The following is a 288,358-nucleotide window of genomic DNA, read 5'->3' as shown; positions in this document are numbered from 1 at the left end:
TCCAGGTGAACTGAACCTTGAACAATGAAAAAACTGGGAACATGGGGAGACTGGGGGAAAATTTCTCTGTGAGTTGAGAATCTTCATGTAAATTCCCACCTCCAGGTGTTTGTCAGCCTTTTCTGCTTGGGATGCCCTCATCCTTCTGCAGGTATCAACCGCCAGATACTTCCTGAGCACCTTCTATGTGCAAAACACAGGGGGCATTGGGGCATTAGAGTGATGGTCCTTGTGCTCAGGGCATCCACTACCATCACTGCAGTCCTCCTGAAGGGAACAGACAAGGATGAAAGTGAAAGTGCAAGTATTAGTCACTCAGTCGTGTCCGACGCTTTTGCCCACCAGGCTCCTCTGTCCATGGGCTTCTCCAGGCAAGAATACTGGAGTGGGTTGCCATTTCCACCTCCAGGGGATCTTCCCAACCCAGGGATTGAACCCTGGTGTCCTGCATTGCAGGAAGATTCTTTACCATCTGAGCCACTGGGGAAGCTCTAGAAAGAATGATCGTGTCACAAAACCAGCGTTAGCAGAGATACAAGATCAGGAAGCAGAAGTGATGGGGGCAGAGGAATTACTCTCATCTGTGTTCTCATGTCTAGCTTTCAGAACCTTCTCAGCTTACCCCATCTGAATTCCTGCTGCGTATTAGAAAACACCCTTAACTCATATTTTCCTTTTCAATAGAAAGAGCCAACGTTTTCTAATGCCAAGCAGTGTTCTGCACTTACTTGCATTATCTCACTAATCTTCTGAATTGCCCTGTGATGTAGGGCTGATTATTTTCCCTTCATCATAAAGTGGTTGAGCCAAGTATGGTGAGGTTACCTGCCCAAGGTCACAGAGCCTCCCAAGCTTAGTAAGGATCAACTGTTCCAGAAGCAGCCTGAGGGAGGCCTAAAATGGCCAAGAAGAAAAAAAAAATCCTTGGGAAAGAACAGAAAATTGCTGCTGGCCCTGAAAAAAAAGAAGACCCAACAAGCCAATGACTCGCTCTTTCCAGTTATGAGAACCATTCAGCTGCCATAGCAACAAGTATGGTGAACGCTAAATCTCCCTCCTGAGACAATAGAATATTTATGACTCTAGTGAAGATACACACTCAGTGTGTCTTGTAAACCATCACGGGCATTTTGCTGTCTTCCTGAGAAAGGGTACCTCCATTTTGCTGGTCACTTAAAGAGCGTTAAGTACCGGTTATTCCTCTCTCCTGGGGAACAGGGAGAAAGAATGAGGAGAATGGTGGGATTGAAGTTGGCAAGGTTCAGGAGACCTCTTTGGTGTAGAGCTTGAAGGTCCTACCTCTGCAGAGCTCAGGATTACGCTGAGCAGGTCTCCCCAGGCTCTTCTCTCCCCGCTCCTTGCTCTTCCTCTCCTGTCTCTCCTCTACTACCCCTGTATCAGCGTATTTCCTTGCCAAGTGGCCACTGTGTAGGCTGTGATGATGTTGTCTTCTGAACCCTGAGAAAGGGCATAATCCTGTTGTATGTGTGTACAGAGGTGGGGAGGCTGTTTGGAGTTGGAGTCCCTGGAATTCCATCTTGTAGCAGCAGCAAAATAGTCTCCTAGGGCAATTGGCTTAAAAAAAAAAAAAAAAGGCCTTATTTGACTTTATTAATCTCATTGGGATTCTGTATCTGATCGCCTGAAACAGGAAGTAGTACATAGAATGGAAAACTGAGATGAAGGCTATTATCCAGGTCTAGGATATGCAGAGAAAGAACTGGGATGGGGTATGGAGTGATGGGAAGAAGGCTGGCACCAATGGGCTTGGAATGAACAAGGCTTGGAGGTAGTTGTGGAGCACAGACGATCAATTCAAATGGAGCCATCAGTTTGGCCAGGCTGTTGGTATGTATGGTGGGTTTTCCAGGGAATTTTGCATGGGGGAATGGACTCTTAGCTGGAGACCAAGACCAAGTCCATGTAAGGTGAGAAGGCTCACCCTCAGCTGCCAAGGCCGTCTCTGCTAAGTGAGCCTCACTCCAGGGCTTCCCAAATGGCGCTACTGGTAAAGAACACGACTGCCAGTGTAGGAGATGTAAGAGATGTGGGCCTGATCCCTGGGTTGGGAAGATCCCTTGGAGGAGGGCACAGCAACCCACTCGAATATCCTTGCCTGGAGAATCCCATGGACAGAGGAGTCTGGTGAGCTACAGTCCATAGAGTCACAGAGAGTTGGACACGACTGAAGTGACTTAGCACACACTCATCAGACCTCCAGGGTAAAGGCCAAAGAAAAATATTGATGGGTCTCTAGGATTAGCTGGAACAAGTCCAGGAAAAACACATTTGCTCTGTGGCTGTCTCCTGCTATTTTTGCCATTCCTGAATCCTTCCCCTCTTTTTCTGGTGATGCGTTTTGAGGTCTGCTAGGGAAGTGTATGCACACATGAGTGCACATGCACACGTACACACAGGCATATGCTCCCAGTTCATTTCTTTGAGATACGCCTGAACTCACCCTCAGCTCAAGGGATGGGCATGGACCCAGGTATAAGGACTTTCCCCTGGCCACGAGGACTGGTTCAGGAGTGAGTGTGAGATGGATATGGATATCTACCATTTGATCTTGAATTCTTTCTCCATCCATCTCTACTCTGCTGCACCTCAAGAGTTTGGCCAGTACGGACTTCACTGGTGAGCTGCTCTATCTTCTGACTTCTAGTTGGATTCTGCTGTTTCCAAACAGAGGCGAGAGAGCAGAGGAAGGAAGGAGAGCAAGAGGAAGCCACACCTTCGCCATGAGCTTGCTGCAGCCCTCCACTAGAGGTTGCAGCTCCCGGCAGCTCTTTCTGCTTCCAGACCTACAGATAATAAACCCCAGAGTGTGGCCCCAGAGTGCCTCTGGCCCCTGTGGTTTCCCTACATTCTGCTTAGTTATTTTAGAATGGTCCCTTAATTAAACTCTCCTCCAAATTATCCAATAAAAGTGAACTATTTCCTATCCAGTCCCTGACTGATACAGAATACATGGTGATGGTGGTTTACTCACTAAGTCCTGTCCAACTCTTGTGACCCCAAGGACTGTAGCCCACCAGACTCCTCTGTTCATGAGATTTCCCAGGCAAGAACACTGGAGTGTGTTGCCATTCCCTTCTCCAGGGGATCTTCCTGACCCAGGGATTGAACCCATGTCTTCTGTTTGGCAGGTGGATTCTCTACTGCTGAGCTACCAGAGAAGCTTCAACGTACATGACACAAGCAGAAATGAGAGCTTCCGCAGGACTTTGGGTGGAACTCTTGGGAAAAAGACAATCTCTTTCTACTGAGAGGCTAATGCAGGCTAGAGTCAGCATGGGAAGACCTGCCGGAGGATGCAGCCAGCCTGGAGGAGAGCCAAGAGGCAGGGGAATGAGGAGAGGGGCTCGTCCCTGCACAGTGCTTGGAGTACTTGGATCCAGTTGTGCATGAAGATTCCCTACTGCCTGGACTTTCAGTGATACCAGGCTGTTTTTGCATAAACCGATTTGAGTGCATTCCTTCACCTGTAAATGAAATAATGTCGTAACTTCTCCATTGTCCTTGTGTCCTTCGTGTGGCTCAGCCTGGCTAGATGGACACATCAGACATCCTTAGGTGGGGGCCGACCAATGGGAGAGACTAGAAGAGAGGTGAAAGCCGTCAGTATGCTACGATTCCTACGATTCCAGATATCAGTGCATTGTAGGGTTCAGTTGTTTTTCATTACTGAAGAGGAAAGTAAGGTCAAGAGAAATGAAGCGACAAAGTGAGGACTGGGACTGGGACCTCTACCACCCAGAGCCATGAGGAGTGGAAACTATTTTTCCCTGAGCCCATCAGACATGAGCAACGCACATAGGAAAGTATTTGTGGTTTGGAACCATCAGGAGAATTAAGCCTGTGTCCTTAAAACTTCTAAAAAGCCCTTTTCTTTTTTTCCCAGAGATGGTTTGGCCCCATATATCCTGAACTGGAGGCACCAGGGGAAGAGAGGTGAATTCCAGTATATCTAATCGGTTATTGGTTTCTGAGGCTGAATGGGTTCTAGTCTGCAGGGGGTTTTCAAGAGGCTTGGAGTATATTAGGAGATGAAACTAAGCACAGTCTAATTTTATCACAATGTCTATAACACTGACCCTGCCCAATGAAGGGGCAAGAAGGGGGAAGGTTTATTTTTCTGCTTTTATTTTTATCAACTGAACATATAAAAATAAACAAGACCTTCTTGTTATGGTGAAATGTTACTTAAAGCCATATGGAGTACAGGAGGAAATTTCACAAAAGTCTCAGTTTTTCTTTCCTTTACAACATCCTGATATGATAATAGGAAGTGTGTATTTGAAGTGAACAAATATTGTGCTTTTAATAAGCATTCTCATTGGGAGCCCGAACCCCCAATTTCCAATATCTGATTAGAAATGTAAAAAGCCTTGAGGACCTCTAACCAAACTCAGTTAGAGTTCTCTGGATTTGATACTGATCTATAACCTGTGCAGAATTATAGATGAATACACAGAAAAAATCATATGAAACTTCCACAAAATCCAACACTTCACATATGTTTAGAAAAGAATCCCAGTAAAATTGGAATAGGTGCTTTTCTTAGATATGATATATCTAATCTCCCAAAGTGAAAGTCACTCAGTCGTGTCTGATTCTTTGCGACTGCATGGACTATTTAGTCCATGGAATTCTCCAGGCCAGAATACTGGAGTGGGTAGCCTTTCCCTTCTTCAGGGGAATCTTCCCAACCCAGGGATCGAAACCAGGTCTCCTGCATTGCAGGGAGATTCTTTACCAGCTGTGCCACAAAGTCCCATATCAAATGTCATACTTGATGATGAAATTTAAAAAACATTAGTTAGGAAATGTGAAAGAATAATCATTTTTATGGCTTCTATTTCACACCATTTTGTTGGACTTAACTAAAATAAGACAGAAGGAAAGAGAAGGACAGTATTGAAAAGAGAAGGACAGAGCTATCGTGTCCTGACCTGACATGGTAAGACACACGTCTTTTCAGAACTGAGAACTGAGGCCACTGATCCGTCTTCCTCATCACCTTCATGGCAGTCAGAGGCCGTAAAGTGATGTTGCAGGTTAACAGTCTTAACAATGGAACAAAATAAATTGAGGGCATATAGAGCTAATTTATAAATGTTGGTCTCTTTAGCACAAATCTCAGAACGATGGCTTTAACATGGCTAATGGAGTAGTGACAGATGCTGACCAATGGGGTATTGTCAGAATTGTCCTATAGAATTAATATAATGACAGTTGGAAATTCTTGAGTGTGGACATGACCACATTCAACGTCTTTTCCTAAGACCTTTGAGGCACACTGCACTTCACACTTCCTTGTATTTCAGTGGTCACTAATCGTTACTATTGTTTAGTTGTTCAGTCGTGTCCAACTCTTTTGTGACCCCATAGACTGTAGCCCACCAGGTTCCTCTGTCCATGGGGTTTTCTAGGCAAGAATACTGACTGGAGTGGGTTGCCATTCCCTTTGCCAGGGGATCTTCCCAACCCAGGGATCGAACCTACGTCTTTTGCAGCTCCTGCTTTGGCAGGTGGATTCTTTACCACTGAGTCACCTGGGAAGCCTTGGTCACTAATTACCTTCTGCAAAATGCTTCAAATCACAGCTCCCTTTGGAAGGACTTTCTAAAGTTACTCTCTCTCAACAGAAGTTGGTTCTAATTCAGGGCTTTAATTTGCATGTCTTGTTTAGAGTTTCCCCCGATCCCCTTTAAAAAAACGTATTACATCACATGAGAAGTCTCACCCCTGGAGTTCCTCTATATGGAGAAGTTGCCAAACTTTGAGTGAAAACCTTAGACTTTAATGAAGTGGGTTTTCTTCTCTCCCCTTTTCTTTCCTCAAAAAACCTTAAAACTTTGGAAGTCAGGGTGTAACTAAAGGGCCTTGGGTAAATATGCACGAAGATGAAATGGCAATGTAGGCAGACTGGCTGTGGAACAGACGATCCTAATGATATTGGCTCTGTGGTTTTCCCTTCTCGGCCTCATGTTCATTTCTTTCTGAGTAATGTTTTGGGCCCAGTGGAAAAGTGCACGATGTTTTCTGCTGGTTGAAATGAGGTTAAAGTAATGAAATTCTGCCAACTAAAGTTTAGGAGAAAAATGCTTAGTAGTTGCTGGGACACAGCCAGTTTTTATGAAAGCAGTTGTGTAACCAGAAAAGGATCTCAGTGGCTTCTACAGCAGTGGATGGTCCTCAAGAACTTTGGTAGACACTGGGAGGTTTGACCAGTTTGAAAACTGGTCAGAAATGAATTCCCACTGGGCTGTAAGCTCCGTGAGGGTACAGCTGGTGTCCTATTTTAGCCAAGGCATCCCTAATTCCTAGGCCACAAATCCTGGAAAAATCAATGGAATGAGACCAAAGAGGAGAAATCTGAGTGATACAATAGATGCTCTGATGTCCAGGATACATCCCCTCTCCTCCCTGTGAATTGGCAGCAGCTGCATGGGCAGTTGTAGGCCACCTTGTGCTGGATGGTATGCAAGGCTGGGATGTGAATCTTTCTGTATTCTGCCTCAGGTCCTTTTTGAGGTCATAGGACTTGAATGGCTATACAGGGAAGACTAGAAGCCGGGTAATGGTAACTCTCCTGGGGAAATCCTCAGCCCGTGAGGGCTGGGAACTGTTGGCTAAACGTCAGTGGCTAAAGTCTTCTGTCTTTTAGGTGGACCCTGTGGGAGGCATCCCCTACGTGTGGAAGTGATTCTCTGTTGCTCACAGCAGCAGTTCTCTTGGTCATGTACTCTGATTTTCTTCTTTCTGCATCCCATCCACCCCCCTCCCTCATTCCTGCTTCCTGAGTTCCTCTGCCAAATAAAACTCTTGCACCCTAGTCCTTGGCACTCACTCGGCTTTGGAGGAAACCCAAACTAAGGCAGGTGTGTAGGAGGAGGGCACAAGCTTTTGTTTTTCCAAGTGGGCCCTCCCATGATTTCAGGCCTATTGCCATTCCACCATGACATGCTGATGGCGTCCTAACTATAGGGATGCAGAGCTCTGCCCTGGGCCTGCCTGCCTGGGTTCACCACTTACAAATGGCAGGACTGCAGGCACAGTCCTTTTCTCTTTGTGCTTCATTTCCTTTTCTGTAAAATGAAGATGATAACAGTGTACCTACCAGGGTGATGATTATAATGTGATGAGAACATGTCTGTAAAGCTCTTGGCTCCAGGCTGGCACACGCTACGTGCCTGCCCATGCTAGCTGTTGTTAGGATGGTCACTTCTCATGCGAAATTTTTTCACTCTTCTATACTCATTTCTAAACCTCATTTTCTATTTATATTAGGAATCTATTATTCCTAACATGAAACTATAAGCTTAAGACTGGAATCTGTGGCTTTTCCATCTTTGTGGGCTCTGCTGCACTCAGCATTGTCACTCTCACAGAGTAGGCATTCAGTCACATTATAGGAAAGAAAGAAAGTCCTTGCTCTTATGGGCAATGATTTGAATAGACACCACCTATTCTCAGAACTTGGAGGTCTGGAATCACTTTACTGTCCTTCAGAAGCGAAGACTGACCTCCCATGGAGTGGACATTGGAGTCCATTTCCAGAAGTCATTGTTATCAGATTGCATTTGTGATTAATTAAGAAGTATTGAGAGTACAAATTTATTTTTTTCCCCTCTCTACCAGTTCTGTTCAATAGAATTTTCTTCAGTGTTGGAAATATTTTTTTCTGCTCTTCAGTACAGTCGCCAGTAGGTGCTCTTGAGCACTTGAAATGTGACACATGATAGAAACTGAATTTTAAATAGCATTTTATTTTAAATAATTCAAATTTAAAAAGACATGACTAAGATCCCACAATACGGGACATTGCAGAGCTCTATAGTTCTAGCACCTGGCCCAGTGCCTAGGGTTGATCCCAGTAGAAGTTCATTGAATGAAAAAGTGGGTGATTTTTTTTTTTCTACTTTTTCGGCCCCTCTGCAGTATATGGGCTACAGGATCTTAGTTCCTTGATGAGGGATTAAACCTGTGTCCTCTGCAGTGGAAGCACAGACTCTCAATCTCTGGACCACCAGGGATGTCCAAGGTGAGTGAATATTAAACACATAACATCTTCCCACATCTACGCTCTTCTTTGGGCTTCACAACTGCCCTTTGAGGAATTGTAGCAGAGCAATGGTTATGTCATAGATGGTCACGAGGATGATACAGCTATTCCTACTTCTCCCATCACCACTGGCAACGATGGTGACAGCTGCCAGGCCTTGAGACTTATTCCAGGCATGAGCTGGGGTACAGTGGACATATTGGCATATTTATTCTTCACGATAACTTCATGAGGTGGTATCTTATTTGGGGGTTCCACCTGTATTCATTTGCTAGGGCTGCCATAACAAAATGCCATAGACTGCGTGGCTTAAACAGCAGATCTCACAGTTCTGGAGGCTTAAGGTCAAGGTCAAGGTGTCAGCAGGTTGGTTTCTCCTGAAGCCTGTCTCCTTGGCTGGCATATGACTGCCTTCGTGCTGTGTTCCAACACATCCTTTCTCTGTGTGTGCACATCCCCGGTGCCTCTTTGTTTAAAGTTCCTCTTCATGTAAAGACACTCAGGGCCCACCCTAAAGCCTTGATGGCTCAGTGGGTTAAGAATCTGCCTTCAGTGCAGGAGACACAGGAGACACAAGTTCTATCCCTGGGTCAGGAAGATCCCCTGGAGGATGACATGGCAACACACTTCAGAATTCTTGCCTGGAGAATGCCATGGACAGAGGAGCCTGGCGGGCTATGGTCCCCAGGGTCGCAAAGAGTCAGACATGGCTTAGCGACTAAGCACAAGTACGTTTAACAGCCTCAGTGGAACTCAGTCACCTCTTTAGTGACCCTACCTGTAAGTACAGTCACATTCTGAGGTACTGGGGGTTTGGGCTTCAACATATGAATTGGGGAAGACACAGTTCATTTCATAACATCCCCAGGGAAAATTCTGAGACAAGGCCTTGAGTTCAGGTAGTTTATTTGGAAAGCTCAATTGAGTTTTTTGCAATGCAGGGGAGGGAGGGCAAGTGAGAGGTAGAAAAGCCAGGAAAGGGTGTGTTAATGAGTATGTTACTGGACCTCAGTCCTGCTGGGGAACACAGGTCAGAATTGCCCAATCAGACCCCAGGGAGGCTGGACCATTTATCCATAGACTCTGCATTGGGCACCACTCTCTAGCACTTTGGGATTGCCTCTGCCTCTGCAGAGCAGACTCTTCTGGTACAAGAAAAAGGCTTCCAGCAGAGACAAAAGAGACACAGGTGTTTAAGGTGGGAGACTCAATTTAGTTAGAATCTCCACTCTGCCAGGGGACGTGGCTGGAGAGGAATGAGAAGAACGTCAGGAGCTATAGAAGAGGATGTTATTGTCCCTGTTTTCCAGATGAGGACACTGAGACAGAAGTGAGTAACTGATAACGAATGATGGAGTTTGAATTTAGTCTGTTTGATTGTAGAACGCACTCTCTCAGCTACTGCGTTTTTTAAATGGACGCATAATTGATTAACAAATATATTAGTTTCAGGTGTGCCACATAGTGATCTGATACTTTCATAAACGATGAAATGATCACCATGCTTAGTCTAGTTACTATCTGTTACTATACAAAGGTATTACAATATTATTGACAGTATTTCCTATGCTACAGCATGTGCACATTTGTGAAGTTAGTGAATCTCACTCACTGATTGAATAAACATTTCTTGGGCATCTTCTATAGGCCAGTCATGCTAGTGGAAGGGGTAGAGTGATGGACAAGACACAACTCTGCTCTCAAGGAGCTCGTGGTCTGTTAGTGACTTATTCACAATTAGTTGGTGGCAGAGCTGGAGTGATAACCTGGGGTCTTCAGACTCCTGGTACATAGTTCTTTGCTCTCTCCAAGCTGAGCTATAGACCCACAGGTGAACATTAAACACTCTCAGGCCATTTATATTCCTCATGTTGACACTCTCTTTTCAGTCTCAGAGATCAGTCTTATTGATGGCACGAAACATCTCATTTTTTAGCTTTGTTCCAAAAAGATGGAGCAAAAAATGCATGTAGAATTTGTCACTGGGATTGGTTTTCTCCTACCTGTTGCCTTTCGCTCTCTCACCTTCCCAGTACTTCCTGCGCTCGTGGCTGTTGCCAGGTGCAGTGGTTTCTGTGCTCTGTGGTTCCTGATATGGCCAGGTGCACATGATTACCCTGCCTGGCGCAGTGTAAAATGCGAGGCTCCACCTGCCATCCATTTGAAAGGCTCCCTCAGCCCTTGGGTAGGAGGGCTGATCGAGTCCAGCAGTCTCTGTGAGCTCCCCGACAGGAAAATGAAGCCTCTCTACTCAGGTTAGAATTTCTTTTCATCAAATTTATTTATTCCTGGGTGGCAAGACTGATGTCTATGTTAGAGCGTGTGTGTTTGTGTAGCTATTGAGTCTGCACGTCTGACAAAGATTGATACAGTGTGCCTGTGTTGATATTTCTGTCTCCTGAGCTGACAAATCCTTGTTTGTTGCCCTTCAAATGTGTGTTCACTTTCATTTGAGCCTTACAAAAGCCTTTATGAAGTCATCAGGGCAGACCTTGTCCTCATTTTACAGTGTGGAGACTGAGGTTGAGAGAATCGAAAGCTTGTTCTCCTTCACAGGGTTTTTTGGAAGAATATATGGACTTACACATGTGAAATTTGTAGAAGGTAAAATTTGTAGAAGGTAAAAGCTTATGCAGATATTGTTGTTCCCAAAGTCACGCATCTCTTACATGAAGGAGCTGGAATCCAGAGGTGTGCTTTCTGACTTCTAGAGCAGCAGGCTGATTCTGCTTCAATAGCAAGATTGTTTTTTACTGGGGCCTCTTAGAATATCAGAGGAATCAGGTTAACACTGAATGTCTTTGTGTTAAGGGAGTCTGTGAAATACCGTTAGTAGGGGTCTTGGTACTACTGCTGCAGAGCAGATGACTCCAGACCTAGGGCAGTGGGACAGCCATTTTATGGAGGTTGTAGATTGCACAGGTCAGAAACCCCCAAAGAGCACAGTGGAGACGGCATGTATCTGCTCTGTGGAGTGTGGGGCCTAACTGGGGAGACTCAGAGGCTGGGGAGGACCCGAGGGTCTTTTCACTCATATGTCTGTGCTTGAACCGACAGCTAGGACTGCTGGTCTTAGACATGGCTTGGGTTTCCTCACAGCATGGCTGTCTTAGGTAATTTTCTTAAATAGCAGCTCAGGACTTCAAGTGCAAGCATTTCACTAGATAAGGTAGAAATTGGATTGCCTTTCCTTGTTGAAAGTAAGGAAAAGAGAGCCATATCCTACTTGTTGAAGGGGCCATACCCTACCTATTGGTGGGGGAATGTCAAGGTCATACTGCAGAAGAGTGTGGAATGGGAGATTTTGTTGAATCCATTTTTGTAAAATGCACTTTGCCGCACCTGGTTTCATCTCACATTCTTATTTGTTTCCCTTTCTTAATTTCTTAAAGTTCTAGAATCATGTGTGTCTATGAAGATGCTTCCATGCTTGTTTGAAAAAATGTGGAAGCACAAGAGATAAATGTAAACATTAGCCTTGTGAGCAAGAGAGAAAACAGAAGCATAGTTTACATTTTGTCTGACTCCACAGGTATAGCTTTTTTTCTGCAAAATGCTGAAGATTAAATTAGCTAGTGGGTAAAGAAATCATGTATCCCACTTGTTACTGGTAGGATTAATGAGGCAATTCTTTTTTTTTTTTTTTTAAGACTGTGTCTTTTATTTATTTATTTTTATTTTGTTTTTTAAAACTAGCATTGAAACATGTATATTATCATATGTGAAACAGATCGCCAGTCCAGGTTCGATACATGAGACAGGGTGCTCAGGGCTGGTGCACTGGGATGACCCGGAGGGAGGTGGGAGGGGAGTTCAGGATGGGGAACACATGTAAACCCATAGCTGATTCATGTCAATGTATGGCAAAACCCACTACAATATTGTAAAGTAATTAGCCTCCAATTAAAATAAATTTTAAAAACTTGTTGTTTTGTGTTGGGGTATAGCCGACTGACAATGTTGTGATAGTTTCGGGTGAACAGAGAAGGGACTCAGCCATACATATACATGTATCCATTCTCCCCCAAACTCCCCTCCCATCCAGGCTGTAATGAGGCAATTCTTGATAGCCTTAAATGGTTTTGTAGTCTGCAGCTGTGACGCAGATACATTTCAACTGCATACATGTTAAATGCACATCTATCAACCCTTTTCCTCTCGAGTTAATTAAAATCAGTAACATGTTAAACAGGTTGGTTGGAAACTTGCTAGCATGGTAGCAGTACATGGTATTGCAAGAGAACAGAGATCTGATGGGCAGTGGGTGTTTGTGGGTGTTTGAGAGCAACAGGATGAAAGCAGTCGGTGTGTGGTGTTACAGATAAAAGCATCACTTGGATCAAGCACTTGTCAAGCTTTGTTACTGACATGGACACAAAAACAGGAGCCAGACAAGAAACGGAATTTCCAGGAATCTTTGGGAGGGGGTTTTATATGAAGAAAATCAAAGTGACATGGGGTGGTTTTAGAAAGCCCATTACGGTTGTTTCAAGAGAAATACTGAAACGCCTTTGCCAGAGTGGCCCTAGCCTTTGTGCTCAGATTTCAAAGGTGGCACTGATATTCAGATGAGTGTGTACACACCCAGGTCATTTTGGGTGCCCTATGGCAGCAGTCCCCAACCTCTTTGGCACGGAGACTGCTTTCATGGAAGACAAATTTCTCCATGGACTGAGGGGTGGGGGATGGTTTCAGGATGATTCAAGGCCATTATGTTTATTGTGCGCTTTATTTTTTATTTAATGCCACCACGGATGTGACAGCAGGTACCGGTCTGTGGCCTGGAGGTTGGGGGCCCCTGCCCTCGGGTCAGATTAGGTTTGTGCCTAATTCTGGTTTGGTTTGCAGTGGTTAGGGATGTAAAGGTTAGCTGATAACAGGAGACCTGCAAGATTCCTTCTCATTAAAGAAACTTTCTCCGCAGCTATTGAATCCCGACTGCGTTTGGGGCTCTGGGAGGGAAATAAAGACATTTGAAGCTTCAATCCTGCACTCTATTTGAGGAGACAGAATGTGAAACGTACGATTTTGTATCTTGAAATGTACGGTATTGTTGACTGGATTTGGTTTTAAGAGGCTGTGTGTGGCAGACACGGTTTGTTTTCATTGGGAGGAGAGTGTTCTCCCTGGGATGAGGTCATTAGGAAGTTTTACCCCAGGAAACAGGGCCCAAAATGAACTTGGTGTGTGACTAGGACTCAAAAGATGAGAGGCTGGGGGCATTCCTGGCTCAGCCTGAGGAAGCAGGGACTGGAGAATGGAGTGTGGTCAAAGGTGTGGGGGCAGAAGTGGGCTGTGTCAGCTCCCCACCACCCTCAGGGAGTAGTAACAAATCAATGTGAAAAGGTCTGTTGGAACTGTGTTATAGGTGGCAGCTGGCTTTTTGACTGGAGGCAGAGGGAATCATGGAGAAGGCAATGGCACCCCACTCCAGTACTCTTGCCTGGAAAATCCCATGGACGGAGGAGCCTGGAAGGCTGCAATCCATGAGGTCGCTGAGGGTTGGATACAATTGAGCAACTTCACTTTCACTTTTCACTTTCATGCATTGGAGAAGGAAATGGCAACCCATTCCAGTGTTCTTGCCTGGAGAATCCCAGGGACTGGGGAGCCTGGTGGGCTGCCATCTATGGGGTCGCACAGAGTCGGACATGACTGAAGTGACTTAGCAGTAGCAGCAGCAGAGGGAATCATGGCACATCTCTGTTTGCAAGTAAGACCTGGAAGCCTAGTTCCCAGCCTCCACAGTGAAAGGCAGGCAGAGCCAACAGCCCCAACCTGGAAATTGCAATGTCTTTGGGGTCTGCCTTTGATTTCATAATTCATGACCAAGTGACAGGGCCAATGAGGACACTTGGGCCACTGTATGAATTACTCAGATCAAATTAAAGCCCTCAGTCTCCAGGCTAAGCCCCACAGAGGCTATGCCTGCTTCTGAGTTTGAGTCAGAGTGACTGGAGCTTCCATCAGGAGTCTGGCTGCTCAGGGAGCTGCTGTGGCGTTCCAGGGGTCCAAGGCCCTGCAAGTCTTGTGTTTCTTATAGCCCACAAGGGAAGGGGACAGAGTTGGTTTCCACCTCCTCTCACTGCTGCCTGGCAGCATGCTGGCGAGGAACGTGCCTAGTGGAGGCTCTGATCCTCTTGTAATCTAGTGGAACTGGGTTGGGAAAAGCTGCAGCAGTTGGAAACAAACATCTGAGAGAATGAGCTTGGGAGAGGGAGAGATCCTATGGGGGTTGACCTCAGGTGACGTGGTGCTTGCCTTTCTTCTGCTGCCCTGCTTACCGTGGATGCTCAGAGATGCTTGTTAGCTTACTGGAAAAGCATGGGGGCATCAGTGAACACTTAACATTGGAAATTCAAGATGCTATCAAACTTTCATTCCTTTGAACAAAGAGCACAGAAGGGATGGGGAATGAAAAGTGTGTTATTTTTAGGCAGCAATTGTATATAACTTTTCTCCAGCAAAGCAGGAGAAGTTATAATTTATTCATTTATTGAGCATCTACTGTGGCAGGTCTTCAACTAGGTGCTTAAGATGCAGTGGAGAACAAGACAGAATCTGGGGTCATGGAGCTTTGAGAGAGGTAGGAAGTGGTACCTAAGGGACAAGTAGCCTGATTAAGGTCTCCTTTTGTTGCCACCAATTTTTATACTCAAGATGGTGATATAGACTTGGAACCATATTTACTATATAGAGTAATCAAGTAAGTGGATACATTTTTAAATGACATCATTATCACCATAATAATTATAATTTTGCTGATGAAATAAGTCATAATAATTATAATAGTTTTGGTAATGAAAATACTGATACTCAGTACTCATACATGATAATGCTGTCATAAATTAGTCCAAACCTTTTGGAAAGAAATTTAGAAATAATTATCAAGAGCCAGAAAGATGTTCATACCCTTTGGGTCAATATATCTCACTTCTAGGAATCAATCTTTAAGAAACTATTCAAAGTATGGAACAAAGATGCTCTGTTCTCACAATGAACACTGAGTGACTTACCTGGTGATGCTTGTCTCTACATTCTGAATCCCACAGCTGCTCTCAGGGATTCCCCAGCTCACTGGTTCTCAAAGTGTGGTCCTTAGGTCAGCAGCAACAGCACCACCTGGGGACTTAATATGGGCTTCCCTGGTGGCTCAGATGGTAGAGAAACCACCTGCAATGCAGGAGACCTGGGTTTGATCCTTGGGTCAGGATGACCCTCTGGAGAAGGAAATGGCAACCCACTCCAGTATTCTTGCCTGGAGAATTCCACGGACAGAGGAGACTGGTGGGCTACAGTCCACGGGGTCGCAAAGAGTCGGACTTAATAGAAATGGAAATTCTATGCTACCAATGCTGCTGATTCAGAACCTCTGGGGTGGAGTCCAGCCATTTCAGGTTTTAGCATGCACTGCGGGGTGTGCTGTTGTCTGCTCATGTCTGAGAACCACCAGCCTGACTCAATAGAGCCTCTGGAGGCTTGACAGGAGCAGCTAAAGAGGGTTTCACCATCTAGACTTTCACTATTCCCCAACTTACGACTGGCATACAGTTCATTACGCACAGTTCTTCTTGATTCCTTTGCCAGTCTTCAGAGGTTTCCAGCTACTGCAGCTCCATATGACATCTATGAAGAATGCTATAATAGAGTGGGTTAAACAGGGGAGAGACAGGGAGCATGTGTTCATTCAACTTATTTTCTCTAAGTTACAGACAAAGAATCTAAGAAGGTAGGGATCATTCCTTGTCCCCCTAAACAATGGCCTGATAAACACAATTATAAAATTTTCCTGTCTAAAGTGCCTTGAAAGGACAATCTCACTCACTCCTCATGCTACCCTGGGTGGAGGGAATAGAGGAATTCTCCTGCCAGATAAACCCATCTTCTGGAGAGCCTGACCTGGGATGACTCACTCTAGGGTCCTGCTCAGTGGTTGGCTGGTTGTGATCCATGGGGTTTTCATCTCCCGTGACAGCCCGGCTATTTATGCACAGTAAATTAGATGTGGCTGTCGTGCTGACATGGACAAATTGGCAATTACAGCAGAAATCATTCTGCTCTGGACTTTTGTCCCCAAGCCCGTGCTTGCTGAAGATTTCCTTTGGCAGTCCTCCTCCTGCAGCAGGTGTTACACCCGACATCTCCTTGAACCTCTCCTCTCTTCCAGGAGAAGAGCAGCACTGACAATTTTCCAACTATGTTGCCCTCATCATCAGCCAGCTCAGCATCTGGAGCTGTTGTGGCCCTGGTGTCTCTTCCACAGGACCAGTGGCAGCAGGATCTGGGGTGGGCACAGTTCCTTTCAGACTGAGTAACCTGGGCTGAATGTACATCCCACAAATTAGTCAATTTATGCAGGGCTCTTTCTGCTTTATTGCGTGCATGCTAAGTCTTTTCATACTGTTCATGGGGTTCTCAAGGCAAGAATACTGAAGTGTTTTGCCATTCCCTTCTCCAGTGGCAGGAAGAGAAGGAGACGACAGGATGAGATGGTTGGATGGCATCACCGACTCGATGGACATGAGTTTGAGCAAGCTCCGGGAGTTGGTGATGGACAGGAAATCTTGGCATGCTGCAGTCCATGGGGTTGGAAAGAGTCAGACATGACTGAGCAACTGAACTGAATGATGCTGAGTCGCTTCAGTCATGTCCAACTCTTTGTGACTCCATGGACTGTAGCCCACAAGGCTCCTTTGTCCATGGGATTCTCCAGGCAAGAATACTGGAGTGGGTTGCAATTTCCTCCTCCAGGGGATCTTCCCCACCCAGGGATTGAACTGCATCTCTTACATATCCTGCATTGGCAAGCGGGTTCTTTATCACCAGTGCCCCCTGGGAAGCCCTTCAGCTCTATTGAGAGCTACCAAATAGGAATGTTGAAATGAGCGTGTGGTGTCTCTGAAGTGCTGAAGAACTGGGGTGACAGGCTAGACCTTCCTGCAGTCACTAGGCATTGAAAAATAATTTCTTTTTGGTTGGCTCAGGCGAACTTGGTTACCTACTGGGGAGAATTACGATTCTTGTTCCTATCTAGTTCTGCAGAGCTGATCTTGATAGCCACAAACAACTGAAGAGATTAAAAATCAGTCAAACTGGGCTTTTCAAATTGGCGTGTGTCATGTACATTATATGGAGATTTTTTAAGATGCAGATTTTCATTCAGTGCTGGGGAGGAAATTCTTTTTTTTTTTTTTTTAGTTTTATAATTTATTTATTTTTTTAAATTTTATTTTATTTACCTTTACAATATTGTATTGGTTTTGCCATATATCAAAATGAATCTGCCACAGGTATACATGTGTTCCCTATCCTGAACCTCCTCCTTCCTCCCTCCCCATACCATCTCTCTGGGTCGTCCCAGTGCACCAGCCCCAAGCATTCAGTATCGTGCATCGAACCTGGACTGGCTACTCGTTTCATATATGATATTATACATATTTCAATGCCATTCTCCCAAGTCATCCCACCCTCTCCCTCTCCCACAGAGTCCAAAAGACTGTTCTATACATCAGTGTCTCTTTTGCTGTCTCGTATACAGGGTTATTGTTGCCATCTTTCTAAATTCCATATATATGTGTTAGTATACTGTATTGGTGTTTTTCTTTCTGGCTTACTTCATTCTGCATAATAGGCTCCAGTTTCATCCACCTCATTAGAACTGATTCAAATGTATTTTTTTAATGGCTGAGTAATACTCCATTGTGTATATGTACCACAGCTTTCTTATCCATTCATCTGCTGATGGACATCTAGGTTGCTTCCATGTCCTGGCTATTATAAACAGTGCTGCGATGAACATTGGGGTACACGTGTCTCTTTCTCTTCTGGTTTCCTCAGTGTGTATGTCCAGCAGTGGGATTGCTGGATCATAAGGCAGTTGTATTTCCAGTTTTTTAAGGAATCTCCACACTGTTCTCCATAGTGGCTGTACTAGTTTGCTTCCCACCAACAGTGTAAGAGGATTCCCTTTTCTCCACACCCTCTCCAGCATGTATTGCTTGTAGACTTTTGGATCACAGCCATTCTGACTGGCGTGAAATGGTACCTCATAGTGGTTTTGATTTGCATTTCTCTGATGATGAGTGATGTTGAGCATCTTTTCATGTGTTTTTTAGCCATCTGTATGTCTTCTTTGGAGAAATGTCTATTTAGTTCTTTGGCCCATTTTTTGATTGGGTCATTTATTTTTCTGGAATTGAGCTGTAGGAGTTGCTTGTATATTTTTGAGATTAGTTGTTTGTCTGTTGCTTCATTTGCTGTTATTTTCTCCCATTCTGAAGGCTGTCTTTTCACCTTGCTTATAGTTTCCTTTGTTGTGCAGAAGCTTTTAAGTTTAATTAGGTCCCATTTGTTTATTTTTGCTCTTACTTCCAATATTCTGGGAGGTGGGTCATAGAGGATCCTGCTGTGATGTATGTCGGAGAGTGTTTTTCCTATGTTCTCCTCTAGGAGTTTTATAGTTTCTGGTCTTACGTTTAGATCTTTAATCCATTTTGAGTTTATTTTTGTGTATGGTGTTAGAAAGTGTTCTAGTTTCATTCTTTTACAAGTGGTTGACCAGTTTTCCCAGCACCACTTGTTAAGGAGATTATCTTTAATCCATTGTATATTCTTGCCTCCTTTGTCAAAGATAAGGTGTCCATATGTGCGTGGATTTATCTCTGGGCTTTCTATTTTGTTCCATTGATCTATATTTCTGTCTTTGTGCCAGTACCATACTGTCTTGATGACTGTGGCTTTGTAGTAGATCCTGAAGTCAGGCAGGTTGATTCCTCCAGTTCCATTCTTCTTTCTCAAGATCGCTTTGGCTATTCAAGGTTTTTTGTATTTCCATACAAATTGTGAAATTATTTGTTCTAGCTCTGTGAAGAATACTGTTGGTAGCTTGATAGGGATTGCATTGAATCTATAAATTGCTTTGGCTAGTATACTCATTTTCACTATATTGATTCTTCCAATCCATGAACATGGTATATTTCTCCATCTATTAGTGTCCTCTTTGATTTCTTTCACCAGTGTTTTATAGTTTTCTATATATAGGTCTTTAGTTTCTTTAGGTAGATATATTCCTAAGTATTTTATTCTTTTCCTTGCAATGGTGCATGGAATTGTTTCCTTAATTTCTCTTTCTATTTTCTATTATTAGTGTACAGGAATGCAAGGGATTTCTGTGTGTTGATTTTATATCCTGCAACTTTACTATAGTCATTGATTAGTTCTAGTAATTTTCTGGTGGAGTCTTTAGGGTTTTCTATGTAGAGGATCATGTCATCTGCAAACAGTGAGAGTTTTACTTCTTCTTTTCCAATTTGGATTCCTTTTATTTCTTTTTCTGCTCTGATTGCTGTGGCCAAAACTTCCAAAACTATGTTGAATAGTAATGGTGAAAGTGGGCACCCTTGTCTTGTTCCTGACTTTAGAGGAAATGCTTCCAGTTTTTCACCATTGACGATAATGTTTGCTGTGGGTTTGTCATATATAGCTTTTATTATGTTGAGGTATGTTCCTTCTATTCCTACTTTCTGGAGAGTTTTTATCATAAATGGATGTTGAATTTTGTCAAAGGCTTTCTCTGCATCTATTGAGATAATCATATGGTTTTTATTTTTCAATTTGTTAATGTGGTGTATTCCATTGATTTTGCGGATATTGAAGAATCCTTGCATCCCTGGGATAAAGCCCACTTGGTCATGGTGTATGATCTTTTTAATGTTTTGCTGGATTCTGATTGCTAGAATTTTGTTAAGGATTTTTGCATCTATGTTCATCAGTGATATTGGCCTGTAGTTTTCTTTTTTTTGTGGGATCTTTGTCAGGTTTTGGTATTAGGGTGATGGTGGCCTCATAGAATGAGTTTGGAAGTTTACCTTCCTCTGCAATTTTCTGGAAGAGTTTGAGCAGGATAGGTATTAGCTCTTCTCTAAATTTTTGGTAGAATTCATCTGTGAAGCCGTCTGGACCTGGGCTTTTGTTTGCTGGAAGATTTTTGATTACAGTTTCAATTTCCGTGCTTGTGATGGGTCTGTTAAGATTTTCTATTTCTTCCTGGTCCAGTTTTGGAAAGTTGTACTTTTCTAAGAATTTGTCCATTTCTTCCACTTTGTCCATTTTATTGGCATATAATTGTTGATAATAGTCTCTTATGATCCTTTGTATTTCTGTGTTGTCTGTTGTGATTTCTCCATTTTCATTTCTGATTTTATTGATTTGATTTTTCTCCCTTTGTTTCCTGATGAGTCTGGCTAATGGTTTGTCAATTTTATTTATCCTTTCAAAGAACCAGCTTTTGGCTTTGTTGATTTTTGCTATGGTCTCTTTTGTTTCTTTTGCATTTACTTCTGCTCTAATTTTTAAGATTTCTTTCCTTCTACTAACCCTGGGGTTCTTCATTTCTTCCTTTTCTAGTTGTTTTAGGTGTAGAGTTAGATTATTTATTTGACTTTTTTCTTGTTTCTTGAGGTATGCCTGTATTGCTATGAACTTTCCCCTTAGGACTGCTTTTACAGTGTCCCACAGGTTTTGGGTTGTTGTGTTTTCATTTTCATTCATTTCTATGCAAATTTTGATTTCTTTTTTGATTTCTTCTGTGATTTGTTGGTTATTCAGCAGCGTGTTGTTCAGCCTCCATATGTTGGAATTTTTAATAGTTTTTCTCCTGTAATTGAAATCTAATCTTATTGCATTGTGGTCAGAAAAGATGCTTGGAATGATTTCATTTTTTCTGAATTTACCAAGGCTAGATTTATTGCTCAGGATGTGATCTATCCTGGAGAAGGTTCCGTGTGAACTTGAGAAAAAGGTGAAATTCATTGTTTTGGGATGAAATGTCCTATAGATATCAATTAGGTCTAACTGGTCTATTGTATCATTTAAAGTTTGTGTTTCCTTGTTAATTTTCTGTTTAGTTGATCTATCCATAGGTGTGAGTGGGGTATTAAAGTCTCCCACTATTATTGTGTTATTGTTAATTTCTCCTTTCATACTTGTTAGTATTTGTCTTACATATTAGTCGGACACGACTGAGTGACTTCACTTTCACTTCTCACTTTCATGCATTGGAGAAGGAAATGGCAACCCACTCCAGTGTTCTTGCCTGGAGAATCCCAGGGATGGGGGAGCCTGGTGGGCTACTGTCTATGGGGTTGCACAGAGTCGGACACGACTGAAGTGACTTAGCAGCAGCAGCAGCCGCAGTCTTACATATTGTGGTGCTCCTATGTTGGGTGCATATATATTTATAATTGTTATATCTTCTTCTTGGATTGATCCTTTGATTATTATGTAGTGACCTTCTTTGTCCCTTTTCATAGCCTTTGTTTTAAAGTCTATTTTATCTGATATGAGTATTGCTATTCCTGCTTTCTTCTGGTCCCTAATTGCATGGAAAATCTTTTCCCAGCCCTTCACTTTCAGTCTGTATGTGTCCCCTGTTTTCAGGTGGGTCTCTTGTAGACAACATATGTAGAGGTCTTGTTTTTGTATCCATTTAGCCAGTCTTTGTCTTTTGGTTGGGGCATTCAACCCTTTTATGTTTAATGTAATTATTGATAAGTATGATCCTGTTGCCATTTACTTTATTGTTTTGGGTTCAAATTTATACACCGTTGTTGTGTTTCCTGTCTAGAGAATATCCTTTAGTATTTGTTGGAGAGCTGGTTTGGTGGTGCTGAATTCTCTCAGCTTTTGCTTGTCTGTAAAGCTTTTGATTTCTCCATATTTGAATGAGATCCTTGCTGGGTACAATAATCTGGGCTGTAGGTTATTTTCTTTCATCACTTTAAGTATGTCTTGCCATTCCCTCTTGGCTTGGAGAGTTTCTATTGAAAGATCAGCTGCTATCCTTATGGGAATTCCCTTGTGTGTTGTTTGTTGTTTTTCCCTTGCTGCTTTTAATATTTATTCTTTGTGTTTGATCTTTGTTAATTTGATTAATATGTGTCTTGGGGTGTTTCGCCTTGGGTTTATCCTGTTTGGGACTCACTGGGTTTCTTGGACTTGAGTGATTATTTCCTTCCCCATTTTAGGGAAGTTTTCAACTATTATCTCCTCAAGTATTTTCTCATGGTCTTTCTTTTTGTCTTCTTCTTCTGGGACCCCTATGATTCGAATGTTGTAGCATTTAATATTGTCCTGGAGGTCTCTGAGATTGTCCTCATTTCTTTTAATTCGTTTTTTTTTTTTTCCCTCTCTGATTCATTTATTTCTACCATTCTATCTTCTAATTCACTAATCCTATCTTCTGCCTCTGTTATTCTACTATTTGTTGCCTCCAGAGTGTTTTTGATCTCATTTATTGCATTATTTATTATATATTGACTCTTTTTTATTTCTTATAGGTCCTTGTTAAACCTTTCTTGGATCTTCTCAATCCTTGTCTCCAGGCTATTTATCTGTGATTCCATTTTGACTTCAAGATTTTGGATCAATTTCACTATCATTATTTGGAATTCTTTATCAGGTAGATTCCCTATCTCTTCCTCTTTTGTTTGGTTTGGTGGGCATTTATCCTGTTCCTTTACCTGCTGGGTATTCCTCTGTCTCTTCATCTTGTTTAAATTGCTGAGTTTGGGGTGTCCTTTCTGTATTCTGGCAGTTTGTGGAATTCTCTTTATTGTGGCGTTTCCTCGCGGTGTGTGGGTTTGTACAGGTTGTCAAGGTTTCTTGGTTAGGGAAGCTTGTGTCAGTGTTCTGGTGGGTGGAGCTGGATTTCTTCTCTCTGGAGTGCAATGAAGTGTCCAGTAATGAGTTATGAGATGTCTATGGTTTTGGGGTGACTTTGGGCAGCCTGTATATTGGAGCTCAGGGCTGTGTTCCTGTGTTGCTGGAGAATTTGCTTGGTATGTCTTGCCCTGGAACTTGTTGGCCCTTGTGTGGTGCTTGGTTTCAGTGTAGGTATGGAGGCCTTTGATGAGCTCCTGTCAATTAATGTTCCCTGGAGTCAGGGTTTGGACTTAAGCCTCCTGCTTCCAGTTATCGGTCTTATTTTTACAGTAGTCTCAAAACTTCTCCTTCTGTACAGCACCATTGATAAAACATCTAGATTAAAGATGAAAAGTTTCTCCACTGTGAGGGTCAGCCAGAGAGGTTCATAGCGTTACATGGAGAAGAGAAGAGGGAGGAGGGAGTTAGAGGTGACCCGAATGAGATGAGGTGGAATCAATAGAGGAGAGAGTGGGCTAACCAGTAATCACTTCCTTATGTGCACTCCACAACTGGACCGCTCAGAGATGTTCACGGAGTTATACAGAGAAGAGAAGAGGGAGGAAGGAGACAGAGGTGGCCAGGAGGATAAAAGGAGGGAATGAAAAGGAGAGAGACAGATCCAGCCAGTAATCAGTTCCTTAAGTGTTCTCCACCATCTGAAACACACAGAAATTCACAGGGTTGGGTAGAGTAGAGAAGGGTTAGGCAGGAGACACAGGCGACCTGGTGGTAAAAAAGGAGAGTCCGAAGGGGGAGAGAGCAGTCAAGCCAGTAATCTCGCTCCCTAGTAAAAAATGGGTACTGAAGATTGGGTTCTTAAAGGTACAAAATTGGTAACAAATACCTAAAAGCAAAAATTAAAAATCTAGAGTAGAGTTTGGAATTTCAAAAATACAATGTTAAAGAAAAGAAGGAAAAGAAAGAGAGAGAGAGAAAAAAAAAGTCACAACAGTTATAAAAAAATATATAGGTAGAAAATTGATAACAAATACCAAAAAGCTAAAATTAAAAATCTAGAGCAGAGTTTGGAATATCAAAAATACAATGTTAAAGAAAAGAAGAAAAAAAAAAACAAGGTCACAAAAGTTATAAGAATATATATATGAAGTTTGCTTTTTTTTAAAAAAGGGTCTTTTTTTTTTTTGCAAAGTAATAGTAGGTTATAAAAGTGAAAATTAAAGGAGTAATAGAGGACTTAAAAATTTTTTAAAAAATTAAAAAAAAAAAGAAAGAAAGAATGATCGTAAAAATATATATAGGGCTTTCTCTGATGTTGTTGTGGGTATTGTGGGTTCAGTTCATTTTTGGCTAGTTCCTTGTTCTGGCTTATATTTCTCAAGATCTATAGTCCCCTTTCTATGTAGTCGGTACTAACCATGGGGTTTGAATCTATTGCCTGTCGCTTCCAAGGTGGTTCCCTCTGTTACAGCTTCTTCTGTTTGCTGGTCTCTTCAGTGTCTGATTTCCACCCTGATACAAAGGGGGCGGTGGTGGACACTTTTTTTTTTTTTTTTTAAGGCTCACTTGTTCAGTCGCGCTGTGGGGAGGGAGGCACGCTACAAATAAATAAGACTGGCGTGTGCTCGCAGTGCCTCAGCCACACTGGGCCTGCCCCCGCTCACGGCGCGTGTAGTCTCCCTGCCCACACTGCTCAGGCTCTAGATTGCTCCGCAGGGAACCATCCGCAGCCAGCTCTGGGCTGCTTGCACCTCCCAGGTCTAAGCCGCTCAGGTTCAGGCACTTGGGTAGTCCTCAGAGGCACGGACTCGGTTGGGCCTGCGTTTTGTGCCCTTCCCAGGTCCGAGCATCTCAGACAAGAAAGACAAGACATATACTTGTCTGGCGAGCATGGTTGCTGCAACTTATCGCCTCCCCGCCGCTCGGTTATCTGGGTGTACAAACGGCGCACCTTCTCAGGTGGATGTTGACTGTCCAGAACCCCAAGAAGTTTTAGTTAGCAAAGAAGCCTGCTTACAGTTTTGTAGATAATGTCTCTCTGGGGCTGCGATTGCCCCCTTCTGGCTCTGGCTGCCTGTCACCGGAGGGGGACTGTCTGCAGCCGGCTATCTCTGTATAGTCCTTTGTTCTGCGCACAGGCCTGGCGGTGTCTTAGCTTAGGGCTGGCTTTTCGCGTGGTAGATATCCCACAGTCTGGTTTGCTAGCCCAAATTATTTCGCTCAGGTAGCACATGGGGTATTCAGGCCAGATCCTTACTCTAAGCCATGCAGCCCACGCCATGCCTCCCTGCCCAGCCCCCACTTGCTAATGGCGGATGCAGGCGTCTGCGCTGCTTCTCCGCTGGGGGAGTTACTGTAGGGCTCCTAATCTGTGGGTTTTAATTGTTTATTTATTTTTCCTCCCTGTTATGTTGCCCTCTGCTTCCAAGGCTCGGCACAGACTCGGCAGTGAGAATGTTTCCTGGTGTTTGGAAACTTCTCTCTTTTTAAGACTCCCTTCCCAGGATGGAGCTCTGTCCCTCCCTCTTTTGTCTCTTTTTTTGTCTTTTATATTTTTTCCTACCTCCTTTCGTAGACAATGGGTTGCTTTTCTGGGTGCCTGATGTCCTCTGCCGGCATTCAGAAGTTGTTTTGTGGAATTTACTCGGTGTTTAAATGTTCTTTTGATGAATTTGTGGGGGAGAAAGTGTTCTCCCCGTCCTATTCCTCTGCCATATTAGCTCCTCCTTCCAGGAAATTCTGATTTCTCCAAATTCTAAGATTCTAATGTGCCCACAAGTTGGAACCCACTGCTCTAGAGGAGCTGATGAAATAAATAGCAACATCCAGTAGACTCATCAACAGCCCATCTAGCATGGGGGCCAGGTTGCTGGAGAGTGTAGCATTTTTTGAGAGGGTGACTTGCAAAGGAAGTCCATCCTGTGATTCCAAAGCTAGCTGGGCATCCATCTTCTGAATCACCTGGAAGCTTGTTACAAATTTGAAATTCAGAGCATCATCCCAGATTTACTGAACCTGAGTCTCTGAGGTGGAGTTCTGGAAATGTGTTTTTCTAACAATAATAAGCACCTCAGGTTCTTGAGGTGTTGGCCCACCTGAACTGAACAGTCTCTCAGGGGCCTTTCACAGGAGTCTTTTATTCCAACTTACAAAGTGTATTTGCTTCTATATATCTTGTAAAAATCCCTGTGTACTGCTGTTCCTCTCCTGGAACACAGTGCTTCAGGGACTTCCCAGGTGACTCAGTGGTAAAGAATGCACCTAAATTGCAGGAGACCAGAGTTCAGTCCCTGGTCCAGGAAGATCTCCTGGAAGAGGAAATGACAACCCACTCCCGTATTTTTGCTGGGATAATCCCATGCACAGTTCATGGAGTCACAGAGTTGGACACGACTGAGTATGTACTCACAATGCATCAGAACTTGACCTACCCAGCTATTGCTTCTCCTGGTGCACTCCCAGCATCACGTTGGTCTGATCTCAGCCCTTTATAGAAAGGTCAATGCAGTCTTGGGAGACAAAACTGTGCTCAGAGTGAGGCTCTGGGCTCCTAAGCCTCAGCTCCCAGTGGACTTGTTATGCTCTGAGAGGCCCTCTTTTTCTGAGTTACCTTTTCTGGCTTTGAGGGCTAAAGCCCCTAAATCACTTTCTGTATTTAGTGAAAGTTTTCTTTCCTCCTTCTGTTCCTTTTACTTTTTGTTCCTGTCAGAGGCAGTCGATGTTTAGAATCAGTATCCCTTGGCTATTGATCAGAATTGTGAAGTTTTAGAGCTGTGTTATGAGGTATACAGGATCTTAGTTCCCCGACTAGGGCTTGAACTCATGCCCCCTGCAATGGAAGCACAGAATCATAACCACTGGACTGCCCGGGATGTCCCCAGATTTGACTGCTTGACACTCTTGGTTGTACCTTCAGCCTTTCTAGTCATGTGATTTTTGCCTTTGTCATTCCTTCTCTTCTCCAAGACTCAGCTTCTATGATTGTCTTCCTGTTCAGACTCTTCCCATCTGTCACTATGACACCAATTCCTCTTCTCTGTGAAACTTGTCAGAGTGATGGGTGGGTAGGATCCGGTATTAGAACTGTAAGATGGATCATGGATGACTGGCTGGGATGTCTGGATTTTTTTTGTTAAGCATGGAACACTAAGGAGTTGGAATGTCATGAGGAATATTGAGGAAAAAAAAAAAAAAAGCTAAGAAATAGAGATTAGTTATGAGGCTATTATAGAAATCCAAATGTGAGATTAAAAAAAAGGGTACTACAAATAGAGAAAAGGAAATAAAAATGAAATAATACCCTATAAAAAGATAAGCAACTGTTTAGATTTATTTAGTTGTTGTCTCTCCCAACTTCCTGGGAGATAATGCATGAGAATGTGCTTTCATAAACTGGGAAGTATTGGGTTGGCCAAAAAGTTCATTTGGGTTTTTTGAACTTTTTGGCCAACCCAATACTCTGTAGAAGTAGGATATTGCTACTAGTAGCTCATTGCTCATTAGTTTACCCTAACCTTGGAAAAACTATTAAATGTAGTCATTATCCAAAAAAGGTAGATTAAAAAGAGAAGCCATGATATCTATGATGTGATGGCATACATTTCATCCAAAGAAGTTATCCAGATAGCGTTTCTATTTAAAAGGCAATCAAATCTTGTTTCAAATTCTGCTTTGAAATGGCAGAAAAGTGGAAATTTCCCACGTGAGTCAACGGGACAGGCTGTCCATTTTGGCTGTTCAAGCTACTCTCCATTCGCAAAAGTTTAAAAATACTTTTGTTTCCCCTGTGTCCCAGTGGAGTCGTCATCTATGACTTAGTGCACCAACTTATGGTTTAGATCCAGGAAACAGCTTGACTCACCTATTTCTCCATTGGGTTTTTAATAAAACATTTCTCAACGTAACTTCTTTAAAATGGGTGTCCGTGTGTTATTTCCAGTGTAGAGGAGTTGAAACCTAATGGGTTTCTTTCAGATGCTGGATATATTATAAATGTTTTAAAGAAAGGGAATCATGTCTTAATCCTCTTCAGTTCAGTTCAGTTGCTCAGTCGTGTCCGACTCTTTGCGACCCCATGAATCGCAGCATGCCAGGCCTCCCTGTCCATCACCAACTCCCGGAGTTCACGCAAACTCATGTCCATTGAGTCGGTGATGCCATCCAGCCATCTCATCCTCTGTCGTCCCCTTCTCCTCCTGCCCCCAATCCCTCCCAGCATCAGAGTCTTTTCCAATGAGTCAACACTTCGCATGAGGTGGCCAAAGTACTGGAGTTTCAGCTTTAACATCATTCCTTCCAAAGAAATCCCAGGGCTGATCTCCTTCAGAATGGACTGGTTGGATCTCCTTGCAGTCCAAGGGACTCTCAAGAGTCTTCTCCAACACCACAGTTCAAAAGCATCAATTCTTTGGCGCTCAGCTTTCTTCACAGTCCAACTCTCACATCCATACATGACCACTGGAAAAACCATAGCCTTGACTAGATGGACCTTTGTTGGCAAAGTAATGTCTCTGCTTTTGAATATGCTATCTAGGTTGGTCATAACTTTCCTTCCAAGGAGTAAGCGTCTTTTAATTTCATGGCTGCAGTCACCATCTGCAGTGATTCAAAAATCCCAGCCCAATATCTGGCTCAGTGTAAATGATCAATATGTATCTTTAAAATTAGATGCAATTGTTGAAGGTTAAAAGTATTTGCCTGTTTGCCTGGTAAAGGTACCAACACATTCTGATTAATACATACCTAAAATTTGAATGAATGCCTATTATGGGTTTAGGGCTTAGTTGCAGCATTTGATTTTAACTGACAGAAACCCAATTCAAAATGACCTAAATATTTTTTTAAATTCCTTGCTCTTTGTAATAAAGAGACCAAGAATATTTTTGGGGGGGGAAAAATTGCTTTTCATCTCTCAGCTCTGCTTGCCTCTCTATGTTGGCTTTATTTTCCTGCAGGATGTCTTCTTGTTACAGAAAGATGGCACCAGCAGCTCCAGGCCTGCGTTCTCTAAGTTTCACTAATTTAGGAGAAAAAGCCCTTTCTTCTGCTTGTTTGGGAGAAAAAGACCTTTATTCTGACTACTGCAGCCCAGTCCCAGACTGACTGGAATTCATAGTCTCTCGAGGACTACTAGGCTTAGCTCATGGGATTATCTGCTATCCAATCATTGCCCCCAGGGAATGTGAAAGTCACTCCTGGATCTAAGCAACAGAGCTAATGTCACCAGAGTCCAAGTTCACAAGTCAATCCGGGTACTGCTACTAAAAACAGACACATGGATGTATAAAACACGCTTATGGATACCAAGGGGATGGTGGGCGGTGGGGTAAATCGGGAGATTAGGACCGACATATATACACTACTCTGTATAAAATAGATAACTAATGAAAACCTACTGTATAGCACAGAGAACTCTACACTGTACTCTGTTGACCTAAATGAGAAAGGGATATATGTATACGTAAAATTGATTCACTTTGCTGGGCAGCACAAATTAACACAACATTGTAAAGCAACTATACTCTAATAAAAATTAATTAAAAAGATAATATTGTTTGGCTTCTCAAAAAAAAAAAAATGGTAAATAGATTCTAGAGAGGCAAAAAATAGTACGTGCCCATTTCAAGAGCACTGATTTCTTTATTTGAAACAACCTCAACTTCCAGTACTCTTGCCTGGAAAATCCCATGGATGGAGGAGCCTGGTAGGCTGCAGTCCATGGGGTCGCTAAGAGTCGGACACGGCTCAGCGACTTCACTTTCACTTTTCACTTTCATGCATTGGAGAAGGAAATGGCAACCCACTCCAGTGTTCTTGCCTGGAGAATCCCAGGGACAGAGCCTGGTGGGCTGCTGTGTATGGGGTTGCACAGAGTTGGACATGACTGAAGCGACTTAGCGGCAGCAGCCTTCTAGGAGCTTACAGCATGGTACAGAGTTTATAACAAAATTACTTGTATTTCATTCAGGTTCCTGGGTAGGATTCAGACATGGGAATCTACTTTCACAATGTTCAAATGCAAGGCCCTTAGTATAAAACTTTGAATTAGGGACTTCTCAATAAATTTTTGATCAAGTTTAAGTACAACTTTGCCAAGAGTTAATACATCTGCCCTAATTTTAACTCCATCCTATCCCCAATTAAACTATTGAAGTTGGTTTTTAATCGAGCTCAGTTGTGGCCTCCCCAAAACCTTATGCAAATGCATATATTCCTAAGGCATATTTTCCAGGCAGCCACTCTTTAGGGCATCTTTCTTGCTGGTTATGTGAGTAAGATTCAGGATCTGTGTGTATCAAGACACACAGAGACTTTGAAATCCAGGGATGCTCCTATTTTTTGATGCTGAAATAGCACCACGGAATGAAAATAAGAGATGCAATTGAGACCTATACCTCGTCCTGGGAAAGGGCTACCACCATTGACAGCCAGGTGTGATTTCCTGTGCTCAGCTTTGTTCTGACTTCAGTGCCTTAGGCTGGTATTCCTAGAAGCAGAGCCGAGACAGAATTCCTAGGGAAGGGATTCCCTGAGTGAGTGTTTTAAAGGAGCAAAGGAAGCTGGAGCAGACTATAGAAAACTTGGACAGGGATGAGGGTATTTGGCTTCAGCATGATGATATAGGGAGCTCTGAGCATAAGTAGCACCCAGAGTTGTCCGAGGAGGAGGTAAGGAAGCCAGCCTTTAGCACCCCATATTATTCAGCCATTGGATATAGACTTTGTTCTCTCTTCCCTGCGGCACTGTGTCTTAAGTATCCTGCGTGTCCTTGCTAATGCTGAAGCTCCAGTACTTTGGCCACCTGATATGCAGAGCCGACTCATTGGAAAAGACCCTGATGCTGGGAAAGATTGTAGGCAAGAGGGGAAGGGGGCAGCAGAGGATAAGATGGGTAGATAGCATCACTGACTCAATGGCCATGAGTTTGAGCAAACTCCAGGAGATAGTGAGGGACAGGGAAGCCTGGAGAGCTGCAGTTCATGGGGTCACAAAGAATCAGACATGACTTGGTGACTAAACAACAAGATCCTTGCCAGGGAAAGTGGTTCCTATTAATAAGCATCACTTTTTACTTTTTTCTTGAAGTGAGATTATTTTACTGAAGGATAATTGCCTTACAGTGTTGTGTTGATTTCTGCCTTACATCAACATGAATCAGCAATAGGTATACACATCAGCCATAGGTATACCCTCTTGAACTTCCCTCCCACCTCCCACCTTATCCCACCCCTCTAGGTTGTCACAGAGCACCAGGTTGAATTCCCTGCATTATATAGAAACTTCCCATTAACTATCTATTTTACATATGGTACTGTATTTATTTCAATGCTACTCTCTCAATTTGTCCCACCCTCTCCTGTGCCCACTGTACCCATTAGTCTGTCTCTATGTCTGAGTCTCTTCCTGCCCTGCAAATAGGTTCATCAGTACCATTTTTCTAGATTCCATGTATATACTTACTGTACAGTATTTGTTTTTCTCTTTCTGACTTACTTCACTCTGTGCAACAGGCTCTAGGTTCATCCATTTTTTTTCTTTTTTTAATGTGTTGCTGTGGGGTTTTTTAAATTGCATTTATAGGGAAGATCCCCTAGAGAAGGAAATGGCAACCCGCTCCAATACCCTTGCCTGGAAAATTCTGTGGATGGAGGAGCCTGGTAGGCTACAGTCCATGGGATTGCAAAGATTTGGACACAACTGAGCAACTTCACTGGTTCACTATACACACACACACACACACACACACACACACACACACACATACATATATATATATATATATATATATTATATATAGTACCTTGGACTGCAAGGAGATCCAACCAGTCCATCCTAAAGGAGATCAGTCCTGGGTGTTCATTGGAAGGACTGATGCTGAAGCTGAAACTCCAATATTTTGGCCACCTGATGCAAAGAGCTGACTCATTGGAAAAGTCCCTGATGCTGGGAGGGATTGGGGGCAGGAGGAGAAGGGGATGACAGAGGATGAAATGCCTGGATGGCATCACCGACTCGATGGACATGAGTCTGAGTGAACTCTGGGAGTTGGTGATGGACAGGGAGGCCTGGTGTGCTGCGATTCATGGGGTCGCAAAGAGTTGGACATGACTGAGCAACTGAACTGAACTGATATAGATGAAAGTCTGGCGTGCTGCAGTCCATGGTGTCACAAAGAGTTGACATGACTTAACCAGTGAACATACACATATATAGACACATTCTTTTTTATTTTCTTTACTATTATGGCTTATCTCAGGATATTGAATATAGTTCCCTGTGCTATACAGTAGAACTTTGTTGTTTATGATGAGGATTACAAGGGAAGGATGGCAGCTGTCAATGTTTCATTTGGGGTCTGGAAGAAGGGCAAGTGTACCAGTCTGTAAAAAACATCTAGGTGAATCTCCAATGGCTTCTGCTGTCACAATGGGCAGTCGTAAATGTGGCGATGCTGAAGTCAGTCTGGTAGACCACTCATTTGGTGACAGAGCCACCTTGACAGTGAACAGATTTTGAACACACATACATATTTGTGGATATACTTCCCCTGAAGGAGACTGTAGGGCTGCCTGCCTCACTATGGCACTAACTGGCAGTAATGCATATAAATTATGATTTCGCCAGAAACAATGGAATCATTGCCATAATGCAACAAAAGTGTCTTTTCTTTAGAATGCTAGTAAGACATCCCAAAGATGTGCATAATAGCTCTGTCTTATAAAGGAGAATTTGGCTAAAGTTTATGGCCTTCTGATTTAAGATCGATATGACTAGAGGAAACAATAGAGGTTATAATCCACGCTTCGGTCTTGCCCTGTAGTTTGTCATCTGCATTTCTGAGTGGACAATGCAGGGAAGAAGGTCGGTTCACAGTCCTCATCTAAGTGCAGTCCTCTGGTTAATTAGCTGGGTTGCATCATTGTACAGAAGGGCTGCTCCTAAGGAGAACTGATGACATATTTCCTTTATAGGGAGAGAGAATAAACTGGGCTCTAAATCGAAATATAGCCAGGAAATAGAAATGGAACTCTTACAAAGAATCCTAAGCTGGCCCATGTGGGATACACAGCCCTTTCTGTCCCAGAGACCTTTTCCAGCAGGTGAAGCAGGGTTTAAAAGCAGTATTCAGCATCAGGTTAGAGTGCTTGCAATAGAGTGCTGTGGGCAGATGATGGAGTGAAAACCAGTCTCTTAGTTTGGGGCTGAGGGCAGCTTGTGGGTTGTCTACCACTAAAGTTGCTCTCATCTGTAATTACTTTGGGGGAGTGGAATCTGTTTCTGTCTTCCTAAATTAAAAAGAAGCTCAAATGGCCTAATATAAGCTATTCCTTTCCATTCACAAATGGTTATGGCAAAGAGCCTTGGTTGACTGTATTAAGCGGTAGGGAACATTTTGGAGCTGTGGAGGCATTTTACCTTGTTTGTGTGCAAAGAATGAAGCTAAGAAAATGAAAAGTCTACTTTTATAAAGGCAAAATACTCCTACCACCCTACACCTATAACATGATAAAATCTTTGTGGCTAAAGAGGTCAGCCAGGAGCAGACCTGCCCGTGTGTGCACACACCTTCTAGATAAATGACTTTGTTTCTCTCCTCCTGTAAATGCTGGGCAGAGCAAACATGGGAAGGGGATTCAGAAGCCAATGTCCCGCTGAAGAGATAGACTTCAGCAGGGACAGATGGAGAGAGGCAGGCTAGAGAGACGGGTTGGCTTGACGCTTGCCCGTGATTGTCTGTGTGGTGTTTTGAGCCCCTACCCTGACCCTAACCTTTGTCTTGAGAAGGCAGCTTGTCTGAGATCTGGCAACTAGATGGTGGGAGTCTGATTTAGGACCTCACTGCTCACCTTCCAATTCCCAGGTCTTCTACCACATTGGAATTAGAAGATCTGATCCATGGCTATTGCTAAAGAATAGCCAGAGTTGGACAGTTGTTAAAGGGGTAAAAACAGATTTTATTCAGGAACTATTAAGAGACCTCAGTATATAGCTGGGCTCAACTCTGTGTGCAGCATGGGCAGTTGGGAATTTATAGCCAAGGAGCAGGGTGGGGGCCAGTGGAAGGAAAATTTCTGAGAGGACATATTAGGGATAAGGGGGAATTCTAGCTAGAAGGGCCTGACCTGATTCTTGCTGAAGGCAGGTCAGGGGCATCAGACATCTCTTAGAAGATGATGGGGGATGGGGAACTTGATCAGGGATCCAGGATGAGGGATTCTAGCTGAACCAACTGACAGGTTTCTATGAATAAAACTAGATTCTACAAGAATGGAGATGGAAGCCCATTTAGGTGCCTCGTCAAGCAGAGGGCTCAAAGGAGCATAACTACAGTTTGGTCGGGAAGAGAATCTCTGTCACTGCAAGCCATCTCTCAAAAGTCCTTTAGTCACTTTCAGATCTTCATCCAGAAGTGGAGCTCTTTCAGCTTCATCACAGGGACCTGGGGACACATAAGAGACACACACATCATTTAAATATTTGGATATAAGGCTCCTTAAGGATTGATCTTCTCAGAGCCTCACTGCCTCCCGGACTTCTGAAAAAATGCACTCTCTCCCAGGTTCCCATCCCAGTGCCTTCCTGACTGTGGCTGATCTTTGAGGAGAAGGTAGCCCTTGATGATGATGGCTTACAATCGAACTCTTTGGAAGTAGTCTTGGCTGAGAAAAAGTGCCTCTCTTCAGGAAGCCAGGTGTTTTTTTAATGATATATCAAAGATTCTTTTTGAAGCACATGAAACTGTTTGCATTATAGAGAGAGTAAGAAACACAATTTTCAGGGTCATCTTTCTGGCAGTGAGTAAGCTATTGCAAGAAGATGTGAGTTGATTACAATGGACCAACATTTTCCTGTGATTTTCCCTGGCAGAGGTGCAAGAAGGAGCAGCACTGCCCTACCCATGTCTGATAAGAAATGGGATCAGTCTCTAAGGTTATGGTTTCTGTTTCCTTCTTGAGCTGTGAGTTAGCCAAAGACCAAAGAACTCCAACCGCTTCAGTCAATACCCCTGCAGACAGTGACTGTAAGCTTTGAGCAGTGTACTAGGTGCCGCCAAAGGCTGTGCCCAACACAGGGAAGAATGCTGGGGAGAAGAAGAAGCTTCTCAACTGAACCTCTGGGTTTCCCTTTTCCCTTTGACTGCTAGAGAGCTCAGAGCCAAATACATGGCTTGGAATTGGCACTATGCAAAGAATTTTCAAAGAGAGCTTTTCTTATTCTTGAGGTGGTTGCCAGGCCCATATGTCCCTACCCTTGCTTGTCTTTCTGTCTTTGCTTTTAATTTATCCCATTTTACATTTTATAAAAGATCCTGCCCAGTTGTCATAAATTCTCTCTGGAACAAGGTGGGTATAGGTCACAGTGGCTATGGGTTTGGGCTGGCCGTTCTTCCTCTGAAGCTGATGATAGCTTGGCAGGGATCCCTTCCTGCCCTAGGATGTAAGGAGGCCCTGAGCTTATTATGATCAGATTGTAACAGCAAGATGGTGTTAATAGAGTAGACAGCCTGAGAATACAGTCACTCTGAAAGGCTGAAAAGTATGACGTGAGCTGAGGACAAAAGAGCAAGACTAAGGTAGAGATAAGACTAAGAATGTTAGTGCTGGAAGGGAATCTGATGACTGAATCTGAGAGTTGTAATTGTTTGTTTTGCAGATGAGGAAACAGGCCCAGAGAGAAGTATGTTGCCTGAACTCCCCAAACTGGTAGCGGTGGTTATAGACCCTAATCTAGGTTTGTGTGTGTGGCAGGACCCTCCCTTTACCCCCATCCCATCTTCAGTCAGGGTGGGCAGGGGAGGTCACTTGGCTTAATAATCAAAGTTATACAATAAGAGGTGAGCTATATAGCAAGAGAAAGAACTATTTCTTTATAGATACTACACTGATAGCTGTGACTATCCCAGACAAACCATGATAGCCAGGGCTGATTCTTGGAGTGTTGACATGAAGCAAAACCCACAATGTGTTAAGAGTTGAGAAGAAAGAAGCTATATGAAAGAGGGGGATAGCCCCCTCTTTGAGCCTTTGACACAGGGGAAAGCTCAATATGACCCTGAGGGGGCGGTGGTTAGTAAGGGAAGGAAGATGAAGAGATTGGAGACGCGTCTACAGGAGACTGATATGGATGCTTTCTCCAGCCTTGACTGCAAGGATCTCCAGAAGGAATGTTCATTTCACCCTCTGTGTTCCGTCTTCGCTCTTCACTGATTATGAATAAGCCTGGAACTTGGAACTGAGTTTATAAGCCGTTCTGACCATTTCTGGGCACAGGGACCAATGTATCAATAGGTCGCTCCCCTTTTCTCAGGGACTCTGCTGTGTGTGTGCCCCTTGCCTGCACTGGCTTGCATTTTGACAGTGAATCCAGTTTGTCAGTGCCAGTTTGAACTCCAGGTCTATCTTCCCTGGTGTAGTAAAACCCCATTAGCTTGGGGGTCATCTGAAGAGGTAACAAGTATGCTTTTTATTCAATGAAAATGAAACTCCTTATCCAAGGAGACTTTATAGACAGTATGAGATTTCTGGGAGCCTGAATGAAGCTGGCATAAACAACAAAAGAGAAAACAATACTGTTAGCATTAACAATTACCACCAGCCACCACGCAGAAGTGGCTTCCTGTAATTAATACATTTGGAGACAAATCCCTCGGTTCCAGTGACTTTTCAGTAGAAATGTCAACTTTTGTCATTCCCCCCCTGATGTGTGGCATCTCTAATTACTAAGTATTTTGAAGCTGAAGACTCCAGATGTTCTTACAGTGTACAACTTCAAAGATGATTTTGATGAGATTCCAATGTAGCTCATCCTACATAATTAGCCTTTTCTTCTATAAGCTCAATGAAATTTCCGAGGTGAAGTGGAATCCGAAGTCAGAGAGAGTAAAGCAGCTTGCGCTAACCCGATATTTTTGTCAAGTGGTGGTAGAATGTAATGTTTCTGGTGCTGGTATTTGTACAGAGGCAAGATTCCTAGAGAATTTAAGACATTGTTCACAAAATTCTTCTTTATTTGTACTTTTTCATATTTTAAATGCATGGGAGTGCTTTGATATAGTTGTCAAAGATGTAATTGGTCAGTTTTAAAGTAGATGATTTTTTAACTCCAAATGCTGACAGCTTGCATGGAATCTACAGAGTAAAGGAAGTAATGAAAAATATCACACAAAAGGTTGAATTTAAATCTCAAAATTTTACTTACATAGGAGCTCTTGTGTTCTGTTTTTGGAGAGGATAATATCAGCACAAATGATACAACCTATAAGTAGCTTTGTCCTAAAAATGAAATTCCCTGTGGTGAGCTGCATCCAGTTAGGAAAATGCTTATCCAGTTGGTTTCTCACTGGTGCTCTTTGTAGCAAGCCGGTGACCTCCAGGTGACATGCTGAAGACGTCCAGGAGCGGCTGCGGGAGTGTGGAGATGAATCAGGCTAATGCGCTTGCCTAGGGACCCCTGAACAGGTGTACTTGGAAAACATCTGAAGGATGCCAACTCCTTACGGGTTACCTTTAATTCTGTCTGAACCACAGAGAGGATTGAGGCCATTGGAAATGGAAATAGTTTCATTTGATGCATTTCTGAAGCTTTGCCTTGTTAGCATTCTGGGTGAACCTTTTAGATAAAAAGCTCTTAGTGGGAAAACAGAAAAGCCGTTATTATGCTACCTTTAAACCTTTCTTCCTTTTCTGTTTCAATTTAGAGATTTAAAATGCCCTCTTGTTTCCACCCCTTGGTTTGTTTCACTTTTATTCTTGCTAAAAGGAATAGCTGTTTAGAAGGTAAGAAATAAATCAATGGATAATTTCTTAAGCATCTGACAGTTTCCACAGTCCAGATAAGAAATGTACTTTCTTTTTTTTTTTTTTTTAAGAGAAGGTTTTGCTTTGGAATTTGGAGAAGGTTTTAGAAATAATTTAATCAAATTGTTATTTTTCTTTTTTATAGATATGAAACTCAGAAAGGCACAGTATCTTTTCCCAAGGTCACATGGTTAGATAGTCATGGTGCTGAATCCACTCCTGCCCAACCCATAAACCCACTGGCTCATGAATATTAGTCATAAATATTCATGGTTGTATAAATATTCATGATTTGTGGTCCTATTTCCCCCTCCTACCCTCTTTGCCATTCCCTCAGCCTCCTTTACCAATTACTGACCACCTCCCTTCTCTTTCCATCTCTCTCTGGTTCTGAGATCTTCCTGCCCCAGTCCAGCCTCTGGCCTCTGATTTGGGGGCACTTTGTCTGGTCTTAGAAATTAGATACTTAGCTTCCCTCAAATTCTCAGTGTCTGTGTTGCCTGCCCTATGGGTGCTCAGTTCCAATCCCAGCCTCCAGAACCTAAGCCTAATCTACATCTTCTCGTTGCCCTATTCCAGTGCTTGATTCCTTCCTTTACCCTCTTTGATTTGGTTGGAGTACGCTTAGTTGGTAGCCACGGAGGCTTTTCAGCCTGCAAAAGACATTTCCCTCCTTCCCTCTCCCGTTCTGGCATCCTTCATGACCTGTTATTTCTCTGGAAATTTGATGAAAAGGTGCCATGAGAGGCCTGTTCTGAGGGGAAAAATCACCTTAAGAGCTGCTAATGTGTTAAAATCCTCCCTGTGAATGTGCAGTTTTAAAGGCCTTCTGAAAATTCCTTTATCCCAAAGAGTGATATTGGTGATGAAAATTTCAGGGAGTGAGGAACATTAGTGATTGAATGTGTCTGATTGGAGCCATCAGAGACACCCACAACACTTAACACAACTCTTCCCTTATCCTTAAGATCAATGCTTGCTTTAAGAGTCGTGAACTTGTAGTGAGAAAACCTGGATTTGGGTCTTGCCTCTGCTCCCTGCAGAGCCTTGGCCTGGTCTCCAAACTCTTCTGAGTGTTTGTCTTCACATTTCTGAAATGGAGGTAACTAATTGCTTTTTGCTCCCCTAAAAGGGTGGTTGAAAAGATAAAATAGTTCTAATTTCTTATCACTTGGCTCCCAAGACCGTAGTTCTTGCGTCTCCTTCCCTGGCCATTCTGTCCTTCCTGTTAAGTGTTAGTTTCTCAGTCGTGTCCAACTCTTTGCAACACCATAGACTGTAGCCCTCCAGGTTCCTCTGTCCATGGAATTCTCCAGGCAAGAAGAGTGGAGTGGGTTGACATTCCTTTCTCCAGGGGATCTTCTTGACCCAGAGATCAAACCTGAATCTCCCACTTTGTGGGCAGATTCTTTACCATCTGAGCCACAAGGGAAGCCCAGCCATGCTTCCTCTTAGTTTTCTATTTCTACTTTTTACATATGGTGTGCTCCAATAATCAAAACTCAAGAATGATCATCTCTCATGGCTTTTGAGGTATTTCCAGCCCCAACTTCTCTCCTAAGCTTCATATTAATATCTTGACCTTTTGAACTTTGATGTATTACAAGCAGATCTAATTCAACATGTTCTTTTCTGTACTTATATTAATATCATCTCTTCTACCACCAATTTATGCTGCCTTTATATATATGTATATGGAGACAACTTATAGTAACTGGCTCATGTGATTACAGAGACCAAAAAATTCTACCATCTCCTGTTTGCAAGCTAGAGAAGCAGGAAAGCCAGTGGTATAATCAGTCTGACTCTGAAGGCCTGAGAACCAGGATTGCTGATCTCTAAGGGCAGGAGATGATGGATGTTTAGCTTAGGCAGAGAGCAAATTTGCCTTTCCTGAATGGCCGTCAATCGATGGGATGCCTACCTGTAGTGGTGTGGTGATATTCTTCACTCAGTCTAAAGATTCAAAGGCTAAATCTCTCCTGGAAACACCCTCATAGACACACACAGAAATAATATTCTACCACTACTTGGGTGTTCCTTAGCCCAGTTAAGATGACACACATAATTAATCTTTGCACAGTTCTTAGTAATGCTGCCTTTATAATAGTATGTCTGATTCTTCTTTATGCTGAATTTTGAGATCCTTGAGAGCAGTGGCTTTTCTTTTCATCTTTTTTCCCCCAGAACCTGACATAGATAAGGGCTGAGAAAATGTTTTCTGGCTCAGATAATTCATCCCATGGTGCTTTGTAAACCACAGAGTCTACTCTAAATGGAGATCAAAAGCATTCAAAGATGTATCTGAAATGCAAGCAAGTGGGATATCTTAGACTTTCTCTATGAGAACAAAATCAGTGTTACAATTAAGGTTATAATTCACTTGATGAACATTTATAGGAACATTTATGTGTCAAGGTCTTTCTTCCTGGAAATACAAAGATAAATGAATAACCTGTTCTCTTTTTCCCACTCACTGAGATCAGATCTCAGTCAACTGGAGAAGCCACATTTGGGGGCTGTAAATAAAGTTTAAGCATAACATAATGGGATATACCAAAATCCAACTTCCTTAAAATGTTCTTGTCCTACTTTTTGAAGCCTAGCTTGGAGAATTTTGAGTATTACTTTGCTAGTGTGTGAGATGAGTGGAATTGTGTGGTAGTTTGAACATTTTTTGACATTGCCTTTCTTTGTGATTGGAATGAAAACTGACCTTTTCCAGTCCTGTGGCCACTGCTGAGTTTTCCAAATTTGCTGGCATAGTGAGTGCAGCACTTTCATAGCATCATCTTCTAGGACTTGAAATAGTTCAGCTGGAATTCCATCACCTCCACTAGCTTTGTACGTAGTGATCCTTCCTAAGGCCCACTTGACTTTGCACTCTAGGTTGTCTGCCTCTAGGTGAGTCATCACACCATCGTGATTATCTTGGTCGTGAAGATCTTTTCTGTATAGTTATTCTGTGTATTCTTGCCACCTCTTCTTAATATCTTCTGCTTCTGTTAGGTCCATACCATTTCTGTCCTTTATTGAGCCCATCTTTGAATGAAATGTTCCCTTGGTATCTCTAATCCTCTTGAAGAAATCTCTGATCTTTCCCATTCTATTGTTTTCCTTTATTTCTTTGCATTGTTCACTTCGGAAGGCTTTCTTATCTTTCCTTGCACTTCTTTGGAATTCTGAATTCAGATGGATTATCTTTTCTTTTCTCCATTGCCTTTTGCTTCTCTTCTTTTCTCAGCTATTTGTAAGGCCTCCTCAGACATCTATTTTGCATTTCTTCTTCATAGGGATGGTTTTGATCACCACCTCCTGTACAATGTTATGAACTTCCATCCATAGTTCTTCAGGCACTCTATCAGATCTAATCCCTTGAATCTATTGTTTACTTCCACAGTATAATCATAAGGAAATTTGATTTAGGTCATACCTGAATGGTCTAGTGATTTTCCCTACTTTCTTCAACTTAAGTCTGAATTTGGCAATAAGGAGTTCATGATCTGAGCCACAGTCAGCCCCTGGTCTTGTTTTTGCTGACTGTATAGAGCTTCTCCATCTTTGGCTGCAAAGAATATAATCAACCTGATTTTGGTATTGACCAGCTGGTGATGTCCATGTATAGAGTTATCTCCTGTGTTGATATAAGAGGATGTTTGCTATGACCAGTGTGTTCTTTTGGCAAAACTTTGTTAGCCTTTGCCTTGTTTCATTTTGTACTCCAGGACCAAACTTGCCTGTTATTCTAGGTATCTCTTGACTTCCTACTTTTGCATTCCAGTCTCCTAAGATGAAAGGGACATTTTTTTTTTTTTTTTTTGGTGTTCTAGAATGTCTTGGAGGTTTTCATAGAACCCTTCAACTTCAGCTTCCTCAGCATTAGTGGTTGGGGCATAGACTTGGATTACTGTAATATTGAATGGTTTGCCTTGGAAATGAACAGAGATCATTCTGTTGTTTTTGAGATTGCATCTAAGTATAGCATTTTGCACTCTTCTGTTGACTATGATGGCTACTCCATTTCTTCTAAGTTCCAAATTGGGAAGGGAGTATGTCAGGCTGTATATTGTCACCCTGTTTATTTAACTATGTGCAGAGGGCCTCATGTGAAATGCCAGGCTGGATGAAAAATGGAAGCTGGAATCAAGGTTTCCTGAAGAAATATCAATAACCTCAGATATACAGATGACATCACCCTTATAGCAGAAAGAGAAGAGGAACTAAAAAATAGTCTTGATGAAAGTAAAAGAAGAGAGTGAAAAAGCTGTCTTAAAACTCAACATTCAAAAAACTCAGATCATGGCATTGAGCCCCATCACCTCATGGTGAATAGATGGGGAAACAGTGCAAACAGGGACAGACTTTATTTTCTTGGGCTTCAAAATTACTGCAGATGGTGACTACAGCCATGAAATTAAAATATGCTTGCTCCTTGGAAGAAAAGTATGACAAATCTAGACAGCATATTGAAAAAAAGAGACATTACTTTGCCAACAAAGGTCTATCTAGTCAAAGCTATGGTTTTTCCAGTAGTCATGTATGGATGTGAAAGTTGGACCATAAAGAAGGCTGAGCACTAAAGAATTTATGCTTTTGAACTGTGGTGTTGGAGAAGACTCTTGAGAGTCCCTTAGACTGCAAGGAGATCCAACCAGTCCATCCTAATGGAAATCAACACTGAATATTCATTGGATGGGCTGATGCTGAACCTGAAACTCCAATACTTTGGCCATCTGATGTGAAGGGATGACTCACTAGAAAATACACTGATGCTGGGAAAGATGGAAGGCAGGAGGAGAAGGGGACGAGATGGTTGGATGGTATCATCGACTCAATGGGCATGAGTTTGAGCAAGCTCTAGGAGATGGTGAAAGACAGGGAAGGCTGGAGTGCTGCAGGCCATGGGGTTGTGAAGGGTCAGACATGACTGAGCGACTGAACAACAGCAACCTACTTTCTGAAAAATCTGAGGATGTCACTGTCAAGTAAAATATATTACAAAATTCATGGGCCCATGTACACTAGGTGATTTATTGATAAGCATTTAGAGTGAGGTAGAAGATGTACTTAGGTATTAGTTCATTGACCAGTTAATGTACAGAGATTCATCATAGTGTCCAAACATCATATCTTCATGTTCAGGTCCATAAACTATTTCTTCATGTTCTGCCGAATGAACCATTTCTGGCAGATTTCACAACTTCTGCTGAGAGAAAAGGGTGGCAAAATTATTACTCAAAATGCCATAGTTCTTTAGAAGCTGTCTGTAGTAAGTCAATATGACCTTCTGACCTCTGCAGCTCCCAAATGATACTTATTTAATGTTAGTTATATCACCATTTGTGATACTGCTTATTCCATACTGTTTCCTATGACAGCTGGCTTCCAGTGATTTTCTCTGATTATTACTGTGCTTTGTTGATGATGACCACAAACGAAAGTCTTACCCAGAGTGTACTGGAAAATGTAGATGGTCATCCATTTTCTAGTCGTGTTAAGTTCACTTTTCAGAATTGTTTCAGCATAGCATAAACAGAACAACACAACTTGGAGTTTGGGCTTATCTTGAATTCTCTGGAATATTATCACTTCATTCTTGGAGTGTGTTCTCTTTCAATGTTAACTGTGTCTTGGGAAGGATATGTGAGGGACCATTAGTGGACTGAAAGAATCGGTCCCATTTGTGCATGAAATTTCCATTCCTTATCTGGCATGACTTCAGAAAAACTCAAGAGAGTGTACAACATCATACTATCAATAAGAGCAGGAGCTCAGTGTGTGACTGGCTGGGTGGTGAGGGAGAGGGGAGAGAAGGGTCCCAGAGGAACAGTGTTTAGCTTGGGCGACCGGGTTTGTGGTGCTGCAGAAGCACAGTAAGATGAACGGCTTCTAGAGGGCTTTCCTGAGGTGGCTGCAGGATTTCCAGTCGGTTTCTAAATCGACCTTCAAATGTAGGCTATGGCATGTGGGGAAGGAATGGTAATCGGAGCTTCAATCCTGTGATTTCCACAGCTCTCTCAAACTCAGCTACTGCTGAGAAATTTGTTTCCTGAAAGGATTTTTTTTTTTTTCCATTAAATTTCTCAGCACAGAGGAAAAAAAAAAAACACCTCACAGTTAGCTCTCATCATGCTCTTATGGCTAATCCAAGGTTAAGAATTTTCTTTCCTTCTACCCACCTGTGCACATTTTTTGAATTTTTATTTTTAAATAGGGAAATGTGACGCTAAAGCCAATTTAGTCCCTTAGAACTCCTCAGTATTTTCGTTACAAAATGGGAAATTCTACTTTTTGCCACAGGCAATTACTTTAAACTCCCGAAGGCATAATCATTTCGCCTGTTACACCGAGGATGGAATTACTGATGAAAAGGCCGAGTTCCTATTCTGCTTCCATCGACATGTTACTTCTTCTCAACAGATCACATAACTCAGGTGGAAGGGAAAAGGATTAGTTTGGGCTGCATCAACATATCAAAAGAGAAATCGTCATTAAGTAAAAAAAAAAAAGATAAGTATGAAACAGAAGGCTTTTACTAAAATCACATACACACAACATGTTTTTGCTTTCAAATAAAAGTAAAAAGGGAACATCTGCTCTCGCAGAAGTAGAGATGGAAAAATGTAAAATCTGTTAGAGTGCAAAAGATAAAGGACAAATTGAAACTCAAGGGAGGCAAATAAGAATGTTACACTTGGATTTCTCTGGTGGTCAAGCAGTTAAGACGGTGCTTTCACAGCATGGGGCAGGAGTTAGATCCCTGGTCAGGGAATTTCCACAGGCCACGAGGTGTGGCCAGAAAGAAAAAAAAAAACAAACAAGGGTTGCCTAGGTAAACATGCATTGACCACACTGTGGATAAGGTAGTGTAGTTACTGAGGAGCAGCGAGGCCGCATCTCGGGACAGGGTTCCCCTCACCATGGGTTCACTTTGTCTCGGTCACAGCTCTTTGCATCCCAAGTTCATATCTTTGCCTATTTTATTTTACATTTGGGTGTTTATCATTTTTATCAACTTGTAAGAGCTCTTTCTGTATTGTTGTGGTTTAGTTGCTCAGTTGTATCTGACTCTTTGCAACCCCATGGACTGTAGCCCATCAGGCTCCTCTGCCCACGGGATTTTCCAGGCAAGAATACTGGAGTGGGTTGCCATTTCCTTCTCCAGGAGAGCTTCCAGACCCAGGAATCAAACCCAGTCTCCTGCACTGGCAGGCAGATTCTTTACATGGAGACACCAGATAAGCCCTCTTTTTTTATATTAGGAATAGTAAATCCTTGATAGTTAATAAATTATGTATTATATATTTATGTATAGTAAATATTATCTGGTCTTTTAAATAAATATGATGTCATTTACTGACAGGAAAATCTGATTTGTTATGTATGGATAGTAAAATATGACATGTCAGTTTTTTTATTTTATGGCTTTTGGTGCTTTGTCAGGAAGGTTCTGCCCATCCAAGTATTATAAAGACTATTTTCCTGCCGTGTCTCCTAAGACTTTAATAGATCTCTCTTTATCCAGTTAGCTTTTTGAAAATAACTCTGTTATTGAGATGTAATATACACAGAGAATATAAAAATACTAAGTATAAGCTTTATGAATTGACTCTGGTTAGCTTTTTTCCAGAAGTTCTAAAAATAATACTTAAAAAATGTAAAAAAAGATACAATGCACTTATTACATAACTTATTAAAGTATGCCATCCAATGGTTTTAACATATTTAATGGTTTTATTGAGGCTTCCCAGGTGGCACAGTGGTAAAAGAATCCACCTGCCAATGTATGCTATGCAGGTTTGATTCCTGGGTAGGGAAGATCCCTTGGAGGAAGAAATGGCAAACCACTCAGAATCCTTGCTGGGATAATCCCATGGACAGAGGAGCCTGGTGGGCTACAGTCCATGGGGTCACAAAAAGTTGGACACGACTGAGCATTAGCTCATTAGCCAATGGTTTAGTATGATTTACTCATTAAAGTGTACCATTCAATGTTTTAAAATATTTATATGTTTGCAAAACCCATCACTACAATCAAACTTAAGAACGTTTTTTCATCCCAAAGATAAAATCCTGACCCCTTAACAGTCATTCCCCATTTCCCACCAACCCCAAGGCCCTGGTAACCACTGATCTATTTTCCATCTCTCTAGAACTGCCTATTCACTCCAGTTAGCTTTTTAATCCATCTGGAATCTATTTTTATGTGTGATGTAGAGTTCTGACTTTTTTCCCCTCAAAAGAAAAAAAAATGGTCAATAATAGTTTGAGTAAATAAATGAATTAATAAACAGCCCAGAGCACTACAGGAATTCAGAAACAAGAGCAACCGCTCTTGAGTACGTGGTCAGAGAAGACTGGATGGAACAGATGGAGTTGAGACATGAGCGGAATTTGAAAATACTGAAGCTGGGAAGGAGGGAAGAAGAGTGGCAGAGGGGAGAAGATGCAGACGAGACCAGCATGAGCTCAGAATAAGGCAAGGAGTCCAGTCTCTCAAAAGCAGTTACTATAGGAAATAATCACCTGGAGGCTGGGAAAGGTGGCCTGGCCGCAGGCCTGGCAAGTCCTTAAACACTAGTTTGAGAATTTTGCATTCAATTAAAGAACAGTGTGACGATGTTTATGATGTGAATGAAGCAGTGGATGAGCTAGAGAATATGAAGTTTTGACCTTCATAGTTCAATAGTTCATATTTGAATTCCGTATTTGAACTCTGTACAGATGAAGAATCTGCAGCAGCGTCTCCTCGTCCCCTGGCCTCTCCTTGTGTGGTTGAGGAGCCTTTATTTACTGAATCTGTATTACTTTGTTCCTCATCTTTGTTTGGGGGACAGGGAGGACTTGCTGCATCTGGCTCTGTGATTCAGGAGTTTCTGTCATAGGAGGTAAATCACATAGTGAATGGCAGAATCACGAACCCAGGGTAACAACTGATGGTTGTCAGGCGCTGGTTCTGTGTCAAGTCCTGTCGTAAGCACTGTCCTTGTCCAGTTACATTGTCCCATCAGTTCTAAGAGGTAGTTGCTGCAGCAGTCAGCCCCTTCTACGAATGAGGGAACCCAGGTCCAGCCATTCAGTGACGTGTCCACGGTCCCACAGCCATAAGGGAGAAGCCAGGATAGGAACCCACCAAGATCTCTCTGTCTTTCTCTCTCCCTCTGGGAGAACCAGCCAGGAAGGAGTTGAGACCTACCAAAAGCCAGACGAGTGAGTCAAGAAGTGGATTCCCCAGTTCCAGTCAAGCCAGTAAGTGACTGGAGACCCCACCAGCAGCCCAGCTGGCCTGCAGCCCGGGAGATGGCCTGAGTCAGAACCACCCAGCTAAATTGTTCCTATACTTCTGACCCTCTAAAACTGCCTGAAATAAGCGATCTGATAGTTTTAACCTTCTGCATTTGGGAGATAGTTTGTTACCCAGCAATAGGTAACTTGTTCAGGCATGTTGATGTTGTTTTGTCAGTAAATTGTGTCTGACTCTCTTGCACCCCCACGGACTATGAGGCTTTCCAGATGGAGCAGTGGTAAAGATTCCATCTACCATTGCAGGGGACAGGGATTTGATCCCTGGTCCGGGAAAAATTCCACATGCCATGGGGCAACTACTCATTTTTTGGTGCTTTGCAGATTTTGTGCTTTTTGCACATTAAAAGTTTATGGGAACCCTGGATCCAGCAAAACTGTGGGCTACATTTTTCCAGCAGAATTTGCTCACTTTGTGTCTTTGTGTGAGATTTTGGTAATTCTCACAAAGTTCTATACTTTTTCGTAACTGTATTTGTATGATGATGTGTGATCAGTGATCTTTGTTACTGTTACAAAAATAATATGAAGGCTTAGATGATGATTAGCTTTTTTTTAGCAATAAAATACTTTTTTAGTTACAGTATGTACATTGCTTTTTTAAGACATAGCACTATTGCATACTTAAGAGACTACGGTATGGTATAAACAAAGCTTTTATACGCACTTGGAAAGCAAAAAATTTGTGTGACTCTCTGAGATATTCATTTTATTGCTGTGGTCTGGAACTGAATCCATAGTATATCCAAGGTATGCCTGTACACTCCAAGGAAATAGCTTAAATAAAGGGAAATTTAATATGATATATTGGGCTTCCCTCATAGCTCAATTGGTAAAGAATCTGCCTGTAATACAGGAGACCCGGGTTCAATTCCTGGGTCGGGAAGATCCCCTGTAGGAGAATATGGCAACCCACTCCAGTATTCTTGCCTGGAGATCCCCATTTACAGAGGAGCCTGGCAGGCTACAGTCCATGGAGTTATAAGAGTTGGACGTGACTTAGCAACTAAACCACCACCACCACCACCACTAAAGTCACCACCACCACCAGTAAGATATATCAGGTTTCCCAGCTGGCACGAGTGGTAAAGAATCTGCCTGCCATTGCAGGAGATGCGAGAGATGTGGGTTTAATCCCTGGGGTCAGGAAGATCCCCTGGAATAGGAAATGGTACCCCACTCCAGTATTCTTGCCTGGAAAATTCCATGGGCAGAGGATTCTGGTGGGCTTCAGTCCATGGGGCTGCAGAGGTGGACACAACTGAGCATAGTATGAGATATCAGGGGAACCTCAGAGCCTAACTTCAGGAGACAGTTTGGCCTCCTCAGAAGTGGAAAGTTGTCACTCCATAGTGTCAGTCAGCCACTCTCTCTGGCTCTTTGGTGTAGTCTGGCTTCTTGTACGGTTTCCCATCTCTCTTTCTGTATATTGACTTCTCTTTGTTCTTGCTCCCCAAGAACATTGGTTTGTGTTCTATGGACTGTAGCTGCTTTGATGCCTTGTATTCATACTTCATGCCCGACACATTCTTTGTAGAAAATCTAATCAGCCCAGCTTGAGTTAGACTGTCTTATCATGACAATCAGCTGAGACCGGGTCCAGGTCACATAGTACTGAAGGTTTCCTTTGCCCAGGCTGAGGAATGAGCAGATTATACAAAAACTAGAAATTGCATGACAGGCAAATTGATGACCATTTTCCCAAACACCTACTGTATTCTTTATTAGCAACAATGAAATGCATCAGCACATTGATTTCAGTCTTTTCTAAAGAGCCGAATCCTCTTAAGAGGTAGATAGTTGCCCTTGATTTATCTGATTGCTCAGTTTATTTTCTCATTTTTGACATTCATGAAGGAGGAACACACCTGTAATTTCATGCACCGATTACTATGTTGGGTAATGTGCTGTCAAAGGGAACTGGTTTTCTGGGGGAGGAGCCCCATTTCTGTGTGGGAGTTTAATTTAGCAAAATATGAAGAAGTTGGTAAAAAGTTTATGTCTTGGAAGGCAAAGTAACCCAGATGACAAAGCAATGATATTACAGTCAGATAGATCTAAATCTTCACCCTGATTTTATAACCAAAAGATGATGGACCTCTTGAGTCTCAGTCTGTCTTTAGTAAAATGGACATAACCAATATCTCATGGGTTCCTGTAAGAGGAAGATGCCTTGTCACATGGAACATGTCTAACAGTTCCTGACATATATTAGGTGCTCAATAAAAGTTAGGTCATTACTATGTTTAGCAAATGTTTTTCAGTCAAAAATAAGATGTATAGATATAGATAGACCTATTTAAGAATTCATTGCATCCAGGGGGGAATGATAAGAGTATTCAGCGCGTGCTATTTTTGCCTTCAAGATTTAGAGCTGGCTTTGAGAAGAATAAATGAGTCACACATTCCACCTCCAGCTTGGTAATTAATTTTTATGACTGTGAAAGAGCTGGTCAGGTTGGAACACTTCCCACTGGCAGGCTGTGCCCTGGGTCAGCACAGTGAGATGGAGTGCGCATGGAGACATGGGGCTGAGGAAGTCCCAGAGAGGACGCGAAGGCCTTTTCTCCTCCTGCTTATGTAAATGCTATTTGTCCTTTGCGGGGACTTTTAAATGGCCACCTCTAGCATAAGGCGTCTCAGATTTGCCCCAGCTTCCAGTGCGCCCTTCCTCCGCTGGTGATTGCATTTCCTCCATGCCCCTATGGCACTTCTGTTCAACACATGTTCAGTCTCAGCTGTGTGTCAGGCACAGCTGGCTGCTGAGGTCATCGTGGTGAGCTGGGGTGGCCAGCTTCTGGCTCTAGTAGACCGCCAGTTGCTGGGATTCTCACCATCACTTCTGGGGACAGCCGGAAGGTGCCTTATGTTATCCCTGCAGGTTCTCCCTCAAATCCTTGCTCCTGGTGCCAAAAAGAAGTGGTGCTCTAGGACTTCTGTCTTCTTTTCTTGCAGACAATCGCATGGCAGCAGTAATAAAGGTTTAAGAGGGAATTCGCTATATTATAGCAAAAAAAATAAGGGTGCAGGAATCAATCTGAATCCTAGCCTGAGCACATCATAGCTATAAAAATGTGGACATTTTAGTGAATCTTCGTAATTCAGTGTTCTCATTTGTCAAAGGAGACGATAATCCCTACCTTAACAGTTAATTGTGAGGCTTAGAAATCAGCACAGAGCAATTATCTGGTAAGCATTCAATAATTACCACTAGCAGGTTTCACTTTACTCTCTTTCTTCAGGTCATTTTATTGAGCCAGGTATTTACTGACAGCTGACTTTGGCTCATTCTAGGTCATGTTCCAGGCATTAAAGGCACAGCAATGTACAAAGAAGGCACAGCCTCTGGTCATGGGGACTTTATATCCGAAGTGCTAGGAGATATGCAATAAATAAATCTGTATCAGGTGGAGATAAACACAAGGAAGAAAGAAAAAAGGCAATATGGGATTAAGCAGAAAAGAAAGAGATGGAGTTGGTACTTGGTAGAGGGCTATCAGGCCTCTTGGATAGGCTAGCGTTTGAACACTGGGACAAAGTGAGAGAATAACCCAGGTAGGTTATATCTGTTTCAAGGTTAAATGCCAAGACTCTGGAATGGAAACATGTTTGGAGTTTGAGGAAGGCAGTGGGGCTAGGATGGAGTGGGAGAGAGCAGATATGGAGGTGGGAACTGGAGGAGAGGGAGATGGAGAGTTGATCAGTGACCATATCAACCATCTCATCTAGAGCCTGTCAAAGAAAAAACAATCCAGACTCAGTAAGGAGAGATTTATTCCAAAGGAATATTACAAAGCAGACAGGGACTATTTCAAGAGGGAAAATGTAACTATAAAGCCAAGAGTATCAAAAATTAGCCAAAAGGAGCTTTTTCTTTTTTATTATTTATATATTGACTGCACTGGGTCTTCCTTGCTGAGTGCGGACTTTCTCTAAGTGTGGCAAGTGGGGGCTGTTCTCTAGTTGGGGTGTGTGGGCTTCTCTTTGCAGTGACTTGTTGCAGAGCAAGGCCCCTAGGGTGCTCAGGCTCAATAGCTGTGGCGCACGGGCTTCGTTGCTCCATGGCAGCAGATTCTTAACCACTGGACCACCAGGGCAGTGGGACTTTTGTTTTATAGAGGAGTAAGCAAGGCTACAAAGAACCAGGTGTGGAGGGGTGGGAGGAAAAGACGGTGTGAGTAGAGGATGTGACCCTGAGGCCAACCTATTCTCTGAGGGGTGGGGGCACTGTGTGCTAATTCGGGTTGAGGGTGGGCCAGATTTCAGGGGCCTGGAGTAGTAAGGGAAGCAGAACTAAAACTGGGTTAATAAGTATTTTTTTGCCCTGATCAATGGAGATAAGCAGTTCAGTTAGTTATTTATGGGGCAAAAAACGGAAACTTGGAGGGTTTGTGCCTGTTTTTGCCACTGGCAGCCACCCATGAGTCTTTTCTAAGTCACGGGGAAGGATGCTTCTCTGCAGTAAGCTGATTTCTGAAAGACAAACCTTCACTGTTCTGTAGGATCACAGGGCTCAGATAAAACCCAACAATGTCAGGCCTTCAGATTTTTTTTGAGTGAGAGATGAAGGTCATATGGCTAATTAAAGCACGGCCTGTGGTTTTGGAGTTCCAGCCTAAAAGACTCCACTCAGGCAAAGCTCACTTGTCACTCCTGGGTCTCCAATCTCTGGCTCCTCTTCCCACCAGTCCATGGCGCTGTCTCCACTAGGGTAACCAGTAAGCTTCACATCACCAGAGGCAGACTGCATGTTGATCAGCCTGTGTCACCAGTAGATTGGCGAGCTTCTTGCAGAAGGCCTCCCTCTGTGCCTGCTGTCCATTCAGTTACCAAAGCACTGTAAAATGAACGTGCTTTCTGATTTACCTCGGTCTCACCCAGCTCTTTCCCCAAATAATCACATAATTTACGCAATTCAAACTCTGGTGCCTTAATACGAGGAAGCATGACCAGTGGGAAAAGCCAGAATAGAAAGCTTTCACTGCTGTGTTTAAAGTCTTAAGGGATCAGCAAGCTGTGGCCAGAGGGACAGCCTAGCCCAATGAGTGTTTCTATAAATTCAGGTTTTTTGGACTGCAGCCACACCCATTTATTTATGTCTTGTCTCCCGGCAGTATTCATACTACGATGGCAGAGTTGAGTAGCTATATGGCCTGCAAAGGCTAAAATATTTACTATCTGGCTTTTTGTAGAAATAAGTCAGCCGACTCCTGTTTTAAGAGTTGGCCAAGGTGCTGTTGCTCGCCGGCATTGTATAGTAGCAGGAAGCACTTTTATTATAGACATGTCAAGGGGCTCCTCCTTTTAACATCACCAGGGACTGTAATAATCTCCTCCCCCTGAGGGAAAGGCTGCTTTACAAATTGTTTACACTGTCCAGGGCCAGCCTGGCTTCTTCTAGCCACTTAGCTTTCACCTACTTGCATGTTTCTTGGTAAACCCTGGTCTTTTCTTAGGACTGCAGATCCCTGTCATTCTCTTTTCTGAGCTCCCTCTTGATGGAAACTTTGTGAGTCTTGTGTGTGTCTCTGACACACCACAGGTAATGCTGGTTTGGCTGGGGGTGGGGGGTGGGTGTTATCATGGAGTTATGTTGCAGAATAAGACTTCTTTGTTGAAGGTCTTTCAAATGCACTTTACTGTGGCCCAACCCAGTCATCATTTATGAACTTCTTTCTCAAGTTATTGCAAGGTCATCTTGGTTTTCATTTTGTTTACAATTATAAATACAAGGTCTAGATTTTGTAGAAAAAATTTAAAATACAGAAAGATGTTTAAAAGAAAAACTGTACTATTAATAATATTTTGGCATATTTTATTGCCATCTTTTTTCTTATATACTAAAAAAATTGGCATCACAGTGAAGATGTAATTGTATAATCCTATGAAATTAAAAGACACTTACTCCTTGGAAGGAAAGTTATGACCAACCTAGACAGCATATTCAAAAGCAGAGACATTACTTTGCCAACAAAGGTTCATCTAATCAAGGCTATGGTTTGTCCTGTGGTCATGTATGGATGTGAGAGTTGGACTGTGAAGAAGGCTGAGCGCTGAAGAATTGATACTTTTGAACTGTGGTGTTGGAGAAGACTCTTGAGAGTCCCTTGGACTGCAAGGAGATCCAACCAGTCCATTCTGAAGGAGATCAGCCCTGGGATTTCTTTGGAAGGACTGATGCTAAAGCTGAAACTCCAGTACTTTGGCCACCTCATGTGAAGAGTTGACTCACTGGAAAAGACTCTGATGCTGGGAGGGATTGGGGGCAGGAGGAGAAGGGGACGACAGAGGATGAGATGGCTGGATGGCATCACTGACTCGATGGACCTGAGTCTGAGTGAATTCTGGGAGTTGGTGATGGATAGGGAGGCCTGGCGTGCTGTGATTCATGGGGTCGCAAAGAGTCGGACACGACTGAGCGACTGATGTGATCTGATCTGATTTTAATATTTTAAGCACTTTCCCACAGTAAATATTTTGGTAAAATAATCTTTAGTAAATACATGCAATTCTATTTTATGGATATGCTAAAATTAATTTCCTTATGATAGCAAATTTCTTTTTTTGTATAATAAATGACCTCCATAATACTTGGGAATAAATCTCTACCTTCATTTGTAGAATAAATCTCTACCTTCATTCATCTTTAGACTAAGATAATAGAAATAGAATTACTTGATGAAATAGTAGGAATCTCACTAGCTCTCTTTATATTTATTGACAAATTGCCTTCCTGGAAGTATTTCAAGTTATATTACTTAAACCCTTATGATTTTTTACACCTACTAATAGATTTTTAAATGTTTTAATTCACTGTATTTAAATTGATAATCTTGAACATCTATTTATGTGCTAGGTACTCATTTCTATTCCACTTGTTACGATATTTCCAGGATAACTTGTTCCCCTGTCCTTAAAGTCAAGGTGACCAGGTTCTAAGCCTGAAACAAATATTTTCCACCTATGTAACCTAGAGAAGTAATTTTGTCTTTTCAAGTCTGTTTTCTCATCACTAAAATGGAAATAGTCACCTGTATGTCACCGTCTTGCCCTGAAGATCCAGAGTGCCACGCACCATGTCTGGCATATGTGGGTGCTTGAAAATTTTGGCATGGGGATTGTGAGACTCGAGAGAAGCTGACTGACCCTGTATGTAGATTCTTCTCATGACTTTGGTCAATTTAAGGCTGTATTTTTGTTTTTTAATCACAAATTAAAAAGTAACACAAAAGACAAATAACAACAACTGAAATAAACTACCACAATTGAATATAGGAGTGAAAAGTCCAACCTCAGATGCCAGGGTACAGATGGCGTGTGAGGTGCTGGAAGACAGAGATGAACAGGCTGTGATACCCCCAGATCTGTGCGCTCTGGCCAGCCGTGGCTATATCTACTCACCCTGCAGCAAGCAAGTTTACTACACTGAGGGGGCTTCCCGGGTGCCCAGTGGTAAGGGATCCGCCTGCCAATTCAGGAGATGCAGGTTCGATCCCTGTGTTGGGAGTATCCCCTGAAGGAGGAAATGGCAATCCACTCTGGCACTGTTGCCTGGAAAATCCCATGGACAGAGGAGCCTGGTGGGCTATAGTCCATGGGGTTGCAAAGAGTCTGACATGACTGAATGACTGAGTGCGAGCCTCCTTATCTGTGTCACCATCTCCCCAAGCCTTCTTGCCACACACATCCTGGCAGAACTTCCACCCCTTCCCCCCCAGTCTGGGAGACTGCCGAGGTGAAGACATGGCAGCCTGGCCTGCTGGCTTGACTGGTTCAAGTATCACCATTGGTCTCTGCTGCAGCACCTTGCTCTCCTGTCTCCCTGCCCTCTGCTGATTGTGGTTCTTCTTTCCTATTCTCCAAGACATCTCTACCACAAGGCTATCATGTTGTAGAATTTAATGTAGAGAAAATGGAAAGAGACATCTCGGTACTTCTAAGCACACAAAAGAAAGTTGAAAAGGTATTATGAAAACTTCCTGGTCCATCCCTGATCCCAGGGAATTTCTCCTCTATCTGTCCCCTATTTGTCTGTTTGATTCCTGACGTTTCAAGTTGTTAATAGACTCCTTTTATTTTTCTGTTGTTGTTCAGTTGCTAAGTTGTGTCTGACTCTTTGCGACCCCAGGGACTGTGGCACGCCAGACTTCCTCATCCTTCACTATCTCCTAGAGTTTGCTTAAACTCATGTCCATTGAGTCGGTGATGCTATCCAACCATCTCATCCTCTGCCACCCCATTCTCCTCCTGCCCTCAATCTTTCTCAGCATCAGGGTCTTTTCCAATGAGTCAGCGTCTTTGCATTGGGTGACCAAAGTATTAGAGCTTCAGCTTCAGCATCAGTCCTTACAATGAATATTTAGGGTCGATTTCCTTTAGGATTGACTGGTTTGATCTCCTTGCAGTCCAAGAGACTCTCAAGAGTCTTCTCTAGCACCACAATTCAAAGCCATCATTTCTTAAACTTGGCTCTATTGAAATCTTGTGAGGGATAGTTCCTTGTAGCAGGAGCTGACCTGTGCACTGGTGGGTGTTTGGCAGTGCCCTGACTTCTCTCCACTAGACACCAGTTGTGTTTCTCCCTCAAGCTGTGGAGGGAGACTAAAAACGTCTCCAGCTATTGCCAAATGTCCCCTGGGAGCCAAAGTGTACCTGGTTGAGAGCTACAGTTCTAGAATTACTTTCCCCTCATCTCCCTTTTTGTCATTCTCAGGTCCCTAGACTCCTTACTTCCTCAAGCACCGAGAGAAGACTCAAAACATTCTTCATACGTCATTTCTTAGAGCAATTTAATTTCTAACCTTGATCTCATATTAGGTTCCTGCCGTGACTTTGTGGATCTAAAGAAACTTCACTGAAGTGTTTACTTTGGCTAAACACAAAAGCCATCTGTTGAGTGTCTATTCTTAGCAATGCAAAAAGTGTGCGGCCTTCAAAATTATAGTTATTTAATTTATCTTAGATCTAGTTAATGATGAAAGGTCCTTATCTATCCTGCCAAGGTCATGGATGTGTATTTGTGTGTGTTTCTATTCCTCCTCCTCTTTCTAGATATCTAGATATAAAGGGAAAGGTTGACTTAGAGGTACATGAGAGTCTTTCCAGTAACTCTGTGCTCTAACTGAAATTCAAACTTTGGTTTGGATATTTGCTACTTTCAGGAACACTTACTAAGTATATGAAAGTTTCCTATACCTAAAATCCCACCCTTTTATAATCTGGCTCTTTCTGTTTCTGAAAGTTCCAGCTCCATTCGATGTACTTCTGCTTCAGGTCTCTGTGGATCTTCCTTCCACAGGCCCTGCAGCAGAGAATGGTGTCAGTAGTTGCCCTGCTTGGGACCATTTAATCATTTCTCCATGCATGTTTCTGTGTTTGATTAATGTATTTCTGCTAGCAGGAACGATGAAACCTTTAAACTCCTGAGCTTTAAAAAGTGTATTTTCAGAGTCAGCTGCATGAAAGACAGGGAAGGCTGGACCTTACCGAATCAAGCTGCAGGATGCCTCTTCACAAGGAGCTGTCTCCTTCCTCTGTCCTGTTCTGAGTTTTGGAAGCTGGAGCAGGGTTTGTGCCTGTGCAGTTCCCTGGGAGAGGCCTTGCAGCGGTTGAGTACATGACAGGATCTGGGTGGCATTTTCTAATTCACTTGGATTTGTTCTTTCCCTTACTTTCACACCATTATTCCTACTTAGGGAGCTTTCTCTTACATCATTATCACTCCATTTTTTAGAAAGTGAATCTATGCATTACCAACTCAATTCTGCCATCTTCCCCCAGATTCACTTAGAAGCAAAAGGCTCTCTGACAGTTGGGGTGATGCTGTTTAGGAGGTACTACATTTTGTGAGCTGTCTGCACCCCTCCCCATTCCACCCAGAGGTTCTCCGGGGGTGCCCAAGGCACTCATTTAGCTTGTGTTTTCCTTTCCTTTTCTATTAAAATGCAAGCCAACGTACCTTCCTTTTCTTCCTTGAATAGTGAGTAGGAGGAAGGTAATGTCTGTAAAGTCAGAATTGTGAATGGTTGAAATAGCAATGCTTTCTTTATGTTACTACTGTAGCTTCTTAAAATTAATTATGCATATTTTGTGTACCTGCTGCTATGCTACAGTCTTAATATGCACTATTTCATTTATCACATTTATTTAGTGCTATCGAATTGGTTTTATTATTCTTATCCTTATTTTACGGATGAGGAAACTGAGGCTTAAGAAAATAAGTCTCATACCGACAGTGAACTACTCTTCAGCAAAATGGGGGTAAACTTCTGACATTTGTTATGCAAATGGTGATGGGTGAGTCTCAAAAACATTACATTAAATAAGAGAGGTCAGACACAAGAGATCTCATATCATGTGATTCCACTTATGTGAGGTGTCCAGAAAGGGCAAATTTATAGAGGCAGAAAGTAAATTTATTTTTAGAGACTCAACATAGTGGTGGTTCTGGAGCTGAGAATGGGGATGGAGATTAACTGTGAGAATGAAGGTGCTTACTGGAGAGATGACAGTGTTCTAGAACTGATTGAGGGTGAAGGCTGCATAACTTGGTAAAGTTACTAGGTCATTGATTTGTGTATTTGAAATGTGCAATTTTATAACATGTATGCTATAATTCAATAAAATTGTTAAAGACAAAAGAAAGGAAGAAAAGGAAAGGAGGAAGGAAAAAAAGAAGTCTCAAAAGAAGGAGCAGAACTCATATCCGAACCCAGGTCTGTCTGTTTTCAGAGGCTCTGGTCTTCTTTTCTGGCTGTGCCTGGTCTTAGTTGGGCGTGCAGGGTCTTCTCTGCGGCCTGTGGGATCTTAGAGTTGTGACATGAAAACTCTTGGTTGTGGCATGTAAGATCTATTAATAGTTCTCTGACTCAGGGTTGAATCCGAGCTTGCTCCATTGGGAGCATGGTATCTTAACCACTTCCCTGGACTACCTCAGGAAGTCTGAGGCTCTGGTCTTAACCACCATACTTCATTTCTCTTGTTCTGTCTTCATTTCTCTTCTTCCAGTCCCCTTTTCCATTTTCTTTCTTTCTCCTAAACCTAAAGGCAGGCTACCTTTTGTCCACCTTGAATCTCTTCCCAGGCTACCCTGTGTGCCATGATACTGGAATCCAGGTGTAATGAGGTCAGAGTATGCAGTTCTACTTTGCATTATTATACTGGACTTCTTGATTCTGTCACTCCCTTTGAATTACATTGTGCTGTGACTCTAGCCTCGTCTCATTCCCTGGACCTGCAAGTGTATTTTGGCTTCCCAGGTTTGTCATTTGGCAATCTGTGAGGTGTGGTGCGGGGGAGCGGGGATGTTCTTGTTTTTTTTTCCCATCTACTCTTGGTTATTTTGTACAATCACGACCAAATGTGGCTTCAGCAGTCGTGACCAGTGCCTCTGTGTAGCCAGTTCAAGACTTCTAGAGAGAGAGGAGAAAAAGTGAAAGTCATTCAGTTGTGTCCAACTCTTTGTGACCCCTTGGTCTATACAGTCCATGAAATTCTCCAGTCTGGAATACTGGAGTGGGTAGCCTTTCCCTTCTCCAGGGGACCTTCCTAACCCAGGGATTGAACCCAGGTCTCCCGCATTGCAGGCAGATCCTTTACCAGCTGAGGCACAAGGGAAGGCCTAGAGAGAGGCTAGGCATTCACTAATTCATCTCTAGAGTTAACTCTTACTTCTCTTTACATTCTCTACTTTGTTTTAGTGGAGCCTACATGAATTTCTTTCTACTGGATTACAGACTAAGCCAGATGAATACTGATTTCAGTATAAGAAGATGGGTCACAAAGTCTTTCTTCTTTACAGATCAAGTTACTGAGGTTGAAGTATATTTGATCTGGTACTCAAAGTAATGAGATCAATTAAAATACTGAATGCTCTTCAGGGGTCCTAAAGATTCCTCCGTCTATTAGTCAGGAATCATCTTGATTTGAGTTGACCAGAAGCTCAACTTGTGAGTGAAGTTGCTCAGTCGTGTCCGACTCTTTATGACCCCGTGGACTATAGCCCCCCATGCTCCTCTGTCCATGGGATTTTCCAGGCAAGAGTACTGGAGTGGGTTGCCATTTCAGAGGATCTTCCCGACCCAGGGATCGAATCCAGGTCTCCTGCATTGTAAGCAAGATGCTTTACGGTCTGAGCCACCAGAAGCTTAAACATAAAAGGAAATGTATTGACTCACATAATTGAAAGGTTCCTGAAGCACTTCTGCTTCAGGAATGGCTGCATCTAGGGGCTTGAATAATATTATTGTGGCTGGTCTCTGTCCTTCTGTGCCCTCTTTTCTTTGATGTTGCCTTTATTCAAAGATAGGCATTTCCTGCATTGTTGAAAAGTCAGAAATTTGTTACTCAACTCAGCATTTAAAGGTGTTTTGAAATATTGTGAGGTAAAATTATATCTTTAGATATATATTTCCCTTTTTATTGTGAGTTCCTAAGCACAGACTCTGAAAATAGACATCTCAGACATTACTGAGTCTAATCCCCTCAGAAGATCTAAATGGAGAAATGGTATCGACTGCTCAGAATAATAGTTCAAATCAGTAGCAGACCCCAGAGCTTTTATTTTGGTGATGTTTGCTTCTGATGGCCAGTGTGGGCAACAGATGTGCTCATGTTACAGCATAAGAAAATGTGTGACTGATTCTGATGGCACCTGATTTTAGATTTTTAACTTGCTGCTGCTCCTGCTAAGTCGCTTCAGTCGTGTCTGACTGTGCGACCCCATAGATGGCAGCTCACCAGGCTCCCCCATCCGTGGGATTCTCCAGGCAAGAACACTGGAGTGGGTTGCCATTTCCTTCTCCAATGCATGAAGTGAAAAGTGAAAGTGAAGTCACTCAGTCACATCCGACTCTTAGCGACCCCATGGACTGCAGCCCACCAGGCTCCTCCGTCCATGGGGTTTTCCAGGCAAGAGTACTGGAGTGGGGTGCCATTGGCTTCTCCATTTTTAACTTGAGCTGAGACTAAATCAGTGTGTGGGAATCAAACATAGTTGTGTATGTGAGCTTTGAAACTGCCACATGGAGCTGAATCTGGGCCATGAGAGTGGGTTCAGTCACCTTCGGAGACATTCATCACGTCAGCCTTCAACACTGGAGCTCAGCCTTGAAAAGACTTCTGGTTTTGCCAACACTGTCACTTTCTCAAGCAACACCCTCAGATTGAAGAGCATTTGCGGAAAGTGGCTGACGGTCCTAGCAGATGTCATGTTCCCTAACGTGACTGAAATTGTCAAACCTAGTCCACATGACAGATGACAAGTCACGTTTCATACAGAGAAAGGAGCAAGCTGAGTCGTGTGGCACTCACGATCAGCACCAGTGATCCAACTGTGTTTGCAGCATTGATTTTTTTGACAGTACTTATTATCATTTTAATTCCTGAACTCTCCATTTCTAAAGGGAAGGGGTGTTCCACCCTTCAGATCTTCATTTGTCAATCTCTTTCCAGGAAATTTGAAAGGATTTTTCTTGTCCAATAGTGGGAGAATCCTGATAGGTTTTTGGAACTGTTGGACATAGGTTTTCAGTGTTATAGACTAATTTTTTGTCTTGGAGACTGTTTATTTTCTATACCATCTGTATTGCATTTGGGCTTATTGTTGATCTCTCTTTCACAGGAGTGAAACCAGGGCAAATTGAAGTGAGATGAGATGGGAGAGTCTGATTTTGTTAGCGATGTGTATGATGACAGTAATCTCCTGGTGGGCAGAGAGCACTGCTGCAGGACACTGCATGTATTATCAAACCAATTCTCCTCCTAGAATGCATGCATCTGGGCTTTGGAAAAAGTCCCTTGGATTCTCCTTCACCCTGGCCCCTTCTGAATTTTGCTGGTTGCTCCAGCAAGACCATTTTCTCTAAGTGGTATATACAAGAATGAAAGTAGAATTGGTACTTGATGGTTTTGTGTGTGTGTATGCAAGTCCCTTTTAGTTACTCCATTTCCCTGGTGGATCAGACGGTAAAGAATCTGCCTGCAATGCAGGAGATGCAGGTTTGATTTCTGGGTTGGGAAGATCCCCTGGAGAAGAGAGTGACTACTCTCTCCAGTATTTTTGCCTCAAAAATTCCATGGACAGAGGAGCCTGGCAGGCTACAGTCCATGGAGTCACAAAAAGTTGGATACGACTGAGTGACTGACTTTCACTTAAGCACTTTGGTGATGTTACTTTTTACTATGGATAAAATCAATGCACATTCTGCCGCTAAGCCCCATTATCCTATATTCTTGTCTCTTAGCCAAGCTGGTCTACTTTCCTATGGAATGGTCTTTTGTCTCTTGGCTTCCATCCTAGAGGCCAATGCATCTGGAAGGTACAGAATACAGCCTGCCAGTGAATTGGGCTATGACTGGCCTATTTTGACTTTGATTTATGGCCTTTGTAATCTACCATGGTGGTTGAATACTGGCGATAATGAAAGATTTCCTTATATCTTGTGGAGACTGAATTTTCAGGTGGTTCACAAGCTCACTGCTCCTCTATCAAGGCTACTGAGCTTGGCCTATTGCCAAGTGGAACCAGAGGCTGGGAACACATCTGATGAAAGTGTCTCTAAAAAAAAAAAAAAAAAGTCGTGGCTTTCTTTCAGTGGTACTTGGAGAATGAGTGCATCTAGCTTTGCTCACTGAGGAGACAGCTGTGGCCCTATGCCTGGTGCTGACATGGAGAGGGCTGGAGGCACAGTCAGCCTACTCCCAGTACAGGAGATTCTTTTTGGAATCTCAGCACCAAAGGCAAATTGCTGATGTATGGCCTGTTGATATGCGAAGCTTTGCAGTGTTTAACACCGTGTGCTAAAAGGGTGTTCTTTCAAGTAATAACCTTTTAAAATTAATAGTGTTATCCCTGAGCGGCAGGCATTTTTTTAGAAATGTCACTCTTCACTTTTATTTAAATGATACTGTATTTTTAATGATAAAAGGCACAAAGCCGTCAAAGCAAAAAATAATAATAATAAAGCAATTTTAATAGCGACCAACTTAAGTCTTTCTCCATTGAGGTGAAAGCTTTTCCAGGAATCTGGGGAAGATATAATTTGGAAGAAGGGTAGAGTTCCAGGTGAGGCACTCCCTAGATACAACCCTCATCTGAGCAGAAGGCCCAAGGCTTCTGAGAGATAAGAAGTAGGATCTGTGTCTTGAGGATGGTGTGAACTCGTGTTGTTAGGTAGAAAGTGTCTGTTTGTTACCAGGGGACTCGGAGATCACCCTGAAGGGCTGCAGAAGCGATTTCACTTGTCTCTAAATCCCTCCTGGGCTTCTGTCTTAGGGGTATGCATGGCTAAGGATTAGGGAGACTTTCTTTTTGCCAAGTCCTAGGTTAGTGAATGGCTTCCCTGGTGGCTTAGATGGTACAGAATCTGCCTGGAGTGTGGCAGACCTGGGTTCGATCCCTGGGTTGGGAAGATCCCCTGGAGGATTGCATGGCATCCCACTCAAATATTCTTGCCTGGAGAATCCCCATGGACAGAGGAGCCTTGGCGTCCATGGGGTTGCAAAGAGTCAAGACACAACTGAGTGACTCAGCGCAGCACAGGTTAATGAATGTGTTCTCTTAAAAAGACAGTGAGTGAAAGGTTCACAATTGAGAGACAAAGGAGGATGTTTTTTATTGAAATGTGTTCGTTTTAATGAAATATAGTTGATTTAAAGTGTTGTGTTAATTCCTGCTGTATAGCAAAGTGATTCAGTTACATGTAAGTATACATACTTTTTCATATTCTTTTCCATTATGGTTGATCACAGGATATTGAATATACTTCCGTGTGCTATACAGTAGGGCTTTATTGTTCATCCGTTCTATATACAGTGGTTTGTATCTGATAATCCCAAACTTCCAATCCATCCCTTCCCTACCCCCTCCCTCCTTGGCAACCACGTGTTTGTGCGCTATGTCCATAAGTCTGTTTCACAGATAAGTTCTTTTGAGTTATATTTTAGATTCCACATATAAGTGATACCATATGGTATTTGTCTTTCTCTTGAAGTCAGGAGGGTTTTTAAACCAATTTTGTGTGTTTGTTTTTTTACTCAAAATATCATTAAATGTCAATTTAGCTATTCCTTGTTCTGTTTCTTCAACCCTTGGCCAAAAAGTGAATAACTACTAGTCATTAGTTATTTCTGGAATCTGAGTAGAACCAGTGACCCATGCTATCTTAGGAAGATTGACAAAAATAGATTCATCCAAAATTGAGCTCTGTGGCCATGAACCTGGCTCCTGTTCCTTCCCCTTGAGGTGGCAGTCTACTCTTTTGAATAGGGGATGAGCACCCAGGATGACATTTGAGGCATCAAGAGGTGGCTTTTCTTGATAGTCTAATATAAATATTTCTGAGGGCAATCATGAGTACTCTCTCGATCTAGATAGACATAAAGAGCAAAGAACACCTCATGCTTTTGTTCCTTGCCCTCGTTGTCACATCCATAAACCACTTCTTGGGAGTGGAATGGCCTCAGCCTTTAGAACCCACACTCTCCTGGAGGTCTTTACAAAATATGTGTTTCCTTCAACTTGAGGGCAGGACATTTAAATGGCAGTTGACTAAGATGGTCAGCCTGTCTCCTGGATCAGTATCTCTGAAGAACAACATCTGGAAGCTGGGCGTTTAAAACCTTTTAAAAATACAAATGTCAGTGCTTGATACTTGCATTAATGAATTTGCTTGTGTTTTTTTTAGCCCAATCCCTATGACTTCTCATCTGCTTCCAAACTATGCACCTTTACCCCTCAGTAATTCTTGTACAGGCTTCCCTAGTGGTTCAGTGGTAAAGAATCCGCCTGCCAATGCAGGAGACACAGGAGATGCAGGTTTGATGTAAGAGATCCCTGGGTCAGGGGGATCCTCTGGAGAAGGAAATGACAACTCACTCCAGTATTCTTGCCTGGAAAATTCCATGGACAGAGGAGCCTGGCGGGCTACAGTCCAAGGGGTTGCAAAGAGTCAGACATGACTGATCTACTGAACAACAGTTCTTATATAAGTTCACTCCTTTCTCACTTGTGATCACATCCTTCTTTGAATGTCATCCTTTACTAATGCTGCCTGAATTGTGTCTTGTTTTACAGGAGGTTTACCCCCATTTTCTTTAACTCTTCGTAGAGCAGGGAGGGATTTCATACTAAGCTTATGAGAGAAATTAACTGATTTAGAAATATCCAAGAAAACCAACCTAAAAAAAGGAAAAAATGAATTTGATTTGCTTGTTGCTACCCCCCTGTAACTCTGATGTATAATCTCAGATCTCCTGTGATGGGGCTGTCTCGTATATCATCTACCCTTGGGGTCTAGCCCAGTGCCTAGATAATAGACATTCATGTTTGGTGTATGAAAAATGAACATTTTAAGTGGAGTGAAGGTGGCTGGAAGATAGTGAACAGTTCCTAATCTCTAGCTGCCCCACCAAGATCAAGTCAAGTCAGGTGAGCGAGGAATATGGTCCTGGGTGGGAAGTGAATCACTTATGTATTAATATTAACCGCAAATGAGACCACTCCACACTTAGTGTTATAGCACAACAGCTATTTACTTGATTCAGAGGGTTGAAAGGTCAAGTTGGCCTCAGCTGAGCAGGTCATGTGATCTTGACTGGCCTGTCCTCTAATACACTCAGTTTCCTTGACCGCAGGCTAGGTAGGCGGTTCTGCCTCTGGGGGTGACTGGGTGTTCAAAAGGAGAGGAGTGGCTGGGCCATGTGGCTTCCATCCTCTGTCTTGCTTTCCTGTTCATAGGGTCGCAGCAGGGTTCTGAGGGAGAGCGGGTGCTAGAGTCTGAATGTTTGTGTCCCCCCAGAATTCATATGTTGAAACCCTAATCCCTGAAATGATGGTATTAGAAGGTGGGAGCCTTTGGTCGGTAATTAGGTCTGGAGGGCAGAGCCTTCCTGAATGGAATCAGTGTCCTCACAGAAGAGACTCCTAAGAGCACCTTGCCCCTTTTGTCATGTGAGGACCCAGTGAGAAGTCAGTCCTCCGTGAACAGGAAGTGAGCTCTCACCACACACTGAACCTGTGGGCACCTTGGTCTCAGAATTCTCTGCCTCCAAAACTGTGAGAAATAACTGTTTGCTGAACCACCCTGTTGATGGTTTTGTTATTGCAACCCAAATTGCAAGTCAGTAGGGAATGAACAAGTATTTTAAGACCTAGGCTTCAGAACCCAAATTGCAAGTCAGGAGGGAATGAACAAGTACTTTAAGACCTAGGCTTCAGAACAGGCAACAACATCACTTCTAGCACATTCTGTTAGCCATCCCGGGTTCAAAGGATGGAGAAGGACTCTTCCTCTTGATGGAAGTAGCTGCAAAATTACATTGCAAGGGATATGGATATACAAAGGAAAATAATTTTGATTATTGTCTTTAAAAACAGCTTTGTTGTTGTTTAATCGCTAAGTCATATCTGACTCTTTTGTGACCCCATGGACTGTAGCCCGACAGGCTCCTCTGTCCATGGGATTTCCCAGTAAGAATACTGGAGTAGATTACTATTTCCTCCTCCAGGGGATCTTCCTGATCCAGGGATCGAACCCACATCTTCTGCATTGGCAGGCAGATTCTTTACCTCAGAGCCACCAGGGAAGACCCAAAACAGCTTTATTGAGGTATAATTAACATACCAACAAACAGTCCGTATTTAAAGTGTATGCTGCTGCTGCTGCTAAGTCGCTTCAGTCGTGTCCAACTCTGTGCAGCCCCATGGGTGGCAGCCCACCAGGCTCCCCCGTCCCTGGGATCCTCCAGGCAAGAACACTGGAGTGGGTTGCCATTTCCTTGGTACATATTGGCATACCCATATGCTTGTGAGGCCATCCTCATAATCAAGATTATGAATGAGCCTGTGACCTGAAAAGTTTCCTGTGCCCCTTGGTGACCCTTTCCTCCTGTCCCTTCCCTCAGTCAGGTGACCACTAACCTGCTTTTGATTAGTTTGTGTTCTCTAGAATTTTATATAAACAGAACCATATTCTTTTTGCCAGCCGTTTGCTGTTAACACAATTACTTTGAGATTTATCCATGTTGAACCGTTTGCCCATGGTGTGTCTCTTTTTATTTGTGAGTATTCATTTGTGTATGACAGTTTATCTAGTTATCACCAGTTGATGGACTGGGGTTGGTTCTGGATTTTTCGCCAGTACACATAAAGCTGCTGTGAATATTCACATGTAAGTCTCTGCAGGGAGATACATTTTCATTTCTCTTGGGTAAACAGCTAGAAGTGGAACGACTGAATCATAAAGTAGTTTTATGTTCATTTTTTTGTGAACCTGCCACACTTTTCTAAAGTGACTGCTGCACCATTTTACATTTCCACCAGCAGTGTGTGAGGGTTCTAGTTCTCTAAGTCATAACTGTCCCCTGGGATTGGTAACCTTTCAAATTTTGCTACTCTAATAGGTATGCCCGGGTACCATATTGAGGTTTTAATTTGAATTTCCCTAATGATTAATACGTGAGCATGTTTTCATATGCTTATTTGCCACAGATGTGTCTTCTTTAGTGACGTATCTGTTCAGATCTTATGCTTGTTTTAAAAGCTAGTCTGTTTTCTTTTTTTTTTTTTTTTTAGTCTGTTTTCTTATTGTGGACTTTTAAGAGTTATTTTTTCTGGATATAAGTTCCTTTTCAGAAGTATAATTTATGAATATTTTCTCCCTTTTTGTGGCTTTTCATTCTTTTAACTGTGTCTTTAAAGAGCAAAAGTTTAAAATCTTGAAGTTTAATTTATCAGTTTTTTTTTTTTTTATGGATTGTGCTTTTGATGTTTTATCTAAAAACTCTTAATCTAAAGTCACTAAGGCTTTCTCATATGTGTTCTTCTAGAAGCTATATAGTTTATTTTATAAAGTTTGTTGTTTTAGGCCCCACAAGTATATTGAATTTTTGTATGTGATGTGGAAGTATAGATTTCCAATTGTTTCCTTAATAGTTGTTGCAAGTATTATACTTTATCAGTTGAAATACCTTTGCATCTGTGTCAGAATATCAGTTGGGTCTGCTTCAGAACTCTGTTTTGTCCCACTGAAGTACTTGTTGGTCTTAATGCTAGGATAACATGATCTTGCTTACAATTTTATAGTAGGACTTGCAATCCAGTCCCTTCACTTCCAAGGGAAACTGAAATGGAAACAAGAATGGGAAAGGATGCTGAGCAGGCAAAAACAAATGATATCTTCCATAATTTGCCTCTAGTTCTAGAGCAGCAGCTGTGCACTTACTAAATGAAACTGTAAATTCAGCCACCCTCGAGATATTGTCTCAAAGCTCTTTCTCCATCATAGTAACTTTTTCCATGTCACTGGGCACTGAGACTTCTTCAGAGAGGGCAGATTGATTGTGTACATTGGTACCATGCCTCCCTGCAGTGGAGCTGGGCTCCATTGATTTTCAAACAGCCAAAGAGAGAATCCACACTATGAATGCAGGTAGTCTGCATTCACACTATGAATGCAGACTACCTGCATTCATAGTGTGAACTCAATGTGACTAATAAAATGCCTCATGAATCACAATGCCATACTGGCAGTTACATTTATGTGGTGTGCATGTGTTCACTGAAACATGGGAAGTTAGAACTGGCAGCCACCTGAGGTATCCTCTAACCCAATGTTTCTTATGCTTTGAATTCAAGGACTACTTTTAATGCTGTTTTTTCTATCTCTATATGCTCGCATTTTATTCAGATAATACCTGATTCTTGAGTGTATTCAGGAACCTTTGATTTTCTGACAGTTTGGAAAACCCTAGTTTAGCAATCCGGAGAAGGCAATGGCATCCTACTCCAGTACTCTTGCCTTGGAAAATCCCATGGATGGAGGAGCCTGGTAGGCTGCAGTCCATGGGGTTGCGAAGAGTGGGACACGACTGAGCAACTTCACTTTCACTTTTCACTATCATGCATTGGAGAAGGAAATGGCAACCCACTCCAGTATTCTTGCCTGGAGAATCCCAGGGACGGGGGAGCCTGGTGGGCTGCCGTCTATGGGGTTGCACAGAGTGGGACACGACTGAAGCGACTTAGCAGCAGCAGCAGTTTAGCCATCATCATTTTAACAATTGAGGAAATTAAAGAAATGTATAATAAAGAGAAGTGACTTACACAACACTCCACAACTGAGCTAGAACAACAACCTGGGTCATCTGGGCCCTTTTCCTAATATTGACATTTTCCCCACTGCATCAGGCTGAACTTATCGCATATTCCATTGGAAGAGAAAAACTTGGAGTTCTTTAAAATAATACTGACATTTCAAGAGGAATTACTAGACAAGATTTGGTAGGCAAGTTGAATTTTTGGATTCTGTTCCTTTGATTTCACTTTTCAGAAGGAACTCATCCTTTTCCTCTGTGTCTAATACAAAGGGAAAGGGACCTGCCACTTATTCAGCACTTACTCTGAAGTTCTTTAATCCTCATGACAACCCCGCAGAGTAGCTATTATGATTCCCATTTTACAGATGATGAAAGGGGCTCAGAGAGAGGAAGAAAATTGCCCATGTTCTGCACAGCTAGTGATGGCTGTTGTTGTTCAGTTGCTAAGTTGTGTCTGATTCTTTGTGACCCCATGGACCATAGCATTCCCAATTTCCCTGTCCTTCACCATCTCCCGGAGTTTGCTCAGACTCATGTCCATTGAGTCAATGTTGCCACCCAACCTTCTTGTCCTTTGTTGTCCCCTTCTCCTCCTGCCCTCAATCTTTCCCAGCATCAAGGCCTTTTCCAATGAGTCGGCTCTTTGCATCAGGTGGCCAAAGTATTGGAGCTTCAGCTTAAGCATCAGTCCTTCCAATGAACATTCAGGGTTGATTTCCTTTAGGATTGACTAGTTTGGGCTCCTTGCTGTCCAAAGAACTCTTAAGAGTCTTCTTCAGCACCACAATTCAGAAGCATCAATTCTTTGGAACTCAGCTTTCTTCATGGTCCAACTCCCACATCCGTACATGACTACTGGAAAAGCTATAGACCTTTGTCGGAACACTGATATCTTTGCTTTTTAATATGCTGTCTAGGTTTGTCATAGTTTTTCTTCCAAGGAGCAAGCATTTTTAAATTTCATGGCTGCAGTCACCATCCTGTGATTTTGGAGCCCAAGAAAACAAAATCTGGAAAAGTTTCCCCTTTTCCCATATATTTGCCATGAAGTGATGAGACAAGATGCCATGAACTTAGTTTCTTGAATGCTGAGTTTTAAGCCAGCTTTTTCACTCTCCTCTTTCACTTTCACCTTCAAGAGACTCTCTATTTCCTCTTTGCTTTCTGCCATGAGAGTGGTATCATCTGCATATCTGTTGTTCAGTTGCTCAGTCATGTATGACTCTGTATGAACCCATGGACTGCAGCATGCCAGACTTCCCTGTCCTTCACTATCTCTGGAAGTTTGCTCAAACTCATGTCCATTGAGTTGGTGATACCATCCAATCATATCATCCTCTATCTCCCCCGTCTCCTCCTGCCCTCAGTCTTTCCTAGCATCAGGGTGTTTTCCAGGATATTTCTCCTGGCAATCTTGATTCTAGCTTATAGTTTATCCAATCCAGCATTTTGTATGATGTACTCTGCATATAAGTTAAATAAGCAGGGTGACAATATATAACCTTAACATACTCCTTTCCCAATTTTGAACCAGTCCTTTGTTCCTTGTCCAACCCTAACTTGCTTCTTGACCTGCATACAGGTTTCTCAGAAGGCAGGTAAGGTGGTCTGGTATTCCCATCTCTTTAAGAATTTTCCACAGTTTGTTGTAATCCACACGGTCAAAAGATTGAGCATAGTCAATGAAGCAGAAGTAGATGTTTTTCTGGAATTCCCTTGCTTTTTATATGATCTAATAGATGTTGGCAGCTTGATCTCTAGCTCCTCTGCTTTTTTAAAAAATCTATCTTGTACATCTGGAAATTCTGAATTCACGTACTGTTGAAGCCTAGCTTGAAGAATTTTGAGCATTACCTTGCTAGCATGTGAAATGAGCACAATGGTATGGTAGTTTGAACATTCCAGTAGTGGTCGTACTTGCCAATCATTATTGCTGTGCCCTCTCTATTATTTTTTAAATAAAGATTTTCTACAGATAAGAATGACTTCCCTGGTGGCTCAGTTTGTATAGAATCTTCCTGCAATGCAGGAGACTTGGGTTCAGTCCCTGAATCAGGAAGATCCCCTGGAGAAGGAAATAGCAGCTTACTCTAGTATGCTTGCTTGGGAAATCCCATGGACAGAGGGGACAGGCAGGCTACAGTCCATGGGGTTGCAAGAGTCAGACATGACTTAGTGACTCAACTACCACCACGGATAAGAAAGGACACTTCAAAGATGCTGAGAATGTCAGTGGCTATTTTCTTAACACATTGTCCAGGCAAAGTGTAAACAATGACAAAAACAATGACAAAGAAAGGAGAGGGTGAGTGCCTAACCTTCAGAGCTTCAAAAAGAACATGTGCTGACATCTAGGACTTGCTCTGGCTTTTTCAGGATCTCTTCCCCTTACAGCTAAAGCAGGGATTGGCTCTAGTACCTGTGGGCCAGATTCCGGCTACCACCTATTTTTATAAATAACGATTTATTGAAACACACTCAAGTCCATTCATTACCTGTTGTCCTTGTTGACTGTTTTTGTTACGATGGTAAATTTGAGTTTTTGTGATGGACACTGTATGGGTCACAGAGCCTACATATTTACTCTCTGGCCCTTTGTAGAGGTTTGCTGACCCATGATCTAAAGGAAGAGTTTGCAAACCATATTCTCCAGAGACCTATTAAGTTCACTGAAGTGGAACTCAAAAGCCTCTTTCACCTGGGTGTGAGTGTCAGTTGACAAGATTCTCGTGGCCTAATTTACTTCAAACAGAGCAGTTCTGCTTTCATCTCGACTATATATTGGGTTTTCACAGTTTAAATATGTGTTAGGTCAGGGTGATGGATGGACTGGGGACATTAGGTCAGATTCCTAGAGAGCGCTATAAATGTTTGACTGCTGACCATGGCAGCAAAATCCAGGTACCTATGAAAAGTAATTTGGAGCTTTTGGCACTTTGTCTTCATAACTATGGGAAACAGGAATTCTCCTCCCTACCGCAAAATTATACTTGAAGAGTTAGAAGCTTTCGAGTAAAACTGTGCTGGATATTTCACTTAGGACATATGTTCTATGATGGCCTGAAAGTTTGGGTGGAAAATAAGAGAAGTCTATAAAATAAGCTATCAGAACTGATATTTCGGTTGTGGAACCTTTGACAGGTTTAAGAAGTGCCTGAGGCATATTACCACCTACAAGGCAGCACCTTCTTACCAGGTAAAACAAACTGTATTTTTGTGACACTATTTCCCTGTTACTGAAACAACTGTACCGTCTTGAATAGCTGGTCTGACACGACTTTAATGTCCTAGGTGAGAAAGAGAAAATTAATTATTTGATCTTTTGGAGCATATTTTTAATTCATAAAAATGTCACTTTTGATCCAGTTCAATAACAGCAGAGTGTCTTGTATCAACTAATGTTTCTTCTGACAATAATCATAAACTCTGAACAAAATACTGAAGAAAAGACATCTGAAGACTCTGGAGAGTGACCCACAGCAGGCAGAAACTGGAAGCTGTTAATACTTGAAAGAAGGAAACAGCACTGGATGGAATACACATTTATATGGTTTTCTCAGTGGGGTTACCTAGTCTAGTCTATGTTATAAGATGGCTAGATCTGAGCCAGAAAGATGCACTATCACTAACTTGGCATGATACAAGGTGGAATTCAAAGCTGCCAAAGAAACTGGAAAGTGAGGGAGATTTTTCAGAATGGAGAGGGAAGACTCTAAACAGGTGTATAAACTCTCCTTGAATCCTTGGCTGACGCTAAACTGCATACGCATTGAGGAGATTTCAAGAAGCTCAGCAGAAAACAATAGCTAAAAGGCTGAAAGATTTAAGCTGTGCTTTCAACTTCTACCTAGTAAAGAGGAGACAGAATTAAGAGTTTTAGTTCTTCCACGTTAGTAGGTCTTGGTAAATGCTTTGGGCTTTCCATTGAAATCTCATCATATCTCTTGTCTAAGGGATTTGCCTTAGAATAAAGGGCCAAATACAAAAACAGATGCACCAAAATAAAGGGTAAAAATCAGGCTTTCATAAGATAAAAATGTCAATCAATAATTTAATGGTGTTTTGAAACAACACCTGTCAGAGGAATATGACAGAGTCCATAGCTGACCACATATCATGTAGTATATCCAATATACTAAAAATACTGGACATGCAGAAAATGTAAAATAAGAAACAGGAGAATGTGATCCATAATCAAGAGGAAAATTAATCAATAGAAAAGGCATAAAATGAACCCAATTCTAAAACTAACAGACAAGCACTTTAAAGCAGTCATTGTAAACATTTAAAAGAAAATGCAGCATATTGTTGAATAGATAGGAAGTTGAAATAAAAATAGGGACTTCCCTGGTGGTACAGTGGATAAGAATCTGCCTGCTAATGCAGGGGCATGGGCTCGATCTCTGGTCCAGGAAGATTCCATATGTTGCCGAGCAACTAAGCCCGAGTGCCACAACTACTGAGTCCGCACGTTATAACTACTGAAGCCATGTGCCTACGGCCTGTGATGAGCAACGAGAGAAGCCCTCGTGGGGAGAAGCCCTGCGGGGAGAAGCCACGGCAGTGAGAAGCCCTCGCACGGCAACTAGTAGCTCCTGCTCTCTGCAACTAGAGAAAATCTGAGCACAACAACGGAGACCCAGTGCAACCCCTCAAAATGATGATAATAATTACCTTTGAAAATGAAACCATAAAAAAGATAACCAAATGAAATTTTAGAACTGATAGTTAAATCTAAATGAAGCACTCAATGGGTATTTGGCTTTCCCTCCTGATATGGTCCATATTTCCCTCATGGAACCAACCATAGATCCATTTGGTTAAAAAAAACCAAACAACTAGATATGTTTTACTCTTTACAGAAATAATATAAATGTTCTCTAACTTGCTTTAAGAGTGCACATCTGCCTGTATATTGGAAAAGTATAAAGAAGTGCAAGGGAGTGATGGGCAGCAAATTCAAAATGCTGGTTGCTGCTGGGAAGAGTGAGGGTAGCGTGAGGGAAGGAATACACTGGGGGCTTCAATCGGCAATATTTTACATCTTAAACTGGGTGCTGGTATTCTAGGGCTTCACTGTATTATTCTTTATTCCTTTCTATAGATCTTAGCTATTATGTGCTTATTTAAATGAAAAAATAATCATGAAAATGCAAATGGAGCTATCCTTTATCTCTATTTTATTTATATCAATTATCTTTTTTCATAGTAACAATAATAAAGATGGACCAGGAATAACTGAGAATTTTGGCAGGAATTAAAGGTGTCATAGTGGAAAGTATAAAGTTGGAACTTAAGGGAAGATGTTTCTTGATTATTAGATGTCATAGGTTCTCTGGAGGTCTGGTATGGAATGGACAAAGTTCACAAAAAATTAGGAGGAAATTCTGATAATAACTGTGCCTGCTTGGCTACTTTTGTGTTTCTGTGTTTTGATACAAGAAGCTGCTTCCAGACACAGAAGGTCTACCTGTTGCCTTGTAGGGGCAATGCTGCATATGGCTAGGGAGTTTCAACAGAATGCTCGGGACAGCAGTGGAACCTCTGCACCCATGGGTTGGAAAAAAGCTGTCCATGTCCATTCCTAGGGAGTTTCCCTTGTAAGCTCAAGTTCCAAACCGAAGACTGAGGCTAGGACAGAACCAACAAAGGTGATACAGTCAGTAAGTTGTTCAAAGTGGGGAGCTAAGTAAGTCCAGGCAAAGAAACATGGGGATAGGAACTGAGACACAGGAAGTCTGAGATCAAGTCTATAATAAAAATGTGAATAGTGACTAACATTCATGTAGCACTTCACTACATAAAGAGTTCTAGATCATCACATTAAGTCCTCAAAACAAACCTAAGTTTAAGGACTAATATTATGTCCACTTAATACATGAGAAATCTGAGGCCCTAAGGCACACGGTAATAAGAGGAGAAGCTGGGAATGTAATTGAGGCTGTCTGACCCTAGAGTATGTACATAACCACATGCTGCTTCCTCATTAAAATGTTGAGGAATAGGATGACCATAGCCAGGAGCTGATTCTAGTCCAGGATCAGAGTATCTAGAACTCAAGAATCTAAAGAAACAGATAAAGATCTTTAATCAAATGCAGTATCTGCTTCTGTACAGACTGAGCCTGTAACCATCTATTCTGAAATATTTGCAGTAGGAGCAGATGGAGATTTTCTGGGCTTCAGGTATATGCAAATTAAGAAACCTCTTCAAGAAAAGTAATACAAAAATGTTTCTTTTGAAAATTCTACTGCAAAATATGACCATATAAACATATAGCTAGGGTTTCTCTGAGGGCCTTAGAAAAGCCCATGAAGGTGGGGAACCCTGAGAATTAAGCTTATTCAGTGGCAGTTGACAGCTGGCTTTGTATCTGGGGATCACATAATTTTTCTTTTTGTGAGTCTTTATTAACATCCACCTCTTTACCTAGAAAGAATATGGGGTTCCTATTTGTTACTTTATTTGATTGTCAAATAGTAGGCATTCCTGAGTATTCTAAGATTCTAGGCTGAACTTTGTTTTTTTGTTTGTTTTTTGTCTTCTGTTAGAATTATCTTTCAGAGATTGGGAATGTAGCATTTGGTCTAGCAGGGAAACAAAAGACATTCTAAGTCTATAATAACAGAGGAAAGTCAGTATAGGGAATTGGTTAGCCAGATGATAGAAGAGCTGAGAAGCCAGAGGATGTGGAAGCACCTTGGAGATTAGAAATTGCAGAAATCTGCTTCTACCCTTAGGGATGGGAGGATAAAGGAAGGAAATGGAATTACCAGTGCCAGAAGCCTAGGACTATCTGATAGCTATGATAAGGACTGCCCAACAGCATAGGAATCTTGATAGAGGAGCTTTCTACCAGATTCTGGGATAATGGAGGAAAGTCATCCACTGTCAGAGAGGCTGCTTGAGGCAGAGGGAGAACTCTGCTGGCTCCTTTCTTCCCTTGCTATTCAAGATTCCCACAATGCCTTCTGTTTATACTTAGCCAGAGCCATTTGGCAAGGGAGACTGGGAAATGTAGTTTTATTCACTACAGAGCAAAGATTGGAAATCAGTTCAGTTCAGTTGCTCAGTTGTGTCTGACTCTTTGAGACCCCATGGACTGTGGCATGACAGGCTTCCCTGTCCATCACCAACTCCTGGAGCTTGCTCAAACTCATGTCCATCGAGTTGGTGATGCCATCCAACCATCTCATCCAATACTTTGGCCACCTGATGCGAAGAACTGACTCATTGGAAAAGACCCTGATGCTGGGAAAGATTGAATGCAGGAAGAGAAGGAGATGACAGAGGATGAGATGGTTGGATGGCATCTCATCTCAGATTGGAAAGAGATGAGAGCAACAAGTCCCAGCATAAGACACAAGATGGTAAGGGATGTTTTAGACTGAATTATATCATGCCCTAAACTCATCCACTGTAGACCTAATCCCAGTTCCTCACATGTGACTGTATTTGGAGATGGTTTTTTTTAAACAGTGAATTAAGTTAAAATGAGATCAATCAGATGGCCTTAGCACAATACAACAGGTGTCCTTATAAGAAGAGAACATTTAGACACAGATAAGCACAGAGAGAAGACCTTGAGGAGGACATGGATGGATGGCATAGGCCATCTACAAAATAGAGAGAGAGGCCTTAGAAGAAACCAACCCTGCTGAATCCTTGAGCTTGGACTTCTAGCTTATAGAATCATGAGAACATACATTTTTGTTGTTTAAGCCTCCTAGTCTGTGGTAGTTGGTCACGGAAGCTCTAGCCAACTAATACAGGAAAGGTGTATCATCCTGAGACGTGATGTTCCGTTGTCTTTCCTGGAGATTGTCTCTAACACTCAATGGTTAAACCTGACTGTCCCCATGCTTCTTCAGCTTCCTATTTGCAGAAATCAGTTGGATCATTGCTGCCAATGGAAATCTCTTCCATCACCATTTACTTCTCTTCCTCTTTCTTGAGGTTCTAGGAGATTCTTGCTGGCTTGCTTGTGCATGGGATGTATCAATTAGTTGTCTAATTTCAGAAAGCAAGAACTCTGCTTTTAGGAAACAAAGAGGTGGTAAAATATGCTTCTGAAACTATCCAACTCCTCAAGGCAAAACAGAAACTTTGGAGCTCTCTCAAATCCTACATGGGAATAGTTAAAATAATAATTTCCTTAAGGCCAGATGGTAATTTGATGCTTTATAGGCAAACTGCTACCTTTTCATTTTTCCCTTTGCTGCACCACAATTCATGTGGATCAGGACAACGGGAGCAGGAGGAAGAACGATCTGCATTTTCTCCCCATCTGTTCCTGTGAGGCCAGGATGATAACAATATGGCATTCACCGTGGGATGCCAACATGGGGCTCTAGACTTGGACCGGCAGAATCCTATTTTATTATAGGAATTTGTACTAATCAACCCTAGAGGCAAATGTGGCAAATTTCAGAACCTGAAAATACGATCACTTTTTTTCCAATTAGGAGTAAAAAGAACATTGTATTTGGCAACAACATACCAGGACTCTGGGTCTGGCTATGGGACTTCCCATCTGTGTGACCTTGGGCAAGGGTCCTCTTCTTTTAGGACATGCTCATCTCATCCGTCAAGTGTGATCAATATCTGACATACTGAGCCATGTGAACTGATCAAATTAGATAATGTGTGAAGGTGGGTCTTTAGCCCTGATTTAGGGCTCTGCACACAGAAGTAGTGTTTATTATTTTCTTACAATCCCAGGGTATGAAATCAAATTTTTAGAGACTGACGACTCTGTTTTCTGTCCTCCTTTGTTGAATACGTATAAGAGCAACCACCACACTGAAGCTCCACAACCTCAACCCAAACTGAGTTGTTTATGATTAAAAGCCCTGATTTCTTCTCTTGGTAGAGACACAGGCTACAGTGGCAATTCCCCTAAATAAAAATCCATACCCAAGTTATTTTTCCCGTAATAATTTCTTTGAATATGGTATTATGCATGTACCAGGGTAACTTTTTGTCAGTTTTATTAAAATGTAATTTGCATGAAGTTCAGCTCAGTCACCCAGTCATGTCCAACTCTTTGCAACCCCATGGACTGCAGCACACCAGGCCTTCCTGTCCATCACCAACTCCTGGAGTTTACTCAAACTCATCTCCATTGAGTTGGTGATACCATCCAGCTATCTCATCCTGTGTTGTCCCCTTCTCCTCCTGCCCCCAATCCCTCCCAGCATCAGAGTCTTTTCAAATGAGTCAGCTCTTTGCATCAGGTGGCCAAAGTATTGGAGTTTCAACTTCAACATCTGTCCCTCCAATGAACACTCAGGACCCATCTCTTTAGGATGGACTGGTTGGATCTCCCTGCTGTCCAAAGGACTCTCAAAAGCCTTCTCCAACACCACAGTTAAAAAGCATCAATTTTTTGGTGTTCAGCTTTCTTTATAGTCCAACTCTCAACATCTATACATGACTACTGGAAAAACCATAGCTTTGACTAGATGGACCTTTTTTGGCAAAGTAATGTCTCTGCTTTTTAATATGCTGTCTAGGTTGGTCATTAGAGAAGGCAATGGCACCCCACTCCAGTACTCTTGCCTGGAAAATCCCATGGATGGCGGAACCTGGAGGGCTGCAGTCCATGGGGTCACTGAGTGTTGGACACGACTGAGTGACTTCACTTTCACTTTTCATTTTCATGCATTGGAGAAGGAAATGGCAACCCACTCCAGTGTTCTTGCATGGAGAATCCCAGGGACAGGGGAGGCTGGTGGGCTGCCATCTATGGGGTCTCACAGAGTCGGACACAACTGAAGCGACTTAGCAGCAGCAGCAGGTTGGTCATGACTTTCCTTCCAAGGAGTAAGCATTTTTAATTTCATGACTGCAGTCATCATCTGCAGTGATTTTGGAGTCCCCCAAAATAAAGTCAGTCACTGTTTCTATTGTTTCCCCATCTATTTCCCATGAAGTGATGGGACCAGATGCCATGATCTTAGTTTTCTGAATGTTGAGCTTTAAGCCAACTTTTTCACTCTCCTCTTTCACTTTCATCAAGAGGCTTTTTAGTTCTTCACTTTCTGCCATAAGGATGGTGTCATCTGCATATCTGAGGTTATTGATATTTCTCCCAGCAATCTTGATTCCAGCTTGTGCTTCCTCCAGCCCAGCATTTCTCATGATGTACTCTGCATAGAAGTTAAATAAGCAGGGTGACAATATACAGCCTTGACAAACTCCTTTTCCTATTTGGAACCAGTCTGTTGTTCCATGTCCAGTTCTAACTGTTGCTTCCTGACCTGCATACAGATTTTTCAAGAGGCAGGTCAGATGGTCTGGTATTCCCATCTCTTTCAGAATTTTCCACAGTTTGGGGTGATCCACACAGTCAAAGGCTTTGGCATAGTCAATAAAGCAGAAATAGATGTTTTTATGGAACTCTCTTGATTTTTTGATGATCCTTTCACGAATTTAAAGTGTACCATTCGATGAGCTTTGACAAATTTATACAGTCTTAAATCACTACCACAACTGGCAGGGTAATCTTTGCAGACAATGGTTTACAGTTTTCTCTTTCCACTTCCACAACAGGAAGCAGGCTCTCATTCCCTGATTTAGAGGAGGTTTGTGACACTGCAGAGGGCAAATAGTCTGCAAGACTCATGGCTTCCTGACTTTGCTTTTTAAAACCTTCAGTCCATGGAGGAGCTTATGCTAGACATCCTGGTGGGGAAGAGACAGAGTGCCTTGGAGAGAAACAGGAAGGAATATGGTGATGATGATAAAGGCAAAGATGAAATGCCAGGTTCCAATTTGGGGGCCTTTAGATATATTGGCTCACTTAATACTCATAACATCCTTTGAGGAAGGTTCTGTTTCTGTTCCCATTTTATGGGTGAAGAAGCTGAAGCACAGAGAGGTTGAGGCTTTTATCCAAGGAAACTTGGCTTATATGTGATAGAACTAGAGTTTGAGGCCATAATCTGCTCTACAGCATGAAAGTGAAAGTGTTAGTTGCTACATCATGTTCGGCTCCTTGTGACGCCATGGACTGTAGCCCGCCAGGCTCCTCTGTCCATGGGATTCTCCAGGCAATAAGGATGGAATGGGTTGCCATTCTCTTCTCCAGGGGATCTTTCTGACCCAGGGATTGAACCTGAGTCTCCTGCACTGCAGGCAGAGTCTTTACCATCTGAGCCACCAGGGAAGTTTTACAGCAAAGTCCGTAAAGAAAAATGAAAGGACCTTAACAAAACTAGAAAAAAATGTCTAGAATCCAGAAAAATGAGAGGAATTTTGTTTTTTGCAGGCTGTGGGAAATGATACTGTGCTACTTTGGGGAGGAATGGTCTCACTGTAGAAGTCCAGGCTCTGAAAGGACCTTACAAACTAGGATGACAGATTTGTCAAGACTGAAAGATATGAGGGGTACCTCAGTACCATGGTGTCAAGTGGGGACTCTGCGTCCTTTGCTTTATGTCTGTGGGATGGTTTCTAAGACTGATGGAGCTTATATATGCGGCTAGTCCGTCGGAGGAGGTGTTGGAGATAATATTAAATAGATTTAATATATCATCTTTTATTACCTTTTGTTCCCTTGAGTTCATGGACTGAGATTCATGCCCATTGGCCATAATTTTCATATGTTGTCAAATTTAGGCATTCCTAATTAAAAATGCAAACTCTCACATTATAGCACTTGGAAAAGGAAAAATGGTATCCACTATTCAAATTCCAGATCTGAATAATATTCCCTGAAGGGGACTCTCTCCCATCCTTGAAAACCATCATTTTCATTAAGCTTTCCCCTCTGGAATGCTAAAGGGGCATGAAAGACAAAAGGTAAGATTAACTTACCAGTTACATGTTAAAAATCAAAATGAGATAGGAATACCAATATTAGCTTCCCAACTTTTTAATCTCCTCACCTATTATTTTCTAGAATGACCTGAGGGTTGAAACAGCATAAGAATGATGATGTCACTCATGATTTAAAATTTAATGCTATTAATTTATGCTTGCATTATAATACTAAGTGAAAAAAAGCAGTTTAAAAATGCAATACTGATTATATAATTTGTCTGATTAAAATTATTCTACTCCTGTACTAAACTTGGTAGCCCAGGCTAGGGAAATCTCTTCCACTCTCCCAGGCAGCACCAGCAGGAACCAGTGGAGCCCCCAAAGTACCAGATAAACCAGGCAACCCAAAATAAAACCACAAAGGCTCTGAAAATTAAACTTACTGTAGCCATAGTCCATGAAAGTTAAGACACATGAGCTAAACCTAAATCTAAACAGTGTGTCTTAAATTTGTAACCAAACTCATCCCTTTTATTCTATTACTGAGAAGCAAGTCACTGGGTCCAGCCTGTACTCAAGGGGAGGGCATTATATAAGGGTGTGAACGTTGTCAAGACGTGGGGATCATGGTGGCTCAGATTAAAGGCTGCCTACAACAGTCTACCCTCTGGCCCTTAATAATTCACCTATGTTTCACATGTAAAATGTCTTCTACCATTACAGCATCAGCTCAAAGTCTGCGAAACCACCATCTATCTACATCAGGTTCAGGTGGGATGAGGCTCCTTGACTGTAGCTAAGAAGAGCTTCTTCAGTACAGTTACAGTATGAGCATCTGTGAGTCTAAAGGGACAGTTATCCGCTCCCCTTGCCCACAATGTACCATGGTGAGACAAGCTTAGGATAACTGCTATAGACTTTCCTGTTCAAAGAGGAAAAATGAGAGCTACAGAGTGGTAACTGATCTAAAGTAGCTTTGAAATCTCTGTGAAAAGTGTCCTAAACTTTGTAATTATGCTTTCTGTGGCCACCCTCTAAAATTCCCATTTAGATAGCATCCTTATCTTAGCTCAGAAGAGACTCTGGTGTATGGGAGTCAGACCAACCAGGGTTTAAATGCTGCATCTCTCACCTGTTAGTCCCTCTGAGCTCAGTTTTCTTCTCTGTAAGGTGGGAATCATGCTTTTCTCTCACAGGGTTGCTAGGAGGGTGAAAAGGAAAAGAGAATTCATGTGCAGAGCTCCTAAGAGATGACTGGAAACAGAGTGACACTCAGTAGAAGCTCATTTCCTTCTACCTTCAGTTAATTAGTGAATGAGTAAAACCATCTGATAAACTAGTTTATGAGAAGGTCATTGGAATGTTAGCAATTGATTTTGATAGGCTTAATATAGTTCCAGTTAATGGCTTATGCATCCCTGTGTGGTCCGTTTCCACTCCAGGTGTCTATTAAAGCAGAAAAGGCCAGTAGGTACCATGCAGGCTCAGGGCTGGATGCTGGACCTTCCTTTCAGCCAAGTGGACAGGGATCTGATCGTGATGCTTTATCAAGGCATGATAGTTTTTGTGCAGGTCTGCAACTGTAAGAGTTAGAGGCCGCTTTGCATGGGAGGCTCCAGACTGACCGGAGGCAATGGACTGCTTCTGCATCATTTTCCTGATTCTGAGGCAGTCGTCTTGAAAGGGGGTGTAGGATTGTACTTATGGGGAACAACTTCATATGCCAGACCCCTGGGGCTGAGCCATGGCTCTACCATCTACTACCTCTATGACCTTGGACAAGTCACTTCCTGTTTGTTTGTTTTTCTTTGCCTCATTTTTAACAGTAATTGTGTCTACCTTACAGGATTATGGTGAAGATTAAATGAGCTGATTTAAATATAGCAATTAGAACCATTGCTAGCACAGAGGAAGCACTATGTAAATGCTGATTGCTGCTCTTATTTCACTGGAGCCATGGTGGCTGATCTGGGGGGAGCCTGGGCCACGACAGAGGAGCCACTGGAGGGAGGCCATAAAGTCAGAGAGAAAAGGAGAGAGTGCTGTGGCTGCTTTCTTCCTCCCCCGCCCCACTTTTCTCATGGGATCTCCCAGTGGCCAAGCCAGAAGTCAGCCTGTGGGTGTCAGCTCCCAACTGTACAAAGGAGACCAATGGAAAGATGAACAATGGATCTGCAAATTTAGGAGGCTCAGGACTGGCATGGTATACCATTGCCATAAACCTACAGGGGAGCATTTATACTCCCCAGCTTTTAGAGGCAGGGATTGAAGCTGAGGGAGATGAAATTAATGGTTCAAATATTCAAAGCCTGTGAAGTGGCAAAGGCAGGAATAGAATCCAAACCAGCCTAACTCCAAAGTCATGTCTACTTATGGTGCAGTGAAGCCCGTTGGTTCAGTTCTATAGCCTGCTTAGAGTCTGGGGTCCCCAGGTAGCACATCCTCATTGCATTTGATTGTACTTGGGGACTCTTCACATGAGTAGGTGAGTGAGTAGGTGGGAGAGCTCTTTGTATTTTAGAGACCTAAAGTTTTTCTCATCAGACCATGGCTCAAGGCCTCTGCTGCTGCTAAGTCGCTTCAGTCGTGTCCAACTCTGTGCTACCCCATAGACGGCAGCCCACCAGGCTCCGCCATCCCTGGGATTCTCCAGGCAAGAACACTGGAGTGGGTTGCCATTTCCTTCTCCACTGCATGAAAGTGAAAAGTGAAAGTGAAGTTGCTCAGTCGTGTCCGACTCTTAGCAACCCCATGGACTGCAGCCTACCAGGCTCCTCTGTCCATGGGATTTTCCAGGCAAGAGTACTGGAGTGGGGTGCCATTGCCTTCTCCCACCCTGGAAACCAAACTAGGCACGTCAGAATCACTTGTAGGAGCTCCTTAAACTCAAGTCTCTATCTCTGAATCAAGCTTATGGGGGCCTAGAAATTGAAGATGATGCTGAAGCCTGGCCCTGACTGGTATCGTCTCCTCTTAACCGTCTGCTCTGATGACCTGAACAAGTGGTCAGGAGTTGGCTTTGTTCAAATTAAATTAGTCATTAAAAGTCATATTCTCATCCAGGATGCTTTTGCAGCATCTGGGGTGAATGTAGGAGGAGGCAAAGACAATTTTTAGGCCCCAGAACTCTACAAAGAGGCTCACCAGCATACTCTAGAATGCTCTGATGTTTGAGTACATGTACGTTCAGTCAAGTCCAACTCTTTGTGACCCCATAGACTCTAGCTTTCCAGGCTCCTCTGTCCTCAGAAATTTTGAGGCAGGAGTACTAAAGTGGATTGCCATTTACTACTCCAGGGGATATTCCTGACCAAGGGATTAAACCCATGTGTCTTGCAGCTCCTGCATTGGCAGGCATATTCTTTACCACTCTGCCACCTGGGAAGCCCAGAATGCTCTGGTATTTGCTATTAAACTGCATTTGATGTGCAAATACATTAGTCCACACTACATGAGTTTGAGCAAGCTCCGGGAATTGGTGATGGACAGGGAAGCCTGGTGTGCTGCAGTCCATGGGGTTGCAAAGAGTTGGACACTACTGAGTGACTGAACTAAACTGAGGTTTTCTTTGGAACTAGGAACTCTCTGTCCTGTCTATCTTTTTATGCTACTATTTGATATGCCAGAATTTCATGTTCACTTCTTAGAGTCTGTGAAGATTCTCGAACAAGGACTGCTTGGCACACAAAATGAATTCACTTACTCTGTTCCCAGGTACTCAAACTTCTTGAGCTGGAGTGGAACTGTCTCAGGACCGAATATTTAGGGACACCATGTGAAGGGTAATTCAGTGTGTGATTGTCTCTAAATAGGAGTCTCACCTCAAGATTGTTTTAGAAGAAAAAGAAAAGAAGTCTGGGATGAAATTCTGCTCATTTGTAAAGGCATTAATTTTAGTTGCACTTTAGAATAAGAGTAGAGCTTTAAAATATTGATGCAAATAAATATTTCACCCACAGGCATTCTGATTAAATCAGTCTGTGTGATGGGCTTGGGCATTAGTATGTATTTTTTAAGTTCTCTAAGTGATTCTAATGAATAAATGAATTGGGAAGAAACAATCGTAGTGCCTTCCTACGTCTAACTATTATACGCTTTGAAGTTAGGCAAGCCTTTCTTGTTACAAGATCTCATATCTACTTTAAAAATCTCTTGCTTTTACCTCTTTCCTCATATCATATCTAGGCTCAAAATAGAACCTCATTGTTAATGTTTCAGTCAATATTTAGGACTGGCCTCCAGTTACCGGCTTCAAATACAGTATGATAGATTGTTTTTTCAAATACAAAATCTCAGGACAGAAAGTTGGAAAATAAAAGGTGTGCAATTCTGGTTAAACATAAAATTTTGATTTGCAAATTACTACATTGTTTAATCTAACTCTAATAACATTAACTGTCATAACTAACAGTAAACTTTCACAGTACACCAAACTCTGTGCTAAGAACTTGACATGTATCATCTCATTTAATTCTCATTGCATCTCTATCATGTAAGTTCTGTTACTCTTCCTGTTCTACAGGTGAGAAAACTGAGGCCAAAGAAGGTAAGTACTTGTCTGATAAGCATAGCTAATAAGCGCTACCCTTGAACCAGGCTTCTGTTCTGAAAACCCACAGTCTTAATGACTCCACTATCAATGTGGGCATTCCTTATAGTGCATATTGTCTGTGGGGTCATTCATTGGCAAGTTTATGTTCTGAGTGCCATATCTGCAAGTCCAGAGATACAGGGTCTATGAGTTAATTCTGTAGATGGAATGCTTTAGGGAAGTTCTATATTGGAGTTTGTTTTACGTAGGAGTCAGAGCCTGAACATGCTCCTCAGAAGGGCAGTGTGTCCAGCTGTAGCCTCGTCAACTTCGGGTGGTTTTGTGATCTTCTGCTCACTTTTAGAGGCACCCACTTCCACCATCTTCATCCCTGAAGCATCTGTATATCAGTCTCCACTCTGGGACATGCATATTTACTCTTCTTAGATGGGTCAGGTCCTGTGTAGTTCAGCCCAAAATGCCTTGGAGGAGAAAGCCCTCTGGTTGGTGTTCCTGTTGGAATCTTTTCTTGGCTGATGTAATGCTCTTGTAATTTTCCATCTTCCCCCACACAGACCCTTGGTCTTTGGCCATATATTCTGGTCTCTTTGCTCATGGATCCATTTGCATGCACTCATTTTACAGCTCATTATTGCAGTGGCCATTATGATTACAACTGGCTTCTTAATTCATAGCTACTCTAATCATTAAGACAATTATGGTTAATTCACAGCAGCTCTTATGGTTATTATTATTCATTTATTCAGTTTCATTTTTAATATAATTACGGTTTAAGCCAGGACATCCCAGGTCTGCAAGAGGTGAGGGTACACCATGCGGTGCAGAGCAACCAAAACAGCATGAGCCTCTTTATTGCAAAAAAAAACAATGCTATAATAATAAAGGAAGTTGAGAAGGAAAAAAAATCCTAACTTCATTGCTCTTGCAAAACTGTTTTAATTTTTCCTATTTCTTTCTCAATTACTTGAATGCTTTTACTCTGGTAATTGCAGTTGGATATGAGTGTGTATTTTTTCCCTTCTAGTTAGCACTACACCAAATACAATTCTCCGTGTTGTTTTACTGTCTCCACACATTTTATGTTGGACATAGACTTTGAGTTAAACTAATACATTTATGATGCTTTGCTTGTATCTTGAGGTTTTCTTGAGTCTGTGAGAGGATACACGTGCAGCTGATTAGAAAAAGACCCCCAAAAAGGAGTTTCAATACCTGCTAGCTCTTATTTTTTTCCCAGATTTATACCTAGGAGTGGAATTTCTGGATCACATGGTAGTTCTATTTTTATTTTTTTCCAGGAACCTCCATACTGTTTTATATAGTGACTGCACCAGTTTACACTCCCACCAGCAATATACAAGGGTTCCTTTTTTTCCACATCCTCACCAACATTTTTTTATTTGTAGACTTTTTGCTGATAACATTGTGATTTGCATTACTCTAATAATCAGTGATGCTGGGTATCTTTTCATGTGTCTGTTGGCCATCTGTGTGTCTCATTTGGAAAAATGTCCATTCAGATCTTCTGACCATTTTTTGGATTGAGGTTTTTTTTTTTTGGATTGAGTTGTATGAGTTATTAACCCTTTGTTGGTCATTTGCAAATATCTTTCTTCCATTCCACAGGTGGTCTTTTTATTTTGTTGATGAATTCCTTTGTTGTGCAAAAGCTTTTAAGTTTAATTAGGTACCATTTGTTTATTTTTGCTTTTATTTATTTTGCCTTAGATCAAAAAAATAATCCTACAGTTTATGTCAGAACAAATCAGGAAGTATACAGTTAAGGTACAGATTTCTGTGATAATGATAATAACAACAAAACTAGCTAATATTTATTCAGTGTTCACTATGTGTGAGTCATGTCCAGAATCTTGTTTAATCCTCATGGCAATCCTACAAAGTAGTTTTTATTTTTATCTTTATATGTAAGGTAACAGGGACACATAGAGGTTAAGTAACTTGCCAAGATCGCAGAGCTAAGAAGTGTCAGAACCAGGATTCGACCAAGAAACCTGATAGGGCTGTTGCTCTCAGCACGTGCCATGGGACCTCAAACACATTTCTTCCCTTTGCTGAGAAAAGTTTCTTTCTGACTCTAAGAAGAGATCTCCTTCCTCTGGGTCCTGGCTGAAGAAACAGCGTCAGGACTGCCTGCCACGTCAAGGGCGGCATTGGGCATGCAGAGGAGCAGACCAGCACTTCACTGCTACTTCTGAACTGATTGTCTACTGAGTGGCCTGTGGCAAAAAAAAAAAAAAAAGAGAGAGAGGTTCTGAATTCCCTTTGTTCTCCCCTTTTATGTTGCCCAAAGGAAAACCAAAGCAAAAACATGCCCTTTGAAGCTCTTTTCTATATGAAAAAATAAACAGACCCCTTTTCAGTGAGAGACTTCAGACTTGAAGCAGGATTCAGTTAAAGCTCCCTCATTGCCAGTGCCCTGGGGAGAAGCCCCTGAATCCTTACATTCCTTTATCCCATTCACCAGATTCTCTTTGTGACTATTTCCATTCTATTTAAGCTGCACAAATGATATGCTTTGAGCATCCTTTAAATAATAAAAAGTCCGTGAATATGTTAGCTATGAAAAGCGTGATTATGTTCAGAGTGGCAATGACCATGCTTTGAAATGGTGGAGACAGTGTGAAGAGGAGGAAAGGAACTTATCTGGGGGAGTGATCTTGGGAACATCCTCTGGGGTCCTCATAGACTCCTTCTTGCTCACCCCCTTCCTCACCCACATATACACAGACACACACTTCTTTGATGATAAGACTGGTTTAAGCTGCTGTGGCCACCAGTTACTCTAACATAGTAGCTATGTGTGCTTAGTCTCTCAATCAAATCTACTCTTTGCAACCTTTTGGACTGTAGCCCACCAGGTTCCTCTGTCCATGGGATTGTCCAGGCAAGAATACTATAGCAGATTGCCATTCCCTTCTGTGGGGCATCTTCTCCATGCAGGGATCAAACTTGTGCCTCCTGCTTCTCCTACATTGCAGGCAGATTCTTCACCTGTTGAGCCATCGGGGAAGCTCCTGAATCGTCACAACAAGATATTCCTGCACAAGACTGGTCCTTGAAATGTCCTCAGAGCACAGAGGCTCTACTTTTGGTTCCCTTTGATCTTGTAACTCACACTGCCCTCTTTGGGAACCTATAGCATGTGTCCTTCATCCCACATTCCCCAAGTCCCAGCAAAGAGCAATGTGACCCAGTTCCCACAGGCTTTGACTTGGAGCTTTGTATTACTGATTTTACTGTTGTAGGCTTTTGGGACTGGTTAAGGAGGTGGCTTAGATGGTAAAGAATCCCCCTGCAATGCAGGAGACCCAGGTTTGATCTCTGGGTCAGCAAAATCCCCTGGAGAAGGAAATGAAAACCCTTTCCAGTATTGTTGCCTGGGAAATCCCATGGACAGAGGAGCCTGGCAGGCTATAATCTGTGGGGTCTCAAAGAGTCAAACATGACTGAGCAATTGAACAACAACAAAGGAGTAAGACAAAGATCACAGGCTGGTGGACCCACTCAGAAGCAGCGTTTTGTTTGGCTTGCATGATATTTATGAAATATTAAACTTCATGAGATTTCACATGGAAGTCATACGGGTTAGCTTTCCTTGATGTTGGACAGTCTCACAACATGGCAGTTACCATCTTCCCATTTGACAGTACTTGATTGGTGCTGAGCAGGGGCACTATAGTCCCCTTGATGCATTTATGTCCCCATTTGGTTCCTTTGGATTTAGGTTTTCAATTCCTGATTTAAGGTCTGAGTGAGGATAAAGGTAGAGACTGAAGTCTTGTGGTTTTTGTGATCATAGCCATACTGGCTTGCTAGCATCTATCTGGACCATGAATCAACTGCCTACCTACCATTCCCACCTGATGGATGACCACTGGTTGGCCAGTGCAGGAGTGGTGTTGCTGGTGAGGTGGCAGTTGCCCGTCAGTCAATCTGTAGGGCACGCACCTTGCACTGGTCACTTTGTACACTGAGTTCAGCCCAAGGACTGAGTGTGCAGAAATTTTGGTCAACCTTCTAGGCACTTATCCCTTTCTTGAGAGCCCACTCTTTGGTTGCTGAAATGATTTGCTTTGTTGATGCAATCAATACATTAGTTGGTTTCTAAAAAAATTTTCACTTGTATCTTTATTTTTTGGTCATTCATTGTGGTATCTTAGTTCCTGGATTAAGGATCGAACCCATGCCCCCTGCAGTGGAAGTGTGGAGTCTTAACCCCAGGTCTGCCAGGGAATTCCCAATACATTAGCTGTTAGGGTGAAATGTTGTTAGCCATTGGCAGCTATTCATTTCACACCATCCCCCTTGCTCTGTAAGAATATTGCTTTACCCAAGGTATATTCCATCAATTTTGCACATGCATTTACACACACAGACACTTTGCCTCATTCTCGCCTTCCCCAACCTTTTTGTCCCAGGACAGGGGTTCAAATATAAAGGACTGGACTATGAGGGGAGCAACTCCTGGTCCCTTCTCTCTCTAACCTCCAGAACCACTCACTCTCCAGTCAGGCAATGAACTCTCTCATTTTTTAATGGCATGAAAAAAATCCCCCCTCTGCTGCTCTGAGGCAATCCTGATTGGTATTTGGTCAACTCATTATAGATTTGATGCCCCCTTTTTTCTCTAACACTCTTACTCAAGTAATTATCTTTGCAGTCAAATTGTTTTTTTTTTTTAAGATGAAATATTCAAACAGAGAGTAACATCTATTTCTAATTTTTCTTCCCAGAAAACAGAACAGGCTAATTTTTTCTTTCTCCCTCAGCAGCAGCTTTTGGTTCATTCAGAGGTTAACATCAAAAGATTGTGATCCAGTCCTTTAGACCAATGGCTTTGAGGTTGCTTGAATGCAAATGATTTCTCTGCAAATGACACCACTCTTGCTCTCATGGTTACATTCTCATTGCCAATTATCCCTCGAACATTTCATATCAGATATTATTCACTAAGTGGCCAGGATGATTTCAGAAGATTCTTTCTAATCAAATCTGGCTGCAAACATAAAATAAAGCAAAGTAACTGCCCTGAGAGGCCCACTGCCAACATCTGCCTCATTTTTTCTGAACTCACTTTCCAGGTTCAACAAAGAAGAAACTCAGGGCTCAGAGGTGAATCTCCCATCCCCCATAAATGTATCTCATCTGAACTGGGCTCTGGCCCATGTCTTAAAATTGAGTTATACTCTGGACACATATCCTTCAGCTTCCTTAAGCCATAAATAGAAGAAGGGATTAAGAATGCCAGGAATGAGGGTTTTTGTTTGTTTGTTTTTTTCTTTTCAAGTAGTTTGAGCAGACAAGCAGAGTCAATTGTGTGTGGAGAGATTGAGGAAACAGCATTATTATCAGGGCTGGTACCTTTGTTTCAACTCACTACTATATTCAAACTTGGCAAAGGGGTTCATTGTTCATTTGCATGACATGCACATCACATGCTGTCTGATAACTGGCTATGTCTTCTAATTTTTAGCCTTTGAAACACTGATGCCAGGTGCCAGATAGCCTGATGGATTTGTTCTAATTTGGCTTAATTTCCAACCAAAACCAGCTGAGCTCTGAAAAACTGGTTAGTAATATCACTTAGAAAATGATATCCCAAATAAGTGCTAGGAAACAGAAAATGTTCTCAAGTACAGCTCAATTTCAAATCATATTGCAAACCTGATTGCATATGCAAACCTGGATTGAGGCAGCTCCTCTCAGTTCAGTTCAGTCGCTCAGTCGTGTCCGACTCTTCGCGACCCCATGAATCGTAGCATGCCAGGCCTCCCTGTCCATCACCAACTCCCAGAGTTCACTCACACTCACGTCCATCAAGTCGGTGATGCCATCCAGCCATCTCATCCTCTGTTGTCCCCTTCTCCTCCTGCCCCCAATCCCTCCCAGCATCAGAGTCTTTTCCAATGAGTCAACACTTCACATGAGGTGGACAAAATACTGGAGTTTCAGCTTTAGCATCAGTCCTTCCAAAGAAATCCCAGGGCTGATCGCCTTCAGAATGGACTGGTTGGATCTCCTTGCAGTCCAAGGGACTCTCAAGAGTCTTCTCCAACACCACAGCTCCTCTACTGATCATTAAATGCCTCAGTTCCACATTAGAGATTGGTGGATACTGTGTAATTGTGGTGGATTATTGTAATTATTGTAATTGTAATTATTGGTGGATACATGGGGGTCTGATGTGAGTAGTGGAGACCAAACCCAGTGTGAGTGAGCTGCATGCACTCTGCTGTTACAGGCAAAAAAAAAATACAATTGCACTAGATATTGCTATGTGAATGTCACACAAATTCCATGAGAATTATCTGTTCAAAATAAAAATCTTTCTTCTCTAAATACCAAAAACAACTTTAGTGGATTTTTGTTTTCTATGGAGTAAAATGCCCAATGCAAAAGAACTCAGCCTTTCATGACCTTGCCCTAATTTACATTTATGGTCTATTTTTCCCTGCTTCTTTACTTCCAGGACTGAGCCAGAGCAAATTTCTTGCTCTTCCAGGTTTCTGGGCCTTTGCAGTGCTCTCTGCCAGAGGAAGCTTAAGAAGCTTCAGGAATAACCCAGAAAGATGGGCAGGACTTTTCATCTAGTTGCCTCTGTCTTACTTGCTCCTGCCCCCACAGTCTTCTAGCATCCTTTCTTGCCCAATCTATTGGCCATATAATGATTTCTGTATTCCCTTTTGTAATAGTTGAAATGGAACCCTGTTCTCTCTTCTACTTTTTAATGGGACAGACCCTTTAGGATGCTAAGCATCATTCTCGGGCATCTAGATATGTATAGCCTAGGGGCTCTCAAACTTAGTGTCCATTAGAGTCCTCTGAGGACTTTGATAACACAGATTGTTGGTCCGCACCCCCGAGTCTGCTTTAGGAAGCCTGGGGTGTGGCCTGAGAATATGCATTTCTAACAAGTTCTGCAGATGAATCTGATGTTGCTGATCCGGAGACACCTTGAAAAGCACCACTTTAGCCAATGCTTGTTGAGAGCAGAAGATGAGAGGTGACCTGAGAAGATAGACACTTCCTGGGGACAGACTGGGCAAAGGTGGCATTTTGGGGCTGTTTGCTCTGTTGGTTTGTGGGATGGTGGGATGTGGACTGTTACAGAGACAAAAGGGAGGTTAATGCTGATGCATCTCTGGGATAGGACTTGTCACTGTAAACAAGGGTATGACCAGTGTACATTTTTGTCAAAGTGAGCTATGGAAGGTGTGACTTTGGGGGTCACTTCCTCTTCCAATGCTAGCGGCAATCATAAAGCCAGTAAATATCCCTAAGAGGCTGTGAGCCTCACAACTCTTGGTCCTTCTTTTCCACTCTCTCGGTTTGGCTAGAAGACTGGGATCATTGGGATGAGTGAGGGGCCATCCTGACGACAGTGAAAACTTTCTCTCTGCCTGGACTGTACTTTTTCCTCAACGATCTCCCAGATATTCTGAAGACAGTTCCAATATATTTTCTGCAAATCCTTCCCAATCCTTCTAAGATGTTTACTCCCATATGTCCAAAAAAAGCCTGTGCTTTTTATAGCACCAATAAGATGATATTTTAATGATTCAGTCTAAGGATTTATCACCTCCAGACTAGATTAGTAACTCCTTTGTGGACAGAGTATATATATTAATGTGTGTATGTGTGAAATATACATACATAGAATATTTCATCTTTTTCTCCTCAGAGCCAATGAATGTTTGCCAAATGAATGAATGAGCCCTACTTTGATGCATTTTCTATCTCCCCTTTTTTAAGTGTGTAAATCTTGTTTTGCTATTGGATTTCAGGCTCGAACTGGGGTATACCACGTGTTCTACTTTATCCTGAGTCCTTTTCTACTAACGCCCAGCCCCCAACTGAATATGCAGTCAGAATCTAAAACACAAACCTGAGGATAAATTGATTTTCATCTGCTTCTGGGAAATGGGAAAGCATTAGTGAAGAGGGTTTCCACTTTCTGTCCTCCCCTTTAAAAAGAAGCTAAAAAGATTAAAAGCTGCTGGTTGCTTCAAAGTCGAGCTGCGTGTTTGGGAGATGGATGAAAGTGCAGTACCTGACTGTAAAAGTCTTCTCTGAGATGACTATGACCTTTGAAAGATCAAAGAGTCACTCTTCTCCTGGAATCATTACGGCTGTTAATAATCCATGCTGACTTTTTCTTGGGTGAAATGTTCTCTTACTTCATCCTCATCCTGAGTGTGTAAGTCTCCACTCAGTTTCAGGGGCTTGTTTTGGCTTAACTTCAGGTTTCCCATGAGAGCAAGAGTGGATGGAAATGTTATCAGTAGGATGCAAACACCTCAGTGAAGATAGCAGTGAAGGATTATAGATGGTAAGCTCTTCTCTGACAGAGAGCAATGTCAACTGAAAAATAAGACGCAACCTAAGGTTGAGAACTAGGCTTTAGTTGGTGGACTTCCTGAGGCTTAAGTCCAGGAGGCAGCCTCTCAGATAGCCCTCAGGGACTGCTCTGAAGATGTAAGGGAGGAACCAGGATATACTGGCATTTATGCAACAAAACCCAGATGGTCTGAATATCAAAAGATTCAGTTCAGTTGCTCAGTCATGTCCAACTCTTTGTGACCCCATGAATTGCAGCACGCCAGGCCTCCCTGTCCATCACAAACTCCCGGAGTCTACTCAAACTCATGTCCATCGAGTTGGTGATGCCATCCAGCCATCTCATCCTTTGTCATCCCCTTCTCCTGCCCCCAACTCCTCCCAGCATCAGAGTCTTTTCCAAAGAGTCAACACTTCGCATGAGGTGGCCAAAGTACTGGAGTTTCAGCTTTAGCATCAGTCCTTCCAATGAACACCCAGGACTGCTTTCCTTTAGAATGGACTGGTTGGATTTCCTTGCATTCCAAGGGACTCTCAAGAGTCTCCAACACCACAGTTCAAAAGCATCAATTCTTCGGTGCTCAGCTTTCTTTATAGTCCAACTCTCACATCCATACATGACCACTGGAAAAACCATAGCCTTGACTAGATGGACCTTTGTTGGCAAAGTAATGTCTTTGCTTTTCAATATACTATCTAGGTTGGTCATAACTTTCCTTCCAAGGAGTAAGTGTCTTTTAATTTCATGGCTGCAGTCACCATCTGCAGTGATTTTGGAGCCCCCAAAAATAAAGTCTGACACTGTTTCCACTGTTTCCCTATCTATTTCCCATGAAGTGATGGGACCAGATATTATGACCTTAGTTTTCTGAATATTGAGCTTTAAGCCAACTTTTTCACTCTCCTCTTTCACTTTCATCAAGAGGCTTTTTAGTTCCTCTTCGCTTTCTGCCATAAGGGTGGTATCATCTGCATATCTGAGGTTATTGAGATGTCTCCTGGCAATCTTGATTCCAGCTTGTGCTTCTTCTAGCCCAGAGTTTGTCATGATGTACTCTGCATAGAAGTTAAATAAGCAGGGTGACAATATACAGCCTTGACATACTCCTTTTCCTATTTGGAACCAGTCTGTTATTCCATGTCCAGTTCTAACTGTTGCTTCCTGACCTGTATATAGGTTTCTCAAGAGGCAGGTTAGGTGGTCTGGTATTCCCATCTCTTTCAGAATTTTCCACAGTTTGGGGTGATCCACACAGTCAAAAGCTTTGACATAGTCAATAAAGCAGAAATAGATGTTTTTCTTGTTCTTTCGATGATCCAGCAGATGTTGGCAATTTGATCTCTGGTTCCTCTGCCTTTTCTAAAACCAGCTTGAACATCTGGAAGTTCACGGTTCATGTATTGCTGGAGCCTGGCTTGGAGAATTTTGAGCATTACTTTACTAGCGTGTGAGATGAGTGCAACTGTGTGGTAGTTTGAGCATTCTTTGGCATTGCCTTTCTTTGTGATTGGAATGAAAACTGACCTTTTCCAGTCCCGTGGCCACTGCTGAGTTTTCCAAATTTGCTGGCGTATTGAGTGCAGCACTTTCACAGCATCATCTTTCAGGATTTGAAAGAGCTCAACTGGAATTCCATCACCTCCACTAGCTTTGTTCGTAGTGATGCTTTCTAAGGCCCATTTGACTTCACATTCCAGGTTGTCTGGCTCTAGATGAGTGATCACACCATCATGATTATCTGGGTCGTGAAGATCTTTTTTGTACAGATCTTCTGTGTATTCTTGCCACCTCTTCTTAATATCTTCTGCTTCTGTAAAGTCCATACAATTTCTGTCCTTTATTGAGCCCATCTTTGCATGAAATGTTCCCTTGGTATCTCTAATTTTCTTGAAGAGATCTCTAGTCTTTCCCATTCTGTTGTTCAGTAATCAAAAGATTACTGTTAAGTAAAAGCTGGACATCTCAAGTTAATGAATTTTTAGCACTTTCCTGTGTGAGGGAAGATGCATGGGTCTGGGCGGATTGAAATTATTCCTTTGATATGCACTTTGACTATCTAGATCCAGTAATCTGGCTATCTTTCTTTCTTTCTTTCTTTTTTTTTTTTTTCCATCTTGAATCCCCTCAGGGTGCACAGTGGCTGATGGCTTGAAGGCCACAACATCCTTTGTTTACTGGTACGACAGATGATGATAGTAAACATTTTAGGTTTTGTGGGCCATAAGATCTCTGTTGCAACTACTGAGCCCTGTCACAGTGTGTACACAGCCATAGACACTATAGAAATAAATGAGCATGACTGTGTTGCAATAAAACTTTATTTGCAAAATCAGGTGGTAGGCTAGATTTGGCTCACAGGATGTAGTTTGCCAAGCTTGGCCCTGGATTTCATAAGACTTTGGCTCTGGGTCTGCTAGGTCTACCAAACTTTGATCCTTTCCACACTGACAGTAACTGGGGGGAAAAAATTAAAAGCTTCTACTCGATTAGCCAAGTTGCATTTGCCTGAGAGTAGCTTCTTTTTCAAATGAAAGGACAGGAGATCTATAGACAAACAGGAATCAGCAGATCCCTCCCCTCTCCTCCTAACTTCTTCTGGTCTGTCTTTAGAGCCCCATATTGGTAAAGCCTAACTGAGACCCAGATGACCAAGCTGGCAGGGAAGCCTGGTGTGCTGCAGCCCATGAGGTCCAAAGAGTCGGACACAACTGCGCAACTGAACAACAGTAAGGCAGAGCACCACAGAACAGAGTATAGGATGGTGGGTTTGATGCTGAGAGACAGTGGCTGGATAACTGGCCAAGACTCCAGCAAGGGTATCAAAGCTGTTGACATGACATGAGGTTAAAAGTAAAATCTAGTGCAGTGACCAGGGAAATGGCATCTCTCTGAGTTAGACACGTAAAGCCTACACACACTATGGCTTTGCTGATCCAGCTGTAAGATGATAAACTGATTCCACCCCTAACTCTGGCATTGCAGACTTTGTGGACACACAGAACTTTATATAAGATCATCTGAGCTTATCCCCAGAGAGACAAGGGGGACATGTCATTGTAAGCCGTTAAGCAGAAACTTAATTGTTGTGTTGTACAATGTTGAGAAAGAGACTACGTGAGCAGAAGGGAATAGATCAACCTAGAAAAGTGAGTGTACTCAGTTATGACTGTAGGCCTGAGGTTTACAGATTCTCTGAAGTGGTTATTTAAACTATGGCTTGGCAGAAATTGAATATTCAAGGTAATGAGTCTAATTGATTATAAGCAAGTGTTCCTTTTAATAAGATGTAGTAACTGCTAAGGGCAGGTAGGCGCTTGAAGGGCAAACTAGAGAGAAGAATTTAAAGTTTGAAGTACTAAGAAAGATTGAAGTATTTTTTTATTAATTTTTTGGCTGTGCCATGCTGCTTGTGGGATCTTAGTTCCCTGAACAGGGGTCAAATCCATGTCCCCTGGGTGGAATATTACCCACTGGACCACAAGGAAAGTCCAAGGTTGGAGTATTTAAATATGTTAATGTGATTGACCTCTTTTACAACCCAGATATGGCCTCCATCCTCATCCCCTAAGGGCATATACGGTAATACGCGCCGCCCACCCGCCCCGCCCCGCCCCGCCCCGCCCCCCACCGCTACTAAGAGTAGTTGTTTTTGCTTGATTGAGATGGGAGGTTTCAGGCATTCAGTAGAGGCTTGTGAGAGTCAACGCCCTGTATCTAAAGAACACTCGCTGATGGGGCTGGGGCCCTGGGAGCCCAAGAAGGCCAGAAGCTACAGTTTCCAGTTTTCTCACCTGCTGTACCTATACTGGGGAAGTGGGATTGGGTGGCTGAAACTTTCTTGGGTCGCTATGGTGCTAAACAGCCTTCCTCGCAGGCAGGCTAGCATTCAACGGTAGTGGACGCTGGCAACAAAAAGTGAATGTGCTTGATAATTTCTTTCCTGCATTGTTTAGTATAGAGACTTGTTCCTCAGTCTCTCATTGGGGTGTCCTTTGACATTTCACATGGATTTGTCTATAAGCAGAGAATGCCTTTGTCATATCTACTTGAGAGTTGTGGTTCTCGTGACATTTCTCTTTCTTATCACATTAACAAATTGTTTGGCCTTCTGGCTTTGACATCAGCCTCTCTGCTTGGGTTAATATGAGTCAACTCCAGATCACTGAGCTCACTCTTGCAATGCTGACAAAAATCTCAGTGCTCGAGATTCTGAGATTTCAGAGGAAGTGCCAGAGGTGAGCCACAGTGGATTCATAAGGCAGATAGCTTCTTCAGAGTCCTCTGAGCAGCTAGCTAAAGGAGTCTTCTTGACTTTGCTGGGCAATGTTCTGCTCAACTATAACAGATCTTAAAAGTTCATTTTAAGGCAGCCTTTCTACAGAATAAAATGATGACATTTTCTGGAGGCTTGTCCCTGACAATAGTGTTCAAGTCTTTATGGCTTTATTGCTACTCTTCTGGATATAAATAAGTGGTTTCCTGTTAAAAAAAAAAAAAAAAAGAAAGAAAGAAACAGAAAAAAATCACAAAACACTAGATCTCTTGAAAAAATGTACTTACAGGTAGCATGTTTCTACATGAAACATATAAGCTGCTCTTTGGAGCAAGGCTGAAACAGATGATGTGACCCACTAGGACTCACTGGGCTTCTGTTTGAAAGTCACATCTAATCTATTGAACAGGTTTGGGTGGGGAGGAGGTAAGGTTATTATTCAAAGCTTCTACAGTTCTCAGTCCTTAATGTTGGCAGAATGTGAATATGGAACTAGCTATGTTGCCTTAATTCAGACTGAATGCTATACACTCTGAAAAGTTCATGAAAAGATCTATAGCTGATATTTTTTCATTAGTGATTTTTAATCAATGCTATGACTTCAAGAATAATCACTCTGCTTTTCTGAATTTCTTGACACCTCCCTGACTCTGCATCTTGTAGGATCTGATCTCAAGAGCCCATCTTTTTCTTCTTTGCCATGTCTTTTTTTTTAAGGGAGCCATTTTAAAAGTCTTTATTGAATTTGTTACAGTATTGCTTCTGTATTATGTTTTGGTTTTTTGGCCATGTGACATGTGGGATCTTAACTCCCCAAGCAGGGATTGAACCCTCACCCCTGAATTGGAAGGCAAAGTCTTCACCGCTGGACCACCAAGGAAGTCCCTCTGCTGTGTCTTATAATTTCTCTTTCTATTAATGGCCTTAAGGCCAAATTCTAAATTTTCTCCATACTGTGCAATGTCATTTCTGCACTGTTCTCTACAATTTATTTCATGTAATATTTTCTGTACTAAATTATTTAACTTTTAGGAATAGCAGATTACACACATTGCCAGTGAGGACTATGCAAAAATAAACTGTGGCCAAAGTGCAGTTTATTTTATTTTGTAGCAGTTGAGACCAAGGCAGAATGCTGGGGCCAACTCCACTTTGCCTTAAGTCCTGCTGCCTTTAAACACCTTCTCTAGTTACAGGAAAAGAGGCAGACCCTATGACCGATGGGGTGGCGTAGGTTTTTAAAAATCAGCTTCTGGGAAGAAAGAGAGCAAGATTGGCCTTTAAGACAGAGGCCTTAATGTAAAAACGGGTTCTACTCCAGTACTCTTGCCTGGAAAATCCCATGGATGGAGGAACCTGGTAGGCTGCAGTCCATGGGGTCGCTAAGAGTCGGGCATGACTGAGCAACTTCACTTTCACTTTTCACTTTAATGCATTGGAGAAGGAAATGGCAACCCACTCCAGTCTTCTTGCCTGGAGAATCCCAGGGGTGGGGGAGCCTGGTGGGCTGCCGTCCATGGGGTCGCACAGAGTCGGACACGACTTAGGCGAATTAGCAGCAGCAGCAGTCCCCTAAAATCTCTTGTAAGGTCATCACTAAAATGTTTTTCTCCTCACGATGAATATGTGTGCTTGCAAAGAAACACAGCCTCCTTTTTTGCCTTGTCTACTAGGGAGCTAAGCATGAAAGTTAGCGTCATGCATATTTCAGCTCACGTGTCACTTCTTAAGAAAGGTCATTTAATTCATTCAGCCTAATTAATTAGCTTACTTTGCTTCTGATCACTCCTACTGTATTTATGTCCTTAGGACTGTTGAAATAAAGAGCCACAAACTGAGTGGCTTGAAACAAGAGAAATAATCTCATAATTCTGTAAGATAGAAATCTTAAATCACAGTGTCAGCAGGGCTGTGCTCACTCTGAAGGCTCTAGTGGAAAATCCTTTCATACCTGTTCCTGGCTTCTGATGGTTGCTGGAGATCCTTGGCCTTCCTTGGCTTAGAGCCTCATGGCTCCAATTTCTGACTCCCCTTCATGTGGCATTTTTCTCTCTGTGTATTCACACAGCCTTCTTATAAAGATACCAGTCATTGGTTTTAGTGCCCACCCTTATCCAGATGATCTCATTTTTCTTTAATTTTTTTTATTGTAGTTAAAGTCACATAATATAAGTTCAGTTCAGTTCAGTTGCTCAGTTGTGTCTGACTCTTTGCGACCCCATGAATCACAGCATGCCAGGCTTCCCTGTCCATCACCAACTCCCGGAGTTCACTCAAATTCACGTCCATCGAGTCGGTGATGCCATCCAGCCATCTCATCCTCTGTTGTCCCCTTCTCCTCCTGCCCCCAAACCCTCCCAGCATCACAGTCTTTTTCAATGAGTCAAATCTTTGCATGAGGTGGCCACAGTACTGGAGTTTCAGCTTCAGCATCATTCCTTCCAAAGAACACCCAGGACCGATCTCCTTTAGAATGGACTGGTTGGGTCCCCTTGAAGTCCAAGGGACTCTCAAGAGTCTTCTCCAACACCACAGTTCAAAAGCATCAATTCTTCGGTGCTCAGCTTTCTTCACAGACCAACTCTCACATCCATACATGACCACATAATATAAAGCATACTATTTTAACCATGTTTAACTACAGTGGCTCTAAGTACATACACAGTGTTACGCAATTCTCACCATCATCCATCTCCCCAATTTTTCACCTTCCTAAGTTGGAACTCTGTCTCCATTAATCACTAACTCCCCATTGTCCCTATCCACCTTCTGGCCCTTGTCATCTACCAATGTACTTTCTGACTCTATGAATTTGACTTTTCTAGGTACCTCCTATGAGTTTGTCTGCACCTAATGTATATTGGAATGTGTTTTTAAGGTTATCTCATCTTAACTATATCTATAAAGAGTCTGCTTCCAAATAATGTCATATCTTGAGATCCCAGTAGAAATGCATTTTGGGGGAATGCTCTTCAACACACAGCATTCATCATATTTCACGTTGTCTTCACAGCACCTGTCACTGTCTGGAATTTTTATTTCAGTCCTATTTGTGATGCTTGTTCACTGAATCCTCCCACTACACTTTGTGCTCTGACACACTAGAATATTAGTTTTACGTGGGTAAAGACTGCCATCTTATTCCATGCTGAAAGCCTGGCATCTAGGAAAAACTTTCAAATACTCTTGTTCAGTGAATCACTTAACTGATGTAGAGCTCAATTTTAATAGTTTATCTCTGGTAGAGTGTGCTGCTCTCTTTCTCAAAATGGCTTTTGAATTCTATGTTTCCTCAGCTTCCACCTGAAATCCTTTTGGGAAGAAGTGGAGGAGAAATTATGAACAAATAAAAGGCAGTTGTTTGGAGTGCTCAGTGTATTTTTCCCATGAAATAATGTGATAAATAATTATTAGATTCCCAGGCCATCTTCTAAAGTTTTTTTTTTTTTTTTTAAGTTGAAGCCTTTTAAACTTTATGTACCAGAAATATTATCTGTTGGTGACGAAAAAGACTGAAAATAATGGTGTTTTCAGTGTAGTTTCTTTTGGTGAGCTTGGGAGTTGGATCATGCCAGTACTTGACATGTGGTAGAAGGTCAGGTAATATCTTTTAAAGGAATCGATTAATAAGTACAAAAGAAGCTACCGAGGTACTTGGACCACCATAGATTCTCTTTTCTTACTAAAGAAAATAGAGTGAGGGTGGGAGGAGGTGGAGGTTGGATCTGAACTCTTGACTTTTTGCTGCTTTTGGCCATCTGTTATTTTCAGCTCAGCTGGGGAATTCATACCATGTCTCCAGAGAGACCTTTATGGTTTGGCTATCCTTACAGAGCCCCACCTTGGTTTCAGTTACCTGAATCACACCGTTTTCTGAGCCCTTGGGGGTTATGCTAAGAATATCATATAGTGAAGAATTTGGGAGCAATCCTTAATGAAAATGGGTCTGAAAAGTAATATAAAAATGCAGCTAATGTCACAATTCATACATTTTTAAAAACTGTCTTCAGATGGGAAAGAAAAAACAAAGTGAGAGTGTGGGTATAAGAAGGGGCAGAAAGCAGAACATCTGTTGTCTTTGCTGTCTTATTTAAAGAGACCACTAGAGAGAGAATGTTCTAGAATGATTTTCAGTATCACGGTGGGGCATCTTTGCTTTGTACCATTTCATTTCCAGTTTTTCTCTTTCTGTAATGGATTAAGAGCATTTAATTATGGAATAGAGACCCATCAGAGTTAAATAACAGCCCAAACCCCTTTGTTGAAGGGCCTGTGATTGAGTGACAGTGACTGCTGAGTCCATGTTAGGAGTTCACAAACATGTTTCAGAAGTTCCTGAAAGTCATTCTGACAGATGACATCACCTGCTGCAAGGAACAGTTATATTAAGAATACAATAGTAACCTTTCTCTTTATGATTGCTGCCTGAATGCACTGATATACTCTCTGAAAGACATTTCCTCTTCAAAACAAAAAGGAAGATGTCCTGTGAGCCTCGTAGACAGTCAATTAAAAGCTAGAGTGCCCACAAATGCTGGGGTTTGGCCCTGCCAGAGGCACACAGAGCTCTTCACCTATATTCTGTGCACCATGTGAAAGCAATCGAGCAAATCCAATAATTCGCTTGATTACCTGGAGTCCTTAGTAAAAGCAAGATTAAGGAGAGCAATGTTAGCTCATCATTGACTGGAGGATTTTTCCAGAAACTAACTCCTGTAGCCGGCAACTTTTATTTTGTCTGGCGGCAAATTACTTCTGTTATTTCACTAACACTTTCAGGGTTATTACATTCAATAGCTACTCCTGACACTCCTGTAAAGTCTTCTAATTTTCATGAAATGTTGTCTTTAATCCACTCTTCTGTAGCAGTAAAGGCGCATTCTCCACACCAAGAGTTTCATTTTCACTTTCTAGTTCAGAATCAATCCCTAAAGTTTTTTGTCTTTTTTGAAGGTCTACTATTCACATTTTCTGAATCAGAGCTGTATTCTGAAGCACTGTCATCCTCTGAGACACTAGTATATATGTCACTCGGACAGTTAAGAAAAAGTACTTGCATTTAATAAACTAAAACATTCTTCACTCAAAATTTCATGATGTGTCATTTTTTAAAAATTCTACATTTATAATATACAGAGGGTTGGAACAAAAACCTAACAGGGCAAAATGTGAAGGAATAATGACAACAGTAAGTTGTATAATGAACCCTTGATCAATTTTAAGCTTTAACAACTTTGCATAGTAATGTTAATTGTATCACTCTAAAAATTTATTGATGCATCTCTGGGGGTAACAAAATAAGTATTTACATGTCTCCAGTGAATAATGTGTTAAGTTTCTTTCTGAATTTGTTGGTCTTTCTAAGGGATATGACTTTTCTTTCAGGTTGGGGAAACATGGAAACAGTGAGAGACTTTATTTTTGGGGCTCCAAAATCACTGCAGATGGTGACTCCAGGCATGAAATTAAAAGATGCTTGCTCCTTGGAAGAAGAGCTATGACCAACCTAGACAACATATTAAAAAGCAGAGACATTACTTTGCCAACAGAGGTCCATCTAGTCAAAGCTACGGTTTTTCAACTAGTCATGTATGGATGTCAAAGTTGGACTATAAAGAAGGCCGAGCACTAAAGACTGATGCTTTTGAACTGTGGTGTTGGAGAAGACTCTTGAGAGTCCCTTGGACTGAAAGGAGATCCAACCAGTCCATCCTAAAAGAAATCAGTCCTGAATAAGCATTTGAAGGACTGATGCTAAAGCTGAAACACCAGTATTTTGGCCACCTGATGGGAAGAACTAACTCATTGGAAAAGACCCTGATGCTGGGAAAGACTGAGGCAGGAGAAGGGGACAACAGAGGATGGGGTGGTTGGATGTCATCACCAACTTGATGGAGATGAGTTTGAGCAAACTCTGGGAGCTGGTGATGACATCCACAACAGGGAGGTCTGGCATGCTGCAGTCCATGGGGTCATGAAGAGTTGGACCTGAGTGACTGAACTGATTCTGAACCATGAAGGAAATGTCTATCTTTGAATAAAGACAACATCAAAGAAAACAGGGCACAAAGAAACCATGAAGGAAATGTCTATCTTTGAATAAAGACAACATCAAAGAAAACAAAGAAGACAGAGACCAGCCTCGATAACATTATTCAAGCCCCTAGATGCAGCCATTCCTGAAGCAGAAATGCTTCAGGAACCTTTCATTTATGTGAGTCAATACATTTCCTTTTATGTTTAAGCTTGTTACAAGCTCCAGGAGTTGGTGATGGACAGGGAAGCCTGGCATGCTGCAGTCCATCTGGTTGCAAAGAGCTGGACACAACTGAGTGACTGAACTGAAGTTTGTTAAGGGAACATTAACTGTTTTAATAGATAAGCCTCAACTTCTCAGGAAGTTAGCACAAATAGAAGTTCATTTCTGCTTTGATGACTGTTTAATGCAGTTGTTTCTGGACAGTTCACCTTTCTCTGGTCAAGGACTCATGTTCTTTTCATGCAGTGACTTCACCCTCTCTAGGCCCTCAGAATCTTCATCTGGAAGTGGATGGAGAAAGAGGATGGGATATCAAATGTGGTAGGCTTTTATTAGTCAGGACTGGTAGTGGCTTACTTCATCCCTGCCCACATCCCATTGGCTAAAACTCAACTATATATCCCACCTAAACCAAGGGAAATGGAAATATGTAGTCCAGCTGGGTGTCCAGGGAGACAAGGTATTAGGCATGCTGGGCGTCTTAGTTAATCTCTAGCGCAAAGGACAATGTTCCAAGAAGCTGGTCTTTTCTACAAGCCAGATGATGGACAAGGATTGGCAGAACTGGCCTTTTTTTAAGTTTCCTGTCTGGTGAGTTCCTTGTGGAGGTTCAGAACTAGTGTGCAGCCTTTGGCATCCATGAACAACACACTTGTATAGGCAAAACCAGGTGACTCTCAGCTCCCTGTGTGTTATTAGGTTTAACTCCAGTCATTTCTCAAGAAACCAAGATCCAGAAAAGAAAAATGTTTATTGCAGAGCACATGTCCAATTGTGGCAAAGTATGAAAGCATAGTGTTGATATCAAGATAGTGTTAAATTTGCTTCTCTATCGTTATTTACTTTATTATTTGCCTTAACATGTATATATGTATGTATACATACATATAATAATACATTGGAGAAGGAAATGGCAATCCACTCCAGTATTCTTGCTTGGAAAAGTCCAAGGGACAGAGGCACCTCTGGAGGGCTACAGTCCATGGGGTCATAGAAGAGTTGGATACAACTGCTAAGCTAAGTCGCTTCAGTCGTGTCCAACTCTGTGTGACCCCATAGGCGGCAGCCCACCAGGCTCCCTCGTCCCTGGAATTCTCCAGGCAAGAACACTGGAGTGGGTTGACATTTCCTTCTCCAATGCATGAAAGGGAAAAGTGAAAGTGAAGGCACTGAGTTGTGTCCGACTCTTAGCGACCCTATGGACTGCAGCCCACCAGGCTCCTCCATCCATGGGATTTTCCAGGCAAGAGTACTGGAGTGGGGTGCCATTGCCTTCTCCGGGACACAACTGAGTGACTACAAATTATATATATACACACATACACACACACATATGTTAAAGAAAATAGTTTCAGGACTTTAATATCTTAATTAGCATTCAGTTCAGTTCAGTCAATTGGTCGTGTCCGACTCTTTGCGATCCCATGAATTGCAGCACGCCAGGCCTCCCTGTCCATCACCAACTCCTGGAGTTCACTCAAACTCTGTCCATCTAGTCAGTGATGCCATCCAGCCATCTCATCCTCTGTTGTCCCCTTCTCCTCCTGCCCCCAATCCCTCCCAGCATCAGAGTCTTTTCCAATGAGTCAGCTCTTCGCATGAGGTGGCCAAAGAACTGGAGTTTCAGCTTTAGCATCATTCCTTCCAAAGAAATCCCAGGACTGATCTCCTTTAGAATGGACTGGTTGAATCTCCTTGCAGACCAAGGGACTCTCAAGAGTCTTCTCCAATACCACAGTTCAAAAGCACCAATTCTTCTGCACTCAGCTTTCTTCACACTCCAACTCTCACATCCATACATGACCACTGGAAAAACCATAGCCTTGACTAGACGGACCTTTGTTGGCAAAGTAATGTCTCTGCTTTTGAATATGCTATCTAGGTTGGTCATAACTTTCCTTCCAAGGAGCAAGCGTCTTTTAATTTCATGGCTGCAATCACCATCTGCAGTGATTTTGGAGCCCAAAAAAATAAAGTCTGACACTGTTTCCACTGTTTCCCCATCTATTTCCTATGAAGTGATGAGACCAGATGCCATGATCTTCGTTTTCTGAATGTTGAGCTTTAAGCCAACTTTTTCACTCTCTCCTTTCACTTTCATCAAGAGGCTTTTTAGTTCCTTTTCACTTTCTGCCATAAGGGTGGTGTCATCTGCATATCTGAGGTTATTGAGATTTCTCCCAGCAATCTTGATTCCAGCTTGTGCTTCTTCCAGCCCAGCATTTCTCATGATGTACTCTGCATATAAGTTAAATAAGCAGGGTGACAATATACAGCCTTGACGTACTCCTTTTCCTATTTGGAACCAGTATGTTGTTCCATGTCCAGTTCTAACTGTTGCTTCCTGACCTGCATATAGGTTTCTCAAGAGGCAGGTCGTGTGGTCTGGTATTCCCATCTCTTGAAGAATTTTCCACAGTTTATTGTGATTCACACAGTCAAAGGCTTTGTCATAGTCAAGAAAGCGGAAATAGATGTTTTTCTGGAACTCTCTTGCTTTTTCCATGATCCAGCAGATGTTGACAATTTGATCTCTGGTTCCTCTGCCTTTTCTAAAACCAGCTTGAACATCTGGAAGTTCATGGTTCATGTATTGCTGAAGCCTGGCTTGGAGAATTTTGAGCATTACTTTACTAGTGTGTGAGATGAGTGCAATTGTGCAGTAGTTTGAGCATTCTTTGGCATTGCCTTTCTTTGGGACTGGAATGAAAATTGACCTTTTCCAGTCCTGTGGCCACTGCTGAGTTTTCCAAATTTGCTGGCATATTGAATGCAGCACTTTCACAGCATCATCTTCCACGATTTGCAATAGCTCAACTGGAATTCCATCACCTCCACTAGCTTTGTTCGTGGTGATGCTTTCTAAGGCCCATTTGACTTCACATTCCAGGTTGTCTGGCTCTAGGTGAGTGATCACACCATCGTGATTATCTTGGTCATGAAGATCTCTTTTGTACAGTTCTTCTGTGTATTCTTGCCACCTCTTCTTAATATCTTCTCCTTCTGTTAGTTCCGTACCATTTCTGTCCTTTATCCAGCCCATTTTTGCATGAAATGTTCCCTTGGTATCTCTAATTTTCTTGAAGAGATCTCTAGTCTTTCCCATTCTGTTGTTTTCCTCTAATGCTTTGAATTGATTGCTGAGGAAGGCTTTCTTATCTCTTCTTGCTATTCTTTGGAACTCTGCATTCAGATGCTTTTATCTTTTCTCCTTTGCTTTTTGTTTCTCTTCTTTTCACTGCTATTTGTAAGGCCTCCCCAGACAGGCATTTTGCTTTTTTACATTTATTTTCCATGGGGATGGTCTTGATCCCTGTCTCCTGTACAATGTCACGAACCTCCGTCCATAGTACATCAGGCACTCTATCTATCAGATCTAGTCCCTTAAATCTATTTCTCACTTCCACTGTATAATCATAAGGGATTTGATTTAGGTCATACCTGAATGGTCTAGTCGTTTTCTCCACTTTCTTCAATTTAAGTCTGAATTTGGCAATAAGGAGTTCATGATCTGAGCCACAGTCAGCTCCTGGTCTTGTTTTTGCTGACTGTATAGAGCTTTTCCATCTTTGGCTGCAAAGAATATAATCAATCTGATTTTGGTGTTGACCGTCTGGTGATGTCCATGTGTAGAGTCTTCTCTTGTGTTTTTGGAAGAGGGTGTTTGCTATGACCAGTGTGTTCTCTTGGCAAAACTCTATTAGCCTTTGCCCTGCTTCATTCCGTATTCCAAGGCCAAATTTGCCTGTTACCCCAGGTGTTTCTTGACTTCCTACTTTTGCATTCCAGTCCCCTATAATGAAAAGGACATCTTTTGGGGGTGTTAGTTCTAAAAGGTCTTGTAGGTCTTCATAGAACCATTCAACTTCAGCTTCTTCAGCATTTACTGGTTGGGGCATAGGCTTGGATTACCGTGATATTGAATGGTTTGCCTTGGAAACGAAGAGAGATCATTCTGTTGTTTTTGAGATTGCATCCAAGTACTGCATTTTGGACTCTTTTGTTGACCATGATGGCTACTCCATTTCTTATAAGGGATTCCTACCCACAGTAGTAGATATAATGGTCATCTGAGTTAAATTCACCCATTCCAGTCCATTTTAGTTCACTGATTCCTAGAATGTCGACGTTCACTCTTGCCATCTCCTATTTGACCACTTCCAATTTGCCTGGATTCATGGACCTAACATTCCAGGTTCCTGTGCAATATTGCTCTTTACAGCATCAGACCTTGCTTCTATCACGAGTCACATCCACAAGTGGGTATTGTTTTTGCTTTGGCTCCATCCCTTCATTCTTTCTGGAGTTATTTCTCCACTGATTTCCAGTAGCATATTGGGCACCTACTGACCTAGGGAGTTCCTCTTTCAGTATCCTATCATTTTGCCTTTTCATACTGTTTGTGGGGTTCTCAAGGCAAGAATACTGCAGTGGTTTGCCATTCCTTTCTCCAGTGGACCACATTCTGTCAGACCTCTCCACCATAACCCGCCCGTCTTGGGTGGCCCCACATGGCATGGCTTAGTTTCATTGAGTTAGACAAGGCTGTGGTCTGTGTGATCAGATTGGCTAGTTTTCTGTGATTATGGTTTCAGTGTATCTGCCCTCTGATGCCCTCTTTCAACACCTACCGTCTTACTTGGGTTTCTCTTACCTTGGATGTAGGGTATCTCTTCACAGCTGCTCCAGCAAAGCATAGCCACTGCTCCTTACCTTGGACGAGGTCGCCCCTCTTGACCTTGAACTGGATACATGTGTATGTATGGCTGAGTCATTCTGCTGTGTAATTAGCATTACTAAAATTTACTTTTGATAGACCATGAATTTTTTTTTAACTTTTAATTTTGCATTGAAGTATCATCAATTAGCAGTGTTCTGATAGTTTCTCAGCCATGACTCAGCCATGCATACACATGTATACATTCTCCCTGCAAAGTCCCCTCGTGTCCAGGCTGCCACATAACATTGAGCAGAGTTCCCTGTGCTATTCGGTAGATACTTGTTGGCTAACCATTTTAAATATAGCAGTGATACACCATTGATTTTTGAAATTATAATTAAGAGTAGCTGAGAGAACTAAGAAAAACAATCTAATTTTGTTTGCTTTTGGGACCAAATAACAAAAATCTCACCTAGACTATTTAAAATAATAATTAAGTATCAGTTCAGTTCAGTTCAGTTGCTCAGTCGTGTCCAACTCTAAATTTAATAATTTTTAAATCATTTATTAATGCTTATATAGTGCCTAAACGGAGAAGGCAATGGCACCCCACTCCAGTACTCTTGCCTGGAAAATCCCATGGATGGGGGAGCCTGGTGGGCTGCCATCTATGGGGTCACAAAGAGTCAGACACGACTGACGCAACTTAGCAGCAGCAGCCCCAGCAGGAGCAATGCCTAAAATATGCCAGATACTGACAGCCCTAAAATTGTTACTGAATCCTCATAACAACCCTATGTTCAGTTCAGTTCAGTTGCTCAGTCATGTCTGACTCTTTGTTGGGAAAGTTTTATTTTTATTCCAGTATTGTAGATCCTGAGGGCTAGTGGCATTATGTAACTTGCCACAGTTACACAGGATTTGAACTCAGGAAGTAGCTCCTCAGCCAGTTCTTCTGGCCACTCCATTTACAGAGCCCCTTATCAGGTCATAGAGCAAGTCTCAGGATTGGTTGTGCTATTAACTTAGTGGTACTCATGTGCACAGGTTCCTTACAAATATTCCACCTATTGTCTCTGCTTCACCTTATGGAATGAAACCAAAGTGGCCACCAGCATCAGCTGGTGCAGTGTGCTTCTTTATGTATGTCTAATAGGGGGAGGTGGACCAGTTTCTTTTTCTTATTCCTGAGTCTGCCTCTCCCTGTACGCTGTTGCTGCTGCTGCTAAGTCGCTTAAGTCGTGTCTGACTCTGTGCGACCCCATAGACGGCAGCCCACCAGGCTCCGCCATCCCTGGGATTCTCCAGGCAAGAACACTGGAGTGGGTTGTCATTTCCTTCTCCAATGCATCTCCCTATATGTCTTGGGCCCAGATGTGCCCAATCTGCTTCCCATTCCTGAACCTCTGGCAAGGGGATGGGTTAGTGTGATTGGCTTAGTTTCACGTCAGTTGTTTGGTATGAACTGGATGGTGGGGAATTGACCACAAGCTCTATTGCAGACACCAACATTTCTAGGCACAGACCTGATTCTGACTCACTGGTTTATTAGATTAGACAGGTGGTGCGTGGAAGTTCATGGTATTTCCTTAAAATGAAATGACATTTTAAAATACTGGAGCATTTTTTATATGTTGTTTCATTTCTCAACTAGTAGTCAGGACATGCTTTACCATTCCTGTTTCTTAAATGAGGAGATGGAGGTCCAGGGACGATGTGTACTTTTCAGAATCACATACTAGTTACTGTCAGAGCAAAGAACCTACATCTCTTAACTCATGGTGCAGCCATTTATAAACGAGTTATTCCATCTATTAGATATGAAGTCACACACTAATGAGCAATCCTGGGTGGAATAGGTGTCTAACTAGATCATTTTTGTTGTTGTTTAGTTGCTAAGTCATGTCTCCTTTGTGACTCCGTGGACTGTAGCCTGCCAGGCTCCTCTGTCCATGGGATTTCCCCAGCAAGAATCCTGGAGTGGGTTGCCATTCCTTCTCCAGGGCATCTTCCTGACCCAGAGAATGAACCCATGTTTGGCAGACAGATTCTTTACCACTGAAGTACCTGCAAAGCCTGGGTCATTTTAGGCTGATTTAGGGGGACTTAAGCATTTTATATTTGTCTTAATTCTCCTAGGCAATTTCTAACTAAATTTTTGCCTATAATATTCAGACTGAATGTTCTATTTTTTCTTTTTTTTTTTTTTATGTCCTACTTTTTCTATCCCTAAGGACTTCGGCTGTTAAAACGTCTTCATGCTGGAAGCTTCTTATGCATGAGAAAAATTTAGTAAGAGCATTACTGCAGCCAAATCTCCAAAACATGACGCACTTCCTCTGCAAGAAAGTAAAACTTTTAGAACTTCTTTATTTCATTAAAAGTAGAAGAACAAGCATTAATTAACAGAAAAATTATTAAAATACTGCATAAAACATGTTCTGCTGGTGGCTGGAATCTGACTTAATTTCCTTGATTAATTTCCTTTTTTTTTTTTTTTTTGCTCTGTACATTCTATAAATGGTATCCAAAACTTAACCAGTGTGCCACAGATTACTTAATTTGGGGGAATGTAAGTGTGATAGACATGTGAGTTTTAGAATTGTCATGTTGAGAAATCTTGGAGTACACGATGCAGGGAAGCAATTTAGTGGCCCAGATGGGTCAGTTTTTTTGGGCCCTGTTGTGACTTTGTTAAGTTCTGCATCTTATAGAAATGATAGAAACTGAAAGATGGAAATATCTCGTAATGCTTGGTATAGCAGATTACACACACACACTCACACACACTTGTATGAGTGAAAAATATTGCTTGCCTTATCAGGAAACAGGCACAGTGAGTGGGTATTCCTGTGTATTTGAGATGCAATGGGTTCTCTAGGACCACGTATGGTGTTAGTAAGTCTATTGGAATCACCAGGCTGGGAATCATAGTGGGATCTATTTACAAAGGTCTAGAAAAAGTTACTTTCCAGAAACTTCCCTGGTGGCTCAGATGGTAAAGAATCTACTTGCCAATTCAGGAGACCTTGGTTGAATTCCTGGGTCAGGATGATCCCCTGGAGAAGGGAATGGCTACCCATTTCAGTATTCTTGCCTGAAGGATTCCATGGACAGAGGAGCCTGGCAGGCCATAGGCCATGGGGTCTCAAAAGATCAGACACAACTGAGCACGTACAGAAAGAGTTATAATAGGTTATACTGTGAGACTTTTCAGCTTATCAAATACTTTTTATAATTGCTTTCTTTTCTTAACTTTTGTGTCCTTTAGTTTTCCAATACAAAACCAATTATTTGAGCTCCTACCAGGCTGGTTTGCTTTGTTTCTGGGCCATCTCTTTCTGTTGTAATCCATCTTCCTTCTCCATGATTCTGCTATAAACAGTATAACTGTAGGCTTCCTTTCGCTAATACCCAAGGATACTTAAGTCTCTGGGCCTGGAAGAGCTTTTTCATGAGAAATGGGTTACATTTCCCCCTTTCTGTTTTTCTCCCCCTCAGGTGAGACTTTCAAATGTCATAAAATGGGGAATATGCCAATATGCAGTAAGGAATTTGTGAAATCAAGCTGGGAGGTCCAGAGCTGAAACAGTCTCCATCGGCTATCTGGCACAAGAGCCAACATACAATGTTGAAATGTTTGAGAAGGAATTACCATTGCCCATAATCCCCTTCAGGGCTTCCCTTGTGGCTCAGGGGTAAAGAATCCACCTGCCAATGCAGGAGACATGGGTTCGATTCCTATGTGGGGAAGATCCCTTGGAGAAGGAAATAGCAACCCACTCCAGGATTCTTACCTGGAAAATCTTATGGACAGAGGAGCCTGGAGGGGCTACAGTCCATGGGGTCACAGAGAGTCAGTCGTGATTTTGTGACTAAACAACAAAACAATTCCTTTAAATATCCACATAGTTCAGGTGAAGACACTGAGGTGAAGTGATTTGTTCAAGAGAATATCTTGGTTTCTAACCTCTTTCAACATAAAAATTACCATTATCAAAGCAATTGAATTGTGGAAATTTTTTACTGTCTCCTTTGCTCAGAAATCTTGTCATCAGTATGTGTAGTTGTATTTGTGATTATTCACAGCGTTAGAAACAACAGCTTGAGTACAGTCTGTGTCTTGCTTCTGAGAATATCAAACCATGTTTGAGTCTTTCATCTCAGCTGGCAGAACCTGCCACATGTCATGCTCATTCTAGCAGATCTTAAGGCTTATTAATAAAATATTAATACGTGTTATGTATTTATTCATATTTCAGTGTAAACATATTTACCAATTTGTTCCTCTCAGATAAAACACTTAATGGGTGGAAAGAAGAAATTCCCAAGATGGCAGCCAACATCAGCTGCCCAAGGTCAAATGCAAATATCACAAGATCACACCAATTCTTTTGAAAGTCGTTCTTTCAGCATTTGAATATTAGCATAGTGGCCTTCATGCAAACATTGAAGGCTTGAGTATTCATTGACTGGAGGATTCTATGAAACCACCCCCTGCTGAACCCTCAGGAAACCTAACTAAGCATTTTCTAGGTATAGATAACCCCTTCCTGTTTTCTCTTTAAAGGTGAAGAAAGAGAGGCCCGTAACATTAATAAGAGTCTTTTCTTGGAAAAGGAAAAAATTTAGATGTCGCAGAGGATCTCTAGTTTCTCTTGACTTTAACCCTTGCCTTTTTCTCTGCTTTTCCTCTTTCCACCTTTTTTCCTTTTTGGCTATTTTCCCTGCTCCTGAATGTTAACTATTTGAATAAACTGCAAGACTTGCTTAAACCATTTTGAAAGTCATGTTCTGACATGTATCAGCAGTAGTGTTCTCAGCAACTGGAGGACAAGAGGCATGAAAACTAGAACTAGTGCCCACAGTTCTAACAGAAGGCTTTGCACCACTTGAAGACAAGCACTACACAGACAGCCCTATTCTGCGAGTCATCCTTGCAGAGAGCTCCAACCCTGCTTTGACCAGAGTTATCCTGTTTCAGGGATTCTCTGATGTGTTATCAACTGGATAATGCCTTCATTCTAACCACCTCAGCAGTTTTCTTATCACACTTATCACCTTAATATCTCCTCTTAGAAATCCTGACTTACCCCTAAGGACTGGTGGATGCCTGACTTACGTTCTCTTCCAGCCCATACAGAAATCTTTTATTATGGCATTTAGCATAGAAGGATAATTGTCTCCATTACTTTCAAGAGAATGTAAGCTCCTTGAAGACAATGATTTTGTCTTGCGTTGACATGTAGCCAGCAGTCATATATTTCCTAAATGAATGACTGAGTGAACTGAATTACGTAGGTACAAAGTGGTGAGATCTTTTTGTTAAGCTTGTCTATTTGAAATCTAGTATGCCTCTTAATCTGCTGGACCTCCATATTTAACTGGGTCAAAAGATTGTGTATAATGAGAAATAGAGTAGCTGGAAAGCTGCTGGTTTATCACCGATATCTAAGGAAAATGTCCAGGTTTTACTTCCATAATTCAATTGTAACTTCACAGTTCAGATGATGTTAAACAATTAAATCATTATTGTTCTATTCTTGGCAAATTACTGCTGAACTTTCAGCCTGGTACCAATGTTCTTATGTTAGGGTTGCATCTGCCCACCTCTCCCACCTTCTTCCCTTTGAGTTGTTCCGGCAGGCTTAAATAAATATGAATCAGTATCCTAGGGGATGAGGAGAAGGAAATGGCAACCCACTCCAGTATTCTTGCCTAGAGAATCCCATGGACAAAGGAGCCTGGTGGGCTGCTGTCCATAGGGTCACACAGAGTCAGACCCGACTGAAGCTACTTTAGCAGCAGCAGCAGCAGCAGCTTAGGGAAAGAGGTCCTAATGGATCCAGTTTTTTAGTCTTACTTAAGAAAGATGCTTCTGTCTCTTTTACTTTCTCTATTATAGAACGTGGAAGATAGAATATAGCTTATTGGAGTTAACGTTATGAGCCTAGAACATGGCACATGTTTCGGTGAGAGGGAAACAAGTTAAAGGTCATAGTCATTGTAATAAGTCTTGATAGAAATGAGACCAGGTTCAATTGGAGGACAGAGGAGCAACAGAATTCTCTGTTATATTTGGTGCCCTCTATTTTCTTCATCTCACCATTTTCCTTCTCTTCACCCTTTAACCTAATAGAAAAAAGAGCCACCCAAATGGATGTCATCAGACTTTGTTGCTGTTGAGTCACTAAGTCATGTCCAACTGACTGTCTTGCGACCCCGTGGACTGTAGCCTGCCAGACTCTTCTGTCTGTGGGATTTCCCAGGCAAGAATACTGCAGTGGATTGACCTTTCCTTCTCTAGGGGATCTCCCCCACCTAGGGATCAAACCCTTGTCTCCTGCTTGGCGGGTGGATTCCTTACCACTGAGCCACCTAGGAAGCCCATCATCAGGATTCACCATTCTCCAAAACTGTTCTCCTAGGGTCACAGTGTGGGCCACAGGATTGTAGTCCCACAAAGTGCTGATGTCACCTTGTCACACAATGTATGGGGTGCTGGCAGTGGCCACTCATCTCTTCTTGGCAGACACTGTTCCAGGAGCTCTGCTGGCTTCCTCCTGCAAGCTTCTAGCCTTTACCCAAGGGCTTTCTCTGAACTCAAATCCCCTGCAAGACATAAGGTGCTGCAGAAGTCGATGGCCCTGGGATTAGCCTTTGGCTAAGGATGGTAGGGAGTTGGTAGATGAAAACCTCAGCTTCTTTTACTCTTAGGTGGCACAACTCTGAGGTATGTTCAATACTGTCACCCAGAAGTCTCTGGAGGCATCAGTAGAGGTAACATGCTCATTAACATACTCAGTATTTGTTTCCTTCTCCATCCCATTTCATTTCTCACTTCCTTAATAAACTATTTGCATTCAAATCCTTATCTTAGTTCCACTTCTCAGGGATCCAATACATCAGATGGCCTCCTTAGTCGAATTTGGAACTCTTGAGTTGAAAGTTACACAAGTGTCTACTTCTATGCTAGCATTTATTGTGAACCTCAAAGGGAGGGAATTAGTGTGGATTATTTCCAAACTTTATTAGAACTGTCTCCGCTCTACCCCACCCCCTCCTGAAGCATTTCATGAGATTAGTGTGTGAAGAACAAACTTAGGAACTTTACATTTGAAACATTCTAACACCAACAAGACCTCCTTTCAAGAAATGTTTTGCAGCAAGATGCTTAGCTTTAAGGGATTGGGAATTTTTACATTGGAATTATTAGTTACGAGTAGTTTGAATAGCCTATCCTGGTTTTCAAGGGATGGAAAACTGTGAGCCATTGTGAGGTCATAACTTGAGCTCTACTGGTGGACGATCAATCTTGGTGAACAGACATTTAGCTCAAAAGATGGGGTAACTCAGTAACTAAGACCCTGGCAAAGAAGTAACAGCAATGGCTAATGAAGAAACATTTTAAGCCTTGTGGCTTTGATACACAGATATAATACTTTGTGATCTGAAATGACAGGTATGGTTCTCATTTTATAAATGAGGAAACTAAATCTCTCAGAAAGGTTAAGTGAAGTATCCAAAGTCACGCTTCCTAAAAATAAGTCCAGGACCCCAGGTCCTATACCCCTCGAAGTCTCTATTGTACATTGCTTCTGTGTGATGCAGGAGCAAGAGGATTGGAGATCCTTAAGGGTAAGAATCTGAGGGGTTGTATTATGGGCTCTTACCTTGCTGTATCCAGTGAAGGCAATGGCACCCCGCACCTACTCTTGCCTGGAAAATCCCATGGACGGAGGAGCCTGGTAGGCTGCAGTCCATGGGGTCGCTAAGAGTTGGACACGACTGAGCGACTTCACTTTCACTTTTCACTTTCATGCATTGGAGAAGGAAATGGCAGCCCACTCCAGTGTCCTTGCCTGGAGAATCCCAGGGACAGTGGAGCCTGGTGGGCTGCCGTCTATGGGATCGCACAGAGTCGGACACGACTGAAGCGACTTAGCAGCAGCAGCAGCACCTTGCTGTATCTTTGGATAGAAACAAAAGGCTGTGTTGGCTTTCTCTTTCTGTCATGTTCTTTCTCTTTTCTTCTTAACCACGTTGTGGTAGCCGTGGTAGTGAGCAAGATTTTCATCCTGGTATGCGTGATGCCACAACCTCTTCTCTCTACTCATTTATATCTTTCTGAGAAACCCAATTTGTGGACCATATGTTTGATTTCAGGAGAGCATTTTGAGTTAAAATCATTTTCGTGTTCTTGAATTAAAGGAGCGGGAGTGATAGGGGTTTTTACTTAATCTTTAAGTATTTGAAATAGAGAAACGTTAATGATTTAAATAGGAAAGTTAGGGACAAGGTCTTCAGCTCCAGATCTGAGGGGAAAAAAATCACTGGAGAGCTTTTGAAAGAAAGTAACATGAACAATGGAAAGCTGGCCTTTGAGGGTTTCTTGCCTTGGAGTTTCTCTGTAATATTTGTGCTGTGTCACCTCTGCAGTCCCACTGTATGCCACTTAGTCCTCCTCTACTTTTTGTAGTTTTTCAATACGTCCAATACTCTGAAGATAATTCTCAGAGCTGGGGACAGTGAGAAATGGCTTTCTGAACCTTGACATTAAAAAGAAAACAAAGGCTGAGACTTGTAGAAATTCTGATTCTTGGAAGTGGCATACAATGGTCCTCAGGTCATTTTCCTCCATCAGACAGAGGACGGATGGTGCTTCATGACATCTCCGTTGTGGGCACACCCAGGGATAGCACAGACTATAGAGTCTCTTCTCTCTCTCATTCAAGAGGATCTGTCCTAGAAAAAAATACTCGATTGCAAATGTAGCAATTTATCACTAATGTTATTTTAAATAAAAATATTAAATATAATTAAACACTTAAAAAGAATTATTTCAGTACTAAAGAGTCATCTCTAATTATACAGTGTGGTTCTGTATTCTTGTAAAACTTTTTAAGTAGATATGTATATAGATTAAAAAGTAAAAGCTTACCTTTTCCCATAATCTACCCTCCCAATTCTATTCCCTTCTGAAAGTAATTGCTATTTATGCTTTGGAGGTTGTAGCCTTCACAGGAGAACATTTAGGGGGTTTTGTTGCTATTTTTACTTTTACAAAGGCTGCTGCATTTTCTGCATGTGACCAGTATTTCCCAGTCTGAAGAGCTGTTATTCAGTAGCTAAGTCGTGTCTGACTCTTTGTGATCCCATGGACTGCAGCACACCAGGCTTCCCTGTCCTTCACCATCTCCCGGAGTTTGCTCAAACTCATGTCCATTGAGTTGGTGATGCCTTCCAACCATCTTGTCCTCTGTTGTCCCCTTGTCTTCCTGCCTTCAGTCTTTCCCAGCACCAGGGTCTTTTCCAATGAGTCAGCTCTTCACAGTAGGTGGCCAATGTATTGGAGTGTCAGTCTGAAGAGTAGGCCTGTTTTTAACTTTGATAGATGCTGCCAATGCCTCCAAAGGGTGAGGGCATTTTGCACCCACATTAAAATCTAAGAGGTGACCTATTTCCCCCAGCTTCATCAACCCTGGGTGTTATCACTCTATGTTTTTATAAGTTGACAGTAGAAAAATGGTATCATCATTTACTTTTGCATTTGCTTGGCCACTAGTAAGGAAAAACCAACTTCATTATCCTTTTGGCCATTTGACTTCTTTAAGAAGTTTAATTATTCATAACTCTGCTGGTTATTGACCTGTTGTGTTTATCTCAACTCCGAATCCATCCTTTTGCATTCTGTTCTATTGTGCTAAAGCTGGAACTCTGAAAACCAGAATTCTCTGTCATCCTCTTTCTTGGCTCTGTCAGCAGGAGGGTGTCTATATTAGAGGAAGGTGGAAAAATGAGAGAGAGAGAAGGGACTGACTTCCTGTGGCAATTGGTCTTGCTCTACCAATGGTAATTAGCTCCAGCTGCCAGCTTCTTGCAGCCACCTTAGAACAAGTCCCATAAGCCCCCAACAATTTCAGGTTCTGAACCTCTGTATGTTCTTGTTTCCCCAGCACTAGAGGAGACAAACTTTTTCCTACAGTTATTTTATCTAGGTTACCTCTTTTTTCCTTCAACTCTCTAACACTAGGATTATCATGTTCCTATATTAAGTTCCCCGTATGCAGAGGAGCCTGGGAGGCTACAGTCCATGGGGTCGCAAAGAGTTGGACACAACTGAGCGACTAAGCACAGCACATGAATTACCTAATGTGTTTCCGGTTTCCTGACTGACCCTCAACTATGGACTGACTTATCAATTAGGAAATCTTTATTAGTCATATTAATTTGCAGGTGCTTTTTCTGATTTTATAAATATATTCTCCTAGTCATTTCCTTGTCTTTTAACCTTCTCCACATTGTCTTTTTTCTTACAAAAGCTTTACATTTGGGTGGGTGGGGGTTAAATCCTGTTCTTTATGATGTCTGGATTTTGTGTTGCTAAAAAAACAAACAAAACCCCATCTGGAGTAGCATGAGAAATTTTTTCTATATTTTCTCCTTGTGTCCTATAGTTTTGTCTTTTGTATCTGCGTATTTAATTCATATCAAACTTATTTTTGGGTAAAGCAGGAAGCTTATTTTTCTAAAATTAACAGCCACTTGTCAGTACTCAATTATAAATAGTCAATATTATCCAAACTATGTGAAATACTGTGATTGTTATAAGCAAAATTTCCATATTCTTATGTTTGTGTCTTCACTTGAGTTCCTTTGAAAACACAGCTTGAAGCAAAGACTATATGAAAATGATTTAGGATGCAAGTCAGTGCCTTCCAAATGTGGGGAAATAAAAAGGTGTGAGAGAGTAAAGGAGAGGAAGTAAATACAAAGTGGTTAATTACTAGCCCAGCCTCAAAAAGAAAAAGCTAATTTCTGAGTCCTTTAGGTCTGGCAAGGCCATGTGGAATCAGTCTGTCTTGCTGTAATCTGTTGAAACGGGTTACAAGAAATTTATAGATAGGCTTCTTTCTTCGTCTTGTCCCCTACCTATTGCTCATTGGTCAAATTTTGCCCCAATACAATTAACTTTGAAGCACTTTCCAGTTATTAACCACTGTTGACCTACAACAAATTGACTACCAATTATTTCTTCAGCAAAAAATGGGTTTATTCAGGCTCAGGAAAAAATTGTAGTTCAAGGTCTGCAACCATAGTGAGCCCCTTGCAAGTCCCCATGCAAGGGCATTCTTTTATAGAAGGACAAAGGGAGTTAGGATGGTTGTAGTGATCAAAGAGCTCATGGCTTTTCATTGGCTGAGTTGTGATCCTTTCTTATGGCTGAGCTCTTGCCAGGAAAAAGAAGGAAATCTTTCTTCTTCCTGTTGGGCTCTGCTATCATTGTAGGACATGAGAGCTACCCCTTCTTGTTTCTCGGTTCTATTTAACTGAGGTTTCTGTTTATTGATTTTTCGCACTATTACCGCTCTCTCCCTGCTTCTGAGGAAGTCAGAACAACTATGGATATGATAGGGTCAGGCCTGGGCACTGAAGTGACTGGGACCCCATTGCAGCAGGTACAATGATGCAATACTGGAACCCAGCCTCAAGTCTCTCAGGGAAAACGAGATACCCAGCAGTACTAGAGGATAAGTGATGGTTGGGGACCCCGGGGTCTCCACTTAGCAAGAAGTTCAGACATGGGGAGTAAGTCGGCTTGATTGACTCTAGGGAAGCACATACCCTCTACACGATGGATTAATAGAGCCCAATACGGATCGGCTTCTGTACTCACCAATCTGTTCTGTTGCTCTATTTGTCAATGTCTTTATATTTGACAATTCTAAATCCTCTCATTGTTTTATAAAAAGATCTTTCTCATTCCTGCAATTATTACATTTTTCATAATTTTAGTCATAAATCTTGAGATTTTTTTGGAAGTGATTGATTTATGGATTAATTTAAATAGAACTGACATCTTTAAGTCTTTTCAGGCAGGAAAATGACCCATCTTTCCTTGTATTTGGGGTTATTTGAGCTTGTAAAAAAATTTAAAATTATTTCTTTCCTGTTTTGTGTATTTATTGCTGAATTTTTTTACTCTGTTTTTTTTTTTTTTTTTAATTGTATTCTGTGATCTTTTTTCCCACCATGTCATTTTCTAGTTGGTTATTTTAGCTGTTTGTTGGTATTAACCAACTCCTGGAGATTTCCTATTAGTAATAATAGCTGGCCATTGTTTTTCATTCCATTTCTATGTAAAGGACAGCTTTATCTCTTCTTTTCACTGACAATACACTTTATTCTTTCTATTCTTAATTCATTTACTCATTCTCCAGTTCAGTGTTGATTAGCAAGTGTAACAGTGGGCATTCTTAATTATCTTATAAAATGATTTTAGGAATGTTTTACTTTTTGAAAATGTTAGATTAGATTTTTTTAATCAATATTTTATCTAGCTTATTGAGTTATTGATCTGTAAATATAAAATATTAAATTTTATTAGTTTCTAGCATCTTTTTATTAAAGTGGTCATATTGTTCTTATATTTTAATCAGCTAGTTGAAATCTTTATGAGAATAGATTTACTAGTGTTAAGCATCCTTGAATTATTGGGGCATAATTTATTTTTCCTTAATATACTACTAGGTTAGATTTGCTAATATTCATTTAATATGAGAAATCTATAAATATAAGTGAGGTTGACCTACCTTTTCTACTTTTGTGTATATATAACAAGTACTGTGTGGAAAAGGGCTTTTAGATTGAGTTGGCAAGTTTGCTTAATTTTACTATTTTTTAAGAGTTTATAACATAAGAATTAGCTTTTCTCTTGAAAGTTTTGAAGAGTTAACTAAGGAAATAAGTGTGGTAAAAATAGATAATTGACTACATTTAAAGTACTTTTATAGCTATTGGTTTCTTGAAGTAAATTTGTAATTTACATATTTTAAATAAAATCAGTTATCTTAATTGAGCCTTTTCAAAAGTATTTTTATGTTTTTATATATTATAAAGTTCCCTTCCACTCTTTGTTTTATGTGAGCTTTAAAATAAGAAATTGATATTAGATTTTATCAAATGCTTCCTAGATCTATTGAGAACATCATATAATTTATTTTTTTGCTGGTCTGTAGCATGGTAAATTACATTGATTGACTCTGAAATGTTAAATTATGCTTGTGTTTCTGGGATAAACCCTACTCAGTCATGAGGTTTTATCACTTTAGCTATGGTTGAAGTCATTTTGCTAAAATTTTATAGGTTTGCATCTACTATTTATTATCCAAGAAATTCTAAGGGGTTTAGGAGCTATATGTAAGATACTCCTATTACCACCAACACTCAGTAAATCACTAGGGTTTTAAGAGTTCTGAACTTGTCATGAACCAGGTGAAGAACAGCCAACTCTTGTCTGAATTCTCAGCTTGCCAGCTTACCTTGCAGATGTCAGACTTGCCAACCCATTATGATCAGATGAGCCAATTGTTAAAAATCTTTCTCCTTGTTTGTCCCTTTTCGATAGATAGACAGGTAGGTAGATATAGTCTCATATTCTGTTTCTCTGGAGAACCTTGACTGCTGCATTTAGTCAAATTAAAACAAAACAAAACAAAACAAACAACAACAAAAAAAACAAAGGCCAAGATTTCTGGGTTCCACCTTCAGTGATTCTGTGTTTGTTTGGTGGAGGTGGCGGGGGGGCAGTTGTAGTTCCTTTTCATTTACTGTTTATTTTTGTTCTTTAGCAGCGTGTTCTGTTCATGAGAAAAATTTTTCCCTCAGAAAATGTTTGCTTAGTGAAAAGCAAAGTTTCGTTGAAAGGTTAGACTAGGGAATTAAAATCCACTTATTTTTCCTAAATTAATCTCGTTTTTATTCTTCACTAAAGAAGGAAATATTCAAATTCTAGGTGTGGGCTCATGTCATGATTGACAATCCCCTGTCTGGTTGCAGGAGCCTTGGGCTTCTGGTTGGTATTTATCCCCAGTGGCACCCCACTCCAGTACTCTTGCCTGGAAAATCCCATGGACAGAGGAGCCTGGTAGGCTGCAGTCCATGGATGGGGTCACTAAGAGTTGGACACGACTGAGCGACTTCACTTTCACTTTTCACTTTCATGCATTGGAGAAGGAAATGGCAACCCACTCCAGTATTCTTGCTTGGAGAATCCCAGGGACAGGGGAGCCTGGTGGGCTGCCGTCTATGGGGTCGCACAGAGTTGGACACAACTAAAGCGACTTAGCAGCAGCAGCAGCTTTTGCTCGAGTTTTTTCTGTTTCCCCCCAGAGTACTCCACCGACGCCCCCACCCAAATCCTCCCTGCCCTGCCCCTGTTACCTACACTGGGAGCTTGAACTCTGACCAGCGGTCTTTGGGACCGGACAAGGAGATTTCAAGACCACAGAGGGACTGTAGAGCTTTGTAGCAAACAGAAGAAACAAGTGATCCTTGAAAAGAGTAACAGGAAAGGCTAAGGAAGGGACTTTCCACCAGAATCAAGTGGGCAGACAAGAGGCAGGTTTTTGTTGCTAGTTTTTCAGGTTTTTTGTTTTCTTTTTGGCTGCATGCAGGATCTTAGTTTAAAGACTAGGGATTGAACCCGTGCCCCCTACACTGGAAGCACAGAGTCTTAATCCCTGGACTGCCAGGGAAGTTGGTATTGTTTTTAAATTTTTACTTATTTTTATCAAATTAAGACACATGAAAGGCTGTTATTTTTTGCTCTTGTGGAATTGCAAAAAGGAAAAAAAAAAAAGGCCGTTAGCAAAATTTCTTGTATCCTAAGAGCTGTGAAGGTCTAAGAAAGAAGCTTCAGAGACAAGCTCCTAAGGAGCGCCAGGCAGCATGCAGAGTGTGAAGGGCAATTTAAAGGCAAGAGAAAGTAAAGACCTCTTTTGATTAGTTTAATCATCCTACTGAGAGGAAGATGGAGACTTAAAAAGAGAAAGAGGGACTGACCTCCTAGGAATTTCCCTACTTGCAACCACAGAATAAAACACAAAGTCTTTCGTATCAACCCTGAAAAGACTGCTTCATTTCCAGGAGGCTGGAGAAAGAGGCCTCTTCATGATCCCTAGAAAGGAATACCTTGGAAATTAAGTGAAGATGTGTCTTTTTGTCTTTGCTGCCTGACATTTTCACAGCTTCTCTTCATTGAGTCCTAAGGCTGGGATGGATAAGAAGACACTGCTGATGCTTTTATGTTCTGGGACTGATATTCTGCACTCAATGTGAGGTCTGAAGAGGCCAAACAGAACGTATATAACAGTGTTCCCAGCACACTCAGTGCTTTGCTAGGGCTCTGGGGATAATGAACACCACCCATCCTGTGAGGACAGAAAGGGAACAGAGTCTTTTGAAGTCAAGACAATTTTTGATCAAAGTAACTTTGGTTTTCCTCCAAGAAATATTAAGTCGTGGTTTAGTACCTTGTAACTTCTCTGTTGCTGGCTGGGAGACTCACCTTGGCTGAAAAGAAATACAGGCTTTGACTTCTCCAGTGAGTGGTGTGAAGAGGGAAGCAGACAGTCATGGGCTGGTGAAGTCACTTGGTGGAAAGGCTTTGTAGCATTTGTGATTGCCTTGGGGAAATACTCCCGTGTGACTGGTTTCAAGCTGTCAACATGAAGTGACTAGAAGCAGAGTTGGGAAGAGATGTACTCATGAGGCTCGAGGCTCTCAAGAGCACGGGGAGCTTGCTTAGCACATCACTGGTGGGTGAGCAACAGGCTTCTTTATCTCCCCACCTTGATGGAGTTTCTCATGGAAAGAGAGATCATTGTAAGCTCTAGGTCTGTGTCTAGCTGGGTAACTCGACTTCTCTCAACTAAGCTCGAATGGAAGACCAGACGTTTGTATCACTCCCATGGTGCTCTAAAAGGATGAAACTAAATATATACATTGATTTGAAGCACCTTATTGGAGGGTCCAGTACACAATAGATGATAACGTATTTCTACCCTGTGATAACCATGACTACTTTGGAGCTGGATCACTTTTTAATCTACCCTTGGTTTGAGAAACTAGAAATCCCCACCCACTGGTTAACACATGTGTTGTTGTCCAGTCGCTAAGTCATGTCTGACTTTTTATGACACCATGGACTGTAGCATGCCGGGCTTCCTTGTCCTTCACTATCTCCCAGAGTTTGCCCATTGAATCAGTGATACATCAAACCATCTCATCTTCTGTCACCTCCTTCGTCTCCTGCCTTCAATCTTTCCCAGATCAGGGTCTTTTCCAATGAGTCAGCTCTTCACATCAGGAGGCCAAAGTACTGGAGTTTCAGCTTCAGCATCAGTCCTTCCAATGAATTATTCAGGATTGATTTCCTTTAGGATTGACTGGTTTGATCTCCTTCCTGTCCAAGGGATTCTCAAGCGTCTTCTCCATCACCACAGTTCAAAAGTAACAATTCAAAGTAACAATTCTTCGGCCCTCAGCCTTCTTTATGCTCCAGCTCTCACATCCGTACATGATCACTAGAAAAACCATAGCTTTGACGATATGGACCTTTGTCGGCAAAGTGATGTCTCTGCTTTTTAATATGCTGCCTCGGTTGCTCATAGCTTTTCTTCCAAGGAGCAAGCATCTTTTAACACATACGAGTAGATACTTAAACTAGTATGAACAGTGGGTGGCATGAGGGTCCTTGTTATTCCCTTTTCTGACTTTTCTTTCTCTGTCATATCTTTTCTTATTCCCATAACTCATCACTGAGATGCTAAAGCTTTTAAAAAGTTTTCAGAGATTTTTCATGATTTCTTGATAGGCACACAGAAAGTAAGTAGAGAAGTCACAAATTCAAAGCCAATGTCTCTAACTTCCGGTCCAGCTTTCTCATGGCCCCTGCAGCTAATGCTGGATCTCTGGACAGCCTTTTACTCCATGGAAACAGGGACTGGATTTACCACCTACGCTTGTGACCAGCTGTCTGCTTCTTCCTGAGAAGGTATATTCATAACACATAATGGCAGCTGGGCTTGTCTGTGTGTAATTAAAACACGGCACTGTGAATGTCAGGGTGTGAAGCTCTGAGCCCTGATGGTTGTGTCACCTATTATCTTTCTGAGTCTGTAAAATGGACAGAGTAATGCTTACCTGGCATATCTCATAGGGTAGTGGGAGGACAGCTTGCAAGCGTTGTGTAAGCTGGAAAGTACAGAGTCAATGCCAAATATCATAAGTGAGCCCACACGATGATGGCTGGCACCTGGACTCAGGAGGTAGACCCATCTGAGTTTGAATCCCAATTCTGCCACTTCAGTTCAGTCGCTCAGTCGTGTCCAACTCTTTGTGACTCCCTGAGTCGGTCTAGGACCATAGCACTAAAGTGTGGTGCCTGGGCCAGCAACAGGAAGCATCCCCTGGGCACTTGTTAGAAGTGAACCAGAAACTCTGGGGGGAGGGCCCAGCAGTGAGCACGTCCTCACAAGCCCTCCATGTGTTCTGATACTTGCTGAAGACCACTGGTGTGTGGATCCTCCTCCTCTCCCCCAGATTTCCCAGAGCTGCTCTTTTGGAGTGAATTTCCGCCAGTGAGAGTGAAGTAGCATCAGAGTTGCCTTTTACCATTCCATTTCTCTTTCTAGGGAAATTTCCTGTAGATCAGGACATTACTGTAATTAGTTAGAGTAAATGAACAGGACTACTTACATTCTTAGCATGCACCTGGTGCCTATAGTGTTTTAAATTTTGCAGAGATATTTCCCTGAGATGCATAAACAGGGCTTCCACACATATTTTCAGATAAGTCCCTGACTTTGCTGGCCGAGAAGGAGACACAGTTGCTCCCATGAAGAACTGCTGGTAGTATTATTACTGTCTGTTGTCTCCTTTCTATGCTTTTGTGCTCAGATGAAACTATTATTTGTTAGATGCATAATCTTCTTCCATAAAACATTAGTCTGCCCCCCACTACCAGTTTATATCTCAATTAAAGTAGTTTGAAAGTTAGGAAGAGTTAACATATTCTGTGGCAGATTGGATGTTGTTTGCTATCTTGAAAAGGTGGCAGGTGGGCAAAACTGCCACCAAAATGCTGTTCAATAACTTAGAATTTCAGAATAATTCATATATAATTATCTGTGAAGAGGGGGGCTGTGTTTCTAGTGTATTCATCCTAGTTTTGTGCATCTGGCAGATGATGGGGTTGAGAGGGACCTGTCAGCCCAGGAGGAGGCATGAAAGGTATTATTTTAACAAAAATTGTAGGCATACAAAATTGAAGCATAAAAGTAATATGATGTTTAAGGTTGCTGCTGGGGTCCAGGGATGCCTAGAGTTGAGAGAATGGAATTCCTTTCTCCCTATCCTCTTCTTCTGTAGATTTAGAGTCCATATTTATGTATGTTAAGGATAGAGTATAACACTTTGGCATAGGGGTTATTTTGAGCTGTAGGAACTTAAAATACAGCAGCTGCAGAGAGGCTTTCTTGGAACTCCTCTTATTAGCCTAAAGATAAATCCTCCAAAGAGAACTCAATTTTCATAAATCCCTTTCCTGAAGTTTCTCATCACCCAATGTGAGAATCTGAAGAGGAGAGGATATGAAAACCAAACTCTGTCACAAACTAGTGTACTTCCCATGTTCTGAGAGCTCATTCATCTTTTGTAAAGATCATTTACTCTTCCCTGAGAAATCCACATCGCCCCCAGCCCTTTCCATATTAATATGGTAATTAAGCCTGAATTCAAAGCCACCTTTTTGAGTTACACATTTTTCTCTGGCTATCTTCCAGGTGTACATATTGAACAGTCATGTCTGACTCTTTGCGACCCCATGAACAGTAGCCAACCACGCTCCTCCATCCATGGGATTTTCCAGGCAAGAATACTGGAGTGGGTTGCCACTTCCTTCTCCAGGGATACATATTAATAACTTCAGTTTATTATTCTTTCTTAATTTGTTTTTTACCATAAGGGTCTTAGCTAAGAACTCAGAAAGGTAGAGGAAAATTGTTTCTCCCCCAACAGTGGAATGCACTTAAGATCCCAGGTTTCAAACATGGATCCATACTCCCATATTCATTCTCATCAGCCACAGCATGGCCAGGGAGCCTCCGCTGAGACTGAGCCATGTCATACTTAGGGAGAGAAAAGGTGGCTGGGATGACACTTCTGGGAAGGAGTTAGGAAACATTGCTGAAGGTCAAGTTTGGCTCTGGTATGACTAAATATGTGAATTCAGACAGGGGTTTTGATATCTCAGTGCCTGGTTTCTCATCAAGAAATAGAAGTGTTGAGATCAGTCCCACTAATCTCATAGAAATAGTGGGATGAAGAGCATATGAGATTACAAACATCAGTGTGGTTTGAAAAGCCTTCAGTGCAAGATAATGCTGGGACAGATTTTATTAAAATGAACATTTCTCAGCCTTTGATGAACTTCACAACATTGGCTTTGAAGGGACCTCATCTTTTCTTTTCATACTGTTCATGGGGTTCTCAAGAATACTCAAGTGGTTTGCCATTCCCTTCTCCAGTGGACCACGTTTTGTCAGAACTCTCCACCATGACCCGTGCATCTTGGGTGGCCCTTCATAGCATGGCTCATAGTTTCATTGAGTTAGACAAGGCTGTGGTCCATGTGAATAGTTTGATTAGTTTTCTGTGAACGTGGTTTTCATTCTGTCTGCCCTCTGATGGATAAGGATAAGAGACTTATGGAAGCTTCCCGATGGGAGAGACTGACTGTAGGGGAAACTGGTTCTTGTTCTGATGGGCAGGGTCATGCTCAGTAAATCTTTAATCCAATTTTCTGTCGATGGGCGGGGCTGTGTTCCCTCCCTGTTGTTTGACTTGAGACCAAACTATGGTGGAAGTAATGAAGACATGGTTTTTCTAGTAGTCATGTATGGATATGAGAGTGGGACTATAAAGAAAGCTGAGCACCAAAGAATTGATGCTTTTGAACTGTGGTGTTGGAGAAGACTCTTGAGAGGTCCTTGGACTGCAAGGTGATCAAACCAGTCAATCCTAAAGGAAATCAGTCCTGAATATTCATTGGAAGGGCTGATCCTGAAGCTGAAGCTCCAATCCTGTGGCCTCCTGATGAGAAGAATTGACTCACTGGAAAAGACACTGATGCTGGGAAAGATTGAGGTCAGGAGGAGAAGGGGATGACAGAGAATGAGATGGTTGGGTGGCATCACCGACTTGATGAACATGAGTTTGAGCAAGCTCCAGAAGTTGGTAATGGACAGGAAAGCTTGGCGTGCTGTAGTCCATGGGGTCACAAAGAGTCAGACATGACTGAGTAGCTGAACTGAACTGAATCTTTTCTTGTTCACCTCCTCTCTGTCTTTCCCTCTTGTTGATGGAGGTTCTGCCCCTGAAACTAGTTCAGAGGCTAAAGGGACAAGAGAAAAAATAACACAGATTCTGGGGCTTTGAAGTTGTGGAGATGCAGAAGGAAACTGTGGGTTTAAGAGTGTGAGAATCTGAAGCAGTCACTGAGGTACAAGAACGGCAGGAGGTTGAAAAATCATTAAAGAGGTTGGGGGAGTATTGTGAATTCATTGCCTTTCATGTTCTTTAATAATTGGAATAACTCTAAAAGCATTTATTGTTGTTGGACTGTGCTTCTTTGACTCTGCAAAATCATCTCTAGATAGGACTATACATGTTTTCAGCTTACATTTGAGTATTTTTTTAAGTGGCATTATTAATTGAGTGTCTAGGAAAGAAAGGATTAATTGTGGGAAGCATTTGATGCTTAGGGAGATGAAAGAATGATACAGGTTAGAGCTAGGAGTCCTGTTTCCCACCTTTGATTCTCTGACTTACACAGTGAGATGTGCATAGATATTTTCATATATAAAACAATTGAAAGTCTTTGCCTCTGTAAAAAGATATAACCTGCTTCAAAAACAAAAACAAAAAAAATGCCATCCCACACTATTTCCCTTCCCATTTATCTGGGACCCAGTTGCAGAGGAACTGGGTTGCAACTTTTCTAAAAGTTGTTTAGCAGCAACTTTCTGGTGTTAAATGAAATGAACACCTTTCAGCTCACTGTTGACCTTTTCCTCCCACTTGACCTCTCTCTGCCCTTGATTTCTAGGACCTCTGCTTGACTCAGATGTTGGCATGTCCCAAGCTTTCATCTGTTCACTCTTTCCCCCTCTCAGTGGCTATTGTCATCTTTGGCTTTAACTTCAACTGTTGATTACATACTGCTGCTGCTGCTAAGTCGCTTCAGTTGTGTCCGACTCTGTGCGACCCCATAGACAGCAGCCCAATAGGCTCCTCTGTCCCTGGGATTCTCCAGGCAAGAACACTGGAGTGGGTTGCCATTTCCCTCTCCAGTGCATGGAAGTGAAAAGTGAAAGTGAAGTTGCTCAGTCGTGCCCTACTCTTAGCGACCCCAAGGACTGCAGCCTACCAGGCTCCTCCACCCATGGGATTTCCCAGGCAAGAGTACTGGAGTGGGTTGCCATTACCTTCTCTGGATTACATACTGAGGACTCCCCAATCCTTCCTGCCATTCCTGATCTCCCCCTAGAAGCCCAAAACTGCGTGTCCATAGGTCTTCTAATCTGCATCCAATGATTCACAGACTTGAATGTTTTAAAGTCTATTATTCTTCATCTTCCTCTCTAGTCTGTTCTTCCTCCATAAATGCATGACCTTTTTCCAACCACCAAAAATCAGAAATTTGGGAGTCGCTACTGACCTTTTTGTCTTTTCAACCTCTACTTTTTCAGTTCAATTCAGTCACTCAGTCGTGTCCGACTCTTTGCGACCCCACAAAGTGCAGCATGCCAGGCCTCCCTGTCCATCACCAACTCCCGGAGTTCACCCGAATCCACCTGCAAGTCAGTGATGCCATCCAACCATCTCATCCTCTATTGTCCCCTTCTCTTCCTGCCTTCAATCTTTCACAGCATCAGGGTCTTTTCAAATGAGTCAGTTCTTCACATCAGGTGGCCAAAGTATTGGAGTTTCAGCTTCAACATCAGTCCTTCCAATGAACACTCAGGACTGATTTCCTTTAGGATTGACTGGTTGGATCTCCTTGCAGTCCATGGGACTCTCAAGAGCCTTCTCCAACACCACAATTCAAAAGCATCAATTCTTCGGCATTCAGCCTTCTTTACAGTTCAACTCGCACATCCATACATGACTACTGGAAAAACCATAGCTTTGACTAGACGGACCTTTGTTGGCAAAGTAATGTCTCTGCTTTTTAATATGCTGTCCAGGGTTGGTCATAACTTTCCTTCTAAGGAGTAAGCATCTTTTAATTTCATGGCTGCAATCACTATCTGAAGTGATTTTGGAGCCTCCAAAAATAAAGTCAGCCACCGTTTCCACTGTTTCCCCGTCTATTTGCCATGAAGTGATGGAACCAGATGCCATGACCTTAGTTTTCTGAGTATTGAGCTTTAAGCCAACTTTTTCACGCTCCTCTTTCACTTTCATCAAGAGGCTCTTTAGTTCCCTACTTTTTAATCTATCAGAAACTCCTCTTAATTTAATCTCCTAAACATCACTCAGCTCAACTCAGTCTTTGCCCTTCTACCTCCCTATAGTTACTTTAGTTTCACAGCACTAAAAATAATCTGAATGGTTCAAATAACATCCTAACTGGTTTTCCTACCTCTGCTCTTGCCCAGTCCCATTTACCCACTCCCATCAGAGGCATTTTTCTAAAATGGAAGTTAAATAATTTCACATTTTTTTAGTGGCTGAAATTTCTTCACTGGTTGCCCATGCCTTCAAAATAATGTTCAAATCCTTTATTTGACACTTAAGACACTCCAGAACTTTGTTACTACCTATGTTTCTAGGTAGTAAAATTGTGGCTTCATTCCAGCCACACCAGCTAAGATAACTCAAATAAGGTCTCCAAATGTACCTGCCTTGTGTACATACTCCTCCTGTATTTGGGGTGCTTTTCTTCCCTGTCTTCCCCCTTATCTCTTCTTTGAGTTTCTATATGTGTTGTGCATCCTTCTCTAATAGCAGCTATTTCTGTAGATCATTCTTGAACAACTAGCTTGTGAACCACCCAAAGATGCACAAGACAGATGGCTTCCCTAGTAGTTTAGCTGGTAAAGAATCCGCCTGCAATGCAGGAGACCTTGGTTTGATTTCTGGGTCAGGAAGGTCCACTGGAGATGGGATAGGCTACCCACTCCAGTATTCTTGGGTTTCCCTGGTCACTCAACTGGTAGAGTATCTGCAATGTGGGACACCTGGGTTTGATCCCTGGATTGGGAGATCTCCTGGAGAAGGGAACAGCTACCCACTCCAGTATTCTGGCCTGGAGAATTCATGGACTGTATAGCCCACAGAGTCGCAAAGAGTTGGACACAACCGAGCAACTTTCATAAAGATTGTTAAATTCTGTGGTTCTAGCATCTGGGATTGTCTTGGTATATAATAGAAAATCTCTAAATATTTGTTAAAATTGTAAGGTTGGCTGGGCATGCTGGACTAGGTCTGTAGGAAACTGGAATTCTCTAGAAGTTTATTTCTTCTTTCAATCCCTGAGCTCCAATTCCTTGAGTTACCAAATGGTTGGTTGTCTTATATTCTCTCTGGAGAATACTTGAGGACAATATTTTCCAAAAAAAAAAAAAGAGAACACTGAAAAGGGAGTCAATAAAACCGTTTTCTATTTCACATTCTGATAATCACTGTGTTACCTTGAACTAAAAATGCCACCTTACTTTCCTCACGGTGTTGATTTATAGCTTGGATAACTCAAATGCAGTCTTCTGTGTTACAAATTTGTGAATGCTAAGTTTTTTCCTTTTTTAATTGGGGAAGAGTATATCCAACACCTTTTCAGCTTCAAGGGGATTGAGATATTTGGGAATATATCTTAGAGTTTAATATTTTGTTTTCTGCTTTGTGCTCTAATAAGCATGGGGATTCATGGTTCCATAGTGCATATCCCAGCGGATCATCAGAAATACCTTTATCTTGGGAAGGCACTCTCATATGTCTGTTGCAGCTGATTTACCTTCCAGTCTTGGTCTTCACTGTCCACGCTAAAAGGAATGTGGGTTTCCTGGACTTGAAAGCCAGCGGCACAGGGAGACTTTAAACACGAGAAGTAGAGCGAGGGTAGCCTCAGCTGAAAGAGCAGTAAGGCTGCGAGAGACAGAGGGAGGTTAATTGTGAAATCTTTTGAAACTTGTTGATTTCAACACCTGACAATTAGCTTGTCAGACTGCTGCGGCTCCAGGAAAGGATTTGACAGTTTAATGGCACCTGGCAACGTCATTGCCATTCAGCCTTGAAGGAAACACCCAATTGATGCTTGGCAGCTGGTACCTAAAGCAGGAAGAAACCCTGTTGGAGTCTCTGTTCCTTTGGGAAAGTTTATAATTGAATAAAGAGACTTCCAAATGCTCAGCTGGCTGTGGCCCTTCACAGCCTAATTGAAAATCTCTATGGCAAGTGGTTTTGAACAAAAATGGCTGGTGGTTAGGGAATGAATAAGAATGCACCTTCAAATGCCAGGCATGATTGAGTGTTTGCTGTTTGGGGAGAGCTTGGGTTTAGAACCAGACATGGGTGAAAATTCTACCTTTGTACTTACTTTTCTTGTTGTGTGACCTTGGGCATGTTATTTCACTTCTTTGTTCCTTAGATTTCCCACATGTTAAATAAGGACAAATGCTGTGCGCTTAGTTAGTGGCTTCAGTCGAATCCGACTCTGTGTGATCCCATGGACTGTAGCTCGCTAGGCTCCACTGTCCATGGGATTTTCCAGGCGAACATACTGGAGTGGGTTGCCATTTCCTCCTCCAGGGGATCTTCCCAACCCAGGGATCAAACCCACATCTCTTATGTCTCCTGTGTTGGTAGGCAGGTTCTTTACCACTAGCACCACTTGGAAAGCCCAAAGGGCAAATAATGCCTACTTTATTGAGCTGCTGTGAGAATGAAATGTGATTATGTATATTACTGGCCAGCACATTATAGGGTCTCAGTGGGTGAGCTCAAAATAAAATTGAATGGAAATGGGTTGATGATCATTCTTCTGCAGTTGGAGGAATGAGTCTAAGGAGTGAAAGGTGGGCAGAGTAAGGTCCTCTAGTTATTTATGTCCCAGGTGTTTCTCTCTTTAATAACAATGGAATAATAATAGACAAAACTGCTTTGCACCCCTGCTACCCCCTTGCCCCTATTTGTCAAAATTGTATACTGTATTGGAAAGTGCATGGACTTTCGATTCAGACCTTTCAACTGGGCCATTTCAAGTTATAGTGTCATTAACTCAGCCTCTGAACCTCATTCTGTTCAGATGAAGGCAGTAACACCTAGAATGCAGTGTATTTGGGAAGGTTGAATGAGAAAATGAATGAGAATGCATTTAGCATGATCTCTGGCTCCATCAATTCTGGGTTTACTTCTCTTTATTTTCCTGTCTTTCCTCATGATCAGGAGCTTGGGCCTTTCCAACAGTCTCATGTATGGCCCAGGGGTGGACCATTCAAATAGTCAAGATGAAGAGGAGCAGAGATGATGTTAGTCCCATGTCTTATCTAGAGTCATGATATTAACATCTTATTGGCCCCTTTTAAAGACCTTATCAAATAAACAATATTAAGACTTGATGATCTTCTGCTGCCCTCTTCTCTTTTGCCTTCAGTCTTTCCCAGCATTAGGGAAATGAAGAGGATGAGATGGTTAGATTGCATCACCCACTCAGTGGACTTGAATTTGAGCAAACTCCAGGAGATAGGGGAAGACAGGGAAGCCTGGCATGCTCAGTCCATGGGGTTGCCAAGAGTCAGACACAACTTAGTGACTGAATAACAAGAAGACTTGATATAGTACCAGGAAGTTCTCCTCAGCTGAATAAGAGTAGGACCATGAGCCTCTGCTGCTCAGGGGAGCATTTCACATTCTGATCCTCCATTGCCCTTTCCATGTAACAAGGGGGCTAGTTGTTTGCTCATCACATAGTGCAGATTCAGTGGAACCTGAAATGGCTTATCCTAAGTCTAAGACTGATACTTAAGGCTTATCTTTAGTCTAAGACTGAAGACTGATCAATCTAAGACTGATAATTTATTATGATTCCTCAAATACTACAGATCAGGATAACTGGTTTCCTAACATTGCCAAAGATTTTTTATATAGCTTTACACTGTTTATTCTAGTATCTGCTCATTTAAAAACCTGAAATCACCCCTACAGTGAATATTGAATCAAAATATACACGTAGTAGATATGTGAAAACAGAAGCCAGAGGCTGATTTCCTGGTCTCCAAAATCTGGCCTGGCACTGTCTCCCAGCCCCCATCTCTACTCCATACAGGCTGGTCTTCTGTTCTCTGCTCCTGCTAGTCCCACCAAATGGAAGGTAGCCTTCCCTCCTCTCAACACTGCAATCATTCTCTTCCTAGAGCCCTGAGGTTCTATCTCATCTGCGACTGGTCTCTGAGCTTGATTGTTACCTGAGTTTTGCTGAAGACATTGCTTTATTTTCTGGTAAGACTAGGATTAGAATTACAATTCTCAGTGATTCTCTGAGCAGTGAACCTTGTGAGGTGTTTATTGTTTATTACAAAAAGGTCTGTAAATCCACATGGGCCCCAAGCTGTGTCTTGGGACTGAATTGTTACAATGTCTGGCATATATTGGAGAGGCTATTTTTCAAATATATGTGGATATTTTTGTGATTAATAATTATGCCAAAGTTAACAATGAATTCATAGTTCTTGGTATGTGTGTGACCGTGTATTTTCTTAGTTGATCGTGTGTACTTGTACACCCTTCAGGGAACCTGATATGAATCTGCTGACCCAGTAATTTTTCTGATTCCTCTTAATAATGGTTCCTCTGGCCCTTGTTGGGCTTCCCTGGTGGCTCGGTGGTAAAGAACCCACCTGCCAATTCAGGAGATGTAGGTTCAATCCCTAGGTAGGAAAGATTCCTTGGAGAAGGAAATGGCAATCCACTCCACTATTCTTGCCTGGGAAATCCCATGCACAGAAGAGCCTGGCTGGCTACAGTCCATGGGGTGGCAGAGAGTTGGACACAGCTTAGTGCCTAAACAACAACAATTGACCCTGGTAGGTCAAGCATCAGTGTAGCATGGTGCAGGATTTCTGTGTTCCGTTAAATGTGTATGATTTGGAGTAAGTCACAGCCCCTCCCCCTGCCCTTTTAAAAAACGTTTTATTTTATATTGGAGTATAACAAGTTATGGGCTTCCACAGGGTACAGTGGTAAAGTATCCACTTGCCAGTGTAGAAGATGCAGGAAACCTGGGTTTGATCCCTGGGTCAGAAAGATCCCCTGGAGGAGGAAATGGCAAACCATTCTAGTATTCTTGCCTGGAAAATCCCATAGACAGAACTATAGGTGGGCTATAGTTCATGGGGTCAGAAAGGTTGAACACAACTTAGTGACTAAACAATAGCCAATTAGCAATGTTTTGATAGTTTCAGGGGCACAGAAAAGCAACTCAGCCATACAAATACATGCATCTATTCTTCCCCCAATTCCCCTCCCATCCAGGCTGCCATTGAGTGGAGTTTCCTGTGCTATATGGTAGGTCCTTGTAGGTTATCCATTTCAAATATAGCAGTGTGTACACATTCATCCCAAACTCCCTAACTATCTGTTCCCGCATCCTTCCCTCAGGTAACCGAAAGTTTGTCCTCTAAGTCAAGTCACAGCCCTTGTTGATGTCTGCAGTAAACATCTGTCAATTTTGCCTAAAATGTACTCATCTGTCTTCTAGCTTGAGAGTAGTCTTATTTTGCTTTGGTGACTTTCTCCTCTCCTCTAGCCCACGGCCCTGGAACCACCATGTTCCATCTACTCCAAGTACATGAGAACATGGATTTCTGACTCCAGTTGGCCAAGGAGTGGCAGCCATGGGACTTTTGCTTCTGGGGAAAGAAGGCTTTCTTCCGATTGAAGTTCTAGGCTGGAGGTCATGCTGGCCATCTTCGTTTCTTCAGAAAGAGAATCTGAACTAGAACTAAGGCATACAGAGACAAACAGAATGAGGGATTGAGGCAGATACATGCTGGATAACAATGCTTAGGCACTTTGATCTACCTATATGGAAGTTTTCACTGCCTCTGGACTTTTCAGTTACTTGAATAAAAATTTCCATTTTGCTTTAAGCCAGTCTGAGTTGAGGGTTTCTGTCATCTATATTGGCTGATAAGAATTTGGTCCCTTATCCCTAAGGGTATTAGACAGGTGAACTCTAAGGGCATTACTGGCTGGAGGATGCCTAATAAAGCTGATTTTTCAAAGTTGATTAGCAGGGGTATAAAGCCCCAATTATTGGAAGAGAACTGACTACAAAATTCTAATAAGGTAGTTAATTGATCAGTTTGGGATTGCACAGTGAAACCTGTCATGGAATCTCAAAATGCTCTTTGACAGAAAATATCTTTGAAGAGCTGATTCATTTTGCCTGGGGATTTACTTTGAAATATAGATGAGGTGAGAATCATCTCCTCTTTTCTACTTTTTCCCCCCAAACACTTTCACTGGCTCATCTACATCATCATTAAAAAAAAATAGGCACACAGGTACTCACCCCAACATTCTTTTTCCTGGGTGTAATGTCAGGCATGGAGGCAGTAGTCTGCAGGTGTGTGTGGAGGTGTGTGTCTGTGTGGATCAGTACATATCCTGCAAGGGAGGGTCAGAACTTTGTTTTTGAAGATTGCTTTCTGTTATACTCACATCTGGAGCCTTCTGATTAAAAACAAAATAAATTGTACACGGTCATCTCAAATAAGCCATGCTTTTTTCTCCCCTGTGGCAAAACAGAATCTAGGTAGCATAATGGAAATTTCCAAAAGCATTCCAGATACAGTGCTGAGGAATAAGTGTGGGAAACACACTTATTTTGAAGGGAACTCTGTTTTCTTGCTTTTACCCGAGCCCTTTAGCCACAGATCTTACTACAGAATCCTCATGTGAGCAGATCTAAAATGAAATATATGTACATAAGTCCTGAAAAATGTTCCATTCATTTGCACTTAGAGGCCTCAATTATATGCCAGAAAGTAAAGCTTCCACTGAGAGATCCCTGATTCCACCAATTCTTCAGAAGAAAGTGACACTTCATGTCTGAAAAGGAACATAGTCAAGCATCTGAGTGTGGTGTGTGTGTATATATATATATATATATATATATATATATATATATATGCTGCTAAGTTGCTTCAGTCATGTCCAACTCGGTGTGACCCCATAGATGGCAGCCCACCAGGCTCCCCCGTCCCTGGGATTCTCCAGGCAAGAACACTGCAGTGGGTTGCCATTTCCTTCTCCAATGCATGAAAGTGAAAAGTCAAAGTGAAATTGCTCAGTTGTGTCTGACTCTTCATGACCCCATGGACTGCAGCCTACCAGGCTCCTCCATCCATGGAATTTTCCAGGCAAGAGTACTGGAGTGGGTTGCCATTGCCTTCTCTGTATACACCATTGCCTTCTCTGAAATATATATATATATAATATATATATAATATATATAATATGTATACACCAATCATGGTGCAAATAGCTACGATTGATTGATCATCTATGTGCAAGAACTTTCCATCTGTGTCTTCCTTTAAGGGAATTCTCACATTCATCTTGAGTGGTGTTTAACACAACCCTCACATCATTGAAAAGGAAAGAGCCTCACAGGTGTTAAAACATCTGGTCTCAGCTGGATTCCAAAGTCTGACTTTTTACCCACCAAGCTACCCTACCTCCAAGTAGGCCATTCTATAAATCTTGTTTAACTGGGAGACAAAGGCTTTCCCAATTTTATAATTTCAGCTTTCTCTTGGGGGAGCCCATTATTTTTTCTGCTTTTCCCTACTCACGGGTCATTGCAGTTAAATGGCACTATTGAGTGTTTACAATTATATTTAGGATGTAACACTAAAGAGATTTTTTTGCAGAAAGCTAATAGCTCCATAAAAGTCCCTTATGTGGTGCTTGGAGATTTACAGAGCTGCTGTTTTTAAAAGTATCTCACTAGTGAAGGCATCTTACAGTGGGTTTACAATACAGAAATGAACACTGTTAACTGGCAAACTTCTAGCTAAATGAAAACAAGTTTTTAAGTGAAAAACTTGTTCTTACTAATGAGAGGTGGGTTTTTTTCTGGTTATATACTGCAGATGAAAAGATCTATCAAGTAAATGATTGATACCAAATGTCATTGGGGCATCAAATGCTCCAATAGATACTGAATAATATAGGACATGTTCCAGGATGTACTCAGAGAGGCAGAAGGCAGAGAGCCTCAGAGCTAGCTGTTACTGAAGCCTTACTAATTGCCAGACGCTGGATCAAGGATGTTACATATTGTCTCATCTGATATTCACAATAGCCTCACTCTCTACCTCTTCTCCATCAACCTGGACATCTCTCTGACTCATTCTGATTTAGGACAGATTGTTTTTCAGGACCATTTTCTGTCCATCTTGCAATAACTATATTCAGGCTAGTGTTACCCCTTGAATCCTCCCGATAAGCTGTTTGTTACATTTAGTAGCTGCAACCTCTGTGGTGGACAAGATTCAGTTGATTGAAGAAGAATTGGGGAGAAAGGAGAATTAGGCTGCTTTTTCTGAGCCAGGACATCACGGCCCAGGGAGATGAGTTGGAGTTGTGCTGCCATAACTGAAAATTATTTGCAGCTGTTACAGTAGCATTTCCCCAGGCAAGAGTACTGTTTCCCCACCTTCCTTAACCTGATTAACTCTTGACTGTCCCTAGATACCTCTCATCTGGTGCCCAATCCCAGCCCTGCTGTCCCCTTTAGAGTCTTCCCTGATGCCATCTCAGCTGTACTTTCTCTTGTACTCCTTTGTTAGTCACTCAGTCATGTCCAACTCTTTTGCAACCCCATGGACTATAGCCCACCAGGCTCCTCTATCCTTGGGATTTCCCAGGCAAGAATACTGGAGTAGGCTGCTATTCCCTTCTCCAGGGGATCTTCCCAACACAGGGACTGAACCTGGGTCTCCTGCATTGCAGGCAGTTTCTTTACCATCTGGGCTACCAGGGAAGCCCTGTACTCCTTTAAACACCCCTTAAAATGTGCTTTTACAGCCTATCCTCAGACAAGCAACATGTTCTATTGCTCTAGGGTGACATACATAGCCAGATTCCAAGGGTTCCCTGCTCCTCCTTCTGTATGTTCCATCAGGCCTACTCCAATATGGAGTACCTTGAATGTTTCATAAATGTTTGGGGGTTTTCTATATAATTTTATTTCTTTATTTTTGATGTGCTGGGTCTTGGCTGCTGCTCAGACTTTCCTTCAGTTGTGGCGAGTGGGGTTGCAGTGCATAGGCTTCTCCTGTTGTGGGTCAGAGGCTCTAGTGTGTGTGGGCTCAGTAGTAGTGGTGAAGGGGTTTAGTTGCTCTGCAGGGCATGTGAGATTTTCCCAGACCAAGAATTGAACCAATGTCTCCAGAGTACACCTTGAGAAATGCTGGGCTAGATGAAGCAGAAGCTAGAATCAAGATTGCCAGGAGAAATATCAATAACCTCAGATATGCAGATGACACCACCCTTATGGCAGAAAGTGAAGAAGACCTAAAGAGCCTCTTGATGAAAGTGAAAGAGGAGCGTGAAGAAGTTGGCTTAAAACTCAACACTCAGAAAACTAAGGTCATGGCATCTGGTCCCATCACTTCATGGCAAATAGATGGGGAAACAATGGAAACAGTGACAGACTTTATTTTCCTGGGCTCCAAAATCACTGCAGATGGTGACTGCAGCCATGAAATTAAAAGACTCTTGCTCCTTGGAAGAAAAGTTATGACCAACCTAAATAGCATATTAAAAGGCAGAGACATTACTTTGCCAACAAAGGTCCGTCTAGTCAAAACTTTGGTTTTTCCAGTGGTCATGTGTGGATGTGAGAGTTGGACTATGAAGAAACCTGAGTGCCGAAGAATTGATGCTTTTGAACTATGGTGTTGGAGAATACTCTTGAGAGTCCCTTGGACTGCAAGGAGATCCAACCAGTCCATTCTAAAGGAGATCAGTCCTGAATATTCATTGGAGGGACTGATGCTGAAGCCGAAACTCCAATACTTTGGCCACCTGATACGAAGAACTGATTCATTTGAAAAGACCCTGATGCTGGGAAAGACTGAAGGCAGGAGGAGAAGGGGATGATAGAGGATGAGATGGTTGGATGGCATCACCAACTCAATGGACATGAGTTTGAGTAAACTCTGGGAGTTGGCAATGGACAGGGAGGTGTGGAGTGCTGCAGGTCATGGGATTGCAAAGTCAGACAAGACTGAGCGACTGAACTGAACTGAACTTCTGCGTTAGCGGGTGGATTCTTTACCACTGACCCACCATGGAAGCCCCAATGTTTAGTTTTGATGTACACATCTAAATGTACAGGGAGGAAAAAAAGTACAGAATTCTTGACTCACATTCAAAAGTTTTTCTGAGTTAATTTTCATTCTTTGAGGGTCGTCAGCAAGCCAGGATGCCTGTTGGGGTTGATTATTCCCTTTCTATCTGAGTGATTAGCTCTTGGCAATAGCCCTTTGAGAGTAGGGGGAGCTGAGCGCTGTGATTTTACTGTCAGAGATCGCTGCAGCTTCAGGATCCGATGGCTTCCAGATATCTCCACGGGATCTCTTTTCCACTTTGGCAGCCTTCCCTGAACCAGACCCTGGGACAGGATCCTGACTTTCATTTTAAGGCAGGCAATGAAATAGCACAGGTTAGAAAAGAGACTAGCTGGGCTTCTAGATAGACGGTCCTTTTAGCTGAGCCTTTCAGAGACATCTCATCCCATGTCTTGCTATTAACAGGAACAATTGCGAAGGACTTTGAAATTGGCCAAGAGTTACTTGAAAATTTTTTTGGTGGAACCTGGATCTGGTCTAAGAATCCTTACAGGACTGTCTGATTGTACAAGGGCCTGGAATCTTTCATTGTCTTTCACTATTTGTAATTTTGTAGAGATATAAGTTAACCTCTGAAGACTTGACAGTGATGCCAGTGATTCCCAGTCATAGAAATGCAAATAGATGCAGTGAAGGTACACTGGACTTCCTGCCTACGGAAGAGGCCAGTGTTGTACCGCTTAGAAAATCTCCCACGTTCCTGAATACCTAGGTGCGCTCCTGGCCTTCAGTTTCTCTTTTGGACTAGCTATGACATCTTACAGGTTCTCTCATTATTAGCTAGACTAGAAAGAAAATCTCTGATGTATTCTTTTATATTTGTATGCAAGTCATGATTTTGTCATTAAAAAAAAAAATTATTACCCTTTAAGACTCCTCTGCTCTCTTAGTTGGTATAGTAGCTGCTGCTGCTGCTAAGTTGCTTCAGCATAGTAGAAATGCATTAAATTCAGAGTCTCAATTGCTGGGTTTAAATCCCTGCTTTGCCATTGTAAAATTGTTTTACTGTTTGTAATGCTGTGATTGAGAACTAAGAGGACCTAGAGAGTTTTTTGAGCTGAAATAAAATAACATTTGTCATAATTTGGAATCCATCCCCCCCACCGCCCCCACCCCAGATGTTGTGGGCTCCTAAGGCTTTAGGTGATCTAGAAGAGAAAATGATAGATCCGGTTGGGAGAGATGACAAAGATTCTCTCCTGGACCAAACTCTAAGCTCCTCTGAGTTCTTTTTACATTGAGGCCCTATCTTTCAGCACTTTTTCAATAGCCCGATTTTAGCAAGAATTCTGCTAATTCAACTTAGCTGGAATCCTCTACCTATCTGATCACCCTTGCTATCTGACCAGGTTTCTTTTCCCCTACCATTCTCTAGGTGATGTCAGAGCACCCTGGCCTGCCTTCAACAGGAATCTTGTTAGGTTTGGTTTAGCCAGAATTTCCCCCTTATCCCTGATATCTTCTCTGAGTAATTTCCAAACTTCCCCCACACCTCCTGCTCCTTGGCTATAAATTCACACTTTTTCCTTGTTATTATTCAAACTTAAGCCCAAACTTTCCCCCTTATTGCAAAACCCCACTGCAGTGGTCCCTATACCTATTGTGATGATCTCAAATAATGTCTGTTTTTCTGTTGTAACAAGTGTTGTGAATAACTTTTTCTTTAACAGAAACTTGGGACATTTTATTTCCCCATGCTATCCCTATAACCTCTCCCAAAGTCTCCATGAAAAAGAGCAATATAACCTGCAATTTCATATTGTGAAGAATAATATTTCGACCTAGGTTTAGGGAGTCCACAGAAACCCCTTTTCTGCAACATGGTAGAATTTGATGTCTTTATTTCTTGAGTTATCACATATTCTTTATGAACTTTAGAGCAAACAGCAAATTTGAATGTTCTTCTGATCATTTCAACTGTTCTTTAGAGTGAAGATTAGCAACTCACTTTTGAAGATCCCACTTGTAAATCTCATCCTATTCTGTGTCAGAGCCAGTGTTAAGCAGGGAATGAGTAAACAGTGAAATACAAAACAGAAAGAAGTTGACTCCTCCTGAGTATCAAGTCTAGAAGGACATCTAGGACCCTGTTAAGGCTTTAAAATGTAATTACATACAGAAAGGGTTTGGGAAAGTAGCAGGCAGCCTATAAATATTAGCTATAGTGATTAACAAAACAAAAGGAAAATTTATAAACAGATTCCTGGGTTAATAGAATTAATGAGAAATAGGGGAAATTCTTTGCCTGCATTGTTTACTCTTTTCTATTTTTATATTTAGCTTTTGCAGCCTTCATGTATTTATTTTCTGAATTTATTCACACCGAGGTTTACTTATTTATTCAGCAGATAAATATTAGTACTATGGACCTTTTAACACCAAGCTCTGCTAGGTACTGGAGAGAAAATGACGTCTCATAAGGTCCTTGTCCTAGACTAGCTCAGAGTCTAATGGATTTACTTGCTATGCTTCCCAAGAGAGTTATGTGGTCTTTTTATGCTTAGCCCCAAAGAATGAGTTGATGACCATGAAATTTTTAGCCTTAGTGACAGTCCAGGAAAGGAGATACATAGCACGTGTCGTGATGGCTAGTGCCATAAAAGTTCCTAAATTCCCTGCAGACAGCAGACTGTTCCTCTTCACCAGTAGGCCAGCCTTGTCTTAGGAGGAACAAGAATTTGGTGGTTCAGCAAAAAAAAAAAAAAAAAAAAAGGAGGGCTTTGGGAATTCTTAACGGGCTTCCCAGGTGGCTCAGTGGTAAAGAAACTGCCTGCTAAGCAAGAGATGTGAGTTTGATCCCTGGGTCAGGAAAATCCCCTGGAGAAGGAAATGGCAGCCCACTCTAGTATTCTTGCCTGGGAAATCCCATGAACAGAGGAGCCTGGCGGGCTACAGTCCATAGGGTCACAGGAGTGAGATAGGACTTAACGACTAAGTACAAATTGTTCACACAGTAACCTATTCATTAATACACCCTTTTTTTTGTTGGATTTCTCCCATCCCCCACAGTGCTTTCTGAGATTATCTTGTACCCAGATCTCAGGGTATGATTTGGGGGAATCCAAACTGAAACCGTTCCTAAGGTAGACAACCCTGGGACGGCTGGAGGTATAATCCTGAGTAAAAGTCTTTACTTAGGTCTGGAGCTTTCTCCTCTGAACATCAAATCTACCGGGCAAGATTGAGTTTGTAAGTGGGATCTCTGGTCAGGAATCAGAATCCAGACAAAAGTGATATTGGATCTGGTGTAGGCTGGAGTGCTCTCAACTTGTCTTTATGTCCTTGGGTATTAGGAAGGTTTGAGACAGGGAACCAGTGGGGCAAGTTGCAAGATGGTATGGCTTTTTATATCGACCTCCATCCAGGAGGAAGAACTGTCCCTTTTCAACAGAATTTCATTTTTGGTGGTGGCGTGGAGACTGCAGAGATTTTAATATTTCATTGGCAGGTCCCATTCAGAAATGACAAACCCCCTCTCCGGATGGGATTCAGTGCAAAAGCTGCTGGCTCATGGGTGTTTGGGGACTGCAACGGATATTGGGATCTGTGCAGATAAATTTTTTAACCTTGATGGAATCAGTGGGAGTTTAATGAGTAGCTGAGATTATAGCAAAGGAGATAAATATGTAGGCAACCAGGAAATATAATTAGAACATTTCCTTACTTGACTAGACTTGGGAAACTAGATGAATTCAAGAGTGAAACATATTCTGATTCAAGGAAATAATTGGATGAGAATGCCATGGCTCTCCCCTCCTCTACCACGTCTTCCCCTTCATCAAAAAAAAAAAAAAAAATTAAAATGAACATTTTGTGTCATGATGCAGGAGGAATTTAATTGGGTGCTGATGATTCAATTTAGCTTGTAAATTAGCTGACAGGGAAACCACAGTGCCAGAAAAACCCAGCCTTGCTGTCTTTTTGTTAGCTTGTTGACACATTTGACGCAAATTAGATATTGATTTATGGGACCACAGATGACTGATTTCACAAAGCTATGTGGCACATGTCCTGGAGAAAGAATGACACGACTCAGGTTAAAAAAAAAAAAAAGTTGATCAGCTGATCTCCATGAAGTTGGCTCCTTCAAAGCTACCTACGCTTCATATCAGTCTTTAAAGTGGAGAACAGGTCTCTCACCTTCGTTACCCTGTAAAGTGGTAGCTTGGCTTTTAGAAGAAATGGCCTGTATTTACCTACACAAAGAACAGATCTTGTCATTTTGGTGTGCTCTCAGGTGAGCATCCTCTGATCATATAGCCAAGCTAAGCATTGGAAAGCACTCAGTTAATTAACATGCTTCATAATTATCACATTTAACTTCCACAACCACTCTCTGAGTTAGATACTCTATATTACCTTTGTCAGATGAAACAGACTCAAAACAGAAGCTAACAGTAGCTCATGCTGCCAGCAAGGCGCAGTACTGGAGTGAAAATCCATGAAGTCCAGTTAGAACTCCGGCTGGCCGACTCCCACTGAAGCTGCTTGCCACCCAGTCTACGCTGCCTGCCTTCTGACTCTGCTCAGATCAGATACCCCCACAGGCATCTTTGTGACCAGTCAGACAGCTCTCCCTGGCTGTATTTCTAAGCTATCATTGTCCTAGAGGCCTTTAGAAATGAGAGCTCGTGGGACTCATCCGTAGTTCTGACTGAGCCAGACCTCCTCCACTGATCAACACTTCTTTAGTGGATGTTGAATCTCCTTCCTCCTATATTTAAATTCTTTCACACTGGCCTGGCTTCTGATAAGCACGACATCCTGAAGTTGGGGAATCCACTGTGGGCAAAGGAAAGGAAGGTGCAACCACGCGTCCACCCCTACAGTAACCTCGGAGCTTGAGATGTTCATGAGAAGTCTCATTGCCCAACCTTGCCTTTAAATTGGCGAGGTAACACTTGCATCCAACTCCACTCCCCCGGCTCTGCTAGTCAATAGGGACATGCTGTCTGAAGCCCCTGACTTTGTGGTGTCCTTTGACAATGAGTACTGCCCCTTCCTTTCTGGTTAAGCAAATCTGGGAAAAGAATCATCATAGTTGCCAGTCTGGCTTCTAATTACCTCAGTGAGTCTCCCTTTCCATTTATGAACTTGGCAACAGAAGTCACCAGAGGAAAGGCAGTCTGCTAATGACAGCTGACATCATTCATCATTGCTTTATTGCTTTAAACACATTCACCTGGTAAGCCTGTGATGACTAATGAATTCAGAGAACACATTCTCGTTCTCTTAGGATTGGGACTATAACTGCTCCTAAATATATTTGAAATCTACTGCTTTTTTTGTTGTTGAAATGCCCATTTGACTGTTGTACTCCCAGGATGGAAGATTTTTACAATTCTGGTTGAGGAGTCAGTGAATTTCCCCTGGGTTTTGGGTCTATACTCTCCTGCTTTATCCCTGAGACAATGAGTCCCAAGTCTGCTTGATTTTCTGAATTGTCTGGGAGGAATATTTTTGTTCCCCACCTTAGAAATACAAAGTTTAGAGTCAGAAGCAAGGATATCTGTCATTTTGAAATGTTTCTTCTTGGTTTTCAGCTATAAGCAGGTTTGCACATTGCTGTCCCTGGGGTCCTTGCAAAGTCCAATGCCTCTGACCTGTACCAGAGTGAACTCAGTCCCCATGAGAGCATGAACAAATGTGTTAGTTTCAACCCAAGTTGTTCATTCATTCAATTATTTGGTTGGTACTAGAACTTATCATTTTGGGTCAGTCATGGGTAAAATAATCCTTACTGCTTCAGAGTTCAAAGCCCTGCTGTGCATCTTGAGAATAAGCATCATAAAATAAAAGGAGTATCCAGCCTACTCTTCCAGACATGGGTATGTGATTAGTTCAGAATTTTGTGAAGGGCTGAGAATGAAGCAGTCATATCTGACCCTGCTGGCTTCCTCTGTCGGCCTAGGCCTGGGATCTCATCAACATGTTCAGTCTTCTTTTGAGATTTACACTTCTTGGTCTGGAAGACTGTTTCCCCATCTTGTTTAAGAAAATTTGAAAAGGAAATCGCTGCTTCTTGTACAAATGTTGTACTCTCAGTTGATTTGGCAGTAATGGAGCATTCCAAAGAGTCCTTCAGGGGCTGAGTGGTCTTGGTGCCCTGATACCCCAGGAAGTCACTTGAACAGGTTTGCATATGATTTCCCATGACCATTCAGCATCATGGTTAGTATATTCAAAACCGGAGTCTGCATTTCTCACACTAGGCACATACATTTCTTTGTGGGAGTGAGTAGTTGTGTCTGCATTCCCTAAGCTTCCACCGTATTCTTGGCACTGTGCTAAATGCACTGCCTACCTTTTCTCAATTATTAACACCTTTCTGTGAGTAGGTGTGTAGGTAGGTATCATTGGCCCCATTTTACAGACAAGGTTATTTAAAAACAGAGAGGTTACATAGCTAGCTGGTAAGTAGGAGAGTCAGCATGGCCACCCAGATCTGTTTAATGCCAAAGCCCATGTGACAGTGTCACTTCAACTTCAAATCTATACACATGCATATCATTTCTGCTGGAGACATGTTCAGATAAAGGTTCATAAAAAAGGAAAGCTTAATGCAAATTTAGGGCCAGAACCTATAATCCGAAGTACAATCTGTTATCTGAAATAAAATCTTTAATTTATTAGAGTGCTACCTTCCAGTTAGAGATAATGTACTCGAAAATTTCAAGGATGAGCAAATTGCAGCCTTGAATTTCCAAGGACCTGCCTCACCTAATATTTTCACAGAAAAATAGTTCTCCAAATGGCACTGTTATTTAAACTGACAGTTGACTTCCCTTTGCAATAGAATTACAATAGGCTGTACATTTTAGCTAATGAATTCAATAAAAGCTATTTCCTGTTTACCAACATCAGTCTAAATGAGAGCTTTAATTTGTGTACAGATACCCTACACAGCCTCCCCTGACCTCTATTCTCCCACAGAAATCAGGCCATCTTGCCTCCCTAGCTCTTCCTGCCATTTAAGAAGTCTGCCTCCTCTCTCTATTCAGTCAACGTTGACTCATCCTTCTGAACTGTCAACTTGGGTCGCGGTGTTTCTGTGACAACTTCGCAGACAGTTCTGCTCATAGTAATGTCGCCACCCCCTCAACGCCCCAAGTTCAGTAGTATCCAATAGGAATATAACACAGGCCACAGATGCAAGTCACATATGTAATTTACAATTCTCTAATAGTCACAGAAAAATATAAAAAGAAACGTAATGTTTTTTTAATGAGTACTTTGGTATTTATTTAAAACTTTTAAATGCATTTAGAAATCCACACATATGTGCAAACCCCACATATCAAAATATGAGAGAATCATATTTTATGAAATTTTCTCCCACTTTTTTTTTTTTTTAATTATCATAGAGGAGTGGGGTTGGGAATGGGATAGAGACTTGAGGGAGGGGGGCACATATATACCTATAGCTGATTCACACTGCTATACAGCAGAAACCAACACAGCACTGTAAAGAAATTGTCTTCAAACCAAAATAATAAAACAAAACACAAACTTTATCAACCTTAAATTGATATCTTTCCATTTCAGTATTCATTTAATTTTGTGGCTATTCCATTCTATTGATTGAAAATATTTCCATTGGTCACTTTTAGAAATAGCAAGCATTTTTAATGTATCTTTGTACACAATGTGATTGCTTAATTTAGCTAAGTTAAAGTACATTTTTAATTTGGCAAATAATGACAAATTAACTTCCAAGAGTGTTGGGTGGGAGTCTACTTCTCTACTTCCTTATTAAACACTGGATATCAGAACTCTTAAAATCTTCATGAACCTTATGGACTTTACTAATTATTTGTAATTGCATTTCCTTAATTGGGAGCTTGAACATTTTTTTCCAACATGTAATGTTAATTTTAATAATGTATTTCATTTAGCACAGTCTATGGAGAAGGCAATGGCACCCCATTCCAGTACTCTTGCCTGGAAAATCCCATGGATGGATGAGCCTGGTAGGCTGCAGTCCATGGGGTTGCTAAGAGTCGGACATGACTGAGCGACTTCACTTTCACTTTTCACTTTCATGCATTGGAGGAGGAAATGGCAACCCACTCCACCAGGGACCAGGGAGCCTGGTGGGCTGCCGTCTATGGGGTCACACAGAGTCGGACATGACTGAAGCAACTTAGCAGTAGCAGCAGCATCCAAAGCATTATCATTTTAATTTGTAATCATTATAAAAGCCATTGAGATATTTTGCATTACTTTTTTTATACAAAGTTGTCAAAATGTGGTTTGTATTTCACATTTATATCAGATATCTCAATTAGGTCAAAGCCAAAATTGCTTGGGAGCTACATGTACCTAGTGACTACCATATTGGAGAACACAGCTTGAGCCCTGCCTTCTGGGGCATTCTCATAGCACTGAGTTTATATTCTGCTGGGCATATGATTCTCAAATATGGCACAGTGAAGAAAAGAATGAACCTGAGTTAGAACCCCCACCACTTACAAGTTGTATGACCTTGGGTAATATTCAGTCTGTATAAACTTCAGTTTCTTCATCAGAAAATAGGAAATATTCTTACTGCAAACTCTATCACACTGGGTTCAGTTCAGTTCAGTCGCTCAGTCATGTCCAACTCTTTGCTACCCCGTGGACTGCAGCACACCAGGCCTCCCTGTCTATCACCAGCTCCCAGAGCTTACTCAAACTCATGTCCATCAAGTCGGTAATGCCATCCAACCATCTCATCCTCTGTCGTCCCCTTCTCCTCCTGCCTTCAATGCTTCCTAGCATCTGAGTCTTTTCCAAGGAGTCAGTTCTTCACATCAGGTGGCCAAAGGATTGGAGTTTCAGCTTCAGCATCAGCCCTTCCAATGAATGTTCAGGAGTGATTTCCTTTAGGATTGACTGGTTTGATCTCCTTGCTGTTCAAGGGACTCTAAAGAGTCTTCTCCAACAGCACAGTTCAAAAGCATCAATTCTTTGGCGCTCAGATTTCTTTCACTGACTAGTGATGAATAAATAAGATAATGTATGCTTAGTATTGAACACCCAGTTGTGGATGTGATTGGTGATGGAAGGAAAGTCCAAGACTGTAAAGAGCAATTTTGCATAGGAAATATTGGAAAGACCTAACTAGAAAGTTAGGTCTATGAATCAAGGCAAATTGGAAGTGGTCAAACAGGAGATGGCAAGAGTGAACATCAACATTTTAGGAATCAGTGAACTAAAATGGACTGGAATGGATGAATTTAGATCAGATGACCATTTTATCTACTACTGTGGGAAAGAATCCCTCAGAAGAAATGGAGTAGCCATCATAGTCAACAAAACAGTTCAAAATGCAGTACTTGAATGCAATCTCAAAAACAACAGAATGATCTCTGTTTGTTTCCAGTGCAAAGCATTCAGTATCACAGTAATCCAAGTCTATGCCCTGACCAGTAATGCTGAAGAAGCTGAAGTTGAATGGTTCTATATTTTGGGGCTCCAAAATCACTGCAGCCATGAAATTAAAAGACGCTTACTCCTTGGAAGAAAAGTTATGACCAAACTAGACAGCATATTAAAAAGCAGAGATGTTACTTTGCCAACAAGGTCCATCTAGTCAAAGATATGGTTTTTCCAGTCATGTATGGATGTGAGAGTTGGACTATAAAGAAAACTGAACGCCAAATAATTGATGCTTTTGAACTGTGCTGTTGGAGAATACTCTTGAGGGTCCCTTGGACTGCAAGGAGATCCAACCAGTCCATCCCAAAGGAAATCAGTCCTGAATATTCATTGGAAGGACAGATGTTGAAACTGAAACTCCAATCCTTTGGCCACCTGATGTGAAGAACTGACTCCTTGGAAAAGACCCTGATGCTGGGAAAGATTGAAGGCAGGAGGAGAAGGGGACGACAGAGGATGAAACGGTTGGATGGCATCACCAACTCAATGGACATAAGTTTGAGTAAACTTCAGGAGTTGGTGACCGACAGGGAGGCCTGGTGTGCTGCAGTCAATGGGGTCGCAAAGAGTCAAACACGACTGAGTGACTGAACTAACTAGTATTGAACACAGGGCTTGGTACATAATAAGATGTTTAATATTAGCTAGTAATGGGAGGAGTGATGGCAATAGAATCTTCTTGATATATTTTTTATCCTTGTATTTCCTGCTCAAATTCTATCTCCCTATGAGCTCTTCTCAAAATGTTCAAGGTTGAGAGACTTTATTTTGGCAACTAGTATACCATGTTACAGTTATCATAACTTTGGGTTTTTGTCACTGATAGACAAACATCTTTTTCTTGTATTTTAGACTCCTAGCTCCTCCAAAGCAGAGTTCCTATTTTGTTTTTCTTTTTATCAGAGAACCTAAAGCAATGTCTGCCAAAGAATAAAACAGTGATACACATTTATTAAACAAATGACTGGATATTACATTTTATTGTTATTTTTCCTATGTGGATAACTCACCTGTATAGCAGTAACTGGATGGATTTGGAGTTATCCAATGAATTAATGACAAAAATTAAATCATCAGGATGTATTAATAATTAGATATGGAAGAATGAAGTGTCAGGAATGGTTACTGACTTGTGATTATATTACTGGAGGCATTTTTCATTGAGAACAGATTATAAGAGACAGAACAAAGTTGAGGGGGACATGCTGGTTAAGTTTTAGACATACTCGATTCAAGTTTTGGTTGGAAATCAAAGACTCATCAGGGAGTTGTATATTCACATTTGGAGCCCAGAAGATGAGCTTGGAGTGGGGGATTGCTTGAGAGCCATTCTTCAAATGCCATCCTTTAAATCATGGGTGATTACAAGATTCTAAATTTCTGTCTTGGGTCATCTTCTCCTCTTCCTAACACTGTATGTGAAGATTGGTCAGAAAAAGAACAGGAGATAGAAGGAGTTACTAGATATTCAAGAGAAGGCCCATGAATGAGTGTTACCAGAGCAACCAAGGGAGGAAGTCTTTAAGACTCCATAAGACCTGGATTGGTCAAGCTCACAGTTCAAGTTCTATTTCATTTTTTAAATTTATGATTTCTTAGTCTTATTGTCTTCTTGGATGGCTTTCAGTTTCTCATGGATCTTTAATTTCTGATGCTGAGCATCTCTCTCTGTTATAAGTCATGGTAGTCTCTTTGCTTAATGAAGAATCTACAAGAGAATTGATAAGGCCCCCAAAAGTCAGATTCTGGCTTTGATTGGTCTAAATGACTTCCAGTGGCTGCCCTTCAAGGTACTGGAGTGGATTTTTGTTAATGGTAATAAATTCACTTCCTCTACTGTTTGGGTGGAAAAACAGGAAAGGAAAGGGATGAGAGCAAACATTTATTTGGTGCCTATAACATTCAAATCACTGGGTTAGGCACTTTATGCACATTATCCTATTTGATTATTACTAATTGCACTGTGAAAGCAATGCTGGAGTGGGTAGCTATTCCCTTCTCCAGGGGATCTTCCCAACCCAGGGATTAAACCCAGGTCTCCTGCATTGCAGGCAGGTTCTTTACCAGCTGAGTCAGCAGAGAAGCCCAAGAATACTGGAGTGGGTAGCCTTCTCCAGCGAATCTTCCTGATCCAGAAATCGAACTGAGGTCTCCTGCATTGCAGGAGATTCTTCACCAGCTGAGCTACTAGGGAAGACTGTGAAAGCAATAGTATCCCCATTTTTCATCTAACTAAGTTGTAACTTAGAAAGATGAACTAGTTAAAAGTCGAGGCCATACTTGAATTTGTATCTCTCAGACAGAAGCCTGTTCAGTACTTTCACCTGATGATTTGATAGTGACATTTTCACTTTATTGTTTCCTATAGAAAAGTAAAAATTGAGGACAGATGCCTTTTTGGTAGAGTATTTAGTCTCTATATAAATGCAAATTTAACTCCTCCACTGAGATTTGTGGGAACTCTAAATTGACAAGAGACCTGAGTGAATAAATCCTATTCATTAAAAGTTATGATGCATTGTTCTTCCTCAAAAGGCATAATTTTCTCAGGAGTACTTCAGGTCTGGGTTTATTTCCTTCAGGCTTCTCCTTCTCGATGGGCTACAATTTTAGGTGTTCCCTGGGAAAGATTCAAATTTCTAAGATTTCAGTTAGATAAGTGTCAATGTTATATACTGCAAGATCTTCACTCATTTTTACTTGAGTGTCTAGGGGAGGCAGTAGGAAGTGAAGGTGTACAGCAGAACTTCTACATCATAGTCAATTTGGCTAATAGGTGTCTGAGTACCATGACTGGAACAGGGAGTTTGTTCTGAGTGCTCAAGTACTGATGGGTTATCCATTGGAATGATTTTGCTATTGGTCATGGACTATAAAGAAATCTAAGTGCCGAAGAATTGATGCTTTTGAACTGTGGTGTTGGAGAAGACTCTTGAGAGTCCCTTGGACAGCAGGGAGATCAAACCAGTCAATCCTAAAGGAAATCAGTCGTGAATATTCATTGGAAGGACTGATGCTGAAGCTGAAGTGTCAATCCTTTGGCCACCTAATGTGAAGAACTGACTCCTTGGAAAAGATTCTGATGCTGGGAAAGAGTGAAGGCAGGAGAAGGAGGCGACACAGGATGAGATGGTTGTATGGCATCACCGACTCAATGGACATGAGTTTGAGCAAGCTCTGGGAGTTGCTGATGGACAGGGAAGCCTGGCGTGCTGCAGTCCATGAGGTTGCAAAAGAGTTGGACGTGACTGAGAAACTAAACTGAACTGACAGGCTTTTGTTGCATCTGGTTTAGCTGAGCCATGTAGAATCAGAAGCCAGGTTTGTGTTTAGTTCTCCCCCACCCTCCCATCTCTTACATTACCTGCTTCTTGACTGGCTGTTTGTTCAAGTTGCTTGGGGAATGTTGCTGTTGTTGTTGTTGTTGTGTGTGTGTGTGTGTGTGTGTTTAATTCCAGAGTCCAGGCCACTCCCCAGAGCAATTAAAACACAATTTGGTGGGAAGGGGGAACCTGTGACTTAGAATTATTTTTAGTGGTCCCCAGGTGATTCCAGGGTGTAACCAATGGTTGAGACACAGTGTTTTGAAGTTTGAGTTCTAGAAAAATGATTTCAACTTTGTCTGCACATCAGAATAAACTAGGCAGCTATTAAAATACACTGTGTGCCTCCCCCAAGAATTTAATTGGTTTGTGGTAAGGTTGACGCATCAAAGTTGTAAGGAAATGTCTAGATAATTGTAATATTCAGCAAGGATCAGAACCACTGGTCTAGAATGAGCTTTGAGTAGTAGTCCCTAGACTATTTCTCTTACCTGAAAGTACTGTATCCTCTGAGGATTTTATTAAATATAGGTGGCAGTAGCTCAGCCCCAGAGATGCTGATTCAGTTGGTGTTGGGAAGGGCCTATGATTTTGTAGTTCTAACAAGCTTGCAGGTGATGGTGCTCATCCTTGAACCATTCTATAAGTAGCACTGGCCAAGCGTTTACCTTACAATGCATATCACCCAGTAAGCCTCCTGATGGGTTAGGTAGAGTTGGCATATGGGAACACACTGTCTCTTCCTCAGATACCTATCAGATATCTCATAGTCATCAAGTACATGGGATTCACAAAGTCTTGGGTTTGTTCTCATTTCTGCTTCAGTGTTTTCTTGCTATGGGATATAGGCCTGGCAAGAGAAGTCATTTATGTCTCCTCAACTGTAAAATGGAGATGATAATAGTACCTACTTCACAGAGTTATTGTAAGAATTAATAAAAACCATGCATATAAGCTTGTTAGCACAGTGCTTGGCACATCTCAGGCATTCAGTAAACAACATGACTGTGTAATCGTTACATCCATGGAATATAAGATTTCTTATTTTCATCTTGAACAGTTGTATCTTTTAAGGACTGCTTTATTTCCCTTTTTAAAGATAGACTGTGTAAACCAGAACATGTCAATCTGGTAAATTAGAGTATTAATACATACGCTTATTTGAAATATCATTCAAGATTCTCAACTAGAGAAGAGTCAGAAGAGAATTGTTTTCAAAGAGATAATGTCACTGTCTTCATATTTTTCTAATATGTTTTTAATGGCATTTTCCAGTGGGATATCAGATTTTTAAATAAAGTTTAGCCTGAGGCCCCTTCTTTCACATGCATAGACTCTCTATATATCTAGATGGAATACAGTTGTATCCATTTTTGAAGCAGAGTTGTGTATAGAGCACCTGGAATCCCTGGGCTTCTCCCCTAGCCTCCCACACCCTTAGGTAAGGCAGCAGATATGACATCTTTCTGAATATACTGAATCTAGACCAATATATTTAACTACAGAAAAATTCAGAAGTGGCTTACCCAAGGTCTTACAGCTAATCAGTGGTTGAGCCCAGATGCCTGGGCTTGGTTTTCACTAAGTTTTCACTGGTCATTGAATAACAGAGGAATTAGAACTTAAGAGCTGCTACTAGAACTATGTTCTTTTTTTTTAAAAAAAGAGGCACTTTTAAATTAACTGTTCATTTATATCAACACTTGCTTATAGTAAGAAAAATAAACACAAGGAAAATTTAAACCCCTTTTTCTATTTTTATGACTCCATCCCCACTTATAAAAGGCAACCCTCATACATTGTTTCTTAGGTGTGTTTTTAGAAATTTTCTGTACTTATATAATGATACTATATAAAATATGGGTAAACATATGTTCTTTTATCCAAATGGAAACAGACTATATGTACTATCCTGTTTCTAGCATTTTTGCCCTTAATAATTTATCTTGCAAATAATTCCACACAATACATGCAGATCTACCTTATTGTTTTTCATGGCTGCAAAATACTCATTTATAAAAAATTAAGCCTGTCTCCTTGGTGACAAACTTGAGATTGCTTAGCCATGGCAGTGCTTACATATTTGAGTGCCTCTCTCTAGATTCCAAGTAGTATAAATTTGTAGGGTGAGTACATATGTGCTTGTCCAGTGTTCCTTCAGCTTTGACATACTGCACTGCAGTTTTCTTCCATGGGCCTGTGAGTTAACTACCCTTGGAAAAAAATCAAGGAACTTCCAGGCCTGAAGTACCAGACTCATCCCACTAATGTTAGCTCTTACACCAAGCTCCAGCTTGTAGAGGCTGACGGTTTCAGCACCAGTAGTGGGCACTTTGTCCTGAGGACTAAATAGAGCAAATGTTCTGCCCTAATTACAGGTAGAGGACTAAACAGATATTTACAGACCCAAATGGCCCATGTCTCATTCACCTCTCCCAGCTCCTCTTCACTCAGGCTTACTTGTCTAATCAATAACTACAATGTCTCCTAAAAAGCACAAAATGACATTATTTCCCATTCATAATTCTCACTACCTATTCAGGGGGTTGTCCTGAAAATGAAGTTCTCTGAAACATGCACCTTGATCTATGAATTTTCTAGTGGACAGAGTTGTTCTGTGATTTTTCAAATAATTCCAGTAGAAAAGGAGGGATGGATTAAAGCCATGATTAATGCCACTGTGCTCCCACATGCCTTCCTTCCTTAGCTCATCACTGTAAGTAATTACCTGCCTGGTTCTGGGCAAGTCCTTCGTTTGGCTTAAGTCAGCTATTGATCATTTATTTAAGAATTGCATACTCCAGGGACAGTGGGAAAAAACTTCTCTAAATTAATTTCTTGAGCCCACTATGGTCATGAATAAATTTCTTTCATTTCAGACAATTTACATCAGCAACTGCTTAGCACTGGGAATTTGTTTACCACTTCTGACCCGCTCCTCTGAAAATTGGTTTTCCAACCACTCTGCGAGTGGCAGTCTTAAATTGACACATTAAATTTTCAAAATTGTATTTGACTTATTGTCTCCTGCTTGCAATGTAGCTCAGTGTGTTGATAGATGCATGCTGGTGTTCTGGGTGTAAAACTGGAAGGTTCTCAAATGCTTTCTTGATGGGGCTTATCTCACAGGTTGGGACTCCAGATAATAGTTTTCTTAATTGGAGGATGTAGGCATGTAGTGACTTTTGAGTAATCATAGGTTGAAAAATAAGCAAAAAAAAAAAAAAAAAAAACACCAAATTATCCAAGCAGACAATTTTAGAACTGGCTTATGTTTATTTTTTACTGGAGCTCCCTAAATGTGAATCAATATGAGCACTGATTATAAGTAGTATAAACTGCTTCTAATAACTTAAAAATATTTCCAAATGTGTAGCCTGAGTCAGAGATGTTGCTATGATAGAGTCCCTCCTTCTTTATAGTGTGTGAATTTGTGTATGTGTGCACACACAAACCTGCTTGCTTTGTAAGTGCCAGGCAATCAGTATAATTGTATGCATCTGCAATCATTTTCTAATTATTAATTACTCAGTGCTAACAACTCCCTCAGGTTTTAAAACAATCTTTTTGGACAAGGGATTTGCTGCTCCTTAGAAACAATCCTGTCCCACCATTTAACAGGCATGCCAGAAGTTTCCCTGTGTGCCCACCATTCAGGTTGGTTCAAGCACTTTCATGAGTTAATAGGTATATGAAGCAGGACTAGAATATTGTATCAGAAGAGTTGAAAAAAGTTCCCAGATTCAAGGAAGGAATGCAGATGTTGATAAGAGAATCTAAATGTGTTACAAATGTATGAGACAACTTTACCAAAGGAGGTAGGGGGAAAACGTGCTGACCTAAGTAACTTTGGAAATGAATAGCATCTGTGAAACTAATGGCAAAAAGGTTTATTCACAAGAACTTTAGTGGATAGAGTTATTTTCCATCAAAGTATGGGTTATAAATGCTGACACTATTCTGTATGTATATGTGAACAATTAAGTAAGTGGGTGATGGATGATAGGAAATGCATTTCTCAGTGTTAGACTGATAATTTACAGGTAAACGAGAGGAAACCAGAATGATCCAGTGATGACAGAGTAGTGTTGGAAACATCCGTACTAACTTGTGTTTACTTGGTAGAGATACAGGTGGTTGCAAATAGAAATACTCTTACATATGTGTGTATACATGGGTTAGTATATGCTCATATATTTATTTGCTCCATCATCTGAAAGGAATGATACTCCAGTAGCAATGAGCATAGCTAGCACTCAGATCTTGGTTTCTAAAACCATTCTCCAAAAATAAAAAGGATGGAGGAACCAGGGTTTTCTAGAGAAATATCTGTTACTAAGACTGGAGCAGGAAACATGCTGGATGGTCCCGAAACATCTTATTGTGTAACCTTAGGAAGTAAGGACATGTTCAAAAACCAAAACAAAGCAATGAGGGCATGTCAAAGGCGCACAGGAACCGATTGAAAGAGTACTCAATGTACAAAGTAGGAAAAATTTGAGCAAGAAATAAAGTAGTACTGAATTATAAGCCAAAGCGTACACAAATACTCATGAGTTAATTGACTCAATGATTGAATAAATTAATAAATGAGTAGATAACTTAATAAATGAAGAAGAGATAAATCTCCTGTGTAGAAAGATTCCAAATAACTTATGTAGATACTCTACCCCAAAGAGGGGTGATCTCCCTCCAGAGAGTACACTATGGAAGAAGAGGATCAAGTGTGACTTTTCAGTGGAAAAACCTGATAAAGACTACCCAACCCAGGTGATCAAGGTCAACATCAATAGTTGACTTTCTGTTGATGGTATATACATACTCTTGATATGATGAGATGAAAATGGCATTTTATCTCTGCCATCTTCCTCCCTGCATCTGTTATGAGAAAAAAATCTAATTCCAGTAGGCATCTGACAATATACCTGAGCAGTACTCCTCAAAACTATTGAAGTCATCAAAAACAAGGCACATCTGTGAAGTTGTCCCAGCCAAGAGCCTAATGGAGACATGATGATTAAATGTAATGTGGTGTCCTGGATAGGATCCTGGAACATAAAAGGGATATTAGGTTAAAATCTCAGGAAATATGAAAACAGTATAGACTTCTGTTAATAGCAATATATCAGTATTGATTCATTCACTGTAACAAATACACTGCATTGGTGTAAAATGTTAATAATAGGGGGACCTGGATACAAGAGTAAAGTGAGAACTCTGTACTATCAGTTTTTCTATGCTGTCTTCTCAATCTGAAACTGTTCTAGAAATAAAGTCTATCAAAAGAAAACCCAAATCTTAATGTCTTGAAACAACAAAGGTTTAATTCTTGTTTAATTATGTTATATCAGTCTCAGTCCAGCTGGAGTTTAGTCCATACTGCCTCATTCAAGGATACTGACTCCTCAGCCTCAAAAATGAAGACTGTAGCTAGTCAGCATGGAAGATGGTACCATAAGGAAACCCCGTGCACTAGCTTTTCAGAGAATTCTGAAAGTGATTATGTCATTTTTGCTCAAATTTCATTGGGCAAAGCAAGTTGTATGACCACATCTAACTTCAAGGAGTTTGGGAACTGCAGTTTCTCTTAGGTACAAAAGGAGGAGAACCAGACGTCTTGGTGACCAGCACTAATGACGAGCAAACTGTTTCATTGCTTTTTCCCCCCAATGATATTCTGCAATTTCTACTTCTTAAAAACAAAGCCTCTCCCCACTTCCCAACTTAACACCCACTCCTTGATTTGTGGGAAATGTTAAAAGACTGAAAATATAGTCTCTGCCCTGGAGGAGCCTATATTTTGGCTGGAAAAAAAATGATATAATTATGTAGTGACTCAGGAGACATCCCAATGACTCAGGAGACATACATTCAAAATCTGCGTCAAATGAGGAGGATGGCCTTATACATACTCTGACTCTTCTGAGGGGAGAATTCCCTTTAGGTTGGAAAGGAGTATATTCTCATCAGGCAAGCTTTACAAAGGAGACTGATTAGTGCACTGGGAGAAAGAATATACAGGAGGCCAATAGTGAAATTGTGGGTACCAGGTAGAAAAAGATGGAAGAATTGCTCCACTCAAATATCAGACCCTTGAGGCTGGGCTAAATATACTTTTTCTGCCTTTAGCACCATGACTGGCACAGAAGGATGGTTCTCAGAGTTTTGTTGGCTGGAATGACATTTGGATACCATTATTATGCGAGGAGAAGAAGGCAATGGCACTCCACTCCAGTACTCTTGCCGGGAAAATCCCACGGGTGGAGGAGCCTGGTAGGCTGCAGTCCATGGGATCGCGAAGAATTGGACACGACTGAGCGACTTGACTTTCACTTTTCACTTTCATGCATTGGAGAAGGAAATGGCAACCCACTCCAGTGTTCTTGCCTGGAGAATCTCAGGGATGGGGGAGCCTGGTTGGCTGCCGTCTATGGGGTCGCACAGAGTCAGACGACAGAAGCAACTTAGAAGCAACAGCAGTATGCCAGGAAGTGATGATATGTGTGGACAGGATGGAACCAGTAAGGATGTTTGACTTGAGTTTCACATGTGTTTTCTCATATAATTTTCACAGCAACATTGTGAGGTGGGCATTATATTCATATGTTATAGATGAGCAGACATATGAAGTAGGGAAGTGGAATGACTTGTCTAAGTTCGCAGAGCTACAGGAGAGCTTAGATTAAAATCTAGGTCTCCCTGATTCCCAAACTCCTCTCTCTGTCCTCCCCATCTCTTACATAAAAGTGATGAGTTGGATGCTGACCAGTGATTGGAGTGAGACTAGAGGATCAGAGAGAAGCTACTGCAGCAGGGCAGACAGGCGTGCTGAGAACCTGCATCGAAGAGGTGGGTGTTGAGCTGGACTGGAAGAGAAAGAAGTGCAGGACTTACGAAGAAACAGTGATACTCTCTGGGGGCTGATTGGCAATGGAGAAAGAAAAGAGGGATCAATTAACTATGCTAAGACATTGCTGCTCATTTCACCATAAATTGTAGTTTCTGCTGGGCCTCCAGAGATGTGCTGGATCCTTTTAGGCAAGAAGTGGTTTAAAAGATGATGGGTCCTAAAGTCATTGGGTACTAAGGCACCTGTCTAAGGGAGAGGAAACCCAAAACAGTGATGTTTAGCCATTGTAATGTCTTTATTTGACCACCATTAAGCAAATGCTGTACTCATTCCATCCCCACTGCCCCGGTGTCTGTTGCACAGATGAATATTAAGTGAAAAGAGTAATATTATTCCACTGTCAGTTTACAGGAGGTGCCTCCTAAAGCTTCAGTGCTTCTGGAGGACTGGAATTAGAGAATATCTGCTTCTCTTCTTCTTAGAGGACAAGTTGAAGCCAAATTTTCAGATTCTTCCCTAATAAACCAAGGAAAGAGTGTAATTTTGTTTCAAAATGCACTTCTCTGTCAAAGGCTACCATTTTTCCCTTCTCCTTCCAGCTGAAGTTATTAATATTCAAGCTGGTGCTATGTAGAAGATTAAGCTTACTGTGTATTCTCCAGCCATTTATGCTAATTGTAGCCTCTCATTTGTATTGAAAGATTCATAAAAGTATCAGGAGACACTTTATACTGAATTAAAAACTGTTGGACTGGGCGTTTCAAGGCTTCTGCTCCGAAAAGAACAATTATTAAAATGTATTATTCAATTAAACCTGGAAATCTGTATCTCCAAAAGTCGGGAGTCTGAGTAAAAGTGCTACCAGTTAGAATGGGTCCCTTAAGTCTGACAGTTGTAGTATATTATATTTTATGTGAAGCTGAACAAGAGAATAGGAAGTCGAGAAAGGCTAATGGTGGGATTTAGGACATACTACCCCCAAAAATGACACCTGGCATCTTGAATATTTTAAGCTGAAAGGGTTTGAGAAAAGTGCAAAAGCCGGAAGGTTGCTCTGACCTCCTTCCTCCGTTCTTTTCTTTTCTGAAATATAAATTCTTATGTGAGAGATGTCTGCCCTACGTTGGACAAAAGGAACATCTTTATCTCCAAAGACAAAGGGACTCCTAACAGACCTTGTTAAACTTCCCCCAGCTGACTACAATGACCTTACACCCCTTAACCTACATATTCCTCCACAACAGCCCACTCTTCACCCAACCGAGCATAAAATACACAGGTCTGTTTTTGGGGGGAAAATCTTCATTTCCTTATGAAGGCTCCCATATCACATAAAACTTATATTAAATAAGCTTTTGTGCATTTCTTCTGTTAATCTGTCTGTTAGTTTAATTTTCAGACCCAGCCAGTGATCCTAAGAGGATAGAAGAAAACTTTTCCCCTTTAAGTTAACAGAGAGCTGTGGAGGTGTTCTGAGCTGTTTGGTCTCCCAATCCCCTAGTAGGTAAAAAAACACTTCTGGTCTGGTGAAAAAAAAAAAAAAAAAAAGCTCTCTGGACTTCTCATACTTTCCTAAACTAGTCGGTGAACTTGCAGAAGCGGTCAGGCATCCATTCAGAAAGCCACCTGCTGACAGTCGCTTCAATAAGACAAGGACATTGCTAAAGAAGAGAGCCAGGAAAAGAGGCCAGGATGAAAGATTCTCAACTGAGAGTAGCTTTCCTGGGTTTAATTTTCCCTCTTCCAAGAAACAGGAGCCAAAGAAGTCCATTCTCCAAATAACCAGCAGTGTCCATGGCTTAAGCTTCCATTTGCTCAGTTTGTCCATCCCTCTGTTTGATGGGTTTAAACTCACCTGAGCTACTTGTTTCGCTGCAGTTGTTGAGCCAAGGCCTTCAGCAAGTCCAGGGTCCCCTGGCACAGAGCCTTGGCTCTTTGGTCCTGAGTACATTAGCTGCATGCTGACTTTCTGCTTCCTGGCTTGGCCAGAGCTTTGTAGAACACACGTTACATAAGAATGGAAAATAGCTAGGAGGAAGGAAAATAGATTGCATTATTTTCAAAATCTCTAACCAAGAGGAGTGTTTGCTGTCTAAATAAAGTAGGCTGCTCTGACGCACCCAGAAATTTGGCATTTAGGATGTGTGATACAGAAGCCAAGAGCTACTGCCTCAGGAGTCTGTCAAGTCTGAGGAATGGATTTCCCCCAGGCCAAGGGATCTGGAATGTTATGGGTCTCCAATAAATATTGAATGAAATCTGGATCTGATCATCATCTTTGGAGAGGAGTCTCACTATTGGCCAGGAACAGAGTTGCTTCAGCATTTAGCAGATACATCTGAAAAGTCCTCAAAAATGATAACATTTGAGGCTGGTGCAGTCATAGTTCCTCTTCTCAAAAATCTTTCCACTGGAGAGGTTTAAAATTTTGGTTTGTTTTGTTAAATAAATGTTGAACACCCATATAGCCCAGGTACTATTCCAGACATTGGACAACACACCATGATGACCTAGGCTCTGAGCTCAAGAATTTCTGAGGTTATGACCTAACTATACTAGTAAGTAGCGTATTTGTTGAGACTTCACTTGAGCTCAGTTTTTCTTTGTGAGGCATTGTGAGAACCACAGCAGAAAGCAAGTCCTTACTGTTTACTGAGGTTACAGAATATACACACATGAATAATGAAGGCCAATTTAACTCTGATGTGTTTTGGGCAGCACGTGGGTGAAAGTCAATTGTAATGTCCACATTGCTAAATCCTATACTTTTTTTTTCACATCCCATTGTGATTGAGCTTTTATCAACAATTGACAGGGGTCATCATTCTGTTTTCCTTTTGTGCGGTGGTTTTAAAATCTGACTTCCACATTTATTTACACTACTCCCATGAAGAGGTAACATCTGTGTCCCCTCCTTCAATCTTATTGGCTTTGTGATTACTTCATAGTGGAGTGTAGATTAAGTTACACTATGTGACACAAGCTGGAATCAAGATTGCCGGGAAAAATATCAATAACCTCAGATATGCAGATGACACCACCCTTATGGCAGAAAGTGAAGAGGAACTAAAAAGCCTCTTGATGAAAGTGAAAGTGGAGAGTGAAAAAGTTGGCTTAAAGCTCAACATTCAGAAAACAAAGATCATGGCATCCGGTCCCATCACTTCATGGGAAATAGATGGGGAAACAGTGGAAACAGTGTCAGACTTTATTTTTCTGGACTCCAAAATCACTGCAGATGGTGACTGCAGCCATGAAATTAAAAGATGCTTGCTCCTTAGAAGGAAAGTTATGACCAACCTAGATAGCATATTCAAAAGCAGAGACATTACTTTGCCAACAAAGGTTCGTCTAGTCAAGGCTATGGTTTTTCCTGTGGTCATGTATGGATGTGAGAGTTGGACTGTGAAGAAGGCTGAGCACTGAAGAATTGATGGTTTTGAACTATGGTGTTGGAGAAGACTGTTGAGAGTCCCTTGGACTGCAAGGAGATCCAACCAGTCCATTCTGAAGGAGATCAGCCCTGGGATTTCTTTGGCAGGAATGATGCTAAAGCTGAAACTCCAGTACTTTGGCCACCTCATGTGAAGAGTTGACTCATTGGAAAAGACTCTGATGCTGGGAGGGATTGGGGGCAGGAGGAGAAGGGGACGACAGGGGATGAGATGGCTGGATGGCATCACTGACTCGATGGACGTGAGTCTGAGTGAACTCCGGGAGTTGGTGATGGACAGGGAGGCCTGGCGTGCTGCGATTCATGGGGTCACAAAGAGTCGGACACGACTGAGTGACTGATCTGATCTGATCTGATGTGATGTGACTTTGGAGGCTAGGTGGTAGTAGGCTTTTCCTGCGTCTCTGGGGTCACTTGCTCTGGCAGAACCGTGTGCCATTTATGAAACTTATGTTGGAGAGGCCCTGTGTAGTCATTCTAGTCAACAACCCCAGCTAAGTCCCTAGCTGAAACCAGCGTCCAGTGAAAAACACACCAGTGAACCACCTGAATGTCCAACCCGGTTGAGCCTTCAGATAACAGCACACCTCGTTGACATCTGATTGTATCTGCATGAGAGAGCCCAAATGAGAACTTCTGCATCAAGCCCTTTGCACATGCCCAGCCTGCAAAATCATAGGCGAAGTAGCAGTTGTTTCAAGTTGCTACAGTTGAGGGCTATTTGTTATACAGCAGTAGTGACTAAAATACATGATATTAAATCTCCTGAGTTGCCTACTATTCCTCTATCCATTTTTAGTCACCTTTGTCAGCTCATCTAGGCCCATGTGCTAAGAGCACAGAGATGGGATTTAGGATCATGGTACTTTCTTCTGACTTCCAGTTCCATGGATCCTGTTGCCCAGTTGAATATCTCAAAGATGCACAATTGCCTTCTTTGGTTCCTTGACCACACAGGATTTCCTTTTGCCACAGGGCTTGCATGCATTGTAGTTCTCTCTCCTAGAATGCCTAACACTGCCCTGCATGAACCCCTCATCCCTCAGATCTGAGATCCCATTTCTAGAAATGGCTCTTGTTCACAAGTTTTCCCTGAGATCAGGTTTTCTTGTTTCATGTTCCTATGGAGCATTTAACTCCATTTTAAAAAGTGCATCCTGTCAGCACTGTATTTCCTTTTAAAGCTAAGATCTGGCTCCAGTACTACATGCAGTCCATGACAGAATGAATGGCATCTCAATTTTGGTCACAATTTTTTCCCGCAACACTAGCACAGTGCCTGACTCCGAGTAATCACTCAATTATTATTTACTCTTTCATTCCACTCCCAACTCTAGTCCCATTTCATTCATTCATAACTTCAGTGGTTCCCTCATTCAGCAAATATTAATCATAATAAAGGCTAACTAAACCCTGTTATGTACCAGTGCCTGAGCTAAGCACTTTATAAGTGCCATCTCCTGAATGTCTCATGTTAACACTATGAGGAAAGTAGTATTATTGCCCTTTAATAGAAGGGAAAGGCAAGATAAATATGGTTCCTAAGGCCATGAAATTATTAAAATGGCAGAGCAAGGATTTGAACCCAGTTCTGTCTGGATTTTAATCTCATGTTCTTGAGCACTGCTCTGATAAGGAGTGGTGGAGGCATGATCTCCTTGCGGTGAAGGATAAGTCTGAAGCCAATGATCACCTCCTTTCCTCATGTAGTTGATGGGAAGCAAAATATGGATGGTAGCTTCTATCCCCTGTGATAAACTGAAAGGCATGAGAGCTGATGGGGCAAGAGAGCCCTGTGTCCTGGCTCCCTTCTCCCAGCACCTAGCATCTTACAAAGCCTAAACCTTGTTTCTAACTGCACCTTGGCTTCCTACTTATGTAGGCCTTCAGAGGTTGGGAGGAAAGCGTGGTCCTCTTTAAGGCTCTAGCCAGCCTCTGCTGGAGTTTTAGGGATGATTGGAAGCAGGTAATCTACCTGTGAAGTAGCAGAACCATCATCTCACCAAATATGCCTGTGTTCATTATTTGCTGAGCAAAATGACTCCCACACTAATTTGTCAGTCTAGCTAGCAGACTGGAGGTGCCGCAGGACCCCTGACTGCCTGGTAATCTAATGGAACAGGGAATACTTCATTACCCTTCAGGTTTTGCACTCATTCTGAACCCAATTATCGTTGTTGCTGCCTACTGCTCAGGGTTGAACTGGCTGACATCTTATTATGGTTGCATCAGCCTTTTCGGTCAGCTAAAGATGTGTGTCAGGGTAGTGTCCCAGAGCTTAAGGAATTAGTCATGAGCAGATGAGTGAGGCTGAGCAGAGGGAGATGACCTCTGATCATGAAGTCCAATGTGTTAGACATGTTGCTTTCCAAGTACGAACTCTGATAGGGTTTCCTGAGGGGATGCAAAGATTCTGAGCAAAGCCTCCAAACAAATGGAACAGAGAATGACCTCACATGAATATAGAGCTTGGCATTTAGTTTCACAAGCCTCGTTGGATTCTCACTCCTCTTATTGAAAGACTTATTACTTTATTGTGCCAGACCTATGTCCCTTTCAGAGAGAGTCAGCTCTTTCTTTACAAAGCCACCTCCACTCATATGAAAATTACATTATCTGTATCCCAAGCAGGGATACTTTCTGAGAATGAAATGAAGCACTAAGATAATCAGTAAGTGTTAATTGGTCGATAACAAGCATAAAATGGAACTCTCCTGGGCAAACTGCACAATGCCACAATGGACTCCTTGATATTATTAATCCCCAGTAAGAATCAAGTAGAAAACCACTGCTAGGAAGCCCGAATTTTTAAGAATAAAGGGAGGCTGTGGCATAAAATGTGGGACTTGAATTGCTTTTTGACTGTACAGGTTAGCAGCCTTCAAAGTCAGTGCCACTGGAGATCCCCAGTTCCCACAGCAGAAAGGTGAGAAGAAAAGCTGTCAGTGTTGGTAATGGAAGTTGGTTAAGAGTCTGGGCAAGGCTGCAGGATTGCCCTGGTAAAAAGACCAGATCAAATAGAAATCTAATTGAAAAATGTCACCTCGTCATAAGTGATTCACTCAACAATGCTGAAGGAATGGCTTAGAGTTTTGCCAACAGTAGCCAGCCTGGGACTGCAGGCCCCTCCTATCCCTTCTGATCTTAGTTGTTAGGTCCTTGAACAGAAAATGCAGTTTATGTCATCCAGTCTTCCAAGTTAAGATTTGGGTGGGGCATTCTTAAAGCAAATGGTGGTTCAGTGAATAGGACCAAAGAGAACACACTCAGCTTAAGGGCAAACATTAAACTTGGAGAAACAGTTTAAGGTGGGAAAACAGAATGCTACAGAACTCTATAGAGCCAATGACAAAAATGAAAATATTGCTTTCAAGTAGCCTAGAAAGAGGGCATTTATGAAACACACAGGAAGTATATCAATTTTAGACAAGCAGATCCGTGATAGCTCTAAAATATGTTTTCTGTAAAATATACTCTGCAAAAACAAATTAGATGTCAGTAACAATAGTTAACATTTGTTGAGCACTTATTCCGTGTCAGGCCGTATTCAAAACCTATAACATGTATTTTTTCATTCAGATATATAGGAAGAAATAAAAGGAAGTTGAATAAATTTAAATAAAATTAAAATTGCAATGGCAGAATTTGAATCCTACATTAGAAACAGCAAAGGGTTGATTTAATAACTGTGAAACATCTAATCCTTGGTATAGAAAAGAATTTATTTTAAAATGCATATAAAAAAGGCAAGTGGATGATAGCTGTTAAACATTATGATACCAACATACTTAAAGACTAGTAAAAACATAAGGAGAAAATGACAAAGATGAAAATGAAGTAGGCAGTTTGCACACAGTGATTTGCATTTGAATAGGCCAAGAGATCAAAGTAAATAGGTAGCGGTGTGGAAAAATAAAATGTTAAGGTTAATTTAATAAATACATACCAAACTTTGTACTCTAGAAAGAATATACCTTTCTGTATTCAACTTCCAATAAAGCACTTATCAAGATAAAATATATGTGTGTGGAGACTGTAAAAATGTTTCAAATGATTCCCCAAACAATCAGAAATCAAATATATCATTTTAAAAAATTTATTTGGCTTAGATGCAATCCACTGCATTAGGAGTACAGAGCTTTGGCCACTGGACTACCAGGAAAGTCCCATACTATCCTAAAGGAAATAATATTAAAAATTAATAACAAGCGTATTGAAAAGTCTACTCATTTTGAATGAAAATATTATAAATGATCTTGGTCAAAGAGAAAAGTAAAAATTAGTAACATAAAATTAAGAAATTAACAATAATATTAAGTATGGAAGAGTACAGGCAATGCTAAATTCAGAGGCAAATTCTTATCTTTAAATGCTTTTATTCTTAATATAAGACAAAAATAAGTTAAATACTAAGCATAAGAAACTGGATAAGAAAAACAATAAACAATAGGAAGCAAGAGGTAGAAATTAATGTAGATAAAAGATAAATTATTTTGTTTTTAAAGGTAATATTTTTCAAATTCAAAGAAAGCAATAAATTTCATACTGTATGGATGATTATAGAATATAAAGAAATTGCACCAGTTCTTTTTATGGGTTTAATCTATTACTAAAACCTGAGAGTAAGACAGATCAACCTACATAATGTATTAGTGTATATTATGTATGTTTATGTATATTAAAATTATACTGTGATTTATTCCAGAAGTATAAAAATAGTAGTAAGACTATTAATAAAAGTCATCCACATTAATGGGTCAGAGGATAAACATGACTTGGTAAGACATATAATTAAATACCCATATGTATTAAGTTACAAGTTACATATTTAGTAACTTGGGAATTTAAATACAGAATTTAAATATTTCTAGAGTGGCAGAATTATTCATCTGAAACCTATAACGCACATTATGTTAATGTTGAAATGATAGATATATCCTCGCTGAAGTCACAAGGAAGATGGGATATGCTCTGTTTAAAAAGTGATCTAGGGAGAAAATATTTGTAAAAGACATCTCTGGTAAAGGCCTCATCCAAAATATGTTAGAACTCAACAATAAAGAGTAAATTTTCCAATTTTAAAGCAGGCAAACGATCTGAACAGACACCTCACCAAAGATGATATACAGATAGAAACGAAACATGAAAAAGATGTTCACCATCATGCATCACTAGGGAAATTGCAATTTAAAACAATGAGCTATTATTGCATAGCTGCTAGAATGTCTAAAATCCAAAATGCTGGCAACACCAAGTGCCTGTGAGAATGTAGAACAGGAACCCTCGTTTCTTGCTAATGGGAATGCAAAACAGTATCAAAAGACGGTTTCGCAGTTTCTTACAAAACTAAACATGCTATTACCATATAATCCAGCATAGTGATTGTTGGTATTTACCAAGAAGATGAAAATTTATATTCATACAAAGCCTGCACACAAATATTTATGACAGCTTTATTCATAACTGCCCAAACTTGGAATCAGCCAAGATATCCTTCAATAGCTGGATGGATAAATAAGTATTTATCATGTAGACTAGGACATTGGGCGTTAATTAGCTCTAACGGAGAATAGCCTCTACGTGCCATGAGCAGTGTGGGTTTGCCCTCAGAACCCAGGGCTGAGTAAGTATCAAGCACAATGCCTTCCCATTGTTTCCATCCCATTCAGGACTGTAGAAGTGTACAGTCACTCAGCCTTGTGCATGGTCACCACCTTTGTGGTTCCTCTCTGTCTTCGCTCACCCACAATATCTCCATATATTACTTGGACACATATACTTTCCACTGACTTTGCCCAAGCTTTCATAAGCTGAAAGAAAACCAGTTATTGATGAGAAATGCAAAACACAAATAGCACTCTACTGACAAATAATGATGAAGCACATTTGGCCATATGTCAACAAGCTTAAAGATAGGAGGCTGACTGTGATTAATATCATGTGCATTCCCCTCAAAGAGTTCCATGAAACTCTCACAATTTGCAGAATTAAACTGTAGTTTGTGTGTAAACAAGATCTTAATGGTTCCTGGAAGATCCTCACATTTTAAAATAATGATCTTGAAAACCAAAACCAAACATCAGTGCCTACAAATGCTGTGAATTGTAATCGATATATCTTAAGACATTAAAAATTCACTGAGCTTAGAAGAGGATGCATCAATTAACATCTCTATTGAATATGCAAGACTGTGTCAAATCACAGATACTGTGTAGGAGGTGGTGTGAACCTGCTGTTTTTAGCACTTGGGCCATATTTATTGGGCCAAAAATGAGTTACATAAAAATGTCTTGGTAGAAATGGCAATGAGAATCCTTCCTGGGAAGATATGTTTAGCTGCATGGAGCTCAGAAAAAAAATGACTTAAAAATACATTTCTAGTGTTACAATTTATATACAGTAAAATGCACCAGATCAGGCCTGTTTAGTTTGCATGTGGCCAAGCCTGTTGGGGCTTCCCTGGTGGCTCAGTGGTAAAGAATCTGCCTGTAGTACAGGAGACCCGGGTTTGATCCCTGGGTTGGGAAGATCCCCTGGAGAAGGGCGTGGCACCCACTCCAGTATTCTTGCCTGGAGAATTCCATGGACAGAGGAGCCTGGTGGGCTAGAATCCATGGGGTTGCAAAGAGTTGGACACGACGGAGTGGCTAACACTTTCGCTTTCAAGCCTGCCCAAACCTTCAGTCACATTGACTTAATCATCACGTGTGTATTGCCTCCTGCACTGAAAGTTCTAGGGCTTCAGATATAGCTGGATGCAGGAGCTCAGGTGGTATCATCAGGACAGTCTGTTTTTCAGCTTTGTTTTCTTTCTTTGCTGGTTTCAGCCACCCTCTCTCCTTGTGCCCCTCTCAATTTCCCATCTGTTTTTTTCCTGAGTTGAAGTCCAGGCAAAATGAGAACTCCCTTTTTCTTACAGTTCTGACTAAAGTCAGAGGACTGCAGCTCTTTGGCTTGGATTAGGTCACATACTTTTCCAAACACTGGTCACTGTGGCCGGGAGTTTGGAGGATCAGTTCTACCCTCTTCCCATGCGCTGGGGTAACAGGATAATTGGAGCGCTGGTTCCAGAAAACAAAGAATGGATGCTGGACAAGAAAGTTAACAAATGTCCACGAAAACTCGGAAGGAGGCTTTAATCTCTTCTTACATGAAATGGTGATGTGATGATGATATTAATGAACATAATCACTATTGCTTATGAAATCCCCACTGTATTCCAAGCTCTATCTACAAACAGTCCTGATCATAACACCGTAAGACCAGCGTTAGTGTGCCCTTCTACTAAGGATAACTCTGAAGCTCAAAAAGATTAAATGAATTGCCAAGACAGAGTAGCTATTAAGTGAGGAAGTCAGAATTTTAACCAAAGTCTCTCATAGCTCCGTCTATTGTGCCTGTCCCTAAGTAAGCATTTCTTGCTTGTGATTTGATAGGGAAAAAATGGAGCATGTGTGTGTATGTGTGTATCTGTCTACTGAGAACTGAGAGACAGATGGCTAAAGAAACAAGTCACACAGGGGAAAAAGATGCTTTGAGACTGGGCACCCCTGACTGCATGGGCATGTCCCACCAGCAGTACATTTTGCATTTCTGGAAACGCACAGGCCCACGTGTGGTTGGGAGACCCCCGTTTTTGGGGACTCTGTGAGGTGGGCAGGCAGTTTTTCCACATCACATATTTCTATGGCTTTGTTTTCCTTGTCAAGTTCCCGACAGCTGCGAAACTTATTAAGACAGAATCGTGTTGCATATTCATCAGACGACTTGTTAATCATCTGCTAGGCCCCTTCGGAGAGCAGGAGTCCTGGAGCTCAAATGATGAATAACAGACAGCATGTCCTCACCCGCTCTTGAGGGTTGGTATTGGCAATTATATAAAAGTTTTTGGGAAAGTGGGTTTAAAGCAGGAGAATTCGTTGTTTGTGACTCCACTATGATTTCTTTTTGATCATCTACTCGTTATCTTCCTCTGTCCCCACTGTTTAGGTAAAATAGGAATACTCTCCAGTTTACAGAAGGGAAAACAGACCCAAAGAATGAATGAAGGGCTTCAGTGCAGGGCATGCTGGAATTCAGGGCTCTTAATCCTCCATTCATGGGCTTCCCTGGTGACTCAGTGGTAAAGAATTCACCTGCAGTGCAGGAGATGCTGGTTCCATCCCTGATCCAGGAAGATCCCCTAGAGAAGGAAACGGCAACCCGCTCCAAGACTCTTGGTTGGGAAATGCCATGGGCAGAGGAGCCTGGTGAAATACAATCCAAGGGGGTGCAAAAGAGTCATACACAACTTAGTAACTAAACACAGCCCTTCATTCAGCATCCCTAGGAGTGGGGATCTTTCATCTGTGCTTTGCTGCGAGAAGCTGCTCATTTGAACACATGATTATCAAAGATGTGTGCCCTTTGTCTCTTTAGTTCACCAACAAATTCCAAATTCCTAGAACAGTGCCTGGGCCAAAAAAGAGGGTCAGATATATTTGCTGAGTGAGTCCAAGCTCCCTAGACTCCAAGTAGGCACCTTACTTATGACACCCAATGAACATTGCCCAGTGTCAAGCCACTATGATTTTCAGGAGTAGTGTTTTTTGTAAGGCCTCGCAAAGAGCCGCAGTGAATGCTGCTGATTCCCACAAACCCAGTCTGATTGCAAACCCTTGCTCAGGATGCCTCTTTAGGTTTCTAGCAGATCTCAAAATTATGCCTCAAAATTGCTTCTCCTGTCTGCTATGTTCTTCCCTCACCACTTACCTTAAGATGGGCCCAGCTCTTGCCTTAATTCTTCCAAAGCACAGATAATGCCAGTCTGAGGTATTTAATAATCAATTTTCTCTTCTGTAGAATGAGCACAGTAATAGTGGAACCTATTTCATAGTGATTATCAGGAGTTCCTGAGACAACAGGTGTGAAATATCAGGTGTGGAGTAAGTATGGTAAGAGTTAGCTATTGTCATTATCATCAAGAGGTGCTGGAATCGGATCACTGGGTTCAGGTTCCAGCTCTGCTGTTTGGTAGCTGTGTGATCTTGTTGCTTAACTTCCCTCTGCCTCAGTTTCTCATCTGTAAAATGGGGATAAAAATGGAATTTGCCGAATAGGGCTTCTATGAGGCTTAAATGAATCAATATCTTGTAAAGAAGATGGAGTATTTGGGGACACATAGTCAGTGTCATAAATGTAGCAGCAGTGGTATCTGGCCAGATACCAGTGTCTCGGCTCCTGGAGTCCTGGGCTCTCAGGACCCGGTTTCTCCACTTCGCTTTTACTCACCACCTTCTCAGAATTCCTCACCTTCAGCCTACCCAGTCTTTCACTCATCCTTTGTCCTCTGTCTTTCTCTTCAGACCTTGTCAGAGGAAAAACAAAAATGTTAGGCCCAGAATGGCTCGGTCTACGATTAAGATGGCCTGTTAATGCTCTTGACTGAAATTCTCAACATCTCAGAAGTATATGCATGTGTCTATATATACATTTAGGTCCAGAGGCATCTGGACTTTGCCGACCACCCATCCCTCTTATAAGTCCATCTCCTGCTCCTTGACCTTGTCTCCGTCCTGCAGGGTAGCCCTGATACACCTGCTTTGAGAGTCTTCTCTTTCTGCGGGGAAGCATAATGTGCTAGTGGTTAAGAGGACAGTCTGCTGAGGCAGACAGCCCCACAGGGAAGTCTTGACTCTGTGATTTCTACCCCAGGCAATTTCCTTTCTTCTCTTGCTCCTCAATTCCCTCAACTGTAAAGTGGGTAGAATAAAAGTTACCTCATTGACTGTGAGGCTTAGAAAAGTTGTGTGAAAAAACTTTTATGTGAAAGTAGGTAGTAACATGGCAGTCGTGTATAAAATTCATAGTCTGCAGTGATCCCTTTAGGTTTTTTGCTCTAATTCTAATTCTAATCTGTATCCGAGACAAGTTCAGCCAGAACATCGGTCGGCAGGTCCCATCCAAGGTCATCTGGGACCACCTGAGCACCATGTATGACATGCAGGCACTGCACGAGTCTGAGATTCTTCCGTTCCCAAATCCAGAGAGGAACTTCATCCTTCCAGAAGAAATCATTCGAGAAGTCCGAGAAGGAAAAGTGATCATAGAGGAGGAAATGAAAGAGGAAATGAAGGAAGATGTGGACCCCCACAACGGGGCTGATGATGTTTTTTCATCTTCAGGAAGCTTGGGGAAAGCAACAGAAAAGTCCAGCAAAGACAAAGAAAAGAACAACTCGGACTTGGGGTCCAAAGAGGGGCCAGACAAGCGGAAGCGCAGCTGGGTCACCGACAAAGTCCTGACCGCCAACAGCAACCCCTCCAGCCCCAGCGCAGCCAAGCGGCGCCGGTCGTAGATACTCTCAGCAGGCGGGTGCTGTGGTCTCGAGGCAGTGGGAGGGTCAAATACCACCGGCCCTACTGCCTGCCCTCGGGTGCCAGAGGCTCCTGAGGTGCCACTCAGACCGTCTGGGTGAGAGAGGATGAGATGGTTGGATGGCATCACCGACTCAATGGACATGAGTTTGAGTAAACTCCGGGAGTTGGTGATGGACAGGGAGGCCTGCTGTGCTGCAGTACATGAGGCTGCAAAAAGTCAGACATGACTGAGCAACTGAACTGAACTACACAGTAAATGACAGATCAGTTATCCTTACAATTTGTGGCACATTAAAATCATCTAGAGAGATTTTAAGGCTCTGAGGCTCATGGAGTATGCCAGACTAATTAGAATTTCTAGCAGCAGTGGACACTAGTATTTTTAAAATATACCAAGGGCTGCCAAGTTTGGGGCCAGTGTTATAGATTGCTTTCCAGTCTCTTTGCAAATAGCATGAACCATAGAGTTTGGCCCTGCTGTGTGATCTGATGCTGTTGTGTCTAAGGATATCTTGCCTGTGAGTGGTGTTTTGCCCATGTGTCATGTCAGCCCAGCCAGAACATAAGGGCCAAGGGAACTGACCACAGCACAGACCTCCTTGTCTTCACCATCCTAAAGCCTAGAAAGGTGTGTGTCTTGAATTCAGCATGAGTTTGTTCGTGATGAATTAATTGAAATAGAAAATAGGCTTTAGCTGGTAGAAAGGTGACCTGACAGGCCATTTCAAAGAGGTTGAAAGCTGACAGCAGGGAGTCTGAGGCCAGTCCATGCTGCTTGCTGCTTTATTTGAAATATGACACTCTCTAATTGTGTGACCTTAGATAAGTTAATTAACCTCTTTGTGCTTCAATTTCTCCATCCATAAAAGGGAGTTAATAATAAGACCTACTTCTTAGAGTTGTTGTAAGAATTAAATACAACACATGTGAAGTACTTAACATAATACTTCACCAGGAAGTGTTGCCTGTTACTACTATTATTATCCTGAAGACTTGTTCTAACCTGCCTCAGAGTTCAGCTACAGGCCTATGCAACAAAGTGGTGTGATCATAAGATGTTTATTTCTCCGTTTCCTTGGATGGGGTCTGAGACAGTAGAGTTGCTTTATTTGGAATTCTGTTCTGCTTTATTGACTATGCCAAAGCCTTTGACTGTGTGGATCACAATAAACTGTGGACAATTCTGAAAGAGATGGGAATACCAGACCACCTAACCTGCCTTTTGAGAAACCTGTATACAGGTCAGGAAGCAACAGTTAGAACTGGACGTGGAACAACAGACTGGTTCCAAATAGGAAAAGGAGTACGTCAAGGTTGTACATTGTCATCCTGATTATTTAACTTATATGTAGAGTACATCATGAGAAATGCTGGGCTGGAGGAAGCACAAGCTGGAATCAAGATTGCCAGGAGAAATCTCAATAATCTCAGATATGCAGATGACACCACCCTTATGGCAGAAAATGAAGAACTAAAGAGCCTCTTGATGAAAGTGAAAGTGGAGAGTGAAAAAGTTGGCTTAAAGCTCAACATTCAGAAAAATAACATCATGGCATCTGGTCCCATCACTTCATGGCAAATAGATGGGGGAACAGTGGACACAGTGTCAGACTTTATTTTTCTGGGCTCCAAAATCACTGCAGATGGTGATTGCAGCCATGAAATTAAAAGACGCTTGCTCCTTGGAAGGAAAGTTATGACTAATCTAGACAGCATATTAAAAAGCAGAGACATTACTTTGTCAACAAGGGTCAGTCTAGTCAAGGCTATGGTTTTTCCAGTGGTCATGTATGGATGTGAAAGTTGGACTATAAAGAAAGCTGAGCACTGAAGAATTGATGCTTTTGAACTATGGTGTTGGAGAAGACTGTTGAGAGTCCCTTGGACTGAAAGGAGATCTAACCAGTTCATCCTAAAGGAGATCAGTCCTGGGTGTTCATTGGAGGGCCTGATGTTGAAGCTGAAACTCCAATACTTTGGCCATCTGATGTGAAGAGCTGACTCATTTGAAAAGACCCTGACACTGGGAAAGATTGAGGGCAGGAGGAGAAGGGGACAACAGAGGATGAGATGGCTGGATGGCATCACCCACACAATGGACATGGGTTTGGGTGGACTCCAGGAGTTGGTGATGGACAGGGAGGTCTGGAGTGCTGCGGTTCATGGGGTTTCAAAGAGTCGAACATGACTGAGCGACTGAACTGAACTGAATGCATCCGAGTTTTTTGTCTGTTTTTGTTCTTTGTTTTGTTTTTTGTTTATTTTAGTACTCAATACCAATGCCTGACACATACTAGAACTCAGTAAATGTTCAAATGAAAGAATAAATAGAGGAGCTGGGCCATCTCTCTTAGACACTGCTGGTTATCGCTGTAAGAAAGGAGGGATCGTGTTTTTTTCGAAAAGAAATACAAATATAGACAAGACTCAGAATGGAGAAAACAGACACCCCAGGCACATTGTCATTTAAATCATCATCAGATGCTACATGTAATTCCTGACACTGACTTCCCACAAGTCTGCCTTACTGTTGCAGAACAATTTTTCTGGCTGTTTATTTTTGTAGTCTCTCCATCTCAGCTTTTGCTGGGTCCCCACGTCATCCTCGCTAATTCATTCAGTTATCAATGCGGCAATGCCTAATTATAAGCTACAGTGAAACAAGTCTAGAAAGGAACACTGTGACAAGTTTCCCTCTGCCTCAGAAAAGGGCCTCATGTCAGCATGGGGCTCAGACGCTTTCTGCTTCTTGAATGCATCAGCTCAGCTACCAGGTCTATGGCCATTCATAGTGTGTTGTCTTACAGATGCTACAGGTTCTGCTTGTTCTATATGGTGTTTTTAAATTAAGGAATTTATTTTTTAATTTTATTTGTGGTTGCACTGGGTCTGTGTTGCTGTGCGCAGGCTTTTCCTAGTTACAGTGGGTAGGGGCTACTCTTTGTTGTAGTGCGTGGGCGTCTCACTGCCGTGGCTTCTCTTGCTGTGAAGCACAGGCTCTGGGCGAGCAGCCTTTGGTAGTGTGGCACATGGGCTTAGTAGCTCCGCAGCATGTGGGATCTTCCTGGACCAGGGATCAAACCCATATCCCTTGCACTGGCAGTCAGATTCTTATCCATTGGATCATCAGGGAAGTCCTGGATCACGAGTTTGTCTACCTTTAAAAGGAAATATAAACCTTTTTGGGGAGGGTACATTTTTCTATTAGGTTGGGGAATCCATCTGGTATGATCTGAGAGTGATAAGAATGTGTTAGTTGCTCAGTCATATCCAACTCTTTGCAATCCCATGGATTGTAGCCCCCCAGGCTCCTCTGCCCATGGACGTCTCCAGGCTAGAATACTGGAGTGGGTTGTCATTCCCTTCTCCAGGGGGTATTATCTGAAAATTAGGTAAATGGTGGGTGACAGTGTAACTGCAAAACAGAAGACAGTAGATCAGGGTGTATTTTTTTTAAATTGAAATGTAGTTGATTTAAGTGTGGTGGTTCAGTGGTAAAGAACCTGCCTGCCAATGCAGGTGACACAGGAGACGGGGGTTTGATCCCTGGGTCAGGAAGATCCCCTGGAGGAGGAAATGGCAACCCACTCCCATATTTTTGCCAGAAAAATTCCATAGATAGAGGAACCTGGCAGGCTACAGTTCATGAGGTTGCGAAGAGTTGGACATGACTGAGCAACTGAGCTCACACAGCCACACAAGTTAACCCTAATGCTACCAGAGGATGTTAATACTGTTATCTGAAACCACAATGGAAACAAAGGGATCCGTGGTCAAATAAGTTTAGAAAACTGACTAAGCTCTGAGGGAGAGAAGGAATTCATCCTAAATGTATGTCCTGTTTCTGACTCTTCGGAACCAGAGCTGTTTTATTTTTGGTTCTCCAAAGCAAATCGAACACTTAATAAATGTATTGTTCAATCACTCAATCCTGTCTGACTCTTTGTGACCCCATGGACTGCAGCACGCCAGGCTTCCCTGTCCTTCTCTATCTCCCATAGTTTGCTCAAACTCATGTTCATTGAGTCAGTGATGTTGTTATTTAACCATCTCATCCTCTGTCACTCCCTACCCCTCTTGCCTTCAATCTTTCCCAGCATCAGGATCTTTTCCAATGAGTCAGTTGTTTTATAATGTATGGAAACTCAAAGACAGATTTCGTCTTGGAACCAGCTTTCCTGTCATCAGTAGACTCAAGACTGTCCCTGGTATCTTGTATCTCTGTTTCCATCCCCTGGCCTGCCTTGACCATGAGGTATTCTCTCTCTGCATTACCTCTACCTGGCTGCAGCTCCCCCTGCCGCCCCTCACACCCCCCACCCCCCAATGTCTCCTGTTTAGTCTCCTCTCTTATACCTTCCTTGAGTCCCTTTTAATAATCGGGCAGCAAGAAATTTTTACATGAGCTCCAGGCTCTCTGAATATCCAAGAGAGCTTTTGGCACTGTGGCCCTCCAGCAAATGATTCTTTTAGAGCCAACGGGTCTGAAGCAGAAAAAGTTCTTTCTGGGAAGTCGCAAGTCTTTGGTGGCAGGAAGTACAGACATACAGGCTAAAGGTTTTCCCATGAAATCTTGAAGGGATCCATGGAAGATCTGTGGAGGAGGACCTGTGTTCTAAATCAGCAACTTTCACGCATATTCATTCTACAGCTTCCCATCATGGTTTTCCACCTCAAAATGTTTTTCTTTTATTTAAATAATCATGCACTTGTTTTAGATTTGTTGCTGTGGTTCAGTCACTCACTTGTGTCCGAGTCTTTGCAACCCCATGGACTGCAGCACGCCAGGCCTCCTTGTCCTTCAGTATCTCACGGAGTTTGCTCAAACTCATCATATCCATCAAGTTGGTGATGCCATCTAACCATCTCATCCTCTGCCGCCCTCTTCTCCCACCCTCAATCTTTCCCAGCATTAGGGTCTTTTCCAGTGAACTGACTCTTCACATCAGGTGGCCAAAGTATTGGAGCTTCAGCTTCAACATCAGTCCTTACAATGAATATTCAGGGTAATCCAAACCCTTAATTAAAGGTGACAGAACTCAAATTTGAGTAGTTTTAGCAAAACACAGAATATGTTGGTTTCTGTAGCTGGGAGGGATGGAGGAGAGGCTTGCTTTAGGTGTGACTGAATCTTGGAACATAAACAATAAATATTCTCTGGGCCTCCCATCTCTCGGCTCTGCCTTTTCCTTTTGCTTCTCTGTGTTGATTTCACTTTCTTCTTTTGCAGATGTATTTCCTCCCAGTAGATGTGACTTGGATGACAGCATTTCTGGGGATCACAGCTTATTACCCAGGGTGGAGAAGGCTTCATGTCTGAACACTCAATTATAAAACCCCAGAGTCACCTGTCCATTCAGGATCAGAGAAGTGAAATAGGGTCATCACACTAGGGCTGGATCATGTGACACCCCTGCCCATCTTCCCCATCCCCCTTACAGCCAAGATTTGGGGGAATTATAAACTGAGGCCCCACCAGAACTACTTGGAGTCAGAGAATATTCAGGTCCTCAAAAGAGGGAAGAGACAATGGACTGAGTTATAGAACACATGTGTCTTACAGAATTCTGTAGGGGAGAGGGCAACGCTTAAGACAAAGGCATAATAGAACTTCAAACAAAAATGAGGGAGCAAGTTTAGATTTTACTAACTAAGATCACTCAAATTACTCAATATAAGCTAAATATCATGTTTGTCTAAGGAACTGACTGGTCTTGGTGATGAAAACCACTGTTTAAGTCACCTTGATCTAAGAGAAAAAGCAAATTCCCCACATTTTCAACACAAGGGTGCATTTTCTCATCACTAATTTGGCCTTGCGGATGAACCCAAGTCTCGTCATTTCTCATAATAAAATGTCTGCCATTTAATAAATGTTTAATGCATATTAGTTATTTCTGTCACTTTGACTTAGATTATTACAAGAACAGTCTCATTAAATATTTATAATCACCTTATATATATAATAACCTTATGTTATAATTGCTCCTAGTCTAGGAAACTGGAACTCAGAGACTTTGTGATCATAAGAGCATACCATTAATAACGGTGGAGCTGATATTATCCAGTTTTGTCAGACTCCAAAGTCAGAGCTCTTGATCTCTACATAATGAATTTGATCGCAGGTAGTTGGGAAAAGAGAGGAGAAAATTGTCTTTCTTGACTTAACTCTAGTACAGGCCCAGAGCAGTAATTTGTACCACCCCAGCCTTTAGGCACTCACTGTCTCATCGTAATTGCAAAGCATCCATTATACAAGCACTCTTTACTTAATTTCTAAGACTGTTGAGTAGAAGATGCTGTCTTGACATCCCAATCCAATAACATACAACAAAATCTCCCCACTGACATTTCTTGCTTATATACAGATGGCATATCCTATTCAATTCGAACGGCAGAAACATGATTGGGCTAGTTTTCAGCAGTTCCATTTGATCCTTTATTGGTATCCTTTTGTTAGTAATCATCTCCTCCTGTGTTGTGGATAATTTCAGCATTACTGAAGCTCCAGGTTATCTCACTTCTGTTGATGCTGGTTGCCCATGCTTGTTCATTTTCTGCCTCCTGCCAAGATGTTCGTCTTCATTTTGTATGTGTCAGCAGCTTGAGGGCCTTGAAAAATGTAACTAAGATTCTTGAAGAAAAAAAAATCAAATTCACTCTGGTTTAGGCAGTGACTGCGATTTTTCTTCCGATACTTACTTGACTCTTAAGTCCTTGCTGACCCACATCTATATATGGAAATAGCATTAACACTTGTAAGAGAAAGCAGATTGTCTACTTAAAAATCTTGGATCAGATGTGTAGTTTAAATATCTTACAGCTTTATTCGTCAATGATATTTCAATAAAGTTGAAAAAAAATCTTTGGATCAGAGAGTACCATGGAGTCCCCCATCCTGGGTCTCTTCTTTGGAACTTTATGGTTCTCTTCCCTCCTCCCTGAGTCCTTAGTGTCTTTCCCCTGGCTCCTCTAGTCTCTGTCATTTCTCAGGTTCCTGTCTGGTGTATTAGGATATTTCAACTGCAAATGAAAGCTTACACTGTAAGGACACATGTCTCTCATGTCAAGAAATCCCCATTTTGGTCAGTTTCAAGTGGGTTCGTTCAGGAGCTCAGGTCACTTCCCTCTCTTGTTCTGTTCCGCTTGTTAGGTACCTTGGTTCTCAGGCTTGTCCTCTTGTTGCTGCAATTGACTTTGAATTCCAGGTGTCACGTGATGCAATCTGACTAGCTGAAATAGACACGTTTATGTCTTGCCCTCTTGTCATCATTGAGGGATGCTCTCCCACAAGCCCCCAGCTCTCACTTCAGTGGGAGGAACTGCAGCCCGGGCTCATGCCTGAACCTTGTGGTTTTAAACTAAAAAGGATTTATGTTCTGTGACGAGGAAGAGGCCCTGCTCTGAATACCTAACTGTGTGGGGTGAGAAGAACAAAATAACTGGGTTCTATCACTAAAAGAAGTGAGATACAGAAGGTAGAGTCTGTGTCACTCTCTTGGGCAGACTTTAGGTGTGGCTAATACTGAACTGAATGACCTTGGCTGTAACCAGCAGGGTGAGGACTTCTAGTTATTTATTGTTAGCCTGGGTTTCTTCTGAGAATCAGAGTGTAAATTCCAAATACCTGCTTAGCTCTTCCACTTAGATATAGTTCTTGCATTTGGGTAACCTACAAACTTCCAGTCATTAACAGCTCAGATCCCACAGGCTCCTTCCTTGAAAATGTCACATGACTTTTCAATTTGCCTCTTTAATTTTTTGGAGTGTATCCAGGCCAGAACCCTAAGCAGAGATTACTCAAATGAACAAAGGTCATGGTAGTGAGTCTCATTCTCATTCTGGTGTGTGCTATGAGCAGCTTTTATGGGCCTTTGTTTTTCTATTGTGCCTTATGTGAGCAGAATTCCTCAGTGAAAGATCAGGGAAATACAGAAGTCTTTACACGGTAGTGTGGGGCTGTAAAAATGGCCATGCAAACTCAATCCACACAAAATGGTCTTGATAATATATGAGAAATTATACTAGTATTTTGTGACCTTTAAAAACATCTATTGGAATATTGGGATGACATATAACACTACTATGTATAATATAAAATAGATGACTAATGAGAACCTACTGTATTATGCAGGGAAATCTACTCAATGCTCCATGGTGACAAAGAGGGGAGAAGTGAAAATCACTCAGTCATTTCTGACTCTTTGCAACCCCATAGACTATACAGTCCATGGAATTCTCCAGGCCAGAATACTGGAGTGGGTAGCCATTCCCTTCTCCAGGGGATCTTACCAACCCAGGAATTGAACTGGGATCCCCTGCCTTGCAGGTGGATTCTTTACCAGCTGAGCTACCAGGGAAGCCCTCAAAGAGGGAATACACACACACACACACACATACACACACACACACACACCTGATTCACTTTGCAGTACAGCAGAAACTGATATGACAATGTAGAGCAAATAAACTCTAATAAAAATTTGTCTATCTAAACATTAAAACCTCTCTTACGGTTACTTATAAAAATATATGGATATGGAAAAATAGTACAACTGATATTCACTTAGTGTTGTTTAAATCATAAGAAACATTGAGACTCAAAACGTTGTGTTTCTTTAAAAAAAAGTTATAAAGAGTAGTGTGAACAGTGCCTGCCTTCTTCCCATCATATAATTCATAATACTGTGTCAAACTCTTTTCTGTCTTGCTTCTTTCTAAGTTTGAAGTAGCTTCCAACATTCTATTCTTTGCACTTTTAACATTGTGAAATAGCGCCAAGAGTTCTTTTCACGAGAAGGTTTTAAAGGCACCAATTTCTTTAGGGTATTTTCCTTCTTTTCTTCATTTATGTGGCTAAATCGCCTTCAGTAAGTTCCTCTGGCTGCCTATCTAGAGTTTCTCCAGTTGCAGCAGTCAGCATTCCACTGTCAGGTATTGAGTTGGCCAAAATGTTCATTTGGGTTTTTATATAAGATGGTTTGGGAAAATCCAAATGAACTTTTCAGCCAACCTAGTATTACTATGCTATTTGCATTCAATCTGAATTTTGCTCTTAGTGTTTTTATTTGTTCTTTGCTGCACATTCCTCTTTGTTGGCCAGCCTCATCTTTTGATTACCCTTTTCTGTCAAATGTCCCACAGGTTTATCACTGAGAGACAACGAGACACCACCACTCCAAGGTTTGCTGGCTGTGAGTGAGCTGAACTACAAGTGCATTGACCAGTCACTGCTAGCCTTTGTAAGATGTGAGTTGATCGACCCCTGTCCTTGAGGCATATCTGTTATTGATATATTAGAGTGATTTGTGGACAGATGAGTCGGCAGCACAGTTTCAACTTTATTCAATGACTCACAGTTAATATACCATGGTAACTGAAAATCGAACTGTGTTGTTCGGGGACTGGTGTTACTGAATTAAACTGTCACATCTGAAATCTGCACACCAGATTTCAGACTCTGAAGAGTGAAGGGTGCCTCTGTTGTAATTCAAGACAGTTCCACTCATTCACTGGCCACTCCCTGTCAGTGTTTCTTTCTGCTCTATGCTTCCGAGACACCCCAGGTCAGCATCTTACTTCCAGGTGGCTATGAAGTAGGCAGAGCATAGCTTTCATCAGATGCCCACTCCTTGATGATATATCTCGTCTCTAGCTTTAGCAAGGATGTGCTTTTAGCCTTGAGTCTGCAGTAGGCATGGACTGGAAACAGCGGTATTTAGGGGGGTGTTGTGCAATGTATCACTGCTGAGAAGCAAGAATGCCATTAGCAAGTTTAATAAGCCACATGACTGCTCATGTGTCAACCAAAGATGGTAAAGGGAACAATTATGTAGTCAACAGGTTTTCCTTTCTGCTTCTGGTCCTTTGGTAAAAGTGAAAATTCACCCTCTTGGTGGATAAGCTTTCAAAATCTAGTCTAATCCAATCAAATAAGCCAAGCCCTAAGAAAAGGCCTGGAAGACTAGCACCGCCTTGCTGTGTGACCCTGCACAGAAATCTTAACCTTGGTTTACCTGCGTTATGTTCCTCCCTTGGCTTTCAAATCTTCTCTGTGCCTCAGATACATTATAGTTCCTTTGATACTCTTCAAGGTAAATTCTGCCTTAACCTCTGGTGGTTTGCAGTAGTGAGGAAAGTTTGGGGCTTACTGACTTGGAACTCATTAAAATATCACTCTTTTAGTAAAAATAGAGGGTATATGCATCTCCTGTTTTTTTCTTGTATTTACTTAGTTATATGCTTCCTTTTATGTGACAAAGAGAACCATTAGGTTATGAAAAGAGCACAGATGTTGGAATCAGACAGGGCTGAGTTGGAACCCAGCCTTGTACTGAGTATACCTGAGATGTTTTATGTCATCTCACTGAGAATGAACTTGGTATGTGGTGGCTACTGTCATTAACTGATCATAAGTTGATGTGTGGGTCAAATAAGCTGATGTATGTGAAATATTTCACATAATAACTGGAACATTAAATGTGCTCAAAATTCTATCTTTATAACTCCTCTATTCTCCTTTCTACTTGAACTTCTAGTAAATTCAGAGACAAACCTCAGTTGTTCAGTTGTAATGATTAACCAATCCTAAACATTTGATGTAGCTAGCTTTCTGCATTCTATAAACTACTTTTTATTAAGTGGATTTTATTCTTAATTGTTTCCTTTTGAAGGTACTTTAATATAATATTAGAACCCCCCTCAATTTATGGATATAGATGGGAATACAAAAAAGATGAATGAATAAATAGTTGGTGTAGGCATACCTTAGAGATACTATGTGTTCAGTATCTTTACGGTAAAGTATCTCTACCACCATGGTAAAGTGAATATATTGTAATAAAGTAAGTTACATTACTTTTTTGGTTTATCAGTGCATATAAAATTTATGCTTACACTACACTGTAGTCTATTAAGTGCAAAATAGCATTAGGTCTAAAAAAATGTACATACCTTAATTTAAAAATACTTCATTGCTAAAAAAAAAAAAAAAATGCCAAGCATCATGAGTCTTCAGTGAGCATTTTGCCCATGGTAGAACTTCTTTAAAAAATGGAGTCAGTCGTCTCTAACCTTGTCATTGCTTTATCAACGAAGTTTATGTTATATTCTAAATCCTTTGTTGTCATTTCAACAATCTTCACAGTGTCTCACTAGGTTTATATTCTATCTGAAGAAACCACTTTCTTTGCTAATCCATAAGAAGCAACTCTGGTTCCTCTGCCTTTTCTAAATCCAGCTTGAACATCTGAAAGTTCATGGTTCACGTACTGTTGAAGCCTGACTTAGACAATTTTGAGTATTACTTTGCTAGCATGTGAGATGAGTGCAATTGTGTGGTAGTTTGACCATTCTTTGGCATTGCCTTTCTTTGGGATTAGAATGAAAACTGACCTTTTCCAGTCCTGTGGCCACTGCTGAATTTTCCAAATTTGCTGACATAGTGAGTGCAGCACTTTCAAAGTATCATCTTTTAAGATTTGAAATAGCTTAACTGGAATTCCATCACCTCCACTAGCTTTGTTCATGTGATGCTTCCTAAGGCCCACTTGATTCTAGGATGTCTGGCTCTAGGTGAGTGATCACATCATCGTGGTTATCTGGGTCATGAAGATCTTTTTTGGATAATTCTTCTGTGTATTCTTGCCACCTCTTCTTAATATATTTTGCTTCTGTTAGGTTCATACCATTTCTGTCCTTTATTGTGCCCATTTTTGCATGAAATGTTTCCTTGGTCTCTAATTTTCTTGATGAGATCTCTAGTCTTTCACATTCCACTGTTTTCCTCTATTTCTTTGTAGTGATCACTGAATTTTTGAATTGATCACTGAATTGATCACCATGAACTTCCAGATGTTCAAGCTGGATTTGGGAAAGGCAGAGGAGCCAGAGATCAAATTGCCAACATCTGTTGAATCATCAAAAAAGCAAGAGAGTTCCAGAAAAATATCTACTTCTTTATTGACTATGCTTTATTGACTATGCCAAAGCCTTTGACTATGTGGATCATAACAAACTGTGGAAAATTCTCAAAGAGATGGGAATACTAGACCACCTGACCTGCCTCCTGAGAAATCTGTGTGCAGGTCAAGAAGCAACAGTTAGAACTGGGCATGGAACAACAGACTGGTTCCAAATCAGGAAAGGAGTACATCAAGGCTGTATATTGTCACCCTGCTTATTTAACTTTTATGCAGAGTACATATGCAAAATTCTGGGCTGGATGAAGCACACGCTGAAATATCAATAACCTCAGATATTCAGAAGACACCACCCTAATGGCAGAAAGTGAAGAACTAAAGAGCCTCTTGATGGAAGTAAAAGAGGAGAGTGAAAAAGTTGGCTTAAAATTCAACATTCAGAAAACTAAGATCATGGCATCTGGTCCCATCACTTCATGGCAAATAGATGGGGAATCAGTGGAAACTGAGAGACTTTATTTTGGTGGGGGCGGGGGGGAGGGTGCTCCAAAATCACTGCAGATGGTGACTGCAGCCATGAAATTAAAAGACGCTTGCTCCTTGGAAGAAAAGTTATGATCAACCTAGACAGCATACTAAAAAGAAGAGTAATTACTTTGCCAACAAAGGTCCACCTAGTCAAAGCTATGGTTTTTCCAGTAGTCATGTATGGATGTGAGAGTTGGACTATAAAGAAAGCTGAGCGCTGAAGAATTGATGCCTTTGAACTGTGGTGTTGGAGAAGACTCTTGACTGCAAGGAGATCCAACCAGTCCATCGTAAAGGAAATCAGTCCAGAATATTCATTGGAAGGACTGATGCTGAAGCTGAAACTCCAATACTTTGGCCACCTGACGTGAAGAACTGACTTATTGGAAAAGACCCTGATGCTGGGAAAGATTGAAAGCAGGGGGAGAAGGGGACTATAGAGGATGAGATGGTTGTATGGCATCACTGACTCGATAGACATGAGTCTGAGTAAGCTCTGGCAGTTGGTGATGGACAGGGAGGCCTGGCATGCTGCAGTCCATGAGGTTACAAAGAGTCGGACATGACTGAGTGACTGAATGAACTGAACTGAAGAAGCAACTTAATTCCTTTAAAGTTTATAAAATTCCAGCAATTCAGTTACATCTTTGGGCTCCATTTCTAATTCTAGTTCTCTTGCTGTTTCTACCACATCTGTAGTTACTTCCTCTACTGAAGTCTTAAACCCCTCAAAGTTATCCATGAGTTCTGAAATCAATTTCTTCCAAACTGTTGTTAAGGTTGATGTTTTGACCTCTTCTCATGAATCATGAATGCTCTCATTGGCATCTAGAATGGTGAATCTATTCCATAAGGTTTTCAGTTGACTTTGCCCAGATCCATCAGAAAAATCACCATCTCTGGCATCTATACCCTTACAAAATGTATTTCTTAAATAATAAGACTTAAAAGTCAAAATTATTCGTTGATCTGTGGGCTGCAGAATGATGTTGTGTTAACAGGGATGAAAACAGCTTGTACATCTCATCTCCATCAGGGATTTTGGTAACGCAGTTGCATTGTCAATGAGCAGTAGTATTTTAAAAAGAATTTGCTTTTTTCTCTTGAGCAGTAGGTCTCAACAGTGGGCTTAAAATATTCAGTAAACTATGTTGTAAACAGAGGTGTTGTCAGCCAGGCTTTGTTATTTCATTTCTAGAGCAAAGGTAGCATAGATTTAGCATAATTGTAAAGGGTCCTAGGTTTTTCAGAATGGAATATGAGCATTGGTCTCAACTTAGTCACTAGCTGCATCAGCCCTTAAAAAGACAGTCAGCCTGTCCTTTGGCATTGATGTCTCTCTAGGTATTAAAATATTAGAGGCATCTTCTTCCAATGTAAGGCTGTTTTGTCTACATTGAAAATCTATTGTTTAGTGTTACCACATTCCCCAGTTATCTTAGCTACATCTTCTGGGTAACTTGCTACAGCTTCTACATCAGTATTTGCTGCTTCACCTTATACTTTTGTTATGGAGATGGCTTCTTTCCTCAAATCTGATGAATCAGTCTCTACTAGCTTCAAACTCTTGCGCAGATTCCTCACCCCTCTCAATCTTCATAAAATGGAAGAGAGTTAGGCCCCTGCTCTGGGTTAGACTTGGGCTTATGGGGCTGTTGTGGCTGGTTTGGTCTTCTATCCAGACAGCTACAACTTTCTTATCAGCAGGAAGGCTGCTTTGCTTTATCATCCATGTGTTCACTGGAACAGCACCTTTAATTTCCTTCAGAATTTTTCTTTGCATTTACAACTTGGCTAACTGTTTGGTGCAAGAAGCTTTTGGCCTGTCTTGGCTTTCAACAGACATTCCTCACCAAGTTTAATCATTTCTAAGTTTTTAAAGGGAGAGATGTGAAACTCTTCCTGTCACTTGAACACTTAGAGGCCATTGTAGGGTTGTTAGTTGGCCTTATTTCAATACTGTTGTGTCTCAGGGAATAGGGAGGCTCGGAGAGGGAGAAATTTGGGGGAATAGCTGACCTATAGAGCAGTCAGAACACACACAATTGTTTAAGTTCTTCTATGAGCACAGTTTGTGGCACCCCCAAATAATTACAATAGTATTTCAAAAGTCGCTAATCAGTGATAGCCTTACAAATACAATAATAATGAAAGAAACTTGAACTATTGTGAGAACCACCAACGTGTGACACAGAGACACGAAGTGAACAAATGCTGTTGGAAAAATGGCACCGGTAGGCTTATTTGATGCAGGGTTGGCACAAAGTTTCAATTAGTAAATAACACAATATCTGTAAAGCACAGTAAAGCAGAGAGGAATAAAATGAGGTCTGCCTGCATTGCATTTCGGCCCCACTGGGGTACAAATCATATTGCCCTCCTTACATTCTTCAGCTGGTGGAGGGCTTTACTTCTGAAATAATTTAGTTTGCCCTACAGATATTTAGTTGCTGTTCTACAGTTGGCACAATATCAAGTCTGTGACCATGATGTTTTATCTGCTAGCCCCTCGCTGACAGCCTAGAATAAGAGCTGGTGCAGTTTGAAATGGAAGAAATAATGCTTTGTATTCAGCAAGACCTATCACATTTATTCTTTCTGGCTCACAAGAAAACTACCTTTGTTTACAGTTAGGTTGAAGTCATGACTGGGTACATGCAAATAAGATGTGGGTAGAAGTGATGGCCTGGCCAAGAAACTTTTCCAGAAATTTATATCATTATGTTCTGATTTCCCGGTGACTTCTAAGGCTGTTTTTTGTTTGTTTGTTTGTTTGTTTAACAGAGACTGATAATATAGAAAGGTACTGGTTATCACTCAGGAAAACCATCTCAGAGACCCATATGAACCTGCATCAGAAAATAATATGACATGAAATCAATCTTTGTTGAGTTAAACTTCTGAGCTATTAGGGCTTGTTTGTTATTGAGGCATAGCCTAATCTATGCTGACTAAAACACTCCCCTATATAAATCACGAGATTTTCTGGGGAGAAAATGATACTACCCTCCTGTTAATACTTTAAAAATGTATAAGAAAACAATATGTGAATGTATCACATTGTTATTTGTGGAAAGTGCCCAGGTTTGGAAGGTAAGAGACCAAACTCTTATAAGGATGTCAAATCCTCCCATCTCTCTCATCTTTTTAGCCCCCTCAGCTGTGAAGTAACAGTCCTAATCCTTGCCATGACTACTTCTCTAGGTTGTTACAAGATGTAAAGGAAATCATGGACCTGTAAGAACCTGGTAAACTGTGAAGTTCTGTCAAATAAAAGGCCCTGGAATGATTTCTCTGGAACTTCGAATCTCTCTGAGGATTACCCTTTCCACATAGAAGAGGGATGTCTCACTACCCCCAAAGTGTTACTGTTTTCTAGAATGTCAGCACTGATTTTTGTTCAGCAAAGTACGAACCCAAACCTCCCGAATGTAATCCGAAACATTTGGCAGGCATTTTCCTGCCTGGAACATCTGCTTGGAGCTGAAAATAAAGGTGGCTGTAATTCTAAACACAGAATGTCTGGAGGGAAGTAAAAAGAACCTTGAACAGAGCTTTGATCTCTCCTAAAGACAAGGGTAGAAACAGAGAGGAGGGTATGTGATCAGGGTCTGGCATAGGAGAGGGAGAGGGGTCAAACTTTACTTGGGGGACAGCTCATAGAACCCAGAAAGACCAGGGTATGGTCATGACTATACTAAGCTGCCTACAGTAAGCTTTTGCAGGAGCAGATGTCCCCAGGATTACATTCCCCTCTGTAGCTGGTCTCTGAAAATTCCAGGGTAAAGTGCCTATCTTTTTAGCTGGCAGCATTGCTTCCTATCTGGATTCAACTAGTTGAATTGAATTCAACCAACATTCAATTCAACTTGAACAGCCATGTTGTGGGGGTATTGTGCCAAAAGTTAATATAGTCCTAAGGAGACTTTGGAGGAATGTGGAAGCTGAGATGTGGTTTTGATGGCATGGGGAGACAGAGTGATTCACAGATGAAATTTTGGAGCCAAGATCAACCAATAGTCCCTTAACCCAACTTTCCCATTTTAGGGCCCCTCCACTGCAAAGACCTCAGTGTTCACTTTTGTAGCTCTTGCTGCATGCCAGACACCCTCAAGTGCTTCATAAATATTAGCTAATATGACAAATATTAGTCATAAAAAGACCCTGGGAAGTATGTACTATTATCCTCCTCATTTTAGAAATGGGGAAACCAGAGCCCAGAGAAGTTGAGTTCTGGGACACAAAATAATAATAAGTGGCACAGCTGGGGTTCAAGCCCAGGCAGCAGGCTCTGCAGTCCTTGCTCCAAGTTCTGACTCTGCCAGCTTATCCAGAAAAGGAGCCGAGTTTGCTCCTGAACCTCAGAGATTCCCTGGCCTTCCGTATCCTGGAATTTCTCTGGCTTATACCCATCAGATGAGATTCAGTTAAAAACAAAATCAAGCACGAAAGCCACGTCTTGACCAGTTCATGTTGTACAAATACGTGCTTCCAGCTAACAGAAATAAATTGCAAATCTTCTTTGCCAGTTCCTTGCTCCTGGATACAGCATCTCACTCTTTGAGGCTCTGAAGCGAGTCAAACGCATCCATCGGTGACCCCCCAGGGCCCAGAGCGTGGAAAGCCAGACCCGAGTGAGCTCATTACCCATCACTTGGTTGTTGGCTGAAATAAATAATCAATAAATAAAAAGAAAACCCTCTGGAGTGATGCCTGCAGTCGGGCACACTAACATTCATTAGCATATCTTCATAAAAATGCGTGTCTGCTGCACATGTTCATTGCTCATCACAATGGTTATACACACCTCATTAATTACCAGTTGCCTTTAGGCATTTACTTGAAGGCAGTCAAGTACTATGTAATTGAGTAGAGCTAACAAGTTACTTTTGTGAGGAATCTGGAAAAAGGAAAATGTGAGATTAGCAATTAGTATTTGTCTCTGACTTTGCTTGATGGCTGGTTGCTTACCTTGTAATGATTTGAGGATCACACAGCTGGGTTTCAGTGAGTCTTCTCTCTGGACTCTCTGTCTCCATCTCCCAGATGAGTATTTTTCTGCCATCTTCTCTTCTTATGATTAAGTCAGAATTGTTCAAAGTGTGGCCCAGACTACCTGCATCTGGGTTTGTTCAGGGGGTCTTGATTAACCAGCACAGGCCACTGAATCAGAAAATCTTTACAAATGAGGCCTAGGTGGGCTGACAGCATGAACCAGTCTGTAACCATTAGTTAAGAGTTGCTTTCAAAATCAGAAGGGTTCTGATTTTGATAATAAACTCCATGGGTACTCCAGGCCTGAAGTTATGCATTGGCACATGAGCCCAGGTGATTCTTAAGCATATTAAAGTTTGAGAACCACCATCCTAAGTGTGGTAGAGGGCCTAGATGGGATAAAACTGCCAGTAGTAGTGAGTTTGATGGAAAAAACACTCTCAGTTGTCATTTATAAGAATCATATTACAAGTATCACTTGTTTGGGATAGAAGAAAGATTCTTCTATAGGGAGAAAACCATGAAAAATACACTATCTTACATACTAATTATGAGACTGCTTCTCTGATTGGCCTCAAGTCACGAAATGTGGCAAAACCCACATCATTTTAGAACACAGTAGAATTCATCTCTGCCTAGAAATTCTCTGAAGACAGGTGTGGCCTGAACACAAACTCACAAGCTTCTTTAGAACTGGCCCCCAAGGAGTGGCCACCATAAAACAGCATCAGCCTTGTCCACAGGGCTGAGAAACTTTGCAACAGTCACAAACTAGCCAGCCACAGCTACGTTCTGCTTTGCACGTCATGACTTACACACTTTATGTCATTTTCATATATTTAAAAATCATTGTCCAAACAATTATCCTATCTTCTCTTGAAACATCAGGGGGCTGGGAAAACATGAACTTTGTTCCCACATGGCAGGAGCTGACTAGCCTGATAGTGACTGCCCTCTTTGGACAGAGTGTAGGTTTTTACTTCCATGTGGTCCCCAGGCAGCCTGTTTCCTCCATTTCCATCTCCCGCCAAGCCCCATGGCTGGGATGTTGCTGCTTCTGCTCTGTGACCTGGGAGTCTTCAGCCTTGGCTACATGTTGAAATGAACTTGAGAGCTTTGATTTTTTAAAGGAGGAGGAGGAAGCAGAAGAGGAGGGAGGAAGGAAGAAGAAAAGAAGAAGAAGAGGGTTGAGAACCACAGCTTCACCCTGAGACCCCTCATAGAAGCCACCTCCAGGGAGGATCACAGCTGATTCTTGTGTACCTGATGGCTCATCTGTAACTAGTTTATTCAAGACTCACTTGGTGAATTTAACCTTGAGATACTACCCCTAGAAGACTATCTAAGTGGGTGTTATGGGGTCAGGGTTTACATTTTTCCAGGCAATTTTGAGGCAGGTAGTTCAGAGCCCACACTCTGAGTGGAGTATTTGCTCAGAACTCGCCTTCCCTTCCTCCTAACAGTGAACTTTAAAAGAATCTCACCCTTTTCTTCTCACCTGACTTCTGTGAACAGCTGGTCTCTGAGGATGAGGTGTCGCTGTTTGAAACTTAAGTGCCAGGAACAGTTCTTGGCTAGAGCTAATTTATCCCTCTCTGCCTGTTTGGTGCCATTTGAACTTTCAGAAATGCTGTCTCTACTAAGATAAAATGGTGCAAATGGAAACTCATCAGAGGAAAGGCCACTCAGGTTTTCCCTGACTCCAATTCAATTTGCTCCACCTTGTCATTCTGCATGTGGCTGAAAGTCTTGATTAAGTTTTCATTCAATAGTTCCTTTCAAGGTCTAAGAAAGAAAGAGAAATGGGAAAACATAGGAGAAATCCTTGTGACATGGGATTAGGTAGGGATATCCTAGGTAAGCCACCAAAAGAGTAATCTATTTAAAAAAAAAAAACAGATAAGTTGGACTTTTATCACAATTAGGAATTTCTGGTCTTTGAAAGTTACTATTGACATGGAGAAACTATTGGCAAATCCCATATTTGATAACTATATCCAGCATGTATAAAGAATTCTATAATTCTCAAATATTGAGAAAACAGCCCAATTTTAAAAATAGGGAAAAGATTTGACTAGACACTTCACCTTATAACAAGATGAAAAAGTCATGTAAAAAGCATCTCATTATCTCTACTCATTAGTGAAATGCAAATTAGAACTTCATTGCAATGCCACTTTATACATTAGAATGTCCAAAATTAAAAAGACTGACACATCAAATGCTGGTCAGGATGGTGAGGAACTAGAACTCTTAAGTGCAGCTGATGAGAATTAAAACGGTACAAGAACTTTGACAAAGAACTTGGCAAAGTTTTGAGTGATTACTCCAATGCAACAGGATCCAACCATTCTACCTCTAGGTATTAACCCAAGGGTAATGAAAGTATATGTCCTTATAAAGACATACCTGAATATCCATAGCAACTTTGTTTGTAATCACCTCAAACTAGAAACTATTCAAATGTTCATTAACAGGTTAACACAACACACAAATTGTGGCATATACCAGTGGAGTACTACGCAGTAATAAAAATAAACTAAGGATACATGCAGCATATAGATGAATTTGAAAGTAAATATGCTCAGTGTGCGAAGTCAAGCCAAAATAACAGTATGTACCGTATCAGTTACAGTTATATAAAATTCTAGAAAATGCAATCTATGACAGAAAGCAGATGGGAAAAGGGTGAGAAAGAATAGGAGGGGGAGGGATTATGAAGGGAGAAGAATAAAGTTTTGAGGGAAATATGTTCATTATTTTAATTGTACAGATGGTTTCTGGGTATGTGCATAAATCAAACCTTATCAAACTTTGTATTTTCATTATGTGCAGTTTATTGCTTTCAGTTTTACATAAAACTGTTTAAAAAGAAAAGAAAAAACTGAACAACAAAAAATCAGTTTTGTGATTGCTGTTCAGTTTCTCAGTCATGTCCGACTCTCTACCACCCCATAGAATGCAGCACACCAGGCTTCTCTGTCCTTCATCATCTCCTAGACCTTGCCCAAACTCATGTCAGTTGAATCAGTGATGCCATCCAACCATCTCATCCTCTGTCATCCCCTTCTCTTCTGCCTTCAATCTTTCCCAGAATCAGGGTCTTGTCTAATGAGTCAGCTCATCAGGTGGCCAAAGCACTGAAGCTTCAGCTTCAGTGTCAGTGAATGTTCAGGATTGATTTCCTTTAAGATTGACTGATTTGATCACATTGCCATCCAAGGGACTCTCAAGAGTCTTCTCCAACACCACATCAATTCTTCCGCATTCAGCCTTCTTTAACATATTTAAAAATTTTTTTATTTTATTAAGATTTTTCTGTTATAAGTGATAGAAAGTTGAAGGAAAACGGGCATAGATGAACCTGAGTCCTCTGGAAGACGTTTGCCTCATTAGAAGGAATAAAAGTGAAATTCAGGAAGCTAAAGCTTGGACAGTTTTCTGTTCAACTATTTTTTCCTTTTGGCATGATCAGAAATAAATGAAGTTAACTCGCTTTCCCATTTTCTTTATAAAAAGTTTTGTCTTCTCAAAGGTCAAACAGAATGAGAGCAGAGCTTCTTGGCTGGACATGAGATGTATATTCCTCCAGCAAGAGGGCATGACGGTAAAGCAAGGAAAAATGTCTTTTCTCCCTTTCATCAAGGTCTTTGGATAAGCTTTTTCTTTGTTCTTCCTTTTGCAGAAGGAAAGGTATAGGTCAATTACTTAGAAGGCAGGTCATACTGAAGAGCTGGAAATTATAAGGAAGCTTAAGGATCTGTGAGGACAAAAGTTCCTCCATGGCTCTGGATACCAGACCGTGGTGAAAAGACACCATGCCCTTTTACACCCATCAGTGTGCCATTTGAAAGAAACCTTTCCTTTCAGTCATTAAAGACAAAGGACAGGGCAATGGAAATGTCCAGACAGTCCATGATGTAAGTGAACAAGGAGATGCTCACTGCTAAAGAGAGGGGTGAGTTTTCAACTCATCTGGTCCCTGGGAAATGGGTGTTAAAAGATCCACTGCAAAAAAAAAAAAAAAGATCCACTGCATTGATAAACAAGTCAAAATATCTAGAGAACTCATAATATTTTTTCAAATAAAATGAACTTCTAGGCATTCATTGCTCCCACCAGGAATAGTTAGTATTTTTTTTTTTTTATCATTATCTCCATTGTGTAACAGAAGTGATAGTGACTGCTCCATCCAGCATCCCCCTAGAGAAGTTAATCCACCACAGCTCTGGAAAGGTTAGCCCTCCACACTGCGTGACCTTGCGCCTTGGCCACACTGATGGATGCTGTCACTCATTGGCTTAAGAATTGGTAAAACCTCAGGCACCAAGTTGGTGAATGCTACATGGTCTGAAAACTCAGACCAAGAGGGGGAATTCACCATAATTTCTGGTAGAACTGAGGCTAGAATTCACATCTCTTCACTCCTGTGCTGTGCTTAGTCACTCAGTCATGTCCAACTCTTTGTCACCCTATGGACTGTAGCCTACCAGACTCCTCTGTCCATGGGGATTCTCTAGGCAAGGATATTGAAGTGGGTTGCCATAACCTTCTCCAGGGGGGTCTTCCTAACACAGGGATCAAACCTAGGTCTCCTTCATTGCAGGCGGATTCTTCACCGTCTGAGACACCAGGGAAGCCCAAGAATACTAGAGTGGGTAGCCTATTCCTTCTCCAGGGGATCTTCCCCACCCAGGAATCGAACCAGGGTCTCCTGCATTGCAGACAGATTCTTTACCAGCTGAGCTACCAGGGAAGCCCCTCCATGCTCCTTAGGTCTATGCTTTCTGCCATACCAGCATCTTTTGTCCTTCTAGCCTCTATACTCTTTCCATCATTTATACGGGTGACCTCAGAAGGACCAGCAAACATCTATATTACTCCCATTGTTAGATCTTCCCTTTTCTGTAAAAAGAAGGTTCAGAGAGTTCCAGCTCACCCACCCAGCACCACTCCATGACTAGGGAGAAGTGGTGATGTATGGGTTTCCCAGGAGGGGCCTGACCCTGGTGACAGAAGCAGGAAGGGCCAGGGAGAGTGGCTCAGGATGGGACTGCATCGCTGCCTCACCCCTGAGGCCATCACTAATTCCAATCTGCTTTCTCGCATCCTTCCTAAGCCAGCATAAGGTCTACAAGTTAGAAACCCAGGAGTGGATTTGGACTAATTGATTGGCCTGGGGAAGCCCCTGTGTTGACTTTTACAACCTCCAGAAATAAATACCATGTGAATGAGACATGATTAACGTGGATGCAAATGCCAATAAACATTTGACACTTATTAAAAAGTGTTGCTAGAAAAACATGAATGATTATTTTAATATATTCAGTAAATGCCATGCAGTACATATCCCCTGCTTTCCCTTCATTTCCCCAGAGATAGGCTGCTGTGCTTGCCATCCCTTGTGAAGCAAATGAGAAATTATATTTGGAATTAAATTTTCCAAAGGAATTGAAATTGTTTTAGTTACAAGTCACCTAGGATGGGCCCTGAGCTAGCCAGGAATTGGGGTGTCAAAATTGGCAAGGAATTGAGCTCCAAAGCACAGGACTTGACTTTGCGGCAAACACTTACGATACTGCTCACCTCCCACGGGGAGGAGCATATTTGTTATTATTATTAAATGCAAAAGCAGGTTGAGAGCCTTTTTCATTCTAACATCCTAGGCCTTCCAGCTATGTAAATCCTATTAAACCTAATGGGACTCCTCTGATTAAGGATTTGTGCTCTAAATTCAGAAGATGCTCTTCAGGGCATATTGTGAGGGAGCCTCTTGAGGTCTTTTGGGTAAATAATCTATATATTAATAAGCCTTTAAGTTACCATTAGAATTCAAAAAGTCTCCTCTATATGTACTGAATTACCACTAGAATAGGAATTCCAAAGTAAGTTGTAACCCTTTCTTCAATTTTTATTGAAATATAGTTGATTTGCAATGTTCATTTCAGGTGTACAGTAAAGTGATTCAGTTATACATGTATATATATTCTCTTCCATTACAATCAATATCTTTCAACAGCCTGCTGCTGTTGCTGCTAAGTCGCTTCAGTCGTGTCCGACTCTGTGCGACCCCATAGACGGCAGCCCACCAGGCTCCCCCGTCCCTGGGATTCTCCAGGCAAGAACACTGGAGTGGGTTGCCATTTCCTTCTCCAATGCATGAAAGTGAAAAGTGAAAGGGAAGTCGCTCAGTCGTGTCTGACTCTTAGCGACCCCATGGACTGCAGCCTACCAGGCTCCTCTGCCCGTGGGATTTTCCTAACCCTTTCTAATTCAGCATAATTGAAATAACACACTTGTTCTTTCCTTATGCCTGCTTCTCCTCTTGTGCTTTTAATATCATTAATGGCACCACCATCTACCCTGATAGTCCTCTCTTTTCTCCATTCTTAACTGAAGCGGACATCATGAATCATCTCAGCACCATTTCCTGCTGTCCTGAGACGCTTTTCATCTGGAGCTCTAGCCCAACCCTGCCCAGGTACAGCATTGGCTCTCGGTGTGAAGACATTTTCCAGTTCATCCTGATAGCTTCTCTCCTCATCCACGTTTCTGACTGGTCCCTGAGTGCAGGGGAGCCCACCTTCTACATAGCTCTTTCATTCTCACTTTCTTCTTATGTGCATTTTTACCACCCTCCTTAAAGACCCTCCAGATTCTCCCATCACCTTCTGAGTAAGTTCCAAGCTCTGTAGTCTGGTAACTGAAGTCCTAAATGATCTCTCCTAATTCTCCAGCTTTTATTAACCTCATCTCTGCACTGAGTCCTTCTGAGCCATCCCAACTCACTGCAGTTCTCTAAGTTCAGGAGGTTGTTTCAAGCCCCTGCGCCTTTACTACTGCTGTGCCCTGGGCCTGCTATATTATGTGTTCAGATGCCAGTCACAGCCTGCTATTGCCACAGCCCACGTCCCTTCCCTTAGTGACTCTACGTTTGATCCTCTACTCAAGTTGAGGATTTCACCATTGTCTACATTGTCTTCAGATCTCACCGTTGTCTACTTCCCTTTGTCATTAGTGAGAAGTCTGTGGGTAGCGTTTTGTGACTGTGTGATGTCCTATTCTCCACGAGCAGTTTATATAAGGCACTGAAAAAAGGTGATTTTTTTCCATTTCTGTCATTTGTTACATTTCTCATTTAGTTTTTCTGTAAAAAGAACTACTTTTCCTCTTTGTCGCTGTCTCACTCCAAATAACCAAATGTTTTTTTTTAAAATAGCATTCAATGCATATGCTGCTGCTGCTGCTGCTGCTGCTGCTAAGTCGCTTCAGTCGTGTCTGACTCTGTGCGACCCCATAGACGGCAGCCCACCAGGCTCCCCTGTCCCTGGGATTCTCCCGGCAAGAGCACTGGAGTGGGTTGCCATTTCCTTCTCCAATGCATGAAAGTGGAAAGTGAAAGTAGGAAGTCACTTGGTCGTGTCTGACTCTCAGTGACCCCTTGGACTGCAGCCTACCAGGCTCCTCCGTCCATGGGATTTTCCAGGCAAGAGTACTGGAGTGGGGTGCCATTATAGTCCTTTACTATTAGTATTTCTCTCTGATGTTTAAATTGTTCAAAATTTGACCAGTGGAAACTGTTCAAGTCAGCCCTTACGTCATTCTCATGCGTTTCCATTATACTTGAGCACCTCTGGCACAAAATAAAATGCCAGGTTCTCTTTATTCTGTCTCAGCTCCGGACTCAGACCCAGGCACTTCTCCAGGGAACTCCGGTGATTTCCAGTGGGAATGATAGTCAGAATCCAAGGCGTGAGTCCTACCAGGTATCATTGCTTCCAGACTCCAAGTTTATGGAAGGATTTTCTATTCAATCTTAATATAATTGATATTACAAGGTCTGTTCTTACCTTCCTTTTTTTGTATGCACATTTGTAACAAACATCTTAGTTCTAAGAACATGTTTACTTTATCTTATTTTCTATTATAAAAGAGTTTCAGGATTACTAAACTCAATTTAATAAAATAAATGTATTTAAAGTTCCAGGATTCTTTGCAGTTCTTTTAGATTTAAAAAACCTGTGTTCATACAAAGATTTGTACATGAATGTTAACAGCAGCCTTATTTGAAATCACCAAAAATCTCAGATGACCCAAATGTCCATCAAGAATAAACATATATTCAAGTTGTGGTATAGTTATACAACTAAACATGCCTCATCAATAAAAGGAAAGAACTATTACTGTGTATTTCAATAAGAGTGACTCTCAAAATAATTATCTGGAGGGAAACAGCCATAGAAAAACAGAAGAAGAAGAGAGTACTGTATGATTCCACTTATATAAAACTCTAGAAAATACAAATAATCTGTAACATTTACCTACAAATAATCTCTAGAAAATACGAACAATCCATCTGAAAATACAAACAGACTACCTGAAGAGTGAGCTTCCCTGGTGGCTCAGCTGTAAAGAATCTGCCTGCCAGTGCAGGAGATGTGGGTTCGATCCCTGGGTCAGGAAGATCCCCTGGAGAATGAAATGGCAACCCACCCCAGTAATCTTGCCTGGAGAACCCCACTGACAGAGAAGCCTGTCAGGATACAGTCCATGGGGTCACAAAAGAGTTGGACACAACTTAGCGACTAAACAACAAGAATAACCACCTGAGGGGTAGGGAAGGTAGGACCGGGTTGGGGATTTCCAAGGGGCACAGGGGCACTGCTGGGTGATATATATGTCTACCACCTTCATCATGGTTACAGTTTCACAGGGGCATACATACATCAAACAAAAACTGTACACACATGTGTGTGTTTATTGTATGTGATTAAACCTAAATAAAATGGTTGATTTTTAAGTAAAAGAAAAAAATAGTTATAGATTTATAGGGAGTAAAAAGAGGTCTTGTGTATGCTTCACCATACACTGGACACAACTTTCTTTTTTTTTTTTCCCAACTGTAATTTTATTTTATTTTTAAACTTTACAAAATTATATTAGTTTTGCCAAATATCAAAATGAATCCGCCACAGGTATACATGTGTTCCCCATCCTGAACCCTCCTCCCTCCTCCCTCCCCATCCCATCCCTCTGGGTCATCCCAGTGCACTAGCCCCAAGCATCCAGTATCGTGCATCGAACCTGGACTGGCAACTCATTTCATACATGATATTTTACATGTTTCAATGCCATTCTCCCAAATCTTCCCACCCTCTCCCTCTCCCACAGAGTCCATAAGACTGTTCTATACATCAGTGTCTCTTTTGCTGTCTTGTACACAGGGTTATTGTTACCATCTTTCTAAATTCCATATATATGCGTTAGTATACTGTATTGGTGTTTTTCCTTCTGGCTTACTTCACTCTGTATAATAGGCTCCAGTTTCATCCACCTCATTAGAACTGCTTCAAATGTATTCTTTTTAATGGCTGAGTAATACTCCATTGTGTATATGTACCACAGCTTTCTTATCCATTCATCTGCTGATGGACATCTAGGTTGCTTCCATGTCCTGGCTATTATAAACAGTGCTGTGATGAACATTGGGGTACACGTGTCTCTTTCCCTTCTGATTTCCTCACAACTTTCTTAACTTTAGCAGAGTATCAAGGCCAGGAAATTAACATCAGTACCATCTACAGAGTTTATTCAGATTTTACCAGCTTCTCATGCATTTATTTGTGTGTGTGTGCATGTATGTATAGTGTGTTAATTTATCAGTCAGTCAGACTCTTTGTGACCCCAGGACTCTAGACCACCAGGCTCCTCTGTCCATGGAATTCTCCAGGCAGAAATGCTGGAGTGGATTTCCATTCCCTTCTTCACTCTATGCAATTTTATCACATGTGTAGATTTTTGTAATACATTCAAAATACAGAACTTTCTCATTACCACAGAACCCCCTCATTTGCAGGGTTTTTTTTCTTTGTCTTAGAATTTATCCCTCTAAATTTTTATAACTAGAGAGCTATGTTTAGAAGTTACTTGAATTAACTCTTTTTCTATGGGCTGTGCTATTGACTTAACACAGTTTCATCACTTTCTATTTGACTTCAATTTTAGAGTTTGCATTTTTCATCCCTTTGATCTCAACTCATTTCAAAACCCAAACTACAAATAGGTATACTTGGGGAATTCCTGCTCCCATTCCTGTCTTCCTCAGCACATTCCCACCTAGCTCCTAGAGGTAATAGCCTTTAATAGTTTCTGATATATTTTCCCTATGATTCCTTTTGACAAAACAAGATACATGCTTTCCTTTTTCTTCTTACACAAAAGATAGCACATCCTATTTGCTTTCTTGCAGCTTTGTAGCAGGAGCTCCCAGTCCAGCTTCAGTCAGACCTATGGCTCCACAGGTGTGCCCAGGGTACCTGGGGATGGGTGAGTGGGTGGGTGGTGAAGAGGGGAGGCAAGGCTGGGCTTCAGGCTTATTATCCCTGTTGCTACCTTAGCTGTTCACTTGGCCACTTGTCTTGTGTGATGAGATTTCTGTGGAATACTTTGTTTAAAATGAAAGATTGAAAATCACTGATAGAGGTTGAAGAAAAAGTTTGCAAATACAAAAAGCTAGGAAATTAGGGTACATATTTGCTTTTTCTGGAGAAAACCCAATTTTGTCATAAAGGATAAGTTTAGATTGACAGGAGCTGGCAATTGGCTATTTCTGACTATTCTCCATTGACCACACCACCCCCAGATCTTGTCTCTCTTCTCTGCTCCCTCTGTGGCCCAGGTGAGGCTGACCTCTGGAGACTGTACCACAAGGATTCTCTTGCCCTTTGGTTTCTGTTTGAGTTTGGAAAACAGAAGGCACTGGCCAGAGATTGGGGTGGCAGAGGGGGTAAGGGGGGAAAATAAGAGGAGAGAGGTATAGGGTTGCTAAAGTTTGCAAATAAAAATACAGGATCCCATAGAAGCTCCTGAGCTTGATACTCTTCTGCAGCTTGCTCTGTATTCCTCTTCCTTTGGCTGTTCATCTCTGTCATTTACAGAGTCCTTTATAATTAACTGGTATTTGTGCTCAGTTGCTTAGTTATATCTGACTCTTTGCAGCCCCATGGGCTATGGTCTGACAGGCTCCTTTGCCCATGGAATTTTGCCATTTCATACTCCAGGGGATCTTCCTGACCCAGGGAGGGAATCCTTGTCTCTTGAGTCTCCTGCATTGATAAGCGGATTCTTTACCGTGAGTGCCACAATGGGAAGCCCATTGCTGTTTAGTAGCTAAGTCATGTCTGACTTTTTTGTGACCACATGGACTGTAGACTGCCAGACTCCTCTGTCCATGGGATTACCCAGGCAAGAGTACTGGGATGGGTTGCCATTTCCTTCTTCAGAGGATCTTCCTGACCCAGGGATTGAACCCGTGTCTCCTGCACTGGCAGGCAGATACTTTACCACTGAGTAACCAGGGAATCGGGAAACTCATAGTTAACTGATAATAGTAAGTACAGTGTTTCCCTGAGTTCTGTGAGCCATTATAGCAAATTATTGAACCCAAGGAGGGGGTTTTAGGAACCCCTGATTTAATGTAGCCAAGTTGGACAGAACTGTGTATACCTTAGGAACCAACACATGTGGTTGATGTCTGAAGAGGGGGATTAAGACTTTAATCTGTGGGGTCTGTACTAACTCCTGAGCGCTGCTAAGTCACTTCAGTCGTGTCCGACTCTGTGCGACCCCATAGATGGCAGCCCACCAGGCTTCCCTGTCCCTGGGATTCTCCAGGCAAGAACACTGGAGTGGGTTGCCATTTCCTTCTCCAATGCATGAAAGTAAAAAGTGAAAGTGAAGTCGCTCAGTCGTGTCCGACTCTAGCGACCCCATGGACTGCAGCCTACCAGGCTCCTCCATCCATGGGATTCTCCAGGCAAAAGTACTGGAGTAGGGTGCCATTGCCTTCTCCAAACTCCTGAGTAGTAAGTATCAGAAATACTTGGTATGGAAATCCCACAGATTTGATGTCAGAAGTGTAGTGAGTAGAGGAATCTTGTTCTTTTATAATGGAATTATTATTAATTATTTTATGAGTGATAATTGTATGTGGTTGTATTATAGAAAGGGAGCTTCCCAGGTGGCTCAGTGGTAAAGAATCCTCCAGCCAATGCAGGAGACATGGCAACCCACTCCAGTATTCTTGCCTGGGAAATCTCATGGACAGAGGAGCCTGGCGCAACCTAAGCCAGGGGGTCACAAAAGGGTCCGGCACAACTCAGCAACTCAACAACAACAAATGTTAAAAAGAGTTCTTACTGCTAGCTATATACTGAAATATTTATGGGTGAAATGCTATGATTCCTGAAGTTTATTTGAAAATAATACATGGGAGGAGGCAGGTAGGGATATGGATGAAGGCAATTTATGAGTTGGTAATTTATGGCTTTGAGTGATGGGTACATGAGGGTCTATTATTTTTTTCTACTTTTTAAAAATTTATGTAATACAAGCATTACAAATATAAAAAATACAGTATCCTGGCATGTCCTGTTTCCTTCATCATCTAGCCCCTGGTAACCACCCTTCTACTCTCTGTTTCTGTAAATTCAACTTTTTAAATTTATATTTTATGTAGTAGTGAGCTCACACAGTATGTCTTTCTCTGTTTAATTTTATGGCTTTATTCTGTTTAATTTTAATTTTTTTCCAGTTCATTCATGTTGTAGCAAATGGTAGTACTTCCTTCTTCCTCATGGTTGAGTAATATTCTGTTGTACAATATAATATACAATAATAATGCATTATGGTACCCCACTCCAGTACTGTTGTCTGGAAAATCCCATGGATGGAGAAGCCTGGTAGGCTGCAGTCCATAGGGTCACTAAGAGTCGGACAACGACTGAGCAAATTCACTTTCACTTTCCACTTTCACGAATTGGAGAAGGAAATGGCAACCCACTCCAGTGTTCTTGCCTGGAGAATCCCAGGGACGGGGAAGCCTGGAGAGCTGCTGTCTATGGGATCGCACAGAGTCGGACACAACTGAAGCGACTTAGCAGCAGCATACTTCAAATTTACTGAGAGTATATCTAAAGCATTCTCATCACACACACAAAGAAAAGGTGACTGTGAGACGATGGGTATGTTAATTAACCTGATCGTGGTCATCATTTCATAATGTATACATGTATCAAATCATCACATTGTACACTTTAAATATATATAATTTTATTTGACAACTCTATCTCGGTAAAGTAAGGGGAAACATACAGGATCCCAGTGAAGTCTAAATTGTAGGTAACCAAAAACATTTTGTAATGTAAGTACATCCCATGAAGTATCTGGGGCCTACTTATACTATAAAATTATTTGTTGCTTATCTGAAACTCATATTAGACTCTGCACATCCTCTATTTTATCTGGCAGTCCTAGAGATGCTGGAGTGTTCATTCCTGTTCTTGCTGCTTCCTGGCTGAGGTTTTGACAATGACTCTGTTCTTCTGACAACAGCTCCTGGTGGGCCCCTTTCTGTGGCTTGACTTTTCACTGGACTCTGAAAATGCCATTTCATTCCCTTCCCACTCCCCACTGTTTCCAGTCTCTGAGAGCCTCACCCTCCCTCGTTGGAAATAAGGGAGGAAATAGTCAGGAAATAGTCCCTTCATAAAATTTAGTTCAATGAAATCCTTTGGAATAGATCATCTGCTTCCTGTCTTAAATAAGAGCCACCCCCATACAGGTCATCATCTGGCCCCTGGTATGTGAGGAAGGGCGCCCCTAGCTTGGAGTTCACACTGTATTATTCTCCAGGGCAGCAAGTCAAAAGGATGGGTCCAGTGATCAGTCACCAGCACACCCATATCTATTGTGAGGATTGGAATTAGAATATGGTATAAGTGTTAGTCACTCAGTCATGTCTGACTCTCTGCAACCCCATGGACTGTAGCTCACCAGGCTCCTCTGTCCATGGAATTCTCCAAACAAGAATACTGGAGTGGGTAACCATTCCCTTCTCCAGGGGATCTTCCCAACCCAGGGGTTAAACTAGGTCTGCTGCATTGCGAGCAGATTCTTTACCATCTGAACCACTAGGGAGGAATATAGTATAAGCAGAAATAATTCAGGTTTTATAGGCTAGCTATCAGACTGGATTCCAGAAACATGAGAAATGTCAGTCATTTGGTGTGTCTGTGTGTTTGCACACATAATGCACCTACACATGCGTGTATACATATACATACATGTATGTGTGCTACGTACACAATGTGCATTCTATTTTATTTTTGAAGTTCATTTTAAAAGAAAAAATTTCTATATAACATATAGAAATTATATATTTCTATATTTTAATAAAATATAGAAATTTTTTCTTTTAAGATGAACTTCAAAAATAAAAGAGAATACACATTATATATGTAGTATGCATATATATGTATATGTATGTATATAGAACAGTCTTTTGGACTCTGTGGGAGAGGGAAGGGGGGGATGATTTGGGAGAATGGCATTGAAACATGTATAATATCATATAAGAAATGAATTGCCAGTCCAGGTTCGATGCAGGATACAGGAAGCTTGGGGCTGGTGCACTGGGATGACCCAGAGGGATGGTATGGGGAGGGAGGTGGGAGGGGGGTTCAGGATTGGGAACACGTGTACACCTGTGGCGGATTCATGTTGATGTGTGGCAAAACCAATACAATATTGTAAAGTAATTAGCCTCTAATTAAAATAAATAAATTTAATTTAAAAAATTAAAAAAAAATTTCTTAAAGTGAATTTCTAAGAAAAAGAAACAAACAAAAACAACCCTATAAATTTATTATTTATCTACTTATCTACTATGAAGAAAAAGTAAAGCACACCAGTGGAGTTGAGTGTGACCCCCTGCAGGAGGAGGGGCCGCAGCTCCATCAGCTCATAATGAGCAGGCCAGTTTCGGGAACCACTGAGGTGATGTATATCATCTATTAGGTCATCAGTATTCTTTATCTTGTCTCTTGATTTATAATTTCAGAACATATTTGTGAGATACTATCCTTCGTGTTTCTAATAAAATGAGCAGCATTTGGTTTCTTCAATTTGTCATTTTTTAGTTAACCATAAAATTTGAACAGAAATGAAAGATAATTTCCACAGTTCCTTGCAGCAATTCATTGGCGAGGTCATTTCTTGATGTCTACCTTAATCTAAGCGCTCATTATACCTCCCAAGGCCCAGTGGTATCCCATCAACAATGCATTATCACAGAAAGCACATCCTTGATGAACTAAATCGCAAAAAAGCTGATGGAATGCGGTCTCAACACTTTAGTGCTCTGGGTGATCTACGAGTCACAAGCCATGTTCAGCACCCCTCATTCCCATTAAGGCCCCACTGTCTCCTTTGAGGCTGGTAGAATTGTATCAAGGAATGGAGACACCCCCTTTTCTGCCCTTCTAAGCAGCTCCACAACCCGCTCTCAGAGGCTTTCTCTCCAACACCCCGCCCTCAGTTCTCTTCACTCCTGTGTTCCCTTTCAGAGACATCTCTGTCATCTTTTCCTCTGCCTTCACATTTACCCACTCAGGAATGTTGAGTCTTCAAAGAAATTAGGAGATACTCCTCCCTAAAATTGGAGATCCCTGATTTTGGAGTAAGAGTCCTTGACTCAGAAGGAGTTTGGAGACCTGGATGGCACCCTAGCTGTCTCTTAAATGTTGCTTTCAGGCAAATTTTACCTTCACGATAGTCAGTTCTCATGTGAAACGGGTGTAGTATCTGTCTGACTAACTCACAGGACTTTGGCTGTTACTCAGGGAAGTGATGGATCTGAAATGAAGTGCTATAAAGCTGATATAAGTTCACAGTAGGATTAAAGAAAATGGATCACCTTGACTAACTCAAGCGTACAATTCACAAAAACCGCCAACTAATTTTTTTTTCCCTACAGAACAAGTCATGGATTTGACTCTTCTGGTTATTTTGGCCTTGTGGGAAGGAATTCAATTTTCTTTCATTTTAACAAAACTGAATCGAGTACCTGTAATGTGACAGACAGTATTCGTAGGAATAAAATAAAAAGTTAGTTCATAAACTATAAACCTTGCCAAGGTTTATGTGCCAAGAGGTCACAATGAAAATACTTAAAGAGGATGCATAAAAGGGAAAAAACAAACAAAATCAAAGCATAGCAGTAACAAAGTAATCACAAAATCAAAAAGGAAAAGAGCCAAAGATAAAAAATGAACAAAAGAACTATAAAACAGAAAGAAAATTCTTCAGCTCCAGAATTTGTTTGGTTCTGTTTTATGATTTCTATCTCTATTTAAACTTCTCTTTTTGTTCATCTATTTTCCTGATTTTGTTTAGAAACTGCTTATGGAAACAGTGTCAGACTTTATTTTTCTGGGCTCGAAAATCACTACAGATGGTGACTGCAGCCATGAAATTAAAAGACGCTTACTCCTTGGAAGGAAAGTTATGACCAACCTAGATAGCATATTCAAAAGCAGAGACATTACTTTGCCAACAAAAGTCCGGCTAGTCAAGCCTATGGTTTTTCCTGTGGTCATGTATGGATGTGAGAGTTGGACTGTGAAGAAGGCTGAGCACCGAAGAATTGATGCTTTTGAACTGTGGTGTTGGAGAAGACTCTTGAGAGTCCCTTGGACTGCAAGGAGATCCAATCAGTCCATTCTGAAGATCAGCCCTGGGATTTCTTTGGAAGGAATGATGCTAAAGCTGAAACTCCAGTACTTTGGCCACCTCATGTGAAGAGTTGACTCATTGGAAAAGACTCTAATGCTGGGAGGGATTGGGGGCAAGAGGAGAAGGGGACGACAGAGGATGAGATGGCTGGATGGCATCACTGACTCGATGGACGTGAGTCTGAGTGAACTCCGGGAGTTGGTGATGGACAGGGAGGCCTGGTGTGCTGCGATTCATGGTGTCACAAAGAGTTGGACACGACTGAGCGACTGATCTGATCTGATGTGATCTATGTTCTCTTGTAGCTCACTTAGCTTAAGATAATTATTTTGAATTTTTAAGACAATTCATGTGTGCTGTGTGCTTAGTTGCTCGGTTGTGTCCCACTCTTTGTGACCCCATGGACTGTAGTCCACCATCCTCCTCTGTCTGTCTGTCTGAGAATCCCCATTCTCCAGGTAAGAATACTGGAGTGGGTTGCCATGCCCTCCTCCAGGGGATCTTCCCCAAAAAAGGGATGGAACCCAGGTTTCCTGCATTGCAGGTGGATTCTTTACCATCTGAGCTACCAAGGAAGACAATTCATTGGTCTCCATATCTTTGGAGTCAGTTACTGAGAATTATTTCTCTCAGTGTAATATTTTCCTGGTTGTTCTTGTTCTTTGCATTCTTGTATTAGTATCTACACATTTCACAAAGCAGTCACGTCTTATGCTCCTTATGGCAGTGGTCTCCAACCTTTTTGGCACCAAGGACTGGTCTTGTGGAAGACAATTTTTCCACAGACTGACAGGGAGCAGGCAGTGGGGAGAATGATTTTGGGATGATTCAAGTAAAGTACACATTTACTGTGTACTTTATTTCTATTATTGCATCATTTGCACCTCAGATCATCAGGCATTAGATCCTGGAGGTTGGGGACCCCTGCTTTATGGGATGCCTTGTGAAGGAAAGACCTTTACCTGTCAGCCCAGTAGAGAGTCTAAGGGTATCTTAAAGATTTTCTGTGGATGCACACACTCTACCCCTCTAACTTATTCCTGGAGAGGAAGTCTTAGGATTTTATGACTTACGTCAAACCACAGATCTGTCTTGAGTCCTGAGAGTCACTTAACTTCATCTCCCAAGGGCAGTGCCATGAAATTCTGGAGCACTGGGCTCAATCTCCATGTCTCTCCCTTCCTGCTACAGGAGATACATTGGGACTATACATTTTCACCCTGTCCTGCATAGTCATGCTAAGTACTGAAAGTTGCCTACTGATTTCCCTAAGGCAGTGTATAAAAATGCTGGGACATGTGTGTAAGCTCTGCTCCTCTCCCCACCTTCTGAAGGAGCAGTCTCAGGCTATGTGCCTCCTGCCAACCCAAAGTACTTGATTGGATTACTGAAGTCCATCCTGGCTCCTGAGATCTGCATGTCACCTGAGGGGACACATTTGTGGCATATGTAGGGGCATATGGAATGCCAGGTGTGCAGGGGAGCACTGGACAGTTGGCAGCGTGTGCAGTCAGCCATCTGGTGGGGTCCACGCACAGACAGATATGCTGGACGGTAGGGTTTGTGTGTGGGCCGGCTGACTGGTGGGATCTGTGGGTGGGCTGGCTGACAGGGTCCATAAGCCAGCTGGCCGGGCCTGTGAGATGGTTGTTAAAATCCCTGTCCCAGTTGCTGTGAGACTTGTTCCTTTTCTTTGTTCTTTGCTGCCCCCAAACTATCTAGTTGTGCTAGTTGCCTCAGTATTCTGGGTGAGAGGGGATAGAAGCAGGCTTATCAGGCAATGCCCTGAAAGACTAGGGAAGCTGCACACTCGACTCTCTCTCTTTATCCTGCAGGAAAAATCACAGCCTAAGGAGATCTCTCTTGTGCTGAGTGGTCTGGTTTGTGGGAAAATGATGCAGGTAAAGTGAAGAACTTTTTATCCTTTTCTATGCAACTGTTCTCAGATGTTGTGCTCTACTAGGGTGTTGGAACCTCTCTACTCAACTCCAGAGCTTTCATAAAGGTATTGATTGTTAAATCAGTGTTTGCATCAGGGGACGAGGACTGAGGCCTCCTATCCTGCCATTTTGCTGACAGATGTTTATATCAGCTTTAGTAATAACAGGCAAGACTAATAAACAACTGGCGTGTCCTTTAGTGGGTCATTTGTTGGACACATTGTGGTACGTCCATACAATGAAGTACTACTTGGCAATAAAGCAGAATGAAGTATTGAGAGATGCAACGACTTGGTTGAATGGCAAAGTCATTCTGATGAATGAAAGAATCTAGTGTCCAAAGGCTAAATGCTGTGTGATTCCATTTATATGACATTCTCCAAAAGAAAACATCATAATGATGAAAACTTAGTGGTTGCCAGGGTTTGAGGGTGGGCAGGGTGTGACTCCAAAGCCAGAACGTGAGGATGTTTTATTGGCCAAATGGAACTATTTTATACCCTGATTATGGTGGACAGCAAAGTTATTTCATCTTCTGGGCTATGGTGTCATTTATGAACCTTGGTGATACAGGAGGGAGAGCTTCTTAATTTGGTAGAAGAAAGCTGCTCTTGTTTGATAAATTTTAACTTGTTTATATGTATAAACTTATCCAAGTTTGCATATGGTCTTTTTCAGTATGATTGCTAAGGAGGTTTTTATTCCCCACAACATGCTTGACAAAACGTTCCACTTGTCACCCCAGGGATGTCCTCTCTGTTGTTTACAGGGCACTGGAGATTCTGCCTGTCTTTGTTCTGCTGAGAACCCTCTGAGTCCTCTGAGGGGAGGTTTACCTTCTCACTTAAGTGCTTGCTGCACAGCTGGAGTAGATGCACATGTGGTTCCAATGTCTTTTTCCTGAAAAAGTAGCTTGCCAATTTCCATCTGAAATATACTACTCCATGGAGCAGAATCATCAGATTGCAGTAGCATCTCTAGTATGCCAATATATTTTAAACACCTTCCTCAATCCATAGCATTCTTATATCATTCTTATTCCTCAGTTTTATATCCAATGTGATGAAGTTGCAAATACAAGTACTCAAATGTTCTTATTCTAAGTAAACAGTCCTAGGGACTTTTTTTTCTCCTCTCTCTGCTGCCTTCTAGTTTTTTCCAGAATGTTTAGGGAATCTCTGCCATAGCTGGGAAAATAATCTCAGTACTCAAATATCTATTAGGTTACGTTTCCTCTCAGAATAATTTGTACATTACAGTTATTTAATGACATATATAATCCTAATAAGAAAGGAAGTTACATAAAGGATGAGATAGTTTTAACAAACTCATTTAGAGGGTGTCAGTTGCAATTTAAAAGAAGCCCTGTATACATTTTCTATCTATCTCTTTCTATTCTTCTACTTTTCTTGCTTCCCTTCCTTCTCACTTTCCTTCCATCCTACTTTTATGAATGAATATGTTAAAAATGAGTTCTACCCTAAACTAAAAGCATTCCTGAGAAGTAATTGTTAATGTCGTTTTAACAGCTTGCCAAGATTCAGGGTTCCTCTTTTCACTACAATGGGGTTTAGGACAAGTAATCCTTGGACATGACCTTGTTCTTTGATGCTTTAGAGAAACATGAGAAAATACAGCGAGAAGTTTCTGCTTTGTCTAAAGCTAGGCACTTCTAGACTCTCCAATGCAGATTCTATCTAGGACATCTTCATCCTAATTGAGGATTAGTATCCATGTGAAAGTTGCCAAAAAGGAACGATAACTCAGGAATTGAATCATACTCTGGTGATTGGGCAGAACAGCATTATGTCCATTCTTTTAGAAGTACAGATGGTCTATTTACTCAATTTAATGACCATGGCCATAATCTTGACATGAACTCTATTCCATGCCTGAAGAAGTCTTTAGAAGCAATGCCATGAACGAGGGTGAAGCACATGTTCTCTGCTGAGTTGCCAAGCTGAGTCCTAGCCTGTGGCAATGGTGCCCTCTCACTTCATTTTGCCTGTGGCTCTGAGGCTCAGATGTCCTCTAAAATAATTTGTTTGAAAGTTTTCTTTTCTACTATTTATTAAGCTATGTTATTTTATCATCAGAAAGGAAACAGCAATTATTTTCAGGTGTGTTTCTTGTACTTCTTATTGTTGAACAGATTAAAAAAAATACAATCATCATGCACTATTGTGTGCACATCGCCTTTGTTGCCTCTGAAAGTCCATTCTCGTAAAAACATCATATGCTGCTGTAAAAGTGTACCTCATGCAAAAAAGTACAAGGAAGAAAGTGAAAATAATCACAGAAGATCACACCACCTAGAAAAAACAATTTTCAATTTTTTCAAGAACAATTGATTGCGTTTAAAAGGCCTTCTTGGATTAGGTGTAGTTGGGTTATGGTGTGAGGGCATGCGGGAGGGGAGGAAGAACAGGCTGGAATTACCATTTAGAGTTTTCTCCAATTAAGAATTACCAAGGAAACCAGGTGTTTAGAGGAGAAGGGAGGGAAATTGAGAGGACAGGGCAGGTGTGTGTGTGTGCATATGTGTGTGTACATGTGTGTCTATGTTCGTGTAAAGAAAGGAAGGAGCATGGGGGATGCTCAAATGGATGAAAGTAGGTAAATCCAGGTAACAAATACTGTTAGAACCAGCTTGTAAAGAGAAGAGTTTTCTCTTTGATGTGGTTTCCTGGGGCTGGTACAGTATCATCCACAGGGCTATCCTCTGACTACTCAACAACGATTTGAACACCTTTGGAATGAACTTCCTAAATGAAATTAAGTCTATGTATTGAAACTACTGGGCTTCCCTGGTAGCTCAGCTAGTAAAGAATCCACCTGCAATGCAGGAAACCCCAGTTTGATTCCTGGGTCTGGAAGATCTGCTAGAGATAGGCTACCCACTCCAGTATTCTTGGGTTTCCTATTTCATGTCAACTGAAAATGTCCAAGTGGGCTTGTCTTTGAGTTTACACATGTGTGTATTTGTGTGTATTTTCCATGGCTAAACAGACAGAGACACAGATCCATTCAGTTCAGTTCAGTTGCTCAGTCGTGTCCGACTCTGCGACCCCATGAATTGCAGCATGCCAGGCCTCCCTGTCCATCACCAACTCCCAGAGTTCACTCAAACTCACGCCCATCGAGTTGGTGATGTCATCCAGCCATCTCATCCTCTGTTGTCCCCTTCTCCTGCTTTCAATCCCTCCCAGCATCAGAGTCTTTTCCAATGAGTCAACTCTTCGCATGAGGTGGCCAAAGTACTGCAGTTTCAGCTTCAGCATCGGTCCTTCCAAAGAACACCCAGGACTGATCTCCTTCAGAATGGACTGGTTGGGTCTCCTTGCAGTCCATGGGACTCTCAAGAGTCTTCTCCAACACCACAGTTCAAAAGCATCAATTCTTCGGTGCTCAGCTTTCTTCACAGTCCAACTCTCACATCCATACATGACTATTGCTTGGGTCTTAATAAGAGAAATAAAGGTTCACATGATTTATCAGCTTCTTCCTGGTGAGTAGGGTGTAGAAACCCTTCACTGTTAGCCAAGTCTCAGGTTAACCTATGCTGGCTTTATTCTTTAGTTCAGAGAAAGGCCACAGCTTCCTTTGCAACTGAGCCCAGATCCCAGGGTGTAGAGGCACTGGCCCACGATGGTTCCTTGAAATCCAGAGAGGCCAAGAAGCAGAAACCAGCACTTTGAATGCCACATAGTTTTGTTTTGTTTAGCTTTTCTTCTCCCTTCCCTTCCCCTAGGAGGCCCTGGATGCTGAGTCTCAAGGAACATAATAACACATCTTAGATTTAATCAATTTTAGACTCTCAGGTCTGTTTGCTGACTAGTTTGGGAAGGGGAACAGTGGCGTACAGCCCAGGATGGAGCTTGACTTTTTGCCTGAATGTTTCATCCTTTGTTTGTGACAAATCCAGTAAAGATTGGTTTTGTAACTCTGCTGAATGGCTTCTTGCCTGCTAGCTACCCCCAGACAATAGAGTTTTATCACACTGAATCACCATAATAGGAATCATTATCAATATGTCCCCTGGATAAATAGCTGCTTTTTGACTAAGCTTGGCCTTCAGGGTTAAATAGTTAAAGATCCATACATCTCCTGTCATTAACAAGTTAGCAGATAAATAGTTCTATTTAGTAATTTTCTTTGTTGGTTTAGACAGTTATAAATTCACATAAATGGAGACAGTTTTCATTTGGAGCCCCCACTTAGCATTCTGTATTATTGATGTTTGCCAGATAAAATACTACCTCTCTCTTTGCTTGACAAGCAGCTAGAAGAGTTTATTGGGAACCCTCCCCGCTCCAATATTCTTTACTGGTTCTGATGCTCGAGTCACTCTAGAGTCAGAGCCTTTTTACTCAGGAGCAAGTTGATCTCACAGGATTGACCTTGTAGGAATTCACTCCTTGAGTGCAGAGAACTATAACAGAGAAAGACCAGCATTCAGCAGTCTATCTGTGGTTCTACAGCAATAATTAGATTTGAAATTAGAAAGAATAAGAACCACTGAACACCAGGAGAAGGAAGGACTGTAAAAAAAGTGCAACCTTGTCTTATTATAGATGAAGAAATTTGGTTGAAGAGAGGGAACTGCCTTATCCAGTGTCACACAATTAATCTAAGTTGGGGAAAAATAGTAAAGGTCCACATACCAACCCTCTAAGAGATGTGTTTCTCTCTAACACCGTTGGCATGAGCTCTTTTGGGTTAGGGTGACAGTTTCCACAATGGACCTGTTAAAAAAAAAAGCTGGGAGAGAGCAAACCTATCTAAAAGTCTTGTCCTTCCACTTAAGCAATTAACAAGAGCTCCTTTATTTGGGAAATTGCCAATGATGACTCAGCCAAAAAGATAACATGGAATTTCTCTAACTCCTGTTGAAGCTGGACTCACCCCAAACTTCTGACACTAATGTCAAGAGCATAAACAAAATCCTGGGAGCCCTGCCCTTGCAGAGTACCTCTTCTGCTCATCAGGGAGGCCCCTCCATTCCTACAGCACTTGGGGCTTTTGACCAACCCCCCTCATTTTAGATTTTTCTATGTAATGATCCCTTAACCTCCCTGATCCTCTCTTTCTGATTTCTCTTCTCTGGAAATCAGGTCTTCCCCTAACTTGAACTTGTGTTCTTGATAAAGGACATTTGGGAGGGTCATAGCAGCTCAGCACCCAGTCAGCCGGGCTGCCAGACTCATACTGACCTTGTGCCCAGCTTTAATAATATGCATGGTGACCAGGTCTCTGACAGATGGGTGGAGAACAATGAGATGGTTGCAACTAATTTTTAAAAGGTTTCAAACCACCACTCCATATCGATACAGGATGCTGTCTCACTCAGGATTTCCCTCCACAGGGAATTCTGTGGCTTGAGAACTGGGCATGCCTATCCACCTGGCCAAGTCCACCCACAGCTTGAGAGCCAGATGGCTGAGGTGGATGGCGCTGGAGGAGGCAAATGGTTGAGCAGCCAGGAAGTTGCCTGCAGGGAGTCAGAAGACAGATGATAATGCCAAATGTCCTTGGCTGTCCAAGGCCAAGAAGCCCAGAGCATGCTGGGGAACTACCAAAGGGAAATACATCTTTGAAATCTACTCTGAAGGACACAGGACCCAGAGGTTGCCATTAGCCAGAGAACTGCAGGATCGATTCCAGCCATCTCCTCTGTTTCTAGGACTAGTGATTAGACCGCCTTATGAGAGGTCCATGACCTACCATGTAAAGGGGGTAGATTAAAAAACCAAGAAAAGACTATGTGAAATCAGCCCTGAACCACCCGATTGTAGCTTAATCTTTCTGTAGAAAAGCATTTTCTTTTGACAATGCATTTCCTAGCTAAAGCTAGACTTCATGCTGACAGGAAAGGCCATCTGTTTGGGGAGGATATTGTTATTATTTGTTTAATGTTGAGAGTTAAATGGCTCACTTTGACAAGCTCCAGAGGTTGGTATAATTCAGCTGGCAATCTGAAGTTAGAAGTGGCCACCTGAGGGCCTTGAGACAAAACACGAAGCAAGCAAGAAACAGTCATTTCTCCACGCCTGACCTTTTCAGTACAGCCTTTTGTATTTCATGAAGGAAAGAAAAGGGGTGTCTTAGTTTGGGCTGCTTTGAAAAAATTCCATTGACTGGATGGCTTAAACAAGAAACATTTGTCACAGTTCTGAAGGCTGAGAAGTCTAAGATCAAGGCACAGGCAGATTTTGTGTCTTTTGAGGACACGCTTCCTGGTTTGCAGAAGACTGCTTTTTTGCTATGTGTTCACATGGTTAAAAAGAAAGAAAGCTCTGGTTATCTTCTCTGCTAGTGAGGGCATCAGGGGCTCCACCCTTGTGACCTCATCTAAATCTAATTATCTCCCAAAGACCCCAGCTCCAAATATCACATTGGGAATTAGGGTTTCAACATATGAACATTCAGCACATAACAAAGGATTCAGAGGTTGACTCCAAAATGCATGAGAGAGGAAAGCAGGCAGTAACTTAAAAAAAAAATTGTTTGTTTATATGGCTACATTGAGTCTTCGTTATGGTGCACAGCTTGTCATTGTGATGGCTTCTCTTGTTGCAGAGTATGCTCTATGGCACATGAGCTCAATGGTTGCAGTACAAGGGCATGCCTCATGGCATGTAGAATCTTCCCAGATGTGGGGAGGAATCCATGTGCCTCGCCTTGGCAGGTGGATTCTTAACCACTGGACCACAAGGGAAATCCAGGAGTAGCTTTTTGAATGCTAAATGCTAGTGGTGTTTTTCAAAGTATCTTATTTCAGAGTTGGCCTAATTAAAGAATCTGTTTTATTTCTCACATATCAAATAAGATAAATTTAATATCCCTATACTGACAATAAAGCACTCCAAGACTCAAGGGCTTCAAACAATACTCATCTATTGGTTACATGTGTGGAAATCAAGGGAAGTTAAGGTGAGTTCACTGGGTAGTAATTTAGGCTCTGCTTGGTTGGACAGTTCTCCTGGTCTTATCTGGGCTCCCTCTTGGTTCTGAGCTTGACTGGCTGTGTTGATTTAGGATGGGCTTGATGTATAGACATACCTGGGGTGACTGGGATCTCTCTCCCAAGTGTGTTTCACATGCTCCCAGCAGGCTGACTCAGGCATGTTCTCATAGCAATGGTGGAGAAACCAGGGGGAAAGCAAAAAATCTGTGAGTGCTTCCACAAATTTCAGCTGGCATTAAGTTTGCTTACTGTCTCATTGGTCAAAGCAAGTGACATGGCCAGACAGTCAGTGCATGAGGACAATTTTAAAGACATAATACAGTGAAGCTATTACTCAGGGTCATTCATGAAGTCATTCTATAGTCCTATAGAGAAATACAGCTTGCTCAGTAGTGGTTCTACCAAATCCTTACCATCTTTAGGATAGTGATGACACTTAAGACAGATTGCACCCATGGGCAATTTCGGTCTCTACTGCTTTGTACATCGTAAGGCTGGGTCTCCTAGAAGAGCTTTGGTTCCTGCCTCTCTTTCCTCCCCATCTGACTCTAATTGACTTTCAGCCCTAGCAGCAGCCCTGGATTGGTGGGCATCCATTCTACCATCATAACCCAAAGCAAGAGCCCATTATCTCCTTGTTCAGCTTTAGCCTCCTTTCCTTGTGTGTGTGAGGGAGACAGTGAATGTGCAGAGAAGCCCAGAGGATCAAAGGAACTTTATTTGGCATGGTTCCAGAGAAACAGAACCAGTAAGATACATGTGTATGTGCCTGTATTCAGAGAAAGAGAGGATATATACATCCCTATAATACAATCACTTCATATATAAAATGTTTTATTATGAGAATTGACTAGTGTGATGATGGAGCCTAGGAAATCCCACAGTCTGCCATCTGCCACCTGGAGGCCCAAGAAAGCTGGTGGTGTACTTTCAGTCTGAGAGTCAGGGGAGTTGATGGTGTAAGTCCTAGTCCGCGAAGAGAAGATCCAACTCAACAGCAAATTCTCCCTTCTTCCTAGCTTGATTCAGGCCCTCAGTGGATTAAATGACGCCCACCCTCCCTGGAGAGGGCCATCAGCTTTATTCAGTCTACTGAGTCACATGCTAATCTCATCCAGAAACACCCTCAAAGACACATTCAGAAATAGCGTTTTTAACCAAATATCTGAGTGCCCTGTAGCCCAGTCAAGTTGACACATGAAATTAACCATTGAAAGAACAATCAGTGGAGATTGGAGAATGAGGACAAGATCACCTTATACGTTCCCTGGAGATTGTGTGTTTGAGTCATAGATTCCCAGAGAAGGGAGGAACATTGGGAGTCACACCCCCAGTGGCAGGGATCTCCATGTTGCGTGTCTCCATAATATATTTAGGGAATCTCAAGTTATGGATTTCAACCCCTTAGAGTTTGTGTTGTGCTCAGTCACTCAGTCATGTCCATCTGAACCTTTGTGACCCAATAGACTGCAACCTACCAGGCTCCTCTGTCCTTGGAGATTCTCCAGGGAAGAATACTGGAGTGGGTTTCCATACCCTCCTAGAGGGGATCTTCCCAACCCAAGGACTGAACTCAGCTCTCCTGCATTGCAGGCATATTCTTTACTGACTGAGTCACTGGAGAAGCCAGATCCTGTTCCTCATATTTGCATTTTCTGGATTCATTTCTTAGAGTTTGCTGCTTTTATTTTGGCCTTCATGTTATACAGCGTCAAAGACTGGGGAAAGTGTCTGGGTCTATAATATTCAGGAAGAGACTTGACTACATGTTTCAACTTATCTCTCTCACTCTCCCTCCCCCACTCAATACACTTGACCCTTGACACACTTAAGGTGCAGCTTTCTTAACCTCTTTCCATTTCCTATTTCTTAGTCTAGACATTGAGTTGACTTCATCATCCTGTCTTAACCTGCTATTCTTCTTCCAGCTAGTGCAGAGTCCATTCTGTCTGTTTCTCTTACTTATCCTCTTTTCCTACTTTTTTCTTTCAAGGCTTAGGCTTCACCTCTGTATTCCCAGAAAAGTAACACTTGGCTATTTTCCCACTTAAGATCAGTGGCAGAGTGGCATAAAAGTTATATTCTCTGACGTAATCCTGAGCAAAGAAGGTACAAGGGGAAGAAAGAAAGAAATATTTTTTGAATATTAGAGCCTTGATGTCACTGGAACTTCATAAATGCTATATTAAGATGGAAAATGTGACGGCTCAGAGGGTAAAGAGTCTGCCTGCAATGTGGGAGACCTGAGTTTGATCCCTGGGTTGGGCAGATCCCCTGGAGAAGAAAATGGCAACTCACTTCCATATTCTTGCCTAGAAAATCCCATGGATGGAGGAGGAGCCTGGCAGGCTATAGTCTATAGGGTCGCAAAGAGTCGGACACGACTGAGTGACTTCACTTTCACTTTCCTTGCTTTATGAAACAGGAGCTGGGAAGCTCAATAGGGTAAAGGATTCTATACATAGTCAATTGTTTCATGGAGATTGGACTCAAGTCTTTTGACTCCTAGCTCTGAGTTCTTCATCCAGTGATGATATTTAGAGATTGGGAGTGTCTTCTCATCTCTGAAAATGTTCAAGCAAAAGACTTAAAAACCTTTGTATCAAGGAAGGATTTGGATTAATTGGCCTCAGAGGCCTTTACTGATCTGAGATTAGAGACACTGAATCTAATCCCTCAATATACAGATGAGGCAACCAAGAGAAGTCAAACAGCCCACGCCCTGTTGGCCACAGGGTTATGATGTAAATTGTGATCTTCTGTCCTTGGCTGGCATTCTTTTCTTGCACTCTCCATCTTAAGTGTGTCCTGCATAGATGAGAACTGCAGTCTTGGGTGTTTCTCACCCTAGTGAAACTGAAGTAAAAGTGAAAGTCACTCAGTCATGTCTGACTCTTTGTAATCCCATGGAATATACAGTCCATGGAACTATCCAGGCCAGAATACTGGAGTGGGTAGCCTTTTCCTTCTCCAGGGGATCTTCCCAAGCCAGGAATCAAACCCAGGTCTCCCACACTGCAGGCAGATTCTTTACCAGCTAAGCTACAAGGGAAGCTCTCACGTTAGAGAAGCTTCATATTTCCTGAATCTCAGTGTTCTAGAGCAGGAGAGAAGATCCTGTTCCTTGTATTTGCATTTGCTAGATTCATTTCAGTTGCTCCTAAGCCAGGAATTCATTTTTTAACACTTACTATAAAGTTGCACAGCAATTATTTGGATCATTTAAAGTAATTGATTTTTTTTTCTTGCATTTTTTTTTTCTCAATTCCTCTGGAGGAATTTGAATGAACACACAAAGAAGAAAGAGGAAATTTTTGAAAGAAACATCTGAATTCCTTTCTCAGATGATGATTTTCTCATCCCTAATGATTTGTCTGTTTCTGAAATTAATACAACTGAATTTCCCCATCAAATACTCTTAATAAGGAAGAAGATGGAGCTGGTATTTCTGCTGGAGACAGAACTCTAAGATCCTCCCCCACTGCTTACCTTGACATTTCTTTGAAGCCTTTAGTCTTTGTTTTAATAGAATTTCACATCCTACTCTCCAACCTATGCGTTTTGCCTGTCAGTTGGTTTTTAAGTGTTTCAACTTACCAGGAACTAAAATGGATTCTGTAGGAAAGGCTGCCATGTTTATCCTACAGCATCATCTATCTCAGCGATATTGCCAGCTATTCTTTTGGGCATTCATCTACTTCTTCTTTTTTTTTTTTTTTTTACATAGGTAAGAAATAGATTTATTAATATTCTTTGTAAAGAGATTGCAGGAAAATGGGGCACAGGAGATCTCACCAAGTGAGAATGGGCCACCAAGTGAGGGTCTTTGGTTTCACACAGGAAAGAATTAAAGAGTGAGCTGTAGTCAAGCAAAAGCAGACACACACATTCCACAGGCAGAATGTGGGCCTTTTCCGATGTGCGCCTGCGTGCTAAATCACTACAGTCTTGTCCGACTCTTTGCAACCCTATGGACAGTAGCTGGAGGAAACATATGAGGAAACATAATGAGACTTGAGTTCAGTCCCTGAGTCGGGACGATCCCCTGGAGGAGGGCATGACAGCCCACTCCAGTATTCTTGCCTGGGGAATCCCATGGGCAGAGAGCCTGACAGGCTGCAGTCCATAGGGTTGCAAAGAGTTGGCTATAACTGAAATGACTTAGTATGCAAAGATATTAAAATTCCATTCTATTTCTTCAAGGGAAACACCTTCCCCGATGTATTTTATACACAGTGTCTTGCAATATTAAGAGCTAACCTTTGAATGTTTTGTGCATAGTCTCTCTTCATCCTCAGAACTCTGTAAAGTAAGAACAACATCATGAGCTCCATTTCCGAAGATGAATTGCAGCTTCAAAGGAGTGAAGTAACCTGCCCAAGGCCACTTAACAAGTGAAGGAGTGGAGGTGGGTTTCTGATGAGACTCAGTGCAGTCCAGAACCGCCATTCCTTCTGGCTCCTCTCCATGAGTTTCTTCCCATTCCCAGTCAATGGTTGCTGCTCCAGCTGACAGGCTACTTTTCCCAAGGATGATTGTTCTAGAAGCAGATCCCAGTGTCTTGTGTATCACAGGATAGGTTGTTTCACGTCTATTCCTCCAGTGAAGGAGAGAACAAAAGAGCCCCTTGGCCATTTTCAGATATCCTCTGTCTTTTCGAGAAAAACAGGCCATTTGTATCAAAAGTAAAAACCATATCAAACCAAAACAAAAATGCAGTGACTTAGATACCGCAGGGAACTAATCCTGGAAATACTTAAACCAGCAAGGATGAAGTCTTTAGCTCAGGGGCTGTCACACTATAAACCTGCAGGGAGAAGACTCAGTCATGATGGACAAGGTTTCTGGGAAGACAGTCCCCCAAAGCTGGGTTCTGTTGCTCCCTTGCTTTTGTGCTGTGCATTGTCTATCTGCCTGCATTCTCTTCTTTTCATCCATTTACCCCTTGCTCAGCCATTTCCCCTGGCTTGTATCATCAAAGGACAGTCTGTCCTTTGGGAACAAGGGTAGTACTATTACCTTGATCCACTTTGTTTCAGAGACAATTACAATCTCTTCCAGCACTATACCCTTAAACGTGGGGATGTCTGGCACTATGCCACCAGCGCCCCAAGAAAGGGAACGTTGACTGTCTCAGCTCTGGTTCTCTAGAGTCATGGAGCACCTCACCATCCTACCTGATTTACTCTTCATTCAACAGTATTTCTTAAGCATCTACTTTGTGTAAGCCCTGGGCTAGAAACTGTTGATAAAACAATAAGACATAGATGCTCCCAATATCTGGAAGACTCAGATAACAAGACTCAGGGGAGACTCAGTTAATAAACAGTGCAAATCTATGCAAACTTGCACTGGGTAAAAGGAGAGATGTGTATGATGATACTGTGAGAACATTTAGCAGGTGCCCCTGACATTGCCTGAGAGGGTTTAAAAGGAAAAAAAAGACTTCTGCAAAAACTAAAAGACGAGCAGATATAAGTCAGGTAAAAGTAGACGAAGGGCAGAGCATCCCAGGCAAAGGGAGCATCACAGAACACCTTTGAGGCCAGAAGGCAGATATCACAAATAAAAGTGACATAACATGAGGCTGCAAAGCTGAGTGAGATTATGCCGAGTCTTCTAGGTCATGTGCATGACTTTATCACAAGAGCATAGGAAGCCATTGAAATGTTTAGTGAGGGAAGGGCTAGGGATCTCAACATAATCAGAGTTATGGTCTGGAAAAGATTCCTCTGGCTTCAGCATGGAAAATGGATTAGAAGGAAGGAAGAGGGGATTAGAGAAATCAATTAAGAAGCTATTAAAGATGTTCAGGCAGAAAGGCTTAGACGAGAACATTGACACTGGAGCTAGAGATAAATGTCTAGATAAGAAAGACATAGGAATATCAATTCAATAAGAATTGCTGATAGATATGGAGGAAGTAAAAAATGACTTCTACTTTCTGGATTGCAAAACTAGATGAATTGCATGACATTCAGTGATATAGGGCACGGAAAGAGGGCCAGGTTTGGGGATAAAAATCACATTTGGTTTTGGATTTTTTTTTTTTTACTTAGACCCTTCTAGGTTTGAAATAAAGGTATTAGTAGGCAACCAGATATATGGGTCTCTGGTTTAGAAGAGAAGTCTGAATCAGAAGTATAAATTTGAGAGTCACTGGCATAAAGAAGATAATTAAAACCATAAATAAAGAGATGACTTAGGGAGGGAATTTTAAGCTAGAGAAGACAAATTAGGACTAAGCCTTCAGTTCAGTTCAGTTCAGTCCCTCAGTTGTGTCCGACTCTTTGCAGCTCCCTGGACTGCAGCATGCCAGGCTTCCCTGTCGATCACCAACTCCCGGAGTTTACTCAAACTCATGTCCATCGAGCCAGTAATGCCATACAACCATCTCATCCTCTGTCGTCCCCTCCTCCTTCTGCCTTCAAATTTCCCAGCATCAGGGTCTTTTCAGTGAGTCAGTTTTTCACATCAGGTGGCCAAAGGATTGGAGTTTCAGCTTCAGCATCAGTCCTTCCAATGAATATTCAGGACTGATTTCCTTTAGAATGGACTGGTTGGATCTCCTTGCAGTCCAAGGGACTCTCAAGAGTCTTCTCCAACACCACAGCTCAAAAGTATCAATTCTTCAGCACTCAGCTTTCTTTATGGTCCAACTCTCACATCCATACATGACTACTGGAGAAACCATAGCTTTGACTAGATGGACCTTTGTTGGCAAAGTCATGTCTCTGCTTTTCAATAAGCTATCTAGTTGATCATAACTTTTCTTCCAAGGAGCAAGCATCTTTTAATTTCATGGCTGCAGTCACCATCTGCAGTGATTCTGAAGCCCCCAAAAATAAAGTCTCTCACTGTTTCCATTGTTTCCCCATCTATTTCCCATGAAGTGATGAGACCAGATGCCATGATCTTAGTTTTCTGAATGTTGAGTTTTAAGCCTGCTATTTCACTCTCCTTTTTCACTTTTATCAAGAGGCTCTTTAGTTCTTCGTCTCTTTCTGCCATAATGGTGGTGTCATCTGCGTATCTGAGATTATTGATATTTCTCCTGGCAATCTTGATTCCAGCTTGTGCTTCATCCAGCCTGGTATTTCTCATGATGTACTCTGCATATAAGTTAAATAAGCAGTGTGACAATATACAGCTTTGACGTACTCCTTTCCTGATTTGGAACAAATCTGTTGTTCCATGTCCAGCCAGACATCCTGGAATGTGAAGTCAAGTGGGCCTTAGGAAGCATCACTGCAAACAAAGCTAATGAAGGTGATGGAATTCCAGTTGAGCTATTTCAAATCCTAAAAGATGATGCTGTGAAAGTGCTTCCCTCAATATGCCAGCAATTTTGGAAAACTCAGCAGTGGCCACAGGACTGGAAAATGTGTTTTCATTCCAATCCCAAATAAAAACAATGCCAAAGAGTGTTCAAACTGCTGCACAATTGCACTCATCTCACACGCTAGCAAAGTAATGCTCAAAATTCTCCAAACCAGGCTTCAATAGTACATGAACCATGACATTCCAGATGTTCAAGCTGAATTTAGAAAAGGCAGAGGAACCAGAGATCAAATTGCCAACATGCGATGGATCATCGAGACAGCAAGAAAGTTCCAGAAAAATATCTACTTCTGCTTTATTGATTACTCCAAAGCCTTCATGTGGATCACAACAAACTGGAAAATTCTTCAAGAGATGGGAATACAAGACCACCAGCCTACCTCCTGAGAAATCTGTATGCAGGTTAAGAAGCAACAGTTAGAACTGGACATGGAACTAAGCCTTACCAAACTGAAATATTTAATGGCCACAAAGGTGGGAAGATTTGCAAAGAAGGCTAAAAGCAAGTGGACAGGAAGTCAGAGGAAACTCAAGAGACCAGGACATTATGGAAAACAGAAAGGGAATTCTTTAAAAAGGGAGGCTTTATCTGAACACTGTTGAGTCATCAGATAAAATGCTAGAGTTAGTTTGTTTGGGCTTCTGTCACAAAACACCATAAACTTGATGTCTCAGAAACCATACAAATTTTTTCCTGATAATTGTAGGCAAGGAAGTCAAGCTCAAGTCGATAGCAGATTTGGTGTCTGATAAGGAACTATTTCCTAGATGGCCAAAGTGTAACCTCGAGTGGAAGAAAGAAGAGATGAGCTTGGTCTCTGGCTGCTGCTGCTGCTAAGTCACTTCATTCGTGTCCGACTCTGTGTGACCCCATAGACGGCAGCCCAGTAGGCTCCCCTGTCCCTGGGATTCTTCAGGCAAGAATACTAGAGTGGGTTGCCATTTCCTCCTCCAATGCATGAAAGTGAAAAGTGAAAGTGAAGTCGCTCAGTCGTGTCCGACTCTTAGAGATCCCATGGACCGCAGCCTACTAGGCTCCTCTGTCCATGGGATTTTCCAGGCAACAGTACTGGAGTGGGGTGCCATTGCCTTCTCCATGGTCTCTGACATCTGTTTCATAAGGGGATGAATCCCAGTCTTAAGGGCTCTGCCCTTTGACCCAATCATCTCCTAAAGGTCCCACCCCTTATCACTCCTTATGGGATTAGGAGTCCAACATATGAAATTTGGAGGAACACAAACATTCAGACTGTAGCATATGGGTACCAAAAAAAGCAATTCATTAGTGACCTCATCACCATTTTATTAATTAATGATACAGGCCAGATTGGAATTCATTAGTGACCTCATCACCACTTTATTAATTAATGATACAGGCCAGATTGGATATAGACCTGGTTGAGAAGTGGCTAAGAAATAAAATAAAGACAGCAAATGCAGGTAACAATTTGGGAAGTGAGACTGAGAAAAGCAGATGGGAGACTGGGTGATGGCTAGAAGACTATGAGGAGCGTCTTCCCCACCTTGGATGTAGCTCCCATCTGACTTCTTGATTTTGGACGATTCCTTAACTTCTTCAGCCCAGACTTGTGTGTGTGGTCATTTCTACTCTGTATTCCTTGCCAAAACTCTAGGTGACTGACTGTCATGGTCCCACCCTCACTCATGACTCTTGCTGCCCAGCCAAAAGGGTTGTGCTTAGCCTGAGACCCCTTAAAAATAAAAAGTGAGAGCTATCTGACCTGAAATTGAATATACAAGTTAAATTTTTTTTAAAGTGTGTGTGTGCCTTGAGAGGAGGGCTGAAAGGGGAACAGTGGGGTTGATCCCAACCTCTTGGTGTTTAGAGGAATTAGTTGAAGTCAGTCACTAGCCTCATTCCACAGCTGGAATATGTTGGAAAGCATAGCTTTGATGATAATGGTGGATAGCATTTATTGAGGTATTACTATATACCAGGCAATGTGCTAAGCATTTTATGTAGATCTTTTAATCTTCACAACTATAAGGTGAATACTATTATTATTATCATCCCCATTTTATAGAAAAAAGCCTGAAAGTCCGTAAGACTTAGAGACATCAAGCACTTTGCTCAACATAATACACAGTAAAGTCGTGGTGGAGCTCCTGAGTCCATTCAAACTCTAAAACTTGTGCTCATCATCACCAGACTACCTCCTCTCCAATCTCCAACCCTCTCATCTGAGAGCATTTGGGTAGACTATCTCCCTCAGGATTAGGGCCCTTGAAATGGCTGCATCTCTGTGGCCAGTCACAGAAGAAAGCAAGCGTCCATGAGATTTCTGACACTTCCTGTTCTCAGCTAGATAGAGGGAATGAGGTTCAGTGAAAAGGGTGGTGGTCAACTCGGAAGAAGTGGATTCCTTTTTGATGCTGCAACTTCTTAGCTGTGATTCTGAGGAACTCAATTCACGTGTTTGAGCCTCACTTTGCCACTTGCTAATATCCATTAGGTGCTGAAGGAAGGCATTTTCATACTATTATCTCATTAAAACCTTACCCTCCCTCCAAAACTCCTTGTAAGGTTGTTGTTAGTATTCCTCCTATTTTATAGTTGAGAAAATATTCTTAATGAGGTAAATGCACAGTGCATGTTTCTGGATATCACCTCTGCCTTTTTGCAGGGCTGGCCCCTCTTCCTGCCTGCAGAACCACTCTACTAACCCCTTTCAAGCACCCTCTGAGAGATGATCTAACTTCTGAGATCTTCCTCATCTCAGCCAGGTACCTCTCTCATCTCTTCAGTCAACAGGCGATAACTGAGCATCTACTCAGTGGGGCAAAAGAGACTTTTTCTGTACCTTTTGAAGCTGGCATGATGGGTAGCTGCCAGCTGCTTGGTAGAGCTGCCGTCTTTTTAGGAAGTTGAGTCCCTTTACTAATTCCTCTCCACCTCAGTGTGCGTCCTTAGTCGTGTCTGCTGCTGCTGCTACTGCTGCTGAGTCACTTCAGTCGTGTCTGACTCTGTGCAACCCCATAGACGGCAGCCCGCCAGGCTCCCCGTCCCTGGGATTCTCCAGGCAAGAACATTGGAGTGGGTTGCCATTTTCTTCTCCAATGCATGAAAGTGAAAAGTGAAAGTGAAGTCGCTCAGTCATGTCCGACTCTTCGAGATCCAATGGACTGCAGCCCACCAGGCTCCTCCACCCATGGGATTTTCCAGGCAAGAGTACTGGAGTGGGGTGCCATTGCCTTCTCATGTCAGTCGTGTCCAATTCTTTGCGAACCTATGGACTGTAGCCTGCCAGATTCCTCTGTCCATGGGCTTCTTCAGGCAAGAATACCGGAGTGGGTTGCCATGCCCTCCTCCAGGGGATCTTCCTGACTCAGGGATCGAACCCATGTCTCTTCTGTCTCCTGCATTGGTAGGCAAGTTCTTTATGGCCAGCACCAGCTGGGAAGTAGCCCACATCTTAATTGTATGTCTGCTGACTCTCTAGTAGAAGGGGAGGGAGGACGATATGGCGGTTTATGTGTATCAGCATTTGCAACAGGCTGATGCTCTCTGCACAGTGGGCCTGGAGTCTTTGGTGCCCACTCAGGGCGTCCAGCTGGCCAGAAATCCCACTGAGTGAGCAGAATGAGTCTGATGCTCATCATTATAAGTGGCTAAGAGTGAATGTAGTCATTAAAATGATCAGTCTCCAGAAAGCATGACTTTTAAGTGGTAAGAAAACAGGAGGCTGCTTCTTATTTGACATTATGTTGACTTTGAAAAGCATTGTCAAGACCACAGGCAACCCGAATCCTTAGAAAAGTCCGTTTGTCCTTCAATATTCCTCGGTTAGTTTTTCCTTCCTGAGGCCCTGGATGTAGAGAGCTTTCCTCCTCATGGGGTGGGGGTGGGGGGAGCTTACTGGAAGGAGCTTGCACTCCAAGTAGGAAGCCTGAACATGGGGTCATCTCCACCACAGTTGACCTTGACTAGCATCTCTCGCTTCTCTGCACCAGTTCTCTTTAACAACTGACGTTGCCTCCCAAGTCTTTCCTGACATCTTGCAAAACCAGCTGCAGGATGAAATGGGTTTTTTTTGTTGTTGTTGTTCTTTCTCAGGTTTTTAATTGTACAAATTCCATCTGACAGTGTATCTCAGCCAATACCCTAAGGGAATTTTAAAGATTTCTCAATAAGATGAAAATAGGTGCTTAGTTTGTGTCTATAGTCTTATACTGACAGCCGTGACTTGCTTTGAAAATGTTTGACTTTGGCAGGACTCTCTAGTTCAGACTAAGAATATTAAAATTCTCATCAATGCCAAACCTTTAATGGTAATGCAAGTTCAACTTTAAACAAATTTAGGTGAAAATTACCTAAAAACAAACGATGGGGATATAGTGCTATTTTTCTTTTGTATTTAGGCAGGATTTTCTGGGCATTTACAAACTAGTAGGAGTCAAATCAGTTAAAGACATGTCATCATTAGAGAGCAGATACCTCACTTGGGCCTCCCAGGCACTCCTAGTGGTAAAGAACCTGCCTGCCAGTGCAGGAGGTATGAGAGACACGGGTTCGATCCCTGGGTCCAGAAAATCTCTTGGAGAAGGAAATGGCAACCCACTCCAGTAGTCTTGCCTGGAGAACCCCATAGACAGAGGAGCCTGGAGGACTCTAGTCTATAGGATCACAAAGAGTCGGACAGGACTGAAGCAACTTAGCACAGCACACAGCCTACTAGCCCAGACTTTTCTTACTGGAGAAGCATTGGCTTGCTGGTGAAGGCTTTGAGTGTTGGCCTCCAAAAAGTCTTCCAGCCAGGAGGTGGCGCTGCAGGCTATATCCAGTAGAGCTTTCCAGCTTTCTTTCTGTTCTTCACTTCAACACACACTTACACGTGTTAATTGTTCAATCGCTGGATTGGGAAGAGTCCCTGGTGAAGGTAATGGCTACCCACTCCAGTATTCTTGCCTGGGGAATTCCATGGACAGAGGAGCCTGGCAGACTACAGTCCATGGGGTTCAAAGAGTCAGACAAGACTATTTATCTCTTTCACTTTTACTTCTTGCACAGGTAATACTTTAAATTTAACTTGGTAATTACTTACCTTTATCTTCTCTTTTTGCCCCTTTTCTATGCTTTTGTTTTCTTTCTTTTCCTCTCTCATACTGTGGTAAATTTTATTGTAATTTAGTCCTACATAGCAAAAGTCTTATAAGACCATAGGTTGATTCTACAAAAAATATTTGTGTGTTTGCATGTATACATGTATTTGATGTTGCTTTTCTAGTATTTTCCTCCTGTATTCCACAGTTTTATCTGTGTCAACCACACATAAGAGGTTTTATATACTAACAAAGTTACAATTTGGGATTCTACCCTAAGATTACACTTTCACTTTTCACTTTCATGCATTGGAGAAGGAAATGGCAACCCACACCAGTGTTCTTGCCTGGAGAATCCCAGGGACGGGGGAGCCTGGTGTGCTGCTGTCTATGGGGTCGCACAGTGTCAGACATGACTGAAGCGACTTAGCAGCAGCAGCAGCAGCAGATAAATTTTATCCTTGTCCTTTAGAATAAGCTTCCTGGTCTGTTTTCTTGTAGAATTATATGGTAGGTTCCCCTACGCTGCTATTGTGTACACATGCCCCTATGTGGTGTTTACCATACTCCTGTTTTTCTTGCATATTGTTTCTTCCTTTTAATCTTTTCCCTTATGTCTGTGGACACAGGCTAGATATCATATTGGCAGCTTGAGTCACTGTGAATGAACAGACAAAGAATTAATGGACAGTTGGTTGAAATCCTTCATGTTGTGGCTTTAGGAAATAAACTGTTTTGTCAATCTAGTTCTCATAAAACAATCTAGTTCTTCTATGTTCTCAGAAACCATATGCCAACCAGAGGAGCCTTGCAGTCTCCATATCCTCCATCTTGCTGTCTTTTCATGCTGTATTTTGGTCCCTGTTGTATGTGCATTTGTAGTTTATTTTATACCAAGGACCAACTTATCAGGTAGAAGATCCCCAGGTCCCAACAGCAAGTGCACAGACTTTGTGCGAAGGTCTTGGAGACTCCTCTTGCAAGATCTTCAATCAAATTCATGAGAATTGCACCCTCCCTATTTTTCTCTGACTCCTTTGTCTCAGCAGAGTGGGAGAACCATACATTTTCAAACTTGAAAAACTGTAAAATTTGGCAGGAAGTTGTTCTGAAAGCCATGACCTTATGCACACCTAGAAGCCATCCCAATGCCAGAAACCTGATCCCTAAGACAATTGTTCAATAGAACCAGCCTGGAAAAATCTCAGCCTTAGTCTTGGCTTGGTACTCTGTGCCATTCAGCCATCAGTACAAGCACCACTTCTTCAGAGGAGCCATTCCTGACCAGCCAACATTAAGCAGTTTTTTGGATTCTTGCTATCACATTGCCCCATTTCACTTCTCTGTCTCATCGAATCTGATACTTCCTTTCTTTCATATGTATATTGGTATGTGTTTATTATTGTTCTTCTGCAAAGGAAAGATAATTCCAGAAAATAAAGGACACAGTCTGCTTTATTTGCTTAGTCCAGCACTGGGTCAATTAGCCCCAGCTGTGTAACAAGCCATCCCTGAAAGTTAGTGGCCTAAAACAACAAACCATTTCTTTGTGTGCTTATGGTTCTGTGACTCAGCAATTTGGGAGGCGCTCTGCTGAGACTGTTTTTCTCTTCTCATCATGGTGTCAGCTGGATTCACTCATGTATTTGTAGTAAACAAATGGTCAATATGTTGCTCTCATCAGGCAGGGAAACCTGGACTCATTCGTTTAGTGATGGTCACAGGGTTCCCATGAGCAACAAGGAAGGGTAAACCTTAATGATCAAGAACATTTTTGTTAGAGCCTGATTGTATGATACATGCTAATATCCCCATTGGCCAAAGCAGGTCACGTGGTCAAGCTCAGCCTAAAGGAGGAGAGAAATACACTCTTTTCATGGAGGAAATGTCAAAGTCGCATTGCAAAGAGGTTACAGAATGGGAAACCAGATATAGAGATGGGAGAAATTGATGATCCTCTGCAATTTACAAGTGCATGGTGCATGACAGTGACTCAGTAAATTCTTATTGAGGGGATAAATACATGAGCAAATGGAAATTCAGTTATCCAAATCCACTAAGTGGAAACTCAGGACCCTCATAGAAGTTCTAGCTTATGATACTAAGTATCATGTTTAGAGGTTTTGGATCTGTCTTTAAAGAATTGATCTAAAGAAGCATAAAGATCGGCTAGAGTTAACAGTAGAGATGGTCATGTGGGAGTGTGTGCTTATTAGAGCTCCTGTATCCACAGTGGCGGAGGCACTTCAAAGAAAAAACTAGAAAAGTGTGCCACAGACAACATCACCAGAGGCACAAATCTATCAATTTAGAAATTGAACAACAATACATTCAAACATCAGATACCAATGGGCTAGGTTTTTGCAATCAGCCATAATTTGTGTTTATGTCCTAAAAGCCATTTATTAACTTCTCTACATAATCAGTTCAATTCAATTCAGTCACTCAGTCGTGTTCAACCCTTTGCAACCCCATGGACTGCAGCACGTCAGGCTTCCCTGTCCATCACCAACTCCTAGAGCTTGCTCAAATTCATGTCCATCGAGCTGATGATGCCATCCCATTATGTCATCCTCTGTCAACCCTTCTCCTCATACTTTCAATCTTTCCCAGAATCAGGATCATTTCCAATGAATCAGTTCTTTGCATCAGGTGGCCAAAGTATTGGAGCATCAGCTTCAGCATCAGCCCTTCCAGTGAATATTCAGGACTGACTTCCTCTAGGATGGACTGGTTGGATCTCCTAGCAGTCCAAGGCACTCTCAAGAGTCTTCTCCAACACCACAGTTCAAAAGCATCAATTCTTTGGTGCTCTGCTTTCTTTATAGTCCAACTCTCACATCCATACATGACTACTGGAAAAACCATAGCTTTGACTAGACGGACCTTTGTTGGCAAAGTCATGTCTCTGCTTTTTAATATACTGTCTAGGCTGGTGATAGCTTTTCTTCCAAGGAGCAAGTGTCTTTTAATTTCATGGCTGCAATCACCATCTGCAGTGATTTTGGAGCCCCCCAAAATAAAGTCTCTCACTGTTTCCATTGTTTCCCCATCTATTTGCCATGAAATGATGGGACTGGATACCATGATCTTAGTTTTCTGAATACTGAGTTTTAAGCCAACTTTTTCACTCTCCTCTTTCACTTTCATCAAGAGGCTATTTAGTTCTTCTTCTCTTTCTGCCATAAGGGTGGTGTCATCTGCATATCTGAGATTATTGATATTTCTCCCAGAAATCTTGATTCCAGCTTGTGTTTCATCCAGCCTGGCATTTCACATGATATACTCTGCTGCTGCTGCTAAGTCGCTTCAGTCGTGTTTGACTCTGTGCAACCCCATAGATGAAAGCCAACCAGGCTCCCCCGTCCTTGGGATTTTCCAGGCAAGAGTACTGGAGTGGGGTACCATTGCCTTCTCCAGATATACTCTGCATAGAAGTTAAATAAGCAGGGTGACAATATACAACCTTAACGTACTCTTTTCCTGATTTGGAACCAGTCTGTTGTTCCATGTCCAGTCTAAATGTTGCTTCTTGACCTGCATACAGATTTCTCAGGAGGCAGGTCAGATGGTCTGGTATTCCCATCTCTTGAAGAATTTTCCAGAATTTGTTGTGATATACACAGTCAAAGACCTTGGCGTAGCTAATAAAGCAGAAGTAGGTGTTTTTCTGGAACTCTCTTGCTTTTTCGATGATCCAGCAGATGTTGGCATTTTGGTCTCTGGTTCCTTTGCCTTTTCTAAATCCAGCTTGAACATCTGGAAGTTCACAGTTCATGTACTATTGAAGAAAATTTTGAATATTACTTTGCTAGCATGTGAGATGAGTGTAATTGTGTGTTAGTTTGGAGATTCTTTGTCATTGCCTTTCTTTGGGATTGGAATGAAAAATGACCTTTTCCAGTCCTGTGGCCACTGCTGAGTTTTCCATATTTGCCGACATATTGAGTGCAGCACTTTCACAGCATCACCTTTTAGGATTTGAAATAGCTCAACTGGAATTCTATCATCTCCACTAGCTTTGTTCATAGTGATGCTTTCTAAGGCCCACTTGACTTGGCATTACAGGATGTCTGGCTCTAGGTGAGTGTCGCACCACTGTGATTATCTGGGTCATGAAGATCTTTTTGTATAGTTCTTCTGTGTATTCTTGCCACCACTTCTTAATATCTTCTGCTTCTGTTAGGTCCATACCACTTCTGTCCTTTATTGAGCCCATCTTTGCATGAAATGTTCCCTTGGTATCTCTAACTTTCTTGAACAGATCTCTAGTCTTTCCCATTCTGTTGTTTTCCTCTATTTCTTTGCACTGATCACTGAGGAAGGCTTTCCTATCTCTCCTTGCTATTCTTTGGGACTCTGCATTGAAATGGGTATATCTTTCCTTTTCTCCTTTGCTTTTCACTTCTCTTCTTTTCTCAGCTATTTGTAAGGTGTCCTCAGACAACCATTTTGCCTTTTTGCATTTATTTTTTGGGGGGATGGCCTTGATCCCTGCCTCCTGAACAATGTCATGAACCTCTGTCCATAGTTCTTCAGGCATTCTGTCTATCAGATCTAGTCCCTTGATTCTATTTGTCACTTCCACTGTATAGTCATAAGGGATTTGATTTAGGTCATGCCTTAATGGTCTAGTGGTTTTTCCTACTTTCTTCAATTTAAGTCTGAATTTGGCAATAAGGAATTCATGATCCGAGCCACAGTCAGCTCCTGGTCTTGTTTTTGCTGACTGTATAGTGCTTCTCCATCTTTGCCTGCAAAGAATATAATCAGTCTGATTTTAGTATTGACCATGTGGTGATGTCCATGTGTAGAGTCTTCTCTTGTGTTGTTGGAAGAGGGTGTTTGCTATGACCAGTGCGTTCTCTTGGCAAAACTCTGTTAGCCTTTACCCTGCTTTATTTTGTACTCCAAGGCCAAATTTTCCTGTTATGCCATAATATTATGGAGTAATATTAGTAATATGGACTAATAGTACTAACAAGGTATTATGTTACTCTACATAATAGTTTTTTTTTTTAATGCTCATTTATTAGGCCAAGTCGGCTCTTAGTTGCTGCCCATGCGATCTTCATTGCATCACATGAATCTTTCGCTGAGGTTCAGGGACTCTCTATTTGTGGTGGGCATGTTTAGTTGCTTCACAGCCTGTGGGATCTTAGTTCCCCTACTAGTGATCAAACCCACATCTCCTGAGTTGCTAGGCAGATTCTTAAGCACTGGATCACCAGGGAAGTTCCAGAACAGAGATTCAAATCAGAGGAATCCCCACTTTGTTATAACAAGCCCAAGCCCATCATGTTCTACATTTTGTTGCTAAAGACTCATGCTAGCTCAAGTCAAGTTTTAAGACATATGCCACACTCTTGTGCTACAAAGATAGGGAACATTTATATACATATATAGACGGGGTGGGGGAAAGCCTTTCACTACTTGACATTTCAAATTTCTCCCTCTCTCTCCTCCCAGTCTAATTTTATTTACATCTCTTATACTGCAGTTTTGGTGATAACTATATCCTCTCCAAATTCTGATAAAAGTGCTCCTTGGACCAGCCACATTTACTTCTTAATATGATTCCACACACATAGTCTTATTTGGAGATTTTAGGGACCCCTTTTCTCTGCCAGATTGAGAGGCAACAGAGTCAAAAATATGAGGAGCCAACTATTAGCTTTATTGTCAATGAAGCTGTTTTGGAGGATGTGGCTTAGATATGCAGCAACACAAGATTATTGATGCTGAACCCCAGAATCGGGATCCCTGCCTAGTCAAAGGCTCACAGCATAACCACGGTCCTTTCCTCACAGGGACTTGTTCTAAACATGAAGACCAGGAGGAGCAAACTGGAATTCTAATTTCCAAATTTGGAAATAAGAAAGAAGAGAGAAGCTAAACCAAGAATTTCCCTGCTTCTTTTCAGTGAACGACTACTTATCCTTCCAGAGAGAGAAGTGAGGTTGAGGGTGGAAAATTCAGAGAAAGAAACCAAAGAGGTTTCTCCATGCCAGTGCCTTGAACCCATTATATATTTTCTCATTTGCATTGAGAGACCAAGTTTCTTATACCAAGTTTCCTAGAATAAAGGTTAGGGCCATGTATGTATTCCCAGATCACTAGATATATCCATTTACGGGCTGAGTGTCACTGTCTTAGGTTTGGGATTAAGAAAAAATGGTTTGAGACTTTCTCATACTGTATCATCTTAACTGTTGCATCCTATATTGCTCAAGTCTTTCTCTTGCCAAGTTGCAGCAGGAGTAAAGACAAGCACTCCTTGACTTGCTGGCATTTTGGGCTGTAGCACTGAGTATTCCAGCTATGTTTTGAAATAAGGGCTTCGTCTCTCTGAGGTGCTGAGCTAGACTGATCCATCAATACAGGCTTCACTGAGAGGTGCTTCTGTACCAAGTGATATAATAGCACAAAGAAGTGTCGCTAAGTAGGTAGGAATGGCCTGGGTCATGCTCCCCTATGCTGCATGATTTACTGTGGGAGGGTGCAGACGTGCCCAACCCCATCTCACCTGCTGAACTGCCAAGGATATTATTTCCAATGTGTGGTAAATGAGAATATTTTAAAATAATTGTTACCTTCTTAAGTGTATCTAGAGGAATCTAAACACTTGAGCAATGTGACATTCACTGTCTCCAGTTTGAAACACACAAGTTTTTAACAGTACATGAGTTCCTTTTCTTTCTGAACTCAAATTTCCATTCCACTTCCCACACATAATTTTATCCTAATGTAATGTATTTTAAGCTTGAAACTGTTTTATACAAAACCCTGTTATGCTTTTCTAAATGAAAAGTATTATATATAAATGGATGTCAGTTTGTATTGCCTGTTAGCATAAGGCTCTAAGAATTAACTTTTTTCTGTATGAGATATTAAAATTATTATTTTGTATTTAATCAAGACAGCAAATATGTTTTAAATTCTGAACAATATTTATTAAAAAATAAGATTTTATAGTAAATATTTCTTAATGAGAGAAAAGAGATTTTAGCTTAGATGGTGTGTTTTAAACAAGTGTCAATTATTGTTAGAATGAGGTGGGATTCACCATCAATTTTACTTTTCTCTTTTTGTCTTTAAAATGTAAATAATGGCCAGCTATATTTAAGATTTGTTGTAACAATGCCACTCAATTCTTTGAATGCTTTCTGAGTTACACACTAAAAAAAAATAGGGATTTATCATTAAAAATTATTGCTAGTCATCTATTGACAGCTCAGATTACATTGCCCTTCAATTTTATTGAAAAAAAATTAGAAACTACGTGTCTTACAAAGGATTGATTTCTAAATCATTAGTCATTTACTTTCGCGAAACCAATAACAGCATTTCAAATCCGTTACTTTATTTAATGCCCTGATGATTTTTACTCCCTAAGGTGATGCTTCTTAGTGAGAATTAGAGTGGTGTGAGATGTTTTCCTTTCGTAAAGCTGGGAGAAAAAGGAACACTGTCACCACCTTAGCCACTCATCAGGTAATCTTTAATCTGAAGATTGATTTCCATAAAACTATACCTGCCTGGTAACCAAGGTTGTTGTGATAAGGCTACTCTCTGAAATAGAAAAGCTTAGATTTATAGTATTTGCTGAGTTCCCTGTTGTAAATATACCCATGATATGCATCTGATATCACTGAACTGCAGAGCTGGAAAAAAAAGGTACCGTCAGCTCTCAGGAGCCAGTAGAAGCTGAACATCCACTGCTCTGTACCCCTTAGAAAGTTGTCATCTAGGCTAATTTGAATACTGCTGCTCTAGATCACTGTAAGTCTCCATTTCAATCTTAGCATTTTTAAAAAAAAATCAAAAGGCAATTTAAATAATGATTATCTCTTACAACCCAGAAGGTGCATTTTGCAGATAAAGGAACTGCAGTTCATAAAGAACAAGTAACCTGCTCAAGGTCATACAGCTAGTTTGTGAGAAGAACTAAGCCAAGAATTCAGATTTTCTACTTTCAAAGTTGTTATCGAGTCCACAGGTTAGTTTTTTTCTAGAATCCTACAATCTCAGAGTTGGAAGGAGCCGTGTGAACATCTCATTCCCTGTCCACTACTTGCAGGCTTCCCAGGAGGCGCTCTTGGTGAAGAACCCATGGATTTGAGATCCCTGGGTCAAGAAGATTCCCTAGAGGAGGGCGTGGCAACCCACTCCAGAATTCTTGCCTGGAGAATCCTGTGGACAGAGGGGCTGGTGGTGGGCTGTGGTCCATAGGGTTGGACATGATTGAAGTGACTTAGCATGCATGCATGCCACTACTTGCAGGAACCCCCCTCCCTAACATTCTCTAGAGACAAGCATCTAGTTTCTGGTGAAATATTCCCAGAAATGTTGGTTCTTACCTTTACAGTGTGTTCAGTTTCATTTTTTAACCAGCGTTATTGCCCCACTCCCTTCTGTTTTTACAGTGACCAAATTCCTTTTCATGTTAATTTCAGTAAGCTATTTCTGACCTGCCTTCTGAAGACTCTGGGTTAAACCTAACTGTTCTTTCATGGGACTGACTTCAGCTATTGAAGGATTTTAATTGTAATTTCAGTCCCCTGTTTGATCTCTCAGTGCAAGAAGTAAACGGAGTCAATGCAGCCAGTGGTTTATATTGGGGTATATGGGCTATGAAAATCCTTGGTCATCTAATGAAGCCTCTCTGATATTATCTGAGGTACACTATCTCACCCTTGGCCTTGAATCACCAACATTCAACTCACAGAAGTTTGAGTCTGCAACCTAAGATAAAACACATCTCCCCTCATATACTCCATGCCTTTCCAAAGCCAACTTCAGCTCTTCACTTTACTTCCAAATCGTAAGTTTATTTAGCCAAATTCATTTTCTCTGCCTAAGATGGTGTAGAAGTTGATGTGTTATTCAAAGTGCATGGTTGAAGAGCAAACTAAAGCTTATATCACTGATTGATTTTTTCTAATTATGTCACTTTCCCTAGCTAAGCATGCAAATGGCTTCATTGTTTTTCATGAAGCATTTTACTAGACTATAATGTGAGCTAGAACAATATAATTGATGACTAAAAGTTAATATTTTTGCTCTAAGTTCAGGAAGAAGACAGAGATATTCATTCGGAACACTTCTATTCAACATTGTACTAAGAAATTAGGCAAGAAAGAGAAATAAAAGTCATATATATTGGAAAGGAAGAAGTAATTATTTCTATTTGAAGACGGCATGATCTTACGTGTAAGAAGTCCTATCAGTTCAATTCAGTTCAGTCACTCAGTCGTGCCTGACTCTTTGAGACTCCATGGACTGCAGCACGCCAGGCCTCCCTATCTATCACCAACTCCCAGAGCTTGCTGAAACCCATGTCTACTGAGTCCATGATGCCATCCAACCATCTCATCTTCTGTCATCCCCTTCTCCTCCCTCCTTCAATTTTTCCCAACATCAAGGTCCTTTCCAATGAGTCAATTCTTTGTATCAGGTAGCCAAAGTATTGGAGTTTCAGCTTCAGCATCAGTCCTTCCAGTGAATATTCAGGACTGATTTTCTTTAGGATTGGCTGGTTGGATCTCCTTGCAGTCCAAGAGACTCTTAAGAGTCACCTTCAACACAGTTCAAAAGCATCAATTCTTCAGCACTCAGCTTTCTTTATAGTCCAAATCTCACTTCCATACATGACTACTGGAAAAACCATAGCTTTGACTAAATGGACTTTGTTTGCAAAGTAATGTCTCTGCTTTTTAATATGCTGTCTAGGTTGGTCATAGCTTTTCTTCCAAGGAGCAAGCATCTTCTAATTTCATGGCTGCAGTTACCATCTGCAGTGATTTTGTAGCCCCCCAGAATAAAGTCTCTCACTGTTCCCATTGTTTCCCCATTTATTTGCCGTGAAGTGATGGGACCAGATGCCATGATCTTAGTTTCTGATTACTGAGTTTTAAGCCAACTTTTTCACTCTCCTCTTTCACTTTCATCAAGAGGCTCTTTAGTTCTTTGCTTACTGCCATAAGGGTGATGTCATCTGCATATCTGACGTTATTGATATTTCTCCTGGCCATCTTGATTCCAGCTTGTGCTTTATTCAGCCCAGCATTTCACATGATATACTCTGCATATAAGTTAAATAAGCAGGGTACAGCCTTGATGTACTCCTTTTCCTATTTGGAACCAGTTCATTGTTCCATGTCCAGTTCTAATTGTTACTTCTTGACCTGCATACAGATTTCTCAGGAGGCAGGTCAGGTGGTCTGGTATTCCCATCTCTTGAGGAATTTTCCACAGTTGATTGTGATCTACACAGTCAAAGGCTTTGGCATAGTCAATAAAGCAGAAGTAGATGTTTTTCTGGAATTCTTTTGTTTTTCGATGATCCAAAGGATGTTGGCAATTTGATCTCTGGTTCTTCTGCCTTTTCTAAATCCAGATTTAGAAAAAGAAGTCCTATGGAATGCACTAAAAAACATAACTAATAAATTCAGCAAGATACAAAATCAATGTATGAGTCAATTGTACTTCTATGCACTAGCAATGAACAACTGAAAGAAGAAATCAGAAAAATAATTTAATTTGCAATAGAATCAAAAAGAATACAGTACTTAGGGATAAAGAGTTGTAAGAATTGTACACTGAAAACTTAAAAATATTGTTGAAATTAATTGAAAAAAGATTATAAATAAGTGGAAAGACATTCTATGTTCATGGATAGGAAAATAATATTGTTAAGATGACAATATCCCATAAATTGATCTACATATTTAATGCAGCTCTTACTAAGAATCCAAGTGCCTACTTCTGCAGAAACTGACAAGCTGATCTTAGCTTTTATATTGAAACTCAAGGGACTGAGAATAACCAAAAGTCTTCAAAAAGAAAAAGTTGGAAGACTTATATTTCCCAATAAGTTATACGAAGCCTATTGGTTCTGTTTCAGGAGAAACGTAACTAATGCACACATACAAAGCAATCTGATATTTGATCTGAGGCTCTTTGGAAAGCTCTCCTCCTTCATGACAGACTTCCTTCCTTAAGCTTGTTTCTAGAGAATCTGCCATTAGATTAGAAGTCCGGGGAAGTAGATATACAATACATTTTCAAAGAGATAGAAACCAGAAAATCAATTCCCTAGCATTTTAATGCAGTGTTTGTGATTAACACTACCCAATAAGGCAGTAAAGTTCTGGATATTTCCAGTCAAGAGTAGGGTCTCAACAACATGAGGGATCATGTTACTAAGTGGAGCTTCAAGGTCAGCAGAAAGTGGAGTGAAAGTGTTAGTCTATCAGCTGTGTCCAGCTCTTTGTGACTCCATGGACTATAGCCTGCTAGGCTCCTCTGTTCATGGAATTTTCCAGGCAAGAATACTGGAGTCCCATTCACTGGAGTTGCCATTCCCTTCTCCAGGGGCTCTTTCCAACCCAGGGATCAAACCTGCGTCTCTTACATCTCCTGCATTGGCAGGCAGATTCTTTACCATCTGAGCTACCAGTTAGCAGAGGCCACAGTTAAATTTGTGTCTGCTGGCACTGAACACAAGTAAGAGGGGTGGAGGTGGGTGGAGAATTTTGCTAGCTGTTGAAGAGGCTCTAATAACTTATAAATGCCTAATTAGCATATGTCACCAAAGAATTCTTTAAGTTGTCTGCTGGTAATTGGCCCAGGAAAGTCACAGATGGCTTACAATCTTTGAGAAGAAACAGTCTTTCCATTCCGTATTATGTCATAGCCTAGACAATGTACTTCAGTATGACAAAGTTGAAGATAATCCTTGGAGATTTGTGTCCCTGAAATGCTAATGCTGTCAGCAAATGAAGGGAATCAATTCTTTAATTGTACATTCTGTCACATTCTGAAAATGTAACATGTTGTTTAACAACAGAGTCCTGGGTGATTAGGATGCTTCTAAAGCTATGGTTAAATAATTTTAAGAAGTAAGAGGGTATTTTGTAAACCATTGTGGCATACTGTTGATACATACCATTCATTTTCCCATGTAAATGCAAATAGATACAAGTCTGTGTGCAAGTGTATACTAAGAGATTTGTTGTTCTTTAGTTGCTAAGTCATGTCTGACTGTAAGACCCCATGAACTGCAGCACAGTCTTTCCCAATGAGTCGGCTCTTTTCATTAGGTGGCCAAAGTATTGGGGTTTCAGCATCAATCCTTCCAATGAATACTCAGAGTTGATTTCCTTTAGGATTGACTGGTTTGATCTTCTTGCAGTCCGGAGACTCTTAAGAGTCTCCTCCAGCACCACAATTTGAAAGCATCAATTCTTCAGCACTCAGCCTTCTTTATGGTCCAACTCTCACATCCATACATGACTACTGGAAAAATTATAGCTTTGAGTATACGGACCTTTGTTGGCAAAGTGATGTCTCTGCTTTTTAATATGCTGCCTAATACAAGGCATAACTATACTCATGTAAAGTAAGCGACTATTTTGAGTATTGATAACAGGATGGTATTAGGGTTTGGAGTTGCAGAGAGTGGAAGAGACACAGTCTTGTTAATGATCATTAAATCCTAAACAGAGCAAAGGCCATGGCCCTCTCTCTGTACTTAGAACAGATATGCTACAGGCAGGTAGAAGGGATAATGAATCCTTTCAGGAAGTATGCAAACACAATGGCCTGCATTATCCTTTCATACCCTTGCTTTTGAGTGGGTCTTGGGACAGTTTTGATAAGAGCATTGCTGGATTGAGAATTTAAAGGTTCAGCCTCCCTAATGTGTCACACTTCTTATCTGTTCTAGACCTAGAAGCTCTTAGGGAAAGATTTAAGATCAGAGATATTGATAGTGAGTAATCAATCTGTGAAATTATTAAAGTACATACTGGGGATTCTTCTTGGTATTATAGAAAGAGGCCAATGATCCATATTTAATAGTAGCTTCCCTTTTAGAAAGAAAGTTTCATTCCAACTGACTCACTGGGGTGGCTTCACTAGGCAGAAAGGATGTTGATTGGCAAAAGAAACCAGAGAAACAAGAGTCAGTGAGACAAAGGTCGTCTAAGGGGTATTTGAGATTTCAACTGTTGGAACTTTTTTGTTATTCTGAGTAAGAAATGATTGAAAGGCAGAAAGGTTTGTAGTAAAGAGTGTAGCTTAGAATCATCTAGAAATAGAAGCCTCTGCTTTTGAAAATGCATGGAAATTTTTCCTTTCCTTGTTAAGAGTAGAGAGGCTAACTTTTTCAGAGGGCTGTCATTCTGTCAAAGTTTTGAGATTTTTATCTTTCAAGCTAAGCTAAGGAATTATTGTTCCAGAGCCTCCTTTCCTCACTGCGTTGGCCAGTGTCTTGGTATATATTAGGCACAGAGGTGCCCTTGTTCTTGGGTTTACCTAATCACTTAATATGAAAAGCTATTATTTTGGTCTGAAATTTTTTCTTTCTGAGTCAAAATGCCATCAAAGTGTTCAGCAAGCCCTGTTAATTTAGGAGGTGGGCAGACAGTCTTTCTGTCCTCTACCTAAAAGTGCAACCTCTAGTTTAAGAACATCAACAGTGAGTAATGGCATTATTAGGATATCTTTGTCCCTGTCAAAACTACAGTATTTCCTATGAGATTTCTTTAAGCAGTTTCTGAAATCAGAGATGGATTGATTTATTTTCTGTTTATAAGGCTGGATTGTCAACGAGTCAGTATTAACAGGAAAGACCTCAGGGATAGCTGTTAATTATTCTGTAATCAATACACTGCAGTTTCTAACCCAGTTCCAAATCTTTAGGTCTCACAAGACAGTGAGGCAATTGATAGTGATCAGGCAATCCAGGATTATAAGATCATAGGGCACTTCTAAATACTTCATTGAACTGTTTTCCATTATGTGTATATATATATAGTTGAAGTATAGTTGATTTACTGTGTAGTGTTAATTTCTGGGCTATAGCAAAGCAATCCATATATATTTTTTCTGATTCTTCTCCATTGTAGATTATTACAAGGCATTGAATATAGATTCCTGAGCTATACAGTAGGACTTTGTTGTTTATTTTATATGTACTAGTATGTGTCTGTTAATCCTAAACTCCTAATTTATCCCTTCCCTCCCCTTCCCATCTTTCCCCTTTGGGAAACATAGCCTTGTTTTCTGTCTGTGGGTAGGTTTATATTTTGTAAATAAGTTCATTTTTATAATGTTTTAAGTTATATATAAGTGATGTCAGCAAGAGAGTTCCAGAAAAACATCTATTTCTGCTTTACTGACTATGCCAAAGCCTTTGACTGTGTGGATCACAATAAACTGTGGAAAATTCTTCAAGAGATGGGAATACCAGACCACCTGACCTGCCTCTTGAGAAATCTGTATGCAGGTCAGGAAGCAACAGTTAGAACTGGACATGGAACAACAGACTGGTTCCAAATAGGAAAAGGAGTACATCAAGGCTGTATATTGTCACCCTGCTTATTTAACTTCTATGCAGAGTACATCATGAGAAATGCTGGACTGGAAGAAACACAAACTGGAATCAAGATTGCCGGGAGAAATATCAATAACCTCAGATATGCCGATGACACCACCCTTATGGCAGAAAGTGAAGAGGAACTCAAAAGCCTCTTGATGAAAGTGAAAGTGGAGAGTGAAAAAGTTGGCTTAAAACTCAACATTCAGAAAACGAAGATCATGGCATCTGGTCTCATCACTTCATGGGAAATACATGGGGAAACAGGGCAAACAGTGTCAGACTTTATTTTTCTAGGCTCCAAAATCACTGCAGATGGTGATTGCAGCCATGAAATTAAAAGACGCTTACTCCTTGGAAGGAAAGTTATGACCAACCTAGATAGCATATTCAAAAGCACAGACATTACTTTGCCAACAAAGGTTCGTCTAGTCAAGGCTATGGTTTTTCCTGTGGTCATGTATGGATGTGAGAGTTGGACTGTGAAGAAGGCTGAGCACCGAAGAATTGATGCTTTTGAACTGTGGTATTGGAGAAGACTCTTGAGAGTCCCTTGGACTGCAAGGAGACCCAACCAGTCCATTCTGAAGGAGATCAGCCCTGGGATTTCTTTGGAAGGAATGATGCTAAAGCTGAAACTGCAGTACTTTGGTCACCTCATGCGAAGAGTTGACTCATTGGAAAATACTCTGATTCTGGGAGGGATTGGGGGCAGGAGGAGAAGGGGACAACACAGGATGAGATGGCTGGATGGCATCACTGACTTGATGGACTTGAGTCTGAGTGAACTCCGGGAGTTGGTGATGGACAGGGAGGCCTGGCGTGCTGCGATTCATGGGGTCGCAAAGAGTCAGACACGACTGAGCAACTGAAGTGAACTGAAGTGATGTCATATGATATTTGTCTTTCTTTGACTTAGTATAATAACCTCTAGGTCCATTCATTTTGCTGCAAATGGCATTATTTCATTGGTTATATAGAAAAATAATAGTTTTGTATGTAACTTGTAACTAATCATTTTATTAAGCTCTTTTGCTAATCTCAATAATTTTTCAGAGTCCTCTTGAGTTTTCCAAATAGACAAAATTAGGTGAAAGGAAGTGAAATCCAGCCCCTCCTTCCCATACCACAAAACTTCATCCTTCTTGCTTTTGTATTCACCCATTATCTTTCTTCCCCCAGAAGTTGTGGTGAGCTAATTTTATTACCAATCAGAGTTCTTGGACTCTTTGATCAATCAAAATTGATGAGACCAGATGAGAAATTCAGGCAAGGCTTTATTGGATTTAGCAGTGTAGCAGGAGGGAGCAAAGACAAGTAACTGACTCCCTTGCTCACTCATGAGGTGGGGTGAGCTGATCCCTCGTATGGAATGTGGGTAGGGGCAGGTCAAGGGTCTGGCCAGAGGGGTGACTTGGGTGGTGTGCCCACCCACTTGGTGGTTCTATGTACAGGGTGCATAGGTTTTTATTTTTCTCTTTGTTCCTCAGAGGTAGCAGTTGGGTTTTTGGTCTTTTTGTATCTTGTTGTTCATAAGTCACACAACTGGGCATGCATACAGTTATTTTTAGTCCCTTATAGTTTCTTTGTATTTTATTGCTGGAGGAGACAGCAAAGGGTTTCAGATCCTAGCCCATATCAATCTGATTGATCATAATCTAGGACAGTTGATGGGAACACCTCTATTATTGATACAACAACAATAGAAATAGTTACCTTTTTTGTGTTATATTTATATAAGATTTTGGTTATTGGGGTTATGAAAGTGAAAGTGTTAGTCACTCAGTCATGTCCCAGTCTTCACAGCTCCATTGGACTGTAGCTTTCCAGGCTCCTCTGTCCATGAGATTATCCAAGCAAGAATACTGGAGTGGTTGCCATTCCCTTCTCCAGGGGATCTTCCTGATGCAGGGATCAAACCCTGGTCTCCTGCATAGGAGGCAGATTCTTTACTGTCTGAGCCCCCTATACCAGCTTCAAAAAAAAAAAAAAATGGGAATCTTTCTCTTTTCATGGAAAAGTTAAAACAATATAAGTATTGTCTGCTCCTTGAAGGATTCATATATATTCATCTGGGTCCATTATACATCATAAAAATTGTTTTTTGAAATTCAACTTCTATGAGAAATAGATTTAAGGGCCTAGATCTGATAGATAGAGTGCCTGATGAACTATGGAATGAGGTTCGTGACATTGTACAGGAGACAGAGATCAAGACCATTCCCATAGAAAAGAAATGCAAAAAGCAAAATGGCTGTCTGGGGAGGCCTTACAAATAGCTGTGAAAAGAAGAGAAAAAAAAGCAAAGGAGAAAAGGAAAGATATAAACATCTGAATGCAGAGTTCCAAAGAATAGCAAGAAGAGATAAGAAAGCCTTCTTCAGCAATCAATGCAAAGAAATAGAGGAAAACAACAGAATGGGAAAGACTAGGGATCTCTTCAAGAAAATCAGAGATACCAAAGGAACATTTCATGCGAAGATGAGCTCGATAAAGGACAGAAATGGTATGGACCTAACAGAAGCAGAAGATATTAAGAAGAGATGGCAAGAATACACTGAAGAACTGTACAAAAAAGATCTTCACGACCCAGATAATCACGATGCTGTGATCACTGACCTAGAGCCAGACATCCTGGAATGTGAAGTCAAGTGGGCCTTAGAAAGCATCACTATGAACAAAGCTAGTGGAGGTGATGGAATTCCAGTTGAGCTATTCCAAATCCTGAAAGATGATGCTGTGGAAGTGCTGCACTCAATATGCCAGCAAATTTGGAACACTCAGCAGTGGCCACAGGACTGGAAAAGGTCAGTTTTCATTCCAATCTCAAAGAAAGGCAATGCCAAAAAATTCTCAAACTACTGCACAATTGCACTCATCTCACATGCTAGTAAAGTAATGCTCAAAATTCTCCAAGCCAGGCTACAGCAATATGTGAACCGTGAACTTCCTGATGTTCAAGCTGGTTTTAGAAAAGGTGGAGGAACCAGAGATCAAATTGCCAACATCCGCTGGATCATGGAAAAAGCAAGAGAGTTTCAGAAAAAACATTTATTCCTGCTTTATTGACTATGCCAAAGCCTTTGACTGTGTGGATCACAATAAACTGTGGAAAATTCTTCAAGAGATGGGAATACCAGAACACCTGACCTGCCTCTTGAGAAATTTGTATGCAGGTCAGGAAGCAATAGTTAGAACTGGACATGGAACAACAGACTGGTTCCAAATGGGAAAAGGAGTCCATCAAGGCTGTATATTGTCACCCTGCTTATTTAACTTCTATGCAGTGTACATCATGAGAAACGCTGGACTGGAAGAAACACAAACTGGAATCAAGATTGCCGGGAGAAATATCAATAACCTCAGATATGCCAGATGACACCACCCTTATGGCAGAAAGTGAAGAGGAACTCAAAAGCCTCTTGATGAAAGTGAAAGTGGAGAGTGAAAAAGTTGGCTTAAAGCTTAACATTCAGAAAACGAAGATCATGGCATCCGGTCCCACCACTTCATGGGAAATAGATGGGGAAACAGTGGAAACAGTGTCAGACTTTATTTTTGGGGGCTCCAAAATCACTGCAGATGGTGATTGCAGCCATGAAATTAAAAGACGCTTACTCCTTGGAAGGAAAGTTATGACCAACCTAGATAGCATATTCAAAAGCAGAGACATTACTTTGCCAACAAAGGTCCATCTAGTCAAGGCTATGGTTTTTCCTGTGGTCATGTATGGTTGTGAGAGTTGGACTGTGAAGAAGGCTGAGCACTGAAGAATTGATGGTTTTGAACTGTGGTGTTGGAGAAGACTCTTGAGAGTCCCTTGGACTGCAAGGAGATCCAACCAGTCCATCCTGAAGGAGATCAGCCCTGGGATTTCTTTGGAAGGAATGATGCTAAAGCTGAAACTCCAGTACTTTGGCCACCTCATGCGAAGAGTTGACTCATTGGAAAAGACTCTGATGCTGGGAGGGATTGGGGGCAGGAGGAGAAGGGGACGACAGAGGATGAGATGGCTGGATGGCATCTCTGACTCGATGGACGTGAGTCTGAGTGAACTCTGGGAGTTTGTGATGGTCAGGGAGACCTGGCGTGCTGCGATTCATGGGGTCGAAAAGAGTCGGACACGACTGAGCGACTGATCTGATCTGATGGAGGAAAGAGAGAAATAGGCATCCTTGATTATCATCCAAAATTCTTTATAATTCTTAAGTATATTTTGATCATTTACATTATTAACAAAATTTAAAATTTTTCAATTTTCATTTTGTTATAAACTCTTATTCATTTCTAATAGAAGATAGCTCCCTCACCCCCAATGCATGCTCTTATTCTCTTTTTTCCCAGGATATACACATTTCTAGATGTATGATTAGTTTCTAGAACCACTCTGCTTTGTTAATAATTTTTCTTTACCTTCTAATTCATTCATTTATGCTTTTGTCTATCATTCTTCTCTCCTACTGAAGTATATTTTGTCTCTTTCCTAACTTCTTGATTTTAACAATTATTTCCTTGTATTTATTTTTTGGGATTTATAAACGAAACATTTATGATGATATAATTTCCTTTGAATGCAGTTTTAACCATATTTCATAAATTTGATTTGTAGAGGTTTTTATAGTAGCTGTTCTCTAAAAATCTGTAACTGCAACCCTCTTTTCCTCTGTGATCTAAAGCTTCTTAGAATGTTTTAGAATTTCTAGTTTTTTTTCTAGATTTAAATGTTTCTTACTAATTTTAATTTTAATTGCTTTGTTTACCCATCATCCAGTTTAAGAACATTTGCTTCCTAAGAAGGTAGGATTGAGCTGTACTTTCTATAGAGTTTCCAGTTACTTGGAGTAGTCCTTGCTTTCTCTAATTCCCTAATGATACTTATTTTAGTTTGTTTGGTGTCATAGTTCTGTTGTTTTATTTATTTATTCTTTGTGCATTGCAGAATGCAGGATATTAGTTCCCTGACAAGGGATCAAACCTGTGCCCCCTGCATTGGGAGTTTGGAGTCTTAACCACTAGACCTCTAGGGGAATCCCTGTTTGGGGTCTGGGGTGGGGAGTTATGTCTATTTCTGCACCTATCTCAGTTGTACAAACAACCTAAAGATAGAGCCCATATTTTATAGTTCTTTCTGTTTCCACATATTACTTATTATTAGTTGATCAGTAAATATATGTGTACTTCTTTATATCTCAGAGATGGTGAGACTGATACAGAATGTAAACAGATCAAAGCCCTTGTTAAGAGTTGTTGATGTGATTAACCTTTTTACTAAAATCTATTTATATGATGCATTCTTCTGATTGTGAGAAATCCTGCTTTCCTGGCAATGACCGTGAGTATGAAAACTCATATGATTGTTAACACTATTTATGGAGCACATCTACATTCCAGGCACTGCTTTAAGAACTTTATATTTTATTTCATATTTCTTCACAATAGCTCTCTCAGGTAGATATGGTAATTATCTTCAGTGCCCAGATGAGGGAAATGAAGCTCAAGGTCAAGACCATGTTCAGGCTCTTACAGGTGGTACAGATGATGCCTTGATTGGATTCCATATTTGTCTATCCCTTCTCCTCCTGCTCCACGGTAGATTCTGTTAATTTACTCTCCTACTTACTTACTCATTCTCTCTTTCATTCTGTCCAACATTCAAACAGCTAAATGTTGGCTGATTTATTTTGCCAGATATAGGACTAAAAGGCAAGGAATGTGAATGTGCATAAAACATGGCTCCTGCTTTTGGTGACCTTCCAGAGTCCAATGGGGCCTTTTCTCGGACATGTACCAAATTGTATGCTGTTACAGAATGTGCTCGTTGTATCTAGGCTTCCCTATAGTCCCTTCACTTCAGTGTTCTCTGCTCCCGTGCTGTTCAGGTGTTAACCGTTTGCCCAAACGGATTCAGATCCCTTGCTGTGAGAGTCAGGGCATATAGAGTCATTGTATGCTCTTTGTATGTGCAGAAAGAACCCAGGGTTTTAATAGCCTCTCTTTACCCACCTTCAACTTTGTTTCCCCTCAGGACAATAACATAAGCTTAAAGCCAAAGACAATTATAACAATGTTATTTCTTATGGGGAAAATTGATGTTGCCAACCTGCAATACACGCCAGACTCCTGAAACTTACACAGAAATCACTCTTGAAGGGCAGGGAAGACTAGCTTCAGAAACATATTTTATATGAAGGAAAAGAACCAGAGTATTTCTTTACCTAGACTGTTTGGTCATCTGGGCTCAGAATAGGCTTAGAGAAATCTCAACCATAAGTAAGCTCTTTTCTTCTGCATGTCAGCCTCCAGGCACCCAACTCAGGGCCTACATAAATGCCACAGCTCCACACGTGTACCACTGTGTACCACCTAGTGTGACAAAGATTGGACCAGGGAAGAAAAATGCAGAGGAGCCCCCATAACCTGTCTCACTGAATTGAATGAAATCTTCCACAGGCTTTGGATGTTGCTGGGAGATTTCAGCTGTTAAAGTATCACTCTCACTAATGTCATCACCACCTCTCATCATCTCCTGTCGCTCCACTCTACTTTTCTTCTTACTAGCCTAACCTTTAATAATAACATGACTATTCACATATTTCTAGTGTTCCTCCCCATATAAAATAATGCAGCAACTTTGTTTGGTCTATTTTTGTACACATGATGCTAATGCAGTGCCTCACAGATGGTCAGCTCTCAACACATACTTGTTCAGCGATTGAATGAACCATGATGAATCGTTATGATGATCCACACTGTTTTCATCTTATTTACCACCATCTTCTCCAGCTACTTTATCATCATGCATGTCAACATCTTCATCATTTTCTCACAATCTTTTCTGTCACTGGTACTTTACAGTTGTCCTGGGGCCTTCCCAGCCTTGCCTCCTCTCAATATTTCCAGCTCTCGTTTCTGCTGTCAGATGAGGTAGGCGGGGGAAAATGAATATCCCCAGCTCACCGCCGAGGAAGCTGAGCCCCAAAGAGGTAAAGTAACTTACCTCCTTGGTCATCCTGGGGCAGAAATGTAACCACCATATTGTGTATCCCTCTGCGGTGGTACTAATGACCCACTCACCTGGGCAAGGATCATTTGTAAATGGCTTTTGAACCAAAGTCCTTTCCTTCTTTGTTCTCTTAAGAGTACTTCCCATGGAACCCAGTAGTAACTTAAGAATATTTACTGAAGGACCAGATGACTTGAGAGGCTTCCATGACTGAGCCTCCAACTTCGTTTCCAGGCTTGGCACTCCTGCCTGGGCACTGTCCTTTAACACAATGATCTGCCTGCCTGAAGTTCCTTTTCTTGTACTTCTCTCTCACTGCCCAATCTGCCTGCTTCATACAGCTTTTCAGGCTCTTCCAGCTTAAGTTGACCATTGTTCCCTTGGATGATAACCACAGCCTATAACATTCCTCTGTCATAGTTATGGAGAAAATAACAACCCACTCCGGTATACTTGTCTGGGAAATCCCATGGACAGAGGAACCTGGTGGGCTACAGTCCATGGGGTTTCAAAGAGCCTGACATGACTTAGCACATGCACTGCTACTACTGCTACAGAAGTGTGGTAGACTTTAAGCCCCTACAGGGCAGCATGCGTGTCGGTATAGCCCATCAGTCTATCACAGCATCTATCAGTCTATCAGCATCCATCAGCCTATCATAGTCACACAGAGTCTGCTGTGTGTGCCCAGTCTCTCAGTCGTGTCTGATCCTTTTCAACCCCATGGACTATAGCCCTTGTCTCCTCTGTCCATGGGCTTCTCCAGGCAAGAATACTGGAGTGGGTTGCTATTTCCTCCTCCAGGAGATCTTTCTGACCCAAGGATCAAACACATCTGTGATTCCTTCTTTGACAGGTGGATTCTTTACCACTGAGCCACCTTGGAATCTCTGCAGTGACTGCTAGTAGCACGGAACACTGTCGGCCAACCACGAGATTTGTTGATACATATGTGTGTGTGTGTGTGTGTGTGTGCACACACGCATGAGTGCACACACACTTGCTCAGTTGTGTCCATCTCTGTGGTCCCATGGACTGTGGCCTTCCAGGCTCCTCTGTCCATAGAATTTTCCAGGCAAGAATACTGGAGTGGGTTGCCATTCCTACTCCAGTGGATCTTCTTGACCCAGGGATCAAACCCATGTCTCTTATGTCTCCTGCATTGACAGGTGGATTCTTTACCACTGAGCGACCTGAGAAGCCATATATATATATATATATATATATATATATACACATATATATATATATAGTTTAATCCTCATAATAACCCTATTAAGTAGTGTCATTATTATCCACATTTTATAAGTGACAAGTAAGGTTCAGAACTGTTAAATAAGAAGCCAAGGCCACATCTCTTCTAGCATTGGTAAACAAGGAACACATTAAATTTTGCTATATGTAAATCTGTCCTTGAATCTCAAGCAAAAAAATCCAGAATCATAAAAAAATCACTTAAGCAATTTGAATTTAATACTTTTTTAACATTACATGGAATGATTTCTGATCTCTACACCCTTTTGCTTTCCTTGAGACAGGGGTCTTCCACACATCTTACTGAGTGATGTACTTTCTCAAATGGAGGTCCCTTTCACATCCAAGACCTCCTCCTTTTCTTGTACTCAAAAATAACGGGGAGTTGCTTCTGTGTTGACAAGCTCTTTCTGTACCTGTTCTGGTGGGTGGTGTTTGCCACAAGGTTAAATGGCTAAGTTGGCATTCTTTCTTATTGTGTTTCCCTTCTACAAAAGATAGCTCAGTTGCAAGTCTCAATGGCAGGGATTGTGCGCCATTCCCTAGCCCCTCCCCAGGCTACCTTCTCATATATATAATCTAATAAGGTAGTATTACCCACCTAGGATGACTACTTCAACATACTTCCCCAAGGCATGAAGCCTCTGACCTGTCTTCTTCTTAGAGTCTCACCTAAAAAAAGTTATTTCTTACCAGACTCTTCAAAACCATAATTATAGTGATATGCTTGTGTTCTTGGCACTATTTTCATAGTAGCAGAATAAAATAAATGTGTACAGTGATCATTCTTTTCCTCTTGACTACTGGGAAAAATCAAGAAGACTTCAGAACTTGAGTTGAAGAGAAAGAATAAACACACTTTGTTCATTTTTGCTTCTTTCAAATGTGGCCCTTGCCAAACACAGGGAGGGAATTCATCCTTAATGTGAGCAGGGCCCTGTCTCTCTCTAATTCCTGGAGTCATGTCAACCTTATCTAAAGGAGCAGTGGGAATCTCTTTGAGACTCTCTAGTCTAATTAGCCACCAATAGTGAATGAATAAACTAGTCAACAAAACTACCATATGTTAAGAGAAGTGAATGAATAAACTAGTCAACAAAACTACCATATGTTAAGAGAAGATTCAATATCCTTACTTTATAGAAGAAACCACTGCAACTCAGGAAAGGTGAGTTATCTGCACCCTGCTCGAGTAGCCTGGTGTTGGTTCAGTTCAGCTACTCAGTTGTGTCCGACTCTTTGTGACCCCAGGGACTGCAGCACACTAGGCTTCCCTGTCCATCACCAACTCCCAGAGTTGCTCAAACTCATGTCCATCGAGTCAGTGATGCCATCCAACCATCTCATCCTCTATTGTCCCCTTCTCCTCCTGTCTTCAATCTTTCCAGCATAAAGTTCTTTTCCAATAAGTCAGTTCTTCACATCAGGTAGCCAAAGGTCTGGAGTTTCAATTTCAGCATCAGTTCTTCCAATGAATATTCAAGACTGATTTCCTTTAGAATGGACTGGTTGAATCTCCTTGCAGTCCAAGGGACTCTCAAGAGTCTTCTCCAACACCACAGCTCAAAAACATCAATCCTTCAGTGCTCAGCTTTCTTTATGATCCAACTTCACATCCATACACGACTACTGGAAAAACCATAACTTTGACTAAACAGACATTTGTTAGGCAAAGTAATGTCTCTGCTTTTTAATAAGCTGTCTAGGTTTGTCATAGTTTTTCTTCCAAGGAACAAGCATCTTTTAATTTTATGGTTGCAGTCACCATCTGCAATGATTTTGGAGCCTAAGAGAATAAAGTCTTTCACTGTTTCCATTGTTTCCCCATCTGTTTGCCGTGAAGCGATGGGACCAGCACCCTGCTCTGGTAGCCTGGGGTTGGTGCCTGCTCCTATTTTGTTCTTTTGGCTGTGCTGTGCAGCAACTGGGATTTTAGTTGCCTGACCAAGGATTGGACCTGCATCCTCTGCATTGAAAGCATGGAGTCTTAACCACTGGATCATCAAGGAAGTTCCTGGTACATAGATTTTTAGAATCCGAAGACTCACAGCTCTGCCACTTATCTTTTATATGACCTTTGGTGGTTATTTGACTTTCTGAAACTTGGATCCTTTTATCTGCAGAATGGTGATAACAATGATTTTTTTTTTTTTTTTGTCTCATAGAATTAAGAAAAGAACAGGCTATTTTCTGTCTTGCGTAGCTATATCTCTAAAGCCTAAAATGATGCTTGACATGTAGAAAACACTCAGAATGTACCTGTGCAATGAATGAATGACTAACACAGGGCATGACATATAGTAAGTATTCACCTGGCCAGGTGAGTGATAAAAGCAGGATTCAAAACCGGGTCTTGCTGATCCTGAGAGCAAGTCCAAGCAGTTCTTTCTTTGTGTTGCCCATCCGCCCACATCATTTCTCTCCTTCTCCCACCCACAAAGAGCTTCATCCTTCAGCCACTAAAATCACTTTGTAAATAAAGTCTTCCACTTAATTCATTCTGTACCTGATTGTCTGAGTTCAACCAAAAACAAAAAAACTTGAAGTTTTCCAAGTGTCTATAAGGAAAAACATAGATTCTGTCAGCTTACTCTAAAGTGTCTCTTTTTTTCCAGACCCACTAGCACCTCTAAACTTCTCCAGAATTCTTAATACAGACTCTTGTCTACCAGACTGAGCAACTCAGTGTGCCCCTGAGCTTTCCCTCCACTCTGCCTTCTTCACCCTTGTCCATTCTAAGGTTCTTATCCTTTTTGTCAGTCAGACCATACTCTGCCTCAGCTCAATGAAACATGCTCTGACCACGCTAACTGTAGTTATCTTTTTCCTCTTTTGAATTTGACATTTTGACCAGTGACACTCCTATGGTTTTTTCCTTTGTTTTAAAACATGCTTATGATAAAATCCCCCATGCTACTTGTATTTTTGAATTTCAAGCAAGTATAACTTGCTGTATCCCTTGGATAGGCATATGCTAGTTTCAGCTCTAGTAAAATGACAAGGCATTTCCTCAACTATAAAATGGGAATAATAGGATCTACATTTCTGAATCGCCGTGAAACTTACAATAAATGCATTGTGTTCCAACAAGAACTTTGCACATAAAATATAGTTATGTTGTTAAATATTACTTGTTTGCTAAATCTGAGTAAAAATGCTGGGCAGAGCATGTTCTGAAAATACCGAGTAATGTTGGTAAATGTTCTTCAGTTTATAAAGCCAGCCCTCCATTCTCTCTCGTCTTTGGTGGAACCTAGCTTCCTCCATATCAAGTTTCCCTAAACTAATATTACTCAGTTTGATGTGAAGGACCCAAAGATTCTCCTGAGTCTCATTAATATAATTTCTTACCCCTATCCCTAGTGCTGCCTCCTGATTTATATACTGTTCACCCAGGCAAGGACTGGTGTGTGTAGGAAGCAAACCAGATATTGTCTGCAGATTGGAAAACTCAGAGACACTTTACCTTACCTCACCTCCTTCTATAGAGGGTGCGTCCCAGAACGTCAGCCTGTTTTGATAAGATTCAGTTCAGTTCAGTTCAGCCGCTCAGTCGTGTCTGACTCTTTGCTACCCCATGAATTGCAGCACGCCAGGCCTTCCTGTCCGTCACAAACTCCTGGAGTTCACTCAGACTCATGTCCATCGAGTCAGTGATGCCATCCAGCCATCTCATCCTCTGTCATCCCCTTCTCCTCCTGCTCCCAATCCCTCCCAGCATCAGAGTCTTTTCCAATGAGTCAGCTCTTCGCATGAGGTGGCCAAAGTCCTGGAGTTTCAGCTTCAGCATCATTCCTTCCAAAGAAATCCCAGGGCTGATCTCCTTCAGAATGGACTGGTTGGATCTCCTTGCAGTCCAAGGGACTCTCAAGAGTCTTCTCCAACACCACAGTTCAAAAGCATCAATTCTTCGGCGCTCAGCCTTCTTCACAGTCCAACTCTCACATCCATACATGACCACAGGAAAAACCATAGCCTTGACTAGAGGGACCTTTGTTGGCAAAGTAATGTCTCTGCTTTTGAATATACTATCTAGGTTGGTCATAAGATTAGTTTTTAGTTAAGCCTGGAAGCGGAAGGGCCGGGATAATGTCAGGAGGACCAGCCGTCGTGGTATTTCCTATTGTGACTAGCAGTGGAACGGAGAGATTTCTCATTCCCAAAGGTCAACAAGGAATAGTTAGGGGGTGGGGAAGAGGTTCTGATGAAGTTCCAATCTTTGACGAAATCACAGTGTCTCTGGCTTGGCCCCATGCTTCCTGGAGTTCTTGTTTCCTGGAGGACAGGGGGAAACTTGTAGACCTCTCACACCTGTGAATGTACTAGAGCAGGGGTCCCCAACCTCCAGGATCTAAGGCCTGATGATGAGAGGTGGAGCTGACATAATAATAGAAATAAAATTCACAATGAATGTAATGCCCTTGAATCATCCTGAAACCATCCCCTAACTCCTACCCCTGGGTCCACTGAAAAATTGTCTTCCCCAAAAACCAGTCCCTGGTACCAAAAAGTCTGGGGACCACTGCACTAGGAGCAACTTGAGCAGAGCACCGGCTCACTGGCTCGGGCAGCTAACTCTTCAAGAGCTTTACAACTTCCCCTACCCTAGTCAACCGTTAGCATCTTTACAACAGGGCTTGACAACTCTGAACGGTGTTTATGACCTCCCTTATGTCATAAAAGGAGAAAATGTATGTTTACTTCGAAGCTAAGCATGTTTATAGTAATTCTAGTAGGGACCTGGGTGTTGGTTTGCATCAAGATTTTCTTTTTTCAGTGGAATAACAATTATGAGTCACAGTCTTAGGCTCTTGGAATCGTCTATGTGAGAACCACATGAAGCTTTTGTTTTATATGTGGCTTTCTGGACCCCCACTGCAGACATTCAGAATTAGACTCTCTGAGGACTGGCCTAGGAATTTACATTTGACAGACTCCTCAGCACTAAAGTTTGAGGGTCACTGAGGTACCCCATACTACTGAGAACTGAGTTCTCATGACCTTCTGTGTTATGAAACTAAGGCTTTGTTTTTCTTCATTACTCATTGGCTAGAGGAAATTGACTCCCAGTTTTAATCTGATTTGGAAGAATACACAGATTTCTTAAATTGCATCACTTTCACATTCATTCTTTAACACATACATTTATTGAGCACTCTCTGTGTGCCAGCAACAATGCTAGATGTGTGGCTCCAAAGAAGAATAAGACATGGAATCTGAATTCAGGGAACTTCTAATCTCTTAAGAAAACACATACGTGCCATTAGGTGTGAGGGGAGCTCTGACAGAAGTCCATAAGGACAGAATGAAGCCAAGAGAGAGAAATCAATTCTTCCTGCAGAACATGGTGGCCATCATAAATGTTTTCACACAGTGAATGATGTAGAGGTGATCATCGAGCAGACAAGTTGGAAGAAGGGTAGCTTTCAAGGCTGATGGAGCAAAGACATAAATTCTAAAATAGCGAGACAAGTTTGGGGAACTGAAAGCAGTTCAGCATAGCTGGATGATATAATAATGGGTAGAGGAGGAGGATAGCACAAGAAATGTTCTCTGGGAGATAAGGAGTCAGATCATTAGATATCCATGATGAGGAATTTAAACATTGTCCTCTAGGATTGTTTTCTCAAAGTGTGGACCTCAGGGTTTCTACAATAGACTTGCCCAACTGACTCAGAATTTCCAGAGGTAGGACCTCATACTGGATATTTTAATAAGCATCCTTAATGGCCAGTACCCCAAGTTTGGAACCCACTATTTGGTAGGGTGGAGTCATTGGAGGACTTTGTGCAAAGGAGAGAAATAATCAGAAAGAACTACTCATTGGAATGAACAATGGATTAGTTGGACTGAGGTTGAAAGCAAGGAAAGTCTAAGAGGCTAAATAGTAAACCGCAGCAATTCTCCAGATGAGAGATAATGAGGAATTCATCTAAGGTAGTATGTACCTCGGATGAAGGAAGAGGGATAGCCTGGAAGGTGTGTAAAGAAAAAGGATATATAGGGTAGAGTTTAAGTGGAAAGAGATTTCTGAGAAGGTAGTGCAGCCAAGTACAAACCTTAGTATTTGTTGAAAGTTTTAGCCACTTTTCTGGGATCATTTCTATTTTATATGACAAAAGAAATGCTCTTTCATCAGGACTTTCTTTGTAAAGGTAGACACCTTTATTTGTTCTCATGCGTATACATGAAGGTGCATGAAAAGTCGCACTAGTTTGAGAACCACTGAAGGCAACATTATGGATGGTGCTGAAAGCAACTGTCTTCTCAGAGACATAATTCTGCATGGTACTCCCAGTAGTGGCTGTGGTTATCCCAGTTTGCTTGGGCTGCCATGACAAAATACAAGACTGGGTGTATTAAACAATAGAAATGCAAAGTTCTGGAGGTTAGATTTTCATGATCAAGGTGCCAGGAAGTTTGACTGCTGGTGAAATCTCTTCCCTTGGGTTGCAGATGGCTGCCTCCTCATTGTGTGATCACGTGGCCTTTCCTTGGCTTGTGTGCTGAGAGGAGGGTGGGCAGGAAGTGAAGTGTTCTCTGGTGTCTCTTATTAGAACAGTGACCTATTAGATCAGGACCCTACCCCTACCCCACTTTAACTACTTCCATAGAGACCCCAAGTCCAAATACAGCCACACTGGGGATTAGGGCTTCACATATGATTTTTAGTGACACAAGCATTCAGTCAATAATATTCCACCCCTGGTCCTTCTTTTATGCAGAATAAACTCATGTAATACCAGCAGATGCAAGTTCATTCCATTAAAAACTCTAAAGTTCAACATGTTATCTAAATGTCATCTAGATCAGGGTGACACTTGAGGCTTGATTTATGCGGGGGCAAAATTCCTCTCCAGTTGTGAATCTGTGAAGCCGGATAAGTTCTGTGCTCCCAACATACAATGGTGGAAGAGACATAGGATAGACATTAACATTCTAAAAGGGAAACATTCCCACTGCAAAAGGGAGAAACAAAAAGAGAGGTGGCAGGTCCCAAGCAAGTCCCAAGCTTAGCAAAGCAAACTCTCTTATACCTTACACCTTGAGAATAATCCTCTATGGCAACATTCCTGTAGAGAAAGGCTCTAGAGGTCTTTCCTTTAAGGTATCAGAAATACTCTGTTTGGCTTTTTGAAACCAAGATGGTGGCCCCACCCTTTGGGTGGTTGATGGCCTCTCCAAGTGTGCATGGCCTCTAGTTACAAAGGGAAGGCTCTTCCCCTAGTGGAGTGTGTCATTGTACGTGTTTTTATTTGGCAAAGATCAGGTGAGGGAAGACTTGAAAAGAGTTTCTGTATCCCCTGGACTTTGGAACCAGGGGATACATCACTAGGAATGTTTGCTAAGTCATCATAGATGTTCTCCTCGACCCAAAGAATAGGAGCTTCTTGTCTTCAGAGAGAAGGCAAACCCTGTGGCCTCCTCCTCATGACCATCTCTCACATCTCTATCCTTTTCTTAGCTTTAAAGCAGACCAAATCTTATCCAGAAAAATGATAAAGACTGTTTAGCTTTTACATTGCAGGAGAAGACAGCAAAGAAAGGAGAGGTGCCGTTGGCCTTTTCTGACTGTACAAAGTGTGGTAAAACTGTCACTGGACCCAAGCTTATGCTGCATACCACATGACAGATCAACACATCTAGAGATGAGGTATTGGGGCAAGGAATAGTGACTTTATTCAGAGAGCTAGCAGACTGAGAAAATAGTGGATGAGTGTCCCCCAAAAAACATCTTACCTGAGTTGGAATTCAGGCTTCTTTTAAACTAACAGGGAAGTGCTGTGACTGGTTGTTGCACCCTTCTTGGTGCAGGAATTCTTTGTTCTTACAGCCGTGCGTGTTAAGTCTGGTCACAATGTTCCTGTAAACCTCCAACAAGATAATGTTGCTCTCTGTTCCACAGCCTTTTCTCTCCATATGGATGAAAAGTGTTATACCCTTACAGGTCCAGCCTGGCAGGTAGAGTCTTGAGAAGGGACTGGAATGTCTGTTTCAGGCCATAGGCAAGATTCTTTTACAGAGATGCAGATCCAGCATGACTAAGCACAGATGACAGAGGATAAGGGTGGAATATACAATATGGAGGCAGGTTTGTTTTTCTCTGTTGCAAAATGGTGTTTCTATAGCTAAGGTTCTACAGCAGGAATCCAAAGCTTTCTTGGGCTTCCCATTGAGCGCAATAGCTCGAAACTGTGCAGGATGGAGAGTTCCCTTTTATGCAACCATGTTTTGTTCACTGTCTTTTTCGCTCCTTTGTGTCTGCTTGTCCCAGGCTTCAGTCTTCTAACAGAAGTACTTGGGATGCAGATCAACTCCCACAGAACTGGGAGGCCAGCAAGGCTGGGTAATGTGAATACAAGCTCTGTTTGTTCCAAGTTGTTGCAGGTCTCCTGCGAAGCTGGGCTCTGCATAGGTGGAGGTATTTACTATATCTCTCTTGTTTCCACATTTTTCTCTCCCAGCACTACAGCTGCAGAATCTAAGACACAAGGGCAAGGTCATTTCCTTCCCAGAGTGGGCTGTTCCTCTGCCTGCCTATTTAGAGCACTGTGGCAGATTTTATTATTCTATGTACTGACAAAATGTTCATTTTAAAAATATTGTTATTGTTTTATATGGAATAAAATAGTATGAACTCTGAGAATAGTTTTTTACAACTGATTCAGAAGTACCTCAAAAACTTCCTTTTCTTACTGAACAACAATAACTTGTGTTTTTAGAGATTCTTTTTTCCCCTGACAATAGAAACAATAGCTAAAAGAATAACTGTTCTAACAAAATGCTCTCCAAATTAAAATGCTATGTACTGCTAAGTAAATAAGATGTCCTTACAGACTCACATTTTGTTGAGCTATAAGAGTGTTTGGACTTTTATCACCATGTTAATTAGGAATGGGAAATTCAAAATAACAATAGTGGCTTCTCTTTGGGACTAGGTATGAAAATATTTGGAAACTAAGACAAGTTCCTACTATTGCAGGAGGGGAAAAGTATAGAACTGCCTACTTTTGAAGACTCGGTTCAGTTCAGTTCAGTCGCTCAGTCATGTCTGACTCTTTGCGACCCATGAATCGCAGCATGCCAGGCCTCCCTGTCCATCACCAACTCCCAGAGTTCACTCAGACTCACGCCCATTGAGTCACTGATGCCAACCAGCCATCTCATCCTCTGTCGTCCCCTTCTCCTCCTGCCCCCAATCCCTCCCAGCATCAGAGTCTTTTCCAATGAGTCAACTTTTGGCATGAGGTGGCCAAAGTACTGGAGTTTCAGCTTTAGCATCTTTCCTTCCAAAGAAATCCCAGGGCTGATCTCCTTCAGAATGGACTGGCTGAAGACTAGAAACATAAATGAATGAAGAACAAACTGCCTATGACTAACAGGCTTCACACCAGTCCTGTGAAAGTAGGGATCCATCCCGTGGGTCAAACTAAGTGTTATTTCTCTAGTTGCAAGCAGGTCCTTAGTTCAGGTTCAACACTCAAGAAATATTTGTAGATTAAATGAACAGGGGTTAGCTTGGCCCTGGAAGAGTGGATGGGACAAAAGCTGATTGAGATTCAGAGTGAAAATGTTTTTTATTTTGATCATGGTCTAAGGTAAGAGTCAAAGTTTGTATTAGCACGAAGAATGAAGCTGGAAAAATCTCTCACAGATCTACTCCAAGTCCTAAGAAAGCCAGATCAAATCCTATTTTTGAGGGTAGTGTTACAGCAGAGTACGACGTGAGCTGTTTATTTTTCATTCAGTTTCTTAGACATAAACCAGCCCTATTGACTATACACAGATTTTTTTTTTCAGTTTTCCAGCTCATAAATATACACTTCTGGTCAAAAGGTAGAAGACTTGTGCTACCCAGTAGATGATTTGTTGGCAGTTTAGTGAAAGCTCATGCTTACTACTGGAGAACATATCAGAGCAATCATCCTGGTGATGGGAAAATAAGTCAAAACTGCCATCTTGTTGAGCTGTGCAGCAGAAAGATTGTTGCTGAATTATTCTTCCTAAGGTAATATGTTTAACTCTTCCTATTCAGCTGTAGAAATGGGCCATCCACACCTTTTGCCAGTTTGTGCTTATTATTTGGTTCAAGCAAACTTGTTGTTTAGTCGCTAAGTCATGTCCAACTCTTTGCCACCCCATGAACTGCAGCATGCCAGGCTCCTCTGTCCTTCACTATCTCCCAAAGTTTGCTCAAATTCATGTCCATTGAGTCGGTAATGTTATCTAAGCATATCATCCTCTGCCCTCCCTTCTCCTTTTGCCTTCAGTCCTTCCCAGTATCAAGGTCTTTTCCAATGAGTCAGCTCTTCTCATTAGGTGGCCAAAGGATTGGAGCTTCAGCATCAGTCCTTCCAATGAATATTCAGGGTAGATTTCCTTTGGGATTAACTGATTTAATTTCCTTCCAGTCCAAGGAACTGTCAAGTTTTCTCCTGCACCACAGTTCAAAGGCTTCGGTTCTTAGGTGCTCAGCCTTCTTTATGGCCCAACTCTCACATCCATACCTGACTACTGGAAAAACCATAGCTTTGACTATACAGACCTTTGTCAGCAAAGTAATGTCTCTGCTTTTTAATATACTGTCTAAGTTTGTCATAACTTTTCTTCCAAGAAGCAAGTGTCTTTTAATTTCATGGCTGCAATCACCATCTGTAATGATTTTGGAACCCAAGAAAAGAAAATCTGTCACTGCTTCCACTTTTTTCCCTTCTATTTGGCATGAAGTGATGAGACTAGATGCCATAATCTGAGTTTTTTGAATGTTGAATTTTAAGCCAGCTTTTTCACTCTCATCTTTAACCCTCATCAAGAAATTATTTGGTTCCTCTTCACTTTCTGCCCTTAGAATGGTATCATCTGCATATCTTAGGTTGTTAAGATAGGTTATTCTCCTGGCAATCTTGATTCCAGCTTGTGATTTCATCCAGCTTGGCATTTTGCATGATCTCCTCTGCATAGAAGTTAAATAAGCAAAGGGATAATATATAGCCTTGTTGTACTCCTTTTCCAATTTTGAACCAGTCAACTGTCCCATGCCTGGTTCTAACTGTTGCTTCTTGACCCGCATATGTGTCTCAGGAAACAGGTAAGGTCTGGTAGTCCCATCTCTTTAAAAAATGTCCACAGTTTGTTGTGATTTACAGTCAAAGACAGTTGTATGATACTTTGAGCATTCTTTGGCATTGCCCTTCTTTGGGACTAGAATGAAAACTGACCTTTTCCAGTCCTGTGGCCAATGCTGAGTTTTCCAAACTGGTGACTTCTTTTTCACCTCCTTTTCAGTGTAGCTCAATAAGACTATACTCCTTAAGCAAACACTGCTGTAGGAAGCGATTAGGGAAAGCACAGTTCTACTTTACACTTCTCTCTTCAGTCCCAATAGTACTGGTTTGAGAAAGAACACTAAGCATCTGATAATCAGTTCTAAATCTCTATTTATTTGATTTCAATTTTACTGCCTGGAGCTGAATCCTTTACAGGATAAGAACTCCAAAACTGACAGAAAAAATAATTTGATATTGATTCTGAGTCAGTGAGAAAATATCCTTGAGATAACAATGTATATGCTCAACCAGAACAAAACCCCAGGGGAAAAAAAAGCAGAGCATCCTCACTGGAGAGAGAGAGAAAAAAAAAAAAAAGTACATTATTGTCTTCCCTCTATGCTCTTTAGTTTTCATGTCTGAACTTTTGCAGATAGAAACTTTTTGCCTTATTCCCTGCCTTTCTGACCTATACTTAATCCATTCTGATGATATAGCCAAATTAATCTTCATAAAGAGTCAACTCGATCATTTACAGTCTCCCCTTTAGCAATTCTCATCCCCAAGAATTCTAATACCTTGTTGTTTGGCTGGGCATTGATAACTGAGAATCAGTCCCATCTCTAAGACTAGCACCAACATCATAAACACACATTGAGTATGTCGCATGTGGCAAGCATACTTTATCTTATTTCATCTTTACTACAACACTAATGGCACCCCACTCCAGTACTCTTGCCTGGAAAATCCCATGGATGGAGGAGCCTGGTGGGCTGCAGTCTGTGGGGTCGCTAAGAGTCGGAAACTACTGAGCGACTTCACTTTCACTTCTCACTTTCATGCATTGGAGAAGGAAATGGCAACCCACTCCAGTGTTCTTGCCTGGAGAATCCCAGGGACAGGGGAGCCTGGTGGGCTGCCGTCTATGGGGTTGCACAGAGTCGGACACGACTGAAGCAACTTAGCATAGCATAGCATGAAGATAATTATTATCCTTATATTAAAGATGACAAAACAGGCTTCGAGAGTTTAAGTCACTTGTCAAAGGTCATGAAGCTAGTAACCTTGTTGGAACTCAAATTTTGCATGGTACCAACCTTCATGTTCTCTTCCTACCCGCTTCCATACACTCTCCTAGGGCATACCCACTTCCTATGTCCCCTGAATTGGCCGCAGCATTCTTACATCTATGCTTCTGCTATTATGACCCAAAATGTTTGCCACTTCCCTTTTTATTTATGTATATAAATATTTTATTTATTCATATAATCTGGAAGCAAGATTTTTAATATTTAACATAATTTTATTCCCTATTATTAAATTTGTGAGTGTTAGTCACTCAGTCATGTCTGACTCTTTGCAACCTTATGGACTGTAGCCCACCAGGCTTCTCTGTCCATGGAATTCTCCAGAAAAGAATACTGCAGTGGATTGCCATTCCCTTCTCCAGAGGAACTTTCCAACCCAGGGATCAAATCCTGGTCTCCTGCATCACAGGCAGATTCTTTACCATTTGAGCTACAGGAAAGTCTGTATTGTTAAATTTAATGTCTATCAATCATATTCCTTAGTTTCCATCCTATAGTATTTTCAGGGATCACATTAGTCGTCTTCCCCTACCCCTAGTCCCCACTGAACACCAAGTCCAATAAGTGGAATTTCTTATGCTCTTTGAGTCCATTAAATTCTACCCTCTTCAGTGTATCTCTATCACTACAGCCCAAGTTCCCTCTCTTGCCTTTAAAGTCAACATGCTTATTATCTCACTGCTACTTAATAGGCTCTGTTACTCCTAGAATACATGTCCTAAATGTTACACCATGAAGGCAGAGGTTCTGACTGATGATACTCATTATATGTCATTATATCAGTTCTTGGCACATGAAATAAAGCCAGTGAATATTTGTTGATTGAATGAGTGAATGTAAACCTATAAGGTCAGTGAAAAATTGTGTGCACAAGTCATAGCTGTGAAGTTAACCTTGACTCTTTGCCACTGCCTTGACTTACACTGATATTCTTGGGTGGAGCAATGATATGATGTATTAAAGAGAAAAAGTAGTCATTGCTTTCTGAAAGATTTAGTTTAAACTCTGTTCCTACCTAGTGTGGAATCTTAGGTGAGTCTGCTTATTTTACTTCATCTCTAAAATAGGACTAATATTGCCACCAAATTGGTTTTTAAAAAGTGTTAGTAATAACACATGTAAAGTGCTTGGTCTAGAGTAGACAGTCAGAAAATGGGAGCCATTGTATTGGAATTAAGGGACAATAAAAAGTAACTATAGTTGCTGGAAAAAGAGCAGCAGTCATATAACTTTTTAATTCTCCCTGAATCCCTCCATTACATTAACAGGATAGCTATAAGAACCAATCTGAAGAACTATAGACATCCACAGCAAAATTGGATAATTTGGCTTCTTCCATGAGCCCTGGATATAAACAGATGGAGACAAACCCCTGAAAAGAATCACATAGCATCAGCATCTGTGAAGGAGGAAGTGTAGGGGCAAGGAAATTAGGCTTATCATGACCCTGAGGATAGAAGAACCTCAAAATTTTTAGTAGGAACTCAGTGGGAAATATTACCAGCCAGTATAAGAACAGCAACAGAAACTGGGGAGATGTTCTGAAGTATATAATTTGTGAATGAATGAAAGGGAATTGGAATGTAGTTAGATCTGAAGGCCTTGGGAGCACTCTGGGTACTATAAATTCTTTGAATTAACAACTAAAATTTCGTTTCAAAAGAAAGACATGCATTTTAAAAATTCCACCTTGGATAGAAAAAGCTGGAAAGAGTCACATTCCCAAACAATAAGAAAAACTCAGATAATAAAGTCAGCAACCAGAAAAAAATAACAATAAGGAGAAGCTAGATAATCTAAAAAAATCACAGAAGCAGAACTTTTCTTGAACTTATCAGAGATCTGAGGTTACAAACCCAACTATTCTGAAGTCTAAGGAAAGGTGGGCAGTAACAGAATTGAGGAACAAAAATGATAAAAGCTGTGTAGAAACAGCACAAGGCTAGAAGTAAATTCTTCCTTACTAGTAATTGCTTAAAATGGTTCTGTAATAATAGTTGGTAACTCTAACACACCATTTTCAATGGTGGGAAAGAACCCACCATTGAAAGAACCTTTCAATAAGGGAAAGAACGACTAGATAGTACATCAGTAAAGAAATGAAGTATGTAAACAGCATTTTAAAAGTTAGGCCTGACTTACATGGAGCACAGTTCCCAACAACCTTTTGTAAAGTGCACGCGAGAGATTCTCCTGGATAGACAGTATAACTGCTAGATCAAAAGACAGGTCTCAGTAAAATTTAAAATCTTACAAAGTTTCTTCTCTGAGCACAATAAGATGAAAATAGAAAGCAATAATAAAAAGAAGACTAGAAAATTCATAAGTATGTGGAAATTAAGCAATACACTCAAACAGTTGTCAAAAACGAAATTGTAAGTGAAATGAGAAAACAGAGATGAATGGATATTAAAATACAACATACCTACAAGTCCATTCTCTGTCTGCATCTCCATTGCTGCCCTGCAGATAGCTTTATCAGTACCGTATTTCTAGATTCCTTATATATGCATTAATTAACGATGCTTGTCTTTCTCTTTCTGACTTAATTCACTCTGCATAATAGGCTCTAGGTTCATCCACCTCATTAAAACTGGCTCAAATGGGCTCCTTTTTATGACTGAGTAATATTTCATTGTGTATATATACCACAACTTCTTTATCCATTTGAAACAGATACATTACCATATGTGAAACTAGATAGCTGGTGGATATTTGCTGAATGATGCAGGGAACTCAAATCCGCCACTCTGCGACAACCTAGAGGGATGGGTCAGTTGGAAGGAGGGTTAGGAGGATGGGGACATGCATATGCCCTGGCTGATTCGCGTTGGTGTATGGCAGGGACCAACACAGCACTGCGGGGCAGTTATCCTCCAGGGAAAAATAAAGAATTGAAAAAATACAACTTCCCAAGTCTTATGGGGTGCAGCAAAAGCAGTGTGTGATGGGAAAGATGCATAGCTGTATGCACCTACATTAAAAGGCAAGAAAGACTCAAATCAATAATATAACCTTGTACCTTAAGAAACCAGAAAAGTACGAGCATGCTAAATCCAAAGCTAACAGAGAGAAAGAAATAATAACAATTTGATCAGAGAACAGAAAAACAATAGAAAAAATCCATTCAAATTTTGATTCTTTGGAAAGATTAACAAAATTCACAATGGTAAGAAGACACAAATCACTGTTATCAGGTATGAAAGAAGAGACAGCACTGCAATTTCTATGGGCATTAAAAGCTAAGAATGGGATAGTAAAGCTATTATAGGTCCACAATCTCCACAACTTAAAAGAAACACATACATTTCTTGGCAGATTCAAATGACCAAAGAACTAATTAAAAAAGAATTAGATAACCTAAATTGTTTTATATATAATAAAGAAATTATATTTGTAGCTAAAATTCTCTCCAAGAAAGAAAACTTTAGGGCCAGAGAGCTTCATTGGAAATTCTGCAATATGTTCAAGGGAAGAAATAATTCAAATTCTGCACAAACTCTCACGGCAAAAAGAAAATAGAAGAAAGCACCTCTGAATTCATTTTATGAGATCACAATTACCCTTATATCAAAACAGAGAAATTAGAAGAAAAGAAAGCTTCAGGGCAATACATTTCATGAATATTGATGCAAAGGATTCAATAGAATATTTGCAAATAAAAAGTAACACTATGGAAAATAATAATATATCATGCCAATTATAGTTTAGCTGGGAATGCAATGTTAGATCAAGCATTCAAAAATCAATCAATAGAGCTTGCTATACTAATAAAGAAAAAAACATGTAATCATCTCTGTAGATGCAGAAAAAGCATTTAAAAATGAGCCTCCAGAAATGATAAATACATAGGAATAGAAGGGATATGGGAATAGAAGGGAATTCTTTTAATATGATGAAGGGCATCTTCAAAACCCTATAGTTAACATCATACTCAACGATGACAGATTGAACAGTTTCCCAAAGATTATAAACAAATCAAGATTGTCCACTGTAATCACTCCCATTTACATTGTACTTCAGCTACAATAACAAAAATCATATGCTATGGAATATCTAAGAAAGAAGAGGGTAAACACACACTTATATTAAAGAAATGAAAAAATTACTCATATAAACTTAAAAAAATATTTTGATGTATAGTGAAAAGAATGGGCATAGAAAGAAGTTAGACTTCTTTCACGTATTTATTTGTAGATTTTATAGATGTTTTGGTGGGTGGTGGTTTAGTTGCTAAATTGTGTCCGACTCTTGCAACCCCATGGACTGGAGCCTGCCAGGCTCCTCTGTCCATGGGGATTCTTCAGGCAAGAATACTAGAGTGGGTTGCCATTTCCTTTTCCAATAAATGTTTTACTTAATCTCTAAATAATTTTATTTTTGAGAAGGAATTCCTACAAATCAAAAGTAAAATGAACATTAACTGTGTTTAAAACTGTGGCATAATCACTAGGAAAGAAGATAATTCAAAGTGATTTGAAAATATGGTTCTTTGACTGTATATCCCTGGTAGGGATAAGGACAAAATGAGTGGTCAAAAATGAAAAAACTTTAAATATCATATCAGCAATTGCATTGGTGATGTTATTCTGGGTTAGGTTCCACATGTCTTAGGGATTAAATCAAGAGTGCTTTTGTTGGTATCTTTGAGGACCGATACTTTTAGTGTGGCTTAAAGGAAACACAGATGTGATTTTGGCATTAAGTAAAATCATCAAGTTTAGTTAAACTCTGTAGTTCTGCTTTTGGATTGGAAAAATCGGTATGATCTCATTATATGCTGCTGCTGCTGCTAAGTCGTTTCAGTCGTGTCTGACTCTGTGCGACCCCATAGACAGCAGCCCACCAGGCTCCTCTGTCCCTGGGATTCTCCAGGCAAGAATACTGGAGTGGGTTGCCATTGCCTTCTCCATCTCATTATATAGTGTATCTTTAAATTCATGCTTTTCTTTTGCTTAGTTCTGTCAAATGATATTACTATCTTTCTAAATTCCATATATATTAGAAAGATGGTAACAATAACCCTGTATACGAGACAGCAAAAGAGACACTGATGTATAGAACAGTCTTATGGACTCTGTGGGAGAGGGAGAGGGTGGGAAGATTTGGGAGAATGGCATTGAAACATGTAAAATATCATGTATGAAACGAGATGCCAGTCCAGGTTCGATGCACGATACTGGATGCTTGGGGCTAGTGCACTGGGATGACCCAGAGGGATGGGATGGGGAGGGAGGAGGGAGGAGGGTTCAGGATGGGGAACACATGTATACCTGTGGCGGATTCATTTGGATATTTGGCAAAACTAATACAATTATGTAAAGTTTAAAAATAAAATAAAATAAAAAAAAAAAAAGAAATTACTAGGAATCTTGACCAACTTAGTAGGTATAAGTACCTCAAGTGCCCAGATTGTGATTTGTAAGTACTATTTCCCATTAAAAGTACCAGAAATACTTGAAGAAGTAGCTGTTTCTAGGTTCACAGCAAAAAATATTCAGAATGACCTTGGAATATTTTATCATTAAGAAGACAGAGAAAGCATCAGAGTTAAAGTTAAGGACATGACAAAAGGATTTAAAAGTCAAGCTAAATAAACTTCTACTGACTAAAGAAGGAAAAATGTGTCCTTCCAAAGAGTAATAACAGCAGTGGTAAATGACATTAAATATATTTGAATCCATGAGTTTATAATGATAATATTAATGATAATGACAATGATAAAATTGATAAAGTAGTTGTTGATCTCTTCAAGATGGCAGAGAACTATCCATTATTTTGAAAATTGATAATTAAAGAAGAAACTTTGTTTTGTCTTTCCAGTAAGAGTTCCAATACCTCAAGATGACAAAATCGCTAACGAGAAAATTTTTCTTTGAAATTTTCAGCTAACTAATGAAGAAGGCATAATAAAATTACAATATCACCATTTTGTAACCCCTAATGAATGAATGGTTTCAGGCATTGACCATTAGTGAGTGCTACCACCAAAAAAGGTAGCTGTACATTATGTGCTTCCTGGCGGAAGTTCACAATCACTTGCAGACCGACAGCCACAAACATGAAAAGCTCAAACCCGAATCTGATCAAACCTCTAGGTCTAATTACTAATGAATAGGAAGATAGAATTGTAATAGAATGACTATTTAGTAAGTTTGGGAGTCAGTTTAACTCAGAAAGTGTTAGTTGCTTGGTCCTATGCGATTCTACGACGCTGGATTGTTGCCTGCCAGCCTCCTCTGTGCATGGTATTCTTCAGGCAAGAATACTGGAGTGGGCTAACATTTCCTCCTCCAGGGGGATCTTCCTAACTCAGGGATTGAACCCAGGTCTTCTGCATTGAAGACAGATTCTTTACCATCTGAGCCATCAGGGAAGCCCCTAGTCTGAATATGGCATTAACATATAATTGGAGGATAAATACAGAAACCATAGATCTTCTTGCCTTCAAGATCTCCAAAACATGTGTGAGTGGGTTGTGTGAGTGAAAGAGAGAGAGACACACACAGACAGAAAACTATCACTGAATTAGTAATTTGCAATTTTCCAGGTATTCTAATAAATACCTTATGTATTTTTTTATTATTTAATCCTTGTAACAATTCTGTGAATTATTTTACAGATTGTACTTTAAAAAGCTAAGAAATTTGCTTTAGGTGATAATTACTCAATTCCAAAGCCTCTGGTCTTATCTGTTACAATGTAATTACTTCTTTATCTAAATGACTTTAAAAAGAGTTTAAAAACTGATGACCTGTGAGATCAACATAGCATGCAGATGCGTTTCATTTGGTTTCCACACTATAGACTCAGATAAAGGTCAGTTTTCATTCCAATCCCAAAGAAAGGCAATGCCAAAGAATGCTCAAACTACCTCACAATTGCACTCAACTCACACGCCAGTAAAGTAATGTTCAAAATTCTCCAAGCCAGGCTTCAGCAATACGTGAACCGTGAACTTCCAGTTGCTCAAGCTTGTTTTAGAAAAGGCAGAGGAACCAGAGATCAAATTGACAACATCCGCTGGATCATGGAAAAAGCAAGAGAGTTCCAGAAAAACATCTATTCCTGCTTTATTGACTATGCCAAAGCCTTTGACTGTGTGGATCACAAGAAACTGTGGAAAATTCTGAAAGAGATGGGAATACCAGACCTGACCTCTTGAGAAATCTGTATGCAGGTCAGGAAGCAACAGTTAGAACTGGACATGGAACAACAGACTGGTTCCAAATAGGAAAAGGAGTATGTCAAGGCTGTATATTGTCATCCTGCTTATTTAAGTTATGTGTAGAGTGCATCATGAGAAACGCTGGGCTGGATGAAGTACAAGCTGGAATCAAGATTGCCGGGAGAAATATCAATAACCTCAGATATGCAGATGACACCCTTATGGCAGAAAGTGAAGAGGAACTAAAAAGCCTCTTGTTGAAAGTGAAAGAGGAGAGTGAACAAGTTGGTGTAAAACTCAACATTCAGAAAACGAAGATCATGGCATCCGGTCCCATCACTTCATGGGAAATAGATGGGGAAACAGTGGAAACAGTGTCAGACTTTATTTTGGGGGGCTCCAAAATCACTGCAGATGGTGACTGCAGCCATGAAATTAAAAGACGCTCACTCCTTGGAAGAAAATTTATGACCAACCTAGATAGCATATTGAAAAGCAGAGACATTACTTTGCCAACAAAGGTCCGTCTAGTCAAGGGTATGGTTTTTCCAATGGTCATGTATGGATGTGAGAGTTGGACTGTGAAGAAAGCTGAGCACCAAAGAATTGACGCCTTTGAACTGTGGTGTTGGAGAAGACTCTTGAGAGTCCCTTGGACTGCAAGGAGATCCAACCAGTCCATTCTGAAGGAGATCAGCCCTGGGATTTCTTTGGAAGGAATGATGTTAAAGCTGAAACTCCAGTAGTCTGGCCACCTCATGTGAAGAGTTGACTCATTGGAAAAGACTCTGATGTTGGGAGGGATTGGAGGCAGGAGGAGAAGGGGACGGCAGAGGATGAGATGGCTGGATGGCATCACAGACTCAATGGACAGTGAGTCTGAGTGAACTCCAGGAGTTGGTGATGGACAGGGAGGCCTGGCGTGCTGCAATTCATGGGGTCACAAAGAGTCGGACATGACTGAGCGACTGAACTGAACTGAGGGTTATTTATTCTTTTTTTAATTTTTATATTTTTTCAGATATTTTGATAATCCAGATCATTGAATCTTTCTGGAAAATAATAGGATTGGCAGAAGATGGCCCCTAATCTTGCCTGAAAGCTTGACAGCTCAAAAGAGTAGAAACTTACCACTTTAAGCAATGTAAGTACTCCATAATTTGCCATAATCCCCACCAATTGCTTCTTTCACAGACCAGCTTTACCTAGGCTTCATTTTCTGCTGGATTCCCTAGGCATTTGTGTTTGTAATTTCTGATCTATATCATATTAAATTATTCATTAACTTATACTCTTTTCTGTCTTTATTCTGTGTGTCTTATGTCTTTAATTGCACTATAAACTTTTAAAAAGCAGAATTTACATCTCATTATTATTTTGTATTTTCCATAGCATAAGATTTGTATTCATTCATCAAATAAATAAATTTAATCAGTTCAGTGAAAATTAGAGTATGACCTACCCTATGTTATTGTATTTTGTTTTATTAAACTTCACAGATACTGCATATTTTACAAATTGAAGGTTTATGGGAACCCTCTGTTGTAAGATGATGTTTAGCAGTTTTTAGCAATGAAGTGTTTTTAAATTAAGATATGTGCATTGTTTTCTTATACGTAATGCTGTTGCACATTTCATAGACTACAACACAGTATAAGCACAACTTTAACATGCACTGGAGAACCAAAAAATTTGTGTAACTCACTTTTGGGGGAATATTTTCTTTATTTAGGGGTCTTTACACAGCCCTGCCATATCTCCAAGGTAAGCCTGCAGTTGTTATTTTAGCTTGTGGTTACAGTGTTAGTTGATTTAAGAAGACTTCCAAAAGCTCAGGCACAATGAACTGTCATGTCTGCTACCAGGAAAAGTAACTTGTAAAAACGTGATTTAGATAATGAGGTTTTCCTTTGTTGCACAGTGGAAAAAGTTAGACCAAAAATACAGACTTTTTATCTTTGAAAACACCATCTTATTCTCAAAATCATCACTCTGCATGGAACTTGTATTTTACAGCTGAAATAATCAGTTTCTGTGGGGTGTTATTACTCACACTATCTTTTCTGTTGAGAGAAAACGTGTTTTCAAAGCACAAGTTCCCAGTCTTTCAAAATAAGGCACCTTGCAAGAAAATGAAATGTAACTGTAGTATGTCCAGACGCTACCATGTGAAAGGTACCTTCTCCAACCATAGCCAACTGTGGGGAGCAATTGTGGATATTTCTGTAGACTGGCAGCCCATAGGGATTGTAGAAGAGACAAAAGCTCTGAATGACAGAACACTAAGGAGTGATATAACTAAAAAAAGAAAGAAAGAAAGAAACCCAGTAAAGGAATCCTTCCACTTGTCTACATTCTGTTCTTCTTTCCCTCCCTGCAACATACAGAAAATATAATTTGTTTTTCTATCTTTCAAAAAATTTCTAAACATTTCCTTCTGCATAATATACTGTGGTTGTAAAAATACTAGAATTAAAAATCCAGTGTATCTTCTGGGTAGAAGTGTTTAAGGCCTCCCCTCTGTCTTGCAGGAATGTTTTTTTTTTTTTTTAATCTTTATGAAGTTTATTGTAAGAATATTACTTGTAGACTTTTTTTTTTAATTTTATTTTATTTTTAAACCTTACATAATTGTATTAGTTTTGCCAAATATCAAAATGAAGCTTTGCGGCTCAATTTTGAGATCCCGATAGAGCAGGGAACTAAGGGGCTAACCTTAAGTCATCCTCAGTGTTCAGAGTCAGAGGTAAGAGGGGACAGACTAGCTGTACAGCCCCAGACCTGGCTAGGAATGAGATAGTCATGAAACACAGGACCAAGAGCCCAGCTTTGGCTTAGAGTGACTATCCTTTTTGAATAAACCAGGAGGGTTTCACGATTACAGGCCTGAACAATATAGTCTTCTTTGTTAAAATCACCTGTATTGGAAGGTGGGACCCTGAGGAAACGGTGCCCCAGAAAGCAAGCAGGCATTTCCTAGGGACCAATGGATGAGTTAGATAGTATCACTGACTCAGTGGGCATGAATTTGAGCAAACTCTAGTGAAGGAGAGGGAAGCCAGGCATGCTGCTGTCCATGGGGTCACAAAGAGTCAGACACAACTTAGCGACGCAACAACAATGAGATTCATAGGACATTTTCACAACAGAAAATGGTACAAGGACTTAGCCAATTTTGAGTTGTCCTTCTGACCATATCTTCTCTCATCCTTATATTGTACCTTATTTGCCATGGCATTCAGGACCATTTATGCTCTGACTCCAAGCTACCTTTCTTGGTTTGTTACTGATTTCTTCAGTCTACCACCTATGCATGTGAAGCCATACACACAAGCTACATACACTTGCCCATATTTTTGTTTATGCTTTTTCTTTGGGAAGGTCCTTCTCCCCATGAAGCATTCTGGAATTTGTCTTTCCCTTTTGTATGTCCATACTCTCCTATTTTTTCCCCCTTATCTGCTGGTTCCTATAAGGAAAGCTAAGCTTGATTTCATGTTCCCTACAGGCCAGGCATGTGTGTTGAGTGCAATAGCCACTCAAGGCAGAGAGAGAGGTCTAGTCAGAATCAGGCTGCCTCTGTGGATCACCTTACTTAAGTACAATAGTTTGAAATCAAATGAGTCTGAAGAAATCTTCCACTATGTCAGTTCCCACTGTTCTTATATATTAAACAGGTTAGGTTCTTTTGCCTTCACCTTTTTCTTGGGTCTCTAGTTTTCATGCTGTGGTCACAGAGCTCTTAACAGTCTAAGGTAGTCTGCAGAAGCCAGCAAAGAAGGTATGACATGATAAAACTTCCATCTTGGTATCAAGGTGTTGTTTAGATCTCTCCCATACCCAATGTCAATAAAATCAGACAGATGCAAGAATTATATGAATCCTCCATATTCAGAAAATGGTTTGCAGGGCTCATCTTTAAATTTATGAAACACTTTATTAAAATCATACAAAATGTGAAATCTCGACATGTGGAAAAGACAAATGTGGGCCTCCATGTAAGATTTGCTGAATGTTCTTATTGGGATTATGAGAGAACTCAGACCTCTATTACTGATTAATCTAGAACTGCTTGTCAATGGGCATGAGTTATTAAGGTGATGGATCAAAGAAGCCAATCTGGGAAGAAATCATTTAATAAAAAGAGGGAAATAAGCCTTTGTAAAAGTACTCATCATTAGGTAGGACATCAGACTCTAACGTCTGCTTTAGTTTAAGAGAAACAGTCTTAATCTGATAAATTGTCACTTTGCTTAACCTTATCCTTGCTTTAAGATGTTCCTGTGGGCTATATCTTAATAATAATCTGTAAAAATGAGAACTTTATACATTCATTTTTGCTTAGCTACATTTAGAAATAAATAGAAACGATACAAGGCTTATGTAAAGAAGGAAGTAATATAATTTAAAAAAGCACAAACATCAGAGTTCTGCAGATCTGGGTATTGCCTACAGATTTACCACTTCAGATGTGTGATGGTTTAGTTGCTAAGTCATGACCAACTCTTTTGCAAGCCCATGGACCATAGCCAGGCTCTTCTCTCCATGAAATTTCTCAGGCAAGAGTACTAGAGTGGGTTGCCATTTTCTTCTCCAGGGGATCTTCCCAACCCAGAGATTGAACCCAGGTCTCCTGCATTGCAGGTGGATTCTTTATCAATTGAGCCCACAGAAGTCCTACACTTTCAAAGAGGAATGTCAAATCAGCAGAGTTACTAAATCAAAAGCAATGTGAAGTGAGAACTGCCCCTTTTTTTTTTAGATTTTGATTAAAAATATCAAGAAATCACCTTTGTTTCATCTCATGCATTAGTTTACTACTGTGGAAAGTAAAAAATGCATTTAACTTTCCCTCCATTCCCATTTCCAGTCTATGGGTCTCCCCTGGTCCAACCTCCTGTGAAATTCTGGGCTCTGCATTCTCGTCTCAGCAAAGGGAATTCAGGTGACCAAGTGAGAGTCTGCACAGCAGCTTCAGCGATCCCAGGAGCTGAAATGCTTTGGATTCTGGGAAAACCTTGGCCCAACAAAATGTGAATCTGGGGTTGACAGAGAGGTATTTCCAGTGTTCTTAGCTGTCAAGAAGTTAAAGGGAAGTTGAGCAACTGGGTCAGCCATCTGCACTCCTGAGGCTGGGAGAGTTCAAGGAGATGGAAGACATAACAGTCCACAGAGCACAAAATATTTTATATCCCATCCCTTTCTAGATTGCTACCACAACTTGAGACCTAACAGTAAAAATAGTAATTCAGCTATGAGGACTCAGGAGTCAGAGAAAGGAAGATCAAGCAAAGAGATGTCCAGCAATATAGAACTACTGAACAATAAGAACAAAACCAAAATTAGAATATTTAAGAAGTGTCAGGTACAGCAAAATATAATGAATTCATGATTATTAAACTAAAACTTTCAAAATATGAACTGAATTACTGACAATGACAAAAGAAGTAGAAAACTTGTAGATCAGTCGTCACTGAGATTGCTAAGGTATGCACAGATCTACCATTTAAAAGGTACCAAGACCAGCACATTCAAAAGTGAGCATTCTCTAATTTAAAAAAGAAGTAATTCCAACATTATTTAAGCTATTATTTTATTAAAATGTATAACCTTTCCCATTTTATTTCATGAAACTGACATATTCATCTTGTTGGATGTTAGTACAAAAGAAAACTACAGACCAATTTCAACCATGATTTAAAATGTAACAATTCTAAATAAGCTATTAGCAATTGGAATCCAAAAATATATCAAAAGAATACTATGATATGACTAAGAAGGTTTATTTGGAGAAATGTGTGAATAGTTCAAGCCAGAAAAGTCTCTCAATATATTCCAGAGTATCAATTAATAAAGGAGAAAATACATATGAACTTACCAATATCAGATGCAAACAACACATTTCATAAAATACAGAGTCATTTCAAAAAATTGCCAAGTAAAATAGAAAATACTTAATGAAGTTACTTAAATATAATATTTCCTAAAATCTGATCACATATAAAAGTTTAAAGAGTAAAACAATAGACCATTTATAATAATAACAGAAAAATAATAGAATGCCTTCTATCAAGATTATTAATCAATGTTGCCTTGGCAATGTATTGAAATAAGAAAGGACTTTCCAGGTGGCTCAATGGTAGAGAATCCACTTTCCAATACAGGAGCTACAGAGACACAGTTTCAATCCCTGAGTCAGGAAGATCCCCTGGAGCAGGAAATGGCAATGCACTCTAATATTCTTGCCAGGACAGAGGAGCCTGGTGGACTACTGTCCATGAGGTCGCAAAGAGTTGAACACAACTGAGCATGCACACAAGATAAGAAAATAAGATAATTGGTATAAACAGTGGAAGAGGTATAGCTATATTTTTTACTGATAACATGCTTTGTATACCCAGAAAACCCCAGAGACTAAAATACTCAAACTCAAATAAAGAAGATCATATGGTAGATACCTGGATACAAGATAAGTATATTTATAATAATACACTCAAACTTACACACTGATATGTGAATATGTATGTATTTTTATATATTCATATATATACATATATACTCATAACCCTCATGAAATATTTTATAGAGCAACACTAGCTGATGTAACAGATAAATCTAGGAACTCAGTGGCCCATCATAGTTGAAGTCAACGTTTCCCTTCACGGATTGAGGCAGTGGGTGTTGTGGGGTGAAAAAGAAGTTTATTCCATAGTCATCCAAGGAATGCAGCTGACAGAGGCTCTGTCATCTTTATTGCAAGGCTCCTAAAGTTGCCCTGAAAGATGATGCTGTGAAAGTGCTGCACTCAATATGCCAGCAGATTTGGAAAACTCAGCAGTTGCCACAGGACTGGAAAAGGTCAGTTTGCATTCCAATCCCAAAGAAAGGCAATGCCAAAGAATGCTCAAACTACCGCACAATTGCACTCATCTCACATGCTAGTAAAGTAATGCTCAAAATTCTCCAAGCCAGGCTTCAGCAATATGTGAACCGTGAACTTCCAGATGTTCAAGCTGGTTTTAGAAAAGGCAGAGGAACCAGAGATCAAATTGCCAACCTCCGGTGGATCATGGAAAAAGCAAGAGAGTTCCAGAAAAACATCTATTTCTGCTTTATTGACTATGCCAAAGCCTTTGACTGTGTGGATCACAATCAACTGTGGAAAATTCTGAAAGAGATGGGAATACCAAACCACCTGATCTGCCTCTTGAGAAATCTGTATGCAGGTCAGGAAGCAACAGTTAGAACTGGACATGGAACAACAGACTGGTTCCAAATAGGAAAAGGAGTACGTCAAGGCTGTATATTGTCACCCTGCTTATTTAACTTCTATGCAGAGTACATCATGAGAAATGCTGGACTGGAAGAGACACAAGCTGGAATCAAGATTGCTGGGAGAAATCTCAATAACCTCAGATATGCAGATGACACCACCCTTATGGCAGAAAGTGAAGAGGAACTAAAAAGCCTCTTGATGAAGGTGAAAGTGGAGAGTGAAAAAGTTGGCTTAAAGCTCAACATTCAGAAAACGAAGATCATGGCATCCGGTCCCATCACTTCATAGGAAATAGATGGAGAAACAGTAGAAACAGTGTCAGACTTTATTTTTCTGGGCTCCAAAATCACTGCAGATGGTGACTGCAGCCATGAAATTAAAAGACACTTACTCCTTGGAAGAAAAGTTGTGACCAACCTAGATAGCATATTCAAAAGTCCACTGAGTCAGTGATGCCATCCAACCATCTCATCCTCGGTCGTCCCCTTCTCCTCCTGCCCTCAATCTTTCCCAGCATCAGGGTCTTTTCCAATGAGTCAACTCTTCACATCAGGTGGCCAAAGTTTTGGAGTTTCAGCTTCAACATCAGTCCTTCCAATGAACACCCAGGACTGATCTCCTTTAGGATGGACTGGTTGGGTCTCTTTGCAATCCAAGGGACTCTCAAGAGTCTTCTCCAACACCACAGTTCAAAAGCATCAATTCTTTGGCACTCAGCTTTCTTTATAGTCCAACTCTCACATCCATACATGACCACTGGAAAAACCGTAGCCTTGACTCTAAATTTATTAGGCATAGATTGAATGAGAAAGATATAGATCCTATGTGAAGAAATCTTGAAGGACATAAAAATAAATATGCACAAATGAAAAAACACTGTTTATTCTTGGATAAAACTTAACAGCATAAAAGTGTTGGATTCTTCAAAAACTAGTAACCCCAAAGAGTTCATTTTTTAGAATTAGACATTTATGTGAAATGTCTTTTTAAGCTGCCCAACATTTATCTATAAAAACAGAATATTAGGGGGATTGCCCTACTAGATATTGGCATATGTTACAACCAAATTAAATGGAAATACCAAAAAAATAGAGAATAGAAAAAAGATCCCAGCATACATTAAAATTTAAAAGATGAAAAATGCGATTTTAATTCAGTCAGAAAAGGATGAGTATTAAACAAATGGCGGTAGTACTATCATGCTTATCCATGGTGAAGAAAGTAACATTGGACTTTTATATTGCATCACCTACAAAAATACATTCCAAATGGATTAAAGACTCAAATACAAATAACTAAAATGTAAAGCAATCTTGGCAAAAATCAAGGAGATTACACATACAATCTAAAGCCAAGAGAAACCTTATTAACCAAGACAGGGAGACCAGAAACCATTTCAAAAACAGCACATTTGGTTATATAAAAATAATTTTTAAAATGTTTCCTGAATAGTAAAAAGTAAATCAATAAGCTAGATATTGGGAGAAAATTGCAGCACAGCCAACAAAAAATTAACAATTTTAATTATATGCAAAAAGGTCTTATAAATTGACAAGGATAACAACTGAACAGAAAAATGAGCCCCCTAAATATGAATAAGCAGCTCAAAAAAATATCCAAATGGCTAGCATACATATTTAAAACTTCTCCAACTCACTAGTGGTCAGGGAAATACAAATTAAGGTAATAATGAAATATCACATACCTATAAAACTAACAAAAGTTGTAAAAGCTGCTATTACTTATTTCTGATGGAGAATTTAAGTATGCGTTCACACATTGCTAGTAGAAATCTGAATTGTTATGTGTTTTGGAGAAAGCAATCTGGAAATATCTATTTAAAACTATATCATTTGACCCAGCAATCTCAAAGAAATAAGCAAACCACGTCTCAAGCTATAAGTGGTTCAATCCATCATGAAAACAAAGTAGACTTGCAATCTATGATATTCTTCAAGAATAAAAAATAAAAGATCTGCAGCTCATCAGCGCTACCCTGATTTGACTTTGAAATATCAAAAGCAGAATGTCTCTGGTTTCAGTGGTTGATGCTCAGTTAAGAATAATTTAGGAAGAACTTCCATGTTTGACTTAATGTCAAGGTATCTGAAAGAAAGTGTTAGTCATTCAGTCATGTCTGACTCTCTGCAACTCCTTGGACTGTAACCTTACAGGCTTTTCTGACCATGGAATTCTTCAGGCAAGAATACTGGAGTGGGTTACTATTCCCTTCTCCAGGGGATCTTTCTGACCCAGGGATCAAACCTGAGGTTCTGATCAAAGTTCAGATCTGATCTGATCTAATCTGATCTGAGTTCAGATCAAACTCCTGCCTTTCAGTCAGATTCTTTACTATCTAAGCCACTTAGGCTCACATAATGAGAGAAAGAGGCCTTATTCAGTTTGGGGCAGAATGGAACGGTGTGTGTAAGAACTTTCTTCTGAAATCTCTCCAAGAAAGGTGCGACAGAGGGGTTCATTCAAGAGGAAAGAATGATGTAGGAATGTTGCTTGGGCCAGGTGGTTAAAATGATGGCCCACAGTTTATACACATCTCCTCTAGGCAGTCTTCTCCCACACTGAATCTGGGCTTGGTCATGAGGCTTATTTTGGTCAAGCAAGGAGAGACTTGAAAAATGCGTACACATCCGAGCTTGCTTTCTCTCAGTGCCATTGGGAACCTGGAGATTATCACAGTGTGAACAAGCTTGATCTAGCCTACTGGATGATGAGTTTTATTTGGCCCAGTTATCCTACCAGCCAGCCAACTAACTGCCCAACATATGAACGAGGCCATCAACCACTAGCCAATGGAAGATGCCTGAGTGAGCACAGCTGAGATGGTCAGAACCACCCAGCCCAAAATGTCAATTCACTAAATCTTGAGCTACTGATATGGCTATTACTTTAAGATTCAAAGTTTTGGGATGGTTTCTTACACAAAGCTGCTATACTACTAAAAGACCAGGGGACCAAAATGTCATAAAACTTTAGAATCTTTTGAACATTCATGCTTTAAAGCAGGGAGCTTATATGAATATAACCAACTGTCAATTTATAAAAATGCATATGAATAGAGATGTGTTATACGAGGACAAGCATTGAAAAGAAAGGCAAAGCTTATGCTGAACAATAAGAATACCTAATCAAGTTGATTCATCCCTTAAAAGCAAACAAACTGAAGTATGAAATAAAAGCACTGAAAAGTGTGAATGCTTAAATCGTATGAATAATGCAGTTTGATTATAAGCATATCTAATTCCTCTAATATTAAATTAAAGTAATTCTAAAGACACATGGTACACTAAATATAAAAACAGGAGACTCAGAGAACTGAATCATTCTTTGTAAAAAAAATATCTAGTTAGTTTGAACTAGTGCTTATGATGTATAGCTTGAGAAGAATTGTTGTTTTAGATATGGGAAAAACAGTAAAGCACTGAGAATTATGGTCAGTGTTAAGTTCATTTCAGTCACTCAGTCGTGTTCGACTCTTGGTGACCCCGTGAATCGCAGCACGCCAGGCCTCCCTGTCCATCACCAACTCCCAGAGTTCACTCAGATTCAGATCCATCGAGTCAGTGATGCCATCCAGCCATCTCATTCTCTGTCGTCCCCTTCTCCTCCTGCCCCCAATCCCTCCCAGCATCAGACTCTTTTCCAATGAGTCAACTCTTCGCATGAGGTGGCCAAAGTACTGGAGTTTCAGCTTTAGCATCATTCCTTCCAAAGAAATCCCAGGGCTGATCTCCTTCAGAATGGACTGGTTAGATTAATTCAGATAAAACCCACTGCCTAGTAAAATTTATAGAAATTATGAACTTGTCCTGAGCTTAGTTTTCCATTACTATCATCAATGAGAAATAATTTACTTCTTTGCCCAACTCCTCTTCTTGTTCCCAAAGGATCAGTTCAGCAAGCCTTATTAAGTGTAGGGTTGACTCAGAAAAATGTGAACTTTAGTTGAAAGAATAGTGTCCAACACGTGGTGTATGGGGAGTTGCATTCTGTCCCTGTGGTATTTCTCAGGGACAATGCCACTGTACAGGGATTGTTAGGTGTTACAAAATGCCTTTAAGTGAGATTTCTCTTGAAATCTCATCACTGTCCTTGGAAATTTGGTGTTATCCCCTTTGTGCAGATGAGAAAGTTTAGATCAGGCAAGTTGGACGGCAGCCAGGCTCTTGTCTCCTAGGTATTAGTAGTTTAGATTCTACAGCCAATTACCTTGTACTCCTAAATGGCTAGAAAAGCCTCTCTAATACTACTTCTTTTTTTTTTATCTGTGGCTCTGCTGCATCTTTGTTGCTGTGTGCAGGCTTTCTCTAGCTGCAGTGAGCGGTGGCTACTCTCTAGGTGCGGTGCAAGGCCTTCTCATTGCGGTGACTTCTCCTGTTGCGAAACATGGACCGGAGGGTGAGTGGGCTTTAGTAGTTGTGGTGCCCAGGCCGAGTTGCCTATGGCATCTTCCTAGACCAGGGATCAAACTTGTGCATTGGCAGGTGGATTCTTAACCACGGACCACCCCAGAAGTCCTCTCCTGCTACTTCTTGATTCTTCACTAAAGCATTAGTTTGAAAAGCTCAGGTACGAGCCCTGTAGTACTGCTAGAAATTACTCATCCCAGATGTCACCTTTCAAGCCCTTTGGTCGATGTGTCACTGTCCTTTTACCTGTGTCTCGAGTGCTGTCTCCAGGGTGGAGATGCCCCCGCTTGCCCTCACTGTTAACTGACGGTCACTTCCACTTTAATCCAGCGTCTTCTCCTTGGTGCCCTGCACTTCTTATAGCTCCAGGACAATTAAGTCAAACATGAAGTGTTGTAAATATGGCAGCACTCATTTTGCTAAATTAATTTGCTCTGCATTTGCAAACCTAAAACTTTCTTTGAAGGAAAACAAAAGAGCACAAAGAGTTGGATTTTAATTTTTGGACACACAGACCATGTTTGCCCAGAAACTAATTTTCTAGATTAATGAATCATATCGGATATTGTAAATTAAAAATTACTTTTAGAGAATGGGAACAGTGCAAATAAATGGAAGCCACTTATTGAAGAAGACATTGTGGTACCCACGTGTCATACACATTGAAACACAACTTTGTGGTTGTTAAGCTCAGTTGAATGGGTTCTTTGCAATCAGAAATCCACTCTTTGGCTTTCCTTTAGATGGGTTTCTCTAAAAGGATGAGGGTTTCCTCCATTCCTTCCATTTTTCTGGACTTTTGAAAAGGATCTGAACTATATGGAATTGCTAAAATATCAAAACTCTCAGTCCAGCAGCCCATTTAAGCAGTAACACTAGTAGTTTTCATTCATTATCACATCATTATTTCCAGAGTATGACTATACATGTAATTTCATTTGATTCACAAAGATTTCTAAAGCATTTACAGGGAACAAGACTGTTTGATAGGGAGAAATTGGTAATTTTATCTCTATTTTGTGAGCAGAGGCCTTCAAGAAAGCCTGGGGAGGCGAGGGAATTTGCTGGCCGCTAATGAAGGAATTGCTGGGGCAGGCTGCTTGCTCCTAACCAGTTCTCTCTCCTGCTCAATCCGCAAATAGGGCTTATTAGAATTACTGTCCCATTGCGGGAAGAAGAACCTTCTTTGCCCATTGAGAAGCCACTACCGCTCCATCTTAGAGAGATGGTGGGAAGGGTCAATGGCAGGATTTCAGCAGATCTGGTTCCTCCATCATGCTGCCCAGAACTACCTACATTCATTTCTTAGATCCCAGTGTCTTAAAATGGTAAAAAAGACATCCACTGTATTCACTGGCTTGTGATGATGATAAATTTAAATAATGAATATGACTATGTTTTTGAACTATAATCATTCCATAAATGTCAAGGTGAGACAAGAAATCTGAAAGCAAAGGAGCTTCTTTGAGGCCTGAGTCTAGCCCCTGGAACTAGGCATTGGGCAAGATGGATTAGACATATTATTTCATTTAATTCTCAAATCAGCCCAGGGAGCTGAATATTTATTATTATTAGACCCCCTTAGTTTTTTCCAATTATTATAAGTGATGAACTAATTTGAATATTTTATAGCAGGAAACACACTAATACAGAAAATAATAAAACACAAGCATCTTTCACCTCTAAATATTCTGCAGAAGTCTCTTTTTCCCCCAAGAAATAAAATGTCATAGTTAAGCCAAAGCCCTACCCTGACTTCACCCCACCTTTCTCATGTCCCTGTACTTCATGTGCATTCCTCCAAAGAATGTGTTTATAATTTTACTATGTCTATGGACATCCATAGAAGTCAGTTCAGTTGTTCAGTCATGTCTAATCTTTGAGACCCCATGAACTGCAGCACGCCAGGCTTCCTTGTCCATCACCAACTTCTGGAGCTTGCTCAACTCATGTGCATCAAGTCGGTGATGCCATCCAACCATCTCATCCTCTCTCATCCCTTTCTCCTCCTGCCTTCAATCTTTCCCAGCATCAGGGTCTTTTCCAATGAGTCAGTTCTATGCATCACGTGGCCAAAGTATTGGAGGTTCAGCTACGGCATCAGTCCTTCCAATGAATATTAAGGACTGATCTCATTTAGGATAGACTGGCTTAATCTCTTTGCAGTCCAAGGGGCTCTCAAGAGTCTTATCCAACACCACAGATCAAAAGCATCCATTCTTCAAAGCTTAGCTTTCTTCATGATCCAACTCTCATATCCATACATGACTACTGGAAAAACCATATCGTTGACTAGACAGATAAAAAGAAGAAAAAAGATGTCCTTTTTACTATAGAGGACTGGAATGCAAAAGTAGGAAGTCAAGGAACACCTGGAGTAACAGGCAAATTTGGCCTTGGAGTACAGAATGAAGCAGGGCAAAGGCTAATAGAGTTCTGCCAAGAGAATGCACTGGTCATAGCAAACATCCTCTTCCAAAAACACAAGAGAAGACTCTACAGATGGACATCACCAATGGTTGACACCGAAATCAGATTGATTACATTGTTTGCAGCCAAAGATGGAGAAACTCCAAAGATGGAGAAACACAGTCAGCAAAAACAAGACCAGGAGATGACTGTGGCTCAGATCATGAACTCCTCATTGCCAAATTCAGACTGAAATTGAAGAAAGTGGAGAAAACCATTAAACCATTCAGGTATGACGTAAATCAAATCCCTTATGACTATAAAGTGGAAGTGAGAAATAGATTTAAGGGACTAGATCTGATGGAGTGCCTGATAAACTATGGATGGAGGTTCTTGACATTGTACAGGAGACAGAAATCAAGACCATTCCCAAGAAAAAGAAATGCAAAAAAGCAAAATGGCTGTCTGAGGAGGTCTTACAAATAGCTGTGAAAAGACAGGAAGTGAAAAGCAAAGGAGAAAAGGAAAGATATACCCATTTGAATGCAGAGTTCCAAAGAATAGCAAGGAGAGATAAGAAAGCCTTCCTCAGTGGTCAGTGCAAAGAAATAGGGGAAAACAACAGAATGGGAAAGACTAGAGATCTCTTCAAGAAAATTAGAGATACCAAGGGAACATTTCATGCACAGATGGGCTCAATAAAGGACAGAAATGGTATGGATCTAACAGAAGCAGAAGATACTAAGAAGAGGTGGCAAGAATACACAGAAGAACTGTCCAAAAAAGATCTTCACAACCTAGATAATCACGATGGTGTGATCACTGACCTAGAGCCAGACAACCTGGAATGTGAAGTCAAGTGGCCTTAGGAAGCCTCACTATGAAGAAAGCTAGTGGAGGTGATGGAATTCCAGTTGAGCTATTTCAAATCCTGAAAGATGATGCTGTGAAAGTGCTGCACTCAATATGCCAGCAAATTTGGAAAACTCAGCAGTGGCCACAGGTCTGGAAAAGGTCAGTTTTCATTCCAATTCCAAAGAAAGGCAATGCCAAAGAATGCTCAAACTACTGCACAATTGCACTTATCTCACACGCTAGTAAAGTAATGCTTAAAATTCTCCAAGCCAGGCTTCAGCAATACATGATCCGTGAACTTCCAGATGTTCAAGCTGGTTTTAGAAAAGGCAGAGGAACCAGAGATCAAATTGCCAACATCTGTTGGATCATTAAGAAAGCAAGAGAGTTCCAGAGGAAGCATTAGCTGGAATCAAGATTGCCGGGAGAAATATCAATAACCTCAGATATGCAGATGACACCACCCTTATGGCAGAAAGTGAAGAACTAAAGAGCCTCTTGATGAAAGTGAAAGAGGAGAGTGAAAAAGTTGGCGTAAAGCTCAACATTCAGAAAATGAAGATCAAGGCAACTGGTCCCATCACTTCATGGGAAATAGATGGGGAAACAGTGGAAACAGTGTCAGACTTTATTTTTCTGGGCTCCAAAATCACTGCAGATGGTGACTGCAACCATGAAATTAAAAGACGCTTAGTCCTTGGAAGGAAAGTTATAACCAACCTAGACAGCATATTAAAAAGCAGAGACATTACTTTGTCAACAAAGGTCCGTCTAGTCAAGGCTATGGTTTTTCCAGTGGTCATGTATGGGTGTGAGAGTTGAACTATAAAGAGAGCTGAGTAGTGAAGAATTGATACTTTTGAACTGTGGTGTTGGAGAAGACTCTTGAGAGTCCCTTAGACTGCGAGGAGATCCAACCAGTCCATTCTAAAGTAGATCAGTCCTGGGTGTTCATTGGAAGGACTGATCTTGAAGCTGAAACTCCAATACTTTGGCCACCTCATGCGACGAGGTGACTCATTGGAAAAGACCCTGATGCTGGGCAAGATTGAGGGCAGGAGGAGAAGGGGACAACAGAGAATGAGATGGCTGGATGGCATCATCGACTCGATGGACATGGGTTTGGGCAGAGTCCGGGAGTTGGTGACGGACAGGGAGGCCTGGCGTGCTGTGGTTCATGGGGTTGCAAAGAGTCAGTCATGACTGAGCGACTCAACTGAACTGCACTGACTAAACAGACTTTGTCACCAAAGTAATGTCTCTACTTTTTAATATTCTGTCTAGGTTTCTCATAGCTTTTCTTTCAAGGAGCAAGCGTCTTTTAATTTCATGGCTTCAGTTATCATCTGCAGTGTTTTGGAGCCCATGAATATAAAGTCTGTCACTGTTTGCATTGTTTTCCCATCTATTTGCCATGAAGTGATGAACCAGATGCCATGATCCTAGTTTTTTTGAATGTTGAGTTTAAGCCAACTTTTTTGCTCTCCTCTTCCACTTTCATCGAGATGCTCTTTGTTCCTTTTCACTTTCTGCCATAAGGATGGTGTCATCTGCATATCTGAGGTTATTGATATTTCTCCTGGCAATCTTGATTCCAGCTAATGCTTCCTCCAGCCCAGTGTTTCTCATGATGTACTCTGCATATAAGTTAAATAAGCAGGGTGACAATATACAGCCTTGACGTACTCCTTCCCCAACTTGGAACCAGTCCTTTGTTTCATGTCCAGTTCTAACTGTTGCTTCTTAACCTGAATACAGATTTCTCAAGAAGCAGGATAGGTGGTTTGGTATTCCCATCTGTTGAAGAATTTTCCAGTTTATTGTGATCCACACAGTCAAAGGCTTTGGCATAGTCAATAAAGCAGAAAAAGATGTTTTTCTGGAACTCTATTGCTTTTTCTATGATGCAACAGATGTTGGCAATTTGATCTCTGGTTCATCTGCCTTTTATAAATCCAACTTGAACATCTGGAAGTTCTTGGTTCACATACTGTTGAAATCTCGCTTGGAGAATTTTAAGCATTACTTTGCTAGTGTGTGAGATGAGTGCAATTGTGCAGTAGTTTGAACCAACTTTGGCATTGCATTTCATTGGGATTCGAATGAAAACTGACCTTTCCCAGTCCTGTGGCCACTGCTGCATTTTCCAAATTTGCTGGAATATTGAGTGAAGCCCTTTAACAGCATCATCTTTTAGGACTGGAAATAGTTCAGCTGGAAATCTACTAGCTTTGTTGGTAGTGATCCTTCCTAAGGCCCACTTGACTTCAGGCTCTAAGATTTCTGGCTCTAGGTGAGTGATCACACCATTACAGTTATCTGGGTCATGAAGATCTTTCTTGTATAGTTATTCTGTGTATTCTTGCCTTTTCTTAATATCTTCTGCTTCTGTTAGGTCTATGCTGTTTCTGTCCTTTATTTGTACCCACCTTT

At 41.4% G+C, this 288,358-nt stretch overlaps 1 protein-coding gene across 1 annotated transcript; it reads left to right on the top strand.

Moving 5' to 3' along the window:
* The first annotated feature begins 54,143 nt into the window (after window positions 1–54,143).
* On the top strand, window positions 54,144–173,559 carry LOC133239094 (MRG/MORF4L-binding protein-like). The gene is made up of 2 exons (XM_061402644.1): window positions 54,144–54,285; window positions 172,961–173,559. The coding sequence occupies exons 1-2, from the start codon at window positions 54,144–54,146 to the stop codon at window positions 173,446–173,448; spliced, it is 630 nt and encodes a 209-aa protein (XP_061258628.1). The 3' UTR covers window positions 173,449–173,559.
* Window positions 173,560–288,358: the final 114,799 nt, after the last annotated feature.

The sequence above is a fragment of the Bos javanicus genome, chromosome 26 (assembly GCF_032452875.1).
Source record: "Bos javanicus breed banteng chromosome 26, ARS-OSU_banteng_1.0, whole genome shotgun sequence".
Lineage (NCBI taxonomy): Eukaryota > Metazoa > Chordata > Mammalia > Artiodactyla > Bovidae > Bos > Bos javanicus.
The sequence above is the reverse complement of the archived record's forward strand: the minus strand, read 5'-3'. Positions and strand labels throughout refer to the sequence as shown.

What these genes read in the sequence shown, in the direction of transcription:
- LOC133239094 (XM_061402644.1), top strand. Translation starts at nt 54,144, where the DNA reads ATGGCGTGTGAGGTGCTGGAAGACAGAGATGAACAGGCTGTGATACCC. An exon ending in GGCTTCCCGGGTGCCCAGTG is followed by an intron (nt 54,286 to 172,960) that starts GTAAGGGATCCG and finishes TAAAATTCATAG; the next exon opens with TCTGCAGTGATCCCTTTAGG.